Consider the following 286,563-nt stretch of genomic DNA (forward strand, 5'->3'; position numbering starts at 1 on the left):
AAATGTAGAGACAATTATTTCAATAAATAAATAAGGTCCGATACTTTGGATTGTTTTTGGTACAAATCATGATTCAGTAGACAGCAGTTGCTATTACAGCTTAGATCAAAATTAATTGCCTTATTCAATTCCATTATATTTTCATTCTTTTCTTCTTTAAATTGTTTTCTTATGGCAATTTAAAAAAGAATGAAATACAAGATACTAGAATCTTAATTTTTAAATAAAGATTCTTGTATCTTATGTCGCTCTTTCTTTTTTTAAATTGCCGTAATAAAATTAACAAAACTCAAATCCCAGAGGCTAACTTATTGAACTTGGTGAACCTCTTATTACGTACATCGTGTAAAATCATGAGTTTCAATAACATTTATATCATTTTTCCTTTCCGTTTTCTGTCTCGACGCTGTACAAATCTTTATTTTAATATAAACTTGTCTCAAACAGTCAAAACACGGCGTCTTAGTATTTCGGTGTCTTATTTTTTTACCAGAACAAGCTGAAAATCCTTACATTTATCAAGAAATAGTGTATGATGCTCTTAGAACTAAAAGTCATACTTTGGTGTCGATTTTTACAAATGTTTCTCGGAGATGGAGCCCGGACCACTGCCCCTGGGGAGGGACAACCCCCACCCACATCCTCTTTCTTAGAGAACATAAAAGATTGGCTACGCTACGCCAACGGGCATCCGTAAAATATATTAATTATAAAATTCAATGGTGCTTTGAAGACTGTGCATATCTTTGTATGCATTCGAGATAACAGAGTTCGATATAGCGAGTATCGACTGCAATAGGTCAAACTGTAAATATTTCATACAACAAAACAGAAACATGCTTGCTTGTTCCTGACCGGTGTTTGCTTACCAATGTTGGTATCAGAAGATCGGCTAATTTCAACCAAGTCAGCCGGTACTGGTCCAGTGCTCGCTGGGAGCTCCCTTATTCCGATCCTCTGATTGCTGCATATAAGACATACACATTTGCATAAAAAATTGTGTCCAGTTTTTCTTCCTCAGCAATCACATCAGAGCACTATATTTATATAGTTTCAGCATGTTCAGATGGGGATATCTTTCAAGGAGTTATGGCCCATTGATTGTTCAGTACATATAGTTTCAGCATGTTCAGGGGGGGGTCATCTCTCAAGGAGTTATGGCCCATTGATTGTTCAGAACATATAGTTTCAGCATGTTCAGGGGGGTCATCTTTCAGGGAGTTATGACCCTTTGATTGATCTGTACATATAGTTTCAGCAAGTTGGGTGGGGAGGTGGGGTTCAACTTTCAAGGAGTTATGGCCCTTTGATTGGTCTGTACATATAATTCCAGCACGTTGGGTGGGGGTTCAACTTTCAAGGAGTTATGGCCCTTTGATTGGTCTGTACATATAATTCCAGCACGTTGGGTGGGGGTGGGTGTCAGCTTTCAGTGAGAAATGGCCCTTTGATTGGTCTGTGCATATAGTTTCAGCACGTTCAGGGGAGGGAGGGTCATCATTCAGAGAGTAATGACCCTTTGATGGGACTAAACATATAGTACAGTTTCGGGGGGGGGGGGGGGGTCACGTTTCAGGGAGTAATGGCCCTTTAATTGATCTGTACATATAGTTTGAGCATGTTCTGGCGAGGTCATATCTCAGGGAGTAATGGCCCTTAGATTAGTCTGTACATAAAGTTTCAGATCGTTCAGGGGGGGGGGGGGTCATCTCTCAGGGAGTAATGGCCCTTTGATTGGACTGTACATATAGTTTCAGCATGTTCAAGTGGGGTAATCTGTCAGGGAGTAATGGCCCTTTGATTGGACTGTACATATTGCTTCAGCATGTTCAAGCGGGGTCATCTTTCAGGGAGTAATGGCCCTTTCATTGGTCTCTACATATAGTTTCAGCATGTTCAAGTGGGGTCATCTCTCAAGGAGTTATGGCCCATTGATTGTTCAGTACATATAGTTTCAGCATGTTCAGGGGGGGGGGGTCATCTTTCAGTGAGTAATGGCCCATTGATTGTTCAGCACATATAGTTTCAGCGTGTTCAAGCGGGATCATCCTTCAGGGAGTAATGGCCCTATGATTGGTCTGTACATATAGTTTCAGCATGTTGAATCGGGGTCATCTTTCAGGGAGTAATGGCCCTTTGATTGGACTGTACATGTAAACGTTCATGTGTGTAAGAACTTATAGAATCATTTAATCATAACTCGGCTATTTCTAAACAACCATTGTGTGGATTTCAAAAGAAAATCAGGGGAAGCTTAACTACCAAGAGAAGATGCGTTTACTATCAGCCTTTTCAGACAATGCAATTATAAAAGAGGTTATGGCCCTTTGATTAGTTTACATAAAAAGTTAATATACAGATCAAAATAACAAAAACAGCCAAGGAATCTCACTCAAACACCAGTAGATATGACTTGCATGCTAAACTTTAATCAACCAAAAGGGGACTGAGTATGTAATTGACATTCTCACACTTAAACTATCAGAACACAACACAGAATCAGACCTACTTGTTTTTATTCAGTATTCAACAGCATAATGACTGATAATAAAACATGCTTGTATAGCAATGATTGTGATACATACATGGTCATACTCGGGTACACATATAAATAAGCTTCATAAGAATGGTGCGTTTTAAAATAATCATAATTATTTATAACAACGAGATGGGTTTTAACAAAGACACACACAATAAGCTGTGAAATAATTATACATTGTGCTCTAAATTATTATTACTTGCCACAATGAAGGCATTGTCTCCAACCATGACACTTTCTAAAATCAGTTACACTTACATTCATACCGTGGGAAAATCGAAGGACAAAATCTCGTGTATATGAATATGTATGAGGCATAGGAGACACCTTATTTTCATTGAAATTGCATGTTACAATGAAACACTGTTCAATAAGCCTGTACTGTCAGTTATCCATGCAGGCGATTGGTCTAAGTGGCTGGTTTATTTATAAAATGTAAATACATTTTTGCTTAAAATCATTCTTCCTTGAATTGTCTATGAACATTTTTAGAAATTGACTTATGAAAACAGGCTCTGATTTCCAGAGAGGTTTTCCTGCAGATCCGATGAAACTGCCTCATTAATTATTCATGATAACGAGACTATCCCAGCCAAATTGCCCATGGTACACAATGAAGCATAGCACAGTAGTGTATCCGGGGTATACGACGATACTATGAAGGAGAAAGCACAAATCCGGCAAAACGGGGCCTCATAACCGGGGCTCCCATTTGTTCTCTAAATCGAAAATTCCTCAAGACTGGTACCTTCTTTTTAAACGAAAAGGAATGAAGGGCACCAGTCTATATTCAAGAACCACAAACTATTATTTTTATAATTGAACATGAGTTCCAATAAAATGACTTAAAATCAATATCTCAAATATGTCACCAACGAACATATGTTGAGGAATATACTTAAGGACAAAAGTTCTGCATGGCTTGTTTTAAATTTAATCAATATAATTTATAGCATTATGTAACATCATATTATGCCAATTGGAATGATATTGTTTATTTGAAACAATCTCGGACAACTCCAAGGAACATTAAAAACTAAAACTATTACTCCTGTCATAGTTTTATAGAATTTATAGCTTTAAAATACTATTTTAATAAGTAACAATCTTGAACTATAATGTGTCAATGTTAAAAGCCAAGCATGTATAATAACATAATATAATCTATAATATATATCATAATGGGAGACAGATAAAATAACGAAGCCAACAAATACAATGAGCAATATAATAAATACACGTATAAGCTGTTTATAATACTCTTATAACAAAATAGGTTTGGGAGGGAAAGCAATTTTCCAACATGAATAAATTCTCTATTGTTTATTTCTACTCTTAAGACAAAAAAATGTCACAAGTGAAATAATTAAATCTGTGAATTGTTTATTCCTACTCTTGAACAAATAGTTCCTGAAAGGAATGTAACTGTCTACAATGCTTAAATCTGTGAATTGTTTTTTTCTACTCTTGAAAAAATAGTTCCCAAAAGGAATGCAACTGTCTACAATGCTTAAATCTGTGAATTGTTTAATTCTATTCTTCAAAAAAAATAGTGCCAAAAGTGAAATGTTTAAATCTGTGAATTGATTATTTGTACGTATAAAAAAATATTCTCAACAGGAATGACACTCCCCTAAATGCTTAAATCTGTGATTTTTCAAACAAAATAGTGTCCAAATTAAAATGCCTAAATCTGTGAATTGTTTATTCCTACTCTTGAACAAATAGTTCCCGAAAGGAATGTAACTGTCTACAATGCTTAAATCTGTGAATTGTTTTTTTCTACTCTTGAAAAAATAGTTCCCAAAAGGAATGCAACTGTCTACAATGCTTAAATCTGTGAATTGTTTAATTCTACTCTTCAAAAAAAATAGTGCCCAAAGTGAAATGTTTAAATCTGTGAATTGATTATTTGTACTTATAAAAAAATATTCTCAACAGGAATGACACTCCCCTAAATGCTTAAATCTGTGATTTTTTAAACAAAATAGTGTCCAAATTAAAATGCCCAAATCTGTGAATTGTTTATTCCTACTCTTCAAACAAAATAGTGTCCAAAATGAAATGCTTAAAATAAAGACTTAAAACAAAGATAACTTTTCTTTTAATACACCATTTCAAATGAAACAAAGGGCAGTCTATGCCGCTTGAAGAGCCACGCCTTCGTTTAATTACTGGAGTTGGATAAGGTGAGTTGTTTCATCAAACACTTGTTTCAAAAATAATGTTTTGACAGTGCTCTGTCAGACAGCTGTTTTGTGAAAAGTGTTTTAAGAAACTAAACTCTCAATCAAACTCTGGTAAAAGACCAAAGGCAGGGCTCAGTAAGCGGCGTAGACTGCGCTATGTTTCATTTTAAATTGGTGAAGAAATAGTGAAGTTATCTTTGTTTTAAGTCTACATTTGAAGCAAAATGCTGCCTTCCGACGTAGCATTCATGACGCAAATTGTCATGTGGTATACACACACTGTTTGCTAGGTAGGAACTGGTACTGATGTCCATACCACAGGCAGACTACTTTTACCATCATTACTGTGGAATCAAACTATTCACCTTGATAGACTCAAGCCTTAGGCGTACAAATGGTATATTGAAAAACAAATATTAAATAACTTAAAAAGCTTACAATTATTCTAAATATGTTCGCTCATTTTAAATACAAATGTAAATAATTGCAAGCCTACAATTACGATATCTTAAAAAGATTCATACAATGATAATAATAATGATTATACATAATATGATATGGAAAAAAACTTCATTAACATATCATGTCCAAAGACAATGTAAAAAGTTACAAACAGTTTCATTTTGAAATAGCCTTTGACCGGGTATGACCAGAAAGCAGATAAAATCTGAGCATATTTCATTTGCTATTAAAGCCCAAATATCACTGACTACATGTATTTAATCCTGTAAACACTTATTTTGATTCCTCACTAGAAACATACTCTTCAGACAAACCACAATTTGCTGAAACCTTTAAAACATAGAAAAAAACAACAGTGTACATGGTGTAAAGTAAAATCATGATATGTATCGAACCTAAACAGCTATGACCATCCATAAACTGGAGCTTAATGCCAGAAAAGTTTTAACTATAAATATTATTTTATTTATGCAGTCAATACAGTTTAATTCCTAAGCTTAAACAAGAGCTGTCACAGGAATGTGCTCCCGAAAGGCCTCGTTGGACAGATAGCCTTGAGTATGTAACATAATTTTATGATCCTCAGACCTACTGTACCTTCTCATGAAGTTTGGAAATATTGATCTGTAACATTTTAAACGAGAAAAGTAATGTACATGAAAATGATAAGTCATTGCAAGATAGAGTGGATGTAAACATGTCTCTGTGCCTAAGCCTTCTTCAATTATTGATTGGAAATGGACTTACAGCTTGAGGTCACCACAATCTTGACCTTTGACCCTCTGACCTAAAATCCTACAGGTTCATCTGCTGGTCATAACCAACCTGCCAAACAAGTTTGAGGTCTCTTGGCCAAAGGGTTGTTCTTCAGTTATTGATCCAAAACAGATTTTCAGCTTGAGATCACCACACTCTTGACCAATGACCTACTGACCCCAAAAATCATTGGGGATCTGCTGGTAATAACCAACCTGCCTACCATGATTGAGGTCTATGGGCCTAAGCTTACTTCAGTTATTGATCAAAAACTGTGGTGAGAGATGGACAGGTGGTCTGATTACTATATGACACCCTTCTGGGACAAAACAATGACAAAATAATCTATGAAATGAAAACCTTGCTAAATAATATTAAAGACTGAACATCTTACTAAAAAAACAACCTTTATTGTATTCATATTATTAGTATTTGTTATGAAAATTTTATATGTTTTAATTATTATTCCTTGTTCAACATTATTTTTGTGTGTATGTATTTCCGTATTCTCATACAGTGCAATTAAAACATTCAGTTAAAAGGCTTATTTCTTTGGATCAGATGTTGACATGAAGAAAAATTCCGATTAAATCCGCCCTCTCCGATTATATAAGGAGTTTGTTGAACAACAAATCCGTTGAATTCTAAGTATGTTTGTTCATACAGGAATTTGTCACAGTAAATGGTTGAACAATTATGAATATCAAAATATCTCGGCAACATGTAAACTGATCACATAGCTTTTGTTCAGCTGCTTTACCAAGTATGATTTCTATCTGCTATGAGTTGTAAATGTTGTGAACACATTATAAGAGATCTTTATACGGATATTTAGAGTGTTATTGGAAAGACAAGCTAATAAACCTAAAGCCCAACACTCAGCCAAAGGCTTATAAGTCATTTCAAGAGATGAGGATTTTAAAAGCAGTTACGCACAGTACTAATTAAGAAAAAACTAAATAGAAAGTCAGGTTTAAGCTATGTTTTAAAATGGACAGGGTGCTGCAGAAGAAAGACAGGGTGCTAAGCGAGAAAAGGGCACAATGTTTAGGGCTGTGAATAATATGACCAACATGAATTTCACAGAAAATGTCAGGAGTAGTATAATTCAGTAATATTAGAAACCTAATGCCAAGTTTGATGTATATATAATCATATCATAAGTTTAAATCAAAACAAAAAAATATTTGACAGTCTTAAGCATATCAATTCTATGAAGGCAGAAGGGTGCCATCTTGGACTCCATGAGGGTAGAAGGGTGCTACAAAAAAAGGGCAGGGTGCAGCACCCTTCCATAACTCTTCAGCTTTAACCTATTAAATAGACCCCTTCAGTGCCTAAATTTCAATAAGAACAAAAACTAAAAAGAAATGGAAGTTCTCTTGACATTTAGTTTTTGGTCAAGTAAATTAAAATTCTTGATCATCAAGCAAACCTCTTCACAATATGATACTCATAATACATAGGATTATCAAGTATTAAAATTTAACATTATGGCTCAAGCGTCAATATTAAGCTAGCTAAATATAGCTAAACGTTGGAGGAAATATACCTTTGTTTCCCTAGAACTTATGACCGGTTGCTCAGCTTTTTCTTATCTAATCTGGATTTAGTTTTAACTTTATTTATTTTACAATGGTTGTGAAGAAGGTTATATTAACTTATACTTAAGTCACTCTCGTTGGCACGATGATGCGCGAGAGTGTGGTCTTGTGTTTTGGAGGAAACCAGAGAACTCGGAGAAAACGGAAAGTGCCCAGGCCGAGAAGCGAACCTGGGTTGCCCTGGTGAGAAGTGAGTGCACTAATCACTGCCCTAACCGAACAATCAAGGATGATAAATCTAGGTTTATTAACTACAATGGCTCACTATAAACTGACAATGAGTATAATCTTGTTTTAATCCTATAAACTCTGTTAAGGAAAGTTGAGCAACCAACTATTACAGTAAACAGATTGATCAGTGAATTATATAATAACACTATAATAAACATGTATCAATTTGTTAAGTTCTCTATTTGAAGATCTAGTCTATTTAATTGTTTAGAATTAACTACATATAATTCTAAGTTGGGACATTGTTTTCATAAAAATAAACAACAACTGGAAAATGACAGCTCATATTACAATAAGTATTCAGTATAAATGAGAATGCATGATGAAACATTATGGATGTGAAATATGGAATGCAAGCTGTTTAATTCAATATTGCACCAATTAAAACATAACACAAGACATATAGCACAACACAATGAAGAATGCTTCATTTAACATGGAATTTTATGGGTACAAATTTCTACATGAACAAGTCGCAGATATGAGTAAGATTTTGTATCTACATGTAAATATGTGCCCTTAATTAAAGGTAAATATATCAATTATTCTAAGACAAAACCACAACCAAAGAAAACTTAAATCACTTCTATAATAAAATACAAACAAACTGCACAAAATCTGCAGCAGCAAAATGGCTGAACTCAAAATAAATTGGTCAACATTTATACTTCAAATATGTCAATATATTTCCCTTCTATTGAATTTGCTCCATTTATAAAAAGAGCTTCAATTCGGAACCAGCCCTTTGAGTGTTTAAAGTATTTTAAAATTATAGACATGTTGAACATTTTTGTTTACGTGTTTTTTTTTGTTTACGTGTATTTATATGGAAAAAAGCCATCGAGTGAGGTATTGGTCAGTGGCTATCTTTCATTATGCTAACAACCAAACAATGACTAGTTGGCAATAACCATTGTTATGTCCCTAAGTAACCTGTCAACCTGATTCATGTAATTACTGTAAAAAATACAAGATCCATAATCCAAAAGGACAATAGGAGGGGTCATAAAATGTTTGACAATCAATTCTGGCCCATGATTAAAAACAGTCTCAACTCTAAGTCTAGACATGGACTAAGAAAAGAACTTTTACTAAATTAAAAAGAATCATATCTATTTTATTTGTTTTACAAATATAAATGTACATAATAGAAGAATTTCAAATCATGTAATACAATTCATCAATTTTCATCTTCAACCAGACTTGAGTCTGTTCGTATCATAGACACTTGGCTTTTGTAATCAATAATTAAATTACTGATTTTTTTACTAGTATAAAGGACCACTTTTCAGCAACATAAATAATATAAATAGATGGAAGACAGATAACAAAAACTCCAGTTTAACTGGTTTTGAAATTGAACAAGAAGTAATGTAAATATCAATAATTGTTCATATAATACTTATCAATGAACAGTTCTAGGCATAGTCAAAAACCATGGCCATACCCTGGTCCCATATCGAGGGTTGAAAGCGAAAAGGTTCTATGTGACATTAAATAAAGAAGCAGATAGAACCTTTTCGCTTTCACCCCTCGATATGACATACCCAATTGGTGAATAATATTATACATGTAGCTGAACTACATTCAATTATTTTGTACAAGTTTGGATCATAGTGGTGCTTCTTAATGGTTTAGAGCATAACATGTACTGTGGCAAGTATTAACCCAGGGCCTTTTTACCCTTCTTTGCCGTAGCCAATACCCAGCTTCTGCTCTAAGGGCCAGACCCTGTTTTTATTCCCCCCAAAATAGCCTCCAAAATTCCCCATTTTCAAAAAAATAAATATTTTTTATATAATGAGAATCCTGGGATTCATTTAAAGATGTTTCGGAGCAATTTATTTACTGCATTATTAATTTATTACTCCATTTAACAAACTTCATTGTCAAAATTGTTTGAAAAACTACTCTGAGAATTTTTATCCTAAAACTGAAAAAAAAGAATGCTTTTTTCCCCTCAAAAAAGGGCTAAGGTGTCTCCCCCAAAACTGGTAAAAAATGCCCTGCTACTTAACTCTTTAACACTATATATCAACTAAGCTAATTGTTTTCAAAACTAGTACAGGTATAAAATGTATTATGAGAATCAATAACACAAAGCAATAAAATTAAGTAACAAAACTCAGCAAATCACAACCAATTTCTCATATTAAGAGGTAAAAGACTTAACACATAATTGATGAAGACAGTGTCTAACAATTCCAAAATGCACACATAACACTATTAAAAGCGCAAGCCGTTAGTAAATTCCTAAGCTTTACTACAATGATACACAACTTCTACAATGATACACAACTTTAATCAATGTAAAAATAGGCCGATTGTTCTGAACTTTGTTTAAAGCTGCACTCTCACAGATTGAACATTTTGACAACTTTTTTTTTATTTTTGTCTTGGAACCAGCCAATTTTTGCGAAAATGCATGGAAACCAGTTATATAAGACTGCTGACAAAAAATTAGATCCATATTTTTTTTATTTAAATTCAAAAAATGATGTTTTATGCATTTTTCTTAAACCGTTAGTAACGGTTAATAAGCCATAAAACATTAATTTCCGAACGGAAATATGAAAGTCTGTGATTTGATCTTTTGTCAGCAATCTTTTATCATTGGTTTGCAGATATTTACGCAAAAATTTGCTCTTTCCAAGACAAAAAAAAAAAAAAAGTTGTCAAAATGTTCAATCTGTGAGAGTGCAGCCTTAAGTTAACAACATTGTAAAGGTCATTGTTGTAATCTTTATTGTCCTGGAACATTCTGCAGACTTCCTTACAAAGTTTGAGACAAATATTTCAGCTGTACTTGTTTTATTTAAATATATAAACATATCGTAAAATATTTCACCTTTCAAAGTTAACAACGATGAATTTAATCATGCTGTTAACTTTAACAATAATCTGAACAATCCGGCTAATAAGTTTTACACATTTTTGTAACAATTCTATAAAGCATGACAAAATAATTATCATGGAGTTATAGCACTAGATGTACGGTACACTGAATGACTTAATCATTCAATTAAAATCAAATGAAGATATTGAGACTGCATGAAAACTTCTCTTCAAAGCAGAATAACTCTGTCTAGACCCATTCTGAACTATGGCATAGTCAAATCAGAGCACCCAGAAAGTTGAGATGGACACAGAAAAACCTACTTCCTATAACATGCACTCACTCAGTGATGTACTGGAAATCGATTATCATACAAAAACGATCAAATAACACCAAAATCGACAAAAATCGATTACACAGTAATTTCTTGAAACCGATTATCAGAAATATCCTAACCCCAAGCATATTGAGCGCCCTTTAAAGTTTTTACCAATCTAATCTCTGCTTGAGCACATCGTTACAAACCTTATGTTTCAAGTCAAAAGCATAAAATGAAAAGAGAAAATACTTTGCACACAATTTAAAATTAATAATTGTGCAGGCACGTCTCTTTTGCATTTGTGTATTTTTTACAGCACTAATTATTAATCAATATGTTATCATTTATGTAACAAACGACCTTTATTACTATTTAAGTACAATCATGTCTACTGTATCCTAGTATGTATACAGACTTTTATAAACATGATTAACGCATCAAAATGTTAAATTAAATACCTAACTACGCCAATATGTTCTCACTTCAAAATTTGGTGAATTTCTAAATGGTATTGGTCTCATGAATAAGTATTTGCAATATAACAAAATGATTGATGTAAATTTGAATCTACACTGACCTTAACATAGCTATATTATGCCGCAATTAAATGTTCAATCTCAAAATGATAATGGAAATGACACAATGTCTTGAGATGCTGTTGAATGACATTTTTCTAATAAATATAAAATCCTAGAATATGGTTTCATTACATGAACTACGGCCTGACTATAAAATGAGTCTTTAGAATGATACCATGTTCCGTAAACCAAGTATTTGTCTCTTAGACTAATTGCAAAAAATCTAATAACTTGTGATGAAATAATCTATATCTTTTATTCAAAGCATTTCAAATCACTTGACAAGAGAGCCACCAGGTGAACCCTGATGCCAGTTTGTTGTTTTTACACTAAAACAAGGAGCACTCAACATTTATTAAGGCCAGAGATATGGGTTTTGCTAAACATGTGAACATTGTCTCTTGCAACTCGACTATTGTACCAAGTTTCATAGAAATATCTGATTTCTTTTTTTCTAATTTTTGCAAGAGGACACCAACGAAGACCACAACACCAAAATTTTATTTTAAAACCAGACGAGCTAAAAACAGGAATGTTTGATAATGTTAACATTACCTGAAGTCAATAAGAGACACGGCAAACAATAATAAACTTGGTCATTGGCCTAATAAAACCGGGGTTCAGTCAATCAAAGTGGATTTTAGTACTTTAGTTTGAGTATTTTGGATGATATATATGATACAAACATGAATCCAGATATGAGTGATGTAATAATTAATATGTCATTTTTCTGTTGTAATAATTAGTATTTTATTTTTCTATGTAAATGGCTAACATAAATCCCATCTTTTTGCCATAACGATCAATGCCACCACAATGATACAATACAGTATCAACTATCTTTAAGTTAATTCACACCAGGAGTTAATACAATCATGCATTAGTCACTCTATGAACCAACATATCACACTTCTCTTACAGTACATATTAAAAACGAACACAATAATAATAATAATAATAATAATAATAATATTTGATCTGATTGAAACTAAGCAGAAACACAAGACTGATCGATCCTCAAAAGTAGCTAACAGACAATCACACGACTGAAGCGCCAAAAAGGTCATTTCATTGACATAGCTATTTTCTTTTAACAGAGCCCCCTTGTTTGGTCGCAGGGCTGTGGCCCCCACCCACGCTTTTTCTTCCCATCAAGTTTGCCGCACTTTTCCGAGACCCCCTCCTTTTTTTGTCGAGTATCAACTTGTCGTGGCGTACAAACAGTCCATGTCGTGGCCGACTCTTGAAGTATGGAATGCCATTTACTGACCCGTTATTTTTACCTGAAATGCACAATTTTTTTAATATTTTGCTCTTTTTAAATGCTTTATAACGACTGATGATTATTTTGTAAGTTATGATATGAAAACAAAAGAAAAGTGCAAAGTCCCAGTCAACCATATGACAGAAGACATTCACAACTTCAAACAATACCTATTCTAACCCATTTTCTACAAGTGATATTAGTTTAGGTAGACAAGGGATGAGCTAGTCTAACATAGTCTAACGATATCAATGACTGAGAAACATATATTATAAACCAAACATCTTTTCAAACTGATCCTGACCCTAAGATGCTCCCACCTTTTCAGGTAGAGGCATAAATAAAATGGACACCAGTTAAATGCGGCAATAATAACCAATAGTCTCAAGGCTGAGTTCAGACCCAAGTGGCAAAATTGCAAACAATGTTAATTTCATTGTAACTTTCCTTCTACTAAGTTGAGAATTTATGTTGACATTATCAGAATTTGTTTACTTTTATAAATTGTACAATTAATAATTAATTTAACCTGTTAGTAATGCTATTGAAAATTGAAAAGACAATATTTCAGCAAATATCAACATTTGCTGAAGGGTTCCAGCCGTCAGTATCTTGGTTTCAACTCTCGTTATGATTTGCCACTTTATTTTGTAATAAAAAAAGTGTATTTTACAAACCATGAGCAATTCCTATAAGGCTGTCCCTAAATAGAATTATAGTCCCTTGTTTTTTCTCCAGGAACTAACCGGAACACATATCAAGCTCAAATAGATAAGAATACCAATACAACTCACCCTCCGGCAAGTCCAGCTCGACCCCAACCCAAGGTCCACTTGCAAACTCCACATTGCCAACAAACTGCACCACGCCCGTCATCTTGCTGGCACTCTTGGAGGACGTGACAATTACGCTCTCCCCCACCATCACCCAGGACGGGACAGGGACCTCTGACAATCGGTCGAGGTCTGCACGCGAACCAAAGGAGCACACACTCATGCCATCTTCTGTAAATGGAGATTCAGAGTTTAACTTGGATAATAGAATAATACTATTATTTGCTAGGCAGAACAGTATTTTAAAAGTTTGATAAAATAGGCTTCAATAATCACATGGGTTAAAGTGAATAGGTTGTATCCACTTTTTTATTAAATGTCCCTTTTAATCATTTTGACGTTTCAATTCCCAAATTGTGTATTTTCCATTAACAATTTGAATTTAGTCCATTATTTTCTATGCAAATTAGATCAAAACATTAGAAAAAACATTATCCTTCCCAAATGAATAAGGAAATATACAATTTTAAAAACAAAACAGACATGAAGAAATTCAATCTTTCATCACTATACCTGACAGATGTTCATCCGAGAAGTCCATACTGCTTCGTTTGTTTCTCTCCTGCAGGGAGCACTCTAGCAGATCATTGCCAGAGGTCACAATACACGACACAGGCCTCTGCCTTGGCTCCGACCTGATCCCGTCCCGCCTACTACCACCTCTTGCCTTGGGAGTGCTTTGATGCTCTGGCTTTATATCAAGATCACACTTACTGAAACTGTCATTCAGTCCTTTCGTTCGTTTTGGAGTCGTTCCTCCTACTCGCCCACTTTTGTCCATTTCACCTCCTAAATTGTTACCAGTCTCATTCATTGTAAATTCAGAGTTATCTGGACCAAATTCATCACCTAACCTTTCCAGCTCTTCCATAGCTTCAAGACTGTAAGGGTCTATGCTATCAGAATGTACAGGGCCACGGGAAGTGTTTGAAGAACTATCACTACCTTTGAAAGACTTTGATACATTTTCGGCAGAACTTTGACCTCCAGAAACTTCATCTGTCTTTATTTCTGCATCAGCTATTGTAGCATTCTTGCTGACATCATCTTCAACACTGTCCACTTCTCTAACATTAGTTTCACTATCATTTACATCTATTTTTACATTATCATGACATTGCACATTTTCTTGACTAATTTGTTTATTACTAGGATTAGGCTGAACTGAAAGGTCTTCCTCACTTATATGAAGACTTACACCTTCACCAGTATTGCCATTTTCACCACTATCATCTGTGAGATCAGATTTCAAAGAAATTTTTTCTACGTCATCAACAATAGTTAACCTATCATCAACATTTTGATCTTCATCCATATTTTCCAAAGTGTCATTGCTAGCACTTGCAATCACGTCTTCACCAAGTTTAGCCCTTCCATCATCCGTCTTCCTTCCCTCACCTGTTTCCAAGGCTATATCTTTCTCCTCAGAGCTATCCAGACTAGAATTAACACTATGACCTTGACCTTCAGTGTCCCTATAACCTTGACCATTCTCATCGCCGTCACTCTCACCACTGCTTGTATGTTCAATGCCCTGTTTCCTCGCTGCTTTGCTGTTATCATTTTCCTCATTACTCCGAAGACTAAGGGAATCTTCAGAGGACAAGGTCAAGGTTGAGACTGCCTGCGAACCATAGCCACTAGATGTCATACTGGCAGTATAACCTTTACCTTGACTTTCAGCTATGCTGTCACAAGTTGTTGAGTGGGATATGGCAGTTGGCTTTGTCGGTTCAAAATCCACTTGTTTTTGAGTTGCGTTTGCACTTTGTTGCTGGCTTTCGTATGATTCAAAATCCTGAAAGTCATCTGAAGTCGAGCTAGATGGTTCCGGTTCCACAATTTTTTTCTTGAGTTTGGCAAATTCTTCTTTTAAGCTCATCAGATCCTGTTTGTTTTCCAGTAACTCTTTTTTTGAGAAGCTTGTATCAAGTGATGTTTCGGAGAAGTCTAAAGTCTGTTTAGCATTGTCGGAATGGAAGTCGGATGAGGTTATATCTGGACTTAAATAATCTTCGTCTTCCTTGAAATATACAAGCACATGCTGAAAATATTGCAGTCGCAGGCATCATATCATTTAGAACATCTAAGATTCAATTTATTGATCGACTTTATAACAAAATAATCATTTTTTTGAGAATGTTTCAAACAGCGAAATAACATTTGCATACTGTAATCATACAATTTGGAAAGCTTTTTTTAAAAACTACAATATAATTTCATTTAAATTTATTTGGCATATAATACAAATAGTATCTAAAAACATATGTAAGTGACCATTGTTTGTTTCAGTGGAAAATTGTAATATATTTCACTTAGTGAGCATCAAAAACTATATTTCACGAGTTGTATAGCCATAAGTGAAATATTTACATCTGGTGTTCACAAGGTGAATCATACTGCAATCTTACACGGAAACAAACAGTTTATGTATATTTTTAGATACTTATTTTTACCTCCCCATCCATAAGGGGCTGTTTATGCTCCCTATTTCTCTCCTCCTGAAGAGGCTGCAGGGGTTTGATGTTGCTTCTCCTGTCCATAGGGCTCAGGGCATTCAGGGCAGATTTAGGGGTCACTAAAATGGGCAATTACCATTATGATCACTGAATGGGTGAAATGTTAGTCATTAAAATGAGAAATTCAAGTAAAACAGGTAAGTCACTAAAAATGGCAACAATATATTTGGACACCATTAGTGAATAAAGTCCTTGTCAGCAAGGGATATGTTTCTTTGAAGCATGGTCAATTATGATACCTATTTAATTAAATAAATGTTAACATACAAAACAATTTATTAGTCCCTTCTTTAAAATAATTTGACTTAAAGTGTTGCGGGTACCGGTATTTTTTCTCTATAACAGTGTCACAGATGTTCTAGTCCATATCAAAGAGACAGGAACTTATTATTTTTGCAATTTTAAGATTCCCAGTCATCGAAACTAGTCTTTTGGATGAAAAAGCCCCAATTATGGGCTCATGATTGAAATGACTTTTTTTAAACATCTTAACAAGCTCTGCTACATAAAATCTAGAATTTGAGAAAGCCCGAAAAGCATTTAACCAGTGTAGGGTTTGTGGGTTTGTGTTTATTTCGACCACTGAAGTTTCTTCTTTAAAATGTATAATATTTTTACTAGTAAACAATTTCTACACTGACAAACAACATACTAATGTAACTATTATTTATTAAAACACATCATTTATAAAATATATCAAAGTTGATACTAAGCATGCCTTGCACTGTGTGAGTTTTAGCAGTTTAAAGGGACTTGACACCAGATGGTCCAAAAAGCGGCAAATACAGTATTTCCTCTAAACAGACCTAGAACTGTCAATACCAGCTAGTAGGAGGCTGATAATACATTCCTTTACCTTAATGAACGCAACAATCATATTGCTGTCTCATTTGTGTTTACCATTTAAAATATCACATACCAGTTTCCCAGTTTAAATCATATATATCGGTTTAGGAGTACAGATAAATATAACGATGCTATTTTTAAACCTACTGGGTTTGGTAGACAACCTTAGTAAATTTTGCATTGGAAAGTTGCGCAAAAACTGCTAAAGATGCATGTGTCCCATGTGATGTGATACATCAGTAAGTAAGATTAAATGGGTTGTACACAATGATGTCAAATTACTGTAATCTTTCGACAATTTTCTTTTTTTCTTGCAAATGTATCATCTGGTGTCTAGCCCCTTTAAACAATCATTAAAAAGCCAGTTTTATATCTGGTGAATTTATAAATAAACACTAGTCAGGCACAAAACACATTTGTGTGATTGTAATTCTTGGCAATCCTCAAAACTTATGGAAATAATCCAACCAAAAAAATAGGTTTAAGTCATTTCACTAATATTTCAGCAAAAAGCGAAAATGAACAAAAGTATTAAAGCATTCCTGGCATTTCTAGAAGACACTCGAAAGAAAACTTACAAGAAAATAAACACCATTTATATACATTCTTTAGAAACAAATTCGGCATTCAAAAAAAAAAATCAACAGAGAATAAACAAGCAAATTATGTTTTTTGACGTAAATAAAAAATCAGAACCACAAAATAGCTGTGACGCAAATCTGTTTTCTATAACATTTCTGTTGTTTATGAATGCACACTGCCTTTTTTTCCATAAGTAAATCAAAATAACTATAAAACAATGTCCCAGTGTATGTAATATATGTATGAAAATGTTAGAGAAATAAAAGTCAAAACAATTGTTCTCTCCCTTAGATATCTGCACATTTCCAACAATGCACACTTTTAAAACAAAAAACTTTTAAAAATATTTTTTGCGCTACATACATGATTAAGCTTAAAAAAAACAGGGATAAACATACTTATTTTTTTTATATTCCCCATGGAACAATCTTATCAAACAGCTTATGACCATTTACCATACGATCAGCAATTTTGGTTAAATATCAAGTAAGTATCACAAATTAAATTTTAAACAAAGAAATTGAAAAAGGCATTGCATTGCCTTAACTGGCGATTAGACTTTTAGTTTCAAAATAGTAAAACTACTCAGAAATATAAAACCGAAAAAACGGTCATAAGATCACTGTTGATAAGATAGCACTTATGGCCTTACACACTTAAGTATGAATTTAAGTACATCTGGGATATGTGTTTTAAATAAAGCACAGAAAAGTGGGTGGGGTAAAATGAGAGAATTGACCAATCATATGAGAGCAAACATTTCCTGGTTTACCATTGAGGGAGGAGGGGATTTTCAGATCTAAAGACTTTGGTCGAGCTGAAATCAGGGAACGATAATGGGAGTGATGGAAAATCCTGGCATAGTAAATACAAAATAAAATATTTCAAACAAAAGATGATGACATGATTATGATGATTTATCGTTACTGTTTTATAGAATATTATTTCTGTCTTTTATTATTTTCATTGCTGCCTTGTGTACATGTACATATATTATTTAAAGGTCATATTTACAAAGAATCTTAACTTTTTAAATTACTTATAATAACAAATTTCTTCAATTGTGATTTTCTACTAGTAGTAAATAATGTTTTGCTAAATTTCATATGTGCAGACAAACATTTATTACAGCAGTTTTCAATAATTAAACACCCAAGATATTTCTTTCTATTTTTTGAGGGGGGGGGGGGGGGGACATATTACAGTTTTAAACATAATATATCAGTAAAAATATTTTGACAGATAGATCTTTTATAAGAATAAAGATGCTTTGTAAATATGACACAATTTAGCAGTTGTGAAGAGAAATCCCTTCAACTAAAACATTCCAATATAGTTTGTCTAATTATATAATTTTATATTTTTTTTAAAGCGAAACCAACATTTAAAAAAAATATAAGTCAAAGAAATTGTTAAAAAAAATTAAAGGCATGATCAAACACAAAGAAAACGATGATGATGTTATATGTTATGTAAGCAGAGGTTCTAATGTTTAGGATCAATTCTAAAATCTTAACAAAAGACTTTTGAACAATTGAAAAGTAATTTTTTTTGCCCGAATATTTGCATTTAAAAACAACAAGGTTTTTGTTGTATGTCCTTGAAATGAATATAAATAACTAAAGAAATAATTTCAAAACGTCTAAGCCCCTTGACCCTGGTTTGGGCATGAAATACTAATATACAAAAACAGCCCCCAGCTATTTATAAGGATTGACAATTATCACCTGTTAGAACCCCTGATGAATATACATGTCCAGTGGCTAAACTATGAGTTTATAAATTATTTAAAACTGTTTTTAACAGGATTAGAGTAATAATGCATATAACATATGAATTGATACATGTAGAATATAACTGAATAATATTCAAGTCACATGACAAAAATAGCAACCAATGGTAAACAATGTTAGACTGAAGTGGTAAGTATCCGGAAGAAGGTCGGATGAAGTAAAAATAATGTCCAAGTCGAGAAAAAGTTACAATGTATATATCAGCAAAATTATATAACAAGTAAAAAGCATATGCTGCCACTTGAAAATAAAGATTTGGAGAAGAAGAAAATAGCAAAAAGTCAGTGATTCTAACAACATTAAAAATTTTGGTGAACAGTTTGATATTAAAAATTCAAACCTACTCATGAAATAACTATACAATCCAGTTCTGTAAGCTTATTATGGAATGTTGAAACATTGTTTTAGATAAAAGGCTAAAATCTACAACCATATTTCGTCACAGAAAAATGACGCCAAATGTTATGTCTATGTGATGCCTATGTCGGTAAAAAGCTATACATAGCTTATGTTTTAAATAGTACATGATATTCGACAATAAACAAATATTGACTTGACTCGACTTGTTGCATGGATTGTCTTAAAGCAACAAACTTATATCTCCATTTCAATTCAACAGTGGATCAATTCCCATGCGTAAAAGCCTGTGGCTGGCATGATTTATATAAAGATGCATCAGATTCCAGAAATGTTTTTACAGTATCAGATAACAAAGCAAAAAATAATTTATGCTAGAAAGTACCGAAATTTTCTCTATTTCAATATCACTTGGTACTAACCCCATGATTTATATGTATTATTAGTCCCATATAATATGGCCTTGAAAAAATAAATTTGGTTTGGGTTACCAAACCTTACCTAGGAAATAGGCGCCGACCCTTCAGTTTTTAAAGTCAGCTGATAATTTTATTTTTTTTTTTAAATTTTGATTTTTTTGAGTGTGTCTTTTAATATGTAGTTTAAAACCTTGAAATCTTTATACAGAAGATTACGTTAACAGCTTTCTTCAATGATGACAATAACATTCTAACATAAAGTCTAAAAAGAAAGCCTACCTACCCTACCTATTTTTTAAAAGGATGTAACCCTAACCAAACCCTTTTTTTTTGGCCTAAGGTGTCTTCTATGAACTTGAGTCTGTTGTTAAAAAGTCTGAGTATGAATATTTTTGGCAAGCATTTATCTGCATACAAATACATTTCCTTTACAAGCTGACCTTAGATATGATAGAGCAGATAACATTTGTGCAAGAGTTAGAGGATGTGTCAAGATTACCTGGCGTTCCCGAGGCAGACTTCAACGCGTTATCGTGCATGGTCAGATCCTGGATGCTCTCAAACCGCATCTTCAAGGTAAACAGTTATAAAGGGTGTGTACAATATTTTGAATAAATTACAATGGAATTTGTAATGAAACAAAAAAAATATTTTTTGTATTACTATGATGCCTTCCTTATATCAGACAACATTATGCTATATCAACATTTTCACTTGCTGCAGGACCAATAATAAGCATGCAGCCAAACTCCATTGGCTCGAACTTGCTTGGCTCAAATTCCTAGTTGACTCGATCTGGATGTAAAGGTCTGATTTCTTAATACTGAAGGTCAGCATTCCTGCATGGCTCAAATTTTCTGAAACTCTAGGTATTTTCACTGGTCCCACAGAGTTCGAGCCAACAGGGTTGACTGTATTAATTATATTAGACTGATGCGATCAAATCACATATTCACTCATTGACATAATACCAATTGTAAATTGGCTTCCCTTTTAAATAACAAGTTCAGACGCCATTTATTTCCATAATATTTGTTATGACAAATAATACTGAAAGAAAAAAATATCGTTATTTCAATTCTACAACCTACCCTTTCGCCAAGCCCTGGTGGGGTTGTGACAAACTGAAATTAATTGACAACAATATTGAGCATGGAAATAATAAGCAATTAAACACTTATTTTCAAATCAAAGAGTATGTGTACATGTACTTGAAAAATGTCTGAATTAAATCAATTTAAACAAATATATTTACTGCAATATGTTACATTGTAACTAAGTGTTACATAGACTCCAAATTGTTTGGATTATTATTTACAAGTTATTAACAGTGAGAAACATCAATCTGTCAAAACACTTATTGAGCAACATACAGAAATACACCGCACACCATGAATTTGAAGTCACTAGTCTATTACATGCGGTAGTCTCACTTTCAGTTCTAGTTCTAAAAATCCTTCAATTTTATTGTTTTATTATGAACAAGAGCTGTCACAGTATGTGACGAATGCCCCCGAATGTGACATTGACCTACGAACAAGGTCAGTACATGAAAAGTTGATCTTGCCTTTACGTGTCAAATACATATGGCAAGTTATTTTAAATTGCCTCTGAACATAAAAAAATACCACCCATACTTGACAACCTACACTGTTATGTCCTTATATTCAGAATTCCCTTGTGAATAAACACTTAGTGTATCTTTCACCTTAGAGGTAGGGACATGGGTCTTGCACACGACACGTTGTCTTCGTATGTTGAACACATGTAGCAAGTGATTTTAAAATCTGTCCATACAAGGGAAAGTAACAGCCCTGACACGACAACCTATACGCTATGTCCTTATATGCAGCTCTCCATTGTGAATAAACACTAAGTGTGACCTTGACCTTTGAGGTAGGGACACGGGTCTTGCACGCGACACGTCGTCTTGGTATGTGGAACACATGTGGCAAGTTTTTTTAAAATCTGTCCATACAAGGGAAAGTTACAGCCCGGACACGACAACCTATACTCTATGTCCTTATATGCAGCACTCCATTGTGAATAAACACTATGTGTGACCTTGACCTTTGAGGCAGGAACACGGGTCTTGCACACGACACGTCGTCTTGGTATGTGGAACACATGTGGCAAGTTATTTTAAAATCTGTCCATACAAGAGAAAATTACAGCCCGGACACGACAACCTATACTCTATGTCCTTATATGCAGCACTCCATTGTGAATAAACACTAAGTGTGACCTTGACCTTTGAGGTAGGGACACAGGTCTTGCAGGCGACACGTCGTCTTGGTATGTGGAACACATGTGGCAAGTTATTTTAAAATCTGTCCATACAAGGGAAAGTTACAGCCCGGACACCACAACCTATACTCTATGTCGTTATATGCAGCACTCCATTGTAAATAAACTCTAAGTGTGACCTTGACCTTTGAGGTAGGGACACGGGTCTTGCACGCGACACGTCGTCTTGGTATGTGGAACACATTTGGCAAGTTATTTTAAAATCTGTCCATACCAGGGAAAGTTACAGCCCGGACACGACAACCTATACTCTATGTCCTTATATGCAGCACTCCATTGTAAATAAACACTAAGTGTGACCTTGACCTTTGAGGTAGGAACACAGGTCTTGCACGTGACACGTCGTCTTGGTATGTGAAACACATGTGGCAAGTTATTTTAAAATCTGTCCATACAAGAGAAAGTTACAGCCCGGACACGACAACCTATACTCTATGTCCTTATATGCAGCACTCCATTGTGAATAAACACTAAGTGTGACCTTGACCTTTGAGGTAGGGACACAGGTTTTTCAGGCGACACGTCGTCTTGGTATGTGGAACACATGTGGCAAGTTATTTTAAAATCTGTCCATACAAGGGAAAGTTACAGCCCGGACACCACAACCTATACTCTATGTCGTTATATGCAGCACTCCATTGTAAATAAACTCTAAGTGTGACCTTGACCTTTGAGGTAGGGACACGGGTTTTGCACGCGACACGTCGTCTTGGTATGTGGAACACATTTGGCAAGTTATTTTAAAATCTGTCCATACCAGGGAAAGTTACAGCCCGGACACGACAACCTATACTCTATGTCCTTATATGCAGCACTCCATTGTAAATAAACACTAAGTGTGACCTTGACCTTTGAGGTAGAAACACAGGTCTTGCACGTGACACGTCGTCTTGGTATGTGGAACACATGTGGCAAGTTATTTTAAAATCTGTCCATACAAGAGAAAGTTACAGCCCGGACACGACAACCTATACTCTATGTCCTTATATGCAGCACTCCATTGTGAATAAACACTAAGTGTGACCTTGACCTTTGAGGTAGGGACACAGGTCTTGCAGGCGACACGTCGTCTTGGTATGTGGAACACATGTGGCAAGTTATTTTAAAATCTGTCCATACAAGGGAAAGTTACAGCCCGGACACCACAACCTATACTCTATGTCGTTATATGCAGCACTCCATTGTAAATAAACTCTAAGTGTGACCTTGACCTTTGAGGTAGGGACACGGGTTTTGCACGCGACACGTCGTCTTGGTATGTGGAACACATTTGGCAAGTTATTTTAAAATCTGTCCATACAAGGGAAAGTTACAGCCCAGACACGACAACCTATACTCTATGTCCTTATATGCAGCACTCCATTGTAAATAAACACTAAGTGTGACCTTGACCTTTGAGGTAGGGACACAGGTCTTGCACGCGACACGTCGTTTTGGTATGTGGAACACATGTGGCAAGTTATTTTAAAATCTGTCCATACAAGAGAAAGTTACAGCCCGGACACGACAACCTATACTCTATGTCCTTATATGCAGCACTCCATTGTGAATAAACACTAAGTGTGACCTTGACCTTTGAGGTAGGGACACGGGTCTTGCACGCGACACGTCGTCTTGGTATGTGGAACATATGTGGCAAGTTATTTTAAAATCTGTCCATACAAGGGAAAGTTACAGCCCGGACACGACAACCTGTACTCTATGTCCTTATATGCAGCACTCCATTGTGAATAAACACTAAGTGTGACCTTGACCTTTGAGGTAGGGACACGGGTCTTGCACGCGACACGTTGTCTTGGTATGTGGAACACATGTGGCAAGTTATTTTAAAATCTGTCCATACAAGAGAAAGTTACAGCCCGGACACGACAACCTATACTCTATGTCCTTATATGCAGCACTCCATTGTGAATAAACACTAAGTGTGACCTTGACCTTTGAGGTAGGGACACGAGTCTTGCACGCCACACGTCGTCTTGGTATGTGGAACACATGTGGCAAGTTATTTTAAAATCTGTCCATACAAGGGAAAGTTACAGAGCCGGACGGATGGACGGACGGACGGACGGACGGTGCAATTTTAATATGCCCACCTTCGGGGGCATAAAAAGTTTTTTTATGTTCAAATGCAAAATGTACATGATCGACACGCCAATAATGTTCATTAAAATAACAACTCTTAGTGCCCAATATATTTCAGTTTTTATTTGGGACTTCCAACATGTACATCCAGAACCTCCGGGGGAGACAGGTGCTTGTCTAAATTACATGACAAGCCTAATCCCTACAAAATATCATTTACTCCTTAATTGGTTTATACTAATTTATTCAAGCACAAATGTGACGAAAGCTGATAGCTTATAAGATCACTCTCGAGTCCGTTTCCTGGGCAGAACTGTGTCCTTTATGAGAGGCACCCACAACCTCTTGGTTGAGAGGCGAACATCTACACCACTAGATCACTCTTGACACCCCCCACACGATACACACACACTCTAACCCCCCACTCCTTTATTTACAAGTAACTATTTCAATCAGACATGAATGACAGACACAATCACATCTTCACCATATTCCACAGGTATTATGCGTTTACAAGAATCTATTCCAATCAAACATGAATGAAAGACACAATCACATCTTCCCTTAAAAAAGTATTGGCTGTTCTATTTCATGTGATTTTGTTCACTGTATACTTATCTATTTGAGTCACATAAGGTAGATGATATAAATCACCCTTTTGTCAGTTTCCTCAAGAGAAACCAGTTCCATTATCCATTTTGCAAGGCCATGAGGATGTGCCGATGGTAGGGCTCAAACCCAAAAGCTTTTAAATGAAAGGCAGATACCTAAACCACTAGAGCACTCCCACATTGCCAACATCAGTGATATCTAGCTAAGCTACAAGTATCATTATGAACACATCACCTTGTCACACACGGTGCCTTACTTACACTGGGGAATGGATACCTTGGCTAACAAATTAAACACACTCTCATAATAATTAAACTGACATTACAAATTTCTCATATATATATAAATATGGTATCAATGCCGAAAAATGCAAATCTTTTCTAAGTATGCTTATAATGGCCATATTGACAAGCTACAGTAAATACATGAACATATCTACATGTTTGCTAAAAGGAGTAATTGCGACAAAGAAACTTACTAAAGGCTTCTTGTTAGGTTATCCAAAATTATAGAATGAAAATATGGTTTTTATTTTACTTTCGGAATCACAGACCTCCTGTCATATAATATCACGCCTCCAACATAAATGGCGCAACGCCATTGGTCCAGGACTGGTCATGTGGTGATTCTATATTTTTCCATATTGGGTCATCAAATTTATATATTACATTAAGGGGTTAGTAGTTGACCCGATATGGGATATACAGGTTGCAGAAAACCATGTTCGGGTTCGAGCTTCGCTCTTGATCGATATGGTTTCTTTTGCCCCGAATATCCCATATCGGGTCACCTACTAACCCTGTAACTTATGATATTCTCCCAAACAAAATTTTGCACATCTGAAGTTTTATATACCTGATTTATATTAGGTGTGCTTGTTGTCTTGCGGAGTGACTGCCCCTTCTTGGCCAGTAGTTCCTTTACTGCAACCTCCTGTAAATAACGTGATGTTTAAAATATGGTATGCTTTTTAAATTGAAAACATTGGTTTAATTATCTTGCTAATTAAAACATGATAATCTTTAGAAGCAACCTTGTTTTACTCAAGCTACTGGAAAAAACCTGCCTTTGATGAATTTTAAGCTTTACTCCTCTGATTGGAGAACATACTGGACAATGTCCTCTGTAAGCCTGTACGCCTCAGGTGAAACTAAATCAATAATATGTCTGGTTCTATGAACTGGCTTTTAAAAATGTCTTTAATCAGAAGGTTAATAACTCCAAGTGTGTGTACCTGTCGTAGCCGATCCAGCGTAAGAATACTCTCCACTGCGGAGACACCCTTGATGTACTTCTCGATGTACGTTTCCCCGTCAGCAGCGCTCACTTCATTCTGGGACGCAGCCATCTGGGCAAGACTCTCCATATGTTCTAGGTCTTCAGATGCCTGGAATAGTTTAGATAATTATGTAATGCAATAATACCATTACAAACGCAGGTTTGTTAAGCTTATGAATTGAAAATATGAGGCAGCATTAGAAATTAATGGTTTCTGAAATAAACTTAGCATCAGATTTAATGATAAAATGATTTTATTGTAGTTATTTCTTCACTTTCCCTTTGAATATTTTAAAATGTTTCCAAAAATCTTAAGAATTATAACAAGAACATTTGAACTGGAAAGTCAAGTGCAATAATGTCAAGTCAAATGGTTGCAATAGGAGTACCTTTGGAATGTTAGACACCACATCAAATGTGACCCTGCTGGCATGAAGGCTTTCCTAGAAATATAAATAACATTGTAATCCACATCTTATACCCATGAGTGAAAATATAACTGAAAGAAGATTACAAAAACATCAACACTACTAAAAAAGGAAATTGTCTTAAACAAATAAATATATTGAAGGTTATATTTTGTTTCAGTGTTAAGATCGCAATGTATTTCACTGCAGAGAACCAAAAGCTATATTTCACCCGTGGCTACAACACTTGTGAAATATTTACTTTTGTCCACATATAATAGCAAGCACACTGACTAAGAAGAAAAACTACATGATTTTTTTGAAAGTAGTACATAAAAGTTTCTATACACATCAGATCTTATTGTCTGACAGAATCCATGAAAGTGTCTACACATCAGATCTTGCCGTCTGACAGAATCCATGACACATTCTACATACATCGGATCTTACTGTCTGACAGAATCCATGCCACTTTCTACACAACTAAGATCTTGCCGTCTGACAGAATCCATGCCACTTTCTACACAACTAAGATCTTGCCGTCTGACAGAATCCATGCCACTTTCTACACAACTAAGATCTTGCCTTCTGACAGAATCCATGCCACTTTCTACACGACTAAGATCTTGCCGTCTGACAGAATCCATGCCACTTTCTACACACATAAGATCTTGCCGTCCGACAGAATCCATGCCACTTTCTACACACATAAGATCTTGCCGTCCGACAGAATCCATGCCACTTTCTACACAACTAAGATCTTGCCGTCTGACAGAATCCATGCCACTTTCTACACACATAAGATCTTGCCGTCCGACAGAATGCATGCCACTTTCTACACAACTAAGATCTTGCCGTCCGACAGAATCCATGCCACTTTCTACACAACTAAGATCTTGCCGTCTGACAGAATCCATGCCACTTTCTACACACATAAGATCTTGCCGTCCGACAGAATCCATGCCACTTTCTACACAACTAAGATCTTGCCGTCCGACAGAATCCATGCCACTTTCTACACACATAAGATCTTGCCGTCTGACAGAATCCATGCAACTTTCTACACATCAGATCACAAACTGAAAAGTGGTCAATAAATGCTTATTATCACAAAATAAAACTTACCCCAACCATCCACATTTTTTTCTTCAGTTTATCTGTAAGGCTCATGTTACGATGTTTGATGTTCACACAAATCCTCTTCCGGAGCACGACCTCCATGAATGCGGGGTGACTCAGACGTAGTATAACCTTTACTATGAGGTAAACCCGACTATCGTTGCCTGTGATTCTGTTTAAATGCTGGGAGTCGTGCATGGATGAATCCCAGGATGCAACACCACACACCTTTAAATAGATTCAGACATGATGATGAAATGAAAGGAGAGCTATAAATAGATTATAAATAGATTAAGATTATGATCAACATATTTATACAACAGTAAAAAGTGATTTAGCCAGTTTTATAAAAAGGCCGGGTATATTGCAAAAAAAAGGACAGGGCACAGTGTGAAAAGGGCACATTGTATCTGGCTGTGGAGAAATGAAATATTAAATAATTTATTTATTTACCGTAAATCATTGTGTAAAGAACATAGTTTTCCCCCCAGAGTTCCCATAAATAAAATGCCTGCATCTTACATATAATATTAAGCTTTTGAAGTTTTTTCCAAAGTCAATTACAAGCCGAAATATGTTTGTTTACATTTTACTTCAAAGCGATGCTACTCACATTGATTGATGGATTAAGTTATAACAGCAGTAGAAAATCGTGCACGGTGAGCAACAGCAGAGGACAACAAATATAAGTTGTTATTTTAAAGTTTTTAAAGTGTTCAATATTTTTTACACAGTATGATTCTGTATTAAAAACAAATCAATATGCATCATGTGAAGAGGCATCATTATACTGTTGTTGCAAGGGCATTTGTGTAACAGTCAAAACTGTTGTCCAGAGATGTAGGTGATGACATTCTGAAGTCATCACCCCTGACACCGAGCATCCTATATATGATAGCGTCCTATAAACAATGATTTACGGTAGTTATCGGTTTTAGCAGCCTTCATAGATTAAGTTTGAACGTGGTTATAGTCATAAATTATAATTAGCTTTTAAAAAAATCAAATGGATTATTTGATTATGTATTTAAAAAATTCAACACTATTGCAACAGCATGGCTATGTCTTTCAGAATTATTCTTTCCAAAAAAAGACATCAAACATTTCTTACATGATCATTCTCACTGTACGCTCGGAAGTTTTGCAGTACAATGTAGCCGGCAGACTGTTCCTTGGGAAGAATGGAGTTGATGCTGGCCGCTTGAAGGCCCTCCTTTGCACTTGGTGTTGTCATGTCGTCTGCTGGAAACAGGAAACGGAACATTTTTAGCCCAAGGTCATTTTTAGTGAAGATTTTATAACTCAAAATCAGTGATAATTTAGACCAGGGTAGAGGTGATAATTATTGATGCAATCCTAAGCAGATGATGATGATGATGGGGGTGGAGATGACAATGAAGACGACAATGATGATGACCATGAGGATGACAATATATAACTCAACTCAACTGAGGACAACAAAAACTACATTGTTCACTCACAGTTGAGGTCCAGATACAGGACTGGTCGGTGTTGCTCCATGTCATGGGGCACTGTCCTGAAATTTGGTATTAATGTTGCCATGGTTACCAAATTACAAATTGTAAAAATATAAATAAATTGTTTATTTTTTAGCTAAAATTAACCAATGTACTTTATTTAAAGAAAAGGTTGATACAGTGAAACTGCGTTCCCTCGAACATGCGGTCGCTCGAGAACCGGCGTTCCCTCGAGGTCAGAGCTTGGTCCCGAACTTTTTTCCTTCTATTTTCATATAAAATATACCCACGCTGCCTCGAAACCTAATTATGTCAAGCAGTTGAGCAATATCCTCGGTCCCAAGTACACAAATCGTGTACAAAACCTTATGGCTCCCTCGAGGTAATAATTTCACACTTTTTTCCCGAACGCGTGTTCCAAAATAAACAAACAATTGCCAGGTGTTAAAATTTTCGCAAGTTGTAAAAATTGCAATGACAGTTAAAAGGCAATTTGATAAGGTGTGAAATACCGTTTATCACTGTTAACGCATGACCGATATTAGTTGATATGGGCATTTGAGATGATAATTATGACAAGTTAATGACGAGAAGTTAATTGTGAGAAATTTAAATGAGTAATAAAAATATGATTAAAACACTACCATATCGATCCAACATCGGAATCTCTGAAAAGAATTCCTTCTTGTCACTTTGTTTTGCAATATGGCAAATGAGAAAGAACTTACAAATTGTCGAACACCTGAGCAATCTAGTGAAGGACCCATGACTGGGGGGATAGCTAGATCGGGTTCCTTACTTTCAAAATGTCACACCCAAATGAAAGAAAATAATTGTCAAACACCTTAGAAATCTAATGAAGGACCCATTACTTATACCAAGACACCAACACGCCCACTCACGTCCTTTACAGGAAAGAATCGGTGTCTTAGTAAACAGTCTGTTTGACGACTTCAAACTTAAAATACACTGAAAGATATTTCATATCAAACTGGAAAATTGAAAATCGGGTCGCTCGAAACATCGGTTCCCTCGAGGTTTTGCCTCGGTCCCTGGCGACCTCGAGAGATCGCAGTTTTACTGTACAAAGAAATAGCTATTTTTTTTTAAATAAGAATGATATTGAATAGCTAAATAATGATTATAAAAAACAAACTATAAATGCTTTTTTCCAGTTATAATCAGAGTTTAAGCATGCCACAAGCAATAACACAACATCAAAGCTATTAAATATTTTGAGTTTAATTTTGTCCAGAGAGTGGTTAAAGTATTAATATACCAGTCAGCAGGAGCACCAGGTATGCCACTTCCTGCGGCAGGGACAAACACGGCATTCCTTTCCTCGGTCAGGGAAACCCACTGTTCAATAAGGGCTCGCTCTCGGTCACAGTCTGCCTCAGTTTTGTCTGTAAAATGTGTCAGGTGCCTCACTTTTAGTGTACAGTTGGTGTAAGACAGTGAGTTTTGCTACATCTTTAAACAGTGTATGACTTTGACCTCACTTAATTTCTATAATGTATAATTGATCTTTTGAAGAAGTAATCCCGAAACAGTTAGATATAAAGATTTATATAAAAATGTCTTGTTTGTGTGATTTTTTGTATATTATGTAACACTTTCAAAGCAATTTAGTACTTTTGTTTAAAACTTATTAACTGTTGAGGCAATGTTTTTTTACAGATTTTTAAAAACCGGTGCACTAAAGTCATTTTTTTTTTAAGGAGATGGTTATTTTTTCTACTTTTGCCTATGTTATCAGCCATTTAAAGCTTTAGATTTGCACCTTGTTTGTATGCCTGTTGAAAGGTTTGTATGAACATTTTATCATAAAAATTCACCTTGCTTGTTCATCAACGTCTGTATTTGGTTGTCAAGGTATTTCTGTCGCCGAGACAACGCCTCACTCCAGCGTTCTCTCAGCAGGTTCAAGTCCTCCTCCTGGTACGAGTCGAGGCCCTTCTGGAGTTTTGACCGTGCGCAGATACAACCGATTGATATAGAACTGATGCTATCACAGATGAGGGGAAGCGTCCCCGAGTTGGACTGGGACTTGATACGAGCTTGAATACGCCTGGCATGGCCCTGAAAAACAAGGTGGATGTTCACTAACATGCTGCTCAAAGCTATGGCAAAAATGCTGCCTTCAGCGGAGTGTTACATTCTTTTTTGAGAGAAAAAATAACAATTCAATTGGTTACTATTGCTGCAGAAAATTGTATAAAACTTGGTTAAGTTGTCTTTTGATAAGTTGGCACATACAAATGGTTTGATTGGTTAATAATCTTTATTAGATAAATATTGACAAATCAATAAACTTTGACCATATCAAAGAATCAAACACTTTTATACAATTGGCTACTCCTGTTTTATTGTTGTTGATATTTTTAAATAGAACGAAATTTTAAGTATCTTTCATGTGAATGTATTCTAATCGGACAGTCCAAACACATGTGCAGAAGCCAATAATGAGGCTTGTTGGTTAACTTTTCACTGTTCAGAGATGGTGACTTTAAGTGCAAAGCAAACAATTTCTATTGCATGTTTAGCAATACATTACATAACAGTGTTAAATGCATCTAATCTTTAAACCTTTGAAGAGCAACCTCATACCTGTCTGAGTTGGAAGACTCCTGCACATGGAACATCAGGCTGGGCCTTCACCTCCACTGGGGCATACTCCCCCTGGTCATTCACCTCATGTATCTCCACAAATAGTTCCACCTTCCTAGACACCTCCATCCACCTAACACAAGACAAGACAGTCTATATTTACATAACACAAGACAAGACAGTCTATATTTACATAACACAAGACAAGACAGTCTATATTTAGATAACACAGGACAAGACGGTCTATATTTAGATAACACAAGACAAGACAGTCTATATTTAGCTAAGACAATATAAGACAGTCTATATTTAGCTAAGACAAGATAAGACAGTCTATATTGAGATAAGACAAGATATGACAGTCTATATTTAGATAAGACAATATATGACAGTCTATATTTAGATAAGACAATGTATGACAGTATATATTTAGCTAAGACAAGATAAGTTGGTCTATATTTAGCTAAGACAAGATAAGTTGGTCTAGATTTAGCTAAGACAATATAAGTTGGTCTATATTTAGCTAAGGGAAGATAAGACAAGTCTATATTAAAAAAGGACAAGATAAGGGCTATCTTTAGATAAGACAAGGTAAGACAGTCCATATTCAGATAAGACAATCTATATTTAGATAAGACAAGATAAGACAGTCTATAATTAGATAAGACACCCTGTATTTAGAAATGACAAGATATAATTAGCCTTTGTTGAGATAAAGACAAGCTATGTTTACATACGATAGGACAAAATGTGTTGAGATAAGACAACAATATATATAAGACAAAATGTGTAAAGATAGAATAAGATTAGACAAACTATGTTTAAGATAAAACAAGAAAGCATGATATAAGAAAACCTATGTTGAGATAAGATATGATAGCCTAAGATGAAAATCCTTTGTTAAGATAAGACTTGTCTGTAAAGATAAGATACACTAAGATAAGGTATGAACAGCCTTGAAATGACAGGATGAGGTATGTCAACATTGTTTTGCAATGCAATAAAGAAGGAAGATATTCAGTGTGTTTAGTATTATGGTGATTTAGTTAAAACATATTTATTAGGTTCAATGAAAAACATAAACAACCGTACAATATACAAAACTAATATAAATTTTTTATCATGTGTCTGAATAGATTGGAAGACAAGCTGTTTAAATGCTTCACACGAGTTCTTTAAAATTTTCATGACAGTTGAAAACATGGATCATTAGAAAAGCAACGATTGTGAATGTCAGCTCACCTGTCAGCGATGGAGTTGGAGCGGAGCAAGGAGTCAAACTGGGACATCTGTTGACCGAACTCGATCACCTTGTGACCCCAGACCTCGATAGAGAGGGCACAGTCCTGGGCGTACTCCACAAACTCTTCTGTCATGTGCACCTTGAAGTCCTGAAAGCGAAAGAGAAGTTAACATTAATTTACTCTAATATCTTTGAAACAAATTTAATGCCACTCCAAGAAAGTTGACATCATTAACATAGTTTTAAAAATGATTATTCAGTTTGGAGACAGAATTAAAACTTATTTCCATTCTTAGGCATCATGCATTCATATGTTTGTAAATTAACCAATAGAAATGAGCATAATAAAGTGCTGCAGAGCCAAAGGCACACTTTCTGATGTTGTTGTTTTTTAGACTAACAAGGGGCAAAATATAATAAAGATTAAATCCAGAGTTGTTGACCTTGCTGCTCGTAAATGTATTGTCTCTAGCAAACATGTTAACCAAATTTGATTTAAATATTTTGAATGGCTACGACTCCAAAAACACCAAGGCTATGACAGTACCCCAACTTTTTACAATGAAAAACAGACAAGCTAATAGGGCATAAGCTTATCCAGTAAGAGTTATTTACCTTTTGGATACAGGTATTCATATCAGCAACAAAATACATTCTTTATTCATGTCTACATGGCAGATGCATTGAATCCATTTTATCATGATAAAGGGTCATAGCACAATAAAAATGTGTGGATAAGGTGGTCAAGTTATACAGGAGTCCAACTCACAGCCAAGCGGTCATGTGCCTGAAACCCGACTGGGGATCTATTTTATTGAAGTTGACACCAAAAAAACACCAAAAAACCCAAACACTATTCAACAGATCAAATATTCTAAAATTTAAACTGGCTACCTACCCTCTCATGGGCAAACATGACAGTTTTTGTGGTCCGTCCCTGGCAGGAGGTATCAGGGTTAATGTCGGGCGGCACGGACACCATCTCATCATGGTCCCAGAATGTGTATTGACAGAACACAAAGTTGGAAAGGTCCTTTGGAAGACCCTTAGCTTCTTTAATCTTCACCTGTTAGGAGTAAAAGTTTTGGTTATAACTCATTGCCAGCATTGCTTATATAACTGTTTGCCAGCATATAAACTATACAGTTACCGGTTGCCTGCATATAAACTATCCGGTTACTGGTTGCCGGCATTAAATTAATAGAGTTACTGGTTGTCAGCATATAAACTTTCCAGTTACTTGTTGCCGGCATATAAAGTTTACGATAACTAGTTGCCGGCATTAAAACTTTCCGGTAACTGGTTGCTGCCATATAAACTATCTAGTTACTAGTTGCCGGCATATAAACTTTTCAGTTGTCAGAATTTTAACAATGCAGTTCCTGGTTGCCGGGAGGTATGCTACTCACCCTGATGATAAGGGGTGTGCCTAGAGGGGACGATCCCTCCTCTTCTTCATCACTGTCCTCACAGTTGATGTCCGCAAACCGGTCCATAATCTCACCACCAAGTTTTGAGATCTCAACATGCAGCTTGCCAGCAATCTGTGAAATAAGCACAGATATATATCAAGAAGAATTTCAATAAAAACTATTTGAAATGGGTGCGTAATCTCCCTGCCACATTTTAAAATCTCAACATGCAGCTTGCCATCAATTCAAGAAGATGGGCATGTTATAAATATTGTCAAAACACTTTACACTCTTATATTTACTACTAAATTTCCATTTCTTCAATGATTGGCCTTTCGGCAATTGCAAATATTTTAGATGAACGCAACATCTTTGGATATGTTTGGTTTTCAAATCACCTATTGATATAAAAAGTGTACTGTGTAATAATTAATGTATTAACTGCAGATTATCATATTTAGGAGTAAGAGTGCATCCTTAATATTTACCTCCCCTTGTTGGCTGATGATGGGCACCTGGTAGTCGAGTTTCACATCGTAGAACAGGCAGTCAAGGAATACGTTAGCCACGCCAATCAGGTTGTGGTTCTCGTACGACTCGTAAAACGGGTCGCCCTTCTGTGGTGGGCCCTCATCCTGTGAATAGGGGGCTATCATCAGTTTGGGATTTTTTTTACAAATGAAAATTTGTATTTCTCTAAGAAACAGATAAGTTACTCAGCCCCAATTTCTCGAAACTTCTATATTCCGCTCTAACGTAATCAAGCTAAAGCTAACTATTTTTGTATTGGTATAATTTGTGTTGTGTTTACTTATTTAATTATCTTGACAATATTTACAATAATTTTTCATTTATCAAAATCAAATTTAAGTATTTTATTTGGCTATTTGAAATAAGCTACCGTACTTAAGCTAGTTAAGCTTAAGAAGTTAAAGGAAATTAGGAATAATTCTCAAAACAACATACACATGTGTTTGAGGAAAGATTTTAAGTTGTTGCATTGTGTCTTATAGGATAAGGAAATTGCGTAGCCAATGAGTATAATTACTTTCCAAAATAATGATACAACTCTTTTGATGATTCTAATCAAGTATTTTTAAAATTGTTTAACCATTATCTCTTCTAAATACTCAATCGCCGCTGACAACTGAGCTTGGATATGATTTAACTAAATGAAATGCTTTCATACACTTTACATTACCAGGTAACCTAAATTACGATAAGACGTTAATCTAATGTTGATTTTTAAAAAAAACCCAGACAACTTCAATCATGTCCAAAATATTTGAATCCTAAACTAAATTAGAATATACCAAACTGTCTTAGTTTTTGAAATTGTGTTTTGTCCAATGGGATGGCAGCTTTTTTCAAATCTGCCGTACATATATCTTGGTAAATCTGCAGTCAGCAGCTATTGATTTTAATCAGTTGAATTGGTTAATTTAAAAGAGGCTGTAGACAAAATATAATCACAAACACCAAGCTGGTTCAAGGGCTTTGAGGATGTTTTTAACAAAATAATTAAATGATCATGAAAACGAATTGCATTAAATCAATTATTTTTATAAATATTATACATACTTAAAACCTTTAGTCATTTTTAGGATTCTTTTTTTAGAACATATCATTCTTATACTGTCATGTGTCAAGCCATTTAGGCACCAATGTTGCAAATTAGTATGATAAGCATAGAATAGTATGGTATAAGTACTTTTATTTTCATATTTAACACCAAATGGGTGAGTCAAATAAATATCCTTAATTGTTTGAATCAATCTTTTGCTGGCATTCAAAAGTGAGCCGTCCTCCTAGTTTTGTTTAAATGTGAATTCCCAAATTACTGTTTAGGAGTTAACCAGCAATTTACACAGCTGAAAGACCATCAATTTTAAATGGCACAAAAGGGCACTTCCACTGCATGCCATATAAATTTGAAAACATAACAATCATTTGCAGTAAACAACATCATCATTGTACAAAAAATACACAGAAAACAGAATTGGTTTTCAATTCTGTAACTTAACAAAGACCAGAGCTTCAATGTATTAAAACAAGCAACCAAAATTGTTTACAACACATATTGAATTTAAGCATTTTTGAATGTTGGAAAATTCTTTAAGATAAGAATTCTTAGAAAGAGAAGTAAATTATTAAACACATTATAGCCATTCAATATATATCTGAACATTTTAATTAACTATTACAGATACTGAAAATCACTCAAGAACTTAACCTTATCAGCTACAAAAACCATGGCAACAAAAGAATTCATGCAAAGCGTTCACACAAACCGACTCTGATTCATCACTTTCGTCTACCCGAAGTGGGGCGCCTGACGTTTTCCTCTCCTCATACATGTCTCGCATGTCGATTATTTTGTTCTCGAACTTCTCCATGCTCCATACTTGACTCCCGCGTTGTCGTCGTTTCACGGTAATCGCCGGCTCACAAACAAAAGCACCTCGCTGTAAAATTTGAGGAAATGTTTGTGTTCAAAACTATTGATCCAATATACAGATCCAGTGAGTATTTTGTTTATATGTATCATTTTAAATATGTTTTATCATGAGAAACCATTTTCTCAAGTTTAGTCAAGATATGTCAACGCTAACTAATGTTATTTAGGTTCAGTCTTTTATTCTTAGTAGCAGTGACCTCAATCCAAGGTACCCACAAAAAGCAACGCAATAAAAAAGATCTCCATAAACTCTTTTAATACCAAGTTTAGTCAAGATATGCCAACCCTATCTAATGTTATTCAGTTTCAACCATTTATCCATTTTTAGTGACAGTGACCTTGACCCTAGGTGACCAAAATGACCCTAGGTGCCCAAAATGCAACTCGATGAAAGTTCTTCATAAATGCTTCCTAAACACCAAGTTCAGTCAAGATATGTTAACCCTTTCTAAAGATAATCAGTTTAAACTGTTTATCTATTTTTAATGACAGTGACCTTGTCTCCAGAGTCCCCAAAACACAAAGGTCTCCATGAACTCTTCCTAAATACCAAGTTTAGTCAAGATATGTCAACCCTAACTAAAGTTTTTCAGTTTCATAAGTAAGTTTGACGCCACCCGCCTACCTGAACAATGATGTATGTCATTCTAATAACCATCTATCACTATATGAAAACCTGATTAAAAATTGATAACAGTATGGAGGTTTAACTTAATTTATCTAGAATTAACTTCAGTTGTCTGAAATCTACTTCAAATGTACACAACATTTAAAAAGACAAAATATTATGTAGTTTCCTCAAATTTTAACCAAATTATTGATTAAATGTAGACATTTTATTGATAAATGAAGACACTTCCATTGATTAAACTTGGACATTTCTACCTACCCGTCTATTTGGGCTGAGGTTGGAAGCCGGGATCTGCAACGTGACATGGAACTCGGTCTGTTTGCCCATCTCTTCCGCAAGAAAGTTTGCCTCCCTTACAAGGGCGTTAGCCTTCACCACCTCCTCACGTAACAACGATAAGCTGTGTTTGAACATCTTGTCCCTAGAAAATATGGAGAGCACTGGTTACTGTTGGTGTTATCATTATTGTTGGTGTAGATGTAATCATTGTTGTTGGTGTCGGTGTTATCATTGTTGTTTTTGTTATTATTGTTGTTATCATTGTTGTTGGAGTTGTTGTTATCAATGTTGTTGGTGTTGCTGTTATCATTATTGTTGGTGTTGTTGTTATCATTGTTGCTGGTGTTATTGTTATCATTGCTGTTGATGATATTGTTATCATTGTTGTTGGTGTTGTTATCATGTTGTAACTGTTGTTGTTATTCCAAAAACCTTAAGGTCACGGATATTTCATGTCCTCCTTTTAACATGCCTATATTTGAAACACGTTCTCACACTTAATTTTGTGCATTATGATAGAAATAAACTTTATAATGATTTATAATGACCATTGAGTGAGTAATAAAATTTAGTCTCAAGATGCTGTGAGTATTTTTTTCTGAACATAACAACTTTGCATCCCTGCCTCCAACAGAATTAATTGGCAAGGCATAAAAGAAAAAGTTCTTTCCTATTATTTTGTATTGACGTGGAAACTTGAAGCCTGATAATTGCAGATGAAAATGACAATAGATATTTATCTAAAGATCTTGAACTTTGTGCACAGGCTAATGGATATATGTTTTCAAGGATCCTTAATAGAAAGTAGATACTTGATTATCTTGTTGATACTAATAAACCTCATGTGGGTAACACAGCCTACTTCAATTACTCTGCTCATCCTTTTCTACAGCTATTCTTGGACCACAATTGTAAGAGATAAACACCTTTAAGGACAGATCCAAACAGCTGTTGAGTATAGTTATAATGATACACTGGTGCTGCATTATAATATTGTGGTAAACTTTGGGTATAATATGTATCCATATATTTTTTTATCCATGGTTTAAACAGAAAATTACAAATACAAGACAATGCAATGCGATGAAAACCCAGTTTTTGATCAGAAGATTTTGACAAATTGTACCAGGGATGGACAGGCATTCATGGACTAAGAGGCACTAACTTTTTAAGCTTTTTAAATGAAAGAGTTTTGTTGGTGCAATGGCAATAATATTAAACCACCGCTTAATAGAAATGATAAAATATTTCTGTTTAATGCTGTAAATATCTAAATGTTATCAAGATGATAGAACTTATAATGTTTTATTGACCTTGTTTAGGTGTGAAAATTTGTGCCAAGAATGTTTTTAGTTCCCAAACAAATGGTCAAGTTAAAGCCCGGACAAGCCAATATAAATATCTTTTGACCATTGACCAAAATTCCCAAAACATGGCCAAGTTAAAGCCAGAACAAGCAAAAAATGAAGTCATCAATCAAAATTTGAATTTGTATTTTAAATAAATTTTTACACGTGTCATATAAAATGTAATTTAAATACATTTTTTTTTTGTACCAATGACACTTATGTGTGACCTTGACCTTTGGCCTACTGACATTGGTGTTTATCACATGACACACCGGCTTCTCCTGCTGAACATTTGTGCCCAGTAATTTAAATCCCCAAATGAATAGCAATTAAAGCTTTAGCCTGAACAAGACACATTACAAGTTCTTGCACGCGTCACACCATCGTGTCATGGTGAATATTTTTGCAGAGTTATTTTAACATCCCTTATGAATAGTTACAAGTCATAGACCAGACACAAATTCTTGACGCCAACCAAAAATAGCTGTCCTCCAATACACCCCAATCTTATTTCCTTGGTTTTCCAGTTTTCCTTTGGAATAATAAATAAATAATAAATTTTATGAAAAAGGAACTGTTTAATACCTTTCTTGAGGCTAATCAAACTGGCATAGAAAAACAATATGAGCCTTTATCACTAACTTAAACTTTTTCTTTTTTTTTCATTCAATGTTGAAATAGGACAGTACAATACCTTTCCTGTGCCCACTGCTGACACTTTAAGAACCCATGGGTGTTATTCCATGTCTCCCAATAAGGAATGACATAAAATGATTGTTTATACTTAAAATCATAATCATTCAGTACCTTATCTGAGCCCATGCTAATATTTCCTCTGTGTGTCACTCTTAAGCGCCCGTGGGTGTTGTTCCATGCCCCCCCACAAAGAATGAAATAAAATGATTGTTTAAACTTCTAATCGTAATCATTCAGTACCTTATCTGAGCCCATGCTGATATTTCCTCTTTGTGTCACTCTAAGAACCTGTGGGTGTTATTCCGTGTGTCCAAAAGGAATGTAATGAACTTAAATCTTAAATTTTCAGACATAACTCTCTTTAATTAGATGTTGAAAGCTAATAATTCAGTACCTTTCTTGTGCCCACTGCTGATATTTCCTCTGTATGCCACTCTGTGAGCCTGTGGGTGTCAGTTTGATGTCCCCCACAGGGAAGGGCATGGAGGGGGTCCCGGGCGACATGAGTTGATATCGCAGCTGCTGCATCTGTCTCTCATACATCTGTCGCTGCTGCTCCAGGGCCACTGCATGAAGGAAGGGGAAAAAATCCTCAATTTTTTCTCAGATTTTTTGGCAACATAGCATAGTCTTTATATTTATCACTAATTTGTTACATCAACTCCAGTTCTATTTTCTTAAATGCATATAATTTTATCCTAATTGCTTTAATCCTTAAAATACTGTAATATTTTTTAAATACCTCACGCTACAAAAACTATTCTTTTCATAGGTCAGATAACTTGTATTCCAGCAAATCATGCATGATTTTTCTGTCCTTCAAGCATTGTATTGAAAAACATATCAATTATTATAGCTTCTCAGTCATTTTAGATTAATAGCCATCTGCTGTCACAAGAGCCTCGTAATAATTTCATTCAAACTTCAATAATGAGGACCTCAGCATAAAACAAACACATTTATATTTTTTCCCAGTCTAGACTTAAGTTATAAAGAAATTACAAACTATTTTCCCCTTGCGAGTGTTAAGAACATTTATTCATAACACATTTATACATCCAGCAACAGACTTTCAAACTGTTGACTCCGAATCAATATTAATCGCTAAGAAATTCTCCCTATTCGAGAAGAAAAGTCAGTTCTGATTAGCCAAAACCTCATGAAATCCCGTCTGTTAGCTTATTATTTCATTGACACTAATGCTACTCTGACAAAACTATTTGACACACTTCATCAAATGTCGACACACAGGGGAATTGTGGAACAGAAATTGGGAAAACACAATTCCTTGCCATAAGGGCTTGCCATAAAGTTTTATATCAAATTTTGGCAAAACTATTACTAGGAACTAACTCATTTTAGCTTTATTGTGAAGACAGTTACAAGCTAACACTAGAATTCCAGGAATTGTATGTGATGCCTGTTTTAAGTGCCCATAAATTTACTGGGTAAAATCACAACAACCTTGACCTTTTGTTTAATGACCCCAGTAGGATATTAAAATCAAAAGGGTCCATGCATTAACTAATCATTACCAATGTGCAAAAGCACCAGTATTTTTTCAAGTAAAGGTTATCATGACCTTTGACCCCATAATCAATAGGGGTCATCTACTGACCATGATACAAAACAATTCAAAAGTAAAGGAATAAATGCATACCTAGTTAGAAGGCTATGCCATGTAGTTCAAAATAATTGATTAGAATCAAAATCACACAATTTTTATATTAAATGTCACCATGACCTTGACCTTTAACATATTGACCCAAAATTTAAAGGGTTCATTAACTGAACATGCCCAATTTGTTTACCAAGTTTGAAGACTTTATACCACTCCATTCAAAAGTTCTATTGAATGTATATGCCTGATACTATACAGTTCAGAACTGGTTTTCTTTTTGGCAGGCTCGGAGAATTTGCCTTTGCTGGGATCAAACCTTTCCCCACTAAAACAATGGAAACATTTTCAACTTATAATATCAGATACCTGCTTTAACATTATCACCAGTTTGCAGTAACCTTACCTTGTTTATCCTCCTCGTACTGTTTCTCCACAGCGCTGATAGCTTCAGAGATTGGATCGTTGCTGTACTCTTTCATCATCAGCTCATGCTGAGCAAACTGGAAGTCAATCGTCTGGTCTGCATCGGAGCTGTTTGTCTGTGGCCCTGAAAAAATGCGTAGAGATAATATGTTAAAAATGGAAAATATGACCCTAACAATACAGCTACAGAGCAAACGTAAATCTATCATTTTTCAGTTGACCAAGGGCATAACTCATCAAATACTGAAGTCAGAGTTATGTTCCTTGTGTGCCTGCATATCGTCTCTCTCAATATGAGTAAAACAATTTAGTTTTACTTTAAAAACTTAATCTGGTTTGATTTATGGGCATGAATTAAGTTTTGGCTCGATGACAATCATGACGACAATATCAATACATCAGAATTTCACAAATTTTTGACTCTGAAAAACTAAAGGTTGCATTCAAAACTGAAATACCCAATTTTGAGATATCAGTCAAAGTCCTTAGAACTGCTTTGTGCTTTGCAAACTGTAATAAAATTGTTTGGGAAACATCTATCTGTAGTATGTACAGGCATTTGGGGCCTATATTGTAGGAACATTGATCTCATAAAAGACTTTAACATGTTCAACTCTATATAAAGGCTTTTTGAAAAGCGCTTCACAGTATGCTTAATTTGTCTGGTCGGCATCAGTCCATCTGAGACCTTGAAATAAGCATGCAAATATGTGGCGTGTTGAAGTCAATGGATAAAATGTGATGCTAAAAGTCTCGAGCACTCTCACCGAAAAGTTTGATTGTATGTTATAATGCTCCCCCAATGACAGCAAATTAGTCATTTCACATTAAATGTCTGTGGGGTAATTTAAGGTTATGACCAACATCCCAAATATGTGAATATTACATATAAATATTGACCATGCAGTTCTAAATGTTGTTATTGGAGTCGATAAGTTATAGTTTACAGTAAAACATACCCCTGGAGTATATGAGATTTCCTGACAGCAGTGAATTATTTTATATGGCTAATATAGAGTTAACAATATGAGCAATATGGAAGTTACACAAGATATATAAAGATTGCAGATGAAAGGTCTGTTGTAAATAACTTAATACTGTGTGGCTTTTTTATGCCAAAGTAAACCCAGCTTGGTCCATCCCCATTGTTTTTAAAATGGACTGGATTTCAACAGTAAATATTTGTCCAAATAATACAGAAACCAGTCAGGCTGGTACTTCTTTGTTTTAAACTACATTTGAATCAAACATGGCCTTCATTCAACTCCAACGACCCTACCTACAAAAACCCTACCTACAAAAAAGGTGCTGACCCTACCTACAAAAAAGGTGCTGACCCTACCTACAAAAAAAGGTGCTGACCCTACCTACAAAAAAGGTGCTGACCCTACCTACAAAAAGGTGCTGATCCTACCTACAAAAAAGGTGCTGACCCTACCTACAAAAAAGGTGCTGACCCTACCTACAAAAAAGGTGCTGACCCTACCTACAAAAAAGGTGCTGACCCTACCTACAAAAAAAGGCGCTGACCCTACCTACAAAAAAGGTGCTGACCCTACCTACAAAAAAGGTGCTGACCCTACCTACAAAAAAAGGCGCTGACCCTACCTACAAAAAAGGTGCTGACCCTACCTACAAAAAAGGTGCTGACCCTACCTACAAAAAAGGTGCTGATCCTACCTACAAAAAAGGTGCTGACCCTACCTACAAAAAAGGCGCTGACCCTACCTACAAAAAAGGTGCTGACCCTACCTACAAAAAAGGTGCTGACCCTACCTACAAAAAAAGGCGCTGACCCTACCTACAAAAAAGGTGCTGACCCTACCTACAAAAAAGGAGCTGACCCTACCTACAAAAAAGGTGCTGACCCTACCTACAAAAAAAGGCGCTGACCCTACCTACAAAAAAGGTGCTGACCCTACCTACAAGAAAGGTGCTGACCCTACCAACAAAAAAAGGTGCTGACCCTACCTACAAAAAAAGGCGCTGACCCTACCTACAAAAAAGGTGCTGACCCTACCTACAAGAAAGGTGCTGACCCTACCTACAAAAAAGGTGCTGACCCTACCTACAAAAAAGGTGCTGACCCTACCTACAAAAAAGGTGCTGACCCTACCTACAAAAAAGGTGCTGACCCTACCTACAAAAAAGGTGCTGATCCTACCTACAAAAAAGGTGCTGACCCTACCTACAAAAAAGGTGCTGACCCTACCTACAAAAAGGTGCTGATCCTACCTACAAAAAAGGTGCTGACCCTACCTACAAAAAAGGTGCTGACCCTACCTACAAAAAAGGTGCTGACCCTACCTACAAAAAAGGTGCTGACCCTACCTACAAAAAAGGTGCTGACCCTACCTACAAAAAAGGTGCTGACCCTACCTACAAAAAAGGTGCTGACCCTACCTACAAAAAAGGTGCTGACCCTACCTACAAGAAAGGTGCTGACCCTACCTACAAAAAAGGTGCTGACTACCTACAAAAAGGTGCTGATCCTACCTACAAAAAAGGTGCTGACCCTACCTACAAAAAAGGTGCTGATCCTACCTACAAAAAAGGTGCTGATCCTACCTACAAAAAAGGTGCTGACCCTACCTACAAAAAAGGTGCTGACACTACCTACAAACAAGGTGCTGACCCTACCTACAAAAAAGGTGCTGACCCTACCTACAAAAAAGGTGCTGACTACCTACAAAAAAGGTGCTGACCCTACCTACAAAAAAGGTGCTGACCCTACCTACAAAAAAGGTGCTGACCCTACCTACAAAAAAGGTGCTGACCCTACCTACAAAAAAGGTGCTGACACTACCTACAAAAAAGGTGCTGACCCTACCTACAAAAAAGGTGCTGACCCTACCATTTTATAGTCAGTTGCTAAAAAAAAAATATTAATAAGAAATATATATATATATATTTTTTAATGTGTGTTTTAATATGAAGTTTAAACCTTTAAAGCTTTTTACAAAAGATGACTTCAACACCATTCTCCAATGATTACAATGTTCAACATAAACCCTTATAAAAATAACCAATAAAAATTAAAAAGCCTAACCCACCCTACCTGTTTTTAAAAAGAAGATAACTAACCAAACCACTTTGTTTTTGGCCTTATCTTTAAATTTGACTTTGAAAATTTAAGGTTATCAAAAATTTAAGGTAATCAACTTAAGTTCAGAAATGACTAAAGATTTTTTTTAAGAATACCGCCTCTAACTGGTATCTTACTTATGTTTTAAACTTTACCTATGATTTTTAACTATATTTATTTAATTATTTTAATGATTATAATAATTTAAAGAATTTCATTATTTTAATGATTATAATAATTTAAAGCAAAGTACTCCAAAAAAAATAACTTACAACACTTAACTTTGAAAAAATAGTTCACATACACATCCTTTTAATCCACAGCTTATGTTTCAATGAAATTGGAACAGCAAGTTTTTATACAAAATCACTGAATCATGGGTGAAAGTTGCAAATTTTCAAAATACTGAAAAATTAAGCTGGGGGCAGGGGGGCGCAGGGCCCCTGGTGGGTCCAGGAATTAAGCATTTTAAAACACATTTCAAAGCCTTTCCGGTCTTTTAATCAATCAAATCTATGTTGTATATTTTAATATTTCTGGCAGCTTTTGTCAACATACATGTACATAAGGCCCCTGACAGAAACATCCCTCAATACTTCAATTCTTGCTCATTAATCAAGAATTCATTTTGCTCTGTAACTCATTCAATAAAAGTTAAAAAATGAAAAACAATACAATTAAAGAATAGAGTTTTGTATTTTTATCAAGTTACCAATCGGACAATTTCACACTTTTGACAGCCATTGCCACCTCCATTTGTTTTCCGCAGGCTGTTCAAGCTCTTTAGTATTATACCCTGGGGGTACAAACTTCATTGTTCAATTTTAACAGCAGTATTTCGATTTATTTCATTGTTTATTTTTGACTCCAATTTGCGGTATGTCGTAAAAGTCGTACAGGATCCTGACCGAAAATATTCGGCGAAACCCGGCTTTTTCCGCCATCCAAGTTTTTGTTTGCGCGGAAACTGCCGAGATTATTCGTACAACATTGGAATGACAATGCGTTTTTACGAAAAGAAACGACTATTTTCGGAAACGTTCGGCTGATATCGCCGACAAATTTTTACCACCTATGGCAACGCTATTTATAAAACAAAATTGGGAAACCAGAAAATTTAACTTTGTTTTATCTTCGATTTTGAGTGGATCGCGATGTTGATGATGGGGTTTGGGGACCCCCCCCCCCGAAAAACTCCCCGAATTTACACGATTTAGAAAAATGACCCCTGAGAAGACCGAAAATACGGAATTCCGTATTAATACGGAAAACTTTCACCCATGCTGAATTAAAGTGTTTTGTAACAAAATAGCCCTAATTAAAAATAAAAGAGATATAGCCACCCCTTTTTAAGTAAAGTAAAGGTATTGTTTACCAAGAGAATGATTCACATCTCTTAAGGATAATGTTACAGAAGGCCACCTGTTAACAAGCAATCTTAACTAAACATTATCACAAAAGATAGAATTTATTACCAGTGTTTTTGTTCTTGCCATTATAATTTAGGGTGCCCTTGGGCCTAAACTGGTGACCATCAGGATAAATCTCAAAACAAGGATGTGATAATACTACCTTTGATGTTTGCTGTCAACAGATCTTCATGAATTTTAGTTAATGTTGTTTACTAAATGCAGTAAATTATAACCATTAAATTGCCATGACAACTGGTTGTTTAATGTTCTTTTAAAATATCCTATGATTATAAAAGTTTAGCCCCATAATATTTGTGATTATCCATATATCAGCTGACTATCCACTCATCCATCTCAATACATGCCTTTTTCTAGAAACCCTCCCAGGGGATTTTGCCAAAACAACAATAGGGCAATTATTATTTTTTAGAGCAGATGTTCTGTTAAATAACAAAAATTAAAAAAAAATGGGCAAAGTATAAAAGGTCTATACATAAATATATTTCCAATGATGTACAGTCTTTGTTTTTATCCACAAAAGGGAACGAACATTTTCAAAATCACATTTTTCTTTAAAAACCACAGGAGACTAGCTGGAAATGAAATGCAATAAACTCTCTCCTCTGGGAATTTAATTAATTTTCCTCTGCATGCAATTAAATTCCATTTCCAGGGGAACAAAATCTGCTTACTTTTTAACAGTCAAAACCTTAAAAAAAATATAGACTGTGAAATGAAAAATATATCTAAATATCAAAAAAGCTTCATTTACTGGGAAAACCAGATTTTCTCTGATAGACATGGAATAAAGCGATAGACATGGAATCAAGCGATAGACATGGAATCAAGCGATAGACATGGAATCAAGCGATAGACATGGAATCAAGCGATAGACATGGAATCAAGCAATAGACATGGTCCAACAATAAAGCGATAGACATGGAATAAGGCGACTGAAAGTTTAAAAGGAAATTGTGCCATTAAGAGATCTCTGATAAGAAATTGTTTTAGGCTTATAACTGTTCATTACAAGAAAGCTTAAAACATTGATTTTTACAGAGAGATATTCATGATAATAAGAAAGAAAACTATAATTTAAACTGTATCAGATGCTGGTAATTTCTTCTTTTACAAGATTGAAAGTTGATATGAAATGCATATAAATTATTGAAAGTGTTGTGAGGTATATATAGATTGATAACTCAGATCTAGATCAATAATGAAGATCTTAAAATGGTTAACTTTATGAATGTGCAACATTATATTGATCCCTCTCTTGGCATGTAATTAACTTTTTATCACGGGAAACCAGAATACTTAATAGAGGAAATCCACTTGTCCGGCTTTTTAATCCCCAACCAAACTTGTTGAGCACAGTAACCACCAACCAAACTTGTCGGGCACAGTAACCACCAACCAAACTTGTCAAGCTCAGTAACCACCAACCAAACTTGTCTGGCACAGTTACCAACAACCAAACTTGTTGGCCTCAGTAACCACAAATCGAACTTTTCGGTCATAGGAACCACTAACTAACCTTGAAGGGCACTGTAACCACCAACCAAATTTGTCCTCCACAGTAACCACCAACCCAACATGTCTGGCACAGTAACCACCAACCAAATTTGTCCGGCACAATACCCACCACCAAACTTGTCCGGCATAGTAACCACCAACCAAATTGGCTGGCACAATTACCACCAGTCAAACTTGTCCGAATTGTTACCACCAACCATACTTATTCGGCACTGGTTCCACCAACCAAATTGGTGGGGGCACAGTAAAGTTCAACTAACTGGTTGGGCACAGTAACCACCTACCAAACTGGTCAGGCAGAGTAACCACCAACTAAACTTGTCAGGCACAGTAACCACCAACTAAACTGGTCAAGTACTGCATGTAACTACCAACCAAATTTGTTCGGTATTGTAACCACAAACCATACTCATTCGGCACAGTAACCACCAACCAAACTGGTCAAGTACTGTAACCACCAACCAAATTTGTCCGGTACTGTAACCACAAACCATACTCATGCGGCACAGTAACCACCAACCAAACTGGTCAAGTACTGTAACCACCAACTAAATTTGTCCGGTATTGTAACCACAAACCATACTCATTCGGCACAGTAACCACCAACCAAACTGGTCAAGTGCTGTAACCACCAACCAAATTCGTCTGGTATTGTAACCACCAACTATACTCATTCGGCACAGTTACCACCAACCTAACTCATTTGGCACAGTAACCACGAACCAAATTTGTTTGGCAGTGACCACTAGCCAAACTTGTCCGGTACTGTAACCACCAACCACTCACTCGGCACTGTTCCCACAAATGAAACTGATCGGGCAAGGTAACCTGAGCAACCAAAATTGTTCAGCACTGTAACCATGAACCAGACTTGTCCAGCAATTGATAACTACTTAACAAACTAACATGAGTCCAGGCCAAAAGTTGTGCTTTGCAGTTACTGGAAATGAATGTATGGAACATAATGAACCAGGGCCATAATGAAAAATTGTTTGATTGTGGTTACCCTACCCACAATTTTGGGAGTGGGTAGGTGGGAAAAAATTTGATCAGTTTTTAATAAACCAAATTTCTGTAGTAAGCCACTTTTGGGATCATATGCCCGCCTGTAGAAAACAGACAGAATTACAGTTTTGAAACTGCAGACACCAATTATTTGTTTGATCTGCAAACAAAAATTAATGCTTTTTAAGGATGGCTAAGCCGTTCAATTAAACTTCATTTTATAAACTTTTAACACCACTAAAAAACCCCATTAAAGTTATTATTGACAGTGATTATTTCATAAAATTGAAAATGCAGTTCATCAAGAGATTTACTTTCCCTATATTCATATTTTAATTATAATTCATGTCTGAAAATATCTCAATTTAAACTTACATTTCTTGTTGGCATATACCCGACTTAAAATAAAGATTCTTATATCTTGTATTATATTTTTTCTGTTTATCAAACTTTTATATATATCAAACAATAAGCTGGTTATTCTTAAACATGAGTAATCATTAATCTGTATCAATGTCACAATTGGTGGTTGTGGTGTTAGAAGTTTATACTCCGGGTCCTGGCGTGAGCACATTGAAGGGTCCCAGAGTGACAGTTCAGCCACCGTACACCTATCCTGAGCAGACTATCAGGCGGTTAACCAGTACTAGGTGCCTTCACTTCTGCAAGGAACTGACAACTTCTGTACATGCCAGGGGCAGTGGTACAGTGTGAATGGTCGTAGAGAAGATTTCATAACCAATCACAAAAGAAGTGACCTGGTCCACCCGGAAATCGATCCCAGGTTGTCCGATTAACAGTCCAACGCTCTACCGATTGAGCTAACCGGGCAATTTGGCAATTGGCAACACATTGCTAGTTTTTATTCCCTCAACTTTGTGCTATTTTTAATACTGAATAAAGTTAAATTCACACAAATATGTAGCAGAATAACGAAACTATGATATTAAAATAATAATATTAAGACTAAAATTGACTAAGATATTTATTGAAAGAGCCACATTGGCCTCTTAATGAATGATAACTTTATGAGAGTCAAAAATGTTAAAGATATAAATGTTAACTGTCAAACCAAGAAAGTTTAAAAGAAACTATAAAAAAAAAAATGTATTATAAAACAATATAAATAAAAATAATTCTACAACACAATTTAAAGAAAATAAAATTATATATCACATTAAAAAAAAATGTATTATGAAACAATATAAATAAAAATAATTCTACAACACAATTTAAAGGAAATAAAATTATATATCACATTTAAAAAAAATGTATTATGAAACAATATAAATAAAAATAATTCTACAACACAATTTAAAGAAAATAAAATTATATATCACATTAAAAAAAAAGTATTATGAAACAATATAAATAAAAATAATTCTACAACACAATTTAAAGGAAATAAAATTATATATCATATTTTACCTTAAAAGTCTAGCAAATCCCTAATTAATCACTTGAACTTTGCAAGGTAGAAATTGATTTAAAATATTCCGATTGCATTTTTTTAACAATTCCTGGCAGGGTCTATCCGATTTCAAGCTGACAGTAAACACTGGAACAAAGTTATCTGTTTGTTCAAAACAATCCTCAAGCCAATATTGAACAGCACTTTTCAAATGTGTTTTTATACATTATGTCATGGGACATTAGCATAACATCACAATCCCCTATTGAATACAACAGCCTCAGACACTCGGGAGCTGCTCTATGTAAAAGCACACCATTTAAAAAAAATAAAAAATCTCTTTATTGATATATTTTTTAATGTCTCCATAATCGACAGGGTCAAGTTATTTTGCATTGCCAAGTGAAAGAAAGTGGATTTCTCATAAATTTATTGCAGATATCTTTATTCAGAGTACATGCATGCATAACAATTAAATACGATATGAAATTGATCGCCATCATTACAAAAGTCATGTGAAAGAAAAGCTGATCATGACTAATGTCTAAATTAGGCTCAGAAAAGATTTTAAATCCTAAATATATCAATAAACTTCCATAAAGACCACAAGGACAGTTTAATTAAAAGAATCAAGGATATTCTGAGGTTTTCAGGGAAAGAGCAGAATATTCCTCATAATAATTAAAACATAGTTCATGATCATTTAGAATGGAGTTTAAAGAGACTAGACACCAGATGATATGGTTACAAGAAAAAATGAAAATTGTCCAAAACATACATAAAATTGACATCATTGTGTACAACAGTGTGAACCTTAATTACTAGGGTTGTCTACCTTGTAAATCCCAGTTTGTTTAAAAAAATGGCGTCAGTATAATTATTTGTACTGATAATCAGATATAATTTAAACTGGGAAACCATTATGCGCTATTTTCAAACAGGGAAACACAGATGAGATGGTGAAATGATTTTTGCTTTTTTTTTTATCTTAATCTTTTAAAATGATGTATCATTGACCTCCTACCTAGCTTGCATTGACAATTGTAGGCTTGTTTTGAGGAAATATTGTATTTGCCAATTTTGGGACCATCTGGTGTCTAGTCCCTTTAATGAAAGCGGATTAGTGATATCATTGGCTGGTAATGCATGTTATATTCTAAGTCTCCTTAAATAGCATATTCCATTCTTTGTACTACGATACTCACTGTTTTGTACAGGGGTGTTGACTCGGAAGAAGTGATTGTTGCCCCAGAGGATTCGGTCTCCGTAGTTAACCTTGGTTCTCTCCCTTATAACTGAGCCATTCACACATGACCTGTAAGTAAGGTAAGTCAAGATTTCAGCCATTCACACATGACCTGTAAGTAAGGTAAGTCAAGATTTCAGCCATTCACACATGACCTGTAAGTAAGGTAAGTCAAGATTTCAGCCATTCACACATGACCTGTAAGTAAGGTAAGTCAAGACTACAGCCATTCACACATGACCTGTAAGTAAGATTAGTCAAGATTTCAGCCATTCACACATGACCTGTAAGTAAGGTAAGTCAAGATTTCAGCCAATCACACATGACCTGTAAGTAAGTTGGATAACAGATTCTATTAATGGTAACATGTCAATCTGAAACTTTTACCCTGACCATCCTCTCACCTGCCGCCATCTATGGGAGTGACAAACACTTCACTCACCTGGCCCCATCTTAGTGAGTGACAAACACTTTACTCACCTAGCGCCATCTATGGGAGTAACAAACACTTCACCCACCTGGCGCCATCTTAGGGAGTGACAAACACTTTACTCACCTAGCGCCATCTATGGGAGTAACAAACACTTCACTCACAGTGACAAACACTTTACTCACCTAGCGCCATCTATGGGAGAAACAAACACTTTACTCACAGTGACAAACACTTTACTCACCTAGCGCCATCTATGGGAGTAACAAACACTTCACTCACAGTGACAAACACTTTACTCACCTAGCGCCATCTATGGGAGTAACAAACACTTTACTCACAGTGACAAACACTTTACTCACCTAGCGCCATCTATGGGAGTAACAAACACTTCACTCACAGTGACAAACACTTTACTCACCTAGCGCCATCTATGGGAGAAACAAACACTTTACTCACAGTGACAAACACTTTACTCACCTAGCGCCATCTATGGGAGTAACAAACACTTCACTCACAGTGACAAACACTTTACTCACCTAGCGCCATCTATGGGAGTAACAAACACTTTACTCACAGTGACAAACACTTTACTCACCTAGCGCCATCTATGGGAGTAACAAACACTTCACTCACCTGGCCCCATTTTTGGGAGTATCGAACACTTCACTCGCCTGGCCCCATCTTCAGGATTGACAAACACTTCACTCACCTGGCACCTTTTTTTGGAGTGACAAACACTTCACTCACATGGCCCCCATCTATGGGCATAGCACACACTTCAATCAACTGGCGCCATCTATGAGCATGACAAACACTTCACTCACCTGGCCTCATCTATGGGCATAGCACACACTTCACTCACCTGGCGCCATGTATGGGCATGAAAAACAATTCACTCACCAAGCGCCAGATATGGGAGTGACAAACACTTCACCCACCTGGGGCCATCTATGGGAGTGACAAACACTTCACTCACCTGGCGCCATCTATGGGAGTGACAAACACTTCGCTCTCCTCTATTTCCACAATACAGTGTGTTGGCTGGATCCCGAGTCCCCTCAGCTGGATATCGGGCCTTGTCTCGTCATTTGGACACCCAACAACAGTCCTCTCCTGGAAGAAATATAAGTGAATGTTAGCTCAACAAATCTCAGAATCATAACCTGGTTGGACTGCCATCATTTATTTACAGCCCCTTATCCCATGTAACTGACACTAATACTTTTAAATCCTCACACTATGAATATTAATTAGATCGCATGTTTTACATTACATGGCCATAATAAAATGGAAGTCTACAGAAAAAATGATGACCTCAGAAATTTCCGTCATCCAATCTAAATGTGTGTTACATCACACAATTGCCCAATATTTTTTATTCCTCAAGAAATTACCGGTATGGAGTTTTTTTTATCAGAACTAACACAATTAATCAATAGAACCTTGAATAAACAGTATTAATTTATTAATAAAGTTAATGATTAAATACTGACAAAAAACACAGCTATTATGGATTTACAGTTTGCTTTCTTCTTGAAGTAAAGAAATGTCAGCTGCTATTTGCACTCATTTCAATTTTAATTATCAAAGTGCACAGACTTCTTTTTTACAAACGAACATTTATTATGCATTATGTCTGATTTATGTTTTTGATTTTGATCATGGGTGACAGTAAGACAAATCCCAAGTGTTTGGCTATGAAATAATTTAGTGTTGAGCCTATTATTATCAGATGACGGCATAATGGCGACACAGGATTTATTCATGCACTTTAGATGAGACACTGGTGTGAAGCATTTGATAATCACGGATTTCTCTTAAATAGTGAACTTGTTGTTGTTGATGTGTGTCAGGCGCGCAGCTGACTGTATGTAAATACGCAGTTGCGTAATGAAATTTTGACCGAAGGGGGTTAGGGGGTGAAGGGGTTACCGTATTATATCATGCATAGGACGCACTTTTTTACCCCCAATTCTCGTCTTAAAAATTGCCTGCGTCCTTTCTATGCTATTAGAATTTCATCTAGGTTTTTTTTTCCAAGTCCATTCAGGTCGAAAATATCAGACCGGGGAAGAACGCGGTAATAGTAAGTATCTGTAACTAGTACTGCGTCACCAAAGAGAACAACTGACATAGGTAAAATCACGCAAGTTAACAGACGCAGAAATATATTGAATGTTTACTTTAAAATGATTTATTGAGAAATAAATTGAAAACAAACACGAGTGTTTACTTTTTTACAAAAGGGACGCTACTCACAAAAACTCAATGTGAGTCAGTACTTTAACTGGATTGAGTTATAACGGCAACCGAAAATCGGGACAGGAGGTAAATATCAATTAATCGTTGTTCATGATTTTAATGTTTCAATATTTTACATTTACGTCGATAATTATCGTAAAACACAAGACAGTTATCGAAATATACCTTATATACAATTTTTTGTTTGTTTTTTACTTCAATATATGTTATAATTACTTTACCAACCTCAATTTTTCGGCTCCGATTTTGACATTTTTCCGCTGCGTCCTATCTTATATATATTAAGGCTTTTTACCCGTTTTCTCAACTATTTTTTTGCCTGCGTCCTGATCTATGCTAGCATCCTATACATGATATGCTGTCCATGATTGATCCCAAATTGGCCCTTAAGCTACACACCTGTGTGTGTATTCATGAAAAATTATGTTATTTGAATTTTGGTGAAAATATTTTTGCTTTTGCCATTCATTATTCAAATTAATTAGTTGTGTTATTAGTTGTTTTGAATTGCTTTACATGTATATGTACATGTACTATGCATTGATTTTGAAAAATTGCATAAATGTATGTACATGTTTGAACATATAACAATTGTCTTCTATTTATATTTTTTGAATAAAGTTATTTTATCTACATTTGTATGTATACTTCTTTAAATATCATTATAATTGTATGGTTGATCATAACAGCAATACATGATATTCTTAGGAAACATAATACAATGTAATTGAAATGCCAGTTATTTGTCCTTTAAAAAGATATATAATATATGCCCGTTTAAAGAAAGCTTCTATGAAGTGGCGGAAATTTTCCACCTGGATTAAGAGGCCACCTGTCTTAAGCAGCCACTTTGACCTTCTCCTAAAGGTGGCCTCTTAATACAGGTTTATCTGTATCAATATGTTTAACAAAGAAATGTTTTATCATTTTTTCAGCTGCATGAAACTGAATTCCTCACCTACAGATATTGTAATTTTGGAAATGGATAATATACATTGGTGTTTAGGCTCATTTTGTCCACCACTGTGATCGCAGTATGCCAATTTTGATTCAATCATTTTTAGTTTTAACATTCTTTATTCATCATATATGTGTTTCAAATAACAGATTGCAGCATTATAAATTATGTTGTTGTTTTTTTATTAAATACATGATATAATAAAATGGAATAATTTTGTAAGCATGTCATGAAAACAGCAGCCAAATTTCCATTTAGTCAATAGCTGGTTTTATTTTAGTTGGTTATTTAGCGGTTTGTGCATGCTTTCATAATTTATATGCTTGCTAGTATGGATATATACACTTTGCACAAACAATTAAAGGCTTATTCTGAATGAATCTTTCAGAAAGCCAAAAAAAAGGTTATTTTTACATAAATGGTTGTATGTGAGGTATTTGAGAGAGTCTTTGGTGTGCTGCAAATTACATAAGTGTCATACAGAATAATATAAGTTGAGAGGCACACAAGAGTTACAAAATAATTCCACCTTTATGCAGTATCCTTTGGACCTTCACATTACCGATAACTGATCCGAAAAATTGAATCCGAAAACAGAAATATTAAATCCAAAACATCACATATTTCTTGACACAATACTAAAATCTAAGACAATAACACATCAAATATCAACTAAAAACCATGATGATCCAGCAGTCAACCCAAACCCCACTCCAAAATCTACTTATAAATGTACAACCAGTCAGACAGTGTAGCCATCAGAAAAACAAATGACCGGAGCATATTTACCAAATTGTTGCCTCTATCTCAATTCCACATGGTCATGCACTGAGGCAATCTTATCTAGCAATTACATGTCATCTTCATCAGTTATTTATCAATTATAAGGGTCCCCCTGGCCATATGGAAACCTGATATAATGAATTCATAGCACTCGAGTGGCTGAGACTTAATTAGACTGATAGTTTCCTTATTGTGTTACCGTCAGAAAAGTTCATATTTCTTTCATTGGAATAGCTTACATATATGTATCAGCTTACATATAATACAACATCGCAGTTGTCCCGGATTCTCATGTACTTATAATGTTTTCCATGCATTTTTTAACCTAGTAATGTAAACAAAGAAATATCACTCTAGCACCTGATGAAGACATGGTAATTAGAGGGCCTTTGGGATTGCAACTAAAAAACTATGCTCCTTTCATAAACAAGGTTTTAATGAGTAAACTATGGTTCGCAAAGCCGGACCAGTGGATTTTCTCTCGGTACTCCAGTTTCCCCACAACACACGAACACACTCTCATGCAAATTTGTGCCAACAAGAGTGACTTAGTATAAGTAATCATAACTTTCTTCACAATCCTTGTAAAATATATGACATGTTTAAACTAATTCCAGACAAAATATTTAGCCATTTTAGTCTGAAATAGTGCTTTCAATGTTACTGTTACTGATTTAAAAGTGAGTGCACTATGGTAACTGTTCACCGACTGTTCAGAGCTTCTATGGTTTTGAAAGTGGCATTTTATATAAATGGAACAACAAACTCGACTGTTATAGACTACTTTTTATTGATAAACTTCAGTTTAATTAAGGCTTCAATAAATTGTGAAGATCCCCTCCTCTGACATATTAAAGGTACAATTCTATATGACCTACATGTACAAGAGCCTTGTTATCTGAGTGGACTTCAGTGTTTTCTCTGTCATACAGTTCCTTGATATCGAAGAGGACTAAGTGAAAGTTTCCTCTGACTTACAAAACCTTGATATCTGATTGGACTGTGTGTTATCTCTTACTTTCAAGAGCCTTGATATCTGATTGGACTTAGTGTTCTGTTTGAATAACAAGAGCCTTGATATCTGAGTGGACTGGGTGTTCTGTCTGAATAACAAAAGCCATAATATCTGAGTAAATTAAGTGTTATCTCTGACATACAAGATCCTTGATATCTGAGTGGACTGAGTTTCCTGTCTGACACACAAGAGCCTTGATATCTGAGTGTTATCTCTAACATACAAGAACTTTGATATCTGAGTGAACTGAGTGTTATCTCTAACATACAAGAACTTTGATATCTGAATGGACTGAGTTTCCTGTCTGACAGACAAGAGCCTTGATATCTTTGTGAACTGAGTGGTCTGTCTGACATACAAGAAATTTGATATCTGAGTGGACTGAGTGTTCTGTCGTACATACAAGAGCCTTGATATCTGAGTGGACTGAGTGTACTGTCTGACATACAAGTGCCTTGATATTTGTGTGGACTGAGTGTCCTGTTTGACATACAAGTGCCTTGATATCTGAGTGGACTGAGTGTACTGTTTGACATACAAGTGCCTTGATATCTGAGTGGACTGAGTGTCCTGTTTGACATACAAGTGCCTTGATATCTGAGTGGACTGAGTGTCCTGTTTGACATTCAATTGCTTTGATAAGTGAGTGGACTGAGTGTTCTGTCTGACACACAAGTGCCTTGATATCTGAGTGGACTGAGTGTACTGTCTGACATACAAGTGCCTTGATATCTGAGTGGACTGAGTGTCCTGTTTGACATTCAATTGCTTTGATAAGTGAGTGGACTGAGTGTCCTGTTTGACATACAAGTGCCTTGATATCTGAGTGGACTGAGTGTCCTGTTTGACATTCAATTGCTTTGATAAGTGAGTGGACTGAGTGTTATGTCTGACACACAAGTGCCTTGATATCTGAGTGGACTGAGTGTCCTATTTGTCATTCAATTGCTTTGATATCTGAGTCCACAAAAGAGTCTTGATGTCTGAGTGGACAGAGTGTTATCTCTGACATACAAGATCCTTGATATCTGAGTGGACTGAGTTTCCTGTCTGACACACAAGAGTCTTGATGTCTGAGTGGACTGAGTGTTCTGTTTGACATACAAGAGCCTTGATATCTGTGTGGACTGAGTGTTCTGTTTGATATACAAGAGCCTTGATGTCTGAGTGGACTGAGTGTTTTGTTTGTTATACAAGAGCCTTGATATCTGTGTGGACTGAGTGTTCTGTTTGATATACAAGAGCCTTGATATCTGAGTGGACTGAGTGTTCTGTTTGACATACAAGAGCCTTGATATCTGAGTGGACTGAGTGTTCTGTTTGACATACAAGAGTCTTGATATCTGAGTGGACTGAGTGTTCTGTTTGACATACAAGAAATTTGATATCTGAGTGGACCGAGTGTTCCGTTTTACATACAAGAGCCTTGTTATCTGAGTGGACGGATTGTTATCTCTGTCATACAAGAGCCTTGATATCTGACAGGACTGAGTGTTATCTCTGACATGCAAGAGCCATGATATCTGACAGGACTGAGTGTTATCTCTAACTTACAACAGCCTTTATATCTGAGTGGACTGAGTGTTATCTCTGACTTACAAGAGCCTTGATATCTGAGTGGACTGAGTATTATCTCTGCAGACAAGAGCCTTGATATCTGAGTGGACTGAGTGTTATCTCTGACATACAAGATCCTTGATACCTGAGTGGACTGAGTTTCCTGTCTGACACACAAGAGTCTTGATGTCTGAGTGGACTGAGTTTCCTGTTTGACATACAAGATCCTTGATATCTGAGTGAACTGAGTGTTATCTCTAACATACAAGAGCCTTGATATCTGAGTGGACTGAGTTTCCTGTCTGACAAACAAGAGCCTTGATATCTTTGTGAATTGAGTGGTCTGTCTGACATACAATAAATTTGATATCTGAGTGGACTGAGTGTTCTGTCGTACATACAAGAGCCATGATATCTGAGTGGACTGAGTGTACTGTCTGACATACAAGTGCCTTGATATCTGTGTGGACTGAGTGTCCTGTTTGACATACAAGTGCCTTGATATCTGAGTGGACTGAGTGTCCTATTTGTCATTCAATTGTTTTGATATCTGAGTCCACACAAGAGTCTTGATGTCTGAGTGGACTGAGTGTTATCTCTGACATACAAGATCCTTGATATCTGAGTGGACTGAGTTTCCTGTCTGACACACAAGAGCCTTGATATCTTTGTGAACTGAGTGGTCTGTTTGATATACAAGAGTCTTGATGTCTGAGTGGACTGAGTGTTCTGTTTGATATACAAGAGTCTTGATGTCTGGAGTGGACTGAGTGTTCTGTTTGATATACAAGAGTCTTGATGTCTGAGTGGACTGAGTGTTCTGTTTGACATACAAGAGTCTTGATGTCTGAGTGGACTGAGTGTTCTGTTTGACATACAAGAGCCTTGATATCTGAGTGGACTGAGTGTTCTGTCTGACACACAAGAGTCTTGATGTCTGAGTGGACTGAGTGTTCTGTTTGACATACAAGAGCCTTGATATCTGAGCGGACTGAGTGTTCTGTCTGACACACAAGAGTCTTGATATCTGAGTGGACTGAGTGTTCGTTCTGTCTGACACACAAGAGTCTTGATATCTGAGTGGACTGAGTGTTCTGTCTGACACACAAGAGTCTTGATGTCTGAGTGGACCGAGTGTTCTGTTTGACATACAAGATCCTTGATGTCTGAGTGGACCGAGTGTTCTGTTTGACATACAAGATCCTTGATGTCTGAGTGGACTGAGTGTTCTGTCTGACACACAAGAGTCTTGATATCTGAGTGGACTGAGTGTTCTGTCTGACACACAAGAGTCTTGATATCTGAGTGGACTGAGTGTTCTGTTTGACATACAAGAGCCTTGATGTCTGAGTGGACCGAGTGTTCTGTTTGACATACAAGAGCCTTGATATCTGAGTGTACTGTTTGACATACAAGAAATTTGATATCTGAGTGGACCGAGTGTTCTGTCTTACATACAAGAGCCTTGATATCTGAGTGGATGGAGTGTTATCTCTGTCATACAAGAGCCTTGATATCTGACAGGACTGAGTGTTATCTCTGACTTACAACAGCCTTTATATCTGAGTGGACTGAGTGTTATCTCTGACTTACAAGAGCCTTGATATCTGAGTGGACTGAGTGTTATCTCTTGACTTACAAGAGCCTTGATATCTGAGTGGACTGAGTGTTATCTCTTGACTTACAAGAGCCTTGATATCTGAGTGGACTGAGTGTTATCTCCGACAAACAATAGCCTTTTTATCTGTGTGGACTGAGTGTTCTGTCTGACTTACAAGACTCTTGATATCTGAGTGGACTGAGTGTTATCTCTTGACTTACAAGAGTCTTGATATCTGAGTGGACTGAGTGTTATCTCCGACAAACAATAGCCTTAATATCTGTGTGGACTGAGTGTTCTGTCTGACTTACAAGAGTCTTGATATCTGAGTGGACTGAGTGTTATCTCTTGACTTACAAGAGTCTTGATATCTGAGTGGACTGAGTGTTATCTCTTGACTTACAAGAGCCTTGATATCTGAGTGGACTGAGTGTTATCTCTTGACTTACAAGAGTCTTGATATCTGAGTGGACTGAGTGTTATCTCTTGACTTACAAGAGTCTTGATATCTGAGAGGACAGTGTTATCTCTTGACTTACAAGAGCCTTGATATCTGAGTGGACTGAGTGTTATCTCTTGACTTACAAGAGCCTTGATATCTGAGTGGACTGAGTGTTATCTCTTGACTTACAAGAGCCTTGATATCTGAGTGGACTGAGTGTTATCTCTTGACTTACAAGAGCCTTGATATCTGAGTGGACTGAGTGTTCTGTCTGACTTACAAGAGCCTTGATATCTGAGTGGACTGAGTGTTATCTCTTGACTTACAAGAGCCTTGATATCTGAGTGGACTGAGTGTTATCTCTTGACTTACAAGAGTCTTGATATCTGAGTGGACTGAGTGTTATCTCTTGACTAACAAGAGTCTTGATATCTGAGAGGACTGAGTGTTATCTCTTGACTTATAAGAGTCTTGATATCTGAGTGGACTGAGTGTTATCTCTTGACTTACAAGAGTCTTGATATCTGAGTGGACTGAGTGTTCTGTCTGACTTACAAGAGCCTTGATATCTGAGTGGACTGAGTGTTATCTCTTGACTTACAAGAGTCTTGATATCTGAGTGGACTGAGTGTTATCTCCGACAAACAATAGCTTTTATATCTGAGTGGACTATGTGTTATCTCTTGACTTACAAGAGCCTTGATATCTGAGTGGACAGAGTGTTATCTCTGACATTCAAGTGAATTCATTCCCCAGCGGACCGACTGTTTTATCTAACAAACAAGTGCCTTTATATCCAACTGAACTGAGTGTACTGTCTGACAAACTTTTACATCATTTTTCACCCTTAAAGCAACTTTATGTAAAAGAATCAGCCTATTTTCATTTTCAGAGAAAGGCCTGTAATCTTTACACCAAATCTGTCTGCAAAGCTATGTCCATAAAACCTCAGGGAAACCCTACCCATCAATTTTATTTCTTTGGAGACAGTAAAACTTTCAGTCCATAGACACTTAGGTTCATTTGTAAGTATTCTCTTTATGTTCAACAGTTCTACATCATCACTATAGTTATATCATACTGGTATTTCTCCTTGTGTTACACAATAATCATACAGCATCGGATATAAACAATGATCATCTTCGGGTCTGTCAAAGTGAATGGGGAATATTTTCTGGGTCAAAATATGCATAATTAAGTAAAAAAAAAAACTTCCCTGAAGTCCATATTTCCTGGACTTTTCAGAATAATCAAATATTATTTTTAAAGAACAGCTTTAAGACATTGATTTAAAGGTGAAGGACTGAAAAAGAGCACTCTTTAGTTACAGCTATAATGATAGAAGTTATTATAACAAAACAAAACAAGATATAAAACTATTCAAAGTTATAACATATACTAACATTGCAATAATTAGCACAAATTACCTATCTGGAACGAATTTGCCAAAAGAGAAATACACCTGAGCCGAATATTGAAAGAGAACTAGCCAATAAGGTAACAAGTCCAGTGGTAGAGGTGTATGTCCCTTACCGAGGAGGTCCCTCTCAGGTTAGAGCTGGCCAGCCAGGATAATTTCTCATGCCCCCCCCCCCCCAAAAAAAAATGAATCAAAAGTACAACTTTCTTAGCACACTGGTAACAGACTTGAATGTGATTCATTTTCAAAGCTAGACAACTTAAAACAAACTAGAGCTTTCACTGTTATACCTCTGAACTCTGCCCTGATAGGATGAAATGGCAGTGAAATATTGAGAAATCCCACCTAACAATAAAAAATCTGCAGATTATAGAGTCATGGTTCATGTAATCTGCACTTCCTCTTATAACACTTTACCATTGTATAAAGCTTAATTAAATTCCATACAGACAGTTTTAAGTTAAGACAAGAAAAAAGTCACAAGGGCAATAACTCTGTAATTGGCTTACTGTTTCATAAGCTGAAATAGAGGAAAAGAACAAATTTACACATTCTTACAGAAGTGTATGCCAAATATGTAAGTGACATTATGGTCTGGCACCTGACTGGCCTGATTTGAAAGAATGAAAAAACAACAACACAAATAGTATAAAATAAAGGGATAAAAAACCCATCTCTAGTCAGAAATTTCATGTAACTTAAACCTCTCAAAAAAGACAAATGGATATAAACAAGAAATCTAATATTGAATCCCATTTGGACATTCTGCTAGAACGAATGATGTCCCTGGGTGACCACTTGATAAATGACAAAGTCGGAACCTCTGTCTTATTACATTTATAAGCCTCGGACAAAACCTAATTGTATCTGGCCTCAACTCCACTCATTGTAAGTGCTCATTCAGCCTTCCATAGAAATGATGTTCCTTTCTCGGAGGTATTCAATGAATATAAGCCAAATCTGGAGTCTGCAATTGGCTTTCTGCTTAGCGAAATGGACACATGGTCATATTGAATGCTTTTTTTTCTAATCATAAATATTGACCACTGCATAATTTTCCCCACCAGCCAGAACCCTTCAATTTTTATTTTGCAAATATGACTTTGCAAGGATTTTAAACAGCATGCTTAATTCATAGGAAATGGCACTGTCAATAGCCAGCTGTCTATGTAATCAATTTAGTGCAGATATATAATAGAATAAAATGTTTTTTATTGCATTCAATGTCTGCATGACATTATGCTTCCATTTAAAGCAGCACTAATACAGATTGACAGTTTTGACAACTTTTTTATTTTTTGTCTTTTAATGAGCCAATTTTTGCATTTATGTCTGAAAACCAGATCAAATCGAGGTTTTTCACATTAACGTTTTTTTTTTTTTCATATTTATCGGCAGTTTCTCCCAACAATTGAGATCTGTTCTACCAAAATCAGCTGATTCCGAGACAAAAACTAAAAAAAAGTCAAAACTGTCAATCGGTGAGAGTGCAGCTTGAAGAAGAAGCATTGTAAAAAAAAAATATTTCTTAAAAGGCCTTCAATCAAAAAAACTTGATCAGCTTCTTAGCAATTGGCAGAATAGTGTTAGAAGCTAAGCATGTTCTTTTATATTTAAGACTTATTTGGCACAACAATCGGTGAAACGTAACTAAGGAAATCCTAGTAATATTCATGTCATGGACATGCTCCTAATTACTTGGCCATCAGTCAACGCCTTCTGTTACAATTATTGACAAAAAGTCTTTTCAGCTTCAGGGTCGTTAGATTGTTAATATGCATTGGTCATGAATACATGGAGACTAACTAGAAACGCAGAAATGCTATGAAACCACTGGTTTTGAATAAGGGCAATCAGAAAAAACAACAAATTAATTTCTTGTATTAGTAAGGATAACGTAGAAGCCTCAAGGAATTGGACCAAAACCATTTTCTCTATTCTAAGTAACAGTGACCTTGATTTTACCCCACCCACCTCAAAAACAATCCTAAGCTAGCTCCTCACATATAATAAGCGTACTTACACACCAACTTTCATCACTTTCCAGTAATTATATCTAAAGTTGTTGGACAGAAACAATTTTTCTTTTAAGTAACAGTGGCTTTTATTGATTAAAATGGTTGGCCTACATATTGGTAATGTATTTTGTTGTATTTTACAAAACATAAGGTCTAAAGTTTAATAGTATTGCTACAATGCGGTAATGTCATACTCATTTAATGCACAAAGTCTGTGATAGACTGCTATAACTTTTCAAAAACACTTCACGTAATGATTTCCCCATTTTATTTGGATTACTAAATCAATCTTCTAGTCCCTAAGTACACAAATTAATTTATTCCAATTACTAAACAAAGTCATTGGCAACCCTATCAATATCAATTAATGTTATCAAGACAAAATGAGACCAAATAAACCTTAAAATCACAACAATGGAGAAAAAACAAAGCTAAAGTGATCCTCTTATTCAAAATCAATACATACACAGGTATAACAAACATAATTTTTGAGTGATAAACCTTTAACTATTTACAAAATAATGCATTTATATTAATTAATATATATATATATATTAATAATACATAAATTACTGAAAACAATATTGTAAACGTGTATTTAAAAGCTAAAAAGGCACAAATATTAAATGAATGGCGAGTGCTAAAAGATTAACTGTGATGTACTATCGTCTCATAAGGTGGAAATATCGTGTTTTCTGCACCTTTATTTCAAATTTAACTCGGTATCCTTCATAAGAACCATTGTTTTCCACATTTATTCATTCTTTTTGGTATATTAAAACAATTGTATTAATAGTGGTAAATCTTATTTTAGAAGTAAGAGTGCATCTTTAAGGTACAAATTCTAAACACAGATGACCTGATTTGTTTTACAAACAGTCTCAAGTCTGAGTTCAGACTCAAGTGGCAAACCTGCAAATCTTCATTTCATTGTATCTTTCTTTCTTATTGAGTTTTGATGATGAAATTTGCTCAATCTTATTTCTATTCGATATTGCACAATTATTAAATTCATGTTTGTTAGGCTAATGAAATAAAGATTATTCTTGGTAATTTAATAAAATTGCTTTTCTGAGCCTGAGTCTAGACTTGGACTTGAGACTGTTCGTAATCATGGCCCCAGGTCCAAGCTTCTTAGACTCTTCCTTGCTCAGTAAGCTCCAGTCCAGTCTATAGGGTCTTTTACTACTGACCAATTTTGCTCGCCGGAGCTATACCTGCTATACCAGAGCACAAATTGGCAATTTCAGGGATCGGTACATTAAGTACTGCAGCGCAACAATATCAAATCACTAAGAACAGTTATACATTGTCAGGACATTAACAAAACATCAGCAAATAAAATTGCAATGACAGGCAAAGGCATATTTTTTTCAACATGTTTGAAAAATTCCTGCAGTTACCACTGTTGGAGGTACCTTAAATTACTAGTACTTTATGAATATATTAAAAATAATCTGCTGCAGCACTACCGCGGCTAATTGTGACCAATCTGTAGAAATATAAGAGACTACATCGTATTGCTACAGTAATTGTGATTTCAGTGACTTTCTCGCTGTTGTTAATTGTGTGCTCCAGTTTAATCCCAGCAAAGTACCACTGGAAGTGTATGACAGGCACTTAAGGCTGATGCTCTTTAAAGGTCATCTCTTTTGAGAACAAATACTGGCCTCAATGGTAATTTTAGTAATTTTTACCAAAGGCACATTGACTAGAAAGATCATTATTATATCAAGGCTGCATTTATGGGCCGGCAGCGATGCAAAAGTGGGTGGGGAAGAACTAAAACGTTAGAAACATTTAAAAAATACATGTTTCATTTAGCTTTGAGGAACGATCTTTTTTGAGAGTGAAACATTTATTCTTCGCGACATGTTTTGGTTAGTTAGGAGTTAAACAAATTTTATAAAAAAAGATTTCAACAGATTTTGGATCAAAAAGCATTCACGTTATTACTGAAAAGTCTGTTGACATTACTACTTCTTTTGTATGTCAAAATGCCCCAGACTACCTATTCAACAATGTCTTGAGAGATCTTGATGATATCTTGTCAAATAAGAAAGTTTAATTCAGAAAATTAATGAAATTTCAAGAATGAAATTCATTTCCGGGTTACAAAAATGCATATATCTTTTCTTAAATAGCTGCATTCAACACAAGGCCACAAGACATTGTTCATTGGGCAGTTCTGATAAATTTGACCCACAAACATATTCTTTTTTTATTAAGACATTTCCGGGAAAACGTAAATGCTTTTTGATTGGAAATCTGATAATATAATTTCTTTCGTAAAAAAAATGCTTAACTCCTAATTACAGCTTTTCATGTTGCATCGGATAAATGAGTCATGCTTGTTTAATATTGAACTTTAAAACTAAAATTTATAGAATTTGATTTTTTAAAACATTTAAAATTTTGGTCCCTCATTCGACTTTTGCATCGCTGTCGACCCTTAAAACGGTTCCAGCCCAGTCAAAGATTGATATTCTTGAAAGCTCAACACATTAAAGGCCATTATTATTCAGATCTTTCTGGTAATTTTAGTATTTTTTAACTGGAAAGATCAATATGAAATCTAGGCTGCATTTGAAAGGATTCTCCATAAATGCAAATTTAAAGCTCATTGTATCTAATAGTTTCAACACAGTCAAACTGTTTCTGGCAGCTAATTTAACTATCTCGAGTGTAGGTTATTTTTTTCAACACAGTCAAACTGTTTCTGGCAGCTAATTTAACTATCTCGAGTGTAGGTTATTTATAGAGATTACATAATGACTATAAATAGATACCAGTCTGCATTTAAAACATGTATTGTACAATAGTTTTTACAAATTCTTTTTTTCTGAGATTAGTATATACTATCAAGTTCAGGAAACAAGTAATGGTTATTAAAGATAGATATTATGTGCTTACAAAATAAATCGACACAGTCCCAGTTTTTAGTGGTCTACATTAAATTGTGTAAACTAAGTTACTGTGCCAGCCACAGTTAATTTCTTCTGTTTCACCTTATTTAAATCAGTTTGGGCTGTTTTCTGATTTACTTAAATAAATGTATCGGAAAACTTCAGAAAAACAGCCTTCACATTAGACAACATATAATGCTGAACCCTAAATAGCTTTATTTGTCAGTTTAGGCAGAGTTTATTTAAGTTTGCAAGTAAAATTTTTAAATTAAGTTAATAATAATTATTTTTGAAATGAAATGCTTGATATTTCTATATTTTTTCATATGCTCATTCATTTGAAGATTTGTGACAATGTGTGTGGCAATAAAATCTTAAAAATAGTGACAGAAGACAAACTCAACAAAAAATGCTGAAAAATGTCACCAGAATTTCACAAGCTCCTATTAGAATGCATACCATGCAAATTTACCCTATTGATGATCATTTAATTCCCCTTAAGGCTTAAAACACTATCTAATGCATAGTAAAAGTCTTCAGGGAATGAAATTTCACAGAATTTAGCTGCTTCTCTCTCAGTCTCACTTCATTTTATAGCCGACAATGAAGAAATTAACTGTAAAATATTGACACTGTTTCAGGGAACTGCTGTGCACAGTATACTAAAATGAGCATACAAGAGCAATATCACTAAAATGCCACTGTATGTGTGCTTTACTCCAGCATGTTTACATTACTCAACTTTACTCCATGTTAATGTGCTTGAAACAATGTGTGTGTACTTAAACAAATGTATGTGTCCTTCACTCAATGTAAATGTGCTTTAATCAATGCACATGCACTTTACTCCATGTGCTTGACAAAATGTGTGTGCACTTAACTAAATGTATGTGTCCTTCACTCAATGCATGTGTCCTTCACTCAATGTATGTGTCCTTCACTCAATGCATGTGTCCTTCACTCAATGTATGTGTCCTTCACTCAATGCATGTGTTCTTCACTTAATGTATGTGTCCTTCACTCAATGCATGTGTCCTTCACTCAATGCATGTGTCCTTCACTAAATGTATGTGTCCTTCACTCAATGCATGTGTCCTTCACTCAATGTATGTGTCCTTCACTCAATGCATGTGTCCTTCACTCAATGTATGTGTCCTTCACTCAATGCATGTGTCCTTCACTCAATGTATGTGTCCTTCACTCAATGCATGTGTCCTTCACTCAATGTATGTGTCCTTCACTCAATGCATGTGTGCTTTAATCATTGTATGTGTCCTTCACTCAATGTATGTGTCCTTCACTCAATGCATGTGTCCTTCACTCAATGTATGTGTCCTTCACTCAATGCATGTGTCCTTCACTCAATGTATGTGTCCTTCACTCAATGCATGTGTGCTTTAATCAATGCATGTGTCCTTCACTCAATGTATGTGTCCTTCACTCAATGCATGTGTCCTTCACTCAATGTATGTGTCCTTCACTCAATGTATGTGTCCTTCACTCAATGTATGTGTCCTTCACTAAATGTATGTGTCCTTCACTCAATGCATGTGTGCTTAACTCAATGTATGTGTGCTTTAATCATTGCACACACAATTTACTCCATGTTTATGTGCTTTACTCAATGTATGCTCCCTTTACCCAATATATGTGTGCTTTACATAATGTATGCATGCTTCACTGTATGTGTGTGTTTACCTTAAGGTATGTGTGCTTTACTCCCTGTATGTGTGCTTTTCTAATGCATTTGAGCTATACTCCATAAGTGTCTGTGCTTTTCTCAATGTATGTGTGCTTTTCTCAATGTATGTGTGCTTTACTCCCTGTATGTGTGCTTTTCTAATGCATTTGAGCTATACTCCATGTGTGTCTGTGCTTTTCTCAATGCATGTGCGCTTTTCTCAATGTATGGTTGTTTTACTCAATGCATGTGTGCTTAACTCAATGTATGTGTGCTTTACTCAATGTTCTGTAAATGACTGGGTATAAGACGGTAGGGGGTATTAGACGCAGGGAAAAATATCTATGAAAAGTCTGAGAAAAAAACCTTTTAATCTATGTTTTTGGTTAAAAGACGCATAGATGTCAAATCGTCTGGCATTTTCGGCCACCATGTTTGTTGACAGTGACAAAAAATGGCGATGGTTATCTTTAAAACCATACAATGATAAACTGTCGAGAATGATAAGTTGTGCAAAAACCTTATATTGTACGGTATTGTTCTCAAATGTCAACACCTACAGAAAAGAATAAAGAATGAGACAAAGTGCAAAAAAACAAGACCATTATCACAACAGTATGTAGTATTGGTATGTTAAACAGGATAAAGGCAGTCGAGTTTTTCACACCTTCGAGTACAACTGACAAAAAATATTTTAACAGTGCCCAACTTTGCTTTTTTATATGCAATTCAATTTATTATTCAAAATAATATTGAATAACTTAAATAGAAAAATATTTTTGTTTAAATTATAAACGTCTTACGATATACCGTATTCTGATCTTGAACTGCCGTTTTAACCCGTATATACTCGATCAATATGACGCGAGTAACATCCCTTTCCACATAAATCTAAACAAACTCTCGGCTTGAAATCGACCTCAGAAAAAAAGTTAAATCAAGAGCTGTCACAGTATGTGACGAATGCCCCCGAATGTGACATTGACCTACGTGAATAAACACTAAGTGTGACCTTGACCTTTGAGGTAGGGACACGGTTCTTGCACGCGACACGTCGTCTTGGTATGTGGAACACATGTGGCAAGTTATTTTAAAATCTGTCCATACAAGGGAAAGTTACAGCCCGGACACGACAACCTATACTCTATGTCCTTATATGCAGCACTCCATTGTGAATAAACACTAAGTGTGAACTTGACCTTTGAGGTAGGGACACGGGTCTTGCACGCGACACATCGTCTTGGTATGTGGTACACATGTGGCAAGTTATTTTAAAATCTGTCCCTACAAGAGAAAGTTACAGCCCTGACACGACAACCTATACTCTATGTCCTTATATGCAGCACTCCATTGTGAATAAACACTAAGTGTGACCTTGACCTTTGAGGTAGGGACACGAGTCTTGCACGCCACACGTCGTCTTGGTATGTGGAACACATGTGGCAAGTTATTTTAAAATCTGTCCATACAAGGGAAAGTTACAGAGCCGGACGGACGTACGGTGCGATTTTAATATGCCCACCATTGGGGGCAAAAAAATTGTTACTGGGTATTATACGCAGGCATTTTTTTGCATCGAAATCTGAGGGGAAAAAGGGCGTCTAATACCCAGTCATTTACGGTATGTGTGCTTAACTCAGTGTTTGTGTGCTTTACTTAATGTATGTGTGCTTAACTCAATGATTGTGTGCTTTACTTAATGTATGTGTGCTTTACTCAATGTATGTGCGCTTAACTCAATGTATGTGTGCTTTACTTAATGTATGTGTGCTTCACTTATTCTTTATTCACTGTATGTGTACTTAACTCAATGTATGTGTGCTTTTCTTAATGTATGTGTGCTTAACTCAATGTTTGTGTGCTTTACTTAATGTATGTGTGCTTAACTCAATGTTTGTGTGCTTTACTTAATGTATATGTGCTTTACTTAATGTTTGTGTGCTTTACTTAATGTATATGTGCTTTACTTAATGTTTGTGTGCTTTACTTAATGTATGTGTGCTTAACTCAATGTTTGTGTGCTTTACTTAATGTATGTGTGCTTAACTCAATGTATGTGTGCTTTACTTAATGTATGTGTGCTTAACTCAATGTATGTGTGCTTTACTTAGTGTATGTGTGCTTTACTCAATGTATGTGTGCTTAACTCAATGTTTGTGTGCTTTTCTTAATGTATGTGTGCTTTACACAATCTCTACTCAATGTATGTGTGCTTTTCCCAATCTTTACTCAATGTATATGTGCTTTTCTCAGTGTTTGTGTGTTTTACTCAATGTATGTTTGCTTAACTCAATGTATTTGTGCTAAACTCAAGGTATGTGTGCTTCAATCAGTGTTTTTGTGCTTTAATCAACGTATGTGTGCTTGCGACACATGTATCTTTCAAGGTTTTTGCATATTTTTCCACTTCAAAATTTACTGGGGTTGTCTACCATGTAAATCCCAGTTAATTTAAAAATAGCGTCGGTATATGTATTTGAACAAATCACTTGACTTCCACATGCTAAATATACACCCTATAAACTGGGAAACCATTATGTACTAATTTTAAACGGGTTAGCTCAGCTAAGATAGCGTCAAAAAATATTTCTTTCATGTAAAAAGATGTATTTTAGGCCTCATACTATCTCATATTGAAAATTCTAGGCTTGACTTGTGGAAATAATGCTTTTGCTGATTTTGGGACCATCTGGTGTGTAAGTCCCTTTAAAATAAGTCCAGCTATAGAGAAATTCCATGGGGGCCTCACAAAGTGTGCCACAGTTATGATCATGGAACTAGTGCATCTAAAAAAAACTCTATTCATTAGAAAAAGAAAAAAACCAACAATTTAAGTTTCAGTGTGAAATGTCTTTAAGAAAGAAATGTACGCTGCAAACATCAAGAATAATAATACCATGTAATAATTATCAATTAAGTTTCATACATTAGTCCTTCAAGATTATAATTCTATACAAATATGTTCAATGTATTCAATCAAGATTTTTTTATGTAAGAAAGTGAGGAATATTATAAAAGTGGATCAAAGAGTTGCTGCATACCTTCTAGCGAATATTCTTTCCAAAAAAAATTTATAACAAAATCTCAAAAATTATAACACAAAATATTCCTATCCAATTCGTGTCAAAGTAGCGATTTTTTATTCACAGCCCGTTCTATTACATCCCCAGTACAAGAAAGCCCACTGTTACTGTCGTTATTCACACTCAGGGAGACAGAAACCCAGGAAAGAACTCAAGAAATCGGAGAAAATCCTCACGATAGCCACAGCAAATACAAGACTGTTATTCAAATCCTGACATTCTGTGGTCACTCTATTGGACAAGAAGCCCAATTATTTCAGCAACAAGTCTGAGAAACAGAGGAAAGTTAATGGAAATGTAATTCAGTCCGTTAAAAAAAAATCTGGTTCAGGTTTGATTATTTTTATTTAATTTCCCATATTCAGAGAAAATTGGGAAGATGCCTGACTTTTTCATTTAGTGACATTTTAATGCGTAAACAGTTTCATTTGGGAAAATTTAACGTAAACAGTTTAAATTGGTAAAATTTAATGTGTTAACACTTCAAGCTCATAATATGAATCATTCAAAATAATGAAACATTGACATACAGTCAAAACTTGCTTAGTATGTTGATCTCTGATATCTTGATTTTCCTGTAGTGTTTCACTTTTTTTCCCTGTCCTGAATTTATTCCTTTTGTTTTTATATAAAAAAAAATCCATTTATGTTGATTTTTCATCTCCATATTTCGATATTTCGCTGTATCAAAGTCATATTCCAATCCCAGCTCTGCTATTAAATTTCACACATTTCCTTTATAGTTTATGTCGAACTGCAGGTCAAACTGAAGTTGCAAAGTTTTCATGATGGTTTGGGACATGTCAATAGATTAGCTGTGCGTGTCAAAATAACAAACAGTTAAAATTGGAAATTATTAAAGTTGTTTGTTTATGTTTTAAATGAAGTCATTTACTGCCCAAGAACGATTAGGGAAGAGTGGTTTCGGGCTTATACTAAAAAATAGGGCAATTTTAGAGAAATTCAACGGAGTCGTGAATGTGCTGTGATATCATCATTGTTTATTATATCATTTGGATGTGCTTGTTTTATATTTGTTTTAGTATTATCAATAAACTTAGTCAAATAACATATAACATTCTCACAAGAAATTCAAATGTTTATTTCCATAATAAGTTTGCTGTTTTCACGACTGAAAAATATTACATGTTTGAACAAGGTGAATGTAAATATCAGTGAGAAAAGAATTCAGACTCCAATGTGTTTTGTTTTGGTGCTTCATTTTTTGTATTTCAGATGTATTGAATGTTCTTACAAACCAACACAACTAACACATTAGCACAAACAATGACTCAAGGATATTTTTTAATTAATTTGTTTTAAATATAGATCTGGGAAACAAATATGTCTAAACATGTGAGGAAAGTATGCTTCTTTTTCGATTAGAAAGTAGCTGAATTTGGACCTCTGCTAAATAAGGTGAAAAGGCCCTGTGTTGAGGTGTTGATTTGTACTCCATGAGACAGGGTTGGTATACAATATTGATCGTGAATCGAACGATGTAGCTAATCCGATTACTTGTTATCTATAACTGACCAATAGTGCGAATGAAGTCAATAATGTATGACCATAAGGTTTACAGTTGTAAATTGAATACCAGCCAGAATGTGGCAGATCTGTGGTCTAGTTGTAACACACTTGACTGTAAATCCAGGGGTCACAGGTTCGATTCACCGCTGCAACACTAAAAAAATACTAATTGTCTTCTGGGAGGGCCATTAAATGGTGGTCCCGTGCGACAGTGCTATAAATATCCAACCAAATATCAATGATGTTCTCAAATCTTTGGTGTCAGAAAGTAAGAAATGAAGTAAAATTATAGCTCTGACAGAACATCATAAAGGAACTAACAAAAGCTTAATGACCCTTCTGTGACAAAATATGCTGAGAGGCAACAATCCCATCCAGCCTCTGATGGTCAGATTATGCAAATGGGATTGTACTGTGCCCACATGATCTAAAACATGACAAACATTAGAGTAACTTGTGATGTAAACCTTCATGCCATCTGAAATGGTAATTTGCTTGGGGAAAAAAAGCATTTAAGGTTCAAGGCAAATTTGTTTGCCTAGAAAGGCATTTTCTGGTCAGTGTATTATGGCATTCAGAGACTGACTTACTGTAAATGACTGGGTATTAGACGCACTTTTCCCCCTCAGATTTCGATGCAAAAAAATGCCTGCGTATAATACCAAGTAACAATTTTTTTTAACTTTTTTTCTGAGGTCAAGCCGAGAGTTTGTTTAGATTTATGTAGAAAGGGATATGTTACTCGCGTCATATTGATCGAGTATATATGGGTTAAAACGGCAGTTGAAGATCGGGATACGGTATATCGTAAGACGTTTTTAATTTCAACAAAAATATTTTTCTATTAAAGTTATTCAATATTATTTTGAATAATAAATTGAATTGAACAATAATCAAACTTGCATATAAAAAAGCAAAGTTGGGCACTGTCAGAATATTTTTGTCAGTTGTACGAAAAGGTGTGAAAAACTTGACTGCCTTAACCTGTTTAACATACCAATACTACAAACTGTTGCGATAATGGTCTTGTTTTTTTCGCACTTAGTCACGTTCTTTATTCTTTTTTGTAGGTGTTGACATTTTGAGAATGATTCCGTACAATATAAGGTTTTTGCATAACTAAACTTTTCATTCTCAACAGTATGGTTGTATGGTTTTAAAGATAACCATCGCCATTTTCACGAAAAAAAATTTTTTGTCACTGTCAACAAACATGGTGGCCCAAAATGCCAGACGATTATGACATTTTTTCTCTGCGTCTTTTAACCAAAAACATAGATTAAAAGTTTTTTTCTCAGACTTTTCACAGGTGTTTTTCCCTGCGTCTAATACCCCCTATCATCTTATACCCAGTCATTTACGTTACTTACATTCACTTCAAAGTGTGTAAAAGCAGGTACATGTGCACTAATGGAACGGCCTTTAGCCACACTTATAGGTTTAGTTTCCCAAGAATAATTTTATAAAATATGGTTATCAAGGGTGCTGCAGATCAAATGCCATCCCTCATCTGATCTTGTTTTTTCAGTCTGTCAGTTACATTTCTCTAAGAACAGAAACTCCATTGCAGAAGATACTGCTATATTCTAATCATAATTTATAATAGATTTCAATTCTAATTCATAATTGTTTAAAATATAAATAAAAGTATTGATCACATTTTTTGTGATTATGCTGTATGAATGGACTAGGGCAAGGGAACAAATGACCAAGAATCTTATGCATGCTTCATGGAATTTGCCCTCCTGCCCTACTGCGTTCATACAGCAAAGACGAAAAAAAAAAATGCAATCAATCCTAAAATGGCCATGGGTTTACACTTTTGAACAAAGCCAACAAAAACTACAAAAAGGCCATGATAATTTTTTTTTTCTACAAAAATAGACAAGCTAGATGTTCAAAGAACCCAACTGTCTAATACTAAGGCTTTTTGAGTGTTTTATTTTTTAGATGGACTGATGATCTCGCATTGCAATGACCTAAAATTGACACCATAATTTCAAATTAATACTCTTTTTTTATTCTTTCAGCAATTTAAAAACTCACAGTTTCTTTAATCAGAGTTGACACTGACATTGACAATTTCACTTACATAATAGAAAGCCTGGGGACACCTTAGAACAAAGACATAATATAAGTTGATATAAGTTGGGTTAACGCTTAAATGTACTAACTTCATTCAAGAGGTTGGTGCAGAAAACATCATGGTGGTGCACAAAATTAATGTATGTTAATATGAACAAAACAAATAAATATATTTTATTTTTTTTCTAATTGTTAATTCCAAGAAAGAAAATTTTTAGACAAAGAATCCATGCTGGAGATTTATTCATCGAACAGAAAGAAACTCTGCAAAAATTGAAATTTAAAAGCACTTTATTATTTTTGTACAATTTAAAAATTTGAGGATATACTACAATACTTCTAAATATAAAATTGTTACATAAATCCTGAGCCCGAACATTTTAATAGATTTGTGAAAATCAGTTCATGTTCTCGATTCTTCTACCAAATAAATATGTTCCAAGAAAACCAATAACGCCCAGCCATTCAATATAGTTAAATAGGACGAAATGGTATAAAGCCTCTGACATAAACAAAATCTTGATGAATAAAACAAGACCAAATTCCCAGAGAAAAATATCGTGAAAAATCCCAGATCCATGAGATTGTCTTTTCACACCAATATCGTCATGCTCAATACCGGAAAATAAAGCTAACATGACTGGATGCACAAAGAAATAACGACCAGAAAATAACCTTATATCTCTGAGCAAGGGAGTTAACTTCTTCACTGAATAAAAACTGAAAATGAGCTCTTACAACCCTTATATGAAAGCAAATGTCAAGTGAGGACAATATATACGGGCATATGGCATATAAGTTTTTATTCGATATTTTTATTTGCCCACAATTGTATCTTATGTTTTCTCTTATCAAAAAATAAAAGATAAAAATAACCAAATAACTCTTTTTTTCTTTTTAAAATACTACAATCTGAATGGAATAATAGACGTTATTTTTCTCTGTCCTAAAAACACAATAAACAAGAGCTCTATGGAGTATATTCCAGTGCTCCTCTTTTTTTCAGATGAATAAGGGTCATCACTTGACAATTCTCAAATCCACGAGTGTGACCCCTTCTATACATGTGTACCAAGGTTTTTTCGTACATCATGAATGTTTTATGAATTATGGCCAACTCTGACAACAACATTTCCTCGGATTATTTCACTCCCAACACAGACAAGCTAGAAGTCTAATGCCAACAACATCCCAAAATTCTAACCTTGAGATAGTAGACGAGCAGTTCGTTAAGGGAGGGGTCGGCATTCAGGTTGACGAGGAAGAAGCGACTGTGTTGAACCTTGATCCCCTCTGTCTCCACGGATACACCCATCTCCTCCAGCGCTTGGTGACGCTCCTGTAACCAAGAGGGTGGAAACATGATACACAGAAGAGACTTTGAAGTATTGTATGCAAGATTTCTCCCTGAAGAATTATTCTAGGAAATACAGCATACAATCTTTGGAAGGAATTGAAGTTTTATAAACAAGAAAGAATATGACCGAACTGGTACAAAATAAGCTGTGGCATTTAGGGAAGCCTTCAAAAGATATGGCATTTATGATACATATTCTCCTCACATACCAGTTGTATCTGTTCGGTCTCGGCCATCTTCTCCTCCCAGGTCTTTCTCATCTCCTTCAGCAGTTTCTCTGACTCTTCAAGCTTCTCCTTCAGATCCGGTGCCTTCAGGCTCTGAAGAAAAATAAATGAATATAGGAAACAACAAAATATGGAAATAGGTTATTGTTAATGATATATATGTAACATTGTCAGCAAAATAAGACATATGGAGGTAAAAATAACTTCTTTTTTTCACAGGTTTTGTGCCTTATAAGTAGGTACTATATTACGTCATTCTATAGTTTCTCTTATTCAACTGTACACATTTGGGCCAGCTTAACCATGAGCAAACAACAAAACTAACTCAAGTTAAAAAATTCAGTTGAATGGCATGAATGACACCTGAGCTTCCTTCAACTTTTAATTTAACAAATTGCTTAATAAGGGCCACAACTCACCAGAAGTTCCTTCAAGGACCACAACTAACCTGAGGTTTCATCAAATCTTTCTGTAACAAATGTTTACAAAGGGCTAAAACTCCGCTGAGCTTCCTTCAACTCTTTCTTTTACAAATTCTTACAAAGGGCCACAACTCACCAGTTTTTACTTAACTCATTTTGGAACAAATGCTTCTTGAAGCCACAACTCATCTGAGCTTCCATCAACTCATTCTTTATCAAATTGTTACAAAGGGCCACAAGTCGCCTGAGCTTCTTTCCATGTATTTGTGAAAGAAATGGTTGACAAGGGCCATAACTCACATAAGCTTTGTTCAACTTTTTCTGTAACAAATGGTTCCCAAGGGCCACAACTCGCCTGAGCTTCTTTCCATGTATTTGTGAAAGAAATGGTTGACAAGGGCCATAACTCACATAAGCTTTGTTCAACTTTTTCTGTAACAAATGGTTCCCAAGGGCCACAACTCGCCTGAGCTTCTTTCCATGTATTTGTGAAAGAAATGGTTCACAAGGGCCATAACTCACATAAGCTTTGTTCAACTCTTTTTGTAACAAATGCTTCCCAAGGGCCACAACTCACCTGAGCTTAGGGCCACAACTCACCTGAGCTTCCTTCAACTCTTTATGTAATGTATCCACCTCTTCTCTCAGTTCTCGTATAATCCTGGCATTTGGATCCTCGTTCACGACAGCATGGTTCACGATTCTCTTTGCTCGGTCTGCGTACCGCAGAGTGGACAAAGTCTCCTCGTAATTGTCTGCCGCTGGACTAATTGTGGCTACCATGACTGTCCGACTGTTCCCACCTAAGTTATCCTGTGATAATCATACAAAAATCAACATACCTATGAAGGTATTTAGAAAGGTCATAAAGAAGGCCACTGTAATATAAATAGAAATTTTAACATCATGTTCTTCTATCAAAACTTAAAATGGAACAATTGAAATGCTGTCATATTTGTCCTACCAAACCGCAGCAAAAGTGAAATCATTCAGCCATGCACATAATAAAAAAACATGCTATTTTCTCTATTCAATAGTCAAGAGGAATGTCAATATGCTATTTATGTTAAACTCTTTCCTTAGGTGTGAGTACAAAGTCGGGATATCATGTCACTAGTAAAAAAAAATGTCTGTAAGATTCAGATAGTGTAGGACAAAAGCCGCCACAAAAAATACCTCCCAACTATATTTGTATTATAGATGAATGAAACTCCCCTGAACAAAATCCAATCCCTGCAATATTTGCATAGATGGACAAAAAACAAACAGATAAAATCCCAACCTATCAAAATTTCCTACGATGACCAAAGTCTTGCTACCAACTTTTCCGGATGGATAAAATCCCCCTTGACAAGATCCCAACCCACCAATTCTAACATAGATTTACTTAAATCCCAGTCTATTTTATTTAAAATCCAAAGTCACCAATATTTTCATAGATGGACAAAATTCTCCCAGGGGAATTCTGTCCATCTCCTATGCCAGGTAACAGTAATAATTACATATAAAAGTAATGTTGTAGTTAGCATTTCACGAAGTTGAGTTGAATCCCACCTACCTTTAGAAGCCATGTGAGTACAGAGTCGCGGTACGGCACAAACTTATTCTTGCTCTTTCCCGACTCAGCCAGGGCCGAGATTACAAGACCCAGTGTGGTTAGCGACCTGAAGATAAGGACACAAGATTATTGGTTGTGGTTTATACTACATTATTTTAGCATGATTGTGAAGAAAGCTACAAGCTTATATGATTTCCACTGCATCTGTTTTCTAGTTAAAATCCTATAGTAATGGTGCCATTTTAAAGACGTCAACAAAATGTGCTGCTTGAAGAATGCAAGTCCATGACTTCTTGAGTAAAGCCCAGTGGTGGTTTGGAGGATGAATCAACAACCAAATAGCATTATCATCTGTTTTGCTTGTTTAAGATGAAATCTTCAGGTTTATCAAAGGCCAAAATTTAGGAAAGTTTTACTAACGAGAAATTGTATAAGTCAATTGAGCTTTACTGTTCATGTCAATGCCCATTTCAGCCCTGCTACAACTGGCTACTCACTTGTTAATATTACTGCCTTCCCTCAGTCTGTCCCCTATGGCCCCTGTTTTCTGAGCCCTCTCTGACCCTGCCAGATCCACAAGGCTCAGCTTGCTCACTTTCTCACCAGACACCTGAAAACATACAGCAATTGTTTATAATGCAATGTGATTGGTATAAAAAAAAAATGTTCTAAGTGACATAACATAAAGAAGCAGAAAACCCTTGTTGCTTTCACAAATTGTATAGGACCACTCACTGTCATTTTAGTTACTGTTACAAGGATTAAAATAAAAACAAACCTAGATTAAGGAATGTTTGGCATGACAATCCCCTGCTGTGCATCTTCTGCTATTGCACTTATGTCACAGTAGGGGCCAATTTCCTGTTTATTAGTTTATTGGCTCAGGGCCATTTAGGGTCCATTTCAATAAAAAAACACCTTCAAAACTGCACAGCAGGATACTCAGATCAGAGATCTGATAAGACAATTAGGCAATTAGATTAAGATCAATACCACAGAGTTTGTGTACAATGCACATTGTTTTTGTTTTTTTTGGGGGGGGAGGTGGACACTTATAGAAGGATTAAACTAGGCTTTCAACAGACAGCTACAAGACAACAGACACAGTTTACGTAGATTTCTACCATCATATAGGGGGATTTTCAGTGATCACCACTTATCCCTCTGGCGAAGGCCTGAATTATTGCATGGTTTACTTTTTAAGCATTTTATTTCCCCAACCCCGCCCCACTGAGGGATTTTACATTGTGTATCTGTGACCAACTGCAGGATTAACATCCATATTTTTGTCAGCAGGGGAAAATGTAAAATGTTTGGACTGAGGATTTAAGATAAAATGAAATGTTTATGACTTTGATCGCTTTTATCTTCATAAACAAATCTTATTCTTATGTTGTTTTTACAAATTAATTTTTAAATTTAAAATACAAATAAAAAATTATAAGTTCAATAAAATTTGTTTGCATATTTTTCATTTTTTTTATTTTTGACAATCTGACAGTGACAAGTTCTTATTGGATAATGTTCACCAAAACTGTCACATATTACAGCTGCCTTGAGTATTATCATAATTTCACCCTTCATCTGTGACAATGTCCACCTCACACCATGGGTGTCATAATGCTCGTCATACCCACAATAAAACACCCATTGTTCAATTAGTTGTCCATCATTTGTAATCATTACAACTAATTTTGTCCCTTAGGGCATTCGACAAGTGTATTGTCCCGGAATTTAAATATCATGACGAAATTAAATGTTGTTTTGTTTTTCCGACATACATCTTCTTTTGAATTATTTAATTTTTAAAAACCCCAACAAGAAACGCTTAGAAAATATCTTTAATAATTTTAAGGTGCTATAAACATTATTAAAACATTCCCAATTTTAATAAGACAAGAAATACACAGAAAGCACAGTCCTCAGGCAGAACACACTACAAAGACAGCTCAGTGACACCTTCAAACAAATTTCTCTCGTAGACAAGAAAAAATGTTTGAATAAAATAAATCATTAAATCATGGTCACATCCATCACAGTAACTGATCTGTGTTCACGTAAATTGCACGTATTTGAGCAAGAAAAGAATTTTTACCCGAAAAGTCGTAACATAAAATTGAGGCCCTGATGTGATTTTTCAAAGAATTAAAATGCCGATATGAATAATTATAAAAAAAATACAGAGCGACTTGTACATTAGAACTCCTAGCCCCAGTTTAAGGTTAAATAACAGGCTTAAGTAACTTATTTCAATAAGCTGAAATACGTTCTAAAATTTGATTTTGAATATTAATGAAAAATAAATTTACTATTTATTAAAGATTATTCCTATTGAAAGTGTAAAAAACCTTTAAGAAGTACAATGTAAATATAACGCAAACTATAGAAAAAATAAAAATAACTTATATATCTTAATCCTGTTATAAGAGACTTAAGAATTAAGTTTCAAGAAATTGGGGCCTGTTCTTCTTAATAGTATTTCTTTGAAGATTTCAGTAATTAAAAATTAGAACCATTTAAATGTGTAAATTCTTCATAATTAAGAACGGCAGATCACAAACTGACATTGCTGATAAATTCTAAACCTGAAATATTTGAAGATATGCTCATATATTTAAATAATACAAGTAAAACTGAATCAGTTGTCACAAATCTTGTTAGGAATGCTGCAGATCATAAGCGTATCCATGAGCAATGCCAGATTTGTATGTTAACAACGATGATGTTTACAATTTTGTTAACTTTCACATTTATTTCTGAACACTCAGCCCATAGTCTTATTGAGGACAGTATGAAGTTCTTCCTACATGTAAACAAGTGTTTCAAATAGATTTCTTTTCCCTAGCTTTAATGTTATTTTTGACTTTTGACAAGAAACCAAAGTTCCAATTCCCTACAAGTACAATATACAGAGCATTTGTTACAAAGGCTCTGGTAAAGCATATAACTCCTGCTTTCCTTACATTGAGTTAAAGCCAGCTTGTGTTGAGCCCTTGACTATCTCTAAGGTTGAAGACTTTTCCCACTTATTGCTATCAAAGACAAACAGTCTCAGTCAAGCAGAGACTTCCAGTTCCATACATCATGTACAGTCAAGCAGGGACTTCTAGTTCCATACATCATGTACAGTCAAGCAGAGACTTCTAGTTTTATACATCATGTACAGTCAAGCAGAGACTTCTAGTTTCATACATCAAGTACAGTCAATCAGAGACTGCTAGTTCCATACATCATGTACAGTCAAGCAGAGACTGCTAGTTTCATACATCATGTACAGTCAAGCAGAGACTGCTAGTTTCATACATCATGTACAGTCAAGCAGGGACTTCTAGATTCAAACATCATGTACAGTCAAGCAGAGACTGCTAAGTACATACATCATGTACAGTCAATCAGAGACTTCTAGATTCAAACATCATGTACAGTCAAGCAGAGACTGCTAGTTTCATACATCATGTACAGTCAAGCAGAGACTGCTAGTTTCATACATCATGTACAGTCAAGCAGAGACTTCTAGATTCAAACATCATGTACAGTCAAGCAGAGACTTCTAGTTTCATACATCATGTACAGTCAAGCAGAGACTTCTAGATTCAAACATCATGTACAGTCAAGCAGGGACTTCTAGTTCCATACATCATGTACAGTCAAGCAGAGACTGCTAGTTTCATACATCATGTACAGTCAAGCAGAGACTGCTAGTTTCATACATCATGTACAGTCAAGCAGAGACTGCTAGTTTCATACATCATGTATAATCAAATTTGAGTGGCAATGATACTGATAATATATGCATATATTTATTGTGAACTGTATATTTGATGTATTGAATTGAGACTGAAATAATCTACTATATACTTTAAGCATATACTTCATGATTCTGAAAAATCTCTTTCTGAATGATTTTTTACTAATTATATATATATATATATATATATATATATATATATATATATATATAAAATCATCAGGGAAGGATTAAATTGTACCAATAATAAATTTATATCAAATAATTCAGGGAGGGATTGAATTGTAAACTGTCATGAGAAGAAAGTAAAGACAAATGATTTATGTGGTACAGAAAAAGCCATGTGTCACTCAAGAGTTTCATGAAGAAAGGCCTCAAACAAAAACACAAAAATCTGTCAAAACATTTCACCCATCAATTTAAATCAAGTGTCAATTACAGATCAATTGTCTTATTTTTTACTACAAAACACACCAATGAGTAGCACATTATCACCATAAATAAACTGATCACCACCACTGATGGACATGGTGTTTATTGGAGTTTTAAGTAACTGGACTTTATCAATGATAAATTTACATGTCATTTTGTGATTTCATTTGAAACAAAGGAAGGGAATTTTTATACCAATAAAAAGCGCTCTTAAATAAATGTTAAATTGATCATATTGTGAAGAAACTGCTCATAACAATTTTGAAATTTTGTGCAGATAGACATTATTTATTCTGTTTCCAAATATGGCAATTATCTTCTACACAACTGTACTATTAGTGCTATCATGTTCAACCGAACTCCATGGAAGACCCAGTGCTCAAAGACGAGCAAACAACAGACTACGGCGGGATGTTACAACCCCAGAAAACTCCCATGCTGATGGTGGATCTGATGCTATATTTTCACACCACCAAGGTCATGACTTTCAGAACTCAGACTTTCAAGGCTATGACCCCCACACTGCAGATGAACATGCCAGTGAGAGTGGTCATGAAGAGACTACTCCTGATTCAGAGTCCAGCCACCAGTCTGAAGACTATCCGGCAACTACAGAATCAAGTCCATCCTACAGCGAAGGTCATGAAATGCCTGTTGCTATGAAAATGACTGGACATGGACCTGCAGAAGAGGCACCTGTTGCCATGGAAATGACTGGACATGGACCTGCAGAAGAGGCACCTGTTGCCATGGAAATGACTGGACATGGACCTGCAGAAGAGGCACCTGTTGCCATGGAAATGACTGGACATGGACCTGCAGAAGAGGCACCTGTAGCAATGACTGGACATGAACATGGAAAAGAGGCACCTGTTGCCATGGAAATGACTGGACATGGACCTGCAGAACAAGCACCTGTTGCATTGACTGGACATGAACATGGAAAAGAGGCACCTGTTGCCATGGAAATGACTGGACAGGGACATGTAGAAGAGACACCTGTTGCGATGACTGGACAGGTAGCTGTAGAAGAGGCACCTGTTGCCATGGCAATGACTGGACATGAACCTGGAAAAGAGGCTCCTGTTGCCATGGCAATGACTGGACATGAACCAGGAAAAGAAGCACCTGTTGCCATGGCAATGACTGGACAAGGACTTGTAGAAAAGGAACCTGTTGCCATGGCAATGACTGGACAGATACATGTAGAAAAGGCACCTGTTGCCATGGCAATGACTGGACAAAGACCTGTAGAAAAGGCACCTGTTGCCATGGCAATGACTGGACATGAACCAGGAAAACAGGCACCTGTTGCCATGGCATTGACTGGACAGGGACATGTAGAAGAGGCACCTGTTGCAATGGGACAAAGACAAAGTAATTATCATTTCTTTATATTTGAGGAGAAAGGTTTGAAGTTTGAGAAATTCACTTTGCCAAACAAATTAATATTTCAAAGTAACAAACAATTTCTATGCTGTTTCAGCCAACCAGCGTCCCCCACCAGTGTGGAAACAGGGTTCCCAGGGCCCAACAGCAGCAAGCCCAGGGCTTCAAGGATCAGCAGGGCCCAACAGGAGACCCCCTACGTGGACCGGTGGGGCTGGAGTGGGAGGAGGGGCTGGTGCGGGAGTCGGTGTTACATCAAGTAGTACGGGCCAGGATATGTTCTCCAATATGCTAGAGATGCAGAGAAATATGACGATGCAGATGTACAGTCCTGAGTACGGCAATCTTTTGTATCAACTGTTCATTTTTAAGTTTTCTCCCTTATCATTATGTTTTATTTCAACAGAACTTTTTTTTCAATTATATTCAATTCCATCCATTTATATTGCATTATCCATCATTATATTGTCCAATTAATTTGTTTACTACGACATTTGCCTTATCCTTACTGCTTTAAAATTATCCAATGAAAAGCTATACTTTATTCACTGCCCTTGTTTTAAACCAATGAAATGTGTAGTTAGAGGTCCCAGAAGCAGCGCTTACAGATGATGATGCCAATGAAAAGCTTTACTTTATTCATTGCCCTTGTTTTCAACCAATGAAATGTGTTGTTTCAGGTTCCAGAAGCAGCGCTTACAAATGATGCAGCAGTACTGGAACCAGTACATGTCAGCCATGGGTGGTTCAGCTGCTGGGTCTGGTAGCTCAGGAAGTTCTGGGACACCTGGTGGGTTTAGGTTTTATACTTTTTTTGTAATTTCATAGGTCAAAAATTGTAAAAGTTGTAATTGTAAATTAATTGTAAGAAAACAGGGTGGTTCATAGCATTACAGTTAATTGGAAAACAATAATGGTTTAAGTAATATGATTGGGTTACCTCACTACCCCATTGTCAATTTAAACATTTTGAATAATAAATTGTCCTTGATTACCTTATTATTTAGATTATATCAATTTCCATAGCCACTCTTTCCTTTTCCAAAGTATAATAATTATTCATGGATGTGTTCTAGGTATGCCTTTCCCGTACAACCCAATGATGGGTATGGAGATGGGCGACGGGCTAGGAATGGGATTGGGCGATGGGATGGGAATGGGAGACGGGATGATGAAATACGCCTTCATGGGTAAATATGATTTAAGATCTTTTAACAGGTTTTTAAAAAAGTCTAGCAGAAATTTGAAATTATTTTTATTTCATGAATTATGATTAAATCGTATTCAATATAACTCTTAGAAGCGGGAATTACATGAAAACTGAAAAGAATGGCTTCATAACCATGAACATTTATGTTGTAAAAAATGAATGCTATTATCTACACCATACATTAACTTCTTAAGGAAATAATTCTTGTGTTTTATTCTAGGTGCAAATCACCCAATCTGTCAGCAGAGCCCGAACAGTCAGATGTGTCAGATGGCCAAGATGGGGATGGGAATGGGCGACGGTATGGGAATGGGCGATGGAATGATGAAATACGCCTTCATGGGTAAATATCCTAAATAATGATTATCTACCTTTGTGATGCTATTATAAATGAGCCAATTGTTCCTTACTTAATAAAAGGTTGAATAAAGAAAAATATTACTCTATTTGTAGTTTATTTATTTCATGAATAATAAATAGGATTGTTTCTTCCGGGACAACTTATCTTTTACTTAGTCATATACAATTTTCTAATTAAATCCATAGCAATCAAACTTATAATTCAAAGTGAAGACAATGATATATATCAATACGACTTACTGAGTGTTTCTATTACCATGCCTCTAAATAAAATTAACATTCCTGCATGTTTTCTAAGGCAGTTTTTTTAAACTCTTGCGTTTTATTCCAGAAATGATTGCTTTTATGGACACCACACATTTTAAATTTACTTCTCTGCATGTTTTTATGGCAATAACTGTCTGTTTTATTCCAGGTGCCAACCATCCAATTTGTCAGCAGAGCCCTGACAGTCAAATGTGTCAGATGGCCAAGATGGGTATGGGCATGGAGGGCCCATTCGGGGAGATGGACATGGAGCCCGGAGAGATGGACATTGAGGGACCCATGGCAATGCAGCTGCTACAGAGCCTCAACATGGGACGTGAAAACGTGCACCCACTTCATCATGAAATCACTCTCAGCAAGCCGGTACTTGCTGTTCTTAAGCAACGGTTTGGAGTCAATGGTACTCAAGATATCAAATCTAAGTCCAACGATCCCCAGTTCCAAGCTTTCATGTACCAGGTACTGAAAAAAAGTCATGAAATCGCCCCTGGTGAGTTTAATGCCAATCTTACAACAGCTGATGTAGCATTGATTGTACGGTCACTAGATGCCAGTCCCCCGGCCAATCAAATGGTAGCATCAAGCGACCTCAACCAGGCAACCTTAGGTGCCACACAGAGACAGGGGACCGTCCTGCACATTGACACTGGGTTTGGTGCAGGCAAACCAAGCTGGGCTCCACTTGTGGTTCAACCACCCGGAGCTGTCCCTGGCCAAGTGGCACAGCCGGGCACTGCAGAAGCCCTCGTACATAATATTCTAGGTATGCTAGCTTTGTTTATTATTTTTATCAACACCATTAATTTTCATATTTCATTGATGTCAATGTAGATTATATAAGGCCACATGTGTGACACATTAGCAGAAAATAATGAATATAATATTAATTTTTATGCAAATTCACTCAATCATGTTTTGGACTCTCATAGCATGTTAAAATATTAGAACTTTTTAAAATTGTTTTTTTGTCTTGTCCTCAGAAAAACACTCGTTGCCCTAAATAGGAATTGACAAGCACTTAAAGGAAACTAATAGTTGAAGAATATGAAAATGGCTCCAACTGGGTTCAAATCTCAAATAGTGTACAATTCCTGTTTACAGGTTCTTCAATTCCTGCGAGCCAACATGGAGAAGGAGGCGAAACTGGAGAGAGCTCAAAACAATCAAACATGCAGTCAAGGTAAATCCAATATTGTTAAATCAAGTAATGATGCTATATTCAAATATTGGTTAATAAGTAGCTAGCTACATGGATTTTTACAAGAAATCATAATAATTAACAAGTAATTGTAATCCATAACTTAATGTCCACAAGTGAACCTTTTTTTTATCTTTAACGTATCTTTAGCTCATTAAAGCTTTCAGGCACAATATCACAAAATCAAAATGTTGTAAGTATAATATAAGTGAATGAAAAAAGCAAACCATTTCAAAAACATGTTTCTTTATCAATTTTAGAGGAGAGGCGGGTGAAAGAAGACCAGTTGTGAATTTTGGGGCCAAACAAATAAGCAGCACAACTCAAAAAAGTACATCAGTCATTGGACAATCACCACTGGTAGCTGGAAAATCTGTAGGAGGAAACGCTGGTTCCTATGCACAAATGGTACAAACTGGTACCCAGCAGACACAAGTTGAACCACAGACCAGTGCACCTGCCCAACCAATCCCCCCGCCAACCAATGCATACTCACAGGACATAACTATGGGGAGTAAGACCGCAGGTCAAACCATACACAGTCCTGGACAAGACATTCTCAACAAAGAGACAGGTAAAGGACTATCTAAAGATGAGAAAACAAGGAATCAGAACAATTTAATTGCTCAGACAAATGTTAGTCCAGCAACAAACACAAACATGGGTGGATCAAACTTTCGAAATCAAAATGGGGTTCAGGCTGATCCCAATTCAGCAATACCCACAGGCATGGTTGGATCCAATATCAACAGTCAGGGTGGTGTTCAAACTGTCCAGAATTCAGCATTACCATCTGGCATAGCTGGATCGAATATCAACAGTCAAGCTGGCTTTCAAAATGTCCAAAATTCAGCAGTACCAACAGGCATAGCTGGATCAAATATCAACAGTCAGGGTGGTGTTCAGACTGGCCCAAATGCAGCTGTTCCAGCTGATAACAGACCTATAGGACTTAAAGAGGCTGGTATATACCCTGGGGCTAATGGCAGTGTTCCTGTCGTAAAAAAGCAACTGTCTCGCTACTCCAGCTCAACAGTCTTTGCCATCGCAGCTATAGTTCTGATCGCTCTTGCAATTATTATTGGACCAATACTTTGCATGCTGTGCAAAATGAGGGAAAAGAGGGAAGAGAAGCAGAGAAAGATCAGGGCATTGAAGAACAGGGAAGTTTCAGAGAATAATATCATTGAATCAATGATGCTGCAAGATCTAGGTGATAAAGATAAGATGAGGTATGTGGTAAATGAGGGGGCAGAAGGGGCCACAGGAAGGAAGAGCTATTACAGTGACATTTACCAAACTATCGACCCAGAGCTGGAGCAACTCAACAAAGTGGGAAGAACTTCGCCCACTGGTCGTCTCCCTTGAAAATAAGCATGATTTGGAGTTGTCTCCCCTGATGAAAATAAACTGCATAATAAACTTGAAAAATAAAATAAATGTTCATAAATATATGAAAGGAATGTGTAATAAAACAGTTTCTTAACATGATGTTGTGCTGGCTTCTAGCAAACTTGTAAAAATTGTAAATATTTGTAAACCTTTGCATCAACAGACATCAGATAATGGTACTTACAATAAAAGTAAGCAATACTGTGTAAATTTGAAACTATGTCTTATTTTGTTACACATGACCCATTAATAGACTTTTTTAGAAATAAATTCAGTGCTAAAATATTGTTTGTCTCTTATATTCTTCCAACATTTCATGGTAGCTGAGATCAATTTGCCCCCCTTATCAACAACAGACAGGTCAAATACAATGGTTACATTTTCTATTGTGATGCTTACCAATGACAGATTAAAGCAAACAAAATCAAGGATAAACCCTTTTCTATGATAACTTAACGGATCTTAAAGAAGGCTTCTTTGAGGCTTATTTCGGAGCATAATGACTTCAATATCCCATATTTTGGTTTCTAAGGCGAGTGACTTTTGATTCTATTCAGACATAAACAGAAACCATCAACACAAATAAACAAGATGGATTGTATTCAAACTTTCTATTCATCAATCTGAACATTGCAAGTGAAATGGTCAATAAAACTGTTCAGTCTCCATATGGGTCTGTGTATGTGTAATTAGTTTTTAATTGACAAACAAATGGAGAATAAATTGCCTTAAATTAGCTCAAAGAATCTGTCCATTGTGCCAAAAGTGGACAGTTTACCTCAGGTGACCTTAAACATCGAAATTGAATCAAATTTCATAACAAGCTTGTGTTCTTAAGACTTGTCTTACCTCGCTCTAGACTGAAAAATTTCATTGCAAAAGTTTTTGACCAAAGAAATTGAATCAGTCAGTATATAATTAATTCTTGGACATTTGACATTAACGATATAGAAAATCGAAATTAAAAATGGATTTTTTCAGTGAAGTTATAACCTAAATAAGGTCAATAATTGCTAAATAACACAAACTCAAAAACAAAATAAAATATTTTGATTGGATATCTATTTCATATTTTGCGAAGACAATATTTTGAAAATACAGTAACAATCTAAAATATCAGTGTTTATTTCATTTTTGTCAAGGATTCATCACTAAGCTATGGAATTAATGCATCGAAAAAAGCGTGTAAACTTTGCGGTTGGGGTGGTGCTATATTTACAACTTGTGCTAGGATCCTCCGCACCCACATGCCCAGCCAAGTGTTCTCCTAACTGTCAGTTTGGATCACAGGGAGAGATGACAGAGGCTAAATGTACGGACATACATATACCTACGTTACCTAACAGTTTACTAAGACTTGCAGTAAGTGATGCTGCTGAATGGGAGGTCCCTCCGTTCGGAAAGTTCGAGGATTACATGCTTGCTGGAAAAACTGAGCTCCATTCTTTGATGATTAAGAACTATAAGATAATCAGGCTGGATGGTGAACCATTCAGAATCTCTCAAGAGTTAAGACTATTGGATTTAAGTAATAACTTAATTGAAGAAATCAGTCAAGAAAACTTCGTTGGACTTGGAAAACTGTTGTATTTAAGTCTAAACCAAAACAAGCTACAAATAATTGGAAACTATTCCTTCAAACACTTAACGTCACTGACCGAATTACACATTGTACAAAACAATATCCACAACATTGGGGAGAAAGACTTTTCAGGTCTGGTGAACATTGGAAAAGTGGATTTACAATTCAATCATATCTCCTACATCAATCCAAATGCATTTCAAACACTACAGACTTTAGAAGACATTAACCTCAACCACAATGCCTTAACAGGCTTGGAAGCAGGAGTGTTCGCAAACCTGATGAATCTAAAATCAGTGAATCTACAAGCAAACTTCCTCCACTATCTGGACCCAGCTTCTATGATGGGAACCAGCTTGGTGGTCCTAAAACTTTACCAAAATGAGCTGACACATGTTCCCACAAAGTTCCTGAGGGAGGTTTCCAACCGCAATCTGACAGTCAATCTCGCCAAAAACAACATCACCGAAATACCTGCCGGTGCATTTGATGGAGTCATTCTTGGTAATTTAACATTATAATTTTATGTTTTTCTTTCAAGCAAAGGTTTTGATTTTATAATATTTGTTCCAGATCTTAAAATAAGCAAATCATCAGAATAAGTGATGGTGATCTGTAAACCTTTTGTCTCATTATAACCACATTAGAAATTCATTTTATGAAACTGAAATTAATTGTTAATTGAAATTTGTTAAATTTAATTATTTCTGTTCTTTTTAGATACACTGTATTTAGTGGCAAATAAGATTCATCAGATTGATGGAGATGCTTTACAAAACAGTTTCATCAAGATGCTTGATCTGCAGCAGAATCTTCTAGAACATTTCCCAGAATCCTTAGAAATCAGTCTCAACCAATCAAATACAGTTTTACTGGCAAATAATCCCTGGTCATGTGACTGTGACATCCAATGGGTGAAGGTTTTGTTAAAAGGCTCAGCCAATCAGGAACCAACATGCACAAAGCCTATAAACTATGGTGGTTCAAAACTTACCGATGTTATCAAAGACCTTAAATTAATTTGCAATGAAAATATAACGTCTCTACCAGTCCCGACCAAAGTGCTCCAAGTTCCACCAAGACACATCTACATTACTCCTAAATTAGACAAGCAACCATCGGAAACAACATCACAAACGACAACTGCAACAACAGCATATATAAGTACACCACTGACGACCAAGAGTGAAGGGGAATCACTGGACATTACTGGAATAGTATGTGGTGTGGTAATAGGAGTTGTCTCTCTTACAGTGATAGTAATACTTGCACTAAAAGTGTTGGTCTTCCAGACAAAAGTCTGGCCGGATCCTGTGTTATTGGTTAACAGGGAAGAGCTTAACTTCAAACCGTACATGAAATATGCCCCACAAGAAAACATTTGGACGGTTGATGTATAGCTTATGCTTGGTGCTGAAGTGTTTGTTTTATGTTATGTTTTTTTTGTGTGTTTTTTTTTTCTTTTCGGTTATTAGACATAGTATTTTGCATTCATAGTTAATATGCTAAAAAGTATCTGAATATTTATTTTTTGTTAAAACCAATTGGGTATTCATATGAATATAATTATGTTGGTATAATGTGACCTCAGTTTTAATTAAAAACAAATCAGGGAAAAGTACTTAAATATGCTTTTCAGGGAATTAAAGCCAGTAATATATTCTATGTGTATGCTTTATAAATAATCTTATATCAGCTTCAAGTATACTTCATAATGAATTAATGTTTGTTTTGATTAATAAAGATTTCAAGCAATTATGTATTTCGTTTTAGCTATAGATATGCAACAGTTATGAAATTACAAAATAAACTAGAACTGTAAGCCATAGGCTAACGAATACCCCCCACCCCTCCATGTCTAGGTTGTTTGCCCTGGAGTTAGGCCGGACAAAGCTAATTTTGCCTACAAGGGGAGATAACTCCAGTCAGGGTCATGTGACCTGTACCAAATTCACAGAGGCGAAAGTTTACAACATGGCCATTAATTTCTGAAAGTTTGATAAAGATTTGTTGAATAATAACAAAGATGAATCCCGGACAGGGCTTATTTTGCCTACTTTAACACATCAAGGGGAGATAACTCCAGTCAGGGTCATGTGACCTGTACCAAATTCACAGAGGCGAAAGTTTACAACATGGCCATTAATTTCTGAAAGTTTGATAAAGATTTGTTGAATAATAACAAAGATGAATCCCGGACAGGGCTTATTTTGCCTACTTTAACACATCAAGGGGAGATAACTCCAGTCAGGGTCATGTGACCTGTACCAAATTCACAGAGGCGAAAGTTTACAACATGGCCATTAATTTCTGAAAGTTTGATAAAGATTTGTTGAATAATAACAAAGATGAATCCCGGACAGGGCTTATTTTGCCTACTTTAACACATCAAGGGGAGATAACTCTGGTCAGGGTCATGTGACCCGTACCAATTTCACAGAGGCGCAAGTTTACATCATGGCCATTAATATCTGAAAGTTTGAAAAAGATTTGTTCAATAACGACAAAGATGAATCCCGGACAAAAAAAAAACGGACGGACAGACGGACAGACGGACAGACAGACAGACAGACAGACAGACGGACAGACGGACAACCCGATTCCAGTATACCCCCCCCCAAACTTTGTTTTGGGGGGTATAAAAATAATAACAATCTATACCTTACTTAACTTACTTCAGTGGGTGCATACTTATTTCTTTGCTTTTTTTAGCCATTCAAGGGACATAACTCAAACAATTATTCAGGCCAGAGTGACAGACCTTGCTATCAGTGATGTTCCGATTATAATTATAAGTTGATAGGTTGGGCCTGAAATCGGCGACAATCGATTGTTTTTGGTCATGATCGATTCATTCGGCAAGTTGTTTTTCTTCTTTCCGCTCGTAATATACTTTTGCTTTATTTTTCCTTTGAGTTCATTTATACATTTGAACGAGTTCAGTTATTATCCATATCAGTATGGCCAAAAGCAACAACAACACTAATAAAATAAGCATGGCTAAGGATTACGAGTTATTGAACAAGAATAAAACTACAATTAAGGTATTGTCAAAAACAGAATGTACTATCAATAATCAGTTACTTGGAATCGTTTATCGATAGTCAAACCGGAACTGATTCCCTACACTGCTTGCTATACATGCGTGTAGTGTCTGACTGGCAGCTCAAATGAGTTTGATGTGAATATCTTGAGCACAGTATCAAATATTTTGAGAAAAGTTAAAAGCTTATATAAGACAATAAAGACAAGGGCTACCGTATTTTCCCGACTATAAGGCGATCCGCTTATAAGACAACCCCCTAACTTTGCCCATGAAATCTGGTGTTTTTGTCTCAACTCGTTTATAAGACGGGGTCGATTTTTAAAGCAAATCCAGCACTTGAAATCCACCAAGTCTGTGATAATGTTCAAGTTAAACAGTCAATTATCAACTAAATTTGTTCATTTGCTTGGGATTATTGATTTTTATTTTCCGATGGTATGGTATGTTTGAACCAGCCTAGACCCAATTTTAGGAGTTATGTGGGTTCATATGGTATTTGATTGACCTATTTTAATACAAACCATTGCAGTGCATCTCTGATCTTTACACAGCTCGTGCTGTGACGTCACAAATTGTGCTGTTTGATCTGCAGCCGACAAACAGAACACATTCCATTACATGTGTTAATGAGTTAAATTTTCGTTTGTTTGGATTGCAGATGATGGGACTTAAATTTTGAGAAATAAATAACCATTGATGATTGCGGATAAATTAATGTCACGATTAATGAAATGTGTATTGAAATCTGCCAGTTACATGTATGTGCATGATATATGCAAAGCCTTATAGTAAGGAAAAAGTAAGTTTTATAAACGACATAGAAAAAAATGCATTTTTTAAATTATTTTTTGTCAAAATATTTTAATTTTAAAGGTGACAAAATATGTCTCCTGTGAAAAACAACGTGTTTGGACCGATCGGGTGTTCATCATAGTGAAACAAAGCAGATAGTCGTCTCAATCCGATGGGTGTGATCGTGTCACTTTTATTGGGGTGTCATCAACAGACAATAAATAAGTCAGTTGAATACCTTATGTTGAATATTCCTGATTATGACTCTATTCTTTATGAAATTCTTATAGACTCGCCTATAAGACGGGCCCCCTACTTTAAAGTTAAAAATCGGGACCAAATTTCCCCGTCTTATAGGCGGGAAAATACGGTACATATCATTCTCTGTAAGAAAGACAAGCTAAACATCCATCAACCCCTATAGGAATGATTTCAAAACGTAGGGGTTGATTTTAAAACAGTCTTCTTCAAATACTGATAGATGTTTTTAGGTCTTAATTTGATATAGCTTTTATTTAAGGTAACAAAACAATATTCATCAAGTACTCACAGATGTTTTCAGGTCTGTAAGCGTCTGGGTGACAATGATGTTGAAGACAGCGTGTGATCGACTACTCTCGCTGTTCATATTGGTGGCCGCTACCGTCCGAGATTTGTTCCCCTCATTCATTAAATTGTTTATGTCCTGAAAAATTCCATTTCCTATTTGATTCTTTACAAAAATATTGAGCTTCAGACAATTATGTTCAGTTACTATGTGATAATGTTGATGTAATCATCATGTTCATGCTTCTACGGTATGCTATTTGTCTTAAGACAAAGAATAAAATAAGAATATCTTGTTTAAAACATCACAAAATGGGTGACATTTCCAAATCTTTGATATTTAGTACTGTGTACTACTATACTACTATATCATGCCTCCAACATAAATGATGCAACGCCATTGGTCCGGGACTGGTCACGTGGTGACCCCATATATTTCCATATTGGGTCACCAAATTTATACTGTACCAAAATGGCGTCTTAGTTATTATTCAATGAATAATTAAACATGTAAACAGGTTGTCGACGTGATATATACGTTACGGTGTTAGTTGATAACCCAATATGGGAGCTTCGCTTTGCCCCATAACTTATAATACCTAAATGCTATGGTACATGATGGAGTGTGTCTGTCAAGGACATTACTGCAGGCAAATAAACCATGCTTACCATTAACACAATAACAAATTGCTGACTCTTGCAATTATATCCTGGCCCCAATTTCTCGAAACTTATTAAGCTTAACAGGCTTAAATAGCTTATTTCAATTAGCCAAAATACATACTTAAATTGAATCTTGATAAATGAACAAGAGCTGTCACAGAGACAGCGCGCTCGACGATTCCGCCGCTTTTCAGTGTAAGGATTGAAAAGTTTTGGCGAAACATGCATGGATCGCTGTTAGATTAGATTTCAATGCAATACATGATGTGCGGAGATATTAACATAAATGTGGTTACTCGCAAAATTTTAACGAGAATTTGTTAAGGATAATAAAGGGCCATTATTAGCAAAACACAGTTATCTAACTTGATTATTCAATTAGGTTGGGTGGTTGAATACCATTGTATAAAGTCTCAATGCAATACATCAAGTAGTTACTGAGATATTATCCTATGTGTGCTAAGATGCAAGACCTTAACCAGAATTTCTAAGTTGCATAATAAAGGGGCAAAAATTATATAATATGAAAGATAGAGTTATCTAACTTGATTAAATAAGAAGGTTAAATGGTTGGGAGCCTGTGTGTAAAGTTTCATGCAATACATGATGTATTTGCTGAAGCATTGAATAAAAAGGGGCCATTTTTTAATTTAATGCAAACTAGAGTTATCTTACATGGTTATTTAAGTAGATTGGATGGTTGATTACCATTTTCAATGTCTCAATGCAATTCATCCAGTAGTTGCTGAGATATTAACCTATGTGTGCTTACATGCACAACCTTAACCAGAATTTCTGAGTCGAATAATAAAGGCCTATTATTTGCATTTAAATGCAAACTAGAGTTATCTTACTTGGTAAATTAAGTAGGTTGGATGGTTAAGTACCATTGTATCAAGTCTCAATGAAATACCTCAATCAATTGCTGAGATATTTAACTATGTGTGCTTGCACGCAAAACCTTAACCAGAATTTGTAAGTTAAATAATAAAGGCCTATTATTTGCATTAAATGCAAACTAGAGTTATCTAACTTGGTAAATAAAGTAGGTTGGATGGTTGAGTACCATTGTATCAAGTCTCAATGCAATACCTCAAGTACTTGCTGAGATATTAACCTATGTGTGCTTGCACAAAAACCTTAACCAAGGGGTGACGCCGACGCCGACGCTTGGGTGAGTAGTATAGCTCTCCTTATTCTTCGAATAGTCGAGCTAAAAATTGTTTAATGAGCTTTTCGTAATGATAATTCCTATCCAAAGTATAAAAACTCTTAAAGAAGTAAATATTACGCAATTTATTGTAAACCAAAAATAGTGAGTTTAGCTTAATCCTGTTATAAGGGACTTAAGAAGTCGGGGCCTGAGGCTTTTCTCAAGCAACTTACACTGTACATTTATTGAAAACTCATCAAATAGAAACTGAAAGTAAATTTTCCAAAAATTAAACGATGCTTGATTTCTCCATTCCAAGCTTCTCTCGACTAGGAAGTGGCTGGTCTTTATGTCTCACCATCGTAGCTTTAGGCGAACATTTACGCGAATGTTCATTACACTTTTAACCTTATTTGACTATTCTATATAAATCTTCATTCCAACTAAAAGTGATCAGTTTCACGAACATGTTCAGTGTTATTTTTAACTAAGTTTGAGGAAATATAATCAGGACATCATTGAATTGGAAATATTAACAATTAGGAATTCAGCATTGAACTTTAAGAATTTTGTTATTGATACTAGGGAGTCAAACTAAATGACCCACAGGATGCCATAATCAAGGCCAGTACCTGGAATGCCTTGACCACAATGGTTGACAGTCTGTCCATGTACAAGCTCAGGATGCTATTGACATTGACAATTATAAACATAATCACCTTGGAGGACTTGACCACAATAGTTGACAGTCTGTCCATGTACAGGCTGAGGATGTTATTGACATTGACAATTATAAACATAATCACCTTGGAGGACTTGACCACAATGGTTGACAGTCTGTCCATGTACGGGCCCAGGATGTTATTGACATTGACAATTATAAACATAATCACCTGAGAGGACTTGACCACAATGGTTGACAGTCTGTCCATGTACGGGCCCAGGATGTTATTGACATTGACAATTATAAACATAATCACCTGGGAGGACTTGACCACAATGGTTGAAAGCCTGTCAATGTACAGGCCCAGGATGTAATTGACATTGACAATTATAAACATAATCACCTGGGAGGACTTGACCACAATGGTTGACAGTCTGTCCATGTACAGGCCCAGGATGTAATTGACATTGACAATTATAAACATAATCACCTGGGAGGACTTGACCACAATGGTTGACAGTCTGTCCATGTACAGGCCCAGGATGTAATTGACATTGACAATTATAAACATAATCACCTGAGAGGACTTGACCACAATGGTTGACAGTCTGTTCATGTATGGGCCCAGGATGTTATTGACATTGACAATTATAAACGTAATTACCTGGAAGTTGTTGACGACCAGGGTGGAAAGTCCGTCAACATATGGGCCCAGGATGTTGTGCTCTCGCACCTTCAGATTCTGTTTGTGCCTGAAACAAGCAGGGAAACAATCATTATGATTTGTATAACATGCAGGGAATAAATAATTATCATTTATATAACAAGCAGGGAACCAATAGAATAGATAGAGGTAGACATACCTAGTAATCTTTTTTAATGGAAAAATACGGAAAAAAAACTGCGAAAAATAAATCAATTGTAAACTATGTGGTACGTCAGTTAGTAAGTTTCAATGCATTGTACACATCGATACCAAGTTTATGTCAGTTTTGGTCAATTTTCTTTTTTTTGCTATTTCATCATACGGAGTGCAACCCCTTTAAGAAAATGTACATGTTTCTGCATGTTTTAACTTTGGAAGTCATTTATATGCATTTCAAGGTACTTTCTACTAGTTTTGATGCAAATGTTCCAGCAAAAAAACAAATTTTACAACTTTCATAAAAAAAACCTTAAACTTAGTCTATCTTTATAAAAAAATATTTTTATTTATACTGCCTTACCCGTTAAATTTATAATGAAAAATCGAAAAAAAGACCATTGAAAGGGCTTGCGGGTATTTTTGTAATTGAGTCAGCTAGCAAACATCAAATCAATTTTTTTATTAGTAGTGGTCTGATAAACAATTTATAGTTACAAACATAATTTCAAACTATCTACTTGGTGCATCGCTTCAGGTAAAGACAACTGTATGAAAGTACACTGTAATCTTGACATGACTTTAGATCATGATATCACATATCAGTACGTTGTCAGCCTTCACAATCACACTTGGTACAGGCTCAAGACCACAGTTATCTGCCCCCCGTTGACCAAGATCCGGATGTGAATACAGAAAAAAAGAGTGCTTGTGTTCAGGTATCAATATTTTATTAAAATTGAATGAAAAAGAAGCAAAAAATGTTCTTTTTGCAGAGAACTTGACTGAATTTGACACACTATTGCAGAAATTGATAGTTTTCAATGTAAATATTGGAAAAATCATAGCTTGTGGAAGTCTGAAAATTAGTTGTTTGTAGCCGATTGACTCCCTGGCGGAAAGGTTATGTATTTGAACTCAATTTTGACAGTCGGGTCAATGGTCAACATGGTGTTTTCTTGTGATTATATTTTGTGTCTTGAATTGTTCTAGAGATGCCATGTCCTTGTTTTTCAATTGGGGTGTGTATAAAGTCAAAAGCCAGGTTAGTGTCTATATGAAACATATAGTAAAAATAACTGTGGTCTCACGCCTGATATAGAGGAAGCTTTTGGAGAGGTGGCCTATTTTAAATTGTTATAAATTCTTAATTTATAAGCTATCTGGTTGAAATTTGGCCAGTTGACAGTGCTTAGCCATAGAATATTGGTGTTTGAGTATGAAATGTGAAAATCTTATATTACATAATATAAATTAATAATATATAATTTTCTTATATATTTTTGACATTTTAAAAAAAAACTACTTTCACTTTCAATTTAATGTTTGGAAATAGTGCCAAATGATGGTAACTAATGAATGAAAGCCTCACTTTCAATTCCAAAGTATAAATGGAGGGATTTTTTTAACATAGGAAGCAGACCCAGGAGGAACTGTCTGTTGAAGAACCCCCCCCCCCCCCCCCCCACCAAGCTGCCCACCAGAGGCTAAGCTGTACTTGGTGTTTGCCAACATGCTGTAATCTGTAAGTACTTCAAGATAATATATTAGAAAATGGTATCCAAACTGAAGTACAAAGTGAGACAGTTTGGTCATAAAAGCCCATTGAGACTGTTTGTTCCATTCCTAAATGAATTTCTTTCATGTTGTCAATCATTTCTGATGTGGCTTTGATAATAATATTATTTTCTAATGAAACTGCTGACTTGTATCAGTCTTTGGTCTGTATTGTGCATCTATTCACACATTTTGTTTGCTCTTTTAAGCAAACATTACATTAATTGCAAATTCTATAAGCAATTAATCAAAACTTACTGCACATAGGATGCAGAATGATGTTTTATTTAGTGTGCATATGATTTTCAGCTTATGGACAAGAAAACATCTACTGTGAAATCATTAATGTTCGTGGGGCATTAATGTTCGTGGTTTTCGTGGGTTAGGTGATCCACGAATTCAAGATCCCACGAAATATAAAGCCTTTATTCACTTTTTCAATTGCCTTGTTACGTACATACTCTAGTATATTCTTTACAGAGGTCGCAGTATACAGTGTTAAAACCTGTCTCACTGTATAACTTACGATCATTATTCTGTTAATATATTATAACTGCCTTTAACAAATAATGAACCAAATCAATTAAATGTGTTTTATGCAGCAAACGACAGTTATAAGCACGTGTTTAAACGTGTGCTGTTAATGAAAATCTCCAAGTTTACAAGATGTGCGTGATCAGTGTCCATACTCGATTTCTTTATTATAAAATAATTAATCGATTACTAGTATATTGAAGGTTACTAAGCACCGAACGTGACAATATACGCACCTTTTCGGTGTTTTCACAGTTTGCAAAATTCTTAATTGGCATTCAATGGCTTCCCCTATCTGTATTTATGATCAGGGTACATCTTCTTTTATTACGTTTATTCCCAATTAAATCGATAAGTGACATGGGTATATGCATTAATTGGCATGTCATAACTTATTAGCGAGTGTCATAAACCGAGTGACGTAGAAGACGGAAATTACGGGACAGCACGTAGATATTATGCAGACGATCTAGGATGATCGCATCTTCGATTTTTTTTTTCAAAAATGAAAATCCACGAATTCAAGTACCCACGAAATTGTTTTTTTTCGGCAAACCACGAAATTTCATGCCCACGAACATTAATGATTTCACAGTACTTTAACAATCACAGCAACACAATGAGATCCCAATTTTAAAGAAATAATGCCACCTTTCATTAATTTATTAATTCATTCTATCAATCATTCATATAAATTCATTAATTCATTCATTTATTCAGTTTATTCATTGAAAAACTTGACATTTCTCAAGGCAAAATAAATAAAAAGTGAGCAGCTTTCATAAAGAATAAAGCCTTTTCCCTTAATGCATTAAAAAACACAACCTTAATACATTATAAATGTTTTAAAAACCCTAATTTATTGCTTATTTTAATAGCCAGCCTGGTTGCTGCAGCCACAGAGGAATTTTCAAGGGCAAGAACCAGTGCTGGTAAAACTGTGGTCTCGTGTGGTATTCCATACCGGCTCTCGGCAAGGATTTTCAAGAAAGGAATACCATCTCCAAGTAAGAAGAAATTCTAAGCATGTCTGGTTTGAATGCTTGCAAAATGCATCTGGGTACTCAATAAGATGAGATTTACCTTTGAGTTGTTAAAAACTGATTGCAAAATGTCCAAAAGACTATATATTCTATTAAACTTGTCCTGAAAATCTTTGAATTCATGAACTTTTCTGCATATTTATCACATTTATGACTATATTAAAGGTTGTGTATGCTTCAAATGAATGTTTACAGGCCTTTTTCAAACTTTAACAGTAGTGGCTGATAGTTTCATTTGTGTAAAACATTGCTTTTGTGTCTTGCTTGCAGATCATGATGTGCCAATAAGCTCCAGTTAGCTGCGGCCTTTTCCCCAGGCGGTAGTCCTGCAATCTGAATCCAGGAGATGCAGCTCTGAATCCAATATTTCAGAAGAATGAAGATGTCAGTCAACTCTCAGGGATGATAACAGAGCCAAGTTGCCAATCCTGAAAATGTCTGCGTGGGGTTCAGGGGGCCGCTCAAGGCCCCCGATGGGTCCAGGGCAAAGCCCTGGTGGGGGGACGAGGGGGGCAAAGCCCCCCGAAGCTTTCCGTTTTTCAGGGATTCTAATACCCTTTTTTGCCTTATAATAGTGTTCAAGGAGTACACCTTTCGGTTTGGTAGATATAATTATGTTCAACACGAGACATCCACAATCAGAACAATTATCAGGTATCTTAGCAGTGAAGTTTAACACCTTTGTCTTTAAACAAAGTTAAATTTACTTTTTTTACCTGAAGTCACAGGCATTAGACATGTACCTGACATTTTAGTTCAGTTGCCACTTCCCATAAAACTCAACTGGCTATGATCAAATGCCTGTGTATGAACAGTCTACACTGTGGGATGTTTGATTTATAATAATGAACAACATATCAATTATCATGCTTGCAAATGTTTATTGTAAAAGTGTTATTAATTCAATTTTTATGTATCATAAGAGTATTTATTCCATTTTCTGGACATTTGATGAGAATATAATGTTATTAATTAATATATATATTATTCCAAGTTATATCCAAGTGGGACTTAAATGCTTTGGCAGTGTAGCCGTTGTGGATATGGTGGACTTTGACATATTCTGGTCCCCAAGCCAGATTTTTCCCCTCATGGTGTTACATGAGTCCAGTAGCACACAAACTAGATTGTCCCACAGCAGTTCAAGTCTCTCAAACAGGCTTTCAAATTCCATGAAAATTGATTCAGAATCAGCCCTTGTGATTTTTAAGGAGGCCAAATGTCTCAATACTATTTCTTTCTCTATAGCAGAAAAATATCTGCAACAGTTTTCTCATTGTTTGTGTTTGTTGACTTGTCTTAGTTGAAACAAAACCAAGATCCATTAACTCCTCCACATGTTCATCATTAAAATGGCTAGCCACTCCGTAAGTCATCTTGTATGATGCTGTACACCTTTGAAGTTTTAATTCACTGAGAGCTTTTGTATCTATGGCAAGTGTCTTAAGTAAGACACACTACTGTGGTGTCAGGGAGCATGTTCAGCCATAAATCCAAGTATCATGGCCTCTGGATTGAATTGTCAGTCATTGACAGGAACAACTGGATGCACTGGCTGAGGTGTCTGTTCATCCCTGACTTTGTAACCATCAACATACCTGGAAATACAAATTACAACTATAGAATTTAAATCACACTCAAACTGGGTCCTCAAGAAGTTTTGTTGAACTGTCTCAAATAGAAAATAAAATGACTGCCTCTACGTAATATATATTACTACTACAAAATATTTATTCATTTTTTTTTTAATTTGAACAAAACCAATTTCCATTTGAACCATAAAGGTCAACAGTCACTTCATATTGAGAACAATGCTTCACACATTATGAGAATAATAAAGAAACGGTTTACAGCGTAAACTTCCATCGGCCAAATAAAATTTGTAGAATAACAATCGATTATTATGACACAATCCGAATCGGGATGGTCCGAAAAAATGCTACATGCGCAAAATTCATTCTCAGTTTGATCACTTTCTATTAACTTAAAAAGAAACGTTTCGGGAATTTCTCTTAAAAATAAATGCCAAATACCCTTAAAATCGACGAATCGATGTTTTTAGAAGTTGGCGGTGGTCGTTTTTTTTTTCCAATTTTCCAATACCCGTTTATTCGTCTTCGTCGTCTGTCATATCCGGATACGACCATCCGGATACTGTCTTCTAGTCCCATCGGTAATTTCCGTAATCACCGGATGCTATCTTAACCAATCATATAGCTCGATTGCCAAGACATAAATAGGTTCGTTAATTTCCGGCTTTACACTTCCGGAAAACTCACCTTTCGTACCCATATTGTTCGAACTGAGCTCGAATCGCTCCCTGTACCCCCCCCCCCCCCCTAGAAAAAAACTCAACGGATTTACATTAATCTCAAAATCGATCTGTGAGGCCTTAAATCCGGAATTCCGGATTTTTCCGGAATTTTATCATCCCTGACTCTGTAGTACTTGTTTGTGTGTAAATGATTCCAATGAGTGAGATTTATAGCAAATCAGGTGTAAATAAGCATCTTATAGACAATGGTGAAGTGCTGTACTCTGAATTTAATGCCAAATCTAGCCTTCAAAACAGATTCTTAAAGTAATTTTTTTTTTAAAATGGGCATAATAATGCTATATCTGCATTTTCTACATCATGTAGCCACCTCATACATGAAAACACTAGCAGTTGTCATGAATCTTTAAGTTTTGGTGTGTTTTTTTGCCATTTCCTTTGTTGCGCCATTTGTCCCAGAAGCCAACAATTTGGCATATAGTGTTGTTTAGACTGTCTATTACCACATGATCACTAAATTTCTTGTGTTAAACTGAACAGTTCTGTTACCTTTGTATATAAGTGGACCAGAAAAGCAAAATTTTGACAAGTTGAGGCATTTCAGTTTGGCTCTATGTCATTTTTTATATAAAACACTAAGCCGATGAAGTGGAAAAACCTTATTTTGCTTAGAAAAAAATCTTAGTAGGCAGGCCATTTTTGTGGTGCTGTTCTATAGACACTATTAAAAGCTACAAGGAAAACTTTACTTGGTCAAATTATTCCAATGCATAAGGAAATAATGGCTCTTCAAAGGTTTGCGGCTTAACATTTGAGGGAAATGGCTGTTTCTGCTTTTTATGAAAATACCACAGGTGCTAATACTTGTCTCATTTATTTAGTGTTTGATATATCATTGGCAAACTTCCAGTATGTGTTGCATATAGCCTGAAGCTGAACTATAGGAGTTTTTAAGTCTGTTTCTGAAAAAATGTTGCTTAAATAGGCTCAAGACCACAGTTATCTGCCCCCCGTTGACCAAGATCCGGATGTGAATACAGAAAAAAAGAGTGCTTGTGTTCAGGTATCAATATTTTATTAAAATTGAATGAAAAAGAAGCAAAAAATGTTCTTTTTGCAGAGAACTTGACTGAATTTGACACACTATTGCAGAAATTGATAGTTTTCAATGTAAATATTGGAAAAATCATAGCTTGTGGAAGTCTGAAAATTAGTTGTTTGTAGCCGATTGACTCCCTGGCGGAAGGGTTATGTATTTGAACTCAATTTTGACAGTCGGGTCAATGGTCAACATGGTGTTTTCTTGTGATTATATTTTGTGTCTTGAATTGTTCTAGAGATGCCATGTCTTTGTTTTTCAATTGGGGTGTGTATAAAGTCAAAAGCCAGGTTAGTGTCTATATGAAACATATAGTAAAAATAACTGTGGTCTCACGCCTACAACCAGGTATAAGGGTAAAAAAATGCTTATGGTTGGTGAGGCCTTTCCTGTGTCAACTTCAGCTATGTTCACAAATGAAATGGTTTCTTTCAGTCATTACCAATCATAAATATTATGGTTTCATTTTATTGAACGGAAAGGCCAGACAGCGTTGGAAAAGCTCTTATTATAAAATAAATGGCTATGTGAATAATTAAGAAAGTAAACTAGTGATTAAATAACAGCATTTTAAGCGATAAACTACTGAAATCCACATAAGATGTGCCCATTGAATGCTATATAAAAAGCACAAGAAAGACAACTTAGTCATGACATACATGTATTTATCTCCCTTGAAGGTGACAATTTAGTGTGTACAAAAATCAGTAACAATGTTTTACTAAAGCAACCATTTGAGTTGTCTTTCTTTCAATAGATGTCTGCTGCTAACATTTGAATTTTGTGTCCCTGCTTGGAGACTATGCAATGCGATCCTACGCTCGGGTCAGAAATAACAAAACAAAGTACTGAGTAAAACAAACCATCAGGTAACTACTAATATTGCATACTCGAATAATATAATGTAACATTGATTTACTTCTGCATCTTGTTAATTAAAATGTTCAGTTTTTTATTTATTGCTTCAATGAAAATGTGTATGTTTGTATTTTTGTTTGCATATGCTATAGGTATGTAAGTACCAGTGAATGCATTATTGAAATAAATGGTTAAAATGGTATAATGTGACCATGTATCTCTTACTGTTCTTTTACAGGTATCACATACATAACAGTGGCAGTTAATGTTATGAGGATTGAATGTCAAATTATTTCTTGGGATCTTCAAATCACGTGCAAGCAACAAAACCCACAAATATGAATTATTTCAGAGTAAAGAGTTTTAACTCATTTTTATAACTTTACAAATATTCAGACACCAAAAAATGACGAAAGTTCAACACTAATCTGGAATCCAATAGTGTAGTACAATTTAAAAACATAATAGCTAAAATCATTTTTTAACCAATGAGATGACGGAATTTTTATTAAAAATTTATCTTCAAAGTGATAAACATTTCATAATAATTTATAAAATTCAATCAATCCTACCTTACATTTGACAATTTTTTAACAACTTTTAAAACTAACCTATGTTATTTGAAAAAATGCTGAATTTGAAAAAGGGCCTCAACACTCACATTTTTGAGATAGAGGCTCAGATAAGTATTTAAGCTATATTCAGATCAATTTATTACAGTGTAAAGATGGTTATACAATATAAATGGTAATATAAAATACTCATTTTTGAAGACTGGTTTATACCTGAGGTTAGTATAACTTAAGTATTGTACTTAAAATACAGTGTACAGTCTGCAATCTTCATTTTAAGTAACAAAAGGAAATTTTATCAATATTTAAAGTCATCAATTATTTTTACTGTATTTGTGAATGTTCATAGTTTATAGTACAATTCTTTTTCGTATAAAGACTTAGTATAGGTTTTACCTGGTATAAGGTGTGCATGCGCAGAGCACTTTTTTGGTTGTGACTTTCCCATTTAGCACATGTTATTGTACAAATTATGAGTAAACTAAAACATGACAAAACTTGATAAACTGATGTTTAATATTTCCCAGCATGGAACTTGAATCAGATGACCTACATGCTGTATCCCTGGGACTGTCCAGAGTGCTTGGGGACATCGGGGTAACCAGACAAATGGTTCATAAACGGAGGAGAGCTTGGCTTGCGAATGAAAAAATTGAAAGAGCATTGTCAAATTTTCAAGAAACTCATGAATGTTTTAAGTTTGGAAGTCAAAGCGAAGGCACGACAACTCTAGGAATGGAGTCAGATATAGATACGCTAATAAATGATTTTTCGACACCTGTACTGTTCGACATGTCTGAGAGGCAACAAGGGAAGGTGAACCTCCTGGTGCTGAAAGATGAGAGCTTCCCACCCCAACACTGCAAGCTGCAGGTAATTGGGGGATTTCTTGAACTGCTATGCACCATTAACATGCTGAACTATGTACCAATGGGTGTGGAGGTTGATATGGGGGGAAGATTGCTTTTAAAAAATACTTGTTTTGATGCAGAAATAAAAGAACAGTTTGCAGGGCAATATATTCAGCAGGGACCATCAAGAAGTTACAGTAAAGAAATGGATATTGTGAGAGCTTATCATTCTGCAAGCTTGCCTGAGGAGTGTCAGTTTCTCTTTCAAAGACCACGGCCCGGACACTGGCCCAGACTTGAGATACTGGAACAGGCTAAAAAAAGTGGAGTATTCCTAGTTCCACAGGGACATGCTGAAAGTTGTCGTCCAGATCTGGAATGGCGGTTTTCTACTTCTCTTATGGAAAGATTACTTATGTTCGATTTATGCATTATCAAGATAAAGGCATATGTGTTCCTTAAATTGCTAAGAAAGACCTATTTCAAGCCTATTTTTGACAACCGTTTAAGCACATTCCACTTCAAAACCACCCTACTGTTCACTGTAGAAACCTACCCGCCTGAAATATGGAAAAAACAAAACCTGCTACAATGTGTAATTTACTGCCTTACTACACTAAAGCGCTGGTGTAGCATGCACTTCTGTCCACATTACACCATCTCTGGGGTAGTGGCATGCACTTCTGTCCACATTACACCATCTCTGGGGTAGTGGCATGCACTTCTGTCCACATTACACCATCTCTGGGGTAGTGGCATGCACTTCTGTCCACATTACACCATCTCTGGGGTAGTGGCATGCACTTCTGTCCACATTACACCATCTCTGGGGTAGTGGCATGCACTTCTGTCCACATTACACCATCTCTGGGGTAGTGGCATGCACTTCTGTCCACATTACACCATCTCTGGGGTAGACTTATTTGTGGGGAAACTAAAGAAATCTGAACTTTCCCGTGTCTCAGCAATGTTATCGGCCATGATTGAGAACATCAGGCATTATGTGGTGAAGGTTGAGGTGGACCAGGTGGGGGAAAGATTGTTGATGTACATGGAAAACAGACCCTCAAGCATGCAAATAAAAAGAAGAGGCCCAAAAGGGCCTATGCTCTACTGGCATGGCTTTTGTGGTCATATCAATCCAGAGCATGTATGTATGGGTAAAAGGCAACAGACATATGGTTTATGTTTTGTGTTTGGCTTACCTGAAAACGTAGCACGTTCAACATCTGAGCCCAGAAAGTATTGTAAGCAGATTAGTTCCATGAACTATTTTAATATGTGCCAAGTAAAAGTCATCTGACAAAAAAAAAATGCTTTCAAAACTGTACTCATAGTAAAAATTTCTGTAGTTTTAAAAGTTAAAAAAAGTTGGTCAAAAGGTCAAAGTCAAGGGCATCCTAGGACAACATTGATCAATTTGAACAAACATTCACAAGCAATTGTGCTGAGATGGATCCAACGAACACACAAAAAGATTTTTAAACCTTTCCAGATTTATGTTTACCAAACCTGTGAACCCTGGGTGTGGCCAGTAATGACACCAGGTGCATAACTTAAACATTCACAACCAATTTTGTTAAGATGAATGCGCAAACTACAGAACTTAAAGCTAAAAAATGGCCTTTGGGCTTTCAACAAGAACAAGGCAGAGTAATTCACAACATCAGCTGCAGAAGCAAAAAGCAAATTGTCTCTCAAAATCCTAGACTTGCAAATTGTCTCCCTTAACTCTAAGACTTGAATTTACATGTACATGTAAACTTGGCTAAAAATAGAATTTGCTCATGCAGACCTGGCTAAAAATAGAGAGCATTTCTTTAAAACTTTCATGGCCCATAATCTAGGCATTCATGGGCGGATCTGGCTGGTTTTCGAAAGGAACCGAGCTCTAATGGATATCTAGATACTGTACAAGTTTCATTGAGATACAATAAAAACTGAAGACTGTATCGTGTTCACAACCAATTGTTTACAACCAATTGTTTACACAATAGCATTTTTTTATACTATCAAGGGCCATAATCTAGGTATGCATGGGCGGATCTGGCTGGTTTTCGAAAGGAACCCAGCTCTAATGGATATCTAAATACTATACAAGTTTCATTTAGATACAATCAAAACTGAAGACTGTATCGTGTTCACAAGCAATTGTTTACAGACGCACGAATGCACGACCGCACGACCGCACGGATGCACATACTACGTACACATTACCATCGCATAAGCTCTTCTGGCCTTTGGCCAGTAGAGCTAACAAGAGATTACATAAAAGCAATTGTTGAATGGGATTTAATTGATTACTTTCTTCAACGCACCTATTTATACAAGGAGAACATTTATATGCAGCGAAATGTTAAGCAAATGCTCCATAACATTGATACACTTGTAAAGGCTTACACTACTTTAAGAAAGAGTGGTGACACCTTCCTTGATGATGCCCTTGGTAGACCCATCAAGTATCTGTTTGGTTTCGCAGCCTCTGTCCGGGCCTCTGAATGTGTACGATTACATCAGCCAATAACAGTTGACATTTACAAGCAGTACCAAGACTCCCTCGACTCGGACCTGACCTCAAGCAGACTCAAGTTTGCCTCCATGTTGTACTGCACTGGCCAGTATGAAAAGGCAGCAGAAATGTTGGAGGACATTGAAGGATTGCTGCACCCTGATATGGTCCTTGCTGGTGTAAGCAAATCAAGAATGCACCATGACTATTTAACGCCCACCTTTCAACACAATGTACTAAATTTGCCAGTGTCAGAGATTATTAAAGGACATACAGCCATAAATGTTGTATTTGTTTCTCTAGAACAACCATGTGTGCCTAAACATTTAACATACGAGTTGAACAGAACCTTCCAACAGACACATGTTCAACCAAAACATACCCAACTGATGAGAAAAGTGGCCATCCTTGACTCCATCCCCTTCCTTTCCTACCTACAGTACCTCACATACAGACAGATGGGGCAAGATGGGAGGAAGCAAACAGCAAAACAGGAATTTCTTAACTTTCTGTTCAACAATGGTTATAATATTGACTACACAGAGCGTTTAGAGACAGTGTATAATATGCTGGGCCACTGCTGGGAACTGGAAGACAGACTGGACGACGCCTTGACATGCTACTCAATGTCACTACATATCTGTCCATACAATAATCCTGCCAGCTGGCATATGGGAATCATATTGAACAACATAATCAACCAATGAATATTCAACATTCGAAGTTCACAACACAAGGAATCTTGAACTGCTACTTCAGAATTTTGCAATGGAAACTACCGTATTATATCATGCATAGGACGCACTTTTTTACCTCCAATTCTCGTCTTAAAAGGTGCCTGCATCCTTTCTATGCTATTAGAATTGCTTCTGTTTTTTTCCAAGTCCATTTCAGGTCGAAAATATCGGACCGGGGAAGAACGCAGTAATAGTAAGTATCTGTACTGCGTCACCAGAGAAAACAACCGACATAGGTAAAATCACGCAAGTTAACACACGCAGAAATATATTGAATGTTTACTTTAAAATGATTAATTGAGAAATAAATTGAAAACAAACATACGAGTGTTTACTTTTTTACAAAAGGGACGCTACTCACAAAAACTCGATGTGAGTCAGCACTTTAACAGGATTGAGTTATAACGGCAACGGAAAATCGGGAAAGGAGGTAAATATCAATTAATCGTTGTTCATGATTTTAATGTTTCGATATTTTACAAAACGTTTTAAAAAATTAATAAAGGAATGTGCATAACGCAAAGTAGCATTATTGTCCCTATCAAATCTTTTCAAATGTGCGAAGGTGTGAAAAACACCCGCTGTCTGTCATTAGAAAAACATCAATAGAACAAACTATTGCGATGCTAATACCGTATGGTTGTTTGTTCGCACTCTATCCGTCGTGCCTTCCGCTGGCAAGGATAATTACCGACACGCATTAATTATGCCTGACATGTCTTTATCCGCGCAGCTACAAGCCTTATCAAAACAATCATCAGTTTTGACAATTCACAGTTTTGCAACGGTTGCAACGGTTGACTGTCATTCAGAAGGCATGTCAGAACTATTGCAACGGTTGCAACGGCTGACTATCAGTCAGAAAGCGTTTCGGGACTATTACGGCATTTGTATAAGTCTTATAATATGCGTGAATGTTCTCAAAATGTCAAGACTTATATCATTGTTGTGTACACTAAATTACCGAAATACGATGATAATTATCGAAGTACACAAGACAGTTATCAAAATATGCCTTATATACATTTTTTTTTACTTCAATATATGTTATAAATACTTTATAACTTCATTTTTTCGGCTCCGATTTTGACATTTTTCCGCTGCGTCCTATCTTATATATTAAGGGGTTTAACCCGTTTTTTCAACTATTTTTTGGCCTGCGTCCTATCTATGCTAGCGTCCTATACATGATATAATACGGTATGCGGACAAGCTTAAAGTCCACACAACTTGGAATATGAACTGTTACTTAAGAGTTTTCCAATGGAAACTATGTTGACAAGCTCAAAGTCCACACAACTTGGAATCTTGAATTGTTACTTCAGCATTTTCCAATGGAAGCTATGTGGACAAGCTCCAAGTTCACACAACTTGGAATATGAACTGTTACTTAAGAATTTTCCAATGGAAACTATGTTGACAAGCTCAAAGTCCACACAACTTGGAATCTTGAATTGTTACTTCAGCATTTTCCAATGGAAACTATGTGGACAAGCTCAAAGTTCACACAACTTGGAATATGAACTGTTACTTAAGAATTTTCCAATGGAAACTATGTTGACAAGCTCAAAGTCCACACAACTTGGAATCTTGAATTGTTACTTCAGAATTTTCCAATGGAAACTATGTTGACAAGCTCAAAGTCCACACAACTTGGAATCTTGAATTGTAACTTCAGCATTTTCCAATGGAAACTATGTGGACAAGCTCAAAGTTCACACAACAGTAGACAAAATTCAACCCACAAACCTCCAACAGACACAAAACGAGTGAACGAAATGCCACAGGACAACAAACACATCGTACATAAAATGAAATATTAGAATTAATAGATGGTATGAGTTCAATCGCCTGAAAACAATCAGTGAAAATAGAAAATCACTGTAAAAATGGAGTCATAGAGGGGCTTTTCACATAATAATACAATATAGTTACATCAAATGGCACACAGGCAATTGCTGAAGTCAGGCTGCTGTTCAAGTATTCTCACCAAAAGTTGAGCAAGATATACATATGGTACATGCACATTTTGGTTCATAGCTTCAATCTAGCCAACCAGAGCCAAGTATTTTTGAGCACATTGTTTACCTGAATGAGCCTATGTGACTAAATAGGTTATAACCTAAAAGTCCAGCTAATGAAAGCCAGGGATATGACATGTATGGTTTGATACAACCCATGAAAACTAAAATCCATCGACACTGTTGTATTATTTGTAAAACATGATTATCATTTTGCAAATATGTTTATTCATTAAGCAATTATGTAGGTTTGTCTTTACTTTTTTCACAATAATTTATGCCATATACATCTTTCGAATTTCTGTGCATAACTGTCAATGTTTTATAACTTCAATGGTTACAAATGCTACATGTTACACAAACTAATTTCCTTATTATGTCAGTTGTTGCAAATATAAATGTTAAGTTTCGCATTTTGGGTAATAAATTATCTGTACAATTTTTTTACTCTTTTTTATTTATTCATTTCGCCACCTAAGAGATCTACGGAAAAATTCTGAATAACAATAATGCACTGCAGGGGAGTATGTACCGTATTTTCTCGACTATAAGACGGGGAAATTGGGTCCCGATTTTTACCCCCAAAGTAGGGGACCCGTCTTATAAGCGAGTCGATAAAATATTAAAAAAGGATTTAAGTAAATATCAGTAAAATTTTACATAGGGTATTCGTCTATCCAGTATAATGTCTGCTGATAATAAGTATGGGGCAATTAAGTAAACAACAACACGAAATCTCTTCACCGCGCGTGCTCTGACGTCACACAGTGTACCGTTATATCTGCATTTTTTCTCATGGCGCGTGTCAGTATAATTAGTTTGACAGCTATATCAAATCAATAAATTGGAATCTTAATATGATGTAGGTACCTAACTGTCAATTTGATTAAGCAAACAAATGACAATGCGAATATGAATCCTTTATGTTCGTCGCCAATCAAGGGACAATATTGCCTAAAGCATTATTGCTAAACAAACACCTATTCATGCCTCGGCTTTTCGCAGTTATGTTATTGAAGCCATTTATTTTGCCGAAGAACTTCATTGGTGTCTTCAATAAAAAAATAAACTAAAACAAACATATGTTGTTAATGCTTAATTATTACAATTTCGATAAGTAACGACCTGTCCTGCAAACTTAATTATGTATCGATACTCATTTTTAACCTACCTCCAAATAGAGAGCTCACAGTTGACCGCCATTTTCTTTGAGTAAAACAAAAACAGTTACCGCGAAAGTCGATAATTGTCCGTTGAGCTTGAACATTTTTACACATTAGGAAGAATTTTAGCATTTTAGATATGCTTAAAAATTGACCCCGTCTTATAAGCGAGTCGAAACAAAAAGCACCAGATTTCATGGGCAAAGTTAGGGGGCCGTCTTATAAGCGAATCGCCTTATAGTCGAGAAAATACGGTAATGGTAAAGTTAAGCAAATATAATCAATAATAACTATTGCCTAGAAAAAAATATGGGCAGGGTACCAACAAGTTGTGAGCCACAGAAACAATGTGTTCTTTATGTTGTTTGGTCCCTGGTAATACCTACAAAGGCTGATCATAATCAAATTAAACCTAACCCTGGGTACAAGTTTAATTAACTACAGTCGAAACTCGTTATGTCAAAGTAGTCGGGACGTGTAATCGATGTAAGCAGAATTGTCTTATATAGAAAAAGAAGAATCTGGACTGGGGAAAAAGTTTGACACAACCGGAAAATTGAGATATCAGAGATCCACATAGCGAGTTTAGACTGTACTTTAATTGATCTTAACCTAAGAAATTAAATCTTGGTGTTTTCTTTGAATCACATGTAGACAATCAATTGATTGGATGCATGTCTAAGGATTAAGGATTAGCTAGAACGCGATAAGGATCCTTGCTTAATCTGGTCACCTGGTCAAACGTTTAAAGTGGTCAGCCATGAAATTATGTACCATGATTAAACAATTTGAAAAAAACACGAGTTTTGGAGTCACAAACTCATTTAGAAATGAAGGAATAGAAAGTATAGAAGGATGATATGTATAATATGCAATGAACTACACCAAAGGTTGTTGTTTTTTCAAATTAATATAGGCTACAGTTTTTTTTAAAATGAAATACATTGAAATAGTTAGTGTCTCTCTTAATTATAAATAGTGAAATGATATTCATTGTTAGAAAATATTTTCTTGCAAATGTATCCTCCAGTGTCTCAGTGTGTGTATACCAAGTGATAAATTACGTCATATATGCTACGTCGGAAGGTAGCATTTAGCTTAAAATGAACACTTAAATCAAAGATAACTTTTCTTTTACATCACCATTTTAAATGAAACAAAGCGCAGTCTATGTAGCTTAAAGAGCCCCGCATTTGTTTTATTACCGAAGTTTGATAAAGTCATTAGTTTCATCAAACACTTCGACAAACCTGTTTCCAAAGTCATGTTTTGACGGTGCTCCGTCAGACGGCCGTACTGTGAAAAGGTTTGTCAAAGTGTTTAAAGAAATTAAACTCGCAATCAAACTCTGGTATAAGGCTGAAGGCAGGGCTCTGTAAGCGGCGTAGCCTGCGCTTTGTTTCATTTAAAATGGTGAAGAAATATTGAAGTTATCTTTGTTTAAAGTTTTTTTTCAAATCAAAATAGTGCCTTCCGACATAGCATTTATGACGCAATTTTATCACATGGTATACACAAACTGTGTTTAGTCCCTACAAAGTAATCCAATGTTTTGTACAACTATGTAAGCTATGATTTATTGACATAATATAATCTCTATATTGGACAATTAAAGAGCTAAATGACAACCAGCACCATGTTCATTACAGCACCAAACTTACCCCTTTAAATCCAGCAGATCATGGACCTTTTCATTGTAAATCTCCATGTACGAGACCTCCATTTTAAAACCAGTCGACTCGTTCTCCCGCTTGGCAATTTGATCAAACAGAGCGTCACACAGACGAGGGATAATGCCTTTCTCCTCCATAGTACCCATCATTGTATAAGATTTTCCGGAACCTGCACAGAAAATACAAGTTAACGCACCCAATGGGCAACAATATTAAAATATTATTCATTCCAATCTAACATGAGCACTGACTACCGTAAATGACTGGGTATAAGACGATAGGGGGTATTAGACGCAGGGAAAAAAACTGTGAAAAATCTGAGAAAAAAACTTTTAATCTATGTTTTTGGTTAAAAGACGCATAGAAAAAATGTCAAAATCGTCCGGCATTTTCAGCCATCATGTTTGTTGACAGTGACAAAAAACATTTTTTCGTGAAAATGGCGATGGTTATCTTTAAAACCATACAGTCGAGAATGAAAAGTTATGTTATGCAAAAAATATTTTGACAGTGCCCAACTTTGCTTTTTTATATGTAAGTTTGATTATTGTTTAATTCAATTTATTATTCAAAATAATATTGAATACCGTAATTCACAAGAGTATTACGCCTATAGATGTGTAAATCCTTCATGAAGTTAATTAAAACACCATTTTATACATGCACTGAACTGAATAAACACATTCTATTGGCTTCAGATCAAAGAGTCACACTGTGTGACGTCACATAACTTACAGTTATACCCACGAGGATCTCGTACAAATTTTTTTTTTGTCACTGTCAACAAACATGGTGGCCGAAAATGCCAGACAATTTGACATTTTTTCTATGCGTCTTTTAACCCAAAACATAAATTAAAAGTTTTTTTCCCCGATTTAGCACATATTTTTTTCCCTGCGTCTAATACCCCCTATCGTCTTATAACCAGTCTTTTACGGATTTATATGAATATTTTTTTTATGTACACATGTTTTGAACTTGTCGTCATTTCGTATGATATTCAGCCACATGAGTTTATGATCTTCTAGTAAATAAATGTTGTGTTCTATTCAAAAATCTTAAAGCATTTATGAACAATGGCTTCCACACTGACAACAAGGCTATTACAATAGCAAACAAGTTTTATAGTAAGAAAATTTATTTCTTGTTCATAAAAAAGCATCAAAGTCCTGACTTTGAGAAACGAAACAACCCACAGATAAACCTTTATACAGATAGAAAACAGGTCCAGATAATATATGTTAATGATAGTCTCTGCAACACTTGTGCCAAATTTCATGCCTTTCCCATTTTCAGTTTTGGCAAATTCCGGGACAATTTCACTGGACTAAGAGTAACCCATGCCAATAATGCACCTGTTTGTCCATATGCGAATATACAGCCATTGTATCCCTCAAACGCTCCCTGTAACACGGGCTCACCAAGGCTCTGGAAAACCTCCTGCTGGCCTGAAATACACAACAAACTTGTTACAGATACATCATACATTAACAATACAGTTCATGATTAATACATGGCCTTGGAACGGTCAGTGGCTTTTTTCTATTATCAGTAGGTGTTAAACCAGTTTTTGAGTACTGAACTAAAGACAATAAAGACATAAAAGCAGAAGTAGCAAAACCTGTGCTTGTACTTTAAAGATGGTCTAAAGCTACTTTCAAGGGGAGAGCACTATGAATGTACACATATTTAGTATCACAAACATTTACTTCCCTTGGAAAATGATCCCACAATGATTTTAAGCTTTTTTCAACAGCTAATCAACTGATGCACTAGTGAGCCATATACCAAATGTTCAGGGTAAAAATGTCAAGACAGGGTTTTCTCTTGGGCTTGTGGCGCTGACGCTGTTAACGGGTTTAACTAATTACATCCCTAGTGGCCTTAGCCCCATAGTTTATACAAAAATAGTGCCTTTAATCTTGTGAGGGGAATGAAATTTCCAGGAAGAGATGTCTATAAATTGCCCCAGTTATAAGGAAAATCTTGTTAGATATTTAAGGAGATGACCTTGCCCTCGAGGGCAATCATAGAGCATGGACCTAGACTAATAACCGTGATAACTCTTTTTTTTATGATTTTTTTTTGTGATTTTCCCCCGTTCTCCATAGAGATTTCTAATAAAGATTAATGTTCAAATAACGACAAATATTATTCCTACTAGTTTTATACAATCCCATTCTCCATTTTATATTAATTTCATATATATCCAGTCAGTCCATTTCATTCTATGAAATATAAGAAAATATATTCGAGGTCCTAATATTAAATTTGATATACTCATTGCCTACAGTTTCTAAAGTACTCAGTCACTGAAATTAGACTTTTGAATGAACAAGCCCAAATTCTTGTAGTATTGCTTATCATCAACTTTTTTAACAAGCCCTTCTATATAAAATTCAAATATTTTGCCAGTGCAGGACTTGCGAGCTTGTGTTAATTTCAAGCATTGAGTACACCGTTAATTATTAAAATAATGATAAAATAAACATAAACTTCTTTTACATAATCAACTTATTGGATAAAAGATTGTGTACTACTAAGGAACATGTTGTTTAGTTGTGTGTAACCGTGATCGATAAATACTCATGTACTGTTATGAAACATACTGATGTTCATGATTAATCTGATAATTGAGTCGCGCATCAGGCAATTTTATATTGGAACATTGATGGTAGGCTGAGCTATTGAACGTTAGCGAATCAGAATGTACATTGAGAACAACCTCATCACATGATCCAAGTCAATCAAGTGTGATAGTCATAGCATAGAAATGAGGCCTTAAAATAAATGTTTGTTTAGGGTAACATCCCCAAAATTATTAGGTAAGGTAGGTAGGGTTGTTTTTTGTTGCTGTTTTTTTTACAAAATATACTTTGTCAAGATCATTTTCTTTCAAATACCACTATTTCAAGATTACATTAAATAACACTCACACATTGATGTTGTTATGGAGTTTTATTCTCAGTCAAAAACTAATGACCATTTACGTTTAAACAAAATTGTATTTAGGGCATAAAATAAGGACGGCAGATCTTAAAGCAACTATGCACCAGATGATCAATTTGCAAGAAAAAAGTAAATTGTCGAAAACTGTCATAAACTTTGTATTAATGTGTACAAAGCATTGAAACTTCCAAACAGAAGTACCACATCGTTTACAATTTATTTAAGTTTAGCAGTTATTTCGTATTTTTCAATTAAAAAAGATTACTGGGTATGTCTAGTAGAATTCAGCCCTTATGCATGATTGGCTAGTCGGTGTTATCACATGATATTACGGAGTTAGAGTATAGCTTAATTATGTCACCCGATTAGAGTAAGCCGGTGTAGTTCAGTGGATACAACGCTGGACTGCAATTTTGGCGACACAGGTACGACACAATTTTTTATTTACATTTTGGTACTTTTTTTACAATTATGATATCAAAGCGTACCGGTAACACATTCTATAAAATAATTGTCCCGAGATTCGTTACAGAAAAAAAATTTTTTTGGTGCCAATCTGGTGTACAGTCCCTTTAATAGGTAGGTTCGGGTTACCCAAAACAAACAATTTCTTTGTTAGGCCTGATGAAAAATAATGAAAAGCACTTAAGGAGTAAAGAAAACTATTGTATTTTACAAGCCAGACAGGCCATTTTAAATATTGTTTTTGTGAAAGCAGATGGTCATGAAAGTGTTTATAAACATTGGCTGGACTAAGAAAACCAAATTCATCACCTATATTGACAATATTTGATTTTTTTGTGAAATTTGCTTGATATATTTTTAGTTTATAACCAAAACACTAATTTGTTATGCTCTATGTAACATAATTATCAACATTTATCCATATGTCTACGATATCAAAACATCGTAGATATATCGTGAGTCAGCCATTTGTCATTTTTTTCCTCAACGTTCTATTCTGAATAAGAGCATTTTTCGTCAAGGACAGCGATTTTGAATGCCATTTAATTTTAGCATGTTAATTTTTTTTAGCCAAATAGAAGTAAAATTCAACTGAGCTGAATGTGACATCTGTACCCTATCCCGATCATACCCAAATAAGATTAGCTCCGTGCACTTGATAATTTTTTAACAGTATACATGTACTAAGGTCATTCTGATTGTTTCAAATATTGAGCTGTTAAAGAAGTTTTTAATAGGAGAAAAACAATGCCATGTCATTGCAATCAAAAAAGGACTCCAGACAAATGCACTTAAATTGTTACACCAAAAAGGATTATTATTTTTTTTTTAAATGAACATTTCATCATTCTTAGACAATACGGTTAACAAATCATATGCATTCCTTATTGTTCATACAGATGCAGATCAATATAATATCTACAAAACCGATTTTTAAATTATTAAACCAGGGTGCCCTTTAAGGAAATTATATACTCAATGTTGATATTATGTTGTGCCCTTTCTAGGAAGACATTACCATGCCATCTATCAATACTAGACAGTGTTTTTTTCTGGTTAATTTGGAGGTGAATTTCAGCCTTATTTACAATTCTAAAACATATAAATTATTTCTAAAATTTAAATTTCTTATCATTTCTTTTTTAATTTTGTTATCAAATAATAAAACCCCAATCTCTTTATGAGCTGAGGAAGAGTGGGTGTATTCTTAAAAAAACATCAATCCCTTTATGTGCTGAGGAAGAGTGGGTGTATTCTTAAAGAAACATCCATGTTGTTACTTCGCAAAATCTACTAGGCTTTCATAAAAACGTCATGAAAGCATCATGAGTGATATGTGTATTCCATTTATGCTGTGCAACCAGCCGTCTGTGGCGTGCTTTTCCATTAATAGTTTTGCATTATCTGTGCATATATTGAAAATTGTAAAATTTAACAGTGTTATAAAGAACTGCTATTCAAGGTTTATGAAAATAAGCTTACAAAAAAAGTCAAAAAATCTTATGTCGACAAAATATCTCTACATTTAATATATTTGAAAATATAGGAATCAGAGGATCAAATTATTAAGTCATAAAACAAGAGGCCCATGATGGCCTATAATGCTATACCGACATAGCTTTTAAGGTCATTTTCAATCCAGAGCATGTATGTATGGGTAATAGGCAACATACTGATAGTTTAGGGGTAGCTGTGAAAACGCTATTGCTAATTGATGCACTGACGGATCCACCGACAATGCTCTTCTGACCTTTGGCCTGGAGTTTAGTAAACTTGGGGTAATAAATCTAGAACTCATCAAAAATCAATAAACCCTCAGTCTCAGTTTAATGCATTTTATTACTATTCTATAAACATTCCCTGTTTCACACATTGTGCAAATTAGTCAGGGATATCAAAACATACACAGAGGCAAAATGACCTTATGGACATAGGAAGATTTCTACTGGAGTGATTTTCCACATGATGTAATCAGAAGCGTACAACTAAAGCACTGACAATGCATCAAACATAAATGGAAAAATGGCCAGGTGTAAAATACAGAGACAAGCCCAGCGAACAAAATCTTACTGCGATCTGTTAAATGTTCGCTTCGGGCTTATTCTCTGATAAATAACTCGGGCAATATAAAATCACCTCATTAGTTACATTATATATTAGTTATCAACAAATATTGAGGTTATCAATAACAATGAGGATATCATGAAAAATTGTTTTTTTTGAAACAGTCAAACCTAATCAGCAATTCCATTTATTTGGTAATTAACAAATTTTAAAAAGACTTCATGACTTACTTGCAAACTTGGGATTGTCTTTGTCCATGGACCAGAAGCAGTGGTCGAAGGCAAATGATTTTGGGGCCTTCCTTCTGCCCCGACCTCCCTCGCCACCACCTCCGCCCACCAGCCGACCATGCACATCTAGGGGCCTGTAAAACAAACACATAGAGTATTACTCACTAGGAGAGTTTAATATAAGTTTTACATATAAAATACCACATTCAAATGGGCCTTAAAATTTTAACAGACTAAAAAACAAGAACAATGCATGATGCCAATGCCGTCATACTACTCATTTGCATAATATAACTGGTAAAAACAGTTATAATAACTAGGTTTCATGGTCAGATATGTAAGTTTTTAAGTCAGATGTAACTTGTGTCATCAAATATTGACATCAAGGCAAAAATGCATATAATGATTAAACCAGGATGCCCTTTTATAAAAATATAAAAATTGCAGCATTTCTGTTGTGCCCTTTCGAGAAAATATTACCATGCCATTATCAAACCAGGGGAAAACATTTTGCAGGGAGGTTTTCAAGGCTATGCATGGATGCAGATAAATAACAATGTAATAATATTTTTTTTATCTTGGAATCAACAATTTGTTATTAATCACAATGTATTCTGATGAGGTAACGATCGTCATTAGTCTGCAGGAAACTTTATGCACTTTGGGTCATAATAAAAGACATTTTGTGATCATTGCAGAGAACATAAACGAGAGGAGGTGCGGTGACAATGGGGGGGGGGGGGGCTGATTTATTGTTTCGCAGTATGATCTGTGATATTTCCGACATTATTCATAATTTTCTCCTTTCCTTTATACACAAGATCGATTCCAATGCTACAATGATCAAAAATGACTCGTCTGGCTTTTCCTCAGATGAAAGCCGCAATAAAGACAAAGAGTTATCTTTTTCAAGATTCTTGTATAGATGAGGTTTGATACATTTCTCAGGGGCTTTTATACATTCTGTAATCAGATTCGAAATAAGAATACTTCACAGTTGCTAAAAATGATGGATTTTCCCAATTGGCTGAATGAAATGTCCCAAAATTTACCATTTTAATTTTATTCCAATGGTGATAACATGGTATTAGATAGAGTGAAAAGTGGTGAAAATAGCTCAGATCAAAAGATAAATTAAGAACACAAGAGGATAGAGCTTCAGTCACACTGAAGCCAGACCCAACACGGAGCACCCAGGATCAAGAGATATTTTGATCATGGGAGATCCTTGGTGAAATTGAATTGATGGTCCCTTGATTGTCGCAAAACATCATCACCAGCCTGGACCCAACATGGCACAACATGCATGACCACAGATCAACACTGAGCCATCACGGATACCCTCGGTTCCACCACGGCATTCATCCATGTTCATCCATGCTTGGTCCAGCATAAATCCTGAATGGCCAGGCCCCATTTTATTTCTCGAAACTTCTTCAGTCCCTTTTAACAGGATTAAGCTAAGCTCACTTTTTTTGTCTTTCAATTACTTGTGTAATATTAACTTCTTTAATAGTTTTTATAATTTATATAGGAATTATCTTTCTGATTTTCACAATAAACTCATTTTCATTATTCAAAATCCAATTTAAGTATGTATTTTGACTTATTGAAATAAGTTACTTAAGCCTGTTAAGCTTAAGAACTTTTGAGAAATTGAGGCCTTGGGTGCCCCAGTGTGATCCGTGTCCAACACCACATGCCAGATCGCCAAGGATTACCCAGGATCACCACAGTGTCACTATAGACCTTGAAGGAGCCAATACGCTCCCTACACATACTGTGACGGACAAAAATAAACCCTATTTTCTCTTTGAGCATTTTCAATCTTAAACCTATTAGCTTAAGAATCTTGATTTTACCAAAAAAATAAAAATTATCAAGATAATCATCATGATAAATTTCTTTAAAAGCCCGAGTACTCCTCAGAATATTACACAAATTATACAACACAAAAAAGTGTGTACAGACGACAGGTGGCTTCAGTATGTACAGGACAATACATTGATGCAAGAACTCCGAGATGAAGATGCCTCCTCCTTCAAAAGGTATATGAGGATCACGCCAATAATGTTCAATGACATACTCCAGCGTCTAATGCCTCGCATTCAGAAAAAGAACACCAGGTTCCGTAATGCCCTTCCTGCTGGCTTTAAGCTTGCGATGACGCTGAGGTACATGGCATCTTGGGACACGTAAGCCTCCTTGGCATATCCGTGTTGCTGTGGTAAGTGTATGCCATTCCCAATACTCCAGAGGCCTGGCGTGAAGTGGCTTCCCAATTTGAGAGAAAGTGGAACATGCCTCATACTCTTGGTGCCAGGGCTTCTAAAATTTTGGAACCTCAATCAGTCCAGACCCGGCGACCCCCCCCCCCCCCCCCAAAAAAAAAGACCTGTTCAAAAGTCCGAATATATAGAAATGTCACACATTTTTGCAACGTGTATCCTAACAATATTTTTTCGCGGTGTGGCAATTCGTAAGATGGCTCTAGAACCGTCATCAACTAGTATTGATACAAACTTTCTAACAAGAAAGGCTGCGATCGAAGATAACTGAGGCCGGTGGGAAGCGGTCAGACGACAAAAAGTGAAACGGCATTTTGATTTATTTGCATAATAAAAGTGGGTCAACGTTCAACTGATAATCTTGAATAATCATGTAATCGGGGCTTCTAGCTATAAGATTGATAGCGACAACAAATTGTTCAAAACAGTGTATTAAAATGACGTTTGTGTATTACAATTTCTACAATTTTTACTAACTTAGACATTTGGATCGAAATTATTAAAAATGAGAAAATTCGGTCCAGACAGGCAAATTGCCGGTTTTTAGAAGCCCTGCTTGGTGCCCTTGATGGCAAACATGTGGAACTCAAGAAGCAACCAGGCTCGGGAAGTTTGTATCACAATTACAAGGGCTTCTTTAGTATAGTATTTCTGGCGTAAGTCAATGCAAACTATAACTTTATCTGGAGTGACCTGAGGGGACATGGGCTTCATGTCAGACTGCCAGATCTTAAATGATTCTTAATTGAAGGAATGTATGGCTAAAAGATAACAAAGCCTGGCAGAAGGCTTTCCGAAGATGCGGAGTTAATGGTGATGGGTACCCGAATGGCTCCAGATGGTTTTCCAAAGATCCCAAAGCCACCCCGAATTAAACCTTTGGCGTCCAAATTTTAAAACTTTTTTCGATCCCGATTTGGCCTGAAGTGCCGAAAAGGTTTCCAGAAGGGTTAAGGAAGGACAGGGAAGGATTCCAGCAGGGTTAAGGAAGGACAGGGAAGGATTCCAGAAGTGTTAAGGAAGGACAGGGAAGGATTCCAGAAGGGTTAAGGAAGGACAGGGAAGGATTCCAGAAGTGTTAAGGAAGGACAGGGAAGGATTCCAGAAGGGTTAAGGAAGGACAGGGAAGGATTCCAGAAGGGTTAAGGAAGGACAGGGAAGGATTCCAGAAGGGTTAAGGAAGGACAGGGAAGGATTCCAGAAGGGTTAAGGAAGGACAGGGAAGGATTCCAGAAGTGTTAAGGAAGGACAGGGAAGGATTCCAGAAGGGTTAAGGAAGGACAGGGAAGGTTTCCAGAAGGGTTAAGGAAGGACAGGGAAGGATTCCAGAAGGGTTAAGGAAGGACAGGGAAGGATTCCAGAAGGGTTAAGGAAGGACAGGGAAGGATTCCAGAAGGGTTAAGGAAGGACAGGGAAGGATTCCAGAAGGGTTAAGGAAGGACAGGGAAGGATTCCAGAAGGGTTAAGGAAGGACAGGGAAGGATTCCAGAAGGGTTAAGGAAGGACAGGGAAGGATTCCAGAAGTGTTAAGGAAGGACAGGGAAGGATTCCAGAAGTGTTAAGGAAGGACAGGGAAGGATTCCAGAAGGGTTAAGGAAGGACAGGGAAGGTTTCCAGAAGGGTTAAGGAAGGACAGGGAAGGATTCCAGAAGTGTTAAGGAAGGACACGGAAGGGTTCCAGAACATCACGAAGACATGCCGAAACATCCCGATTTTGCAAATTCCGCTTTCGGGAACCCTTTGGGGGCCTAGTGGACGGCAGGTATAACATAGTTCATAATGGATCCCGTTTCTTTATTGTTGTGTGCTTACATAAACATTTTTAATACCCTTAAAATGATTGAAGCACTCATGTTCGTTCAAAGACAAATTCGCAATTTTGGCAATGTCAGCTTAAGGAAACGAGTCTTATTTCAAAAAAGCTTTTAAAGATGTATCTACACGGTTAAAGAAAATGACCTAAGAAGATTTAAGACGTTAAATTGATCTTGGCTTGATAATTTGCTGTATAATGCAAGCAGTATCTCTAGTAATTGTGATTATGGATAAATAAAGTAACATCTCAGAGAAGTATTGAGATTTGCCCTTGCTATTAGAAACAAGTTCTCAGAAAATTAGCACCTTTAAGTGATTGATGGAAAAAAAACTGAATTTACAGATAGGCAACCATTAATAATATAGTTTCTCAACCACTGCTGCCCTGCATGATGTCTGAAACTTGCAACCTTGCCTATGATTTCTAACAAAAATCGAAGGGGGGGGGGGGGGGGGGGGGGGGTGTCAGGTCAGTCCCATTCTGGTGGTGGCTTGGGTCCCAAGGGTAGGCAACCTGGGACGTTAATGGGTCATTGGATTATGACTTCAACAAGTTAAATTAATCAACAAGAAGTAAAAAAATTCTGTAAGAACTGCATTTATACTTAACAGACTACCTCAAAATTCATTTTTTTTTTAAAAATGCAAATCAAATCTGCCCACCTATTATAAGTTGCCCAATTTTCTCTCTCTAAAAATCCAAGGTAATAAAAGTGATGTAATATTTTCTCTGGCCTCTAAGAAACAGTAGGAATAGTGCTCTTAATTGGGAAAAGTTTCTTTGTTTCCAGCTAACTGGATGCCTCTAAGAGGTATTCCATTACCTTGTGAAAGTATGACTTGTATTTCTACTGACTTCAATTTGAACCCTACGGTTTTAAAGAATGATAGATCATATTCTTCTACATGAAAGCACATAATGTGGCCAAGAAGTTGTTCCTCTGAAAAGCTTTCTCCTTAGTAAATTTATAGTTTGATCTATTTTTTACAAAAAAAAATCTGATGCATTGATGCTGAATTTCTAGGCAAAAAATCAACTTCAGGTTTCTGACACACAGATAGGGCATCAGCTTGTTATTACTAACAGTCTTTAATAATCATTATATCTCAAACAAGGGCATGCAAATGCTTGATTGTATGTATATTATTTAAAAAGGGGCTAATATTAATACCTATAGAAAGCCATGGCTTTTGGGAAGCTAAGGATGACCTACACAGCTTATAAGAATCTTTGGCATACATGGCCTAAAGGAAGCTATGACCTACAGAAAGCTATGGCCTACATGAAGCTATGGCCTACACAGCCTATAGGAAGTATTTAGGAAGATATGGCCATCATAGCCTATAGGACAATATGGCCTACATAGCATATAGACATTTTTGGCCTACATGGCCCTTATTGTGTTAATATTCTGTGGGCTCGGACAGGCATGTAGGCCAAATTACTTCCCTTAGGCTATGTAGGCTGAAGCTTCCTATTTACTGGTAGGAGATATGGGCCAAAAGGACTTCCAACAAACTTGCTGAAAATATATTTTCATGTGGCATAACCCAGACCCTACATAGAAATCTGCCTACATATCATTTTAAGCCAAATTTTACTATGTCCCTGATTATTAAAGAGATCCTCTGCTACATGTGTCTTTGACATCATGTGTGCCAAGTTTCATTGAACTCTCTTGAATGGTGTTTGTGTAATGACCATGGTTAGCTTTTGCATGTTGACAACAATAGCAATTATAAAGCCATCAAAATACTCCTTTTTCTAAAAGCTGACAAACTAGATGAAGGTTTGGTACAAGGTATTAGTATTGGTATAAGAGTCACATGCATGGCCGATAAATTCATTAAATTGCTATGAGCAAACAGGCTAGCAAACGTCTTGTTGTAGGGTAAATTACAAAACAATTTCAATGGAGGAATGAGCTACCAATAAATAAGGTTTGGTAGTCTGAAATCTTAAGATAAAAAGCCCCACAAGCCTACTAAAGAAACACATATGCAAATGTAAATTTTAACTCTAATGTTACAAGTTTTTATTGATCATGCAGACTACAGTGAAAATAAATCTGAGTGTAACCAGCAGAAAGACCATCCTGGACTTCCAGGGATCAAGCCATCAAACCTCACTAAAAAATTGTCAGTAGACATGATTTTTATGATAAAACAACTTGGTTCTGCAACAGTATCAAGGGCCTAATACTGAAAATGATTGGCACCTTGTCATGTCCCTACAGTGGAAGCATGGTTTTATCAATTTTGGATGAAAAAATATTTGAGTGCCAGTGGGCGAAATAACGAAAAAAAAACGCCTGCCCATGTGCCCGCCCGCTCGAACAACAGCATTCATCATTCTAATAACCAGTTTTCACTAACATGTTTAAAAATAGGAGGACTGGTTAAAAATAGATTAACTAAGGGACCAAAAAGCCTAACCCTTTTAATATAACTAATATTAATAATGATAACGGTGAAAACCATTATTCACCCTTCGAAGAGTTTTTGTTATGCACTGAAAGTCAAAGTCCTCGCTATTCCCCCGGACCGGGGGGGGGGGGGGGGGGGGTTGCTGTGGTTACAATTGACTAGTGCATTAGAGAAAATGCCCAATAAAATATACATCTAGTATCTCTGTGTCAGTCCTCATGAAGATGTCACAATCATAAAATAACATATTTTCTGCGTTGCTTTTTCACAAAACGGCTTCACAAGAAATCGATAGTTGGCATTATCTTTATTCTTTGGTTGCTTGAAAAGAATGAAATTGTGGTAAATCTGTCAAACGAAATATCGATAAGTGTGGTCTACAATGAAATTTGGAGGGCATGCAGGTTTAGACAATAATGTTGTGGAAATTAACACCACAGAGAAAATCCACCAAAATAACCTAAGCAATCTAGAACAGACACTGGGTTATAAAATATTCATAATATCCCAACTATTGTAATGATTACTGTAATTCCAATACTTAAGATTGAAAAGTAGTTACAGAATATATTTATATCATTCATTGATTATCCTTAAAGATAAATTCCTTGAAATAATATTGCAGTTAATCCAGCCCTTTTTTATGCCTTAAAGGGGCTAGACACCAGATGATACAATATGGCAAGGAAAAAAGAAAATTGTAAAAACTACATGTAACATAAAATCGATATCATTGAGGACAACGCAATGAATCCCGATGTATCACATCGCTTACGACACATGCATCTTTTTGCAGTTTTTGCGCATTTTTCCAATTCTAAATTTACTGGGGTTGTCTACCCAGTTAATACCAGTAAGTTTAAATATAGCATTGGTTTATTTATCTGAACTCATACACAGATATGATTTTAACTGGGAAACCATTAATCACTATTTTTAAACATCCAAACACAGATGGGACAGCAACATGATTATTGCGTTCATTATTTTAAACATATAAAATGATTTATTATCGACCACATGAGGAACTTCTGTATTTGCCGATTTTGAGAGCATCTGGTGTCTAGCCCCTTTAAATATAAGGCCTTACCATTACCCCTGAGCTTACCCATAACTTACCTAACCATAAAAAATATATCATTGAAATATGAGAGGAAAACAATTCAGAAAATTAGGTTGCAGACCACATTGGAAACACTGTTTTTGAAAATTATAGTTCTAAAAACAGCCATGAATAATAGTCGCTCAACTAACTTCAACCTTGGGAAATCCTAGGATCAAAAACACAACAGAACACATCCAACAATTCTTGTATTATCTAATTATCTGACAAGTTAAAAGCTTCCATGCACAGCCAATGAGCCTATTGTAATAATTCTGCAAAGCTTTTAACAACATTGTATTGCATATAATCATGAGGCATTAAAACAATACAATGTTTTACACAAATCCGGATTACAATTTTTTTAACCCCATTTCACTATGGTTGTTGCATGTTTAAGTTTCTGACACGGACATAAGTCACGCTGGAGAATCGAGCCGTCGTATTCACGAATATCACGGAGAAGATGCACTCAATTTTTAGGGAAAAAGAGCGTTAATAATTCTACAAAATATCAATTATTTTTAAAAAAAGCCATGATATGTGCACAGAATGTGCGTCAATTACACCTATTAATCGGCACCTTTTTTGTTGAGAATACCAATTTAAGTATTGGCATTCAATGCAAAGCTTATTTTTTTAAGATAAATAAAGAATATCTTTTAAAATACTTATTTTTCTTCTTGAATTTAATTGCACCTGCTCTATTTTATTTGTGAAAAGTACTGCTCAATTCTCCCTTGTGTCAGCAATTCCTTCTTTTACGAGACAAGAGATCTGCAACCAGATGCCAGTGCCCATTGATTAAGGGACTTAACTCAACAAAACTGATGGGTCACTGCATTTTAACAGTTTTATTATTATTATTGTTACTGTACCAATTTTCGTTTAAATATCGACAACAACAACAGTTATATTGTTTTGCACAAGATCAATGTTGATAAAGCCAAAAGAATAATGAAGACAACAAAGTCATGATGAGTAAGAACTACAAATATGGAAGTCTCAATCGATACAAAATGATTTTCATCTTCGATAAACCCTTGAATACAAACAGGACAAATTTCCCTGAGAATAACCTGTATAATTATATTGCCAGTTGGCCACATTTTCCATCAATGCCAATCAAAGGAATGCAATTATTAGGGAGATCAGAAAGATGATTCCTTAATTAGATCAAATAAGACCAAACGTATACACACTTGCCTCAGAAAGAGACAGATTATAAGCCAAGAAAAGTCTTGATAAAGAATAACAACCGCTCTTAATTTGGAGTCAGAGAAAGGTTAAGGGCAAAACAAGAGAAATATGGAGGAACTGGAACTGCAATTCAGTAGCAACAATCATTAATGTGTTGCTCCAACAAGGGACACAAGGGAGACAGGTGTGGTAGCTGTTGTGGATAGAGGGTAGAGCATATCTGAGAGGGGATGTGTACAGCATGTAGGAACATCCTGTGATCATGATTCCTGACAAGCATTTGAAAAGGCTCTGTGATTGTATTCATTAAACATCATGAGAATTATGACACTGTTGGTTCATTAAGATGCAACAAATGGCTTGATACAATTCAGATGCAAGAAATGGCTTGGTACACTACAGATGCAACAAATGGCTTGGTACACTCAGATGCAAGAAATACCTTGGTACACACCAGATGCAACAAGAGTGGTCACAGACAGCTATATCCCCTGCCTCATGGGGGCATTTTTTGTAACGAAAGCCAATCATTGGTAAGGGTAGTTTCTCAGGAACATAAGAAATGTGTAAAATTAAGAAAGGGCTATAACTCTTCCTAAAAGAATCCCTTCATGAAAGCCCATAGACAATTTTAAATGTAAAATAAAGAAAGGGCAATAACTCTTTCAAAAGACGTCAAATTGCAAAAGCCTGACAATATGCGCTGTGTCACTATATAGTCATCAATCTGTGAAAGTTTGGTAGAAATCGCATGAAAAACGTAAGAGGAGTTGCGAAGAAACCAATTTTAAATATAAAACAAGAAACGCCGCAATGCGAAGAAACCAGGTTTTTAATGATTGACAGAAGAACTTCAGCCTGTGTCTGTTTTTCTATTTTTAGTAACAGTGACCTTGACCCTAGGGACCCCAAATGCAATCCAATGAAAGGTATCCATAAACTCTTCCTTTATACCAAGTTGTGTCAGGATATGTCAACCCTAACTTACGTTATACAGTTTCAACCATTTTTCTATTTTAAGTAACAGTGACCTTGAATCTAGGGACCCCAAACGCAATCCCATGAAAGGTATCCATAAACTCTTCCTTTATACCTCGTTTGGTCAAGACATGTAGACCCTGTCTAAAATTATTCCGTTTCAACTGTTTTTATATTTTGAGTAACTAACAGTGACCTTGACCTTGAATCTAGGGACCCCAAAACGCAATCCCATGAAAGTATCATAAACTCTTCCTATAGACCAAGTTTAGTCAAGATATGTCAACTCTAACTAAAGATATTCAGTTTGAACCATTTTTCTATTTTTAGTAACAGTAACCTTGACCCTAGGAACCCCAAATGCAATCCCATGAAAGGTATCTATAAGCTCTTCCTGTACAACAAGTTTAGTCAAGATATGTCATCCCTAACTAAAGTTATTTAGTTTCAACCGTTTTTCTATTATTAGTAACAGTGAACTTGACCTTGAACCTAGTGACCCCAATTGCAATCCCATGAAAGGTACCCATAAACTCTTCCTATAGACCAAGTTTAGTCAAGATATGTCATCCCTAACTAAAGTTATTCAGTTTCAACTGTTTTTCTATTTTTTGTAACAGTCACCTTGACCTTGAACCTAGGGACCCCAAACACAATCCCATGAAAGGTACCCATAAACTCTTCATATAGACCAAGTTTAGTCAAGATATGTCATCCCCAACTAAAGTTATTCAGTTTAACTGTTTTTCTATTTTTAGTAACAGTGACCTTGACTTTGATCCTAGGGACCCAAAACGCAATCCCATGAAAGGTATCCATAAACTCTTCCCATTGACCAAGTTTAGTCAAGATATGTCAACCCTAACTAAAGTTATTCAGTTTCAACCGTTTTTCTATTTTTAGTAACAGTGACCTTGACCCTAGGGACCCCAAATGCAATCCCATGAAAGGTCTCCATAAACTCTTCCTATAAACCAAGTTTGGTCAAGATATGTCAACCCTAACTAAAGTTATTCAGTTTCAATTGATTTTCTATTTTTAGTTACAGTGACTGACCCTAGAGACCCCAAACACAATCCCATGAAAGGTATCTATAAGCTCTTCCTGTACACCAAGTTTAGTCAAGATATGTCATCCCTAACTAAAGTTATTCAGTTTCAACCGTTTTTTCTATTATTAGTAACAGTGACCTTGACCTTGAACCTAGCGACCCCAATCGCAATCCCATTAAAGGTACCCATAAACTCTTTTTATATACCAAGTTTAGTCAAGATATTCATTCCTAACAAAAGTTATTTAGTTTCAACCGTTTTTCTATTTTTTGTAACAGTGACCTTGACCTTAAACCTAGGGACCCCAATCGCAATCCCATGAAAGGTACCCATAAACTCTTTCTATATACCAAGTTTGGTCAAGATATGTCATTCCCAACTAAAGTTATTCAGTTTCAACTGTTTTTCTATTTTCAGTAACAGTCACCTTGAACCCAGGGACCCCAAACTCAATCCCATGAAAGGTCTCCATAAACTCTTCCTATAGACCAAGTTTAGTCAAGATATGTCATCCCTAACTAAAGTTATTCAGTTTCAACCGTTTCAACTTGTAGTAACAGTGACCTTGACCTTGACCCTAGGGACCCCAAACGCAATCCCATGAATGGTCTCCATAAACTCTTTCTATAGACCAAGTTTAATCAAGATATGTCATCCCTAACTAAAGTTATTTGTTTTCAACCGTTTTTCTATTTTTAGTAACAGTGACCTTGACCTTGACACTAGGGACCCCTAACGCAATCCCATGAAAGAAAGGCACCCATAAACTCTATCTATAGACAAAGTTTGGTCAAGATATGTCAACCCTTACTAAAGTTATTCAGTTTCATAGGTGAGTTTGACGCTGAAGGCCCGCCTGCCCGCCCACCCGCCCGAACAACGACGTTCACTATTCTAATAACCAGATTTCACTATGTGAAAACCTGGTTAATAAAGAAAGGGCAATAACTGTTTCAAAAATGGTCTATTCGAAAAAGCCCGACAATATGCGCTGTGTCACTATATAGTCATCAATCTGTGAAATTTTGGTAGTAGAAATTGCATGAAAAACAAATGGTTTGGTACACTTCAGATGCAACAAATACCTTGGTACACTTCAGATGCAACATATACATTGGGACACTTCAGATGCAACAAATGGCTTGGTACACTTCAGATGCAACAAATGGCTAGGTACCCTTCAGATGCGACAAATGGCTTGGGAACCTTCAGATGCAACAAACACCTTTGGACACTCCAGATGCAACAAATGGCTTGGTACACTTCAGATGCAACTAATACCTTGGTACATTTTAAATGCAACGAATGTCTTAGTACACTTCAGATGCAACAAATAACTTGGGACACTTTAAATGCAACGAATGTCTTAGTACACTTCAGATGCAACAAATAACTTGGGACAATTCAGAGCCAACAAATACATTGGGACACTCCAGATGGCACAAATGGCTTGTGACACTTCAGATGCAACAAATGGCTTGATACACCTCAGATGCAACAAATGGCTAGGTACACTTCAGATGCAACAAATGGCTAGGTACACTTCAGATGCGACAAATGGCTTGATACACTTCAGATGCAACAAATGGCTAGGTACACCTCAAATGCAACAAATGGCTAGGTACACCTCAGATGCAACAAATGGCTAGGTACACTTCAGATGCGACAAATGGCTTGGTACACTTCAGATGAGACAAATGGCTTGGTACACTTCAGATGCAACAAATACCTTGGGACACTTCAGATGCAACAAATGGCTTGGTACACTTCAGAAGCAACAAATACCTTGGGACACTTCAGATGCAACAAATGGCTTGGTACCCTTCAGATGCGACAAATGGCTTGAGAACCTTCAGATGCAACAAATACCTTTGGACACTCCAGATGCAACAAATGGCTAGGTACACTTCAGATGCAACAAATGGCTTGGTACACCTCTGATGCAACAAATGGCTTGGTACACTTCAGATGCAACAAATGGTTTGGTACACTTCAGATGCAACAAATGGCTTGGTACACTCCAGATGCAACAAATGGTTTGGTACACTTCTGATGCAACAAATGGTTTGGTACACTTCAGATGCAACAAATGGTTTGGTACACTTCAGATGCAACAAATACCTTGGGACACTTCAGATACAACCAATGGCTTGGGACACTCCAGATGCAACAAATGGTTTGGTACACTTCTGATGCAACAAATGGTTTGGTACACTTCAGATGCAACAAATGGCTTGGTACACTTCAGATGCAACAAATTGCTTGGTACACTTCAGATGCAACAAATGGTTTGGTACACTTCAGATGCAACAAATGGTTTGGTACACTTCAGATGCAACAAATGGCTTGGGACACTTCAGATACAACCAATGGCTTGGGACACTTCAGATGCAACAAATGGCTTGGTACACTCCAGATGCAACAAATGGTTTGGTACACTTCAGATGCAACAAATGGTTTGGTACACTTCTGATGCAACAAATGGTTTGGTACACTTCAGATGCAACCAATGGCTTGGGACACTTCAGATGCAACAAATGGTTTGGTACACTTCAGATGCAACAAATGGCTTGGTACACTTCAGATGCAACAAATGGTTTGGTACACTTCTGATGCAACAAATGGTTTGGTACACTTCAGATGCAACAAATGGTTTGGTACACTTCTGATGCAACAAATGGTTTGGTACACTTCAGATGCAACAAATGGTTTGGTACACTTCAGATGCAACAAATGGTTTAGTACACTTCAGATGCAACAAATACCTTGGGACAATTCAGAGGCAACAAATACATTGGGATACTTCAGATGCAACAAATGGCTTGGTACACTTCAGATGCAACAAATGGCTAGGTACCCTTCAGATGTGACAAATGGCTTGAGAACCTTCAGATGCAACAAATACCTTTGGACACTCCAGATGCAACAAATGGCTTGGTACACTTCAGATGCAACAAATACCTTGGTACATTTTAAATGCAACGAATGTCTTAGTACACTTCAGATGCAACAGATAACTTGGGACAATTCAGATGCAACAAATACATTGGGACACTCCAGATGCAACAAATGGCTTGGGAAACTTCAGATGCCACAAATGGCTTGATACACTTCTGATAAAACAAATGGCTTGGGACACTTAAGATGCAACAAATGGCTTGATACACTTCTGATGCAACAAATGGCTTGGTACACTTCAGATGCAACAAATGGCCTGATACACTTCTGATGCAACATATGGCTTGGGACACTTCAGATGCAACAAATGGCTAGGTAACCTTCAGATGCAACAAATGGCTTGGTACACTTCAGATGCAACAAATGGCTTGGGACACTTCAGATGCCACAAATGGCTTGGTACACTTCAGATGCAACAAATACCTTGGGACAATTCAGAGGCAACAAATACATTGGGACAATTCAGATGCAACAAATGGCTTGTTACATTCATATGCAACAAATACCTTGGGACAATTCAGAGGCAACAAATACATTGGGACCCTTCAGATGCAACAAATGGCTTGGGGCATTTTAGATGCAACAAATGGCTTGGTACACCTCTGATGCAACAAATGGCTTGGGACACTTCAGATGCAACAAATGGCTAGGTAAACTTCAGATGCGACAAATGGCTTGGTACACTTCAGATGCAACAAATACCTTGGGACACTTCAGATGCAACAAATGTCTTGGTACACCTCAGATGCAACAAATGACTAGGTACACTTCAGATGCGACAAATGGCTTGGGAACCTTCAGATGCAACAAATACCTTTGGACACTCCAGATGCAACAAATGGCTTGGGACACTTCAGATGCAACAAATGGCTTGGTACACTCCAGATGCAACAAATGGCTTGGGAACCTTTAGATGCAACAAATACCTTTGGACACTCCAGATGCAACAAATGGCTTGGTACACTTCAGATGCAACAAATACCTTGGTACATTTTAAATGCAACGAATGTCTTAGTACACTTCAGATGCAACAAATGACTTGGGACAATTCAGAGCCAACAAATACATTGGGACACTCCAGATGCCACAAATGGCTTGGGACACTTCAGATGCCACAAATGGCTTGATACACTTCTGATAAAACAAATGGCTTGGGACACTTCAGATGCAACAAATGGCTTGATACACTTCTGATGCAACAAATGGCTTGGGACACTTCAGATGCAACAAATGGCTAGGTAACCTTCAGATGCGACAAATGGCTTGGTACACTTCAGATGCAACAAATACCTTGGGACACTTCAGATGCAACAAATGTCTTGGTACACCTCAGATGCAACAAATGACTAGGTACACTTCAGATGCGACAAATGGCTTGGGAACCTTCAGATGCAACAAGTACCTTGGGACACTCCAGATGCAACAAATGGCTTCGGACACTTCAGATATAACAAATGGCTTGGTACACTCCAGATGCAACAAATGGCTAGGTACACTTCAGATGCAACAAATGGATTGGTACACTTCAGATGCAACAAATGGCTTGATACACTTCTGATGCAACAAATGGCTTGGGACACTTCAGATGCAACAAATGGCTAGGTACACTTCAGATGCGACAAATGGCTTGGTACCCTTCAGATGCAACAAATGGCTTGGGAACCTTCAGATGCAACAAACACCTTGGGACACTTCAGATGCAACAAATGGCTTGGTACACTTCAGATGCAACAAATGGCTAGGTACCCTTTAGATGCGACAAATGGCTTGGGTACCTTCAGATGCAACAAATACCTTTGGACACTCCAGATGCAACAAATGGCTTGGGTACCTTCAGATGCAACAAATACCTTTGGACACTCCAGATGCAACAAATGGTTTGGTACACTTCAGATGCAACAAATACCTTGGGACAATTCAGAGGCAACAAATACATTGGGACAATTCAGATGCAACAAATGGCTTGTTACACTTCAGATGCAACAAATACCTTGGGACAATTCAGAGGCAACAAATACATTGGGACACTTCAGATGCAACAAATGGCTTGGTACACTTCAGATGCAACAAATGGCTTGGTACACTTCAGATGCAACAAATGGCTTGGGACACTTCAGATGCAACAAATGGCTAGGTACACTTCAGATGCCACAAATACCTTGGGACACTTCAGATGCAACAAATGGCTTGGTAAACTTCAGATGCAACAAATACCTTGGTACATTTTAAATGCAACGAATGTCTTAGTACACTTCAGATGCAACAAATGACTTGGGACAATTCAGAGCCAACAAATACATTGGGACACTCCAGATGCCACAAATGGCTTGGGACACTTCAGATGCCACAAATGGCTTGATACACTTCTGATAAAACAAATGGCTTGGGACACTTCAGATGCAACAAATGGCTTGGTACACTTCAGATGCAACAAATGGCTTGGGACACTTCTGATGCAACAAATGGCTTGGGACACTTCAGATGCAACAAATGGCTTGGTACACTTCAGATGCAACAAATACCTTGGGACACTTCAGATGCAACAAATGTCTTGGTACACCTCAGATGCAACAAATGACTAGGTACACTTCAGATGCGACAAATGGCTTGGGAACCTTCAGATGCAACAAATGGCTAGGTAACCTTCAGATGCGACAAATGGCTTGGTACACTTCAGATGCAACAAATACCTTGGGACACTTCAGATGCAACAAATGGCTTGGTACACTTCAGATGCAACAAATGACTAGGTACACTTCAGATGCGACAAATGGCTTGGGAACCTTCAGATGCAACAAATACCTTGGGACACTCCAGATGCAACAAATGGCTTGGGACACTTCAGATGCAACAAATGGCTTTGTACACTCCAGATGCAACAAATGGCTAGGTACACTTCAGATGCAACAAATGGCTTGGGAACCTTTAGATGCAACAAATACCTTTGGACACTCCAGATGCAACAAATGGCTTGGTACACTTCAGATGCAACAAATACCTTGGTACATTTTAAATGCAACGAATGTCTTAGTACATTTCAGATGCAACAAATAACTTGGGAATCTTTAAATGCAACGAATGTCTTAGTACACTTCAGATGCAACAAATGACTTGGGACAATTCAGAGCAAACAAATACATTGGGACACTCCAGATGCCACAAATGGCTTGGGACACTTCAGATGCCACAAATGGCTTGATACACTTCTGATAAAACAAATGGCTTGGGACACTTCAGATGCAACAAACGGCTTGATACACTTCTGATGCAACAAATGGCTTGATACACTTCTGATAAAACAAATGGCTTGGGACACTTCAGATGCCACAAATGGCTTGATACACTTCAGATGCAACAAATGGCTTGGGACACTTCAGATGCAACAAATGGCCTGATACACCTCTGATGCAACAAATGGCCTGATACACCTCTGATGCAACAAATGGCCTGATACACATCTGATGCAACAAATGGCTTGGGACACTTCAGATGCAACAAATGGCTAGGTAACCTTCAGATGCGACAAATGGCTTGGTACACTTCAGATGCAACAAATACCTTGGGACACTTCAGATGCAACAAATGTCTTGGTACACCTCAGATGCAACAAATGACTAGGTACACTTCAGATGCGACAAATGGCTTGGGAACCTTCAGATGCAACAAATACCTTGGGACACTCCAGATGCAACAAATGGCTTGGTACACTTCAGATGCAACAAATGGCTTGGTACACTTCAGATGCAACCAATGGCTTGGTACACTTCAGATGCAACCAATGGCTTGGTACACTTCAGATGCAACAAATAGCTTGGTACACTCCAGATGCAACAAATGGCTTGGTACACTTCAGATGCAACAAATAGCTTAGTACACTTCAGATGCCACAAATGGCTTGGTACACTTCAGATGCAACCAATGGCTTGGTACACTTCAGATGCAACAAATAGCTTGGTACACTTCAGATGCAACCAATGGCTTGGTACACTCCAGATGCCACAAATGGCTTGGTACACTTCAGATGCAACAAATGGCTTGGTACACTTCAGATGCAACCAATGGCTTGGTACACTTCAGATGCAACAAATGGCTTGGTACACTTCAGATGCAACATATAGCTTGGTACACTTCAGATGCAACATATAGCTTGGTACACTTCAGATGCAACAAATGGCTTGGTACACTTCAGATGCAACAAATGGCTTGGTACACTTCAGATGCAACCAATGGCTTGGTACACTTCAGATGCAACCAATGGCTTGGTACACTTCAGATGCAACAAATGGCTTGGTACACTTCAGATGCAACAAATGGCTTGGTACACTTCAGATGCAACAAATGGCTTGGTACACTTCAGATGCAACAAATGGCTTGGTACACTTCAGATGCAACAAATGGCTTGGTACACTTCAGATGCAACAAATACCTTGGTACACTTCAGATGCAACAAATGGCTTGGTACACTTCAGATGCAACAAATGGCTTGGTACACTTCAGATGCAACAAATAGCTTGGGACACTTCAGATGCAACAAATGGCTTGGTACACTTCAGATGCAACAAATGGCTAGGTACACTTCAGATGCAACAAATGGCTTGGTACACTTCAGATGCAACAAATGGCTTGGTACACTTCAGATGCAACAAATGGCTTGGGACACTTCAGATGCAACAAATGGCTTGGTACACTTCAGATGCAACAAATGGCTTGGTACACTTCAGATGCAACAAATGGCTTGGTACACTTCAGATGCAACAAATACCTTGGGACACTTCAGATGCAACAAATGGCTTGGTACACTTCAGATGCAACAAATGGCTTGGTACACTTCAGATGCAACAAATGGCTTGGGACACTTCAGATGCAACAAATGGCTTGGTACACTTCAGATGCAACAAATGGCTTGGGACACTTCAGATGCAACAAATGGCTTGGGACACTTCAGATGCAACAAATGGCTTGGTACACTTCAGATGCAACAAATGACTAGGTACACTTCAGATGCAACAAATGCCTTGGTACAATTCAGATGCAACAAATGGCTTGGTACACTTCAGACGCAACAAATGGCTTGATACACTTCAGATGCAACAAATGGCTTGGTACACTTCAGATGCAACCAATTGGTTGGTACAATTCTGATGCAACAAATGGCTTGGTACACTTCAGATGCAACAAATAACTTGGTATACTTCAGAAGCAACAAATAGCTTGAAAACATCTATAAAACAAAAATGCATAATTTCCTTGACATACAAGTTAGGTCGACATAAAATTCTGAAACCATGTCCTGTATGATGTTTATGCATCAATACCACTGCATCCATTGCCATCCATCCCTCTTCCAGTCATTGTATCCCTGTCTGCCAACAGCATAACACTGAAGATTTATCCTTTTAGGGAGACAGAATGGATTCATATTCCTAATATAGCATCACTAATTTTCATGTGCAGTTGTTATAAAGTGGCAAAAAGTATCATATTTAACAATTAATGTAAGGCTATATTACTCAAGAATCACACATGAATGTTTTCTTCATTGCCTGAAAGATTATTTCTGGTACCAAACAGGACTTTTCCTCCAATGTTTCATTAGGGATTTTTGCATTCAGATTGTGGAACAATATTTTTTGCAATTGATTTACAGCTAAAAATATGGCCGGGGAGAAAAAGAGGATCCACTAGCACAGACCGCCCAAGCCATCATGAAACCAGATATAACTGGTAAGCCTGATTAAAGTGTGACAATATAGTATAAGACAACAGAACTTTTGTAAAAATGTCATCCTAAGAATCAATTTTGCCACTTTAATCTTAAGTGATTAGTGTGTGTTAACATGAAGGGGTCTGGCGCGAAATTAACATAAATAAAACAATGGAAGCTACAATAACATGCACAGCAGCAGAACACTTCAGATCAAAGCCATAAGTTAGATTAATGTAATCAAATATAACACACAGATTTCAGCCACAAATCATCATGGAATTGACAAGGTGTGTGTTTCTGGTAATGAAGACCTCTCTAGAGAGATGTATGCTACAGATCTAGCAGGAGCAACACAGCCATAAGGCCTTTCATCAAAAATCTTAGGATGATCGATTTCAAAACTTGGGAGAAATGTTCATCAGAGCAGGACTATAGAATGTCCAACATGGGTGTCACAACCAGGGGGCCGTTTCATCAAGAATATCTAGCATGGGTGTCACAAACAGGAGATAGATTCGTCAAAAATGTCCAACATGGACACTACAACCAGGAGGCCATTTCATCAAAATTGTCCAACATGGGCATCACTACTAGGGGGCTGTTTCATCATTAATGTCAAGCATAGGTATAACAACTGGGGGCCGTTTCAACAATAATGTCCAACATTGGGTATCACAACCAGGAGGCTGTTTCATCAAGAATGTCCAGCATGGGCTTCATAACCAGGAGGCTGTTTCATCAAGAATGTCCAGCATGGGTATCACAACCAGGAGGCTGTTTCATCAAGAATGTCCAGCATGGGCTTCATAACCAGGGGGCTGCTTCAACAAGAATGTCCAGCATGGGTATCACAACTAGGAGGCTGTTTCATCAAGAATGTCCAGCATGGGTATCACAACCAGGCGGCTGTTCCATCAAGAATGTCCAGCATGGGCATCATCACCAGGAGGTCAATTCATCGAGAATGTCCAGCATGGGTATCACCACCAGGAGGTCATTTCATCAAGAATGTCCAGCATGGGTATCACCACCAGGAGGCAGTTTCATCAAGAATGTCCAGCATGGGCATTACAACTAGGGGGCTGTTCCATCAAGAATGTACAGCATGGGTAACACAACCAGGAGGCAGTTTCATCAAGAATGTACAGCATGGGTACCACAACCAGGAGGCTGTTTCATCAAGAATGTCCAGCATGGGTATCATCACCAGGCGGTCGTTCCATCAAGAATGTCCAGCATGGGCATCACATCCAGGAGGCAGTTTCATCAAGAATGTCCAGCATGGGTACCACAACCAGGAGGCTATTTCATCAAGAATGTCCAGCATGGGTATCATCACCAGGAGTCAGTTTCATCAAGAATGTCCAGCATGGGTATCACAACCAGGAGGCAGTTTCATCAAGAATGTACAGCATGGGTATCACAACCAGGAGGCTGTTTCATCAAGAATGTTCAACATGGGTATCACAACCAGGAGGCTGTTTCATCAAGAATGTCCAGCATGGGTATCACAACCAGGGGGCTGTTTCATCAAGAATGTCCAGCATGGGCATCACAACCAGGAGGCTGTTTCATCAAGAATGTCCAGCATGGGTATCACAACCAGGAGGCTGTTTCATCAAGAGTGTCCAGCATGGGTATCACAACCAGGAGGCTGTTTCATCAAGAATGTCCAGCATGGGCATTATCACCAGGAGGCTGTTTCATCAAGAATGTCCAGCATGGGTTTCACAAGCAGGAGGCTGTTTCATCAAGAATGTCCAGCATGGGCATCACAACCAGGAGGCAGTTTCATTAAGAATGTCCAGAATGGGTATCACAACCAGGCGGCCGTTCCATCAACAATGTACGGCATGGGTATCACCACCAGGTGGTCATTTCATCAAAAATGTCTAGCATGGGCATCACAACCAGGAGGCAGTTTCATCTAGAAATTCAGCATGGGTATCACAACCAGGAGCCAGTTTCATCAAGAATGTCCAGCATGGGTTTCCCAACCAGGAGGCTGTTTCATCAAGAATGTCCAGCATGGGTATCACCACCAGGAGGCTGTTTCATCAAGAATGTCTAGCATGGGTATCACAACCAGGAGGTCATTCCATCAAGAATGTCCAGCATGGGCATCACAACCAGGGGGCCGTTTCATCAAGAATGTCCAGCATGGGTATCACAACCAGGAGGCTGTTTCATCAAGAATGTCCAGCATGGGTATCACAACCAGGAGGCTGTTTCATCAAGAATGTCCAGCATGGGTATCACAACCAGGAGGTCATTCCATCAAGAATGTCCAGCATGGGCATCACAACCAGGGGGTCGTTTCATCAAGAATGTCCAGCATGGGTATCACAACCAGGAGGCTGTTCCATTAAGAATGTAAAGCATGGGTACCACAACCAGGAGGCTATTTCATCAAGAATGTTCAACATGGGTATCATCACCAGGAGTCTGTTTCATCAAGAATGTCCAGCATTGGTACCACAACCAGGTGACTGTTTCATCAAGAATGTCCAGCATGGGTACCACAACCAGGAGACTGTTTCATCAAGAATGTCCAGCATGGGTATCACAAGCAGGAGGCCGTTTCATCAAAAAATGTTCAACATGGGTACCACCACCAGGAGGCCGTTTAATCAAGAATGTTCAACATGGGTATCACCACCAGGAGGCTGTTCTATGAAAAATGTTTAGCAAAGGCATCTCAACCACGGAGCCCTTCCATCAAGAATAACAAACAGGGGTACTACACCCAGGGGGGCGTTCCATCAAGAATATCCAGCGTAGGCATCACAAGCTGGGGGCTCATCTATTTACCTTAGCTTATGCAAGGAACAAAACCAAAATCCATCAAATTCATGTTTTTTACCCTAAAAAAAGTGAGACTCACCATCATAGGGTACAATGTGAAGAAGGGTATTAGATGAACAAGTTCCCCAAGTTTCAAAGTGATAGCTTCAATAGTTTCCATGTAAGTGACTTAAATGCAAAACTTAACAAACGCCTCTGACAACTATGACGATGACGACAATCAAGTGATGACAATTGCTTGTCAATTTTTTAAAAAGTCAGACAAGCTAAATATGATTTCATCAGATTGATTGGACTTGCTAAGCTATGCTTTATTGTCAATTTAATAATGTATAGCAAGTTTCATGTAAAAATGTTACGTTTTTTGAGTAACAACCATCTTTATGAAGATTTGTTCCCATTAAAATACCAAAGACACCTCTGCATATAGTATTACTGTCATCCCCTGGCAATAACAAGCTATTAGAATAACATTTTCTTGAATTACAGACAGACTTAAAATGTCAATACATCTTAAAACTACCTATTTCCTTTATTTCTTTACAGATGAAAGCAATTGTTTGGTTTAGTATTACACAATCTAATGGCATTCTCAGACTTAAGTGTCTTCTTTCACAAAAAGCAATATAATCCAAAAACAAAAAGTGCAGGAAGCAGGAAACACTTGGCCTTTCAGCGGATGGAAAAAAGAGACAATTCCTGGGGGTGACCAGCTGTCCCCACTGATATAGTATGATGTCTCCTTCCTTGGCTGGGATTTTTGCTAATTTGGTCCCGCTAGACAAATAATTCCTATATAAACATTTCCTCTAATCTTCACTTTTTCATGTACTTCTATCAGTCATTGTCAATACAATTTTTACTTCTAGTATGCCCACCATTTACAAAAGTTGAAAGAAAAGCAATAAGGGTTTTCAAAAGGACAGGATGCTGTGGAAAAAGGGACACAACATTATCAAAGGTTGGAAGAAAAATAGAAGTAAGTAGAAGAAGGGAAAGTGTGTTTTTTTAAAAGGACAGGGTTCTGTAGAAAAAGGGTACATTTGTTGACCTGAAGCATTTACCAATTTATACTTTGTATAGGACACATTTTTTTTCCACGGAATTCAATTTAAAACTAGAAGCGCCGCAATGCGACGAAACGTGGTTTTTGTTATGGGCAATCAGAAATTAAAGCCAATTAATTTGTTGTATGAGCAAGTTCAATCTGCAGCTTCATATAAGCTATATTCACACTAAGATTCATCACTATCCATCAATTCTAACTAAGTTGTTGGGCAGAAAAACATTTTTAGGAACAGTGACCTTGACCCCACCTCCCAAGCTAGCTCTTCACATAAGCTACCTTCGCTCTAAGTTTCATCAATATCTATCAATGCTAACTAAAGTTATTGGGCAGAAACCATTTTTCTATTTTTAGTAACAGTGACCTTGACCGTAGCTCCACCCCCCTCAAAAGCAATCCCAAGCTTGCTCTTCACATAAGCTACCTACACACCAAGTTTATCAATATCTATCAATCCTAACTAAAGTTATTGGGCGGACACCATTTTTAAATTTTTAGTAACAGTGACCTTGACCTTAGCCCCACCCCCCTCAAAAGCAATCCCAAGCTAGCTCTTTACATAAGCTACCCACACACTAAGTTTAATCAATATCTATCAATGCTATCAAAATGTATTTGGCAAAAACCATTTTTCTATTTCAAGTAACAGTGACATTGACCGTAGCCCCTCCCCACTCAAAAGCAATCCCAAGCTTGCTTTTCACATGCTACCTACACACCAAGTTTCATCAATATCTGTCAATCCTAACTAAAGTTATTGGGCGGAAACCATTTTTTTATTTTTAGTAATAGTGACCTTGACCTTAGCCCCTCCCCACTTAAAAGCAATTCCAAACTAGCTCTTCACATAAGCTACCTACACACTAAGTTTCATCAATATCTATCAATGCTAACTTATGTTATTGGGCAGAAACCATTTTTCTACTTTAAGTAACAGTGACCTTGACCATTTTTCTATTTTAAGTAATAGTGACCTTGACCTTAGCCCCTCCCCACTCAAAAGCAATCCCAAGCTAGCTATTCACATAAGCAACTTACACACCACGTTTCGGCAATATATATCTATGCTAACTAAAGTTATTGGGCAAAAACCATTTTTCTATTTTTAGTAACAGTGACCTTGACCTTAGCCCAACCCCCCTCAAAAGCAATCCCAAACTCGCTCTTCCCGTAAGCTACCTACACACCAAGTTTCATCAATGCTAACTAAAGTTATTGAACAGAAACCAATGTTTGACGGCCGCCCGCCCGCCGGCCTGTCCGCCCGCCCGCCCGCCCGCCCGCCCAACGACAACCTCATTCTAATAACCCGGTTTTCGTTGAAAACCTGGTTAAAAATGCCTGCATCCTATCTATAGTATTAGGCTTCTGACGACCATTTCTGGTTGAATTTGCTTTAATAGAGAAATAATCAAAGAAAATGTGTTTGTTTATATTTATAACTGCAAAGTAAGGTAACTCACATTAATTGATGGATTTAGTTATATGGGCAGAGTAAAATCGGGCACAGTCTAAGCATCAGTTTAAATCACTGCCTATCATACCCATTATACCACAGTGTTTGTAATACTGAGCTGAAGGTGTTAACAAGTTGAATTGTGCTGTACTTTTAAATAACCTTTGCCATTTTCAAGAGTCAATAAATTTCGTCAAAGCAAAAATGGTGTTTGCTTATTTTGAAAAATATAACTGCGTCCTATCTATGGTATTAAGGATTTTTTTTAAACATGCACTCCATAGTTAGGTCGTTTTTTATTTTATTTTCTTGTCTTGGAATGAGCCTATTTTTGCCATAATGTCAGTGTTTTATGAAGGCTGACTAAAGATGAGATCGCAGTTTGTCAAATTCATGGTCTATAAAAGTTTCCAGAGTACTCCATAATAGAGACATTTTATTGAAAAGAGCAAATCTTTGGAACAAATTTCGATTTTTCTGAAATTTTAAGTGAAAAATTACAATATACAAGTTGCATCCCCTAATTCAAATAAATGATGCTCACAACTGACTTTAATTCATCAGTATCATTTCATTGCATAACGCCTACAGTGGCACTGTTGGGCATAACAGCTCTGCTATTGATATTTATGGGAGTTGTAAACCTTAATACAGAAATGGCTTTAAATTATGAGAAAAGCAGAGGTTCCAAGATTGCAAATATGAAGGAATCAATAATCTGTTGGCAATTCAGACATGAAACAGCCTCAATGTTACATGGTTTATCATTCTTATAAACATCTTTTCAACATGCAACTATCAATGTGTTGCTCCACCAGGGGTTAAAATACCAGGACTCAAAATACCAGGACTCAAAATACCAGGGGTTAAAATACCAGGACTCAAAATACCAGGACTCAAAATACCAGGGGTTAAAATACCAAAGGTAAAAAAACCTAGGGTTAAAATACCAGGGGCTGAAATAATGGGTTAAAATACCAGAGGTAAAAATACCAGGGGTCAAAATCCCAGGGTTGAAAATTCCAAAGGGTCAAAATCCCAGGGGTCAAAATAACAGGAGTTAAAATCCCAGGGGTCAGGAACGCTCCAGGCATCAAATTTGTGAGAGAGAAATCTGGCCACTGAAGTATTTTTCCTCAGGGGTGGAAGCGACTCACCAGATCTATCAAAATCCCACCTGTAGCACCCCCCCACCCCCCGTCTCATGTCACTTTATATGCTCTTGTTTTTGAGGTATGATTGTTGATAAGTCTCAGTCTTATAAGCAGACCTGGAAATTCACAATAACGATTTACAGAAAAACTAAGCATCTGCAACATTCTTGAACACAAAGTTAATCTAGACCAACTTAAAAAATTCAAGCATTTGTAGTGTTCCCTATAGAACACTTCAGTGAAAATGATCAATCCTTGGTTTCAAATTACTGTAGTTATGCCAAAAGAACTTCAAACAAAATAATTCATGATGTGAAATAAAATGTGCAATAAAAACACAGCATTATTGACTAAATGCACCACCATTGCTTAAATGTAAAATATATATGTGTTCGCAAAATTTTATGCAAAGCATCACAGCAGTCTTTTTTAACCATATTGGAAATGGGTCCATGGGCTTTCTCATTGAGAAAAATGTGTCATTTTGACAAAAAATGGGAATTCCAGTTTTCACTTCAAATAAACAAGAATGCTTTAAAAAAAAAAAAATAGACAGAAAATATATAAGAATGTAATAAGGTTTAATAGTTTCTGAATGCACCAATTCATCCAATTTGGGTTTATCTTTTGTTTTGTTTTTAAAAATAGAAATGGAGACTTTAAATTAAGACTTTTTATTTCACTTAAAGTCAAGAGTGTATTTTAATTAAGCATTGCAAATGGGGAGGAACTTCGGCCCCAAATTGGTCAGAAAAAAAGGTTTCGCAAGCATATCTAAAAACTGATTAATTGATGAAGGGTTACATATCAAATTCTTGTCAATAAGATTACCATCAATTGACTAAATTAAAACTTACAAGGTTTTCAGCTTTCATAGGAACAGAAATGTGCAACGAATTTTATAAAAGGCATACCTGACCATAATACATGGTTAAATACAAGGTCAGTGTCAGCTGGATGATGATACTGTCTAATTTATGACTAAAACCTAGCCACTGTCAGTTGATTCAACATTTTAGACGTCTATGAGACTTCATTAGTTATAACAAAACATGGCATTAAAATCAACACTATGCAGCTAGGTGGATCTCATAATTGATTCTGTGATAAACCGGATTTCAGACACATTTCTGCAGTTACAATACAAAAATTGTAAATAACATTTAATATCTTTTTAATTAATTTAAAAGTTTGTGAAATAAAATCTCTTCCACTTATCAATGCAACATTTTGAATCAAAATTAGAAACAGGTGTTTAAAATTGTTTATTATTTGCCTAGTTGAAGTGCCCAGTACCATTTCGGCCGAAGCATGGGACTTTTATAATCAAATTTTATTGTGACAAATTTAAAAAAATATTTTCTACTGTCATGTAATAAAACACATGTTGAAAACCTGTACATTCAAAATTCAAAACCATTTGCCCTCAGTCAAGAAAGAGCAAAGTCAACTATTGCCGTCAGCCTGTCGGCAACTAGTTTTGACCAATTACTGACAAGCCATTCAAGAAGTGTACATCATTAGTTGAATAAGTCAAATAAGAGTTTACTGTTATATTGATTGGTTCTCTGAGAGGAAATAATCTTGTAAGGAGAACAAAAAAATAGCAGAGTAGTCAGCAGCTGCTCTCGACTGAACGGCTGATTTTTCATCTTTATGGCCTGATGATACAACATTTACTGTAAGCTAGACCAGCAGAGTGGGGCACGAAAAAAACCATCAGTCTCACGCCTATTTCTGATGAAAACACACACGATTCTAAGAAAAGGGACAGATAATCAATGGTTAGTTTCCAAAACATCTCAATATTCTCAAATCATGATTGTGTGCCTCAGCCATACAGAAACTAGAGTCAATATAAACATCCTTAATTGACCAGTGTGTCCGGGGGGAAATTGAATAACCAACGGGTATCACAATGTTATCAAGGAAATTAATCCTGAGATTCTAATGAAACCCTCCCATGCTAGCAGAAGGCAAGGATGGAAATCCACTTTCAGAAATGGCATGCAATGCTAAATGACTAATTTTAAAATTACTACAGTAAATTATTGAAACCTTGAAATGTTGCGTTCTTTCCAGCTACCAGGCCTATTTCGGAATCAAGCATTTGCACTTGTATTTGGAGAAATAATCCCCCCTCCCCCGCCTCCTGGAAACAGTGATTGACCTTCAAGTGTAATTAGTCAAAATTGGGTAATTCTGCTTGATTAAAACAAAAAAAAACCAAATTGGAATTGATCACATGTTATGCCTGGAAAATATCCTGTAGAATTCACATGGTTACAATTTATATCAAGCCCCTGCTAAATATGGAGATCATAAAACAGTTCTGTGGAAGGCATGAATATGGAACCCATATTGTTTTATTGGCTTTATTCATGCAACAGGCTAGCTAGTCATAGCGAACATTTGTTTCAAAATTCCCAAATGCATGGCCAAGTTAAAGCCTAGATTATGAAGCCAAAATTTAAAGATCATTGGTTAATAAATTCTAGATGTATTTCAACGACCTTCACCATTGACTTAACCAGATTCTGATGGTAAACATCAGTATGCAGAGTAAATCCAGCAAAGATAGAGCCCAGGATGGAAAAATGCAAGGAATTGTGACCATTACGGCCCTAGAGTGTGGCTATTATCTTTGAACTACTGACAGGGGTCTTGCATGTAACATGTCAGCTGCTCCTGGAGAACATAAATTTTTGTGCCAAGGTATTTTAAAATCCTCCAATGCATGGACATGTTACAGCCCTGACAAGCCAAAATACAAAGTATTTTTACCCATGACCCTTAATTTGGGGACTTAAGACACCAGATGAAACAATTGCAAAACAAGGAAAATTGTCAAAAACTCACTTAAAAATTGAAATCGTTGCGTACAACACACTGAATCTTACTTACTGATGTATCACATTGCTTAAGACAACTGCTTCTTTCGCAGGTTTTTGCACATTTTTCCAATTCAAAATTAACTGGAGTTGTCTACCGTGTAAAATCCACTAAGTTTAAAAAAAGCCTCATAACATTTATCTGTACACATTATGTCACTTTCACATGCTAAATATACACACTTTATGGCTTCCCGGGAGAATGGACATTGCAAGGATGCAGAAAACTTTTGCGAAACAATGTAGACACAGAGCCTGACAGAACAACATGTTTGATGAAAATGATCGATGGAAAATTTTGAAAGCGGTAATTCTGCTAAAATTAGAACCGAGTTAATAAAAATGCTTATTGACAGTTAAATGTGTGAAACGATCACATGACTTGAAAGATGTTTGGAAAAAGCCCTGCGCTTTTTTAAACTAAGAAACCACTATAATGTGCTATTTTTTACCAAGGAAACTCAGCTGAGACAGTGAATTGATTGTTGTTTATTTTTTAATGATGTAGAATAATGTATTATCGCTTTATTATTAGCTCTCAATGAAAATTCTAAGCTTGTTTTAAGGAAATACTGTATTTGCTGATTTCTGGTGTCCAGTCCCTTTAAGTGCAACCTGGACCTTTGACATACAGACATTGGTCTTGTAGGCGTCTTGGAAAACATTTGAGTTTAAAATTGCCCTTTGCATGACCAAGAAGTTACAGTCCAGTCAAAAATTATTGACGCCATCTCAACAACCCACCCATCGCATACCAAAACCTATTATTGCCTTGGATTTCTTTCAGAAAAACTGATAAGTGTGTTAATTAGTTAACTAATATTTACAATGAATGCAGGAATAAAGTCATTGTTTTTGCTGTAACAAGAAATCAACAGGCAAAATGAACAGGCTTTCTCCAAATTAAAATACCACAACCTATTATAACCTTGGATTTCTTTCAGAAAAACTGGTGACTGTGTTAATTAGTAAACTAATATTTACAATTAATACAGAAATAAAACCATTGTTTCTGCTGCAACAAGAAATCTACAGGCAAAATTAACAGGCTTTCTCAAGATCAAGATTACACCTAAATAAAAGTCTTATGTGTAAAAGATGCTGCCATGTTTATGACTTTCAGACTAAAACCTGTGTCATTGAATGGCTCCATTACACCTTATTTAAAGTCCTGAATGAAATTATGTTCCCTCTTTACAACTTTAACACAATTTCGTCAAGAAACAGAGAAAAGCCATGTACAATGAGAGAAAACGCTGAAGTAAATTGGATTACGCTTCGATAAACCCCAGAAAATGACGACAGATTACAAGGCAAGTGATCTACACCAATTCCTAGGAAACGTTGCCCTTTCCATCTGAAGACTAAAAGCAACAGCGCAATGGAGCGAACACCAAGGCTCGAATGTTTTTTTGTCCATGCAAAAGGGGGCAAATTATTAAAACCAGAGTTATGGGTCCTGCAATGCATGTCTATATTCTCTCTGGCAACATGATTACCAATTTTTATTTGAGTATCTTGAACAGTTTTCGAGTTATAGCCAAGGTTTTAATTAATACACAACAACGCCAACAATTGGACAACAACAACACCATGCTATATGATAATTCCTCAACTTTATTTTTTTAAAGAACAGATAAAAAGGAAGCCCCACCACAGGATGTGTCTAGAAGTCAATCGATGCCAATAAAGTAGACATTCATCCGTTTCATTTGATCAATATTTGTTTCAAAAATGCCTCCTTGGACTGTTATTCCAGAGCATACAGAACAAATTTCCATTCATGCCTTTAATGATGGTGTTATTCCCAACACAGGGAATATACAGCTTATTTCTTCCCCTCCCTCCCCCAAAAAATGCGTGTACAAGAATCATTTGTAAGCAAACTTTCTACTTTAAAAATGTGACTCATTGGATGTAAAAACATAATTTGTCATGGCTCAGACAGAAGGTAGTTCTAGTGGAAAACCTTAAATATAAATAAACTGTACATTCAGTTTCTAATATTACAGCAATGTTTTCGCTAAGTACATGTTAATTTGTTGAAATCACAAATAGTACTTCATTATGCATTCTTTAAAGCAAAGTGATGTGGACAGTCCTCCTATGGTGCCTGGAGCTGCTGAATTCAGTTTTAACTTTTGAACAGACGAGCCTCGATTCTTACACTCTGTCTCGTGTTTCGCATCAAAACAAGCCTTGTTATATATATATATATATATATATATATATATATATATATATATATATATATATATATATATATATATATATATATATATATATATATATGTAAATCTCCTATTATATGTGCATGCATCATAAATATGCTGGAAATATTTTTGTGTGTCTACATGGTTGTACCTTTTCTAAAAAATGCAAATTGTTCCTATGAAACAAACCCAGCTGGCGCCATTATTGAGCACCTGCATAACTATTTGAAGTTGTATTGGTTTTATGTAACATCGATCTTCGAATATAAGGAATATTTTATTCAATTTGTAAGACATAAAAGTTTAAACTCAAATGTTTCAGAAGACTTTTCTCCACAAATATTAAATAAATTAATCCTTTCTGTCTTGAACTTGCAACTTTTCTACCATATAAGAGAAAAAAGCATTCTCATTCTTGCCAAAAGTTTTGAAATGTTGCAGCTATGACGATTGTGTTCAGTGGGCTGTTCTATTGATTTACACACCAGGGTGTGTATACAGCTATGATCAGAGGATAATGATCGCTGATTGGTCATTCATGGACTTTCGACTCCTCCTACTGTCTAGATGATGGGTAATAGTGACAAGCGTAGTCCACATTTGACGTTTGAAATTTTTTACACTTTCCATGACTGGTCATCGAATTTAGCAGATACAAAAAAGTTGCTGAATGGGGAAAAAAGGAATTTAGCAACAGTCTTATGAATGCATGACAACATTGACACCATCCTTCACTTCATTATCATTTTCCTCTACCATCGAGTATATTGTAAAGCCAAAACATGAACTGCAAGTTGATTATCTTTAATCCTATAAAAGATTTGTTACATGAATCATTATTTAAAAAGCTCGAGTTTTAAACGTACGTGTCCTGGGGATGATAAAGAACAGTCTGGGATTTCTCCATGTCTGCCACACATTTTGTGTTCAGCTCAACCTCTGAAGAAGAGAAAATGTTTAAATCTGGGAAATGACGAAAAATAACGAACATATCAACTACATCTCTAGAGAAAACGGAATGGCATAAAAGTCTATCCTCTGTCTATCACACTTAGTGGTCAAAATTATATCTTGTCCAATGGGATGTCAGTATTTTAGAATTATTCAAATCTGCCAGACACTTTAATTTGGTTTAAAATGAGATTGATCAGCTGTTAGCCATTACTGGATTTATAAGGTGATAGGGCCAACAGACAAAACATAATCTTGAACACTAAGCTGGTTATAGGGTTAATAGTATGCATTTACCAAAATGTACCATTTTTCTGGTAAAAACATTCTTATAGCCTTCAACCATTCCTAAATGTTCACTATTCTGCCCTCTAAAAGTGGTATTTGCAGCACAAGAATCATTTGAGCATAAAGTCTTCATATGATGTTAACCCAAATACAAAAAGGCTGAATTTGCAAAGATTCTTTTGCTGAGATCTTAAGCAGCTAATAATTTAATCATGTGCAGCAAAGATGAACTGACACAAAAAGAGAGTTTAAGCTTTCATATTTTAGCACATGATTAAATAAACCATTATTATTTTCCAATGGCCAAATAATAGTTTTTATCATATTTTCCTTCATTTTACTGGACAGTCAGTGAAAAAATATTAAAAAATAATCCATTAAACTTCAACATAACAAAAACTGGGTTGTATCATTACATAAGTCAGTGCTGGGATATTTATATCCAACCAGAGGGCATATGAAGAAGCCGGCTAAATAATAGGCTTGCATTATTATCAGCCACACAGCGTGTCCAAGGGTTAGATCTTTTCGATCCACCCCACATATATTTATCATAAATAATGCAACTGTTGTATTTTAACTTTTTGTGCTAATTTGAAGTCAGTGTCAAATATTTCCCAAGAAACAGCTGCTTTAATGAAAAATGTTAATATATTTATAAAAAGATTTGATGTATAGAGCATGTTCTCTCAACTAGAATGGAACAGATGGAGATGTCCAGGCCCAATTAAAACACTCCAACACATGTCTGTAAGCGTTTGTTATGCAAGAAAAATTTCTATTGAGTCAAACACACATGGGTTTGGGGCAAGTTGCAGATATGGTGTGTCCTTCCATCATGTCATCCTAAACGCATTGTGACAAAGAAACCAAGGAAGCGGTTTTATGTCATGCTCTTTCAAAGGGCAGCAGCTCTCTTATCAAGATTATACTATAAGTAAGCTCATTGAATATTTCTCTCACATTTTAAGCATGCACACAAATTGAAATATTGATTATCACATAACTGTTTAAAAAAATACTGTCACATATGACAATGGTTTCAATTGCTATAATAAAATTACTTGCTTAATTCATTAAAATATTTCATGAAGTATTAAATAAAATAGAATCTAAGGATGCAATATGAAAAAATACATACCCCTGCGATTAACAGGCCTAAGACGAACTGCAACTAAAACCTTGTCAGTTGTCATGGCAGTCTATCAAACTTGAAATCCAAACTGACACGTTGCCAACCTCCTTTATCCCCACTTGGAACACAGTTTAAAGTATTTCAACCGAAATGGAAGACTATAATTTATGAAAATGCGTAAAAGTCACAGCCACACAAATCACTTGGCAGCCATTTTGCATTTTGATGAGGGTTAAAACCCGGCGACGACAAAACCGGTACACCAGAGACGCCAACGCAGTGGCCTCCCCTTAATGATTTTTCAACGGATACTCGACTTCTTGATTTTACATGCAGAATTCTTACGAAATGTATTGTTTGTGTTCATGGAAAAAATATTGCAGTTAGTTAACCTTCAAAAACAGCAAATTACGTTATATATACAAAAACTGACACAATTATACATAATATACAATGTACGTTCAAGGGGGCGGGCCCAGAATTAGGCGCTAGAGTGGGACATGCACCTCCATCCCCAGAACCGATATATGTTAAGTTTTAAATATAAGACAACAGTGGGGGTTAAGTCTAAAATGGTGCATTTTGGTGTTTGTTTTTTTAAAAACCGTCTCCGAGGCCTAGTGGTTAAGCGTCCGCCTACGGAGCTGGAGGTCGTGGGTTCGATCCCTGGCCGCGTCATACCAAAAGACGTTAAAACGTGGTACAAGCAGCTCCCTTGCCTGGCGCTAGGGTAGTGCTTGGAAAAGTGGTGTACTCAGTACTGGTTTAACCCAGGAAAGTTGTATCCCGTCTATCGGTGCTTTACACCGAGCAGGTAAAAACACCAAGGGGTCTCTTCGAAAAAGAGCTAGGGTTTAGCACCCGGACCCTGTCGGAAATAAGTGCTTGTACTTTCACGGGTTATCCTTGACCGTAAAGTATAAAGAAATACAAACATACATATAGTTTCTAGATAACGACATATGTTAAACGGGGTCAATGGATGGCCCCAAATCACAACATTATCTTTCAATAACTCATAGGATAAAAGTCACCTTGGCAGGTCAAAAAAAAACAAAGATCACCTCACCATAGGGATAAACAGGTAAAATCAGGTTTAACTTAAATACAGTATTCCCCTGAAACTTCTTTCCGGATTTCGCATTGCTAATATGTTAACCAACGCATGAGGCTGCTTAGCGTCGAATACCACGTCGTACATAATATTAAAATTCAGCATCAAAGATGGCCGGGCTCGATCTTATACTTACAAGGGCTAAATTGAAAAACCTAAAGTTTTTGCTCGGGCTAGCGAGCCACTAGGATCTCTAGTTGTTCCAAGGCACAACCCTGGTAGAGGAACCAGCTAGGGTGGTGAATACAACCGGAAGCTCCTGGAAACTAAGTTTAATAAAGAGTATTATCCAAATCGTCAGAAGCAGGCTTAAAAATACTCATTAATTCCAGGATAACCTAGCCATTGAAGCTGTTTCCCCACCGTCCTCCGCTGTTACCCATGTAGTTGCCGTGGTTTACATCCCAGCCGCCGTTGTTATTCCCCACACGGCATTTGTTACCCAATTAATCGCTTTGGTACCATTTCTGTTGCTACTGTTACCCTTGCCTTCGCCGTTGTCATTCCTCCCATCGCAGTTGTTACCCCCATCAGTCGCCGTTGGATTCTTGGCTCCGATATTACTTCTTTCGTCGCCATTGTTAACATCCCTGCTGCAGTTGCTACCACTCCCATTGTTTATTTCCTTTCCATCGCCGTTGACTTCAATCGCCGTCTCTAGAACTCCCAACTCCGTTGACTTCAACCGCCGTCTCTAGAACTCCCAACGCCGTTGATTCCACAACCATCGTCGTAACTACCCCCTCGTCGACGTTGTTTCCAATTTCCATTTCCCGTCGGCGTAATTTCTGCTTCCCTTGTCATTTTAACTGCCGTCTCTGTAAACTATTCCTTTCGTGTTGCCGGTATTAATTTACTCCCCGTTGCCGTCTTTTTGAACTACTGTTGCAGCAAACATCACATTCCATCGTCGTTTTTTACCCCACATTTGATCATAAGCGCCCTACGGCCGTTGTTAACATTGCTGCCGCCATTGATTTTTCGTGAAAACAGCAATCCCAATTTTCACAAAACTTCTTAATTTAAGCACCATACATCATTCATAACTCATGCTTTTGAAAAAAACTGATTTTCTATATAGAAATACTCTTACCTACTTCTGGCGTGCTTGTTAAAATTATGTATATAAATTATATACACTTGTTCACTATACGTCATTCCTGACTTAAATTATTGATAAGTCACCAATATTCTACTTACAGTAAAAGAAATGGTGACCTTGACCTCGCCCCACAAAACACAACCCAAAGGTTCACTTCACACAAGCATTATTCCAAGTTTCATAGAGTGTTTGAAGTAATTGCTTCCTTGAAATATCTCCCCGCTGACCCCTAAATCCAATCCCAGGGTACGCTGACCCCTAAATCCAATCCCAGGGTACGCTGACCCCTAAATCCAATCCCAGGGTACGCTGACCCCTAAATCCAATCCCAGGGTACGTTTTAACACGAGTCTGAAGCCTCTGTTCTATCACCACCATCTTTTCCTGAACTTAAGTTATTGAAAAGAAAACACTTTTCAACTTATATTATCAATGACCTAGCTTGAACCCGGTGCGCGCCCGATAGAATCATACACATTTACTGTTTATTTAAATATAGGGGAAAAGGTGATAAAATACGCAAAAAAAACTGTACCATTTAGGAATAAAATTTTGTTGCGGGAATACCCAATTCCTCTGCCAACAATTCAAACCAAATAAATGTCGGTTTTGAGAGTGGAACGCGCGTCAAAAGGTTACGACCCCTCATACGTCAAACCCTGGATCCGCCCTGGCTATCCATTTATTCTTAGTAAAGTTTTTGAGTATCAACTATACTTCCAACAATTTCAACGATCTTGACATTGGCCGCATTCAGTACTGGTCAACGAAAACATCTCCAAGATATGAAATGTCTGAATTCTTTTATTTTGAAAAAAAAATCAAATGCGTCTCTGTGTATTTGCTTAAAATAAATAACAAATGTAACCATGTTAATACAAATAATCTTATAATAAACCAGTTCCATGCAGGATATAGATAAAGATATTGTGATAAAATCACCTATATGTACATATTTGTATTACCATTGCGTTTTAGAAATATTGCCATTTTAGTTGATTTACTTCTCTTTTGGCGGCACAGCTTATCCTTAATTGAAGTGCATGTAAGTATGTTTAAAGGCCAAGTTTAAGACTTCTATAAGTGACCCCCTCCCCCCCCCCCCCCATAAAAATAATAATAATAGAAAAATGTGTACAGAACGTAACCTCTGTGAATTGATATTTCTCTACTTGCCTTGTTCTCTATTATCAGATCTCCGATCTGAGTATCCTGCTGTGCATTTGTGGAGGTTTTATTATGGAAATGGACCCTAAATGGCCCTGATCCAATACACGAATACACAGGAAATTGGCGCCTTATGACACGGGTCACGGACATTACGGACCGGATTCAGGGACACTACGGACCAGATTTAGGGACATTACCACCGGGGATGAGCAAAAAAAAAGTCACGTGACCACAAATGCAAACGCCAGTAGTATTTTGTCTCGATTGATCGTCAATCAAGGTAAGTTTCTTATCGATATTTTTGTTATACGCGAGAGTTCGTTCAAATGACATAGCGCAAAAAAGAATGCATTGTTTTGTCTTTCGATCGGTGTATTGGTCACCTTTCATGTCTGCATAGTTTCCGAGAACACTTCGATACAAATTGTGTCCATGAATGCAAACACACGTAAGTAGTGTTTTAATGTCACATATTTTGATAAATTGCCACATTTTATTCAAATGTTTGTTTTTCAGTTGTTCAACGATTGTTTTTAATTGCTTTATGAATACTTTGTGCGATGCAATATGTACAAAAATGCATTTTCTTAAGTATTTCAAATTTGGCGAACGTACGTAGTCTACCTAAAATGACAAACGCACGTAGGCATCTTATAATATGGAGCAAACGAATATTTCGTAAGCCTTTAAAAACTGAAAATGTGTTCAAGATATTGAAGATATTTATCCGCTTTATTATTAAATATCCATCATAATGAAAGTTATATAAATTTATGATACGTAACAAACATTGACACGATATTATGCGGGAGTGTTGCGGGAAATATGAGTTCTCGGAACAAACGGTCAAACCGGTGGTATACATTACAGAAGGGAACCATTGGTGTATGCTGGGAGCGGGCCAGACGCAACGATTCTAAAATGCTTTTAACAGATCGCACGGGGATAAACGTTTCATTTGAACATAATTTAAACATCTTTAATGAACCTTTTATTTAACCATTCTTCATGTTGAAATGATAATACTGTCATGATAATTGTTAATGACAGATATTGTGATAATGATAACCATAAAATGATATTGCGATGATACAATGACAATGTATGCTCTACCCGGAACAATGTTTATATCACTGAAAATACTCTTTGAACTGTATGTATAAGTGCCGTTTTACAGAAATAAAGACATTATAATGGAAATGTTCTTCATTTATTCTATAACTGTATATCTTAGATTAGTTTTATACATTGAATAAAATGATTGACAATAAAAGCGACCACAGATAATCAGATAAAATCAAAGATAAGTAATCAAATAACATAACGATTAATTAATAAACAATACTTTTGTTATGATCTGCCTGAGATTCTACTTTCTTCCACATCAGATAAGTTGACCTAAAAATAAAGAGCCAAGATAAAACAAGTACGCGTATGGAATTCATTTTTTTTCAATCGTCATCACACAATTACCTCCCTTGTAGACGACTGTCGTCTGTAGCATCATGGAAACATTGCCTCGTGGCAATTTTAAAAATCAAAATTGATTATTTCTCGCTTCAAATGGAGCAATAGAAAAGTTTTCGCGCTCCTATCAAGAAATAACGCGGTCCTCTTTTTAGAACTATAAATATTTAATCATAACATAAACATAATCTGAATCACTGCACGCATATCCATATCAACCACGAATTATTACAAATCTATACGCGCATTATATTCACTACGCACAAAAGACTTCCAGGTTTTTCCAGGATCATCGCCGCTCGTGTAAGATAGGTTCATCCCACCCGTCTCGCAGGGTGTTTTGCGGAAACACGGTAAACCCCGCTTCCGCAATACACTCTATGTTCGGGTTGGGATGAACCTTGCACTCTCGGCCATGAAAGATACTTATTATCTAAAATTTGATGTTTTATTTGGTGCGTTTAATAAATTTTGCTTGCACAATCTACTTCTATGCCGATACCATTTCCCACATTCAGCGCACTGGTATGATTTCTCGCCAGTATGGCCGTCCATATGAGCCTTCAGGTCTATTTCTCCTCCATTGAAATCCCACACATGTCGCACGTATAACGTATCGTGCCATCATCTCCTCGCCAATGCATGTTCAGATACGTATGTGTGGTGACCTCCTGCATGCATTTCGGACATAGAAACTGCTTATTGGATCCATGTGTGGTGCACCTGTATAAATACATGTATGCCTTTAAAAATATGCAATTAAAATACTTGTAATTGCAATATTTTGGTAACCTTTAATAAAAACACCTGAGCTTGTGACTGGTAGATAATTGCTTAATTATAGAATGAAATAATAATATAGAATAAAACAAGAATAACATAAGCATTTTAAATACTAGAATACACTTACATATGGCGCGTCAAGCTCTCCGTGGTGTATAACTGTTTCTAACAGCATGTAAATGCTTTTACATCGTCATGGCGGCGCTCATCCAATTTCAGCCCCCATGTCGTTTTCAACGCATTCCCACAAACGTGGCAAACACATGACATCACTGAATCAGACTCGTGCAAACAAGCGCTTATTAAAATCTTAAAAGATGGCTTATCTAGCTAGGTAAAACGACATAGGAGCGTTTCACTTTCCCTTATGCATATGACCGTAAGCATTATGATCATAATAATAATTAAATATAAATTCAAAAATCTTACAGCAATAGTTATGGATATAGAAAGCTTTCGACATATACGATAACTCATTATTATTATCATATAAGATGTCTACGTGTGTTTGTCATTTTAGGTAGACTACGTACGTATGCCTTATGAAAATGCCAACGTGCGTTTGCCAAATTTGAAATACTTCAAAAAATGCATTTGTTTGTACAAATTGCATCGCACATAATATTCATAAAACAAATAAAAGCCATTATTGAACAACTGAAAGTCAAAACAATTGAAAATATGTGGCGATTTATCTTAATATGTGACATTTTAACACTATCTACGTGCGTTTGCATTCATGGACACAATTTGTATCGAAGTGTTCTCGGAAACTATGCAGACATGAATGGTGACCAATACACCAATCGAAAGACAAAACAATGCATTCTTTTTTGCGCTGTCATTTGAACGAACTCTCGCGTATAACAAAAATATCGATAAGAAACTTACCTTGATTGACGATCAATCGAGCCAAAATACTACTGGCGTTTGCATTTGTGGTCACGTGACTTTTTTGCTCATCCCCGGTGATTACGGACCATCTTCAGAAACGTACAGACCATGAGTTATAATGTTTTTAACTTTTTTTAAATTATTCACTCCTTGGTCTTTAATTTGTTAAAACATACTTGTATATGAGTGCTCAGTATGATGACACATGACAATTCTTTTTTTATTATTAGTTGTTGTTGTTGTTTTTTTTTGTTGTTGTTTTTTTGTTTTTTGGGGGGGGGGTCACTTACAGAAAGTTTCAACTAGACCTGGTTATCGTGGGGTGGGTACACGGAACTATAAACTATAGATCCGTATTGGATCATAGAACATCATGACACAAGATATCCTCGTTTAAAGTCCCTTCCTGAAGACATTTAGTCGTGATTTTGATTGTGTGGGGACCCCTCATTTTAAAGTCAACTTAAAACAAGTATTTTACTACTAGATCACGAATCCGCCATCATGAACATAATCTTAACAACTCGGCCATCTCCGGCAAGCTTTGTGATAGATTTGTCAAATAAGTTGGATAATGGCCGAGGTGTTCCGATTATTATATACAATCTCAACCCGAAACTTCATTTTCATACTTTACTAGCGGACCCACATGGGGCGATCCACCAAGATTTTTCAATTATACCTACCATAATTGGAAATTGATAACTATATGTGATAAAACCCTAACACGATAGTGGATGTCGTGTCTAAACATTACATCTATTCCAAATTTCATGTTTTCTTAAGGTACAATAAAATGCATGCATTCTTTGGAGCTTGTTGTGGCGTAATTAGACTTGCGACAGCGAAAACGAAATGAAAATTCCCCTTTGCATAAAACCGTAAAGCCAGTGTAATATGCAGCGACATTGGAAGTGCATGATTGCGAAAGTTGTGATTCATTTATCTTTTTTCGGTTAAAATGTATTGAAAAAAATAGTGAAAAAAGTAATTTCAATTGCTTTCACCAAAAATAAGCAAACCCAACTCTGTTACAAATAATTGCTGATATGAAAGTGTCAAACTTTTTAGCACCTGAAACAATTTCTAATCGAATAAATTAAAATGTAACTAATGAGCCAAACTTCGATAAAATTGTGTTTAAAGTAATTGTGCTTGGCTCCAAGTAAATAAACTCAAGACTAAGATTATTTTCTTATTTGGTAAAAGGAAAAATGGACCGATAATGCCAAACCTCCTGATGCTGTGAATGACTGAATTACGTACGAACTGTACTGGTAATTTTGCTTTAATCCAAGATCATTTAATTTGTAAACTTCAAGGCATTAATGCGCTTGTGAAAAGGATTCAATCTGAAACCAAAGCTTAACTATGTCAGCTTTTACCTTTTCTGTTGCTCCTGTTATTAACTGGTTCTGAAATGCTCCTGTTCTTAACTAGCTCTGAAATTTGCGGTAATACCAAGTCAAAAGAAATTGAAAGAATTAATTTGAAATTTTGCCAGTCTGTTAAATGGTCAAGTATAAAACAGCTAGTGCAATTATTCTTAACTAAGAAAGCAAGAGTAACTGTTCTTATGCACTGCACTTGCCCCCCATGAGATCAACCTACGTATGAAATTTCAAGTTGATACCACTAATAGTTTACAAGATATGGCCCAGACAAGTGAAAACGGGACATGGATGCCAACAAAGGGCAATGAACTGTAAAAGATAGGGTAGCAAGAGTTATGGTTCTTGTGCACTGCACTTGCCCTCCATGAGATCTATCTACATATGAAGTTTTAAGTTGATAACTCTCTATCTACATATCTCTATATTTCAAGCCGATGTCACTTATAGTTTACGATATATGCCCCAGACAAGTGAAAACGGGATGACACTGCCGCCGACAAAAGTAACCCCCATTTGTCGCCTAGTCAGGTGACACAAAAAACTTGGCAGCAAGTGTTGAAATGCTTTTGACAGTTCTGAGTGATTATGGTTTTGCTTATGTATTTGTTACCAATATGAAATCATTCTTGTGCGATTTCAAAACTAGAATAGGGCATTATATAAGTCTTAGTAAATTATCTGTTGTTCTTCTCTTAAAACATACACATTTATGGAGGACACATGTATTGAATTGAACCATAAAAATACAAAAGAGGTAATTTCATCATGAGCATCCATACTACCAGCTAACTTTTTAATCCTTTAATTTGTACCTTGAATTCATGTCTTACTTCTCTGATGATGAAGTAAAAATACCATCTAGCCCTACAATTTTAACAAGACCAAGACATCAACACCTCGCAAGGAGTAGAAAAGCCACAAATTCTTCGAATAGTCAAGAGGCATAAAACTGCTGCCATTGTCAACAAGGATGCAGTCTTACACAGCTCAGTATTGACATCAAACAACACACATAATTGGTCTATTTTTTTCCATTTATTTCCAGCTCAGAAGGTCCATATATAACATATATTATTACACCATGTGTCTCAACAACGGGTTGATCTGTGTTTCCCGGAGTCCGCAGTCACCACCGTCGTTGAAGTGGTTGTACTTCCTGCGCCAGCCACCGTTTGGTGTGTTCAGCTTGAAGGGCCACAGGAAGTTGGAGGCGGCCTTGAAATTGGGCCCAACTGTGCAGATCTCATGGATCAGGTCTTCCATGCAGATGATGCCTTTTTTGCCTAAAATGAGATATGAGAATGTGAGTGAGAAATGAGTATTTTAGTGTGGTTTTTGGCTAAAGGAGTTTAATGATTGATCTTTCCATTCTCATTTTCCAATAACCTTACAAAATCAATGGACAAAACCAGGTTTTTTTGGTAAATTAATGTGTGAAATGAGACTCAATATTATGTGTTACGGAGTTGTTTTAACCAATCATGGGCATATATTTGTATTTAAACTGCTTGTTAATTGAGCTTTATTCCCAACATTGCTATTTGGCTTTGATATTGTCAACACATTTAAGGCTTAGTGCAAGACATTTGTAACTCTAAAGCTCCCCCCCCCCCCCACCGGTACATAAAAACACTGGACACTTAATACACACTTTACTTCAGAAATAATTCAAGTCCTTGAACTGCTACATGTTTTCAGTCGTCAAACTTAACTTTTTATTTATTGCACCAGTAAGGGAAAACCTAGCATTGTGAATTCAGGACTAGAATTGATATTTAGCAACATCAGTCTTTTTTTAAAGTGCATTTATATGACTGAAAATAGCACATACAGAAAGAGTTTGACAACATTTACAGAACTGTTTAAATTGTGAAAATAACTCATGGAATTTTGAAGTTCTGAATTATGGACATCTTGTTGGAATATTTTCATGCAAAAAGCACATATTCCGTATGACGCGTCACGGAGCTCTTTTCTTGATTTTCTTTAAACTATTTTGCATTATTTTATTTTTTTATTTTTGAAGATACAGGATTGAAATTTACATATTTTATGTATTTTCTTCTTCTCTTTTCATTTATGCTATTACTTTGCATGTTTTTTCTGTGTTTGAAAAAGTAATTGAACAAGCCCCAAAGCATTCTCCGCTTGAAAACTGTTGCTGAGAGTGGGTTTTTCTTTAACACTAAAATCTCTAAGTGTGGCAGCCTTCTAGTTCACATGAAGGAGACAGTAACAATAAATGTTTTTGGGATACATAACGATACTGTTGAGGGCTATTCCATTTAAACATATACCCCAGGGGGGACGGCAATTTTTTTCATCATATATGGTAGGGTGTCTTTTTCACTAATTTGCATCTGTCGGTGGTTGCCAAATTGTGAAATTTGCTTCTGATGGGGGGGTGTCGAAATTTAAGAATTAAATTGCATATGACGTAAGGGTGAAAATCCCTTCAGACCGATTGAACAGTTAATTCGTGTTACCTCCCTTGAATTGTTTATACTTTGATGATTACTTCTGTTTTATTCCTTGATAGCAACTTCTCAATATACCATAATCCTTTGCGGCATAGGAACTTCCGGTTTCTTTTCGGGTTGAAATGAAGTCTAATAACAGCGCTAATATCGGATAAATTACCACCCAGGTTTGTTATGAATTACATATTCTCATTATATATGGCATTTCAATGAGTTTAAAATACATCATAGAGATATGATATGCATAACATAAGATTTTAATCGCTTGACTAACTACCAAGACAGGAGGTTGTAGTGGGTGGGGTAAACTGTTCTGAAAAATATATGCTGTTCCTAATCTTATTTGATTATTGTTGTTGTGGTTTTTAAATCAAATAGACGAAACACTTCTGCTATTAATTTCCCTTCCTTTTATTTACAGATATGATTCAAATATGCTGATGTTATGTTTTGCGAAGATTACTTCCATCAAGATCACCATTAGAATTGGTTTGGCTGCTAGTACACCCAGGACTGCAAGCAGATAGTGATGGATAACCAGTGGTGGTCAACAGACTACTATTGGATGGACAGCTTTCGTTTATTTGACTGCTATTTTGGTTGGACCATGAGTGTTGGTTAAACACCTATAGATAGTTGGACTGTAAGTGTTGGTTTGACAACCGTTGTTGGCTGGACTGCTGGATGGACAGCAAGTGTAATAGACTACTAGTGATGTTTGAACTGCAACTGTTGGTTGAACAACTATTGTTTCTAGATGGCTATACTTATAGATTGGACCACAAGTGTTGTTTCAACAACTATTAAGTGATTGAAAGCGTTGGTTTGACCGTTAAGTGTTGATTGGACAGTGATTAATATATGAAACTCTTTTGTTGCACAGCTAGTGTAAATTAAACAGGGCTAATTGGTTAGATTCCCATTCATTGGTTGTGTTTCTCAGACTGTTTGTTTTAAGTACTTATAATTCTATTATTATAATAATTAATATTATAACAGGTACAATTATTCAATAATAATATTCATAATGCGTAACATATTGTTTTATACTATAAATGTTATTTTACGAGATATTTCAATAAATAACAAATCTGTACAACCATGTTGTGTTTGTTTGCCAATTATTTTAGACACATCAACTTGCTTCAAACATGATAAATATACTATTTAATTTTGCACAGCATACAAAGAGTTCATGGCATAAATTATAATCTTATTCTTATCAAAAATAAAGATATAAGAAGTGTTACAGTTGAATCATTAAATTGTATTTCATATCAATTTCTAATGCATCATTAGGTTTGATGAGATCACTTTGCCTTTTATACTTGTAAATTTTAAATCGCTTCTGAAGGGGGTTCAGGGCTCTCGCGAGGGGGCGACTTGGGCAAAGTGGTCGCCTAAAATTCCCAGACTTCGCCCATTTATATCATCAAAGCGACATTGACTTCGCCGAAAATTTTAGCACATTGTTAATCTGTCAATCAGCGAGTATTTGGCCACTGTCCCATTAGTCAAAACATTGCAATAAGCCATTCATACAAATTGGTAATCTCTTAATCCGATAATTGGGCCGTGTCACCAAAACATCGCCAGTAGGCAGAGCTATTGAAAGTTAACCAATCAAAATTGACATTGAGAAGACCCTGATCAAATCATATCGTTAAACGGAGATAGAGAAGGCAACGTAATTATGAAAAATCGTGTCAAGCATTAATGAAGTTAAAAAGTAATTAATATATGTATTGAACAAACAATGCAAGACATTCAAACATTGTTGCTTTTGAAGCAGATGGTCATAGCCATCTCAGGCCATCGGCAAGTAGGCGCTAAGAAAATCTTTTACATGACGTATCATCAAATATTTGATTGGTTGTAGTGAAATGTTTATGATAGAAATTGATTTGTAAACACAAAAAAATCTGCACACACATACCTAGGACTTTCTCAATGATGGCATTGTCAGTGAGAGGGATTCTGCGGACGGCCACCTTGCCATACCCACGCTTGTAGATGAGCTCTCGGACGCTCTTCAAGTTGGGGTACCTGTAATGTATATTATAATCAATGAATCATCATCAAGTCAGATGTATCATATAGTGATGAAGTAAAATGTTAATGATAATCTATATAATTAAATGCCTTGCAGGTCTGACTGTTTCCACAGATTTCCCTATATTTCTACTCGATACAGAGTAAACATTTTCCATGTTTACAGCGAATAAAAAATACAAGGAAAATAGTACTTCTCAGTCAGGCAATATATTTTTTGGTTTGTTAAGTTAGAAACTCTAATATAAAGAAACATGTACGCATGAAGATGAATTATTTGCACATAAATTTGTCAAGCGAAGTATAATGTTTGTATTGCAAAAGATGTTGTTAATCACAGACATACCCCCAGGTGATGAATGGTTCAGCAATTCTAAGCATCATGATGGTTGCCTTGTTAAGCTTTACAAACACCCCGTTGTTGATCTGTCGCAGTCTAAGGAGCTGCATAATCTTCCTTGGGCGGGGGTGCACACCGTTGATACTGAAGAATTATTATTTACATGTAAAATCTAGTGTAAACATCAATACTTTATTTGTTCATTTTTGATGCATTATTTTTAACAAGGGCTTAGGATTATGTTAAAACACAGCAAATTTTACTTACCTTGAACAAATTATAATACTCAAGTGAGACACATTAAACTTGAGCAAACTGCAACATTAATTGTAAGGATCTCAAAATATGAACTACAATTGGTCTAAGATTTTTTTCCATATATAATGCCATTAAAAATACTTCTGAAATTGTCTAAACATCATAAAAAGTCAAGAAAACAAAGACATGCATTGACCTTAAAATAAAAGTTGCTAAGTCTGAAGTATTTCTTGTCGTTTTATAATCTGAAGAAGTTTTAATATAAAACTTTTTGAACTTCCAACCACACTAGAACCTACCCTCTGATTCTCATGACAAAGGCTAGTTTGGACTCAGCTGGCACATAGAAGTTCCCGGACTTTCTAGCCTGGCGCGAGAGGTTCACTTCTGCCTTGGCGTTGGCTCGGTATTCCTTAAGGTATTTCTCAGCACGCTTGAATATCACTCGCTTCTTGTCCTGGGCTTTCTGAAACGTAAAACAAAACCAATCACCTATTGAAAATATGAAAAAGATCAATTTCATTCATCTCTGGATATTGTTGGGACATGTTTTCAATAAAAACTTCATTTAAGTTCTGATATTAAGAGACTTTCAGTAATTCACTAAATTTCACTGATATCAACAGACACAGAAGCAGTGAACGAAATTCGGATTTGAATCCACTGGCCCATTCGGGCTACCAGATAGGAAATTTTACTAGCCCAAACATAAACACCATATTAAAAGTATCACTCGTTTGGAAGCATTTATGAAAACACGCTCATTCAGTTTCAATAATTCAATAAATGTTCCTCAATCTGGACAAGTCAATGCGTCAATATTTTATTAAGCAAAGTGAATTTCTCGCAGACTAAAAAAATTGGGCGCCCCACCCCATGGAAAAGCCTTAAAAAGGTTAAAAAAAGGAGAAAATATTGTCTGACTCTGTTGAACATATCATTTAAGATTATAAGAGCTATGCGTGTACAATTAGTAGAATTATGCGTGTACAATTAGTTCTCTTATCCAATGCATCCTTGTCAAATCCGAAATGCACCAGCGATTGTGCAATGATTTTTTTTGTACTTTCAGTTTCACTTTCAAATTCCGGAAAAAAAATCGATGCCAATATTCCTATAAATGTTATTTAAAATAAATGGCAAAGCAATTTAAAGGTATATAATAGAACCTAACTGTACTGTACACTGACAACGATTTAACTATGTCCAACAGTTCTCCTTTAATACTTTTGTCAGGAAGTAAACGGGCACCTGTTTCCCTCGCATTAAAGACGATGTTTGTAATTTTCTTTTACGCATTAAAAACTTAAAATCTATCATTTAATTTTGGACAATAATAAAATATATTTAAACAAAATAAATAAAGTATCGATTTTTATATTGATAATTAGCGTCTAAGCTGCTTTTCACTGCCATCGTATTTAGCGAAAACTGCCGAAGTTATCGTAAATTTACATAATGGGCGGAGTTATTGACTTCAATGAGTTTGACTGCTGCTAATAGACACAGTTAGTAGTTACAAACAGATCGATAATCACTTGTCACTTCGGGCTTTAATTACTCTAGACATGTGTTTATATATATATTAATTGAATAAAGAAACATATTGCTCATGGCTTGCAGCCCTGAACCGCAGAGCAATTAGCTTTTTGATCATCGTAAATTTCGGCAATTCTGACTTCGCTTTGTTCTTTCGCCATTGTCAAGGCGACTAAGTCGCTCGAGTTGCCTGGTAGGACGCATTCTTAAATTATTAGCGTATAAAACACGATGCTTTACGCTTTTAATTGTTGTTTTTTGTTTTATTAAATTACATTTGAAAAAAAACGGTAGCCCGATCGGGCTACTTTTTACGGAGATCCGGTAGCCCGAGCTGAAATTCGGTAGCCTCGGGCTATCGGACTATCGCAAATTTCGAACACTGCAGAAGTGAAACAAAGATTCAGCCGCGAGACCATCAAGTTTCTCAATGCATTTAATATTTATAAATATATGATCAGTTGACAAAGATGTTACATGTTGTTTACACAGACTTAACGTCTACAATTGTCACATATCAATGTTTTTACCTTTTTAGAGAGGAGGTTGGCCTTTGCTTGCTTTGATCGCCTCTCCTCATTCTGTTTCCTCCTTTTCAGGAGTGTCTCGGGCACCTTCGGAGGCTGTTTACTGCAGAAGAAACAGTACTTTGAAAACAAGTGTCAGTTAAGTATTGTTAAAGGGATAATATCCTTTGACATAAAATAATGTCTGAAGGTCTTTGATAAAATGACATTTTAGTGAATGGACATTTTAGTGGATGCAAAGACAGTAGCAAGTTTAAGGACAGCCCTCTTTCGTCGGGACTAACATATTCACATCGCTTTCCCACTGTGCGTATGCCGAAAGGCCTTACAGTGTATATATATCCAGCTCCAAAAGGCAGTCCGAAATGTTCGAATATCTAGAACTTCGTAGATAAAAAACGTTCGAAAAAAACGTCATTACTTTTATTTCTACATTCGGTAAGCTCTGAAAACCATGAATTGTGATAATCATAACAAACAGACAATACAATATATGAAAGTAGATAGTCCATTCGGGTAATTTACTGTCAATTCTTTGACATCAGACACACACCAACAAATCACACGAATAAGAACCTTATTTAGTTATTTTCTCGCAAAATATGGTTACTTAATAATTTATAACATATAAAGGTAATGAATTAATACAAATTTTAAAGATATCAACAATTAACAACATAGATTCAGATCGATTTAAAATGGTAAACATGATTCACGTACGTATTCGCCATTTTAGCGATGGGAAAGAGGCAGTAAACCGGAAGTCTAAATCGTCAGTCAAAACGGTAATACTATTTCTGAAATGGTGTCGGCTTCGAGAGCAAAGTCTATCGAACTAATTATGTTTAATTTTCATAATAAACGTAATGAACATTAGATAGATTGTCAAGATAACAAATATCTAAATTGGTTGTTTACAGTGTGGATAATGCAGAATATACCTTATTATAATTCTGAGGAGGGGAAGTGAAATCTTCATGTATGTTTGTTCAGCATATTAAACTGAATTTTGATTAATTAATGCTTATGAATGTTTTAAGTGATTTAATAGCAGAATTTACAAGACTGAATTGAAATTAAATGATTATTAGTTATGGTTACCTAAACACTTAGCTATAGTTCGCAACTCAAGCTACATTATCACAAACTACTTAAAAGTTTCAAGATTCAAGACATTTATTAAGTAATTTGAACACAATCGTATTTCTCATTACACGATCAACATATAATTCAATTATACTTATATACAATGATAACACAATAGGTTTGAATGTGAGACACGACAGATATAATATGATAACTATTAAAGGGACTGTACACCAGATTGGCACCAAAACAAGTTTTTTTCTGTAACGAATGTCAGGACAATTATTTAATAGAATGTGTTACGCTTTGATGTCATAATTGTAAAAAAGATCCAAAATGTAAAAAAATGTGTCGGAGACCGGGTTCGAATCTGTGTCGCCAAAATTGCAGACCAGCGTCGTATCCACTGGGCTACGACGGCTTACTCTAACCGGGAGACATAATAAAAAGCAATATACCTAACTCGGTAATATCACGTGATAACACCGACTAGCCAATCACGCATAAGGAATGAATTCTACTAGGTAGACATACCCAGTAATCTATTTTAATGGAAAAATACGAAATAACTGCTCAACTTAAATAAATTGCAAACTATGTAGTAAGTTTCAATGCATTGTACACATCGATACCAAGTATATGTCAGTTTTCGACAAATTTCTTTTTTTGCGCTATTTCATCATACGGAGTACAGCCCCTTTAATAATCAGAGGGACTCGTTCATGGTTTTTAATATGCACTTTTTTATTACGAAATAACGTGTGACAACTCATTAGGAGTGTTACAACCAAGATACTGGCGGCTGTGACCCTTCAACAAATGTTGATATACGCTCCTATATTGTCTTTGAATTCCACAATTTTGAAATGCGTTACAAACGGGATTCAACATAAGGTTGTAGTGTGATTGGTTAATTCACATGATCAAGTGGTGCTTACTAATGTTTTAAATAAAGGTTTAAATATCCATCAGTTTAGAGTGAATCCATGTGGGTGAGAATATAAGGAATCGGTTTCTATGTTTTTCTTGACTGTACCGCCGTGGGTTTGCCCCCCACTACAACCAGATAGCCATTTTAAGAAGCACTTGACATTTGAAAAGTATCTTGATGTAGATATGACTGAATGATAACTATAGAATTGCATTATCTACATAACGATTATGTTCACCCTTTCTTGAAATAGAAGTGGGAAGGTTGTAATAATATTGCAATAATGAGCCCATGATCGTCAATGTAAAGTACGTAAGTCTAATGTGGTTGAATTTGAATTACACTTTATGTTATGTTGTTCGTTTCACTCTGATTTACATCTTCAATACCATATGTCCAGATCAGGGAATGGTTTTGAATACATTTATGTATATATAAATGTTACAAAAAATAACAATACTATAAGATATTGCCTAAAAACATTTACAATGTTATATTAAGACGTTCTGTCAGAATTAATGCAGTTGCTTAGTAGCCCTATATAAAATAGTGTTTGTTTAAGTGTATACTTAGCTCTTGTCAAATGTATTTAGTTTTGTCACCTTTACATTTTGTGTATTTCTCATTCTTCATGTCATTGTTTATATCTATAGCTAAAGGCTTTGTACTGCCGATATTGTCAATAAAACTCGGCAAATCTTTAAAAAATAACTTAGATGTCTTTACATTGGTCGTCATTACAGGGCTGGAAGAGAAAATAAACTGTATGCATTGTGTAATAGGCACAACATTGGTGATGAATTTCACTACCATTTTAATCGTAGTCATTTTATATATAAAATACGTAAATATATTATCATATTCTTTATCGTAAACCAAACGTTTTAAACGTTAGAAACTTCGTGTGTAGTACTGATAAAAATATATTGATAAACATCACTCTACTGGCTTAAACCATAATGCTAAGTATTAAATGAGTCATCTTCCTTATACATTCGGCGACATTTTATTGATCAAGCTGTATCTATTTTAAATCCTATATCACAAAGATTCATAAATCACTTCCACTAAGAAGTTTGGACAAGTCCGTCAGTCTGTCTCCTTTGAAACCATTTTGCTCTACCATCCAAGTTGAAATTTATGACTGTCCACGTGTGAAATAATTATATACGTATGGTACTCATTATGGCGAACCTTATTTTGTGCGGGCGGATGGACGTCTAGTCATCATCTTCTTCTTCCAAATAAACTTCATGCCTCAAGTTGGTGAACAATACATGTGTCGTTGAGGACAAGTTTGTGCAAGTAAAACTTTAAATTTACAGTTATAATCACTGCAACAGTCAAAACACTGATATTTTGCAGCCCAGACTTGATGCACTCGATTGTATTGGCTGCAACAACTGCATCTAGAAGTTACTTCCATAGTCGTATGGTGTTATAGGAAAGAACGACGCTGGATGTATCGGGATCCTTGAATGTGGGATCAGGATTTTCAGGCTGTGACCGCTAAGTAGACAATTATATTAGCATTGACCAAGTACGGTTCAACTGGAATAGCTATAAGTTGATGAACTGTTCGATATATCGTACTAACCTTGGCTGTGTGTCTCCTTAACCTTAAGGTGAACAGTAAAATGTATTTTTTTCTGAGAAATCTAAGCGTATTATTCGCTTTACGACAGGTAATGTTTATGTGTTTGTACCAGGAAAGATCTTCTAATATATATGCATCAATGTATTTTTCCTGGTGACTCTAATGACCTCAAACTTGTCTTGGTTTAATTGCATAAGCCTGCTATTTTCATAATCTTGCAGTTTATATAAATCTTCTTGAACTTAAACAGTCACCGACGAAGAGGCTACACAATCAGACATATCGTTGACATAAGCAAGGAACATGAGTGGGCCTAGGACGGTCCCCTGGGGCACGCCGGATGTAACAAGAAAACTTGAAGAATGCTGCCCTTCGAAGACTACCGACTAGGTTTTGTCTGTTAGGAAGTCCGAGATCCAGTAAAGAAGATGTCCCCGTACCCCGTAGCATCGCAACTTTATCAATAGGCGTTGATGTGGCACTTTATCGAATGCCTTGCTATAATCGAGCAAAATGACTGTTCGCTAGATCCTGTTTGATTAAGTGAGTTAGGATTCGCATGCTCTTGATCTGCAAAATCCATGTTGTGCATCAATGAGAATTCCGTGCTGTTCTAGATAGCTAATATCTGTATTACATTTTATGTATAATAATTATGTTCATACAGGCTGCAACAGACAGATGTAAGAAAAACCAGTCTATAATTTGATGCTGAACTCATCTCACATATCTTAAACGAAGGAGTAATAAATGCTTCTTTCCAGGCTAATGAAAGTATACCACAATCCAATTAGGTCTGAAATGTCAGTACTAATGCATCAGCTGCCTCTTTGCAGACGCTCTTCAGTAAAATTTCTGAAATTTGTCTTGGCCAGTAGCCTTGTGGATAATAATGTCTTTCAACAGTATTGAGAGTCCATTTCTAGTAACAGTAATATGTGGCACCTCTTTGCAGGATTCTTCCCAAGTTGGAATGTTATTAGTGGAAACTAAACTCAATATTTTTTTCTTATCAGTTACAGTGTACACAAGTGGATCCGGGGGGCACACGGCGCCCACCCCCTAAAATCGTCCAAGTTTACTTTTTATTTCAATAAAGGTAAAAGTAAAAAATACGCCCAATTCGGTTCTGAGGGAGGGGCACAAGTCAAAAGGTTACGCCCCTAAGTTACGCCCCCTCTAACGTAGAATCCTGGATCCACCTCTGGAGCCCTACATGTATGAAGATTTAAGACTAAATATGGGAAAGGGCCGTAAATGATGTTGGCCAAACTCTTGGTCCAATCCCTTTGCATGCTTGATTTTATAATGTCGGTTTAAATATTGTGTTGAACGTTGCACTTCTATTCTCATTGCCAAATGTGTTCTAGTGCAATTAAATATTATTCAATTAAATTAGATTTTAATTGTGCTACAACAGAAGAGTCACGTTTTCTGGATTTTATATAACGTTTTTGGGTTGTTGCAGGTATCCTCACCAAACATGACACTTATATATTCAATCATTAGGTTTATCCAGGGTTTGCTGAATCTAGATGTAAACATTTTACTAGGAACTTTTAAGTTATTAAATTATTGTGATTTACTGGAAAGTTTCGTCCATAAAGACTCAATATTGGTAAAATGTTTATTTCTTCTCAGAAAGAATTGCTAACATTCATGAAGTCATGTTTTAATCACCTATGGCAAAATGCACTTAATAATGTTTTCGTCTAAACTACTGAAAACTCCGTCATGGGTAAGAAATATCTGTGAGAATATGCATTGAACGTTAAATATCCGTGCATAGTCTAGTTCCCCGCTTTCTGATATTCCATACAGTACGATAACGATAGTGTTAAGGGAAGGTACTCCAGACTAATCCATGCACAGATGGTCTTGAATTTATATTACCGTTTGTTCCGAAGGCGATTTGTCTAAAAGGTTTTGTTGACAAGTCAAAGGTTAAGGGTCAAAACTCTCGTGTATATGCATGTGGGAAACAAAATGTCATTATATGTCTTGCAAGCAGGAAAGCAAGACCGGTTGGTTTGGTCTGTTACTTCCATAGATACAACTTGACAAGCTATGGAAAATAAGGATGATTCACCTTTCAGTATATTTATTGAAGCTGTTGTGCTTGTTTATACTGTTTTGAAGGAATTGACAGTTTCAATTTATCGTTTTTTCATTAGTCCACCACGAAAAAGTGTTCGGAATAACATTGTGCTTATAACGGGGAGTGGAGGCACGATTGGCCGAGAACTTTGTGTGCGATTTAGTAAACTTGGTGCAACACTTGTGTTGTGGGATATAAACTTACAGAAAAATGAGGAGACAGCAACACTGATTAAGGAATCTGGAGGAGTATGTTACACATATACAGTCGATGTCGGGTGAGGGTTTATAATTAATTTTTTTTGACAGTTTGACTTAGTTTTGGTCGTACCAAAAACCCTGAATTTGAAATAAATACCGAAGAGTCTTAGGGGGTATAGATGTTGATATGCTGTCTAGCATCAATCTGCATATTCCCAAATTGGCCCTAGCGGCAGCTACACGCCTGAGTACAATAAATACATGAAACTTTAATTGGAAATAGATCTTCTGATTCTTATTCACATAAGCATTACTTTATACTTAGTCGAAATAATTGTACCATGGATGGAATTTAAAAAAAATAAATTATATGGCAAATCGGGATTAGATTGGAAGAATCACATATTGAATGTCTGTTATTCTAGACTACTTTTTACTATGGTGATTTTTGTGTAGAAGATCTGGTCAAGTAATGACTGAAATATGGCGTTATTTCAAAACCTCGGTACATATCATAATGAATAAATTCCAAACTTAACTGATGGTTATTAAGTACATTTTTCCAAATGAACATTAATAAGGTTTCAGAGTCTACCTTTTTGACGTCATGGGTAATTGTCCCAGAAATGATTGTACATTAACAGGATTTTTATACGATATTTTTATCATTGCAAACCATTCCAAAAAGGAATTAAAATCTAGAAATAATGTTTAATTATGAAGACTACATGTATATTTTTTATTAATATTTTTACCAGCATGTGTTAACAATCAGAATAAGGCCTAAAAAAAAAATATATTTGGTTCGGGTTACCCGACCCTACCTACGGAATAGGCGCCGACCCTAACGTTTTTATAGTCAGTTTGAAAAAAAAAATGAAAAACTAAAAAAAAAAAAAAAAAAAAAAAAAAAAGTTCTTTTTTTTTTGCTTTTAATATGTAGTTTAAAACCTTAATTGCTTATATAGAAGATAACTTTAACACCATTCTCCAATGATAAAAATGACATTCTTATGTTAAGCCTAATAAAAAAAAAAAATAAAAAAAAAAGCCTACCTACCCTACCTATTTTTGAAAAGGATGTAACCCTAACCAAACAATTTTTTTTTAGGCCTAAGAAGAGATATGTTTGCATTAAATTTCGCAGACTTGTTTTGTTAACAAAGCAGTTTTTTTTTACATCCTGAAAGTTGGGCTTTTTGTTTTAATCAATCCCAATGGTGGGCTTTTTGTTAAAAACATCCCAAGGGTGGGCCTTTTGTTGAGACTGTACCAACATTTTTGATACTTACCTTTTTTCAGTTGGGAAGTTGTGATAAAACTTATATGAAAATATTACTCACAAATACAGAAAAAACATATATTATAAATAATGTGAGAAAGAGACATCTTGAAACATATTTATAGAGCACACTTCCCTACTTGTGAAATGTCCTACTTGTGAAATGTCATGTGAACTGTCTAGTTCTGATTTGTCCTACTTGTGAAATGCCCTACTTGTAAAATATCCTTCTCGTGAAAAGTCCTACTTGTGAAATGTTCTTATCGTGAAATGGCCTACTTGTGAAATGTCCTACTTGTTGATGTCCTACTTGTGAAATATCATACTCATGAAATATCCTATTTGTGAAATGTTATACTTGTGAAATGTCCTACTTGTGAAATTTCCTACTTGTGAAAAGTCCTACTTGTGAAATATCCTACTTGTGAAATGCCCTACTTGTGAAATGTCCTATTTCTAATTTTTCCTACTTGTGAAATGATATACTTATGAAATGTCATGTGAAATGTCCTACTACTGAATTGTCACCTACTTCTGCAATGTCCTGTGAAATTTCCGGTAAAATATCCTAAATGTTAAATGACCAACATGTTAAATGTCCTTCTTAGGCCTTAAAAAAAATTGTTTGGTTAGGGTTACATCCTTAAAAAAAATAGGTAGGGTAGGTAGGCTTTTTATTTTTTTTTATTATTTTTTTATTAGGTTTTATATAGAAAATAATTTTCATCATTGGAGAATGGTGTTAAAGCTATCTTCTGTATAAGCATTTAAGGTTTAAACTTAATATTAAAAAGCAATTTAAAAAAAAGAGATTTTTTTTTTTTTTTATTTATTTTTTTTTTTATTTTTTTTTCAAACTGACTATAAAAACGGTAGGGTCGGCGCCTATTCCGTAGGTAGGGTCGGGTAACCCGAACCAAATGTATTTTTTTTAGGTCTTATGAAATGTCATAGGCTTGTGAAATATGGTACCACATTATGATTACTTTCACTGCAATTTTGTAGAAAAGGTGACTCATGAATTTGTTGCCTCATTGATATACACCAAATTAAGGCCTCTTTCTTTCTTTAATAAAAAGAAAAAAGCGAAAACCTGTGTCTTACCTCTTTTAAATGGTTTTATAAAGATACATACATGTATTTTCTCCTAAATATTTAAAAGGCTTAGTCTAGATTCTTTTTCAACGAGCCCGAGGGTATATGAAATAAGCACTATGCACCTCAAACATGAATAGCGTCGTAAAACTAAAAGTTCTTATAAAATAAATTGCATAAAGGTGTGTAATGTACTTTTGCTCTGCAGTGCTCTTTGAAGATGAAATAAAACCGCCATGACGCAAGAAGTGTTCTCTTACTCAAGAACTTAGCAACGGCTCTTAGCTTTTATATCTTAAGTGCTGCTTGATGCATTAATGCCACACGTTTTCTGTTTGCGTGTCAATGATATGGTACAGCTTTTTCACATTCAAGTTCTAGGTCTATTACCGTCACCTCAAACGAAAATTTGACAGACGACAGTGTTCGAGAACGTCGTGTAGCTAGTCTGTTAACTTTCTCAAAATAATGATACACACCATCAGTTAACCGTATTGTGCTTGTATGCTAAGTGGTTGCTAACAGCAACATTGACAATGCAATAATATGCATCCCTTTTCAAATTCAAACCAAGAGTTACTTTTTTCAATTCGTCCTCCGTAAACGGTTTCGTAAAAAATATAATCCTATACCCACTATCAAATTTAAAACATGAAGGAAAAAAAGACATACACACTGCTTGGCGTTCGCTATCGGCAGGCGAGGTTTTTGCCTTCATTTTTGACTGTATTGTCGTGCGATCTGTATTGTCATCGCACGAACAATCTACGATCACTTTAAAATTTTATTGTATTTTTAAGAAATTAGACAAAAGCATGTTACTAAGAAATTGTATGGCAGTCTCTCGAGAAACAACAAATGTTCGGGAAATTGTCTAGATACAGAATATTCAAGAGATACAATTAGTCTCTTAAGATACGAAACATATACGAGATAATCGATCATTATCAAGATACAACGTATACACGAGAGAAAATCTGAAGATACAACGTATGCACGAGAGAAAAGCAGTCTCTCAAGATACAACGAGATACAACGTATGCACGAGAGGTCATCAGTCTCTCAAGATACAATGTATGCACGAGAGATCATCAGTCTCTCAAGATACAACGTATGCACGAGAGATCATCAGTCTCTCGAGATACAACGTATGCACGAGAGAGGAAATCAGTCGCTCAAGATACAACGTATACACGAGAGAGAAAATCAGTCTCTCAAGATACAATGTATGCGCGAGAGAAATCCAGTCTCTCGAGATACAACGTATGCACGAGAGAGGAAATCAGTCTCTCAAGATACAATGTATGCGCGAGAGAAATCCAGTCTCTCGAGATACAGCGTATGCACGAGAGAGGAAATCAGTCTCTCAAGATACAACGTATGCTCGAGAGAGGAAATCAGTCTCTCAAGATACAACGTATGCTCGAGAGAGGAAATCAGTCTCTCAAGATACAACGTATGCTCGAGAGAGGAAATCAGTCTCTCGAGATACAATGTATGCGCGAGAGAGGAAATTAGTCTCTCAAGATAAAACGTATGCTCGAGAGAGGAAATCAGTATCTCAAGATACAATGAATGCGCGAGAGAGGAAAACAGTCTCTCGAGATACAACGTATGTACGACGAGCGAAATCAGTCTCTCGAGATACAACGTATGTACGACGAGCGAAATCAGTATTTCAATATACAACGTATGCGCGAGAGAGGAAATCAGTCTCTCGAGATACAACGTATGCTCGAGATAGGAAATCAGTTTCTCAAGATACAACGTATGTACGAGAGAGAAAACCAGTCGCTCAAGATACATCGTATGAACGAGAAAGAAAATCAGTACCTCAAGATACAACGTATACACGAGAGAGAAAATCAGTCTCTCAAGATACAACGTATGTACGCGAGAGAAATCCAGTCTCCCAAGAATGAAAATGCGCACGAAACTCTCAAGATACATCATTTTTGCGAGAGAAAATTAGTCTCTCAAGATACAACGTATGCACTTGCTTCTCAAGATACAACGTTTGTACGAGATAATAAGTTTCTGGAGGTACAACCTATGCACTAGTATTTCAAGATTTAACATGTGCACGTGATTAAATCAGTCTCTCAATATATAACCGATGCACTAGAGAATTTTATTAACAAAGAACCGTAGAACGGAAAACTTTCAAGATACAGCCACAGTCTATTTAGACAAATCGAGATTTTCTGACTTTGTAAAAGTGCCGTAATTCATAGTTATTTATGCTAGATAGTTGGTATGAGTGACCACTTTGATGAATCTGAAGAAAAAAATATATATTTTGGGTTATTTTAGGTAAAAAATTTTTTTTCATTTTTTTTAGAGGTCAAAATTCAGCACATTCCCTTCAAGTCACTGTGATTCAAAGCGTAAATTCTAAAGTTCTATCAACAAACGGAATCTTTTTGATATCGATGTAATTAATGTCATTCTTGCAGGTAATGGAAGCAAGTACGACCATGACAGTTAATTAATTAAATAAGCGCAAAGATTTCCTAAGAGAAAATCTTTAATTACGCACAAGGCCAGCCGCGTGCTTTTGAACCCGTTTTCTTTCATGCTATCAGGCTGGGGGCCATTTCAAACGATTTGGTACCAGTGGTATTGCATCCTACGTACACAATTGTTTCTAATTCTTAATGGAATGGATCCATGTTGTAATACTTAAATGAAATATAAATATATTTAAATACCTAATATATTATATGATTTTTGTTTAAAGAAAGTTTGGTGAGACCTAGACCCCAGTCAAGCTTTAAATAAAACATATTATACAAAAATATAATTTTTTAGTTTGAATGAAATGAATAAGAAGAAAATTGATGTCCGATAGGTGGCGTTCATAGTTTCAAGTGGCACGAGGAGTTTTGGCGCTGAAAGTCATTCAGCTTTGGACATTTGACTGAGTAACAGCGTTTTGTTTAAGTTGAAATTTCATAATAATATTCAGCGATAGTATAACGAGGATTATCACTGATGGATCTGATATGTGTGCAAAATGTAAATATGTCTTACATATATACATTTAATTGTATAAGTAATGTTGTATGTTATGATGTACATCAGTCAATGTCAAAGTGCTCTACTGCATTTCAATATCTTGTTTGTTACATGGAGTGGGTTAAGGGAAATACTTATTTCAAGGACTAAAATTGGCTGGCGAAACAAACGTCTTAAAGGGACTAGACACCAGATAATCCCCAAAACTGGCAAATACTTTATTCCTTAAAAAAAAGCCTAGAATTATCAATACGAGCTTATAATGAGTTTAACATTATCAAAATATTATTTTGTGGCTGCCTCAGCTTTTCAAACAGCGCGTAATGGTTCCCCAGTTGTTGTTTTTTGTGTGTATATTCAGCATGTGAAAAATCACGTGATAATTACAGGACTGGTACATTTACCGCTATTTCTAAATTTACTGCGATTTACGTGGTAGACATACTCGGTAAATTTTGAAATGGAAAAATTCGCAAAAATTGCGAAAGATTCATGTGACGTAAGCTATGTGATACATCAGTAAATAAGAGTTAATGCAATGAACACAACGCTATCATTTTAATGTAAGTTTTTTTGCCATGGTATCATCTGTTGTTTAGTTCCTTTGATAAACCCAACTATTATCTAAACATCAGACAACGCGATACACTAGATGCAGTCACAGATACCGTTTAAAGGCCTAGTTTTATCTTAAATCTTTTATCAGTGACCCCCCCCCCAAAAAAAAAACAAAAACAAAACAACCCACACACAAAAAAAAACCCACAAAAAACAACACCCCCCAAAAACAACAACAACAACAACAAACAAACAACAACAAACAACAACAAAATAACAAAAACAACAACAAACAAAAAACAAACAAAACAAAACTGTGTATAGTACACAAACTCTGTGTATTGATCTTAATCTAATTGCTTAATTGTCTTATCTAATCTGAGTATCCCTGAGTATCCGCTGTGCAGTTTTGGAGGTTTTTATTATGGAAATGGACCCTAAATGGGCCTGAGCCAATATACAAATACACAGGAAATTGGCCCCTACTGTGACAACAGTACAACTAGTAGGAGATGCACAGCAGGGGAGTGCCATGCCAAACATTCCTTAAACAAGGCCTTTAAGTTTAATGTTCTTCCCGCGACATGATTTCTCCTTTAAGGATTTTGCTGTAGCTATTTTTGGAATTCTACGCATGTATACAATACTTTCATAGGCAGTTTTCTTCATGGTATCGATTTGCTTAGGACAGCATCTTTAAACGACCTTGTATATTTTGTATAGGTTGTTATCTTTGTGACATTTGCGCACCGACAGTTTAGATATATATATGGGCGTACCTGAAGCATTTTGAATTGTACGCCCGTACACTTGAGAGCGGTGAAAAATGTAAAGGTATTTCTATATTCTGGTCCCTATACGATAAATGGGGGTGGAGCGGGACCGATATCCCCTGACATGGGACTTTTTACTGGCCATTTCGAGGGAACCTTAATTCATTTGTACGCCCGGGCGTGCTGGAGTATGCCTAGGTACGCCCCTGTTAAATATATATATACTGAACGTTAATCAGTATAGTAAGTAATAAGTATTCAGAAATAGTGTAGAATTGTAATACCATGTCGTTTTCATGGGAACGTACTTAGATTGTATGTTATTTTATTAAGTGTCTTCCACTATAACAGTGGACTGGTAAAGCCAACACTTTCCAATTTTTCCTTTTCCTTTTAGTTTCAAGTTTCAATCTTTTTAATAGCACGGATAAAATACGTATCATTTAAAATATATGTTATTGAGTTAAGGTGTTGACCATATTTAACGAAGAAATATTTTATTAAAGTGACAGTCTTATTCAAAATCAATACGTATACACATGTGTAACAAACATCAGTTTTGACAGTTAAACCTTTAACTACTTACTAAATAATGCGTTTATGGAAAGTTTTAATTACTGATAACAAGATTGTAACCGTGTATCTAATACCTGAAAGCGCAAAAAATATGAAATGATTGGTGAATGCTAAAAGATTTACTGTGGTCTACTATAGTCTCATACGGTAGAAATACCATGTTTTATGCTCATTTCTTCCAAATAAAACTCGGTACCCTTCATAAGAACCATTGTTTTTGACATTTATTTATCCTTTTCGGAATATTAAAACAATATTATTAAATGTGGTAAATATTATTTGTGAGTAAGAGTGCATCTTTAAAATTTCGTGAGAAAAGTTGCATGCTTTTTTGCGCAAGCTAACGAATATATCAGAGGGTGTGTATAGCATCACATTTTAGTAATTAATCGTAACAATGCTATTCACAGAAGTATTTGCATCCGAGTTCTATACTAGCGAATTATTGAAGTAGATAGGTGTTCTATGTTCCGTTTAGTAAGGCTAACATAAAGGCTTGACTTTCATCCCCTCCCAACCCCCTCTTTTCCGCCGGCCCTTAAATTTGATTGAATCAAATAAAATGTTAAGCTGGGGTCTGTATTTGCGTATTGGTCCGGAATTGTCCGAGGTCGGGGTTTATCCATACCAACCGGTGTCGATGTAAATATTCACATGTTAAAAAGGATCATTATTACATTTATGGTTCTCGTAGTTCCTCTAGAAACACATGTTTATGGTCTCTTATGTAATAAGAAAGAGCATGAACACATATTCAACGTCGAAACTAAGAAAAGTAGAACAAATTGTTCTCCCCCCCCCATAAAAAAAACAATTTGGACGAAAATCTAGCAATTAATTTATATTGGCCTTATGTAAAAGTTATAGTTATGCAATTGCCTCGGTGCGTGAATCAGCCTCACACAACTGGCACCAACTTTCAAAATCTTACATGTATACATAATTATTGTATTTAGAGGAAAGTGATCGCTTTGTCATTATCGATGTTAACAGTTTTGTTTCCATGGTTACAAATACAGCTCGTCGGAAGAAAAAATGCTCTAGACTACCCAATCAACATTGTTGTGCGGTTTCTTGATGAGACATTTTCAATTAGAAAATAATTAAAAACAATATTGACAACAGTGCATTAGGTTCACTTCTTCGTTCCAAAAATCAAAAATAAATTTGCAAGCAAAAATCGGAATCGTTTTATTGAAAGACTTTTCCGAAAAATGCAAATTGATATTGAGCTCGAATTTCATATCATCTTAGTTCGTAAATTTTATTCCATTCATTATAACACCAACATAGGTTGCAACGAATGCTCAATGCTTGCTGAATATGAAACATTAAAACTAAATAAAAATGAATTTTATGTTGGCGCTTCAAACCAACGCGTGTACCTCGAAAGGCCTTCAACCAACATGTTTTCCAACCGATTCCTGAACAAGTCATTCTCGTACACCAGAGCGATGATGCTGTGCGTACCACATCAAAACATAGTGCTTAACTTTACAAAATTAATGAACAATAAATAAGCGGCAAAACTGGGTATCGACGGTCAGTGGAAGCTTAAAGTAACGGGCGTTTTGATTGGTCGACGATGATGTCAGAAAAATGATCTATTTATAGTTTTACACTCGATTTTGTAGCGATTGAATCAGAGGTTAGATTTATCATAACAAACCTCTGATGAATGAGAATGTGAACACGTTTAATGTTCTATCTGTATGTCGTTTAAAGGAAGCACGAAGACGTGTCAAAAGTAGGTCAGCTTGTCCTAGAGGAGGTGGGCGTGGTCGACATACTGGTGAACAATGCAGCCGTCGTGTCGGGGCGAAGCCTGCTCGAGTGCCCGGATGAGATGATTGAACGGACGTTTGATGTAAACCTGCTTGCGCAGTTCTGGGTAGGTCATGATTACTTATTCTTACCGTAACCATGGTAACTTCAATAATTGAAATGCTGTATTAAGAGATTCTGCATACAGGAGTATTAGGTTTGTTCTCCCTTTCTTGGATCAAAATGGCTTAGATGTCGTAGAAAACAACCATTGTTGTTGTTTACTACTGGACACTGTTGTTGATTTAATGTTTTACTTGCCACTGCATGCATCTAGTACATTAAATGAACGTATGAGTTTAGTCATTAAATGAGCATTTTAAGTCATTAAATGGACGTCTGATTTTTAGTCATTAAATGAACATATGATTTTTAGTCATTAAATAAACATACGATTTTAGTCATTAAATATACATATGATTTTTAGTCATTAAACGGACGTATGATTTATAGCGTTAAATGCACTTATTCGTTTTAGTCATTAAATGAGCATTATGGTTTTTAGTCATTAAATGGCCATTTTAGTCGAGCTCTCATTTGTTTCAAAGGTAGGATCAGGTGTTTGTCACTCTGGAACAACCCGGGGGATCAAACCTGAAACGGATCCTCAACTTAATAGTATTACACGAATGGCTTGAAATGATCTTGTCCGTGACCGATTTGATCTGAGATTGAATACGAACCTTTGTTTCAGACGGCGAAGTTTTTCCTGCCCTATATGATCAAGAGGAACCACGGACATGTCGTTAACATCGCAAGCTCCACCGGTCTCCTGGGTCTTCGTAACCTCACCGACTACAGCGCTTCTAAATTTGGCGTCGTTGGGTTTTCCGAGGTGCTAAATTTAGAACTGGTGTTTTCCGAAGCGGACGGTGTGCACACGACACTCGTTTGTCCGTCGTTTGTGAAGACGAGCCTGTTTCAGGGATGTGACATGAGGTACGGTAAGGGGTTAAAGTTTCATATTTGACGTTTGTGACCCTTCTATCTCATCAAACCACCCTCACCATACCTGTGACGCAACCCGTACCTCGCGAAACCGTTCATTCTCCTGTACGATGAATAGGGGTCGGCATGGGTTGTAAGGAGGGTGGGGTTTCGTCGCGTACAGTTTTCTGCCCGGTATACCGTTTCATGTTTCAAATCCATGGTAGTAACAACAAAAGGTCTCATCTTCAGTGGCAAAGTAAACTGGATGTTAAACGTCCATGCATTCATGCACCTGCGTACATGTACCAATAAACGATAAGGTGGCCGATGTATAAACAAGCTTGTACTCTCAGGCCACAAAAATGATTTGGTTAGGGTAACAGCCTTTTCAAAAACAGGTAGGGTAGGTACCCTTTTAATTATTATTATTATTTTTTATTAGACTTTATATAAGAATTAAATTACATAATTGTCATCTCTTTAGAATGGTTTTAAAGTAATATTCTGAATAAAGCTTTAAGGGTTAAAATATTGAAACATACACTTTTTATTGTTTTTATTGTTTTTTTTTATTAACCAACTGACTATAAAAACGGTAGGGTCGTTGCCATTTTCGAAGCTAAGGTAACCCGAACCGAATGTTTTTAGGCCTCATCGCGCCATTGTCGATACTGTTTTCTCTTGGTGCCCGCTGATCCCTTGTCAATTGAAAGGGCTTTACTTGCTGATAAGTTACCTGTAGAATAAATGACCGAAAACACATTTAGTACAGATAAATCTATTACAGTTTGTAGTTTTGTTTTAAATCTATACTCGTATTTAAAATCAATACATATACATGTATAACAAACATTAATTTTTAGTCATACAGTTTTAAACTACTTATTAAATGATGCGTTTGTGGAAAATATTAATCACTGATAATAAGATTGTAACCGTGTAGTAGAATAGTAGAAAGCACAAAAATATTAAATAATTGGTGGGTCCTAAAATATTTACAGTGATCAACTATCGTCTCATAAAGTGGAAATATCGTGTTTTCTGCACCTTTCGTTCAAATGAAACACTGTACCCATCATAGGAACAATTGTTTTCGATATTTATTAATTCTTTTCAGTAAATTAAAACAATTGTGGTACTGCTTATTTGGGAGTAAGAGTGCATCTTATATTCAACTAAAATCGGACATGATTTGCATTTTTGGTCTGTTTTTCAATCTTTCAAAGCCAAACAAACTTGTTTGTAATTTATTTCCTACATTATTTTTAATTTTGATTTATATAACCTTTTATAATGCTTACAAAATAATAAGGATTCGCCAGACTTCGAAATTCAAGTATGTCGAAGTCGTCGGGATTTATGAAAATATTTCATGGTAGTTGTACATGTACATCGAATACCTTCACACCGCTTTTGTACAAATAACACTAAAAAATGACACTTCATTGTTTAAATGTGGAGGGATTTAAGACGCGTCGCCATGACAACAGACCTGAAAATATTTATCCTGTCATGTGTCAAGGTATCCTATGTTGGTGTTTAATCAAATTTTGACAGAAAATGCATTAGCTGGTCTGATGTATATGTGATCCCCTGTCTCCTTCAATTAATGTGAAATAGTAGGAGTACAATAGTGTCGTTTAATTGGAAATATTAGACCCGGCTTAGGGTCGGGGAGAGTTAACATAAACCTGGTCGTTCGTATATAGGCTACTTAAAGATGCACTCTTACTCCCAAATTACTGTAGATGTATCACAATTAATACAATTCTTTTAATTCACCCATACGGATGAAAACATATCGAAAACAAGGGTTCTTATGAAGGATACCGAGATTAATTTGAAAGAAATGTGCGAGACTAAGAACAATTGTAGTGGTTTAAATTCTGACTTGTTTTACAATCAAGTTGGAAACTCGCCGTTATGTACACATCGTAAAGCAATCGAAGATGTTGAACATTTCTTCTTTCACAGAGTAACGAATACGTCTTTTTAGAAACACAAGACAATTCCACCTATTGAACTCTGCTAAATTACTTTTCGGTCTTAACAGCTTCTCCGACGATCAAAATGTCTGTTTCTTCAGAGACATTCAATGTTTCATAAAAAATACGGATCGTTTTAAGTAAATCAGAAGCAGGAGCCTTCTTCTCTACCTATCTCTTTTTCTCACGTCTTTCACTAATAGTTTCTCATTATCTTTTAAAACTGCACTCTCACAGATTTACCAGTTTTACAACTTTTTTTCTTGGAAAGTGCATTTTTTGCTTAGATATCTGGAACCCAATAATATAAGGTTGCTGAAAAAAATCAGATCGTAGATTTTCATATTTCCATTCGAAAATTGATGTTTGATGGCTTAAACCGTTACGAACGGTTTAAGTAAAATGCATAAAACATCATTTTTTGAACTTAAATATAGAAGTTGTTTATATTCCTAAAAATATGCTATCCAATTTTTTTGTCAGCAGTTTTTTTCAACTGGTTTCCATGGATTTTCGCAAAAATTGGCTCGTTCCAAGACAAAAAATAAGGAAAGTTGTCAAAACGTTCACTCTGTGAGAGTGCAGCTTTAACAGATAATCAGGTAAACAATAAACTTTGATTTAAACATTACAATCTTACTTTAAAAGCATCTCGGTAACTTATTTGATGTTTTGGGAGAGGGCCGAAACTGTTGTTGGTATAACTTACATATATTCATATACAATATATGTATTTGTCTCAAATTCTGTATATTCTGGTTATTGTTGTATTGACTGTTTCATTGTATTAGCATTCATGTAATAAAATAGTATTAGATTTGTGAAAACATGTGATACGTGAACATCTTACGTTGAACCTTGCGATTTGGATTTGAAAGCATTAACCCGTGTAATGGAAATATTGAAGCGTTGTAACATACTTTTGTCATATCTGTTATTTTTATTAAATATTTCCGGTGGGTTAGATATATTTGATCATGCAGCCTAATCTTTTATAGAAAGCATTTCATTATACAGTGTATGTCTAAATTGAAAGTTCATAACAAGGCGAGAATTTTGCTTTTTTTTTCAGATTTCCAGCCGTGTTACCGCCACTTGAAGTGTCATACTGCGCCGATAAAATAGTGCACGCAGTTTTAACGAACCAGGTGGTCTTGTACGTTCCAAGAATCGTGTACTTTTTCACCATTTGTAAAACGTGAGTTGTTAATGCACCAGTCAATTGCAACCACGGCCCCCAAGGTCCGGGGGTATACCGGGGATAGCCGGGGAAATTGGCCGTGTTTTTACCTTCCAGATGGCCCCGCAGTGCCTGGTGATTGCGGTGGTTTCGTCTTCACGCCAAATATAGCGGGAAATTGGCCTCATATAGGGTCCCTTGGGTGCGGGGGCATTTGGCGGGGGTTTTACCATCAGATCGTCCCCGCAGGGCGGAGACTTTGCCCGGGCTTGGCTGGAACGAAAGTCAAAGTCCCCGCTATTTCCCGGACCTGGGGGGCATGGTTATAAATGACTGGTGCATAAAAAATCATGTTTTCTTACTAGACGTAACTATTCAGTGTAAATTTTGAAAATCAGATGTAATTTAATTATAATCAGTGGCGGCCTCAGGAGTTCACGTTATGAGGTTGCAAATTATAAACTATAATAAACTAAAAACTATAGGCTGTATATGTTGTATTGAAGCTGATGGACAGAAGCAAAACGTGTTTCCAAATGCGTTTTGTAAAAAACCCCGAATAATTTCAAGTATTGTTCATATTGTTGGCCGTGAAACTTCTCCGCCTACTTCGGTTTCCCCTACTTACTGCGCCAACTGGATTGATAAAAATGATGTTCACACAGCTTTTTTATTTAAATGATAATTTGAATAATAATTTATTATTTGTGTTGCCAAGGAAACGAATTTCTTTTTTTCAGGATTCTACCAGTTGGGGCAATGAACGCTATCTCGAACTTTTTCGGCGCTGTGAGATTCATGGACAATTTTGTCCACGTAGACAACGGAAATGACCAAGCTGTTCCAAACAGATCGATGACGTCACTTCCGAATGATACAAAGAAAGACGTGTAGAAAGTTTCTTTTCTGATTTACTGAATTTGTCTTGCAAGACGTTAAACTTTGTGTTAGAGTTTTCTGACAAAATAATGCCCACATAACACTATTAAAAGCTTTTAAAAGTTTGTCGACGCAACGTGAACTAAATGTCAGTTAATTCTTTAGTTAATGTTTAATTCAAACTCTAGGGAATCAACGCCTGAAACAAAATGAGAAGACAAAAACATAGCTAATTACATTTTTTGGAATCTATAAGTTTTCTCGCACAAGGCTTTTAAAGCTGCACCTTCACAGTTTGAACGTTTTGACAAGTTCTTTTTTTTGTCTTGGAACGAATCAATTTTTGCGAAAATGCATGAATACCAGAGATATAAGACTGCTGACTAAAGATCAGATCGAAGGTTTTTATATCTATGTTAAAACATTGATGTTTTATGCATTTTTTCTTAAAGTGTTATGAACGCTTTTAGCAATAAAACATTAATTTTCGAACGGAAATATGAAAATCTGCTATCTGACCTTTTGTCAGCAGTTTTAAATCACGGGTTTTTAGATATTTACGCTAAAATGGCACACCTCAAGACAAAAACTTAACGGTCAAAACGGTAAATCTGTGAGAGTTCAGCTTAAACATGACTGACAAGTCTGCGGATCGATGTTTCACTGTTACAGGAACTGGTCTGGTATATAGCATTGTACATGTAAACCGATAGTATTGTTATTTAATACTGGCTAGTACTGCCAGCTGATAGGTGAAAACGTCGAATAGAATTATATGGCGTTAGCCATATATCCGTGATTCTATTAGCGAGCCAATATTATTGACGTATATAGTCTTATTGGCAGACATCACCAAGTTATACCGTGAATAATGTCAATGCCGTGAATAATGTCAATGCCGTGAATAATGTCAATGCGTGTGATTCCAATACTTATTATGGGTTCAGGATTTGTCAGGCAAATGTGCTTCGACATGACAATGAATGTATGATTTGTCTAGCTAGGATAATCCTAGACGTGTGAGTTATATTTCAGCTAACAGTTATGTACATAGTTATATTCTCTTAAATATTGTGCAATACATGTGCTATTTTATGTGTGTGTGTAGCCACACGTTTCTGTAAATAAAATAACTATGAACGGCATTTTAAATTTGTCTTTTCAATATTACACGAAAAATGACGTACATTTGATTTTAAGATAAGTTTTTAAATTCAAAAGCTTGTTTTCGCATGATTCTGTAGTAATTTTGGCTGTTTGGCTTGGCTGTGTTTTGAAGACAAAAGACAAAATCTTTCCATAGACCTTGTGTCGTCGTCGGCGGCGGCGTCTTTGTCACAACCTGCGAACGCTTCTTATATTGCCATATTTAAACGCTGGGTAGATATACGAATGTGTAGATGTCACTTTTTATAAGCCTTGCCAAACGCATATACAGTCGAACACCGTTGGCTCTATCTCCCAGAGACCGGCGAAAATAACCGAGACACGGAAAAGTCGAGCCTTCAGTATAAAGAATTCGGTCTTTTACGTCCAGCTCGAGCCAACGAGGAGTTCCCGCTTTTTTGACGCGAAAACAAAACCACCGCATTCACCCAGCACTGCGGGGCCACTTGAAAGGTAAAATCTTGGCCCATCTCTCCGGCTATCCCCGGACATGGGGGTGGGGGGGGGATCGTGGTTACAATTGACTGGTGCATGACAGTATGAACTCAAAACATTTTCCGGTTATAATTGTTCTTTAATAATCACGCAAATAGACCGCGATACTTACTGCAAGGTGGCAGGACGTTAATTTGGTCCCGGCCTTCATATCTGGACGTTAATTTGGTCCCGGCCTTCATATCTGGACGTTAAAATGCCAGTTGATACCTGGAGCCGTCTTAGTAACAGTGTTCAACTTAGTGAAAATAAATATTTTTTTTCTAATTTGAATTTTAATAAAACGAACAATATAATATAATTATGCATTATGAATAAGTCTGATGAACAGTAGCGGGTATTTAAAATAATCATTGTCAAAAATTATGAAATTCTCACTGAATTGAAAATATTCACTAAGATGCATATTGGATACGGCCCCAGGGGGATTGAAGAGACAGACAAACGGACGGGGGACTGACAGAGACGGGTGTGTTAGTATGGAAGGGAGGTTACTCAGTAAGTTTTTATTGAAGGCTTGCATGGATTGTCTATCTTTTCCCATTACACTTCACGTTGTGACTCAAAGCTGAAAGACGGCTAGCAGGGTCATCATTTGGTCAAATAAGGACATGTTGAAATTTAATATGATAAACCATATCCTATAAATATCACTGGAATCCGGAATTCGTAGTCCCACACAATTTTAAGCAGGAAATACCCGCTTCCTACCTTTAAAATTGAACGCCCATTAAGTGCAGTTATGATTTTATCAGAGTTCAAATATTTCTGATATGTTTAGGGAAAAAGTAACATGAAATTTCTAAAAAAAAGAAAAGAAAAACAAGCAAAAAGCAGGATGGTTTGCACGAGCAGCAGTTGTCGATCGTGTGTTCTCTGGACTCACTTTGCGGTATCACTTAAACACATAAGTCAACATTACAGCGGGGGTTATTCATGCTTTTTATTGTAGGTTATCAACACTTGTGTTGCTTTTTTTCGCTACGAAGTGTCCAAGAGGCATTATGACACCAGACATATATGTTGTTGTTTTTGTTGACGAGTGACATATTTTAGGCTGGGAGCAGCGTAGCATTCTCACGTCATATTGAGCTGATACCGTATAGAGCTTCTCGGGTTTTTGATTAAATGAGCGCAAAGAGCTCATGCATGTACCAGTGGAGCTAAATGCGTTTGTATGCCTGATAGCCCCCGCCAAACCACATTAAGTTTCCCTTGTTTCCAGTTTTTCATCATCATCATCATCGTCGTCATCATCATCATCATCATCATCATCATCATCATCATCATCATCATCATCATCATCATCATCATCATCATCATCATCATCATTATCGTCATTATCATCATCATCATCATCATCATCATCATCATCATCATCATCATCATCATCATCATCATCATCATCATCATCATCATCATCTTATCAGCATCATTATCATCATCAACATCATCATCATCACCCCCGTCTTCGTCGTCGTTGTCATTTTAAATTTGGATTGTCGGATTATAAAGGATTTTCACTGCGAAATTACATATACGTACGAGTTTTATTACAGTGTGATTTTCTTTGTTTATCAGTGAAATCGATATATTGCGTTCGAACATTAAAAATTATTTCTCATAAAATGTCCAGACGAATTTAAATAGAGAAAATAAGGTCTGTGTGAAGTTTGCTAAACGGGGGTAAATAATCACGTGACTTCAAAGGGGTTTTCGCATGGGTCACCACGGGTCATAACAACTGATGTGACCTATGCGTTTCAAAATGACCAAACATGTATGCCATATTCGAATCACTTTCAAAATGTGTCATATACGAATAATTCACTCATGAGTGACATATACGGCCATTTATAGAATTAGAAATAAAAAACGTAGCTCAATTTCACAGATGTTGTATATTTTATTTGTAAAGTTAGTATGAATAAAACAACACCAAAATAATGTTTAAAATTCTAAACACAATCGCTGTTCTCAAACGACTGGTTTCAATAACAAATACAAATAGACTAAACTCTCCAACGTGAGGTAAACTAACAAGAACTATAAATGCAAATGGACGGAAAGATCAACTATCTTTAAATGATAAATATTAACTAGACACGTAACACATATAACAAACACATTTCCGGAAATACGCTTTAGGGTTTAAAGAAATAGGCGTTGATTTTAACTTGACACTTAACATATATAACACACACATTTCCAGAAATACGCTTTAAGGTTTAAATAAATAGCCATTGAGATTAATGCAAAATATCATAAGTTTTCGTCAGGTTCAAATCAGTACGTCCACACTTAAATGTCCACCGGTGTATTATGTCCCCACTTTAATGCCCACTGGTGTATTTGAAGCTTGACGAATATGTATCTAGTCGATATATAGTCCATTTCTTTTATATTATAATTAAGGCCAGCGGAATGCGTTGTACAAAATTTTGTCGAGTATTCAGAAAATTGTTAAAAAGTTAACAACGTTGTTAACTTCATCGTTGTTAACTTCCAAGTCGTTACTGCTATGGAAGGTTAATGGATGCACTTGTGATCTGCTGTTTTTTTTTCTGACAAGATTATAGACAACTATTTCAGCTAAACTAGTTTCATTTAAATATATTAAACGTGAACACTGATCTCGTTAATCAGGTTGTTAACTTTGACACAGTTCTGAACAATAGGCTCAATAATTTATAACTCCGTTTTTAGAACACCAGAAAGCGTAACATTCTGTTACATACTGGCATAATGTAATAGAAAACAACTGAATTCCAATTGAAGCTGGATACGGCTTACAGTAAACATACATTTCGTTGCATTTGTTCAAGGCATTTTTTATAATTGCATAAGCTTATCTATAAAGCAACTTAGAAGTACACACTTGTTAAGGCTTTAATTAAAAAACAACAACACGTGTACTTAATATGTATATGTACGACTGTTATAAATCAAAGTTGTAGAATTTGGGCTTCAATTAACATTTATATTTCAACTATCAGCGTGTATATATCTCTTATATTCTGCCAGGCATGTATTATAAGTACTAGTATTATATAAATAAAATGTATGTGACACGATATACGATGCATTCAGTAAGGGTGATTATGAAAACGTTTGTTAGATATTAGCAGATCTTAGTTACAAATGCTGAACAAACCATGATCGACTCATGGGTATTCAGACATTTTATCTCATTTGTAGGCATTTAAAACACCGACCCGAGTTTAGAAAAAAATAACACCTAACAATAAAAATATATAAATGCAAAAGGAATGTAAGGCTTAGTAACATATCATGTCAGCCCCCAACTTCCGCCGACGTCCGCCGCTGTAAAACTGGTACTCCATTTGCTGCATACTGGCCCCCAGCTCTGTATTGACGCGGTTTCCATAGTTACCCGAGTTCGTGTTTGGAACGTTCTCGGAAAACTGATTGGATTTTTCCGGAAGTGGTTCTTTTTCTTTAGGGTTGCCCTAGAAACGAGAATACGAATGTTAATTCATAGTGCTTACACGTTGTTAAATGATTTACATAGTTTGAAAGAGGCGCATGCTCTATTTTGACCTGTGCATTTGTTTATATTACGGAATAAAGATATGAGTTATAGGTTGGATTACGTCCCTTGAACTCTCCCTATGGACCTTCTGACTGTTAGCGAAACGAGTCAACGAAAAGGAGAAAAGCTTGTTCATAAGCACATAACATACCCAACATAAACATTCATGTCTTGATGTAATCAACTTTCACGTAAATGTTTACAATTTTCACCAAATCACCACTTGTGCTTTGATTCAAGTGGTTTTCTGGTAAAAGTTCCCACATGTACACGAAGGGACCCATTTTCAATCCACTGCTGCACTATTTGATTTTATTTTCACTTCATTATATTATTTTTCGTGACTATTTTCATGAAATTTATATCATGTACATCTCCATCTAAAGAAGGGTAATTAATTACTTTACTATTAAAATCATCACGTTCAAGTCACAAAGTATAAGTTTTCAAAATGTTCGGATATATTTTATATTCGAATACATTATTCAATTGCACAATAACATGTATTGCATTCACAGATGACTGAAAAATCGTATTATAATGAACTTATCCTTAACATAACAACACATCCAGAAAAACAGCAATACAACCGACACCCACATATATTATTTAGCCATACCAGAACAAACATTCACTTCAAACACTGATTTGTTTTGTGTAATGGACAAAATTTACATTTTCCGCTTTGATTCACCAAAAGTTGCAGCTCGTGTAGATACTAAAATGAAGGTACAAGTTCCATAAAATTGGCATGTATAGGCAAAGCATAAGACAACGCTGCGGTGGCGTCTTCTTTGAGCAAAATGTTTTAAACATTGTTTATGCAGCAATTTATTCCCATCTAACTTGGTACACATATTACCAGTGGCATATGGAATATTATATGTAATTAAGATTAGGTCCATAATTCTCGGCTTTAGTAGTTGTTTATTAAAGTTTAAATCAGACGAGTATCATGCACTTTTCGTTATATAACGAACGTCATCGCGAAATCTTACTGGTTGTAAGCATGTTTTTATCCCTACAGCGCGACAAAACATACCTACATGTAGTTATATCGATTCAGATTCTTGAGCGGACATATTTGAGCGGTAGTGGAACACATGTTCGTTTGCAAACAATATTGTAGATGTTATCTTTCATAAAAAATAAGACCTCCAAATAAACAATAATATTTATTTAATTAGTTTTTTATGTAATGGATAAAGATTGCTGGTTTGTACAAAAATAAATGCTTTGATGCGACGCAGACGCATAACCATTTATTTTGTGTAAGCACACACTAACAATATTCAAGTTTTTAGTGGTATATATTATATTGTGTAAATTACGCACTAACTGGGCCAGCCACAGTTAATATGTACCGCTTCACATATGAATGGCTGCTGATTTACTTAAATAAACGTATTAGAAAACATGAGAAATGATGTCTTCTCACTGGACAAAATATACTGTTGAACACTAATAACATGTACTAATTTTTTACCTTTCTCAATCGCATTATGGACATATACGACCATTCATTTCAAAGCAAAGCATAAAGACATCATGATGTTAGTTTTACTGACACATAATACTATTTGCACGTAGCTTCAACTCCACAAAACTTACTCGCTTTCCTGATTTTATCTATAACAACAAGTCAACAGTAACCATGGGTACCCCTAACGTCGTATGCATGACAATATGATAAGACAAATGCTAGAAAAAAAGCGCATAACATATAGGTATTTTGTCGTAAAGTAGAAGTGCTTAATTCAATTTAAAAGCAAAAGGAATACAAATCTACGCTATTTGTTTTTTCTAATCAATAGCCGTTAAAAAATCATAAAAATTGTTATTTATTAGAAATTACATAAAACGAGGTGACCCTGATGCTTTTACCAGTAATTGGTGAATTTTCTGTTTCAAATACGATGGATATTTTATATGGAATTATATGTTGCTTTTTCCAAAGAAATTCAAAACCGTTTTTCTTAGACTCTGATATGGTACTATTTTCTTTAAATTATCACTCATGAAAAAGGTGAAGACAATAAACCAACCTGAGCATCGAATTCTGCGAGAAATCCCCAGCTGGAGTCCCTGGAGAAAGAAAAATAATATTAAAGGGAGGTAACCGCTTAGATGCAATGTGACACATTGATGGATTCTTTCCCTTTCTAACCTGTCTTCATCTGCGATGAAATCATCACGGTGTACATTTCTTGGTCTACGAGACAAGGATTTTAGTTAGAACCTTTTTTGAAGCTTAAAGCTGCACTCTCACAGAGTAAACATTTTGACAACTTGTTTAATTTTTGTCTTGGAAGGAGTCAATTTATGCGACAATGCATGGAAACCAGTGACATAAGACTGCTGACAAAAATCAGATCGCAGATTTTCATATATAAGTTCAAAAACTGATGTTTTATGCATTTTTCGTAAACCGTTGGTACCGCTTTAAGCCATAAAACATTAATTTTCTAACGGAAGTATGAATAACTGCGATCTGAATTTTGTCAGAAGTCTTGTATCTATGGTTTGTAGATATTAACGCAAAAATTGGCTCATTCCATGACAAAAAAATAAAAAAAGTTGTCAAAACTGCTAATCTGTGAGAGTGCAGCTTTAAAATAAAACATTCTTTTTCTGCCAGTGAAAAAGCAGATAGGCAATCATTAAGTACTGGGCTTGATCATTAAAATATCAACTTTCCGCGGCGGGTGGTTAAAGGACCGCCTACTGTTGACCTCTTCCGATTCACATTCCCCGAGTCAGATTTTGCGTTGACCACGTGTCGGCCGATGAGGTTGTATTCTAAGTCAGTTAAATGACCGGAAGCATTTTTTAATGAGAAAGAAGGCTCGTTCGCTACCCTCACTCCCCTCATTCCTATTCATTAATATTTTACTTCATGTCATCTAACTATAACGTGGTAATTGCAATAAAATATTTCTTCTTGCCAATGGTGTGATAAAGACATTTACATGAACTTAAATGCAACAGCATTAAAGGTGAAAAACTTGTGATAGGTGCTCGTATCTGTTCAGGATAATCACTCTTACTTTAAAAATTTATAAACTAACTTGCACATTTAAGGAAAGTTTTATTATTGCCTCATACCAGTTTTTAAGACACCTCCGCTCGGCACCCACGGCCTGCTTCCAGATAGTATCCTGGGACACTTGGTCACAGTTAGAATACTCGGCCTCCCGGTACGTCTTTCCGGTGTCCGCGGCCGCCGCTACCGCCTTCCGCTCAGCCGGGATGCAGCTGTCGTGGTACGCACTGAAAATAGCGGAGATAGAGTCAGTACGGATAGAGGTTTACCTATTAATGTATTTTCTTCTACATATTGACCATGTATGTCATATGGGAGATCATGGGCTATTTCATAAACTAGCTTAGGTTTAATTTTTACTTAGTACACGATTGCCCTTTTTATAAACTGATTTAAAAGAAAGCTAACGATGTTTGAATAACAAAACTATGAGATATGCAAAATTCGGCCCAAATGATGAATTCATCAAAAGTAGACGCGATTCACAATAAATGTAGTCAAAAGCTAAGAAGCTTTAATAAAACGGCCCCTTGAACTATCCTTATCGACCAGCACACTTCACTTGACTTTTATGCCTCTTAATGCCTTTCAGTGGACTGTCGGCTATGCTCAGTGATGTGGTCTGAACGCACGCACGCGCACGCGCGCAGGCACACAGACCCACACGCACGCACACTCGCACGCACGCACGTATGAAGATTACAGTCATACATTTTACTTATCAAACCATTTTAACATGATTTATCAATACATGATATAACAGCACATATTGTCATGATCCATGAATCCAAATGCGTACTTCAAGATGATTGACGCATAAATGCACCTAGTTGCCCGTATTTTATCGTTTTTTTTATTTACCCTAATGTTGAATTTTGTGACATCAATGTATTGATTCTAACACTGGTTTCGTTTGAAAAAAAGTTATTTCCGGGAACGAAAAGACAACCATCTGAATAACATAGATAAGATTTCAGGCGCTTTATTTTCCAACATGAAATCAGCGAAGAATAGCAAAGATGTATTGACCGATTGTTAAAAACTTTGTTAACTACACCATTGTTAACGTCTGAATGTGAAATAGTTCATGATGTGCTCACATATTTATATGTAAACAAGCACAGCTGAAACAGTTGTCTCAAATCATGTTAGAAACACAGCGGATTACAAGGGCATCCATTTAACTTCAGGAGCAGTAACAATTTGAAAGTAAACAACGACGAAGTTAACAACGTTTTTTTAAAGTTATGAACAATCGCCCCACTTCTGGACTTCATTATCCAAGCATACGACTGACAGAGACCAAATCCTCCGACTCCCACACAGATATAAATTTTATTTCAGTCCCAGTTGAATGACAAGCTGTCATCTTTATAATCAATCTAACCCGCATATAGAAATACCAGTTTCCATTTACGGTTTTATAGGAATATTGTGTTTTATCCTGCTCTTCTATTTTAAATGTACGATAATCACCCATAAATGCTACGATGTCCTAAATAACTGATAATTACAGTGCGGTCAAATATAAGTCAGGGCGCCGATATTTGAATGTAAACCCTTGAAATGTGTGGTCCTTTCGGTGAAAAACTAGCTGTGAAATGTATTGTCCTTTCGGTGAACAAAAACGAGCTGTGAAATGTGTGGTCTTTTCGGTGAAAAAAAAACTAGCTGTGAAAAGTGTGATCCCTTCGGTGAAAAACTAGCTGTGAAAAGTGTGGTCCCTTCGGTGAAAAACTAGCTGTGAAATGTGTGGTCCTTTCGGTGAAAAACTGGCTGTGAAAAATGTGGTCCCTTCGGTGAAAAACTAGCTGTGAAAAGTGTGGTTCCTTCGGTGAAAACTAGCTGTGAAATGTGTGGTCCTTTCGGTGAAAAACTAGCTGTGAAAAGTGTGGTCCCTTCGGTGAAAAAAACTAGCTGTGAAAAGTGTGGTTCCTTCGGTGAAAACTAGCTGTGAAATGTGTGGTGCTTTCGGTGAAAAACTAGCTGTGAAAAGTGTGGTCCCTTCGGTGAAAAAAACTAGCTGTGAAAAGTGTGGTCCCTTCGCTGAAAACTAGCTGTGAAATGTGTGGTCCTTTCGATGAAAAACTAGCTGTGAAAAGTATGGTCTTGTTGGTGAAAACGAGCTGTGAAATGTGTGGTCTAACATAGTACAGAGATGATTAAACATTCCGTAGCAATCAGCGGTTTATCAAACTCATTAAACGTGTAATGAATTGATTTCTACGCGATTGAAATCTGACTATCACGATCGTCTATTATCTCTGTCTGCATTATTCAGTATTGATCGCATTTTCCAATGTTCGAGGACCATGCTAGGCCGTGACATCGATACAAGGTCCTCTGATTTAAAGGGACACAATATATGTTGATGCAAAAATATGTTTCTTTTGAATTCTACCCCAAAATGTATTACAAATTCGGTAACTATTTTAATTGTTATAATCTATTTAAATCAGAGGATAAATAAATTTTATGCATCGTCGGATACCAACGATCGACCCATTTTTATTTTTCAATAATTAATTGGTCAGACATGGGTTTCCGGCAACGGCTTTTAGAAGAGGACATGAACAATTTACCAAATATGCAATGTGAACAAAAAAAATGGAGTTAAAAAAAGTTATTTTGGTGCTTTGAATATTTCGAAAATAAGAGTACAGAAAATTCCTCATATTGTGGAAGAGCGTTTAAAACGCTATTGGAAATTGAATGCTTTAAAACTTGAATCTACGAATGAAATCACAAATAACTCATTTCGGACACTAAAAGTCCCTTTAATGCACGTAATGTAATGGGTTAAATGTATACATAATATCATAATATCTTTTTATTTGTGTTTATCTCGTGTAGGAAAATAAAATAGTGATATTTTTGTTAGGCCGTTTCAGTATACATAGACACTGGGATCCAGACATAAAATAACATTCTACAGTTTTACCCTTTTCACAAAACGCTGCAGATTGTTCCTAAATCAATGTTATGAACTATTTAAAACCTATATCAGATATCGATAATCTTCTGTCATCAAAGCTATTGAAGGGACAAAAATTGGATAGCAACTTGATATGTTTATTTGTTTGGCGGTGTCAACGAGGCAATAAAGACTCACATAGACTCACATTTATATATTCTATATTAACTGATACCGTTTCGGCTTAAGGCATTATTTGATATGTAGGAAGGTCGGGTCAGACCGAACAGAATGTGTTTCTTTTTTGAAGTTTTTTTCGCATTTTTTAAACTGTATATCTGAATAAAAATGCTTATCTGAGCAGCCACTCTTAAGGTGCTTGCAAACAGTCTCAAGTATCCACTCTTCAATTGGCCGCCTTTCCTCAGTTTTTAAGTAGTATTAACATGCTACTGTTTTCATTTTTTCTAAAAGCAATCAATCATACACTTATAGCTGAATGTGTATACATGTTACGTTTGAAACGACATTTATTTGCGCATCGAAAAATGGTTTTTAGAAAACATTTAACTCAATTTTTGTTTGAATGAACTAAGAAAGCAATATACACATGATGTATTGATTGGTTGATTGAGTGAATGAATGACTGGATGGTTGAATGGTTAGATGTATGCATGATTAAATGAATGAATGAATGAATGAATGAATGAATGAATGAATGAATGAATGAATGAATGAATGAATGAATGAATGAATGAATGAATGAATGAATGAATGAATGAATGAATGAATGAATGAATGAATGAATGAATGAATGAATGAATGAATGAATGAATGAATGAATGAATGAATGAATGAATGAATGAATGAATGTGAGCGAACGAAAGAACGAACGAACAGATGGACGGATGGATGGATGGATGGATGGATGGATGGACGGGCGGGCGGGCTTGCGGGCGGGCGGACGGACGGACGGACGGTTGGATGGATGGGATTGGATTGGATTGGATGGATGGATGGATGGATGGATGGATGGATGGATGGATGGATGGATGGATGGATTGGTTTGGATGGATGGATGGATGACTAACTGACTGAATTGATGAACGAACGAACGAATTAACGGAAAAACGGACGGACGAAAGAATGAAAGTAAACGGACTGACATGTAAGCGATAAAAATAAATAAACTAGGTAAAAGCAAATAGTTGAACTATATTGAAGGGCAGAACATGGCTGAAATAGGTTTAAGAGGAAATCAGACCAAAAGCCTGAAAGACGAAAAGACGGGTTTGAAAGAAAATTAGGAATGGGTAAAAGAAAAATAAGGCGCAAGAAAGAACAAGTAAGGCAAAATAAAAACAAAGAAAGAAATAATGAAAGGAACGATGAAAGGAGCGAGAAAAAAGAAAGAAAGAAGAGATCAAAGGAGAATAGATGGATGGGGAGGAAGGAAGTAAGGGTTACCTTTTTTGAAAGTAACTAAACATCATTCCTGTCGCTGGCTTCCTGTCCATTGCTGTATATTAAAAGTGGTTTTGAACGTTTAAGTACGTACGTATTCCGCTCCGTTCTTTCGAAAAGGTTTGAATGCTTAACTATTACAAACGAAATTGCACTGATCTCCAAAATATTCTTTAAATCATTGATTAATATCAACTTGAAGATACTTGATTGTGAAAACCGCGACTGTTATTTGGTCATATCACGTGTATTCGCCAAATCGTTATTTAAGTGCATCTAAAACACAATATTTCTTTAAACCGCACACCAAAAGTAAGTAAAACTCAACTTATTTATTCCTTATACACATTGTTTTTTTGATATCGAACTAATAAAATTTCTCATTTCAAAACCGAACTACAAACGATTGACAATAAATCGTCGGGAGTAAGCGATCACTTTTATTTGCTTGTATAAAGTCTTGTGTTCGCACAATAGGGCCCACTGAAGCCTCGGCAAATATTTATTTTGAATAATTGGATTGATAAAATTGATCGGTTGTTCGCTGCCTTTCGGTTTAATCAAAATGCCTGAGCTTCACATTCGGTGTCGGTATTTGATGTTTAACTCTACCCTGGGTATTCTTTCTTACATGTAAGGTAAACAAAACACACAAAGCGGAATGGTTTCATTAATTGCGTGTTTATATGGAATTTGAACAAAGGGCATAAACACAAAATAAGAAATATATATAGCCCGAAATTACCATAACTGGGTTTTCCCATGCCGGTACAAATAAAAGGTGAATTTCGAGCTAATGAAATTCATGTAACAGTCCAATGACTCTATTGTTTCCGAAGTAACGTGTGTATATTACAACGGTTTAATTTTGTTTGTACCGGAGGATTAGGTTGGAAAAACCAGAATTTCTATAATTCCGGGCTTAAACTATTAAGTGAAAGTAAGATAACTCACACAACTTAACTTCAATAAGCACTTACGTTCAACAATTACAGCAATCAATTTCAACGATCAACTAATTTCGGTTCAAAACTCTAAACATTTTAAAGGAAGGATAAATATTTTCAGCAATGAAGCGATATAGGTTCATCCATTTCAGCAATCTTGTTTCATATGGTCAATAATCTAAGCAATTATGTGGCATATGTTTAACAATCTCAGTATCGAAGCGAGACAGGTTCATTATTTTAAAACAATCAATTAAGATAGGTTCAGAAAATCCTAGCAATCAAATTAGACTCAACTGTTTTCTCAATCATGTGAGAAAGGTATAGCTTTAACAATCTCAACAATCATATTTTGTTTTTACATTATATATATCTCAATTAAGGTGTTAAATACATGTGTGACTGTCCTACTTACTCAGTTAATAAATTTTAATGATACGATTTGTTAACCTTTAGGTACAAATTGATGTATTGTTCGGCATTGATCTTATAATTAATGTATTATATTCATGTTTCTTTATGTTTTCGTATAACATTTTAATACGTACCCTTTTGAAATAACATAAATTTATGCTTACGTTTTCATTCTAAGCATTTATGTGTGTGTGCGTGTGTATGTTCTTTCAGAAGGCCACATTGTAAATAAGTCGTGTGTTATGTTTGTTTATAATATGATGCCTATGTCTTAATGTGTTACCTTCTTTAAATAAAGTTATTATTATTATTATTATTATTATATGGCATAGGTTCAACAAGATAAGCCATCAAGTTACATGAGTTCAACATTCTCAAGAATCAAGTGGCATTAGATCAAATACTCTCAGAAATCAAGAGAAAATCAAGTGAAAGTAGCTTCAACAATATCAGGAGTTAATTGAGAAATTGCAGCGACTAAGTAAGATCACTACCTCAAAAATCAATGTCAACATTCACCACACTCAAGTGAGATTGATTCGATCATCCCAGTAATCAAGTGAGATGGGTTCAACTTTCCCAGCAATTAAGTGTGACAAGTGCAGCAGTCTTAGAAATTAAGTGAGATAGATCCAACAATTTCAGCAATAAGGTTCGACGGGTTAAAAAACTCAGCAAACAAGCTAAATCGGTTGAACAGTTATAGAAATCAAGTGAGATAGGTTCAACTTGCGCAGAAATTAAGTGTGTTACAGGTTTAATAGTCTCACCAATTAAGTGAGATACGTCCAATTATCTCAGCAAATAGGTAAAACAAGTTCAACACTCTCAGAAATTAAGAGAGATATGTCCAATTATCTCAGTAATTTGTTCTGAACAAAGCGTCAAGCCTTTTCACGAGTTCTGTTTTTTTTTCGTTTTAATATACTACCTTAGAAATATTGTTATTGATATTTTTTATAAATAAATTACCATAATATTGACTTCGAATCCTAGAAATCACGATGTATATATATGTAGATAGGTCAATAATTACGCAGAGATCAGTACGGCATTTATGATGTCCAGGAAAATAAATTGCTCTGGCCAAGTCATGAACGAATTATTTATGTGTAATAATAAGCTATATTAACTCCGTTTTTGTATCTTAATTTAAAGTTATTCGATTATATTTAAGGAAATCAAGATGAACTCACGTATATCATTTTAACACGCTCAAGAAACGTCGGAAATGTTGAGCGAGATATGTTCAACTATGTCGGCAAAGTCAAGCTAAATAAGTCCAACTATGTCGGCAATGTCAAGCGAGATTAGTTCAACTATGTCGGCAATGTCAAGCAAAATAAGTTCAACAATGTCGGCAATGCCAAGCGAGGTAAGTTCAACAACATCGGCAATGTCAAGCGAGAAAAGTTCAGCAACATCGGCAATGTCAAGCGAGATAAGTTCAGCAACATCGGCGATGTCAAGCGAGATAAGTCCAGCAACATCGGCAATGACAAGCGAGATAAGTTCAGCAACATCGGCAATGTCAAGCGAGATAAGTTCAGCAACATCGGCAATGTCAAGCGAGATAAGTTCAGCAACATCGGCAATGTCAAGCGAGATTAGTTCAGCAACATCGGGGATGTCAAGCGAGATAAGTTCAACATTGTTTGATTTTTAAGCGAAAACAAGTTCAACAATATCGGCGATGTCAAGCGGGATAAGTTAAGCAACATCGGCGATGTCAAACGGGATAAGTTCAGCAACATCGGCAATGTCAAGCGGGATAAGTTCAGCAACATCGGCAATGTCAAGCGAGATTAGTTCAGCAACATCGGCAATGTCAAGCGGGATAAGTTCAGCAACATCGGCAATGTCAAGCGGGAAACTTGGCAATGTTAAGAGAGATACACTCAGCGTCGGTATTCTCAAACGAGCTAAGATAATTTAAGTGATATAAGTTAGACTATATCGGCGTATTTTTCATTTAAATGTGAGTACCAAATCATTAACAGTTGTATTGAAAATTACTTTGCAACTGTCATAGTACTTATACTCATGAAACTGTTACATCTCAATTCCTACAATATCGGATCACAGACTTAACTCCCTTCCGTTGCTGCACGCTCTCGCGCTTTACTGGTTCGGAAATTGATTTGGGATACTAAATAATTCACAATCAATCAAGATTGTTGCTGATCGAGATACAGATAGAACCGGACAGGGTTATTTCAAGGTGCTTAACTACCGTGAAACAATGTATAGGGTGGTTTAAAATGTACTTTGTCGATGAGAAACGCCATAAACATCAAAGAAGGGTTTTACGTAGAGTTGCTTATGCTATAGTCTATAGAGTCAGTGATGAATTATTGCAATTGACTGCTCTTAAGCCAAAAAGGACCCCATATCGTATGTGATATGTCTGTTATAAGTGTGTCTGTGTGTGTGTTGTGTGTGTCTCTCTCTCTCTCTCTCTGTGTGTGTGTGTGTGTGTGTGTGTGTGGGTGTGGGTGTGGGTGTGTGGGTGGGTGTGGGTGTGGGTGTGGGTGTGTGTGTGTGTGTGTGTGTGTGTGTGTGTGTGTGTGTGTGTTGTGTCTCTCTCTGTGTGTGTGTTGTGTCTGTGTGTGTTTGTTTGTCAATGCGTACGTGTGTGTGTGTGTACGTGTATGCGTGTGTGTTGTGTTGTGTCTCTGTGTGTGTGTCTGTGTGTGCGTGTGTATGTCTATGCTTGCGTGTGTATGGTGTGTTCGTTTGCGTGTGCGTGTTGAAATACTTACGATTTTTTACTGCTCATCTTTGAAGAATAAAATCACTTCACACGTACTTTAGTCTTTGAAAGTCCAACAAAATAGCTCAACAGATTACCACACTGCACTTCCAGCAGATGTATATGTCGTTAATAAGTGTTTTGTTATGTGATATTGCACATAAGTGAACGGTTTCATTGAGATCAGTGTATTTCGATCAAATACCATAAAATATTCCACTTAAATATCATAAGCTTCCTTCATGGAAAACAGTTATGGTTTTTATTTCATAATATCATATAACGTTGAATCAAGATTGTTTTCCAGTTCATATACATACTAGAACTTCACGACTGTCAGATATACATGTACATCTACCCACAAATGACAATAAGATGATAAAATACTCTTACTGAATTGTTTTCTACCCAACTTCGTTATCAATATATACTTCTGTATAGGGTCGCTCCCAGGGAGTTTTCGAGTGTTTTATCATTAAGTTTGTTTGTACATTTCACATTCATTGTTCCCTAATACCCTTAAGAAGTTGTCTTGGGCTGATTAGCACGTTAAAACTGCATTAGAATACTTGAAACCGAAATATCAAACGTCCCGATCGAGTTCAGATGGTTTTTAATTGCTTTTTTCTCTCTAAATTATGTTGCGTTATTCATTTTGGTCAGTAAAGTCATCAAAACGTTAATTCCGTAGGCGTTGCGTTATTTCATTTGCACAGAATACATCCACGTATAATACATTTTCACCTGTAGACGTGTCTTCATCCAAGAATAAACTCCTTAATCAAAACTGTTACATCTTAATTCAATTTTGTTGTATATATATGTGAGTTCAATATTATCTTTGTTAAGAATACGAAACGTTGGTGTAATTGAACTAAAAGCGAATTACTCTTCGATTTAATTATTTTTCATTATTATTATTTATTTTGACCCAAATCCGTTTGTTTTAACAAGGCATTATATCCAAACGGATTAAAAACAACATATAAACATATTAACACGGCACACAATGAACTAAAACAGCAACGCCAATTCAACGCCAATGACACGAACGCTGCAAGGAGTAACTTCACAGTAAGCTTGGTTGCTATGTATTGCAGTATCGAATATAAGATATATATTATCCTCCAGAGCGATGCTGTGGTGTTTGTTTAATTTGCAGAATAAATAATTAACAACTTCACACAATAACTCAATCTCTCTCATGATCAAATACAAGAAAGCCTTTTGGGGTTCAGAACTAATATTTAGCTAACCTTTGCTTGTATTATTTTCTTTTGCGACACCAAGAAAAGACGTGAGCTGTCCTTTTGCCTGTTATATCATTTCTATAGACCACTTTAATCTGAGTTTCTCACAAATTATTCCGGATGCATTTGATAAAGGACCGCGGTCTTGAAACCCCGTTTTATTCGTATGCAAAGGGCCTTTGAAACGAGATTGAATAGACTATTGTTAAATTGTCTGTGAGTAAAACTGATCGTATGAATGAAAATAAATGATAATGTATCGTGAGAACAGGGAAAAAAAGAAATGTTGGCCGAACGATAAATAAATTATGGATAATGATGAAAGATATAGAACTAATTTTGAAACAAGCGCGGTAAAATATCGCTAGATGCACCTGTCGAAATTAGGAATGTTTGGGCTCTTAATTGTGTAATTTAAGCAATTCAATCCATACATTTGAAGTGACACTGATTGGTTATCGAACATGACCGAGATATTTATTAAAAAGTATTAAAATACGCTAATAATGACCTTTTCCGAGTGCAAATTGATAAAATCTTCTTGAGGGAGTACCCAAAATCCCCATGCAAACATTTTATGCCATAGACTTTCGGTTTTGAGGGAGGGGCGCAGTCCAAAAGGTTTTGCCCCTTAGTTACATCCCCTCTAACGACAATTTATGGATCCGCACCTGCATAAAAAAACGTAATAATAAAACGATCCCGATATTGTCGAAGGTAGTAGCCGAGCGACAAAATGAGACAAATTCAGCCGACAACCAATATACTAGCTGCGCCCCAACAAACCCTTTCAATAACGATCAGGCGTAGCTCTGTATGTGATAATTTTGGTAAGTTTATGTTCAGATTGATATAATCTTGGCCTTTAAATGCTCTTGTACACTTTTCAATGCGTAAAAGATAAGACAATGAAAGTTCGTGTAAAGGTGAACAAAATGCTTGCTTTAAAGCTGCACTCTCACAGATTGAACGTTTTGACAATTTTTTTTATCTTTTGTCTTGGAACGAGCCAATTTTTGCGAAAATCCATGGAAACCAGTTATATAAGACTGCTGACCAAAATTTAGATCGCAGATTTTTATATTTAAGTTCAAAAATTGATGTTTTATGCATTTTTCTTAAACCGTTCGTAACGGTTTAAGCCGTAAAACATAAACTTTCGAACGGAAATATGACAAACTACGATCTGATTTTTTTTGTCAGCAATCTTATATCATTGGTTTGAAGATGTTTACGCAAAATTTGCTCTTTCCAAGACAAAAAAAATAAAAAAGTTGTAAAAACGGTAAATCTGTGAGAGTGCAGCTTTTATCACAAGTTCAAACTAAATTGTTAAAAAATCTTAAAAAGTGTGAAAGAAATGCTCTCTTTTTGTGTAAAATCGTTATATACGCTTTTAATAGAAATTTGATTGAGCTTGAAATAACTGTTAATTTGAATATAATTCCAGTTGCCGTTTGTCGTGAACATCTGAAAGCGAGTCCGAAAAAAATCATTTCAACTAAGTTAAAACAAGGTTGATTGTAGGTGTAGGCATTAAACATAAAAGCCAAATGTCCATACACGCAGATGATCCAACATGTCCATACACACAGATGACCCAACATGTCGATACACACAGATGTCCCAACATGTCCATACACACAGATGGCCCAACATGTCCATACACACAGATGGCCCAACATTCCATACACACAGATGACCCAACATGTCCATACACACAGATGTCCCAACATCTCCATACACACAGATGACCCAACATGTCCATACACACAGATGACCCAACATGTCCATACACACAGATGTCCCAACATGTCCATACACACAGATGACCCAACATGTCCATACACACAGATGACCCAACATGTCCATACACACAGATGTCCCAACATGTCCATACACACAGATGTCCCAACATGTCCATACACACAGATGACCCAACATGTCCATACACACAGATGACCCATCATGTCCATACACACAGATGTCCCAACATCTCCATACACACAGATGTCCCCACATGTCCATACACACAGATGACCCAACATGTCCATACACACAGATGTCCCCACATGTCCATACACACAGATGTCCCAACATGTCCATACACACAGATGTCCCAACATGTCCATACACACAGATGACCCAACATGTCCATACACACAGATGACCCAACATGTCCATACACACAGATGTCCCAACATGTCCATACACACAGATGTCCCCACATGTCCATACACACAGATGTCCCAACATGTCCATACACACAGATGTCCCAACATGTCCATACACACAGATGACCCAACATGTCCATACACACAGATGTCCCAACATGTCCATACACACAGATGACCCAACATGTCCATACACACAGATGACCCCACATGCCCATACACACAGATGTCCCAACATGTCCATACACACAGATGTCCCAACATGTCCATACACACAGATGTCCCAACATGTCCATACACACAGATGTCCCAACATGTCCATACACACAGATGTCCCAACATCTCCATACACACAGCTAGCTGTTTCAGCTAAACCTGTTCATGGTTAAATATGTTAGCACATCATTAAGTGTACACGTTTAGAAGTTAACAACGGCATATCTCAACAACCGGCCCATTCCTTTAATTTACACTACTTATTATTCACGAAGAATAAGTGATGCTTGTTTTTATATGTTTTAAAGGTTAAACAGTATTTTATTATCGGTTCTTGTATAGTAACAACACAAGAGAACTCATTTATATTTAAAATGACACAGCCTATTCTAAGAAATGAAACAGATGCGATTGTGTCTTAAATTTGGTATTTTTTTTTTTTTTACTCTTGAAAGGGTTTGTCAAAAATGTTCAAATGAATAATACTCCTTTTTTCAAGAATTCAGACATTAATTGTAGTTCATTTCAAAACAAAGAAGACGTAAGGTAACCTTTGAAAGAAACGAATTTGTATTAACTTACCAAGGGACGCAGTGAAATAACAAACCATTGAACGCCAAAACAGATGTCTTATTTCAGGTTGAATGTGATGCAATTCTCTGTTATATATGATGCATTATATTTTTAAACAAGCTGTTATCTTGAGGTATAACAATGTCGTTTTACAAGAGAACAAAACCACATGTTCCTTGTAAAATAAATTCAGTACCACCCCCTGGGCCTCCGTAAATTAATATACAGTAGAGCAAAGGGCCATCAACCTTAGTACAGCCAAAGATGAACCATCACCAGTTATTTACCCTTAAGGTTTGCGTAAAAAAATAATACGCGGCGACGACAACGACCGCGATGGTGATGATGATGATGATGATGATGATGATGATAATGGGGGGTGGTGGTGGTGGTAGTGGTGGTGGTGGCGGTGACGATGATGATGATGATGGTGGTGGTGGTGGTGGTGGTGGTGACGATGATGATGATGATGATGATGATGACGATGACGATGACGATGACGATGATGATGATGATGATGATGATGATTTATTTACTACTCCCAATAATTTTAAAGGACGTAACCTGAGTCCTTTTTAAAACAATTATATTTACATTTGTGATATCTTTCAGTTAAGATTCTTTGATAAAAATAATCCTTTTAAGTTTGGATGTTTTTCTTCAATTTACATACCTGTTTATTTTATGTAGGAACAATTTTGAAAGACATGATTTTGTAAATAGGCGCATTGTGCGTTATAATACCAGTAATCAATATTTTTATCACATAGACCCGGCTAGCTTTACAATATTTACGTGAAGTAATCCCTACCTAATCTATCCTGAACAAAGGCTTCTTAAGACGAGATTTAAATTTGTTACAAGTTCGCATTATTTAATAAGTCTTGTTTGTAACACACTTCCACGTAATAATCCCAGTGTTTCTTTCCAAAGAAATGTAAATATGCACAATTTTGGAACTTTTGGACAAATAATTGCACATAATGGAAAAGAATAAAAAAATCTGAGCTTTTGAGAAAACAATGTTTTAATATGCTTATACAATACAGACCCTCTTTTAGTTCCCCATGAAGCAACATTAAGGTCCTGACTATTATTACACAAGACAAACTCAAACACACTTTGTAGTTGCACACTTATTTGCCCTTGCTGTAGAATAAATAACGTTTTCCACGTAATGCATAATTTAAACATTTTTATTTACTTTTCAATTTCTCGATGCCTGATCATTTATATTATAGTATCGTAGCTGTTGTATACTTCGCTTACATTATTACATAATCAATAGTTTTGTATTCCGAATACAAATACGAATGTTTATTTGTAATGAAAGGCCGCCAGCCCAAAATACAGGCAGATTTGTGTTATAAATACATGTTTAGCCATGATAATAAAAAACATATCACAAAGAAAATTACAACACCTTCAATGGTAAAATATGTGATTTGTTTTGTATTACATTTATTTAGTTCTACAAATTTGCGTATCACATTTTGTTAATTTCCTCATCACATTAAAAGGGTTGGTTACTTTCAGTAAAATAATTGGGTGATTTTTGCCGATGCATACCGCTCCATTTTGGTAAATGTTATATATTTATGAATTAATATACAGGTACACACTTGGGGTTGTATAATCGAAGCATTATAAAGTCAGGCGCGTAGCCAGTGCTAATTTGGGAATACGCAGATTGATGCCTTCAGGGTAAATGTGGGAGGGGACATTTCAAATTCTTGGTTTTTGGAATGACAATTAATTTTCATTACACAACTACGTATTTGCGTACAGTCAGCTACCCACCTGAAAGTGAAGATTTGAAATTCTCCTACGTACTCTTATAAATGGTACCTATATTAAAACAGTCCTTAGAATGTTTTAGGTTTTCGTGCTTGTCCTCGAAATTCCTTTGTTTTATTGCTTAACATTCACTATCACAAAGAAATGTTTTTTTCTCAAAATGTTTAACCTTCCTAAGTTTGTTCAAGAAATATACGACCTCAATTGTGGAGCCTTAAATTAAAAAAATATAAGTGAACACGGTTTGTGATTAACGCGCAGTTTAATCAAACGCATTAGACAAACAAAAACAAACTTGTACTAACCTTTTTCTGGTTTGAAGCATATAACTAGCAGCCATGATTATTTTAGTCCTTGATAAACACAAGAAAATACAAGAAGAAAATATATGAACACAATGTTTTCCGCTAACAGGTCTTTAACCTTATATGCACACACATGTAGCTAATTCCAAACAAAAAACTATTATAATGCACACGTCGAATTGTAAGATTAATATTTATTTAAAGTCTAAACACCCGTATTACAGACGGAAGAAATGTTTGTATATATCCGTTGGCATAATATAGTTGGTTAATCTCGTCTTTAAAATTGTTATATTTATCTCTCTATTGAAATTCCGATACTTAAGTTAGTAACCATGCTTTGTGGGATTTGTAACATGTTTGTAGCAAGCCCACAGGAGCTGGACTTTATGGGGTTATTCTTTTACAAACACAAAAAGAATTAAAACATACATGTTTTTTGCATTATATATATTGATCATTAATATTATTCCCCAATGATCAACAGTCTTATACGTGCACTCTTATAGTTTAAAATCAACATAATTTATCAAACAAAATGATGTGTTAATTTGGAGTGACCTCTTTGATTACTTTATAAACTTGTAAAATGCCGGTATCACAATATTATTGTTAAGGAATAATACTAGGATTTTTTAATTGTACGCAAAATCTTTACTTTCCCAAAATCCCTCTCCCAAAATCCCTCAAATAACCAACAACAGAATCAACAACACCATCACCGACAACAACATCTTAAATTAACCCTTAAGCGCTTTCTAATTTAACTACTCTGCTACTGTTGCTGTTGCTACTGCTACTGCTGTTGCTGCTACTACTACTACTACTACTACTACTACTACTACTACTACTACTACTACTACTACTACTACTACTACTACTACTACTACTACTACTACTACTACTACTACTACTACTACTACTATTAATACTACTACTACTACTACTACTACTACTACTACTACTACTACTACTACTACTACTACTACTACTACTACTACTACTACTACTACTACTACTACTACTACTACTGCTACTGCTACTGCTACTGCCACTGCCACTGCCACTGCCTCTGCCACTGCCACTACCACTACCACTACCACTACCACTTCCACTACCACTACCACTACCACTACCACTACTACTACTACTACTACTACTACTACTACTACTACTATTACTACTACTACTACTACTTCTACTACTACTACTACTACTACTACTACTACTACTACTACTACTACTACTACTACTACTACTACTACTACTACTACTACTACTACTACTACTACTACTACTTTTACTGCTACTGCTACTGCTACTACTACTACTACTACTACTACTACTACTACTACTACTCCTGCGACTGCTACTGCTTCTGTTGTTACTGCTACTGCTACTGTTAAACTACTGTAACTGCATCTACTACTGTATGCAAAAGAGAATAACTTGCGCCTGTGGAATATACAACGTATAAGTCAGGCACACTGAAAAGATATCAATATAATATTAATCTCCGTCTTTGATATGCAGTCAGTTGAGAAATGGGTAGTGTTACAGATATTGAATATTCTCTTAATCGAACACCATATCGTTTATTGAATACGTTATTGAAAGGTTTTGTATGCGCGATTCACATACTCTGTACGATCCTAGTACAAGGCCTTTAACTTTGGTCCTCGTTTAAATGCCTAAAATGATTTTACGGGTGATGTATATACACTCTCGTAGTACTACCTGCTTTCGTGTTTGGAATATTAGATTTTAACGCCTCTTAGAAATTTATGTTTTATTTGGTCTGCCAAGAATTGAGTTCAAATAATTCATTTTTTAATCTCGATGTATTATTTCAATTGAAATGCATAGTGTGAATAAGTTTCTTTAATGACCGGAAAAAAGAGAATGCATACCAATTTAAACTGTGATTTTCCCATTGTGTAGGTCTTGCCTGAAAGAATGTGCCCCATTATTCAATGATCAATACATATGATCTAGTAATGCAACTTTACGGGAAAAGTTGGTATTTAAATTAAATATTTTCTGAAGGAATAGTTATAGTTTATGACTGTTATGAGTTTAATTTTACGTTGGATTTTCATAAACCACCCATCACATTTCGACGTGACGCTTGAATAATATGTTTTTAACCGATTTTCTAGACTTTTTAATAAGTAAAAACAAGTTTAAGCAGCTTGAAAAAAACAAAGTATAACGATTAAAGTTGTCCCTCTCAATTCTATCGTGATTATTGTGTGCATATATCAGTTGTCACGCGTTATTGCCAAAGTTAATCTTTTGATTATGTTTAACTTTTTTTCTCGATTTTTTTTAAAACCAATATGGTTTAAACCATAAAAGGCAGAAACATACCAAGACTAAATTTACAAGGTCAATAATACAATGAAAACTACAGGAACAAGCCCGGTATTCAACACGTCATCTATGAACCCTGTTTAAAAGCACAATGTAAGGGCCAAAATAAACCTGAACGAGAGACACAAACGAACAAAACACCACAAACAGACCCCACACATATCAAAATAGCTCTATCCGGACTTCGTGGTCAAAGGGCACTCTCTCTCTCTTAAAGCAATTTTTATTCAAAACACTATGACAGTTTTTGTTGGTTACCCAATGCGGAAACAGTCATGGTTTATATATGGCAGCGCTATCAGCAAATGCATTCTAGAAGAACGATCTTCTTTTGTAAATAAACCCGGACATATCAGCTCTATAAAACATCATAATTGCAACGTCAGACGTGTTTTGAAGCTATATCACAAATGTTGACTCTGAACAGAGGTACTTACTCACTTTGATATCAATTGAATGCCAGATCAACATTCTCTTTGCTAGATATTTCTTTTGGAATTAATGATAGCCGCCCATCTGCAAATGCCACATCGAACCGCGACGAGCAAAAACGGATCGTATAGTAAATACGACGTGATTTTACCCACCAAATGACGCAATACTTTGGTGTTAATGGCAACATAACTGCTTTTTCCTTATGTAATATGTGTAATAAAGGTAAAGGGTGTATTTTTTAAAGATATCAAATAGGTATGAACTGAAACTGATTGAATTAAAGACATTACGATATTATGACCCTTTCTGCTTGTCGCGGCTTCTATATAACTGTTAATACCAACATTGCATGCCTGCAACATGAACTAATATTTTTATCTTGGGTGGGGAATACTTATACAGTGTCTGGTATAAACTTTTCCACGCACATTACAACTACCGTAATAATGCTTAAAGTAAATCTGAAATGGTAAGACGAAAGCCCGGTTTAAATTTTACAGTTCACATCAACATAAAACATTAATTCGTTAATAACCTAAACCAACAATGCACTTGCGAAACCAAACTTTGTTTAAAAACTGTTGATAAAAAAAATAAAAAAATAAAACATTATGTTAAAAAACTACATAATAATATGAAATAATTGTCGGCCATTTCCTTAGCTGTTTAGTGGTTACAATGCGAACTTCGATTGCGTGTTTGGAAAGGTACGAATAAAAAGCTATTTCCAACTTTTCATGCTTAGCCTAGAAATAAGGATTTCTGAAAATTAAAAAAGACATAAAGTTTTGATTATCCAGTTTACGAGTTAATCAATCCTAATTAATGGTACCCGCTATCGCACTTTATTGTATACCTATCATAAATCCGCACGCTATACATATCGCAAAATACGGTTGTTCTTGTTCCACTCCAGTGTAATACGGCCGTATTCAAATCTGTTGACGTCACGTTATAACTAGCGTCATTGTGAAATGTTAAAATGACATCAGAAAAAAATGTGCGTCTTTTAAATGACATAAACCAGTAATATATAAAATAAAATATTAACTGCGATGTGTTCCAAAATGTTTATTGGAGTCTCGTTGACTTTTCAGATTTTTAATTCACTCATGTAGCGCCTTATGGTATACGAATCTGCAAATATCCACTCCACTCAAACACTACCAACTTCATCAAAAGTCAGATTTAATAACCGTTTGTATCGTTTCGTGTCGTCTATAAACCTTGCAGCATTTGACTTTTATTAGGACTTGGGATCATTTGAGAAAATACGGTATTCATTCAGAATTCAATAGCTGCTCGTAAATATATTTTGCGAGTATTTTCTCATTCGCAAACATTTGGCTTATATGTAACTAACAGTAACATCCACTGAATGCGCGTTAAAGAATGATTGGACTACTTCAGCTGTTGTTAATGGTCAGCGCGACCCTGGCTTCCGAACCATCGTGCCCAGCGTGCTCCAAATACGACTACGAGGAAAAGATGCTCGAGAGAATGATTCGCATGGAGTTCGCTTTTGAAAAGTTGGGCGAAAAGGTGGAGCAGAGTTTGAACAATATCAAGGATGAGAAAGAACGTTTTCTCGAGCAAGCAGAAAGTAAACTGGCTTCGCTTATGGACGAGGCGAAGAGAAACCAGTCCAGCAAACTGCAGAAGTTTGAAGTCGATTCTAACAATACGTTAGAACAAGCTATTGCCGCCCTAAATGATAGAAAAGGTAAGTTCAGGTTTTGGCTTTTAATAATTATAAAATATGAAGTGGAAAGCCTACGTATAAACTAAGAATGAAAAACATGCGTATAAATATGAAAATAATAATATTCCGTTTTGATAATAACAATCCTTTTTAGGCCTTTTTTTAAAAAATGATAAAGACAGGATGTTACAATTTCAAAGTTTTAAAATAATGTTCTCATGAGATCGAGGACGTACACAACGTAATTTAAATAAGGACAATACCTATAAATGCGGTCAGGTGTGACGAACGGTTTATATTTATGTTTATATGACTAAGTCCGAATTGATCTACTTAACGTTTTGCATCTTAAAAGCGCGAGTCTTTGTGTGATTTCGAGCTATGGAATTTTAACAACAATCGACAAGTTTTGTGAAGTGAACTAAAACATAATTAGCTCGGGCTAACACTCATTGCTCAGTTTTTTGCCCACCTGAGTGATATGGTGATTGTCCGTCGTCTGACGTCGTTCGTCCGTCCATACGTCGTCAACGTTTTTCTTCAAACAAATTATCCTAAACCTTCACAGGATTGTTTCATGTATGGTCCTTTTCCTGTTTCCTTAAAAATGGTTTCTTGCAGAAATCTGGTTGCCTTTGCAACGAAAATGAAAAACTTGAAAAATGTTCTAATAAGAAACCGCTGGCCAAATTTCAATATAAATTATCAGATATTTTTTTGGGTGACTTTGTTTGAAATTTCCTCTCTTCGTGTTCATTCGAAACAAAACATTTGCCAGGAGTTGGGGCACCTTTTCACTATATGTCTTTATGGAAAACATTTCGTAAATATTGTCCTCAAAATCCGCTGGCGGGATTTTAAAATAATTTCACTGAAAAGTTCCTATGATGACCACTCTGTCTAACTCCTTCACACTATGGTGATTGCAAAAAAGTATGTTATCATTGTGCGGGGCTAGTTTCCATTTAATGCCTTTATGGAAAACTTTGATAATCTCAAAATCCATCGAACCGATGTCAAAATAATTTCACATATTTATTTAGGTGCCTCTGTATCAATTTGTTTTACCAGAGGCGGGGCTTCTTTTCACTATATGGCTATGTGGAAGACTTTGAAAATCTCTTCAGAAACATTTAGCATGATTTCAAAATATTTTCACAGAAATGTTGCTCAGATGACTCTTTTCTATTATTATTATAATGTCACTCTAAAACTTTTTGCTACTTTGCTTGTTTCTGTAGTTTTTCGCATAAATATTCATCTTGAATTCGCCCTTCGCGGCATTCTTAACAGATGAGTATTTTTCATGTTTAAAAACACGGGACGTATAATGATTTCACCTGCGGCATACGGACGGGCGGCGTCCTGTATGTTGTCAGAACAATAACCTTAGAATCTTTTGTCAAATCAGATGAGCGAAATAGGGTCATATTGACCCTGTTGTCTTTTTTACATTGACAACAACATTGTGATCGTTCAAAATATGTATTGATCGGAATATTTGCATTTCTTTCCATATTTTCCATGTATTGAAATGGATTGTTTCTTTTGAAATAATCATACTTTAAAGAATTATTTTGATCAGTCTTAATATTTAAACATGTATGATTAGTTCTAAATTAATATGTTCTTAATAATGCCAAGTAAGTAATACATTTTTCGACTCACACAAAAACTATAATTGATATCTATAAATTATATATCAAATCCTTTTTCAGACGCAAGTGCTACTCCACTGGTGTATTTTCACGCCCACTCTCCACAGACCAGCACCCTGTCCAAAGGTGAGGTGATCGTGTACAAGACAGTGAAGACCAATCAGGGCAATGGCTACAGCTCCACCACGGGCAAGTTCACCGCTCCAGCACGGGGACTCTACTTGTTCTTCATGCACACATGTATTGCTCCAAATAAAACTGCTTATCTCCAGATAGTGAATGAAGACTCGGTCTTGATTGCAAGTTTTCATTATGACAAAACCGCTCACACCTGTTCGAGTAGTCAGGCCTTTGTTCAGCTTGATTTCGGGGAAACTGTCTGGGTACAATGCTCCGGTGGGGGCCCGAGCAGACAACTGCATGAGGAAACTTATCTTTGGACAAGTTTCTGTGGTGCTCTCATTCACAACTGACGTGCTTAGGTCATTGTTACTAAAATGCAAACAAGGCAAATCACATACGCTGAAAAATAATTATTTTTCAAAAGAAGTATTGTCATTACGGGAATTATATATCGATTCCGTTGTTGATTATCGCCTGTGTAACCCACTTTGATGTCTTTATGCTGTGTCATATATAAAGGTGTCTTTATTTAAAAATTGTCAAATATCGCCTACTTATTCTAGTTCATGTTATCTAAACATTGTTCAATATCGCCTTTGTACACCGCCTTTATGCTGTGTCATATTTTTTTAAAATATTGTTAGATGTCGTCTATGTACCCAACCAGGGTCATGTTATCTAAACATTGTTAGATATCGCCTGTTCACCCGGCCTTTATGCTGTCTCATGGTATTTAAATATTGTTAGATGTCGTCTATGTACCCAACCTGGGTAAAATGAGTCTTGACTCTAAAAAAATGAAATACAGCTTTTTATAGGTTATTGGACATAAAAAACTAATCGTTGTAATATATCGACAATATTTCAACATATTATGTACGCTAACAATCCACTTGGGTTTTTTAATTGACAAGGTATGATCTTAACGTTTGTATTTATTGAAAAATGAAGGGGTTGTTTTTAAAGAAGAATTAAGCAATATAACTATGCGAACTATGCTACGTTGGATTTTGGTGTACATCCTACATACTCCGTACTAGTAATTGGTCTTTTCTTTCGAAAGCCCATAACTTTTCTTCGAATTGAGTACGGATCATTGGAATGTAAGTGGAGTTCACGGTTTATCGTTTATCGAGAAGATGATTGTTTGACGGCAAAGCCGCCTTGTTAACAGCGGGAGGCCACTAGGTTGCTTAATTCGAGCCATGAACTGGTTTATAAGTATAAAAATGCCACTGACATCTCGTCGCTAGTGTTCAAACAACCAAGCTACCAAACTACAAGGACGCCGCCGATGATGATGATAATGATGATGATGATGATGATGATGATGATGATGATGATGATGATGATGAATTGTTTGGCTAATTCAAGTTCTTAAGGGGCTGTAACATATTACATAGTGTCACTGATACCACACCCCAGGGACAGGTGTATGTACTTAGATTGCATAACCCGTCTGGTACTTGCATAACCTGTCTAGTGCGATGTGGTATATAAAGGTCGGTTTTGACTGCTAGAAGGGAGAGCCTTTTAGCAGGAGAGCCTTTGAGCAGGGAGGGCGCTTGTTGTACTATACGACAGGGGCCTTTTCCAATTTTCCAATTCTCCGAAACCCAACGTCAAATCCGGAAATCTCCACAAGTAAAGAATATCAAATATTAAAGTGAAATATGATAAAACAGATATACTGGGATAAAGAATACGAGTCATTTTCAATTTTGAACAATATACAATTGTATGTATTGATGGCGTAAACGCAAAAGGTGCAACTTATGCCTTTTCTTGGACTGTCGCGTAATTCTTAAAGACGATAGGCTTAACTTTCGGTCAAATCAAGAAGTGTTTTTGCTCGCTTCTCTCGCTCATCATTTTTATGTGGTTTCAATCATACATTAAACATTGTTTTATTCCTTGGGATGGGAGTTAGATGTACAAAGACACAGGGTTCTAGTAACATGTTTACTGTGTAAAGTCAGATTAACAAGAGCTATGAAAGTGTACAACATCAGTCTATAATATACAGTACATGCAATAGAGTTAATGAATAAAGGGAAGTAATGCAATTTACCTCTTTGTCTATTGTAGTGTTTGAGTAGTGTTTATAATACAACAAACATAATTGCTTGTAAAGGAATTGTTATGTCATTTATATTAGTTCATGCTTGTACTATATATCTTAATAATTTTAGTAAACTTGCATAACGCATACCAACTATTCAATTTACCTTGGCCTTTACCATAAAGTGCCTAATATGAGTTTGTGTACGTCTCATTACATGTGCATTTTAACTGACAATTGTTAGAAATTTCTCAAAAATGCAATGATATAACTCAAATATACAACAATAAGGCACTGTTTAGACGTTTATATTGGATATCTATACTAAACGGTATTCCGGAATCTTTTTCAAAAGCAAGCGGCATTACGGATTCCATTAAACACAAATAAGCGGTATTCCGGATTCAAGAAATCTCAAATCGGATTCGAAAGACAGATTGGGTGACAACCTTATATTTTCCCCATTCTGATTTAATGTGATTTTTTTCTTACAGGGCGAAACTTAACTTTGTAAAATATAAAACAAACGATCAATATTATTGGACACGTGTAATCCTAACTACCAAAATATAAAAATATGTTTTGTGAATAAGATATTAATTTTTAAGCAATTAGTTTTCTCTATTGTGTGAATAGTTATGTTTTCGATATTCAAATGACTGTTGGTTTTCAATTAAATTTTTCGTTTTTTTGACAAACCATGACTCGAAAAATAAAAATCGAAAATATAATTTGAATGCACATACATTTGTATTTCATAGTGCTCAGCCCGGGCATTTTGTATGTGCGTAAAGTGCGCGACCTTGTGGCTTATGCGTGATGTCGGCTAGACGGCATAGTGGAACAGTGGCGTTAAAAGTAAGCAGTCTGGTGGCCTAGCGACAGGAGGTCTTCGGTTTAGCGGCTTGAAGCTAGTGGTCTGGCGGTTATATGGCATATTTGTATTTTGACGTCTTCCAGCCGAAGCCAAACTCCCTTGTTGCAGCTATTTTTAAATTTTATTGTAGTCATATATAAACTGTTTTTTTACCAAGTAAATTACGCACTTCCAATGGTATTCTACCTTTCAATACCTATTTTTGACTTTTTCATATGTTTTTATGAATATCAGTGTAGTGGCCTTGAGGTCTAGCGTCCTAGTGGCCTACAGTAACTCATACTGCAGCAGTAATATTAACAATTGCATTACATAATTTGCAATTTCAAAATTGTTGGCATCTTCTTACCGGACATAACATGTTAATTAACCCTCAATGGCAAATGTGAACTTTAACACTGCAAAAATGCGTTTGCGATTGTATTATATAAAGAGCTAAATACGGGATTAACCATGTAGTCAGTATGCTTTTCATAGTATTTTAACTCTTTATGCGTTTATAAATAAACATGAGCATAAGTATCGACCTGACAGCCTGGGGGCATTGCGGCCTAGTGGCATATTTATATTTTAAAGCAGTAACTTTATAAATTGTATTGAATAAAGGTTTTTTTTACATCTTCTTGGCGAACTTGTCAGAAAAACTAACTTTATACGGTAGAATATTCATTGGCGTTCTTGTTAAATACTCAGATACTCAGATAAATACAAAATTGCTGCTACGTAATCAAGGCACTTTCAATGATAATTCACCTTATTGGCTTATATAAACTTCTCGATTAATAAAAGTCCAACCGCCCGGGGCCTTGCCGCCTAGTGGCATTGAGTCGTGCAGTTAGTGACTTGGTCCCATGAAATCGGCGGCCTCGCTGCGTGTATCCAGCGACCCGGCGGACCAGCGGCCTAGCGCCTAGAAGCTAGCAACAGAAAAACAGTAAAAATTAGCAGTAACATATACATATGCATTGAATAAAGTGCGAAAGTGATGTCACCTGTGCACAATGAATGATATTTTACACCTTTCTTTGCTTATATGGACTTCTTGATAATTTTTGGACTGACTTTATGGATTTTTGGCATAGGGGCATGTAGCCGTTAAGCCGATGGCCTGTCGGGGTGAAGCTAGGGGTTTAGCGGCCTATCTGTGTGAAGTAATAAGCCTAAAAACTATTCATACACTTAAATCAATTCTTTTACGGGATTTTGATATGTTATGAAGTTTACTTAAATGATATTTTACTTTTTTTTCGCTTGTTTGAACTTTTTGATATGTTTCGATCCGGCGACATTGCGGCATGAATTAAGCGTCAATATAAGATGACATTAAACTATAAGACCAAGTCAACGACCGCACAACCTGTCCACGCCCCTCTCCTTAGTTTCCTTCATTTTTGTCTACTTGAAACGCATATTAACACTTACTAATTCATACATTTGAAATACACATTCTAATTTTTACTCCGCATTGTAACAAAAAACACACAACAGATTCTACAAATCATAACAGCCTTTACACAGGAGCTTGAAAGAGTGAAACAAGCTTTTAAGCTTTTCTATCATGATTTTTATTTTTATGCGCAGTCCCTTTTTATAGCATTATTGCCAAAGTAAATCCTTCGAGTATGCTTTGACATTGCACATCTGGAAACTTATTTATTAAAGAGTATAGTTTTCCAAGCTTTAGATTACAAAATCAACTTAACAATCAAAACTTAAGAGATACGCCCAGAAGTCAAATAAAAACCTTGTCTAGAATCATCGTTAAGGACCCTATCGGCACTGGACGAGAGACAAAAACATACACACATCGAAAACAGACCACACATGCATCAATGTAGTGTTCGTGTTTAAAGGAGAATAACGAAAAAGGTTTCTTTCTATGTTTTAAATCGAGACTATTTTTTCGTAAATCTTTATTTCATAAAACACTTTCACAGTTTTTGTTTGTTAAGCTCAATGAGGAAACACTTTTGGTGTACAAGTATGGCACAGCAATCAGCAAATACAATCTAGAAGAAAGATTTCCCCTATAAAAAACGGTGTTAAGTGTCGACGTTCGCACAGAGGTACTGAAGTAATTTTATAACAGTTATATGGCACGTAAACAGTTTTTTTCTGAAAAAATGAGACAAGACGCCCATCTGCAAATGCCACTTAGAACGTCTAAAAGAGAAAATAAAAAGACGTAGTTTCGCCAATAATATGACGTTTGGTGTTAGTAAAAAATAACTGTTGTGTTCTTATATAATATACCACAGGCAGCAGTTACGTTGACAAGACCCACCCTATGGCCACCCCCCTCTAAAATATAGTAAAATAATTTTTTTCAAGACCAAATATGATTGGAACATGATCATTTATCATAAAAACATAAATATCAACCAAAAATTCCACTTCCATTCCCCCCCCCCCCCCAATATTTACTATTATTTTATAGTAAAGGTGGACATGCGAAGGCCCTCGTATGTAGGGTGTTGTTCTTGAAAAGCACGTACTAACTTATTTTTCAACCAATTGTCTCCAAATAACTTGTCTCTGTCACAGAACATAATAAAGTTTCAGAAAATGTACAACTTCAATATGATTTTATTAACAAAATAGACAGCATTCAACGCTACTCGTCGATAGTTTATTCCATTTCTGTGGTGAATGACAAAATCTCACTTACAACAGAAATGAATGATCTATTTGCCGGTGCAGTTCTGAACATCCAACACTATTAACATGAATTAAATTCATTTAATATGTGGCGTTTGTTTGTAAACACTCGTGATCTTGAATCTTGACCTGTGTACTGTACTGTGTGACTTGCGGACTAATTGTTACATCATCTGATAATGTTCAGAGACTGATCAATGCTTATGCACGTCTAAAAGCTTTTTATGTTTTGAATCGATATTGACTTATTAAAATGCAATGACTTTGAATATAAACGTATTGAAAAAAGTTGAACAGTTTTGAGAACTATTTTGGGGGCGATTTAAACATGGATACCGAGTGTGATGACGTCAACAGGGAAAAAACGGTTGCCCCCTTACTTTAAAAGATACTTAATAATTTTAAGGTTTTTATAGTGTTTAATTAAACAAAGTTACAGGATAAACAGAATACTAGGTATTCGGCTCACCCGATAAATTCCTCCGCCTTGCCAGATAAACTTCCTCCATCCACGGCACTAACCTAGTATTCTCTATATCTTTATTTTTTTAGGATACATCAAAATTGTGATGATCTAGTTGATGGATAAAAGAAAAAAATCCTTACTAATGGTACTCGATATCGCGCTTTATTATATACCACATAAATCCACACGCAATACATATCGCAAAATACGGTTGTCCCGATTCCACTCCAGTGTAATACGGCTGTATTCGCATCTGTTGACGTCACTTAATAACAAGTGTCAATGTGAAAAGTTAAAAAGAAGTCAGGAAACAGGAATTGCAAATAATATTATCATGAAATCATCGCTGAATCACTAATCAGCAAAATTCACTCCCTTTAAATACAACAACCCTCCTCTTAACGCAGTTCTAATCCTCCTTTAATCGTTCCATGTTATCTCTTAACCTTGAAGCATTTTAACTTCTATGCGGATACGGATCATTTGAAAAAATACGGTATTCATTCAGTTTTATAAATCTGCACTTAAATATATTTAGCGATTATTTTCTCATTCGCAAACATTCAGCTAACTTGTCACCTAACAGTATCATCTAATAGGCTCGATAGAGAATGGCTGGAATACTTCAGCTGTTGTTACTGATTAGCGTAAGCGTGGCCTCCGAGCCATCGTGTCCAGCGTGCTCCAAATACGACTATGAGGAGAAGATGCTCGAGAGAATGATTCACATGGAGCTCGCTTTTGAAAAATTGGGCGAAAAGGTGCAGCAGAATTTGAACAATATCAAGGATGAGAAAAAACGTTTTCTCGAGCAAGCAGAACATAAACTGGCTTCGCTTATGGACGAGGCGAAGAAAAACCAGTCCAGCACACTGCAGAAGATTGAAGTGGATTCTAACAATACGTTAGAACAAGCTATGGCCGCATTCAATGATATAAAAGGTGAGTACAGATTTAAACTTTTGCCTATTCTAAATATAAAGTGTATGGCTTCGTATAAACATAGAATTAAATAACATCATGAAAATATTATTATACCGCTTGATCATAAAAACCCATTTTAGGTCTAAGGAAATTATAAAGACATGAAATTACACTTTCAACGTTTTGTAATAATGCTCTCATACGATCGAGCACATACACATTTTAATTTAAGTAGGAACAATCCCTATAAAAATGGTCAGGTGAGACGAACGTTTTTTCTTTAATGCTTTTCGATGAAATATGGAGTTTTATCAGTGAAATAACAACAGTGAAAATATCAATTTGATATTTTCACTGCAAAATAAGGAGTGAAAATATCAACTTTTAAAACTACTTTTAAAATCCATTGTAGTTACTTCCCCTTGATCAAAATAGAACACTTCACTTTTGAAACAGAAAATGTTTGCAAAAAAAATCATTTGAAATTTAAAGAAATGTTGCATAAGTTTAAATAGAAGATATAAATTGGAAATAAACAACTTACCGTTTATTAGAAAAATGGTTATCCCGTTTTTTAAACGGTTTGTTGATCTTGAAGCTGAATTTTCGAAAATTTGCTTTCATATAAAAATAACAGACGGAAACAACTGTTCGGACATAAATAGAATGTTGCATCAACGTTCAAATGTATTACGAACTGTTTGTCGTTGCAATACGTAATATGAACTTCCCGGAAAATTCACAAAACAATTTACAGATTTACTGATTTTTTTACTCCACCCACGCCTTAAAATTTGTCAACAAACTAACGTGGTCCTCATCATTACCTGGAAGTCGACACAACTTCATCGATAACTGTTCATAAAATCTTTGCACAAAAAAACGAGCGAAAAATAAACTATAAAACAGATTATCAGAGATCTCTTTCTCAACAAACCGAAAATTGACAGCTATAATTTTGCATGAGGGGCGCCCCGCGGGTAGCGGAGTAAATAACACCATTTTCAAAAAAGAGTGTAATTAAGAAGATAAATTAAAATTCGATAAAACTCGGAAAATAAGCATAAAAGAAACACCACTCGTGAAAATATGTTTTTCTATGACACTCGTGAAATAAAATACAATCTTACACTGAAATAAACGAATGTCCTATATATATATATATATATATATATATATATATATATATATATATATATATATATATATATATGACATTTGTTTATCTTCCATTTCTGAGAAAGCTCGTAATGATCTACTTTAAGTTTTGCGTGCTAAGGCATTGTGTGATCTCGAGCTATATGTATTTTTTACAGTAATGGTCATGTTTTGTGTATTGCACTAAATCATACTTCGCTTAGTGTCAATATTTTTCTTCAAACAAATTATCTTAAACAACTGGTACAATTTCAACCATCTTTCACAGGATTGTTCCTGTTTCCTTTTATATATATGGTTTTATGCAAAACTCTGGTTGCCCTGGCAACCGATAGGAAACACTTTGAAAATATTCGTATCAAGAATTGCGGGCCAGAGTTCAACATGATTTCACAGATATTTTCGGGTAACTTTGTATCAAATTTCTTCACTCCATGTTGAAAAAAGCCGCCAGAGGACGGGGCATCTTTTCACTATTAGTCTATACGGAAAAAGTTTTGTAAATATTGTCCTAAAAATCCGCTGGCGGAATTTTAAAATAATTTCACAATAATGTTCCTATGCTGACCCTCTTGTCAAACTCCTTCACACTATGTGACGTAAATAGTTAAACCTGCGTCATACCGGTGGGTGGCCTCCAGTATGTTGTTTGATCAATAACTTCAGAACCCTTTGTCAAATCAGTTTAAGGAATAAATTGCGGGGTTGATGTCATTACGGGGTATGAACGCAATTATGCAAGGTCAACGTGTATGGAGTCCGACTCCACGCGTACTTTGACCAGCCCCGTAATTCATTACTTATATTTACAACAATAGTTATTTATTTCATTCAAGAATTTAAAAAGAAATACTTCATTTCATTTAAGAAAACCTTTCAGTAATCCTTTCTTACCCGTTCTGTAAATAGAACCACCCGACTTACCGGAAACATTTTTTTCAAATGACGTCACAAGATCAATAACTTGAAATCACTTTTAAACGTAAAATTGAAACACTTATGGCAACACTAAATAACCTAACACTTTCTAAAATGTTGATTTATATTTCACGGGACTTGCTGACCCATGAAAAAACAATAACAAGATCAATCCTTTTCATGCATATTGGTATGCGATGAATTGCGATCCGAACATATCCGAAGATGTTGCGTTCATCGATTGCCGAAAGGCAGTTCATTTAAGGAATGGAAGTTGAGGTGTAAATATTGAGCGATAAAGGGCCATTTTGGCCCTCTTCTCTTTGTTAACATTGTCAAATTGTCATGTGATCGTTCGCAACATATATTGATTGGATTTTTGGCATTTTATTCAATATCTTCCATGCATTTGAATTGATTGTTTCTTCACAATTAAGCATATTTTAAAGGGACCCGTACTATTTCCAAGATGACAGAGTATTAAGTTACCATAAACACATACTTAGCCTAATAAATAGCATTTTACACTTGCATAATGATATGTAAAAAAACAACAAATTAATGGAAAAAAAGATCATTCCATCTAAAAACCTACACACTAGAATACCAAGAAAAGCTGTTGTATCTATGATCATACAAACCGGCTGGTGTGCCCCGGTCCAAAGTAAAGATATCGATGTGTTAAACCGTCCAATGACTTTCCTATTAGTTTCAATATGTCAGCGTTTAATAAACAGCGTGTCATTATTATTATATTTGTCCATGTCTAACTACTTTCCAACACGACGTAGCGTTTTTATCAAAGATATAGCATGGTATTCCCTGAAGAAAATCTACAAGTTGTTTAAAATGATAACTCATTGTTTACATTTACAGATAAATTCCAAAAGAAACTCTGGTTAATGTACAGTTCTATATGATTTTTGTTTCAATTTAGATAAGCTATTGTGTGTATTTTTTATTATGAACGTTTTAACACGATTCTACATTTACTCAAACTATGATGCCATTCCGACCAATGTGACTCCTATGCGCTTCCATTGATCTATCTAAAAATAAGTAACAGTATCCAATTGGGGAAATATTTCCTTTAGGGAATTATCTCAATATCAAAATGTACACGGTTAGCTATACAATTGACTATAATATATCACAAATTAACGTCTTTTCGATTCATACGAATCATTCGCATATAACTTGCAAAAGCTTTAAGTTTTATTAAAACTTGTGCATGCCCCTTTAAGATACTTGCCACTCACTCTGAGACAATAATTAATTCCGTGTGAATTGTAAATAAAATGGTTGTGACAATGATAAAACATCATCAAAAGATCAAATTAAAGATCGACTTCTGAATTTTGTTTTTTAAAAATAGGACAGGGTTTTGCCAAAAATGTAACGTTACTGAAAATTGAATTATATATATATATATACTTATATCTAAATGAATATATGTCATTATTTGTTAAGTGGTTTTTCATAAAAACAAGTTAACTCAATTAAAACAAAGTTAAAGAAAATAGTTTTCGACATTATATGAAGAGTGAATCCCCTTTAATATGAGTTGGTTTAATATGATTTATCTACAAAATTAAAAGTAACATAATAAGAGTTATCAATCTAACTTTAAATTACTAAGTTCTGTCGTTTGATATAACGTAAATAATCTCGCACATTCATAAATTCGTTACAATAATGCTAAGTTTACAATAGTTAAACTCACTCACACAAACTTTATAATTGATATTTATAAATATATAACAAATCTTTTTTCAGACCAAATCGTTACTCCACTTGTGTACTTCAACGCCCACTCTCCACAGACCAGCAGTCTGTCCACAGGTGAGGTGATAATGTACAAGACAGTACAGAACAACCCGAGCAACGGCTACAGCTCCACCACGGGCAAGTTCACCGCTCCAGTACGAGGACTTTACTTGTTCCTCATGCACACATGTACGCATTCAAAGTACTTTGCTTTGCTCAAGATGATGAAGGAAGGCTCAGTCCTCATTTCGACTCAAAACTATGACAAGGACCACTATACCTGTTCTAGTAGTCAAGTGTTTGTACAGCTTGATGCCGGAGAATCCGTCTGGGTACAATGCTCCAGTGGGGGCTCGAACAGACAACTGTATGAGGATCATCCTTACCGTTGGACCAGTTTTGGTGGTGCTCTCATTCACAACTGACGAGCTTAGGTCATTGTCCATTATAAGCCAAAAGGCAGAAACACATACAAAGAAATTGGAAGTAAATTACGGAGTTATTAAGTAGTTGTTTAAAAAATAAAATAGAAACACTACGTGAATTATTTTTGCTATGATTTACCGTTAGTCAAACATTCTTTTAGATATCGTCTGTGTACACCGCCTGTATGATATGTCATGTATATACAACTGAGAACACGTATGTCGAAATGAAATGTATTTTATTCAGAAAGCTGTATGTTGGCATGTTGTAAGTTTTTCCGCCTCAAGATAAAACTGTATTTCTTATTAAATCAGTTATACATGTATCGTTTACAATTAATCCGTTGTTTTGAAACCGTTTTGTCCGGATAAAACCCGTGTCGGTATTCCGAACACAGTTTTTTATCGCTATTTCGAAATAATTTTTCGGTCACAATTTTACTCCTTCTTTGTTTAACAAAATTTTTGGTCTTTTATCCGAAATCGCTATTCCGAATTAATCGCTATTCTGAAGTAAAAATTTCGGTCCCGATTTGGTATTTCACACCTTTTTATTAATTCTTAATTCGAACCTGATCGTGTCATAGTTTTTCACACCTTACTGCGAATGCACTCGGGCATCGGCTTGAGGTGACAATGGAGCACAATTAGCGCTTGTTAAAGAATGACATTGAGCACGCGTATGTTACAAGCATCGATGTCAGAAAATGAGCGATTCATTTTGGTGATGTAGTATATAATTGCTGGTTATCACAATCTGAATATCATTCGAAAATGTCATCATATTCATATATGTGCTGTCATTTTGTTTTAAAAGTTTTATGCTGTTTATTAAAGAAGTATGATAACGAATTATTCGTCAATTATTAAACAATAAATCAACACATATTTTTATATGCGAAAGATAACTCAAACTGAGTGTACCGTATTGGTAACGTGTAACCGATATTACATTTTTTACGACTACGTATTTCACGTCATCTATAATTCGCGAACGCTGTCATTTGCGGAAAATTGTTAATCCGAAACACCGCTATTCCGAAGTAATTTGTTGGGTCCCTACAACTTCGGATTAACGGTGTTCAACTGTTTATATATTTGGTAATATTAACTGATATATATATTAATTATACTTATAAATCAGTGTTAAATATAAAAGTCGGATCATACAATTTGTGTTGAAACTAATAATTGTTTATCCTAATGGCTTGAAAGATATAAATATATATTTCGTGAGATATGCGATGAGCTCATCAAATTGCCTTTATGTTTTTACCTCAATATCAAAATATCTTGGCAGTAATACCTTAGGGCAAATGTAATATGATGGTAATATTTAGCAATCGTAGCAATTATAACAGACGTTTGCATCTCCACTGATCTCCAAATTACTTAATCGACTGGCATTAGATATTGCATGGTCGTTGCGCAACGTGCAGCATTTTATTTATGTTGTTTTCAGAAAGACAATTCGGACCGTATGCTATAAAATACGAAGCCACTGCTCCAGCGGTATTTGACAGCATATATGTATTGTTTAACTCCGTTTTTTATGTATACACATACATTTACAAAGTAATATTTGAAAGACTTTTACTACAACTAAAATAATGACTATTGCTACATCAACTGTTAATAGTTTACAATGTCCATGATGATTGTGACAATGATGATCGTTACAGTAGTAATGCTAGCCTGATGTGTTTTGATGTTCATGCTGATGGTGCTGATGATGATATAATGATGATGGTGGTTTGTAGAGGTAAGTAGTAGAGATGATGAAGACGACGACAAAGATAATGATGATGATGATGATGTCGTGCCAACATGTGCGAGTTGTTTGATATTTTCTACACGATATGTCGTAAGGTTTGCTAAAACGGGAGCACGGCTACGAACAGTTCATAGTTGTTGATACAACTCATTATTATGTTATTTATCTTACTTATATGTGGGTAGTGTCAAATGCTACATATTTATGTTTCGTGTCAATATCTTGAACAAAATTGTTCTATGTACGCGACACCGTGAAAGAAACAAGTATACCCTAACTCTACCACAATTACATTACAGAGTGATGAGCCTGGTTACACACGTGAACAACTAACACTGGACATATTCGCACATCGGAATGTCTTAAATATTTTCGAGTAAGAGCAAGCGTTAACGTTTTGCAAGACGACGTGGCCAAGCCTATGACAATCCCAAATTGAAAATAGACTAGTGTATAAACTTGCAGCAAAATAAAAATGAGCAAATCATTATCAAAACTACATATAAGAGATATGTTGTTAATGGTTATTTTTAAAATGACAGAAATAATGTTTTGCAAGGTTTGGAAGAAAATGGCCTATTTTAGGCTTTGATATACAAAGATCTGTTTGAATTGATATATAACCGTTCCTGTTTGTTTCTTCTTAATAAAAACAGATCTGAATTAGAATTAAATTGTAACAAAGTTAAAGAAAATGCAAATATAAAATTTGTGAGTGAATCACTATAACGCACAACTTGAGAAAAGCTCAGACATGTTTCTTTAATTTATCCCCGTGATAAAGCGGTACTAAATTTCCATCAGAAGGGAAACAGTTCTTGAAATTTCAAGCGTTTTGTAAAAAAGCGAAGACAATATTGCCTTATGCGGAACAGTTTTACAAGGATTAGTTTTATGCACGAGGAGTTCGTCCAGGTATGATAATTTAGTAATTTTTATAAATTACATGAATACTCTCATCTCGTATGTCGGATAGTTTATTTATGTCATATTGTAAACATATTCAGCAAGTGAGGCCCGACATCGTGACTGGAAACCTTTAACCGTCGAACAGGGACAAACGGGCACACGCATCCAGAGTAACGTTTTCATAAAGCCATAATTATCTCCGGTTTTTCGTGGGCGATTCGAGTCACTGCTGAATATTTTCTGTTTGCATTCTGATTTCATTTTTGTGAATGCTCATTTGGTTTAATGCAAGAATTTTAATTGTGTGAGATTGCATATATATTTCTGTACAACAAATACAAATACAATGCTATTTATATCTTGTACATGCCGGTATTGACACAATAACACATCTGGTGAAATCATTTTGTCTTGTTTCATTTCATTAAGATGATTATTTAAGAAGAGCTAAGAAAGAAAAATGTCAAAATAAAATTTGTGAGTGCTTCATTATAACGCACAAGTTGTGAATAGCTCAGACATGTTTCTTTAATTTAACCCCATTTGCAGAAAAAAACGTTTTAGATCTCCATCAGAAGGGAAACAGTCCTTTTTGCATCTTGCGATTCGTGTTCATGTAACCTGGAACATATATGAATTACACATGAATAGTTTCAAACAAACATCATCAATGACATGCATTCAATGCTTCAACAAGAGCAGCCACTGACTGCCAATATTCCCTGCCGAATGTAGTATAGTATCTCCCTTGCAGTGTATTTCTCCCTTGCCTTGCTGTTTGACAGACGAAAGCAATTGGAAATATACAATATTTATCTCTTTAAAGAGCTCCTCACCTCATCAAGATTTATATGTATATAAAATTTAAAATCAATACCCCCTTTAATATTTGTTATTTGGCGTGATTCTTCGGACAAAACATAGGTATGAATATTTAAAAAGGGCAATAACTGAAACGATATCGCAGGCTGAACGGTTACTCAGTAATGAATATGGAACAGCTTTAAAATTATGCATTAAAGCTTTATTAAACTAAAAATAAAATTATCAAGGGTGATCGTTATCCGATTTAGCTTCAAACTATTTTTGTTACTGATAATTATAATTCAAAATTACAAAACAAAAAAACGAATCAACATGCTATTTTACATACTTTATACTTCAAAATATGAAAGTTTACAGGCACATGTTTTATTTCGACCTTAGATCATTTGTTCGTAGGATTTGCCGCACTTAAAATTCGGAAAATGATTTTTTTTTTAAAAAAACACTTTTTTTTTGCGCCAGCACATACTATTTGGCCGCGGATATGTATTTTTTGTTTACTTCTAAATTTCCTCTATTTTTTGAAGTTCTTTGACTTAGAATTTAAACCTGCAACATCGACTTCACCTTTTTTAAGGTATTTTCATGCTTTATATTCTTCGCGAGCAAAAAATCCTCGTGCCAGGACAAAATCAGGTCCGGGTAACCACAAAACAGCCGATATTTGTTGACAGTCTTTTTTGTCGGGGGATATTTTGCAGGACGCACCGTTGTATTCATTTCCGGTTTAATTTTCAGGTTACTCACAGTTTTCGTAATGTGAAAACACGTTTTAAATGAAAATCAGTGTCATAGTCAATGGATTATAGTCTTCAGTAAACAACAAAAGTTTCACAGCGTCGAAGGCAATAATTATTTATGTGTGTTTTAAGAAATTAATTGTTTTGTACTTTGAGTGCAAAACTTATATTAAAATACACGGACACACGACTTACAACAATTGAACGTGTTTTCGTGAGTTATTTTTTAAATTCTAAAATACATTTCTCAGTTTTCATATACTCATAATTGTTATAAACAGATACAAATAGTAGGAGTTGTAAATGTTTTAGAAACAGTCTGTATTTATGCACCAGTATCCACGCTCCCGCCCCCTCCAGGTCCGGGGATACCCGGGGTTGGCTGGACCGAAAGTCCCCACTATTCCCCGGACCTTGGGGCCGTGGTTACAATTGACTAGTGCATTACACTTCCGTGTACAGTTTAAACACCAGTAAAATAAAAAAAATAAAACCTTTTATAAAAATGACTTTTTTTAATTTTCTCAATTCTTTGTTCTTATCCACATGTTTTCTTTGTTCGATTTGTAGTAAAGTGGCCTGTTTCTTAAGGACATTGGAGCTATGGAGGCCGTCATGATATTCCTTTTCAAGGCACAGACCTATAAACCATAGGTTCGTGGTAAAGGGAAATATCTTTATTCCCCCACCCGCTATAATATAATGACCGGTGCCACATTTGCGGATTTGTTTGATACTTCTTCAATTATGTTGTCCCGCAATTTAATCCACAGTGTCTTTTTTTAGAAATGTTCTCTGTGTAATTTACATTTTCGGTCTTCTGCAATGTCAGCCGCTAGAATTTTAGCATGTGCTTCAAGAGGTTCAAATTTAGACCTGACCCAATATATGGAAATGCTCAAATGATGAATTACTCTAACTAGTATAAAATGATTTTTTATGGTAGTAAGTTACGTAATGAATACAAAAGTTTTCTGTTTGGTCTTCGAATAATTGCACGTTACTATGAGGAATGTTGTATTTACAATATATCCACGTTTAAATTGAAGTTAATAGTAAAGCACTGGATCTTATTGTCATTTGTTAAATATTGATACAGATTTTGATGTGATACAATCAAAACCTTTCCATTTATAACTGAGAACCTATGTTTGCAATTAAAAAGCATTTTTTGACATAATTGTATGATAAATTTGGTAAGAAATAAACTTTTTTTTTAATTTTTCTCTCTGCGCTCGCCTCTGGATTGCCATAAATTAAAAAAAAATATTTTTTTTCGCTCCCTTGCTCCTACCTTTTTTGGTAAAATCCGTAGAACAACTGATCAATTTGTTGTGGCCTTGGTATCTTTTCCATGCTTTCCAGAAAATAAATAAATAACATGATGTAATAGGATGGCAAACTTCTTTTCAATCTTTTATCCTACCGAGATATAGCAACACAAGGATTATTTTGTTTAAAGTTTCTTCAGCCAACCTACAGAAAAAAATTGAATTATTACAAATATCAATACATTGATGAGAAATCTGCAAAATTATAATTTGTTATTTTATTAAACTTTAGTAAATTATCTGGTAACGTGAAACTTGTGGTTAGCTCCCCGCTTGTAGACCAATAGTACACAGGTTCGATGCCTATTATAGGCGTAAATTTTTTAATCTTTATTTTCAAAAAATGTTTTTTTTTTATAAATATTTAATCTTAATTTAAAACTGAGGCCTCACCAAATTGATGTTTCGTTTCTCGGATTTACCGCTACTATTTTTTTTGAAAATGTACAAAAAACTTTTTAATTGTTTTTGTGCGCCCGCACCTATATTTCTATCGCCAACCAGATTTTTTTGTAGTAAAATAATTTTTTTTAAAGGCTGAAAAATAAAATCAATTATAATTTTACTAGGCTAGTTTAAGTGTTTTTGTAAAGGGAAGTAACCGATTATTTTGACATTTCTAATGTATCCCTATATCTCGAGTCTGCCATAATAGGAAAATAATCAAAAGACTCGTTGACGGCCATTTAGGTGGACTAGTTACTAGTGATTCTTTTTGGATGGAAATCAGAATGATGAACAATGACTTAAGTCATTTGGAAAGTGACCAGAAGTTTAACATATGACGTCGATGCTAAAGAAAACAGTTTCATTTAACAGGAACATGGTTTATTGTTTGGTCCAAATTGATGTATAAAAGAATTTTTTTACCAAATTCTGACAAAACAACGGTTTTCAAACAAATATCTTTTCACAAAAAAACAAACACTTTTAACACTGGGACGGATGGACTAAAAAATAGGTAAGCCTAAGCTAAGTTTATCACCTGAATTTCAACTTTCTTTTACATCATAATCCGGGATTATAAAATCATCTCACTGACCATAAAAGTACTCTTAACATATTCTTGTTCTTTTCATTTTGAGTACATCCCATTGCATTTACTGTGATAATCCAAACGAAATTAAGCCAAGAACTTTAAATGTATATGGAGTATGATGTTTGAAGACGCCAGTGTAAAAAATCACTTTTTAAACATCCAAAATGACCTAATGAATGTCTAAACACAGTTGCAAGTGATGTTAAAGTGATTCATTGTAGATTTATTTAAGTCCTTTCTTTTTTTCCTAAAAGCAGCGTTATTTTTATTAGGAATGATCATCAAACTACTAATCTGTTTTGAGAATATTATAATTTGGTTTATCCATATAATGTGTATCTAAAAACGGATGAATAAATAGTATGTATTCGGACATTTTCCCAATGTCCATTAGGGGTTCAGTTCTGGGTTGCATTCAAATGGGTTTAAGGTTAATTTTATTGAACAATATTTCTTTTTTATTGATCAGAAGAAAAAAATAAAATAATGTTCGCTCTTTGCTCGCTTCGGGTTTTATGAAAACTGACAAAATTGTATTTTCTTTTTCGCTCGCTCGCTTTGTTTTGGCAAAAATCCGAGGAACGAAAAATTAATTTGGTGCGGCCTGATCGCATGGTTTTATTTTTCAAAAGATTCAGATATATTTCACATACGATTACACCAAAACTGCACCAAATGGGCCTTAGAGTTTGTTAGGAAATTATCTGCTGTTATAATTTACTTTTGTGTAAAAATATATACATTTTTACTAATTGTTCTGTCAGCACAATCCCTTCTCACCAAGGTTTCCCGGTTCGATTAAGTTGGGTTGAGATCACCAAGCCGTACAAGCAGGTTTTCTTAGTCCTTCAAACTAAAGAATTGAAAATTATTAGAATAACGATTCCTCTAATCAATAACATTATAATATTGCTCTCCATCTTTGATATGCAGTCAATTGAGAAAAGTGTTGTGTAACAGATATCGAATATTCTCTTAATTGCGCACCATATTATTAAATGATTTTATATGCGCGATGCACAATCTGTTTGACCCAAACACAAGGTCATTAACTTTAGTAGTTGCACCGGCTGTCGTGTTTGGAATTTAAGCCCTCTAAGAAAAGTATGTGTTACTCGGTTTGCCAATATTTGTTTTCAAATATTAAATTATATAATCTCGATGCCGACCTTTATATTTTTGATCAGGATACGAAATCTGAAATGCATTATGAGGTTTATTTTCTTTACTCACCAGAAAAGGGAATGCATCCCAATTTAAGCTATAATTTCCCCATTATTATTCAATGAACAATACATTTTATAGGATTTTATAATGCAACCTTACTTATGTAGGGTATAAGTTGGTATTTAAATTAAATATTTTTGAGAAGACATAGTTATAATATATGATGGATTTTCATACACGCCCATCACATTTCGTCGTATCGCCTAATTAATTTGTTCTTTACTGATTTTCTTGGTTTATAAACAAGTAAAACAAGTTTAAGGGGCTTGAAAGAGTGACATATTCAAGACGTATTATAAGATTAAAGGATTCCTTTTCAATTTTATCGTGATTATTTCATTGTGTGCATATATTTCACTTATCTATTTTCATGCATTGTAAGTAAATATTTTGATTATGTTTAGCTTTGTTTATATCGTAAAAGTTTTATTGAAGTCAATATGGTTAAAACAGATACAGACAGAAACCAATTTTAAGTTTATAAGGTCAATAATACAATGAAAACTACAGGAACACTCCCAGTATTCAAAACGTCAAATATGAACCCTGTTTAGAGGCACAAGGTTAAGGCCGCAACGACACTGAACGGGAGACACAAACGTATATACACCAAAAACAGACCAAACACTCATCGTAATAGCTCTATCAAGACTACGTGGTCAATGACAATATTTATTGAAAAACTAGAGAGAAAAAGTCCATTATTCGAAAGTTTAAACATAAACCCCGTTTAATGACACAGGGTCAACGCCAATGACATAGAACACAAAAGCCAAAAGTCACAAACCAGAAACAAGCTTTATGATCAAAATACTTTTGCGTTCATGGTTAAACCAAACGCAGATACTCTTTTGTTTTACAAGTACGGCAACCCTTTCAACTGACACAATCTAGAGGAAAGATATTCTTCTGTAAAAAAACCCCAGACACATCAGAACGGAACTATAAACTATCATTATTGCAACGCCAGACGTTTTGAATGCATGGCACACGTTTTGACGCTGAACAGAGCTGCTTAATTAGTAAAATCTCACGTCGACCTTTTTTTGCTAGATTTTCCGTGCAGGATAAACGACAACCAGCCGCTCATCTGCAAATGCTAAATAGAACCGCGACAAACAAAAATGGGTCTTTTAGTAAATACGACGTAATTTCACCCACAAAATGATGTCCTTCTTTGCTGTTACTGACATACATAACTGCGTTTTCATTATTTACCTTGTATATTTATGGGTATATTACAGTTAAAATTTATTTTATAGTCTAAAACATATTTAAAAGGCTGCCAACATACAGTAGTCTAAATTGAAACTGACTTTAAGATATTACGACCCATTTCTGCTTGTCGCGGCTACACTATTTCAAAATATCAGGCCTGCAACATGAACTAATCTTTTCATCTTGGGTGGGGAATACTTATACAGTTTCTGGTAAAATACCCCAGCATATTGAAACTACCGTAATATTGCTTAAAAGATCGGAGAATGGTTAGACTATACCTGGTGTAAAATTGTACAGGCAACATCAACATAAAACATTGCGTCGTTAATTACTTTAACCAACAATACATTTGCGAAACCAAACATGGTTAACAACTGATTAAAAAAAACAAAATTAAAATTAAATATCAATCATAATGTTAAAAACAACAACGTATGTATATGATAGTCGAACATTGCCTAAGCTGTTTAGCTGATACAATAAGAACCACGATGGCATGTTTTAAAAGGTACGATTAGAGAGAGATTTTTAATTATCCATGCAAAGCCTAAATATAACGTAATCGTATAGTTATAAATGTTTTCATGACCCAGTTAACGAGATAATAAATCAATCCTTATTAATTTTACAAGGTGTCGTGCTTTATTAAATACGCATCATAATTCCGCGCGCAATACATATTGCAAAATACGGTTGTCCTTATTCAACTACATTGTAATACGGTCGTATACCAATATGATGAAGTCACGTCATTGTGAAATGTTAAAATGACGCCCGAAAACAAAAGTGCGTCATTCAAATGACATTTGTTTTTAAATCATATATCTTTTAAATGACTAAAACCAGTATAAAATAAAACGGAAATTCGTACTGCGTTTTGATCCTGAATGTCGTATTCGACTCTCGTAGACTTTTTCAGATTTTGAATTCTAGTGCCTCGTGAAACACGAATCTGCAAAAAAACATTTAAATACTACCGCCTGCATTAAAACACAGTTCTAATAATCATTTGTATCGTTTCGTGTCGTCTCTTCACTTTGAAGATATTGTGAGGAAATACGGTATTGATTAAGTATCCTACATCTGCACTAAAATATATTTAACTACTAGTATTTTGTTCTCATTCGCAAACATTTAGCTAACCTGTCAACAGTAACATCCAGTGAATGCTCGTTAGAGAATGACTGGACTACTTCAGCTGTTGTTACTGGTCAGCATGACCGTGGCCTCCGAGCCATCGTGTCCAGCATGCTCCAAATACGACTACGAGGAAAAGGTGCTCGAGAGAATGATCCGCATGGAGTTCGCTTTTGAGAAAGTGTTAAAGGAAAACAAGGCTGTAAGCAAAACTGTTGAGCAAGACCTAATGCTGATCAAGGAGGAAAACGAACGTTTGCACGCGACAGTTGATGCCCTAAAGGATCAACAGGAGCAAGCGGAACGTAAACTGGTTTCGCTTATGGAGGAAGTTGAGAGAAACCAGTCCAGCACACTGGAGAAGATAGTTTCCGATTCTAACAATACGTTAGAACAAACTATTGCCGCCTTCAATGATATAAAAGGTAAGTTCAGGTTTTAGCGTTTACGCATTTTAAGAAATGAATTGGCCGACTTCATAAAAGAAACACTGTTTTACAATATTTGACTGTGATGCAGTTTAGACAAATGTGCTTGCTATGCGCTTCCTTATTCCATCGACCAATGAGTAATAGCACCCAATGGTGAAGATTGTTCTCTTCAGGAAATTATTACAAAATCGAAATGTACATTGTTAGGTGCACATATTACTTATTATTTATATTAAAGTATTATGGATACATACAAACAAATAACTTTAAAGCTTTTAAAAATATTTCTGAAACTTAAGCAGGACCCTTTAAGATACTAGCCACTCACTCTAAGTATTATTTTACGTATTGTCATTTGGACAGATATGAGCGACCGAGTTTCCTTCCTCTCTTCAATGTTTCGTTTTTTGCAAATTGAATTATATAGGTAAACTTATATTCAAATGATTACATCGCATTAGCTGATTTGTTCCTATCCATAAAAGGAAGTTAACTCAATTAATACAAAGTTGAAAAAAAATGTTTTGAACATGAAATGGAGTGTGAGTCATTTATTTACAATATGAGCTGGTCCTTGTATATCTACAAAATGAAATGCAATATAAGGGTTATCAAACTAAAGTCTTTAATCTGCTACGCTTACTTCTATCGTTTGATAAATAATCTCACACTCCTATTGTTTCGAAACATAATGCTAAGTTAACAATAATACTACCTACTCACACACAAACTATAATTGATGTATATCAATGTACAACAAATCATTTTTCAGACCAAATCGCTACTCAACTGGTGTACTTCCACGCCCGCTCTCCAAAGACCAGCAGCCTGTCCACAGGTGAGGTGATAGTGTACACGGCAGTGGAGACCAACAAGGGCAACGGCTACAGCACCACCACGGGCAAGTTCACCGCTCCCGTACGGGGACTCTACTTGTTCTTCATGCACACGTGTACGCCTACAAATAAATATACTTATCTCCAGATATTGAAGGAAGGTTCAGTCCTAATTGCAAGTGAATATTATGCCAAAGCCACTTCTACCTGTTCCAGTAGTCAGGCATTTGTTCAGCTTGATGCCGGAGAAACCGTATGGGTACAATGTTCCACTAGTTCACACCTATATGAGGGTCTTCCTTACCGTTGGACCAGTTTTGGTGGTGCTCTCATTCACAACTAACGTTCTTATGTCATCATACTTGGAAAAGCCAGTATGTCAGTGATTATTTAATTATCTTAAAAAAATTAAATAGGATGATTACGTTATTGTTTTTTGTTACCATATACGGGTTGTTAACAATTATAAGATATGTCTTTGTAAACCGCCTGTATGATATGTCAAGTATATAAAACGGAGGACACGTATGTTAAAATGAGAATGGTTTTGTATTTTAACTAAGAAAGCACTATGTTGACATTATGTATTATTTTAATATTTCTTATTTAATCAGTAATGCATTGTTGACCATCAATCCGTTGTTTTGAAACCGTTCTGTCCTGATAAAACCAGTATCAGTTATTTTGTTGGTTTGTATATATAACACTAATTGATATGCATACATTGTTCTTATAACTCTGTGTAAAACATAGAAATCGGATCGTACCTTTCGTGTAGAAACTTTTAATTGCATATCCTAATGGCTTGGAGGAAATAAACAGATATTTCCTGAAATATACGCGCGATAAGCTCATGAAATCGCTATACATTGAACTGACAATGCCTATATCATGATTGTTTTTACCTCAATATCAAAATATCTTGGGAGTAAAACTCTAGGTCAAATGTCATGGTAATATTTAGAAATCATAGCTCTTATAACAGACTTTTACATCTTTTCTGATCTCCAAATTACTTAATCGATCGGCATTAAATAGTGCACGGTCGTGCTGCAACGTGGAATATGACAACGGGCCGTATGCAACAAAATACGAAACCACTGATTCAGCGGCACTTGTCAGCATATGTGTATTATTTAAATACGTTTTTATATACTGATATTTACAACTGCTTTACAACTAGGATAATGACTATTGCTACAACAACTGCTAATAGTTACACAATTTCAATTCTGTAGCATTTGAGTATTTCTTAATAATTTATATATATGCTTTATGATGATCATGGCAATGATGATCGTGAAGGTAGTAATACTGGCCGCCGTGTTGTTGTTGTTGTTGCTGCTGCTGCTGCTGATTTTAATGATGATGATGATGATGATGATGATGATGATGATGATGATGATCACGAGTTTCATTTGTTCATAACACAATGGTCACATTTAGGATAAGAACATGGTGGCAAACAGTCGTGCTAACATGTGCGAGTTGTTGCATATTTTCTATGTCGGGAGATTTGGTAGAACTTTATTCACCAAAACAGGAGCACGGCTACAAACCATGAAAAGTTGTTTATACAAATCAGTATTATGTAATTGAACTTGATTACATGTGGGTAAACACAGGCATAACATTTATCTTCCATGTCACTACCTTGAACAAAACTGTACTATTTTCGACACACCGTAATAGCAACAATTTTTCTCCACCACAATTACAATAAAGAGTGATGCGCCTGGTAACACACGTGAACATCGTCCACCGGCCACCTATGCACATCGACATATCTTAAATATTTTCGAGTAAGAGCCAGCGTTAACGTTTTGCAAGAAAAAGTGGCATAGTCTATGACAATGCTGTGACTTTAAAAAAAGACTGCTGTAGTACCTTGCAGCACCAATCCTCAACTCAGTCGGATCAGTGCAGCAAAATCATGACAAATGTTAAATATAATTCTATAGTTTTTACAAATATTTTTACAGCAATGTTAAAGTCATAAACTTATATAAACGTGAATTATCGAAAGAGGCATTTTTCACAATAAAAATGTACAATTTTATACAATGCCTGTAATATTCTTTAAACTTTCCAAGTTGTATTTGATGTATCTATTAAATCTCTTTCTGTTTTTGAAGAGAAATACAGAATGTTAAGAGATATACAGAATGTTATTCAATAATTAAGTTACTCGTAGGCTTGTAGCATGGTATCCCTAATCAAATAAAGTACAGCTTCTCCTTTGCAGTTTGACAGGGGATAGCAATTGAATATAGAGCAATTACTAAACAATGATGTGAATATTATTAAACAAATAACATTATTGACATGCATTTAATATTTAAATAAGAGTAGTCAAAGACTAAAATTTCTGCCGCCGAATGAAAAACTCTTTCGTAGTTTGGCCAAGGATAACAATTGAAAAAGGACAATAACTCAACACATTCTGCAGCCATGGGTATCGTTTTAAAGTAGTGTACTTCTCCTGTTCATATTTATGCAATTTGGAATCGATAACCTAATGGTATATGCTGCGGATAAAACAAAGTATGAACATGAAAAAGGACAATAACTAAACGTTTATCGCAGCCAGAGCTATGGTCCCTGTATACTGCAACTCTTGAAAAAGATATGTCTTAATATGAGGTTATATGTCTATTTCTCACAAACCTTATGTGTAATGCTCCAGGAAAAACATATGAATATCGATCTGATTTAAAACAATCATTTTTAAAATCATTAAACAAAAAAATGAAAAAAAAGCTCAATCGTATTCAAACTTAACATTAGCATTATAACATTTTCCATACAGACGTTTATAATAACACTTTACCAGACAAGTACCAAATGTATATGTTATTTATAGTTTAATATGTAAAATTATAAAAGCTTAAATGCACACATTTTGTTCTGACCTGATTAATGTTTTCATGTTTGCAAGCAAATAAATAAACACATGGTTCTTATAGGTTTGCATACGTTTTATTTATAGTTTTATTATTTTATCGCGTAACATGGCAACAAAAAAGGATAACCTTGTTTAATTTTATTCAACTACTAGTAACCCGCAGAACATAACATTTTGATATTAACAAATATCAATGCAATGTTGACAATGCACCAAATTATAAGTTGACCTCATACGTTTGATAAAATCTTAGGCAATTATCTATCAACGTCATGTGTGATACTGTCACTTGTCCCCGTCTGCAGGCCAACAGGACACAAGTTCGATGCCTGTTGACGGCGCAACATTTTCTTTAATATCGTTTTTATAGTTATTTTGGTAAATAGTTTTATTTAACTATGTTCATGTTAAAACTGATCACATGTGCTATTATAAATATTAAATATTAATGTACATTTTACGTATGATCACAGCATGATAACTGAACCTTATTATGGACCTTTAAGTTTAATAAGAAAATGTCCGATTCCTCAACATGACAGCTAAACAGAAGGAGACGCTGGTTTCTTATAGCGCCCAGTTTCATGACGAATGAGTGCTATTTAGGTATTACAGGTCTATGGATGCATCGGTATTTAACAGTATTTAACATAATAATCTATTTAATATATATGATCGTAACTTATTTATACGAGCATTAAGCATTATTTATGATACATCAGCAAGCACATGTTTTCCAGATAAAGGTAGATGTTTAAACACATTCAGTGCAAAGGACAATTGCAATCTATCCCTAGTACAAAGTCCAGTTTTTGCATCTTGGACCACTTATTCAATGTACATGTATATAAAACATGTTGTAGTCACAATAAACATAAGCGTTATTCTAACTTACAATCTATACAAAGAGTAACAAATTGATCAAACAGATCGCCTTTAAACCTTTTTCATTTTAAATTACTGCAGTGTACTTGACAGTGCGCAAGAAAAATCGCATTGCTTTATAGTCAATAGCGTTTTTGCATTATACTTGTAACAAGAAAGATCATTGATGCAAAGCATCAAAGGGCGCCTTTTAATAGTTTATGCATTTGTTATATGTTGAAAAACAAGGAATGGCAAGGCCAACAAGCATATTATGGTTCATCGAACCGCATCCATGAAATTCTCAAAATATTTGTAGTATTCTGTTTAACAACATTGGCTAAAGCATTGAAATTGAAGAGTTTCAAGTTGAAGATTTCATTAGGGGTGTGGTACATTAATGAACACGACAGAATTAGGGTGCTTGTGCACTGTACTTTTTGTCATTGCCACCTATCCATATACCAAGGTTTTTGTTTCAATACCATAAGTAGTTTTAAAGTAATGCTCTGGTCAAGAAAAAGCGGCAAAGGGCAATAATTCTGTAATTAACTGAAATACAGCTATAGTTATTGTGCACTGCACTTCCTCTCGTTGTGCTTTACCATTGAATGATGTTTAATGAAATTCCAAACAGTAGTTTTTTTAGTTATGCTCCGGACAGGAAAATGTACAAAGGGAATAACTCTTGCAATTCGCTGAACAAGAGTTATTGTTCTTGCACACTGCAGTTCTAATCATTTAGGGGGGAGGGGGCAACGTCACCATGTTGGAATGACAACTTGAAGGGAAGAATAAGTTTCCTCATTATATGGGGGATTCATCATGAAGAAATGATATGAAATAACAATTTAACAATTTTTGTAGTACTTTGATAAACATTATCATTTCGTCTGAAAGTTGCAAACATAAATAGAACATAATTATTGAACTGTTATATAAAAAGTGAACATTGTTTACTAGATGAAATGATGAAATTACTAGATGAAATACATTTATAACATAACATGCCTTGTTTTTAGGTGTTTAATAATACTAAAATGTATGAAATTTGACAAATTGCATAACAATCTGGTCAATGGAATTATAATGTTAACTTGTAAGAGTTGAAAATGAATGATTTTAGTTGATAATGATATTAACACAAAAATAACAAGTGTCTTATTGGGCAATGGCAACTTTTTCAAATATGATAAAAACAATGCATACAAACTGAATATATATCAGACTATGTATGAAAGAAATAATACTGTTTCTATTTTTCACAAGGTTTTGAAATACAACAATGCACATATAAGCATAATTAGGCAAAATATGCATAAAATAATAGTAAACAATGTGTGAAAGTGATACTAAACACTTATAATAATTTCTTGGTGCATTAAATAAATATAAACCAGAAAAGCAATACTAAATCAAGTCCAAAATGTATAATAACATGAAGAACACCCCTTTATGAATATCTTCATAACAAATCAGAGTACATGTAAACAATAATCATTTATATAATTAGTATCAAATGTGTCTAGTTTAAAGTGTGTTTTTATTTGCATTAAATAAATATATACCAGAAAAGCAATTATAAAAATCCTTAAATGTATAAGAAACTGAAGACAACAAAGAATAACACCCATTTATGAATATCTCCAAAACAAATCAGAGGTCACCTAAACAATAACCATTCATATAATTAGAATCAATTGTGTCTAGTTTTTTGTATGTCTTTTCATTATCTTTAAATGAACATCTTTAAAGTGAAACTCTTATTTAAAATCAATACATATAATTGTATTTATAACACACATCAAATTGACTGATAAACCAAAAACTACTTACTAAATAATGCATTTACTGAAAATATTATTTACTGATAACAAGCTTGTGACCCTGTTTATAATATCAGAAAGCATGACAAAGATTAAATGATTGGTGATTGCTAAAAGATTTACTGTGGTCTACTATAGTATGCAGAAATACCATGTTTTATGTTCATTCTTATTCGCAAATTGAACTCAAGATCTTTCATAAGAAACATTGTTGTCGACATCTATCAACCCATTTTGAAAAATCAAAACAATAATATTAATTGTGATAAGTCTTATTTTGGAGTAAGAGTGCATCTTTAAAAATAGTGTGTGTTTTTTCACTTATATGAAATATGTAACAGTTCAATTAGACAAATGAGACGATTTTTTAAGTTAGGAAATAGAAGTAGTAATTGTACATAATACAAAACAACAACAAAATTGACATAGCTCAATATAACAGGACATCTATATGAAAACAAAAATCCATAAAGGCCATAATTATTTAAACTGAATTAAGGTATTAGTAATACACATTTTTATAAAAGCTTTAACCGACAACATAGTAATTATCATGGTACACTATGGGACTTTTATCTAAATTTTGAAGATTTTTTACCGTGAATTAAAAAAGTTATTCATGTTTCATAACACCCACCATCAAACTCCAAGGGCTACAAAGAGCGACAAGTAAATAGTTTGTCTATATTTGATTATTTTTCACATTATCAGAGGTTATAAAATAAACACAACAGTTTCTGGTAAAATAAACTTCAGTTAACAGAAAACTTAAGTTCAACCGAACACATTATTGATACACATGGAAAAAATCATTTTGATTGATCTTGTGAGTCTTCGGAACAGAGCAGTATTTCGATGTTTGAAAATATATAGAAGTTTTATAAATTCATAAAATATAGTTAATAATAAGGCAAGCTGCTGAAATCATTTTAAATATTTTCTATGATGTCTATTGAACAATTTAAAAGACAATATATGATAGTTTACCTTTCAGTTTTGAAGAAAATATACATAATGTCATGTAACCATACATTTTTATAGCTAATAAAATGCTTAAAAATCAACCCTTTTCTTGTAAAATTTATAAAGCTTATTGGACTTCTTCATAAATTGTAATCATTCAAATAAATGAATTTTACTTATGATACTAACTAAGAATTCAGATTTAAAAAACAATGAAAGTAATTTTAAATTAAAATATGTAAAGAAACTAGAACACTAAGTAGGCGGTAATGCCCCTCCAAAAATGTCAGAGTGAAAGTTCTCAACTAATGTCTTTTTAATATTATAACATGTAAACAGTCTCTGTGGCTAATCGATGTCTATCTGTTTTATTTTGTCATTGGTATTCTAACATTTAGATTTTTCACAATAATTCTTCACACTTCAACATTTGAAGTTTGATCTGTTCCCATGCGTTTGTACTTGTAGTGTGTGCACAGATGATAATTACTCAATGCTGAGTCAATGCTGATTTGGTTTTCATGCCCCTTCAGGTTCTTTACCCATCTAGGATGTTTAGTGCTGTAAAAGAAAAAAAAGTACTTTCTAACTAATTAGTATAGATAATAATACTGCCATACATTTACGAAATAAAATATAAACAGTTTAATATTTCTCGACATTAACAACAAGCTGATACAAACATGTATATAATATAAAGAAAATTACTAAATTTATCAATAAAATTCATCATCATCATCATCATCATCATCATCATCATCATCATCATCATCATCATCATCATCATCGTCGTCATCATCATCACCACCACCACTTGATTATTAAATACAGTGAGTTTATAAAACAACAAAAACCAACTCAAATATGTTTTATATGAAATACTCACATCATCTCTACCAGATGTGACTGCCTTGTGGATAGACATGGATGTCAAATCTGTCTCAATGATCCAGCATAGTATTTAATGCAGGCTGGAATTCTTCATAACCCCGACTTGTTGACTGAGTAATATTCAGTCATTTTCCTGCCTGAAAGAAATTAGACTTCTGATTATCAACCAGCAGAAACTACCACCGTAAAATACAAATGCACAAGTACACATTCTGCACTAATATCCGTTTTAGCCAAGAGTAAGGGTTGGTGGGCACAAATGTGTAGTTGTGCATATGGTTGATAATGATTCACAACAGTATGGGGTTTTAACAAGATCTACACCAAGCAAATGAATGTCGCTAGTGTCCAAGCTATCGTGGCTTCCAGCCTGAAACTATGTACATTTTTTTCTCACAGGTTTATTTTGAAAATATGCAGTTTGTAAACAAATAATGGGTATGTTCATGTATTATGGTATGCTAGAAATAGGTCACATACCAAAACACATCATTTTTAAACAAAATTTTAAGTCTAATATTTTTCTAAGATAAAACAATCAAATTAAAGATTACATACTCATATCATATACATAAATAATGTTCATAAGTACATTTAAAAATATGTAACATGTACATAAGTAGATGTAAAGTATGTAACATGTATATTATTAGTACATGTGAAAATATTAACACGCTGTCTTAATATTTAGCAAATAAAAATATTTAAGAATTCCAAAGATAAATTAAAAAAACAAGATTTTTTTGAACACTTCAACGTACAAAAATACTCAAGGATACTTACATTCATAGCCCTTTGATACGAATATCCCAGTTCCATGCTGATTGTTGACATTCGTTTTTTGGACAGAAAATCTCCTCCTACGAGTATAATTCACTTATAATCCATGTTTTACTGTAATAACTCAAATTTATAGATGTATCGTAATCAACTATCAGTGTGCACTTGTGTAGACAGGTCAACTCCACCCCAGCAGTCCGTTTTGTTTTGTCACTTGTGCTGTCCATGTAATTGTCATTCGTTAAGTCCATGTAATCTTCATGTATGTACAATGTTCTGTATGGGGTGATGTTTTAAACGGGTTATATATATATAATTCAAAATTTCATTGGACGATATTTATATCTTCACGGCACCACGCTAACTTTCTCCTTTCCTCTAACTACTCCTGATCTGAACTTCAAACTGTAAAGGTTGAAGGCATTTTACTACAGTATTACTCAGTTTATCGCAAAACTGTTTACTCTTCTAAATATTATAAGTATATCGTATCATATCCTGGTGAGTTATTTTGTTTTATTACACAGATAAAGATTAGTAGATAATATCTGAATAATTATTAAACACATTTGTATTTCTATTATGTTCAATAACATGGGCGTGGTCATTGTATTGTAACCTGTATTAAGTATTTTTTTTACATTGGTCTTGTGTTCTATTCAAATATATTATGTTTTTAGTTTTCTATAATAAATGTTATGTTTATAGGTTTAAATAACCACAATAAATAAACCAGAACCCCGAGAAGTGTCTTTATCAAACTTCGGACCTTTTACACTTATTTTAAACGTAAATTTATGAGAAAAACATCACCGAGTTTCAAATACTACGATGTAGAAATTCCATTATTGACCTATGAATAGCAAGGAAATACCTTCTGGTTAAAAAAATAGCAACATCCGGTACAGGCCGAATACGCCCGATGTTCGTCGCGATCTGTTACGGCGAATGGCGATATATGTCGATGTTACCCGATGTTTCCCGAATTTAATTACATGGCTAATACTTTTAAAGAAAGTGTAAGATTTATGAAGTTTCTGCGAAAACATCTTATCACATGGCTTACTCGACCAATCATTTTGTGAGCACTGTGTAGTGTTCTAAAAACAACTCGGGTGGCAATCGTAATGAAATTTTACTAATGTCACCTTCAACACATTAACAAATAAAGTAAGGTGAACATTTAATTCCGATATCGATTAAATTAAAGAAAACAGCTTATCTCATGGTTTATCAATGCAGTTAACATAACAAAACAAAATAAAACATAATTATTCTCATTCACATATTAACCGGTCCACACATTTTACATTTCCGGCACATGAATACAGGTAACCAATCGGAAAACGTAAAGGAATCGGTAACAGTTATTAAACGTATTTGTCGTTCTTCCGAAATAATGTTTTGAAGATAAATTGAAGACAATCTATTCAACCATAAATAGCATTTTTAACACCCATGCAATCGCCACCCATTTGCAGTTTTTAATCATAATAAAATAACAATAAAACCCGACTGTCAATCAAATCAAAAACCGCTCCAACCACTAACTTAAATAAATTCCCATTCCATAATAGGCGCGCACTTCAGTGCGGCGCCAATAACGTTATTGTTCAAAAAATTAAGATATTCAGATTCTTGTGAATTTTAGGGCACTTTATGTTTTATCATATCAGTTTGTCATGGGTTGTAAGCACTATACATTATTTGTTATATGTTAAATTTATAATGTCATTAACACGTATATATTTATTCTGTTCTCTTTAATGATTTGTACAGTTTCAGAAAGCTGAAGAAAATACAATGCTGAAAAGAGAATTCTATGAATTGAGTAAATTGCTTGCGTAGAGCGCCCTGTTTTTCTCAAAAGATGCTGTTATCATAGGACTGATGCATCAGAGCTTTATCGCTTAGGATTGACCAAGAAACGTTTTAAATATGTTTTTCAAATAAACACGACGTGAAATTCAAACTATTCAATATTACAGGCATAGAAAAGTTTTAAAGTATTCATAAACTTCTCTTTATAGTTTGACAAAAAATGTATATTATCTTGTCATTTTGGCCTCAGCATCCTCATGTATAATATTTAGAAAACTTGTCCACATGTTATATTTTTGGCCAAACCAAGGAGAAAAACAGTTTTATACAATTGGCTCCTGATAGTATAACAAAGTGTTAAACACTTGGCTACTCAATTCACAGCTATGGGGTCAAGTCAACACAATTAATAGCAGTCCAAACATCAATTCCCTGTGGTCAAAGGACAATAATGACAATCACGTCGCTTTTATTATAAACATTTAAATTGAGCTTTCACAAAGACCTATTTCTAAATACTCTTTAACGTCTGATTATTAAGCTTAATATTAAATAGTTATTCCAGCAAATTTATTTAAGGAGAAGTATCTTTTTCCCATTAAACAAAACAAAAGCAACAAAAAATAATAACACAAGGACAGTCATTTCAAAATATAAACAATTTTTTCAACATTGCTATGACAAGTGAGTTTTGAGAGTTGCAGTGTTTACGCTGATGAGAGGTACTGAATATTTTTAAATGCCAATACCACCTTATTTTGCGGGATTACATTTATTTGCAAATACCAGTTACAAATGCTTTGACAACTGATTCCAAAACACGTGTTAAGAACAAAATAATGCACCGTGACAAGCAAACATATGTCCGATAGTACATACGACGTAAGTAAACGATATAACGTAATACATTTTCTTTATTCAAAATATAATCTCTGTTTTCATAGTGTAGTGAGTATAGTAGTGAGTTGGAATTCAAACATTTTTATCCTAATTTTATCGTCAAATTTTAGCAAGTCTGTCTTACCCAAAGAAAGTGATAAACAGCATAGTAAAGAACCATCCATACCCATTTAAATAATCGAATGTTGTATAATGTACGTGAGTCTCATACATGTACAACTATACACATACACAAACACACAACATCAAATAAGAATAATTTTGAGACTACAAATACATTAAACGTAACTCCTCTAAGACAGTATATTCACAATTACCATAATTATATAAAGGAGGATATAAATGTTGATCATAGCACATTTAATATTGACGTGTTTAAATTGTTTTTAAGAATCTATGAATAAAAGTGAGTTAAGTTTAAAAGGTGCACTTAATGTGCTCAAGTTCAAAATGGTCTAAGAAAGCATGTATCACCACAACTGAAATTGGTAGTGAAATATTAACAGACATATCTAATAAAACACAGGTGGCGTACGATGTAAAAATATGTAAAATATCTAGGCTTAATTATATTTTAGAAGAATAACCCGTTACGCCAAGTATTGCAATATATTCAATTTGAATTTTGACTATGCACCACGTGTTCATATTTCGTTACATATATACCTGCTATTGAATCAACTTACTTGATGTCATTTCTTGGTTGGTGAATTACACAACAATTTTATTTTGATCACTAAGACTATAAACATTGTCAACACAAGAATTTACCTTTTGAAATAAGACGTTTCTTAAAATAGCAAAATGTGGACAATAAAAACCATCTAATAACACTTACTTTCAAGCCAAATGGGCGCAATACCACACTAACATTCAGATCATGAAGACCTATCAATAATTGGCATTTGCAATTAATAGTACTACTTAACACAATTATCCCTCCAAAATTCTTGCAACTTTAAGATATATACCAATGGCTCCAAACTGACCCCAATTGCTCCGATTGTATCACTTTTGAAACGATTTCACTTAAGAATGCTCCAGTGTGTATTTGCCAATGTCCAAGAAGAACCTAATTCAGGTATGCAATTACAAACAAAATCCTTTAGATTCCACGAAACAGGCCAACCACCATGTACAACCTGCATTGGATTATCATTGCATGCATTTGGTTTTCGTGAAGGTTTTTGTTCATCCAACCTCTTCCAATCTCTCCGTAGTAAATGCATACATGTGTTTATTTCTTTGAAAATATCAGGGTATTTTGGCGATGGGTTGAAAAGTCGTTTGTGACCTATTTTGAGTATTACTATATCCAAATATTTCCTTCCAAAGTCACCATCTCTGATTGATACTACAACCAATGCATGTTTTCTGTATAAAACAAATAGATTATTATTGTACTTATTAAACATGAGTTGTGGTGTAAAACATACGTCATATAATACCAAAAACGGATTAAATTAAAAACGTCACCATGTTAAGACCAATTTCTGTTTGTCGGTGCTTTTTGCATTTCTTTCAATACTGTCCATGCATAAAACAGGCTTGTTTCTTTACAACTAAGCATAGTCTTAAAGGTCCAGCAATTATTTTATCAGTGTTATTATTTAAGCATTTGATATCAGTTAAATCAATTAAAATCGTACAAATTGGTGTCAGGGTTTTTTAAACGTAAGAAGTAATCAATAAACACTGTCGAAGTAGTTTAAAGTGCTATTTTTGAGTTTATAAATGGCGAGAAATTGGGGGAGTCATGTGGCAGGAATTTATCTTTTGGCTATTTCCACGTCGACAGATTGACGACATACCATTCAAACCAAATATCTTAACACCAACACCATTGGATATCAAGTACTTATATAAACAACATGACATTGGTATGATATCTGTCTTTTTCGATTTTTTTACTGTTTTGCAGCAAGACATAGCGACAAAAATACAGCATGGTATTTCCTCAAGAAACCCTACAATTTTTTTGAAACCTCATTATTGACCTCTACAAAGAATTTCCAAATAGCCACCTGGTTTAATTTACTCTGCTATTTCATCTTTCTATTCAGATAAACTATTTTGTTAAATATTTTATTATTATCGTCAAATAACTATTCTAAAATATAACAATCTATGATGAAGTTTGGATTATTGTGACTAACATGCGCTTCCATTGTTCTTTCTAAAGTCAAATATTACAACCCGATTGTGAGGACCCTTTCCTTTAGAAATTATCAAAATTCGAAAAGTACACGGTTAGCTACCTATATGGATATATTGCCGGAAATGTTAGGAAGGTTTTTGAAATTTGAATTATAAATATATAATTATATTTAAACGAGATAATTTATGTCATTGTCCATAAAAAAAGTTCACCCAACTTATTCAATGTTTAACAAACATTTTCAGCAATATAAAAGAGGTGGGGGTTTTAATATGAATTTTATAATTACTAGTATGACTCGTCATCAAAATGTAAAGCAACATAAGTTATTAAACTTACGTCTTTAATCTGCTACGCTAGCTTCTATCGTTTGATTACTCGTAATAATAAGTTTTATAAATTCGTAACAATGATGTCACGTTTACAATAATAAAACTCCATTATTCAAACTCTATAATTGATATCTATAAATATATGACAATTTATTTTTCAGACCAAATCAATACTCCACTGGTGTACTTCCATGCCCGATCTCCACAGTCCAGGATCCTGTCTACAGTGAGGTAGTCGAGTACACCTCCACCACGGGCAAATGCACCGCTCCGGTACAAGGACTCTACATATGTTTCATGCACAAATGTTCGACTGCAAATATATATGTGCATCTCTAGATAGTAAAGGAAGGCTCCTTCCTCATTCCAAGTCTACAGTTTGACCAGCATATGTCTTGGCGAGTCTCAGTCAGAATAGGTCTGGACCAAAAGCCTGGTTAATATGTCATTAATCAGATGCATCAAAAGTTATGAACGTACAAACACCTTCCAAGTATAGGTTAGTTGTATAAAGTTATTTCTTCGTGAATAAGTAACCCGAGGGAGCGAAGCTGCCGTGAGTTTCTATTCTCGAAGAAAATACTCAATACATTTCAACAAACTTCGTGTAAGCCCCTACCAGACTGTATCATTTTTAAAATCATGCTGTGCGCACATCCTGTCAAAAGGATATGTCAATCACTGCATAAATGCCAAGGAATATATTGTGACGTCATCTTATCAGTTATGACACTTACATTTCGCTCTTGCGTATGCAAACAGTAGGCGTGGCCATTTTGTCGATGTAAAAGTCACTTATATCGCAGTAATTTCCCAGTCCACATATTTTAAAACACATAGGTGTTATTTCTCCTTCTATCGTTATTCATCAAACACGAACGTCGGTCAGAATTAACATGATTACATTATACGTGTATACTGAGCTTGAAAATTAGTTTCATTCTGGTTAAGATGTTTAACCTTTACACATATCAAATGAAAAAAAACACTGAGGACCAAATTCACGGTTTTATTGTTAACTTCAGAACTTCTTCACATTTTGAACACAACATACCAACCAAACTTTAAATGATTCATTCAATATTGCAATTTATATGATATATAATTAAGGTAAAAAATGATCTCTAAACACCAATTCGTCTGTTTCTATATAGTTTCAAGGGTATCAGTCAATCATGATTACCATGATTAAGAAATACGGTGTAGTTGGACGGGCCTGACTTGATGTGTCTTCAAAATACAGTGTGGATGCATATGTTGTTTTATCAAATAAATGTCATGATATCCATCTTGAATTCGGGTAACAAGGCAAATTCTTACGTTTTTAATATCTTCCAAATTGTCTTCCTGTTAGTGAATGATTAACACGAATGTTTATGTATGTAACTAGCACAAAAACGAAACGGCTCTGACATTCATGATCCAAGCTTAGTTTTGTTTTCAATAGCATACGCACCACAAATCTCAGAGGTAATACAGCTCCTGTATTATTACTTGTAACATCGCATTATGACGGATTTCTTCAGCTGTTGTTAATGGTCAGTGCGACTCTGGCGTCGGAGCCGCCTAGTCCAGCGTGCTCCAAATACGACTTCGAGGAAAAGGTTCTCGAGAAAATGATTCGCATGGAGTTCGCTTTTGAAAAAGTGTTGAACGAAAACAAAGTTGTGAGCGAAAAAATGCAAATAGCTTTTGGGAAATTCAGCGAAGTGATGAAACGAGACTTTAACACAATAAAAGAGGAGAACGAACGTCTGCACGTGATCGTAGATGAGATGAAAAACCAACAGGAGCAAGCAGAACGTAAACTTGTTTCGCTCATGGAGGAAATCGAAAGGAACCAAACTAGCACTCTGGAGGAAGTTATGACTGATTCTAACAATACGTTGGAACAAATAAGTGCCTCATTCAATAACATAAAAGGTGAGTTTAATTAAGAGGAGCTTCGTGCAGTATTTAAACTCCATTTTAATAAAAGGTATGTATACGTATTAACATAGAATGAAATAAGAATCGTTCGTTTTATTTAATGCCTTTATAGTATATAACATAATTGTAATTTGTCCCAGAAAGGCAAAATAATGTTTGCAAAAATGACGTCATTTCTGTATCTTGTCGTATCAATGGGGTGGTGGCGTTTGATTTGGACATGAAACCGAGCAGTAAAGAGAATCAAAATGTATAAGATCAAAGTGATTACAGCGATTTCTTAAATCCATCGGAAAGTATTTTATAGTAAAATCGTCTAAATTTATTTATTTTATGTCATGTAAATTTTACTGCTTTTATTTCACTCACAGATTCCTTGTTACGTATTGACTAACAAAAGCAGTGAAGTGTTATTCTGGGTAAATGTTTTAAAATGTTGTCACTAAAAAGACGTAACGACGTTGTTTCTCCCTCGTCATGTATCACAGTTTGACATTTTTCTTTAACTTTTGAGTTAAAGAATTATAGTTTTTTTTTTGTTTCGGTGTAAAATCAAACATGGTATATTTGTGATAACAGGAACTTATATTTACTTCAGTGGCGCATCTTTCTGTGATCACTCAGTGGAAGCTACTTCAATCGTTCTCCGTAATTCCACAAATGTCCTCTTTTCGATCAATTTTACCAATGACGATTTATTTACAAACCGTAATAAGAAATATGTGATTATTTTGTTTTTACAATTGTGAAAAGTGAGATCGCACATATATGTTCTCTTTGCAAAACTTTGCCGATCTTAAAATACCGTTTCTTTCTAGAAAAATATGTTTTGGAGTAACCAACGTACAACGTAACCAAACAAAATGTACCTCTCTGTACGTCAAAATTATAAGACAATTAAAATTGGATCAAATTAATCCTGTAAAACGTATACAACAAATATCGCAAATTTCTTGATTTAAGCAAGCAAACGCGATGCCTGTTTCATTACTCAGCATTAATTTGTCGATATAAGTTCTTGTTTTGAGCAGTGGAAAATGCATACGGTTTATTACGTCATTGGCACCCACCATAAATACTGCCCACGTTCTGAGGAGAGCAAAATTGCATATGGTGTATAATGATACACTGTTTTAGTGTCCAGTAGTATCTACTATTTTATTACGTTATTGGCAATCGCTCTCTCTCTCTATATATATATATACATATATATTGCTCAGTTCTGAGGAGAAAAAACATTTGAATAGTTATTACGTTAAAGACACACATTGTTAAGATTTAGCTGGTGTCGAAACCATATACAACAAGGTGAGGACATAGGAGCTTTTCTCGTACTTGATCATGGAATAGCAACGGGGATATTATTTCATATCAATAAAATACGGGGAAAAGACAATTATTTCAGTATTCTACATAACTATTTTCTGGAGTTTAACTTACTAAACTTTTAAGACGATAAAAGAAAATATGACAATAAAGTTCTTTCATCGTTTGACTGAACTTAATGGAACGCAGTCCATATCAATTGAAATTACATTCAGCAAAAAATGCAAAAAATATTGACCAGTGTAGTCAAACATCATTGAGCCAATTCGGAAACACGAAAGCATCATAATAACCAACTGCAGCCGATTGTATAAGAAATTGTTAGTTCTTTGTTAGCCAAACTATATATTTATTGATATATATCTGTTCAATGTTTCCTTCCAAACAATTTTCATAGGCATACTTGCCTAAAAGTCATACGGATAACGTTCAAAAGATGTTTAATATTGGCAGCTGAATAAAACAACGATGGCAACAAGTCAGCAAGAAGCAGACCGTTCTAAACATTAAATAATTTGCTGTGAGGACAATAATGGCATTAATTTAGCTTTCATGTTTTAGTATTTCAATAGAACTTTCGGTAAAAGACATTATCTCAAAACTCTTCAACGTCAGAGTGTTGCAAATACATACTAGAAAACATTCTTTCCCTACTCAACAAAAAATCGCATGGAATGACAGATCAAAATAATAAATCAACCTCAACAATCCTACGCAAGACAAGTTTTGAAGGGTTTTGCATAGGTGTGAACGATGGAGGTACTCAGAACGTTAAATCAGTTAACATGCAACATCCGATTAATTGTCCGTGATATAAATATAGAGTTCATCTGCAAATGCCACACGTAAATGTTTTGAAACTGATTCTGATCCTAATAATGAGCCGCGACAAGCGAACATGGGTCTGAAAGGGCACAATCAAACACTATGACTTTATACATTTGCGTTAATAAAAATATAAGCACTATTTCCAAGGTGTAATGGTTGCAGTATCAGCCAGAGCTAAGGATTTGTTAATATCTATATATTATCAATAAATAAAATGTCTCAAAAACGTGGGGTTAGCCCTTCACCGATAAACAAAACATGTTCAAGTAAAAGCAAGACTAATTTTGATGCAAAGCATCAAAGACACCGCGAATGTTTTCGAAACATGCCTAAAAGGAAACAGATGCAGTTCACCAGCATACCAAGTTTAAGGTACCTGGAATCAAGCCTTCTTCAGTTATTGAAGGATTTTGGATTTTCAGCGCAAGGTCACCGAGACCTTGACTCTTGACCAACTGACGTCCAAAAAGTTAGGGTGCTGGTCATGTTTATTGGACTTCTACCAAGTTCGAGGTTCTTAGGCCTAAGAGTTTTTTTATTTTTTATTAAACTGCTTATTTTCAGCTCACGGTCACAACGACCTTTACCTTTGACCCACTGACCTCTTCAGTGAAAGGGTTCATCTGCTAGCTATGACCAACGTACCTACGAAGTTTGAGGCTCTTGGGCCATAGTGTTCTTCATATATTGATCAAGAAACAATTTTGAGCTGATAGTCACCACGATATTGACCTTTGACCAACTGACCTCGGAATCAAAAGGCTTTATCTGCTTGTCATGACCAAACTGCCTACAAAGCTTCTGAACCCTGGGCCTAAGCATTCTTCATATGTTGATCGGAAACCGTGGGGACGGACTGATGGACGGACAGACGCTCTGATACCTTTATGCCACCCTCTGGGGCATTCAATCCCAGGCGCTGTAATACTAACAATTATGAACTTAAGGTTTTATGTTTTAAGTTATAAGTTAAGTGTAACATAAACTTTGGGTAAATAAGCAAAATTTACCATGCATAATTCACCCACTCCACACTCGTTATTCACCATGCACAATGCAGCCTTACACATTTCACAATTCACCATGCACAATGCACCCATTTCACAATCGTTTTTCTCAAGGCATCCACGAACCGTGGACGCATGTATCGAAGAACCATGTTCAAAGCTACCATGTCACAATCGTTATTCACAATGCATCAATGTCACAATCGTTATTCACAAGGCACCAAATGTGCCATGGACGCATGCACCGAAGCACCAAGCACAATGCACCCATGTCGCAATCGTTATTCACCATGTATAATGCTACTATGTTACAATTTTTCACAAGGCACCCATGCACCAAGGACCCGTGTGCAGAAGCACCATGCTCAATGCACCCTTGCTCGTTTAACTATTCACAATGCATATTGCGCCTATGCGACAATCGATTTGCACAAAACAGCAATGTTTAATGTACCCATGCTACCTTGTACAATCTACTTATGCTCACACGCAGTATGCACCAATACATCCATAAAAATTGTTATTTACCATTCAATATGCGCCAATAACAATTTTCCTTCTTCTTAAGGCACCCATGCACCATGCACATGCACCGACACTCAATGTATTACGCATCCATGCATATTTAACTATGCACATTGCACATATACACCCATGCAAGAGGCACCATGTACGATGCACTCATGCACACTCACCAATGCAAGATGCACCATGCACCCATGCATATTTCACTATGCACTATGCTCACATTTACCCATACACGAGACACCATTCACGATGCACTCATACATATTTCATTATGCACCATAAACCCATTCACCAATGCAAGATGCACCATGCACCCATGCATATATCACTTTGCACTATGCACACATTCACCCATACAAGAGGACCCATGCACACTGCACCCATGCACATTTCACTATACACAATTCAAAAATTCGCCCATGTACGAGGCATCATGCACGCATACATATTTCATCATGCCCTATGCAAACATTCACACATGCAAGAGGCAACATACACAATGCACAAATGCATATTTTACTACTCATCATACACACATACACCCATACAAAAGGCACAATTCACGATGCACCCATGCATATTTCATCATACACACATACATCCATGCAAGAGGCACAGTTTATGGTGCCCCTATGCCTATTACACTATACAACATGCCGACATTTACCCATGCAAGAGGAACCATTCACATTGCACCCATGCATATCATGCACCATTCACACATTCATCAATGCTAGGAGCAACATACACTATACACACATGAACGTTTCACTTTGCAGCATGCACACATTCACCCATGATTAACCCATGCGTATTTCACTATGCACCGTGCATATTTTACCATGTACCATGCACACAATCAGCCATGCAAAAACACCATGCACAATGCACCTATGCACATTTCACTATGTACCATGCATATTTCACTTTGCAGATGCACACATTTACCCATGCAAGTAGACCATGCACTATGCACCCATGCATATTTCACTATGTAGTAACATATTTCATCATGTACCATGCACACATCCACCCATGCAAGAGGCACCATGCACGATGGACCCATGCTTTTTTCACTATGTACAATGCATATATTGGTATGCATCATGCACACATTCACCAATACAAGAGGCACCATGCATTATGCACCCATGCACATTTCACTATGGAACATGCAAATTCCACTATTCACCATGAACCCATCCACACATACAAGAGGACCCATGCACACTGCATCCATGCACATTTCACTATGCACAATTCAAACATTCGCTCATGTAAGAGGCACAATGCACAATGCACCATGTTCTATGCAGAATGTCATTTACTATGCACCATGAATCCATGTAGACAAGCGCCGTACACATATATACCCATGTGCCATGCCATTCGAAATGCACAATGTATCATGTAACATTATCATGCACACATGTATCTATGTACCACTCACAATGCACCAGACGTACATGCACAATGCACCCATGCACCAAAAACCATGCAACATGCATCATGAACAATACAATATGCATCATGCATCATGCATTTTGCTTTACCTAATATTCAACACAGTCTGTGAAGCATTTGGTTTCTTGTTTTGTTTTATTCAATGAAAAATGTACGAAGTTATAACTCTCGGTTATAAAGGAACTAATGTCAATCCCACTCTTATAATAACATTTATAAAATAATGCAAAAAAATATTTTCTAAGAAATAATTTGCTCTTCGGGTTTGTGTTTTTAAACTCTGCAAGAGCCAATCAGATCAGATATACGATACGACGATGATAAGATCAAGCGATTATTTATTTGGCAAAGTAACCGACAGGCAGACATACAGACGGACGAATGTACAACGGAGTATTTCACTAGTGACCCAAACTTCCAAATCTATGAATTCCGGAAGGCATGACGGACACCTTTTGTGAAAAACATTTTTGGGTACATATATCTAACCAATAGCGATCACACATTTCACAATGATTTTAAAAATGTGATTTGTGAATTGTGTTATATATTAGGAGTTATCAAACCAAGGTCTTCAATCTATTACACTTACTTCTATCCTCTAAAAAACGCTATATCGCTAGCATTATTTACATATATTTTTTTCTTAAATTATTACAAACTAACAAAAATATTATTTACACAAAATCTACAATGAAACATTATGTTTCAGATCAAATCGCTACTCCACTGGTGTATTTCCACGCTCGCTCTCCACAGACCTTCACCCTGTCCACAGGTGAGGTGATCGTGTACAAGACAGTGGAGACCAACCAGGGCAACGGCTACAGCGCTACCACGGGTAAGTTCGCAGCTCCTGTACGGGGACTCTACTTGTTCCACATACACACGTGTAGCACTACAAATAAATATGCTTATCCGCAGATGGTGAAGGAAGGCTCAGTGCTCATTGCAAGTTATCAGCATGGCAACGGCAATTATGACTGTGCTAGCAGTCAGACGTTTGTACAGCTTAATGCCGGAGAAACTGTCTGGGTAAAATGCTCGGGTGGGACCACTCTGTTTGAGAATATACATCGTTGGACCAGTTTTGGTGGTGCTCTCATTCACAACTGACGTGCTGTAGTGCAAAGTGGATTTGTTAACCACGTTTCCACCCAACAAAAGTGAATGCTAATCAAGTAAACTGAAAATGTTTTATTACTTTCACTACTTTTGCAACAGCCAACCATAACATATGACAAAATCAATGACACATAAAACCAAAGGCAGAAAAGATGAATAAGATTGAAAGTAAATTCGGCAGTAATAAATAAGTTATTTCAGAAATAAGATATATATATATATATATATATATATATATATATATATATATATATATATATATATATATATATATATATATATATATGTTTACGTGAAATTTATTGATCATTTCATCATATTGTTATTTAAGTTTTAATAGACACCGTCTCAAATCTCCGCTTGTATGTTTTGTTATGTAGATATGTATTCAAAGCTGAGAACACGTTTTAAATCAAGTCAGCTGAATATTCTTATTTTGGTGTTATAACTGTACAAGGATGTGGTATTTTTACCGACTCAAAATAGAAGTTAATAATGTTTTATTTCTTATATAGTTCACTTAATAATATATCGTAATGCTTTTCCTCGTTGTTTCACAACCTTTGTCTAGATTAAACCAATGCTAGTTGTTTTGATAATTTGTAGACAAATAGTAAGTGAAATACAGAAGTCGTATCGGCCAGTTTGATTTTTAACAATAAATTGTATTAATGTCTTCAGAGAAATAAATGTTGTCCTTTTCACAGGATTTTTGTTTTGACATAATTTTATGACAAATCATAACGTTGCAAACACATTTCTTCACCTTGTTTTGTACGAGTAATTTGAATGTACGTGTTGTTTGAGGCATAGCGGACTGGCAGCGTGGAATTTGCAGCCTGGCGACCTTGTTGCATGGCAGAAGTTGCGGCCTAGCCGCTTGAAGTTAGCGGATTTATATTTCATTTCATATACTGCAGTAGTAATGAAGTGAAATAATAATTTATGATGTCTTCTTACATAATGTGTTCTGATAATCAAAAATCATTGTACATATCGAACTCCAATACTGCAGAAAAATCATTCGCGTTTTGTATTGAGTACAGAGCTAAAAACGATGAAAAAAGACACATTTGTGTTCTAACTCTTTATTAAATATCAGAACAGAAATTTTATTTTGACTTAAATATAATCAGCTCATCGTCACATTACAAAAATACCAAAAAACAACAACACACAAATAATAAATACATACATAATTACATTATAATGGGTTTTAAGTGATCTTTGGTTGTATATTTAGCTTTTTTAGAAGTTACACACGCAAACAAACGCATACAATGTAACCTACATATCAGCATGTACGGTTGATATGAAAGTGAGAATATTTAATAGTTTATTTAACACAAAAACTACTATGTTAATTGCAAAACGCAACAGAATGAGACATGAAAATGGAAGCAATATTGCAGTTATAAATGTGCATAACACATACACAGCACAGATAAATCATTTGTGAGTTAAAATAATAAAATGATAATATAAACCATATACATTTCGATTTCTTTAGAATGACAAAACATGAATAAAACCAGTAGCCAGATTTTGTTTCTTATTTCGAAGGCTTCTAATAGAAAAATTGCTTATTTAACAAGTAGCGAGTTATTATCAGTTTGCGGTAAAGAAATAAACTACGCCAAATTAGAATGTTCTGAATAGTAGCTTGTAATAAAATTTCTAAGATCAAAAGCATACAATGACCATTTTAAGACAAAATGGTATTCGTCTTCAATATCGTTTAGGAAAAAAGGTACACTTTCTCTCATTTTTTTTACAATACTATAATGTTTTTAAAGTTCAACCTATCATTGTTGATAACGACAGTTGTTGTTTTGCAAATACTTGTCTGTACTAAATGTTATCAAAATTAATATCGGTCCGGTGGCCTAACTGATAAGCGGCGTGAACTTAGCGGCCTGGAGGTCAAGCGGTCTAAAAGTACCATGATCGCCAATTGATAGGATTGCAAAACGTTTCATCCCAAATTTTATGTCGGAGAGTTTGAGAAATACGGATTATAACATGTCTTACATGTTCCTTTTCGGTGAGATCTTTGGTAGCTTATGTTCGTTGCATATCTTTTAAGATAATATTGCATGCCGAGCTTTTCACTTTGGTGTTTCTAATATTGAGGTAATCTCACGTTTGCTTATCAAGTTTAAACGCGCAAACGACACTCCTATAGTGAAATGAACCTTACGATAGACCTCATGCAAAAATGTACTCCCTATGTATGTTAAAGGTACTGAACTGGGACAAATATTGAATGAGGCAAACTGTCTGAAAACCAATGGACGACCATCGAATAAATTAACGTTACTATAAATAACATTATCATATATTTATTAAAGTTCAATACATCATCAAGAAGTTGTATCATAAATTGTTCCAACCACTTTCTTTGCCCACATATTAGAAATCACAGATATAAAGGTTTGGCTCCCTTCAAAGATCTTATTTACGTCGATTTTAGCTTTACGTCTGAAATAGAGTTTGCTCAAATACATTATATACTGACAAGTCTATAACACCACGGTGAATTCACTGTAAGCCTTAAATCTGAAATTACATGGGCCAAGCTCGTTTGAAACTGCTTGGTGTACAAGGATGGCAAAGCTCGAGATTACTTAGTTGTTTTCAAGTATCATTTGTCTTTTTCAATTGTTATTACAAAAGTATATATTTTGATTATGTTTGTTTTTATCTCGAAAATGTTTTATTGAAATAAATATGGCATAAAACAACAAGGACTGGAACATACCAAGTTTACGTTAACAATGCTAATTATACAATGAAAACTACAGGGACAAGTCCTGTACTCAAAACATCAATGTTTAACTCTGTTAAAAGGCACAAGGTAAAAGCCAAAACGACACTAAATGGGAGAAACAAACGGACAAACACGCATCGACATAGCTCTGTTAAGACTATGTGGTCAAATGACAATCACGAGACTGGTTTCACTATCTTTTTTAATTAAATCGTCAAGTTTTTTTATTTTGTTCAAAGCACTATCACAATTTTTGTTGGTTAAACCAAATGCGAAAACTCTCTTGGTTTATGTATGGCACCGCTATCAGCAAAAACATTGTAGATGACAGTTCCCTCGACGTAAAAACCGGACAAATCAGCACTTTAAAACATCATTATTGCAACGGCAGGTGCGTTTGGAAGGTATAACACACAAGTTGGCGCTGAACAGAGGTTCTTTATCACTTGTATATCAGTTAAATACCAATTAAACCTTCTTTTTGCTAGGTTTTCCGTGCAGGATAAACGATAACCCGCTGCTCATCTGCAAATGCCACATTGAACAGCGACCAGCAAAAAAGGGTCTTAAAGTAAATACGACGTAATTTCACACACAAAATGACTTCTTTATTAAGTGTTACTGACAACTTTACTGCTGTCCCCTTATATAATCTGTGTAATGAAGGTAAAGGTTATGTTTAAGTTAATACAATTCATTTTTAGTGTAACATATCTCATAGGTTGCCAAATATGTAATAGTATATATTGAAACCGATTGAATTAAAGACTTTATAATAATATTACCCTTTCTGCTTGTCGCGGCTATAATATATCTGGTTGGATCAACATAACAAGCCATTAAAATGAAATAATCGTTTTATCTTGGGGAGGGAATATTTATACAGTTTCTAGTAAAAAAACTCCAAGCACATTGAAACTACCGTAGTATTGCTTAAAGTAAATCTGAAATTGTTAGACTGCAGCCCGGTTTAAAATTTACAGTTCACATATACATAAAACATTGCGTCGTTAATAACTTAAACCAACGATGCACTTGCGAAATTTAACATGGTTTTAAACTAAAAAATAGATTAAAACAACATATCAGTAATAATATTCAAAAACCACATAGTATTACGTGAAATGATTGTCGGCTATTGCCTTAACTGTTCAGTGGATACAATACGAACCACGTGTTTGGAAATGTACGAATAACGAGATATTTTTAACATTTCATCCAAAGCCCAAAAATAATGATATATTCAAACTAAAAACGACTTAAAGTTTTGATGATCCAGTTAACGAGATGAATTATCAGTTTTTATTATTGGTACCCGTTATCGTGCTTTATAATGTATCATAAAACCGCAAGCAATGCATATCGCAAAATACAGTTGTCCTTATTCCACTCCAGTGTAATACGTCCGAGTTCCAATCTGTTGACGTCACGTAATAACCAGTGACATTGTGAAATGTTCAAATGACGTCAGAAAAGAAAACAGAGCGTCATTTAAAATAAATTTATTTTAGTACAGCCCGTTTTTGATTTGAAATGTTGTATTGGACTTTTGTGGAATTTTGCAGATTTTGAATTCACTCAGGTAACGACTCGTGGAATATGTTTCGACAAACATCAACTCCTCTCAAATACTACCCCCCCCCCCATTAACACGCAATACTAATTACCCTTTGATTCGTTACGTGTCATCTCTTTATCTTGCAGCATTTTAACTTCTATGAGATCTGAGGAAATACGGTATTCATTCATTATCCTGAAGCTGCACTTAAATATATTTCACTCATTCGTAAACAATTAGCTTACCTGTCGACTAAAATTAATATCCACGGAATAATCGTTAGAGAATGACTGGACTACTTCAGCTGTTGTTACTGGTCGGCGTGACCGTGGCCTCCAAGCCATCGTGTCCAGCGTGCTCTAAATACGACTATGAGGAAAAGATGCTCGAGAGAATGATCTGCATGGAGTTCGCTTTTAAAAATTTGGGTGAAAAGGTGGAGCACACTTTGAACAATATCAAGGATTAGAAAAAACGTTTTTTCGAGCAAGCAGATCGTAAACTGGCTTCGCTTATGGACGAAGCGAAGAGAAACCAGTCCAGCACACTGCAGAAGATTGAAGTCGATTCTAACAATACGTTATATCAAGCTATTGCCGCCTTCAATGATATAAAAGGTTAGTTTATGTTTTAGGTTTAACACATTCTAACTTACATTTAATGTTGTCATAATTTTCAGTTTTACAGAGACTGTGATCGGTAGTTTTTAGTTTACATAATCTTAGCCATGTTGAAGACCTTTTTTATACAAAGGTTGTAGTACATTTTTCTAATCACTCAGTCTTGATTTCATTCACACAATTTATATTACTAAATTATTAATCACTCATGAGTTTTTAGACCGCATTTAATATGCCAGGATCCTAAACTCAAATTTGTTACGTTGATTTTAGGTAGTTCCTAATATAGCTTTCTGGCAATGTTCTGCAACGTTTCTATAAACGAGGTGGCTATACTCACAAATAATTATGAATACAGTACCTAACAATATAAACCAAAAACCTTTAACTAGGAAGCAGGCTTCTTTAACTTTGAATCAACATCATTTCCCTGAACTGTTTAAAAGTCACATGTAGTAAATATTCGTAGATTGAATTTACATCTAGCTAATACTTGTCAAGTAAGCTATAACACAGATTCAAATATTAAACTTTTCTCAAATAATTTAAGAGTGGTAGTCTCTCCATTAGAATTACCAATAGTGCGAAAGTTACGATGGGGCTTGTTTCCTAAACTTTCTTCGTGCAATTCTTGGAAATGTTTTTCCTATTCTTTTCTTCGAAATAGCTCTAATATTACCTCGTCCATAAATAAAAGCACGTTTAATTGTTTACTTAAGGAAAACGTCCCTTGAAAATCATCTTATATTATTTATGTTCCAGCTTGAAATGTGGGTACTTGTGGAATACAGTATGTAGGACAGACAGGGAGGCCATTGAAAGCCCGATTACGTGAACATGTTTATAAAATCAAAACGAATAATAACTCCTTAACTTTTCTATATCAACATTTTTACAAGATGGGACATAGTTTAGATAGATTAACCATTCATCCAGTAGAACTCCTTATATTTACAGATAAGGAAAGTAATTCTTATAAATTTAAAGCAAGATGCATCGCAGAGCTGGATTAAACGCTTGCAAACTCCATATTCGCTTGGACTTAATGATTATATATTTAATGTAGGTAATATTTCGAAATGTAATAATATTGATATTTTTTGCATTATTTAAAGATAGAAAGCCAAGATCACATGGCAAGATAATTAATGGAAACATTAAAAGAAAACAACGTAGAACAATTAATATGGAGCAGTGTAATAGTGTCTTGTTACAAAATGGCAAACATCGACTTCTTTCTACTTTTTGTTCCCTTTCAGTAACTTTTAACGGTCACTTGATAGGAAAGCTGATAATATTATTTTAAGAACAGATCCGAAGTATGAATGCGCTTGTATCGTTAATGGATATACTTAACATTAACTTCATCCCAGTATTGAGAATGTTTATACTAGCAAAAATATATCGCATTAAGCTTTTTAGCAACAAGTGTAAATATCTTCTTAATCTAAAAATATATTTAAGAATATAAATGTAGAAAAATATATTCCAAAATACTTCAAGAATAAAGAAATGCCAATGATATGTCACAAATATAAAAAGCCTTTTAGAATTTCATATTTAATTATAATAAAGTAGTATAAGAAGATGATATTTCCGCAAATACACCTTCTTCTTGAGATTGTATTGACTATATGTACCGCTACGACCCTGTTGGACATATTGTTACAGGAGATTTTTCTTTTATTAAAAATAATCTTCTTAGAAAACTGCTAAATAAAGGTCCTAAATACCGTATTGCATCTGAAATTAATTTCCATAAGTGTAAATAAGAATTGACAGACACTTTATCCAATTATAGTAAAGCTGGTGCAAAAGAGAAGGGGTCGAACCAAAAGCCTTATTGCCGTGGATGAATAAAATATTGTACCTAATAGATAAGAAAATAGAGTTTTTCAACAATAATCTGTTGGCCCTTCCACCAAAGTCTATTTCGATAACTCCAAAGTTGATCATGGATATCAAATCCCTACATAAAAAAACTTGTATTTGTACCAGCTGATAAAGCAGCTAATAATGTAATCATAGTTTGACGTTTATATTATGTAAATACTATTATCGAAGAGTTATAATCTTCTAGAACTTACATTTCTAGCCAACTCGATGAAGAAAGTGTTATTAGAAATCATATTGATTATAATGCTAAATTCAAGTTCTTTTGAATGATGATCATAAAAACATTCATAGAATACACTTGTTTCCCTAAAATGCATAAAAATCCGTATAAATCAGGATTTATTGTTAATTCCTTTTCTTGTTCTACTAAACAAGTTTCAATTTTACTAACATCCTGCTTATCTGCTATAAAGTTTCATGTGAAAAAAAAACTGTAGTAAAGTTTATGAGAATTCTGAAATTAATCTCTTTTGGTCCATCAATAATTCTTTAGATTTAGTTAATGATTTTGAAAATAGACGGTTAAGGTCTCAGTGCTTAATACCTATGACCTTTCAACGCTCTTTACATCTATTCCACAATCTTTAGTTACAAACAAATTGACTCCTCTTATCGAAAAAACTTTTGCGAGGGTCGCTGAACGTCGGAACCTGTTTAATTAACCCACTTACGTCAGCAGAATTAGTGTCAAAAATATGTGTATCAAAACTCCTTTTTGGGGCAGAACTGTGGAACAACTTATCGAAGACAAACTATCTGCAACTAGAACGCTTTATACGAATGGCTGCAAAACTAATACAGCGATTTCCTATACGAACTCGTACTGATATATGCTTGGCGATGCTCGGTATGAAGTCAATAGAAATTCAAATAGATATTAAAAAACTAACGTTTCTTGAATGTCTTTGTAATATGCCAGTGCATGTACTCTCCAAGCAAATCTTCAACCTGCGGCTAGCCATGTATGCATGTCGAACAAATAAAATCACTCAACGTGGATACATACCGGATATAATTAACATACTATCAAAGTACAATCTGCTTCCAGTTATTACAAGATATTCATACACAGGACAATTCCTACGAAATCAGCTTGGAAGATCACTTGTAAAAAAGCAGTGTTTCAACACCATTTGAATAAATGGAAACAGAGATTACAAAACGATGTTTCTTTTACAAGATTCAGATGTTTGCATACAAGTATTGAACCAGCGATAATATGGACATGCGCATCAGACTTCCGGTCACGCCGACATGCACTGGAAGTGAGCAAACTCTGGATATCACCAAACCCGTATGATAATAGGGGGCCGATATTATGCCATGCGTGTGGTGTTGTAGTTGACAATATTGTAAATCATGTTGTATTTTACTGCCATTTATCATCAGACATAAGAATACGATTCTATGATATTATTTCAAATGAGTTTATCAATGATGTATCCATGTGTTTGACTAATTGTGATGATGAAACAAAGTTACAATATTTGTTAGGAAAAAGACATCATGCATTTTCTAGCAAGAAGGTTCATAAACACTTTCTACGTATCGCAATTAGCTATGTTTTTAAATGTTTATGTGTAATAAAATTGCATTTTCAATTATAAGCTTATGCAAAGCTATAAAGATGTAATAACACTTGTAATTGATTAAAGCATTCGTATAAATATTGATAGCCTGAAACTATGTATATTGTCAATACATAAAGTCATTTTGTCGTTATAATAATGTATAATATATATATATGTAAATCATCAACAACAAATTAACAAATATTGATAACGTCATAAAGAATCACATTTTTTATGATTGAACATTTCATTATATTACCTTATACATCATATGATTGCATCTGTTAAATTGTATTAATTTATTATATGTTTTTTTTTCTTATATCATATGTGTGCATTTAATCATTAGTTAATCATGTTTTGTCTTTATTATATCAATTGCTTTGCTATGTATGTGCATGTATTTTTGTTCTCTTTATTATAGTTATGTATGTATCTCTTCAAGAGGAAATAAAGAACATATATATACTTACATGGCAGTTAATGTTAAAACAGCTATTTTTACTAATGATCGCCCTGATAAATATATCTATTGGACATGCACAGATGTCATTGAAGTTTGAAATTTTGTACTCAATAATTCTTTTCTAAAATTCGGTAAATGTTTATACAAGCAAACAATTAGAATTCCAATGGGTGTCAATTATGCACTTTTACTTGCAGACCTCTTTTTATACGCTATGAAAGTGAATATATGTTAAAATTATCTAAGTCTGGAGATCTAGCTCTTGTTGATTAAATCAATAGCACTTTTAGATATATTGATGATATTCTAAGTTTAGATAATCCTGTGTTTACAGAGAACATTCATTCGATATACCCTTCACAATTGCAACTGAATAAATCTAATACATCCGTTTTAAAATCATCCTATTTAGATTTGCAACTCGAAATAAAGGAAGATATATTGAGTATCAATCTTTATGATAAACGTGATGATTTTAACTATTAAATAATTAATTACCCTTCTTTAGATGGTGATGTTCCTAGTTCACCATGATATGGTGTTTTTATTGCACAGTTGATAAGATTTGCGAGAATATGTACAAAGTACAATAGTACTCTTAAATTGCTGATTGCTATAGTATTGCTCATCCCGATTTTTATGGTGATGATTTAAAGAAAACTCGTAATATTAAAATGTTTCCAGCAGGTAGTTGGGCAGATAGACTTAATGAATTACTTGGATTTTATTTAAACCGTGGATATAAAGGCAATATTTCGAAGAGCACTTGCCTTCTAGTTTTTGAAGATGAATACCTGAAACAAATATAAGGTTGAATATAGCATCCTTTCATAACTAAGCTTTCAGTCCTTTGATTTTTTATGAAGATTTTGCCTATTCATGTTATCTTTAAAAACGTTTCTGGCGAAAACGTTTTTTTGCTGACTCCGAGTGTTTTGTCACCGTTCCAAGGCGGTACCTAACAATTCTTGATAAACATACCTATATTTTATATATATATATGTATGCACTGTGTTGTTTGTGGAGTTTTGTGCTGTTCTTCTGTGTTTCTTGTTTGTGATTTTGTGTTCTATGTCGTTGGCGTTTGCCCGGTTTATGTTTAAACTTTTTGCTACTGAGCCTGTTTCTGTAGCTTTTTGCATAAATATTCGTATAAACTTAGAAAGAAATAAGTGCGGATTGATATTCTTGAAAACAATATCGCTCCGCTTTGATCATAACAAGTCATTTTAGGCATACGTTAATTATTAAGACAGGAAATTACACTTCCAACGTTTTGTAATAATGCTCACATACCATGGAGGGCGTACTCAATATAATTTAAATAAGAACAATCCCTATAAAATTGCTGAACTATTTATATATATTTTTTCCCTTTCTGACTAAGCCCGAAATGATTTACTTTAAGTTTTGCGCCTTAAGAGCGCAATCATCTTCAATACCTTGTGTGAACTTGAGCAATATGAAATGTTTACAATAATGGTCAAGTTTTGTGTTGTGAACTTCAACATAATTAGCTCAGACTAACTCGTTTTTGAAAGCATTGAGAATCTTCACTTCAGAAACCGTTGGCCTGATTTCAAAACATTTTCAAAGAAATATTACTTAGGTGACCCTTTTAACAAAATAATTATTATCATACTTATTAATCTCAAATATAATAAATAAAAGTATTATAATTATTATAATTATTATTATTATTATTATTATTATTATTATTATTATTATTATTATTATTATTATTATTATTATTATTATTATCATTATTATTAAAAAAGGACCCGGATTTGTTTGATCAGTCTTAATATTTAAAAATGTTTAATTATGTAAAATTGTCATGATTTTCTAATAACGAATATATATCAATTAACACAGTTGTAGTAATTTCAAGTTATATTGATTGTTTGAAAATGGCGCAGAAATGAGGCAGTCATCTGACAGGAATCTATTTTACCGATCCTTTCTTTCTTGATGTCAAGCTAGATAAACCGATTCAAATATAATCGCTAGAGGTTAGAGACCACTTACGCACGTAGAAATAGCATCCAATGTTAAAAAAATGTGTTTTTTTTGGGGCTTTTTCGACGATGACAGGGTGATGACTTACCATCAATATTTATGCGAAAAGCTACAGAAACAAGCCAAGTAGCAAAAAGTTTAAACATAAACCCGGTTTATTGGCACTGGGCAAACGCCAAAGACATAGAACACAAACTGGTCCGAACTACAGATATCGATGTTTAGACCTGTCCAAAGACTTTCCAACTGCTTTTGTTCCAATGAGTCAGCCTTTTATAATGAACATCACATTGGTATAATATCTGTCTTTTCCATATTTTTTTTCTATTTTGCAGCATAACATAGCAGGCTTTTTATCAAGAACACATGAAGGCTGTCCATAAAGAAACCCTACAATTTGTTTACTATGAAACTTCATTGTTTACAACTACAGGTCATTACCCTGTTTGATTGACGGTCCTTTTGTCTGTCTTTAAACATGAAGTTTTGTGCCCTAAGAGCGCAATGCATTGTGTCATCTCGAGCTCTATGTTTTTTTGGTCAAGTTTTGTGTATTGAACTAAAACATAATAAGCTCGGATATACACTCAATGTCCCAGTTTTTGGCTCACCTGAGTGATATGTTGATTTAACGTCGTCTGGCGTCGTCCGTCCGTCCATCCGTCGTCAACATTTTCCTTCAAATTAACTTATCCTAAACCACTGGGACAATTTCAACCAACCTTCACAGGACTGTTCCATAGATGGTCATCTTGTTTTCTTTAATAAAAATGGTTTCATGCAGAACTCTGGCTGCCATGGAAACCGAAAGGAAAAAGCTTTGAAAATAGTCTTATTAGAAGCTGCTGGCCTGATTTCAACATAATTTCTCAGATATTTTTTCGCGTGACTTTTTATCAAATTCCTTTTCTCAATGTTGATTCGAAAAAAGTAGCCACCAGGGGGTGGGTCACCTTTTCACTAAATGTCTGTATCGATAAAGTTTTAAAAATATTGTCCTCAAAATCCCATGGTGGGATTTTAGAATGATTTCACAAAAATGCTCCAATGGTGAAATTTTGTCAAACTCCTTGAAACTATGTTGATTGTAAAAAAAACATGGTATCCTTGTGCGGGGCTAATTTCCATAATATGTCTTTATTGAACAGTTTGAAAATCTCAAAATCTATCAAAACCATTTTAAAGTAATTTCACAGAGTTTTTAGGTGCCTCCGTATCCAAGTCCTTTACCAACTACGTAAGCGTAATAACTTGCAATGTGCTGTTTTGTGACAAGTTACATAACTCCAACTAAAATATTGTTAGAGCTATGGTTCGTTGATTTTTTAACAAATTCAAATTTTTCATGTTTTTATACACTCGTTTAAAAACAATAAGGACGTATTATAGTGGAAATCCTACAATCTTTTAAATATGAAGTCTTATTGTTTACACTTACAACTCATTTCCGAATAGAAACATTGTTATATTTACAGTTCTATATGAATGATTTTAATTCAGATAAGCTGTTTTGTTCAGGATTCGTTTTCTTATTGACGTTAAAAACACGATTCTACCCTAAATCAAACTATGGTGCAGTTTGGACAAATATGACTCAAATGCGCTTCCATTGTTCCATTTAAAACTTAGTTATATCACCCGAAAAGGAGACTTTTCCCTTTAGGGAATTATCTCAAATCGATATATACGGTTTGCTGTTAAAGTATTATGGATACATTAGCATCAATAGCTTAGAACTTGCATTTAGCTTTCAAATATATTTTTCAAACTAATGCAGGACCCTTTAAATTTAAACAAAATGGTTGTTACAATATTAAACTTCATAAAAAATATATTTTAAAGATCGACTTAACTGATTGTTTGAAATTTGACAGGGAATGGAAATCTATTTTGCCGAAAATTGTAGTAACGTTATTTAAAATAGAATTATATAGATATAATTATATTCAAATGAGTATATCACATAAGCTGTTTAGTGCTTACTTTAATACGAACTGTTTTTATATATCTGATCTACAAAATGAAAATAATCATTATTGTTATCAAACGCTTACTTCTATCGTTTTATAAACGCTTACTTCTATCGTTTTATAAACGCTTACTTCTATCGTTTTATAAATAATCTCGCACTTTTATCATTTTGTTACAATAAAGCCAAGTTAACAATAATACTACCCACTCACACAAAACTTGATTTATATTTATAAATATAAAAGAAATCATTTTTCAGACCAAATCGCTACTCCACTGGTGTACTTCCACGCCCGCTCCCCACAGACCACAACTCTGTCCACAGGTGAGGTGATCGTGTACAAGGCATTGGAAACCAATCACGGCAACGGCTACAGCTCCACCACGGGCAAGTTCACCGCTCCAGTACGGTGACTCTACTTGTTCTTCATGCACACATGTACGGCTACAAACAAAAATGCTTATCTCCAGTTAGTGAAGGAATGCTCAGTCCTGATTGCAAGTGTACAGCGTGACATGGACTATCATACCTGTTCTAGTAGTCAGGTGATTGTTCAGCTTGATGCCGGGGAAACCGTCTGGGTACAATGCTCCAGTGGGGCCTCGGGCGGACATCTGTATGATGATTCTTATCGATGGACCTATTTTGGTGGTGCTCTCATTCACAACTGACGTGCTTAGGTCATTGTTCATAAAAAGCCAAAGGCTGAAATTACACAAAGAGTAAATTTCGCAGTGATTAAAGAGTTATTAAAAAAATTAAATTATCATCAACAATTGATTTTTTTTTTGTTATCATTTACCGTTAGTTAAATATTTGTTTAGATATCGTTTGTGTATACCGCCTGTATGCATGTCATGTATACTGAGAACTCTTTTGAATTGATTTTTTTTGTATTTTAACTGAGAAACCTGTATGTTGGCATAAAGTATATTATGAAGTCATAGTAAATCTTTATTTCCTATTTTATCAGTAATGCAGGTATCGTTTTCCATAAATCTGTTGTTTTGAAGCCTTTTCCCAGAATAAACCAATAAATGCCAGTTATTTTGCGGGGGTATATATATGTATTTGGTTACCCTTATTGATATACAAACAGAATGTACTTCAATGTTAAATATAGAAGTCGTATCGTACCTTTGGTTTTGAGACATGAACTTGTATATTTAAATATTGACAAAAACACTAGGTCAAATGTAATGACAATATGTAGAAATCAAAGCTTACATGATAAACGTCTTCTCTGATCTCCAAAATACTTATTCGACAATAACCACGGGCCGGCGAAACCACTGATTCAAAGGTACTTGTCAGCATATATACATTGTTAAAATCCGTTTTACTGAGATTGTAGAATAATATTACAACTTCTTTTATTACAGCAATATTAATGACTTTTCCTACCATCACTGCTACTAGTGGTAATATTTCAATATTGTAGGTTTTGAGTATTACTTTAAAGTTTACAGTTGCTTGACAATGGTGATGACGAAGAATATCGTGAAAGTAATTATGCTGGTCATGAGCTGTGTTGTCATTGTTGTTGTTGTTAATGCTGCTGCTGCTGCTGCTGCTACTACTGATGACTATGAAAATGAAGTTGATAATGATGATGATGATGATGATGATGATGATGATGATGATGATGATGATGACAACGATGATGACGACAACGACGACGAAGATGATGATGATGATGATGATGATGATGGTGATGATGATGGTGATGATAATGATGACGATGACGATGATGATGGTGATTATGATGATGATGATTGATGATGATGATGATAAGGTTAGGAATTATGCTGACCGAAATTGTTGCTTTTGCTGATGGTGGTGCTGGTACTGATGATGATCATATGGTAGTATGTGCTGGAGGCGCTGATTGTGATGATGATGATGATGATGATGATGATGATGATGATGATGATGATGATGATGATGATGATGATGATGACAACGACGACAACGACGACGACGATGATGGTGGTGGTGGTGGTGGTTGTGGTGGTGATGATGATGATGATGATGATGATGATGATGATGATGATGATATTGTTGATGCGTTTAGTGATGCTTTTGGTGGTGCTTTTGGTGGTGGCTGTGATGGTGTTGGTGGTGGTGTTGGTGGTGGTCTGCTGCTGGCAGATTTCGGGTCATTTTAGGTGGTGTTGCGGACGCATAAGTCAGGGAAGCCGGGTCCCATAAAAAAAAACAAGCAAACATAAATGATTGATAATGGTAAAATAATTATTTTCATATTGCAACTTTTTCGAATATTTTAACGAACAGGTATACTATATGTCAAAGTGAAACATGATACTGCTGAAATTGAGAATATAACTCTATGTGATCTCTAACGTGGAAATTCTATGCGCCTCTAACGTGGAATCAAATGCGGCCTCTAACGTTGAAATTGAATGCAGCCTCTAACGTAAGAAGTCTATGCAGTATCTTACGTGGGAAGTCTATGTGGTCTTCAACATGTATATTCTATGTTGCCTCTTACTTGGGCATTCTATGTGGCCTCTTACGTTGAAATTTTCTTGGCCTCTAACGTTGGAATTGTATGCAGCCTCAAACGTGGGAATTGTATGCGGCCTGTAACGTGGAAATTCTATGCGGCCTCTAACGTGGGGATTCTATGCGGCCTCTAACGTGGGGATTCTATGCGGCCTCTAACGTGGGGATTCTATGTGGCCTCTAACGTGGGGATTCTATGCGGCCTCTAACGTGGATTCTATGTGGCCTCTAACGTGGAAATTCTAAGTGGCCTCTAACGTGGAAATTCTAAGTGGCCTCTAACGTGGAAATTCTATGTGGCCTCTAACGTGGAAATTCTAAGTGGCCTCTAACGTGGAAATTCTAAGTGGCCTCTAACGTGGGAATTCTATGCGTTTTTTACGTTGGAATTCTATGCGGCCTCTAACGTTGGAATTCTATGCGGCCTCTAACGTGGGAATTCTATGCGGCCTCTAACGTGGGAATTTTATGTGGCCTCTAACGTGGAAATTCTATGTGGCCTCTAACGTGGAAATTCTATGCGTTTTTTTACGTTGGAATTCTATGCGGCCTCTAACGTGGGAATGCAATGCGGCCTCTAACATGGAAATTCTATGCGTTTTTTTACGTTGGAATTCTATGCGGCCTCTAACATTGGAATTCTATGCGGCCTCTAACGTGGGAATTCTATGCGGCCTCTAACGTGGGAATTCTATGCGGCCTCTAACGTGGGAATTTATGTGGCCTCTAACGTGGAAATTCTATGCGTTTTTTTACGTTGGAATTCTATGCGGCCTCTAACGTGGGAATGCAATGCGGCCTCTAAGATGGAAATTCTATGCGTTTTTTTACGTTGGAATTCTATGCGGCCTCTAACATTGGAATTCTATGTGGCTCTTACGTGGGGATTCTATGCGGTTTCTTATGTTGGAATTCTATGCGGCTCTAACGTGGGAATTCTATGCGGCTCCTCCGCGGGAATTCTAGGCACACTTTCACATTTGAATTCTGTGCGGCCTCAAATTTATATAGGTTATTACTTGCCCTATTGGTGTAGCTATACTTGGTTATTTTTCGGTATTGAAGCCCGATATTAGAAAGAAGACTAGGCTGAACATTTGGACCAATTCAGAAGCGTTTTCGCTGGATTCGCTCGCTCTTCATTCATTTAAAGTATCAATCATACATCCACTATTGCTTGTCATATTACCAATTGTTTTACCACAATTGTTTAAATACTAAAAGGATGAATAAATGTCGAAATCAATGATTCTTATGAAGGATACGGAGTTTAATTTGAAAGAAAGGTGCAGAAAACACGGTAATTCTACCTTATGACACGATTGTAGATCACAGTAAATATTTTCGCACACACCAATCATTTAATATTTTTGCAATTTCAGCTATTAAATACACGGTTACAATCTAGTTATCAGTAAGTAATATTTTCCATAAATGCATTATTAAATAAGAAGTTCAAAGTTTATCACTCAAAATTCATGTTTGTTGTCACGTGTTTGTATTGATTTTGGGTAAGAGTGTCACTTTAAGGTATGATTTTGTAATTAATATCAATGCTTGTACTGGATGTAGTTTAACTTAGTTATACAACTCAAGGAAATATATTACTGTCTAGCTAAATAATTTCCGAAAGTTTTTTTGAAAAATCCTTAACACATATTTTTATAAAACCGTACCATAGCATGACTTAACATTTTGAATGTACGAACCGTTACACGTTTGTTGTAGCTGTCGATCGTATGGATGTCAAGATATGATATCAGAACATAATACAAGAACAGAGTCTTTGTTTAAAATATTTTAATTAGTAAATGCTATTCCGGATACCTGTTTGAAACTTATCAGTAATCTGAATTCAAAGAGCTGAGAGGGTCACACCCGCATACTACATGAGTCATAATGCATTGTCTGAGTGGGCGTAGCTTATCTTCAGAGGTGGTAATCACGTGGTACATTTTTTTGATACCAAGCACTAAAAATGGCAGCGCCCAGTGAGACGGTATGTATATTTTGTTTATTTTCTCTCCATAATTAAACAATTAAATTTCCTAACATCGACCATGTTCCAGCGCCCAATTCTCCCTGTAATATGGTACCTTCGTTTTGTCAGACAGTTCTGTAGTTTACTTGGAATGCGTGTCACAAGTTTTCAATCGAGGCGAAATGTGCTGCGGAAATTAAGCATGAACTGTCATTTTTTTTCAAAATTTCGTCCGTAATATACTCAATTTCGTTTACAGAAATATTCATAAGCATTGCATGTACACCTATTGATATCGAACCAAGCACTTACGGACACATTTTCTTCGTGCTTAATTCTAGTAATTTTGAATGTATCTAATGTTCGAGGCCTAATGGCCTGGAGGTCTTAAGTTGGCGGCCTGGAAGCGTAGCAGCCTTAACAGCCTGGCGGCCTATCGACCTGATTGCGTGAACTTAGCGTCCTGGCGACCTGGCGGAGTGATATTGAAAGACTGGTGGCCTACTATCTGGTGGCGTGATATAAACGGACCCGTGGCATGAAGTTGTAGGCCAGTCGATCTAGCGGCGTAATGTTAGCAGCCTGGCGGTTTAGCGGCGTAGCTGCGTGAAGTGAGTGGACTAATATTCTATTTCAGACACTGTATCAGAAACATTAACATCTGCATTAAATAAAGTATTCTTGCCAAACGTTTTTTGATAATATACAATCCATCGCCGTTTTTTAACTTCATGGTATTCTAACTTTCACTATCTTATTTGAACACTTGATACTTTTCATCAACATAAACGTTTCACCGGAAAGAGAATCGTTTCATCCAAGTATTTATGTTTAAAGAACTTTGTGAAATACGGAGTTTCAATATATCTGATTTATTCTTTTTTGTGATTTTTTTGTAGCTTTTTACGGTGGCATGTCGCAAAATATATCAAACATGCCGAGCTTTTGCCGTTGGTGTTTTTGTAAAATTACTCTGATGTCGGGTATCGAATTGACATGAACCTTACGTCAAAATGTCGTCAAAAGACCTCAACAAGTTCTACCCAATGTTGATAGCTGAACTTCGAAAAACATTAAAAAGATAAAATGATTCAAAGCAAAAGGTCCTCCGTCCAAGAAATAAACGTTCTAAAAAACAAAAGCATTTTTATATGTTTATTCAAGCTCAAAACATCATCAATAATTTATATCATAACTTTTGCAATATTTTATTAAAGATCAAACACCGTCAGAGGTATACAGTCCTTTGTTGAATTCACCTTTAAACCTCTTTAAATTTATCAAATATATTTATATCACATGCTTTACCTTGTTTCCGGTTTAATATAGTAGTCACTATTTTGTTGTAACACACATGTGTAGTGTGTAATGTAACATAGCTCTGTTTCCGTTGTTCAGAAAATATATCACTGAGCATGATTTTAAACGAATTTATTTGCAAAAATAATTGTTTAATTGTCATTTTTCTGAAGCCATTTATTCCTCTGTTGATATTATGATGAAGATTTATTTCAATACAGTCGTACATTGTCATCTAAACCTCAAGAGAAACACGTGATGTTTCGTCCTGATTTCGTGAATAACATTTTAAATGACGCTCGGTACCCAATGTTTTAAACTGGAAATGACGGCATGAACAAATCACAAAATATTATGCCATCTTACCAGATATGACTTCACAATTTAACCTCTTACCCATCAATTTTCGTTAAAAAATTAGTGTTTTTGGTGTGATTCTTATTGGATATCATCTTAACATGCATTCTCTTTAAAATATAATTAAATAATCGGATTAATCTGTTTAAAAAAAACGGGTACTACAATTCTGCAATGCATGTAGCACTGGAAATGGTATTGCATTGTGTTGTTCGGCTCATCACTTATTAAATTGACCCGCTCATGTGTTTGGACCAAAAATTAGTTTTTCCTGTAATGCATCTCAAAACATTTAGTTTATCATTATTTTACTTTATGATATCGAAATTGCAGAAAAGAACTGTTATAGCATAAATAGGTTTCGAACCCCCCGCCGGAAAAGTAATTTATTTCGTAATTAAATAAATGCATTTAACAAACCATGAGCGAGCACTTTTAGCTGTGAAACAGGTTTGTCGTTTTGCTTATTTTACAGAAATGTGATCAAAACAATCTGACACTCGTTAACATGTTAACATACAATACACAATTTTATCGAACCCGTCCAGGAAACATGTTACTATCGTCAAAGGCTCGTTTACTAACATATTTCATGAAATCGTTAATAAAACTGCGTATGATATGATGACTCAGTTATACCACCGGGACGCAACTGTCGTAAAATATGCCCGTTTGTCTTGTAGGACAACAATTGTGATGACCACAGGAAGTACGTTTAGTTTAAACTTTTTATTTTACAACGATTGCAAAACAAGTTATTACAACATTATATTAATCACTCTCGTTGGCACGTGTTTATGCGAGAGTCTGGTCTTGTGTTGTGGGAAAAACCGGAGTATCCGGTGTAAGATGTTCGTTAGCCAACTTCAGAGATCGGACGCTGTTTATACAGTTTTTGCCAATTTAAGGGTCATAGCTCTGGAATGATTATTTGTGATCGAACCTGACGAAGATATTCTGCCCATACACATTCTGACCAAATCTAGATTTGTGATGATATTGCAAAGGCTGATTATGTTACTGATCTGATAATAATATTGTAGGTAATTCTTATAATTGAAGGGCGATAACTTTCGAGTGACTCAATCTATATTGTTGGCAACAAATACGTTATTATCATACATCATACATATTCTGAACCAAGTTCGTGATGCTTTGAGAAAAGGCTTCTTAAGGTATTGATCGGACCGACTTAAGGTAATTTATATAATTAAAGGGCTATATCTCTCGACTGAGTGGAGAGAAATCTCTCGACTGAGTGGAGAGATATGCCTGGTTAAAGAACTTGGATATATACGTTAAATGAGAATTTGTACCGCTAGGATGGGCCATTACAATTCTTTACACTGAAAATATTTGAACATAGTTTCCGTAAGCTCGCCAATCAAAGTCAGGAGACTTTAACATCTGAATAACTAATTTAATATCAAAAAATGAGTTAGTGCAAATTATAACATTTTTGCAGGAGGACGTAACCAAGTATATGCCAATACTATGTCCGAGAAAAACACACAAAACAACACACTAATGAGAAACATTGTAGAACCGACCGTCTACTCAATCGCAACAGTGTAGCAAAACCATGATGCATATTAAACGCTATTCAATCGTTTTTACACACATGTTTATAACAATGTGGACGTCATAATAATATATAAACAAACACTAGCAGACTGAGATTTGTTTGACAATGGTCATGTTCATTTTTTTACACGTACGAAAGATGGCGGGCTATTCGCAAGTTAATCATTGCATATGATAAAAATACCGTTTGTTCTTCACCATTCTTTCAAATTAATCACGGTATTCTTCATATGAACCACTGTTTAAGTAACAATGCACCTTAAACGTTATGCACTTGTTTTTTACAAACAGGTGGATGAAAATGTGAACGTCATCATCATATGTTAATGAGCATTAGCCGGCTGATAATTGTTTGAAAATGGCCATATGCAATTTTGTACGATGAATATAACATCATTAAAGTTCAAACTTGAGCTCTGTTGTTAATGATTTGTTTTAAATATAACAGCAATAGCACTATTTTGTTGCAAGTTGTAGTTAACTCTTTTGAACATAAACCTAAACTTCTGTTTAAATTAATATCTAAAAGTTCCTCTGTATGTTGGCATACACTAAGAAGTAAAACTAAATTTAAACAGCGTTTAAAAAAATAATCCCAAAATTAAATTTGTGAGTTAATCCCTTTAACGATCAAATTGTGAACTTTATAGAAATGTTTCCATAATGTATCCCGATCACCAGGAAAAGGTGCTAGATCTCCATCGGAAGGGAAACAGTCTTTTTTGCATCTTGCAATTCGTGTTTATGTAACCTGGAAAATATATGTATTTAACACGAATAGTTTCAAACAAATAAGATCATTGACATGCATTCAATGCTTCAACAAGAGCAGCCACTGACTGCAAATATTCCCTGCCGAATGTAGTATAGTATCTCCCTTGCAGTGTATCTCCCTTTCTGTTTGACAGACAGAAGTGATTAAAAGTAGGCAATAGCTCTCTTTTTAAGGAGCTACTATTCTCGTCAAGATTTATATGTTTATAAAATTTGAAATCAATAACACGTTTGTTATTTGTTATTTGGCGTTACTCTCTGACAAATTATTAGTATGAAAAATTAAAAAGGGTAATAACTGAAATGATATCACAGGTTAAACGGTTACTCAGTACTGCACCAACTAAGTCAGACCTATCTTAATCTTACGTTTCATGAAAATACCTTTAAGACTTTGGGATATAAAAATTAAGTATGAATATCGATTTGATTTAAAATCATGCTTTAATTCTTAATTAAACTAAAAATAAAATTATCATAGGTGATTGTAATCCGATTTCACTTCAAATTAATTTTCTTACAGACCATCTTAGTTACACATTACAAGACGAAAACCGAATGATAATGCTATTTTAAATACTTTATAATTCAAAATATGAACGTTTAAAGGCACACAGTCTGTTCTGACCTGAGTATCTTGTTCAACTTACCTACAGAAAATAAACATGAATAATTACAAATTTCAATACAATGTTAAAAAATCTAACAAATTATATTTATAATTTTAATTATACTTAAGGAAATGATCAGGTAACGTGAAACTTCTTGTGATACGCTCCTCACATGCAGGCCATTATGACACTGGTTCGATGCCTGTTATAGGCGTAACATATTTAATCTCTATTTTGTAAAAAATAAAAAAAATATTTATATGAAATGATTATTAATTTAGCATTGATCGCACGGTTATATTTTTCAAAGATTCAGATATAAACACATTTGATTACACCAGCATGCATCTAGTGGGCCTTAAGGGGTGTTAGGAAAGTATTTGCTGCAATAGTTTACTTTTGTGTGAAAATCTCATCATTTTACTTATTGTTCGGTCAGCACAATCGTTTCTAACCAAGGTTTCTCGGTTCGATTCACGTCCTGGGCGTATGTGAATTTGGTTGAGATCACCAAACCGTACATGAAAGTTTTCTTAATATTTCAAACTAAATATTTGCAAAATATTAGAATAACAATTCATCTAATTAACATTATTATAATATTGATCTCTATCTTTCATATGCAGTCCATTGAGAAAAGTGTTGTGTTACAGATATTGAATATTCGCTTAATTGCACGCCATATCGTTTCTTGAATACCTTATTGAATGCTTTTGTATGCGCGGTGCACACTCTGTTTGACCCAATCACAAGGTCATTAAATCTAGTAGTTGCACCGGCTGTCGTGTTAGGAATTTAAGCCCTCTGAGAAATGTATGTTTTACTCGGTTTGCCAAGATTTGTGTTCAAATATTTCATTTTATAATCTCGGTGTCGGTCTTAATTCGATTAGAACTACGAATCTGCAATGCATTATTGGACTTAGTTTTTATACCCACCAGAGAAAGAGAATCCATCCCTATTTATACTGTGCTTTACCCCATTGTGTAGGTGCTGTCTGAACGAATATAGCCAATTATTCAATGAACAATGCATTGAATTTTACACATACTTACACATATAAGGGAAAGTTGGTATTTAATTTAATATTTCCAGAAGACATAGTTATAGTTTATAACTGTATTATGAATAATAATTTTTGTGATT

General features: G+C 35.4%; 8 protein-coding genes across 11 annotated transcripts; 5 read left to right on the plus strand and 3 right to left on the minus strand.

The window, feature by feature from the left end:
* Positions 1-12,432: 12,432 nt before the first annotated feature.
* Positions 12,433-154,748, minus strand: LOC128205519 (kinesin-like protein KIF13B). The gene is made up of 38 exons (XM_052907230.1): positions 154,561-154,748; positions 153,047-153,119; positions 121,069-121,202; positions 116,716-116,808; positions 115,349-115,529; positions 98,271-98,358; positions 95,131-95,265; positions 79,662-79,774; positions 79,165-79,270; positions 78,207-78,419; positions 77,167-77,277; positions 76,805-76,939; positions 53,237-53,373; positions 51,787-51,896; positions 42,113-42,256; positions 40,483-40,654; positions 38,023-38,185; positions 36,967-37,140; positions 35,164-35,310; positions 34,673-34,807; positions 34,162-34,329; positions 33,263-33,411; positions 32,021-32,153; positions 31,249-31,492; positions 30,690-30,816; positions 29,414-29,469; positions 29,044-29,174; positions 27,939-28,160; positions 26,796-26,849; positions 26,363-26,515; positions 25,984-26,061; positions 21,219-21,251; positions 20,627-20,696; positions 18,331-18,375; positions 16,068-16,189; positions 14,125-15,634; positions 13,573-13,782; positions 12,433-12,797 (listed from the first exon to the last, which is right to left on the minus strand). The coding sequence occupies exons 1-38, from the start codon at positions 154,613-154,615 to the stop codon at positions 12,595-12,597; spliced, it is 6,327 nt and encodes a 2,108-aa protein (XP_052763190.1). The 5' UTR covers positions 154,616-154,748; the 3' UTR covers positions 12,433-12,594.
* Positions 154,749-163,498: 8,750 nt separating this feature from the next.
* Positions 163,499-170,458, minus strand: LOC128205526 (60S ribosomal protein L7-like). Its single transcript, XM_052907255.1, has 6 exons — positions 170,395-170,458; positions 169,678-169,777; positions 167,908-168,074; positions 167,357-167,494; positions 166,895-167,004; positions 163,499-163,761 (listed from the first exon to the last, which is right to left on the minus strand). Exons 1-6 carry the CDS (start codon positions 170,403-170,405, stop codon positions 163,553-163,555), a joined length of 735 nt encoding a protein of 244 aa, XP_052763215.1. The 5' UTR covers positions 170,406-170,458; the 3' UTR covers positions 163,499-163,552.
* A 4,786-nt stretch (positions 170,459-175,244) lies between these two features.
* On the plus strand, positions 175,245-190,801 carry LOC128205523 (epidermal retinol dehydrogenase 2-like). Its single transcript, XM_052907250.1, has 5 exons — positions 175,245-175,663; positions 184,614-184,779; positions 185,407-185,651; positions 188,700-188,825; positions 189,548-190,801. Exons 1-5 carry the CDS (start codon positions 175,356-175,358, stop codon positions 189,699-189,701), a joined length of 999 nt encoding a protein of 332 aa, XP_052763210.1. The 5' UTR covers positions 175,245-175,355; the 3' UTR covers positions 189,702-190,801.
* A 2,433-nt stretch (positions 190,802-193,234) lies between these two features.
* On the minus strand, positions 193,235-213,071 carry LOC128205527 (uncharacterized protein C2orf50-like). 3 transcript variants are annotated; one of them, XM_052907257.1, is made up of 5 exons: positions 212,751-213,071; positions 198,007-198,171; positions 196,947-196,986; positions 196,513-196,530; positions 193,235-194,818 (listed from the first exon to the last, which is right to left on the minus strand). In XM_052907257.1, exons 1-5 carry the CDS (start codon positions 212,783-212,785, stop codon positions 194,627-194,629), a joined length of 450 nt encoding a protein of 149 aa, XP_052763217.1. In that variant the 5' UTR covers positions 212,786-213,071; the 3' UTR covers positions 193,235-194,626. The 3 variants fall into 3 exon arrangements, with proteins under 3 accessions (XP_052763217.1, XP_052763216.1, XP_052763218.1); XM_052907256.1 differs by lacking the exon at positions 212,751-213,071 and adding an exon at positions 202,326-202,785; XM_052907258.1 differs by lacking the exons at positions 196,513-196,530; positions 212,751-213,071 and adding an exon at positions 202,326-202,785.
* A 3,879-nt stretch (positions 213,072-216,950) lies between these two features.
* LOC128204337 (uncharacterized) lies at positions 216,951-219,391 on the plus strand. Its single transcript, XM_052905752.1, has 2 exons — positions 216,951-217,281; positions 218,979-219,391. The coding sequence occupies exons 1-2, from the start codon at positions 216,951-216,953 to the stop codon at positions 219,389-219,391; spliced, it is 744 nt and encodes a 247-aa protein (XP_052761712.1).
* Positions 219,392-225,715: 6,324 nt separating this feature from the next.
* LOC128204338 (uncharacterized) lies at positions 225,716-230,296 on the plus strand. Its single transcript, XM_052905753.1, has 2 exons — positions 225,716-226,046; positions 229,881-230,296. The coding sequence occupies exons 1-2, from the start codon at positions 225,716-225,718 to the stop codon at positions 230,294-230,296; spliced, it is 747 nt and encodes a 248-aa protein (XP_052761713.1).
* Positions 230,297-240,504: 10,208 nt separating this feature from the next.
* On the plus strand, positions 240,505-242,437 carry LOC128205525 (uncharacterized). Its single transcript, XM_052907253.1, has 2 exons — positions 240,505-240,924; positions 241,703-242,437. The coding sequence occupies exons 1-2, from the start codon at positions 240,543-240,545 to the stop codon at positions 242,107-242,109; spliced, it is 789 nt and encodes a 262-aa protein (XP_052763213.1). The 5' UTR covers positions 240,505-240,542; the 3' UTR covers positions 242,110-242,437.
* Positions 242,438-256,675: 14,238 nt separating this feature from the next.
* Positions 256,676-277,063, plus strand: LOC128205524 (uncharacterized). Of its 2 annotated transcripts, XM_052907252.1 has the most exons (3): positions 256,676-257,129; positions 263,001-263,129; positions 276,544-277,063. In XM_052907252.1, exons 1-3 carry the CDS (start codon positions 256,742-256,744, stop codon positions 276,696-276,698), a joined length of 672 nt encoding a protein of 223 aa, XP_052763212.1. In that variant the 5' UTR covers positions 256,676-256,741; the 3' UTR covers positions 276,699-277,063. The 2 variants fall into 2 exon arrangements, with proteins under 2 accessions (XP_052763212.1, XP_052763211.1); XM_052907251.1 differs by lacking the exon at positions 276,544-277,063 and having other exon boundaries at positions 263,001-263,575.
* Positions 277,064-286,563: the final 9,500 nt, after the last annotated feature.

Source organism: Mya arenaria, chromosome 10 (genome assembly GCF_026914265.1).
Source record: "Mya arenaria isolate MELC-2E11 chromosome 10, ASM2691426v1".
Lineage (NCBI taxonomy): Eukaryota > Metazoa > Mollusca > Bivalvia > Myida > Myidae > Mya > Mya arenaria.

Bases quoted from the DNA above. Each gene is read 5' to 3' on its own strand.
- LOC128205519 (XM_052907230.1), bottom strand. From the start codon at position 154,615: ATGACAACTGACAAGGTTTTAGTTGCAGTTCGTCTTAGGCCTGTTAAT. The intron at 116,809-121,068 runs GTAAGTCATGAA...TGTGTATTTCAG, and splicing joins AGACAATCCCAAGTTTGCAA to GCCAGCAGGAGGTTTTCCAG. The intron at 40,655-42,112 runs GTAAGGTTACTG...TCCTTCATGCAG, and splicing joins GTACGAGGAGGATAAACAAG to TGGCCCTGGAGCAGCAGCGA.
- LOC128205526 (XM_052907255.1), bottom strand. The intron at 167,495-167,907 runs GTAGGTTCTAGT...ATAATTCTTCAG, and splicing joins TTTGTCATGAGAATCAGAGG to TATCAACGGTGTGCACCCCC. The intron at 163,762-166,894 runs GTATGTGTGTGC...ATCTCATTTTAG, and splicing joins CATCATTGAGAAAGTCCTAG to GCAAAAAAGGCATCATCTGC.
- LOC128205523 (XM_052907250.1), top strand. From the start codon at position 175,356: ATGGAAAATAAGGATGATTCACCTTTCAGTATATTTATTGAAGCTGTT. The intron at 184,780-185,406 runs GTAGGTCATGAT...CCTTTGTTTCAG, and splicing joins ACCTGCTTGCGCAGTTCTGG to ACGGCGAAGTTTTTCCTGCC. The intron at 188,826-189,547 runs GTGAGTTGTTAA...TCTTTTTTTCAG, and splicing joins TTTTTCACCATTTGTAAAAC to GATTCTACCAGTTGGGGCAA.
- LOC128205527 (XM_052907256.1), bottom strand. From the start codon at position 202,375: ATGGACAGGAAGCCAGCGACAGGAATGATGTTTAGTTACTTTCAAAAA. The intron at 198,172-202,325 runs GTAACCCTTACT...CGCTATTTTCAG, and splicing joins TTTAGTTACTTTCAAAAAAG to TGCGTACCACGACAGCTGCA. The intron at 196,987-198,006 runs GTATGAGGCAAT...TTCTTTCTCCAG, and splicing joins CGGAGGTGTCTTAAAAACTG to GGACTCCAGCTGGGGATTTC.
- LOC128204337 (XM_052905752.1), top strand. From the start codon at position 216,951: ATGATTGGACTACTTCAGCTGTTGTTAATGGTCAGCGCGACCCTGGCT. The intron at 217,282-218,978 runs GTAAGTTCAGGT...ATCCTTTTTCAG, and splicing joins CGCCCTAAATGATAGAAAAG to ACGCAAGTGCTACTCCACTG.
- LOC128204338 (XM_052905753.1), top strand. From the start codon at position 225,716: ATGGCTGGAATACTTCAGCTGTTGTTACTGATTAGCGTAAGCGTGGCC. The intron at 226,047-229,880 runs GTGAGTACAGAT...ATCTTTTTTCAG, and splicing joins CGCATTCAATGATATAAAAG to ACCAAATCGTTACTCCACTT.
- LOC128205525 (XM_052907253.1), top strand. From the start codon at position 240,543: ATGACTGGACTACTTCAGCTGTTGTTACTGGTCAGCATGACCGTGGCC. The intron at 240,925-241,702 runs GTAAGTTCAGGT...ATCATTTTTCAG, and splicing joins CGCCTTCAATGATATAAAAG to ACCAAATCGCTACTCAACTG.
- LOC128205524 (XM_052907251.1), top strand. From the start codon at position 256,742: ATGGTCAGTGCGACTCTGGCGTCGGAGCCGCCTAGTCCAGCGTGCTCC. The intron at 257,130-263,000 runs GTGAGTTTAATT...ATTATGTTTCAG, and splicing joins CTCATTCAATAACATAAAAG to ATCAAATCGCTACTCCACTG.